The 288358-nt window shown below is 35.3% G+C and overlaps 14 protein-coding genes and 6 long non-coding RNA genes across 31 annotated transcripts; 8 read left to right on the plus strand and 12 right to left on the minus strand.

Moving 5' to 3' along the window:
- The first annotated feature begins 18028 nt into the window (after window positions 1-18028).
- On the plus strand, window positions 18029-23033 carry LOC119072395. The gene is made up of 6 exons (XM_037177608.1): window positions 18029-18257; window positions 19613-19690; window positions 19771-19806; window positions 19927-20035; window positions 20108-20311; window positions 21108-23033. The coding sequence occupies exons 1-6, from the start codon at window positions 18192-18194 to the stop codon at window positions 22946-22948; spliced, it is 2334 nt and encodes a 777-aa protein (XP_037033503.1). The 5' UTR covers window positions 18029-18191; the 3' UTR covers window positions 22949-23033.
- Window positions 23034-23370: 337 nt separating this feature from the next.
- On the plus strand, window positions 23371-24052 carry LOC119072396. Its single transcript, XR_005086854.1, has 2 exons — window positions 23371-23442; window positions 23822-24052. It is a non-coding gene; the product is annotated as an uncharacterized LOC119072396 (long non-coding RNA).
- A 939-nt stretch (window positions 24053-24991) lies between these two features.
- Window positions 24992-27914, plus strand: LOC119072135 (RNA-binding protein 12B-like). The gene is made up of 9 exons (XM_037177277.1): window positions 24992-25024; window positions 25143-25281; window positions 25831-25935; window positions 26119-26244; window positions 26329-26439; window positions 26920-27024; window positions 27208-27312; window positions 27397-27522; window positions 27628-27914. The coding sequence occupies exons 1-9, from the start codon at window positions 24992-24994 to the stop codon at window positions 27912-27914; spliced, it is 1137 nt and encodes a 378-aa protein (XP_037033172.1).
- Window positions 27915-32894: 4980 nt separating this feature from the next.
- On the plus strand, window positions 32895-44567 carry LOC119072397. Its single transcript, XR_005086855.1, has 3 exons — window positions 32895-33107; window positions 41749-41754; window positions 44557-44567. It is a non-coding gene; the product is annotated as an uncharacterized LOC119072397 (long non-coding RNA).
- A 2192-nt stretch (window positions 44568-46759) lies between these two features.
- On the plus strand, window positions 46760-48641 carry LOC119072399 (lamin Dm0-like). Its single transcript, XM_037177610.1, has 2 exons — window positions 46760-46933; window positions 47006-48641. Exon 2 carries the CDS (start codon window positions 47023-47025, stop codon window positions 48487-48489), a length of 1467 nt encoding a protein of 488 aa, XP_037033505.1. The 5' UTR covers window positions 46760-46933; window positions 47006-47022; the 3' UTR covers window positions 48490-48641.
- Window positions 48642-58795: 10154 nt separating this feature from the next.
- LOC119072402 (matrix metalloproteinase-26-like) lies at window positions 58796-74147 on the minus strand. 4 transcript variants are annotated; one of them, XM_037177618.1, is made up of 6 exons: window positions 74136-74147; window positions 59596-60201; window positions 59480-59530; window positions 59326-59356; window positions 59095-59265; window positions 58796-59028 (listed from the first exon to the last, which is right to left on the minus strand). In XM_037177618.1, the coding sequence occupies exons 2-6, from the start codon at window positions 60154-60156 to the stop codon at window positions 58895-58897; spliced, it is 948 nt and encodes a 315-aa protein (XP_037033513.1). In that variant the 5' UTR covers window positions 60157-60201; window positions 74136-74147; the 3' UTR covers window positions 58796-58894. The 4 variants fall into 4 exon arrangements, with proteins under 4 accessions (XP_037033513.1, XP_037033512.1, XP_037033511.1 ...); XM_037177617.1 differs by lacking the exon at window positions 74136-74147 and adding an exon at window positions 62243-62331; XM_037177616.1 differs by lacking the exon at window positions 74136-74147 and adding an exon at window positions 62214-62324.
- On the minus strand, window positions 62735-65545 carry LOC119072403 (mpv17-like protein). Its single transcript, XM_037177620.1, has 4 exons — window positions 65090-65545; window positions 63233-63321; window positions 63067-63179; window positions 62735-63000 (listed from the first exon to the last, which is right to left on the minus strand). Exons 1-4 carry the CDS (start codon window positions 65210-65212, stop codon window positions 62744-62746), a joined length of 582 nt encoding a protein of 193 aa, XP_037033515.1. The 5' UTR covers window positions 65213-65545; the 3' UTR covers window positions 62735-62743.
- LOC119072398 (lysosomal acid glucosylceramidase-like) lies at window positions 68006-70515 on the plus strand. Its single transcript, XM_037177609.1, has 2 exons — window positions 68006-68913; window positions 69661-70515. Exons 1-2 carry the CDS (start codon window positions 68058-68060, stop codon window positions 70398-70400), a joined length of 1596 nt encoding a protein of 531 aa, XP_037033504.1. The 5' UTR covers window positions 68006-68057; the 3' UTR covers window positions 70401-70515.
- A 2796-nt stretch (window positions 74148-76943) lies between the features above and the next one.
- Window positions 76944-83349, minus strand: LOC119072401 (UPF0746 protein DDB_G0281095). 4 transcript variants are annotated; one of them, XM_037177611.1, is made up of 9 exons: window positions 82734-83343; window positions 82032-82034; window positions 80849-81294; window positions 80611-80778; window positions 80333-80545; window positions 80160-80267; window positions 77761-77914; window positions 77540-77690; window positions 76944-77329 (listed from the first exon to the last, which is right to left on the minus strand). In XM_037177611.1, exons 1-9 carry the CDS (start codon window positions 82804-82806, stop codon window positions 77227-77229), a joined length of 1419 nt encoding a protein of 472 aa, XP_037033506.1. In that variant the 5' UTR covers window positions 82807-83343; the 3' UTR covers window positions 76944-77226. The 4 variants fall into 4 exon arrangements, with proteins under 4 accessions (XP_037033506.1, XP_037033507.1, XP_037033508.1 ...); XM_037177612.1 differs by lacking the exon at window positions 82032-82034 and having other exon boundaries at window positions 82734-83349; XM_037177613.1 differs by lacking the exon at window positions 82032-82034 and having other exon boundaries at window positions 80849-81302; window positions 82734-82856.
- A 1601-nt stretch (window positions 83350-84950) lies between these two features.
- On the minus strand, window positions 84951-105007 carry LOC119072411. Its single transcript, XR_005086858.1, has 4 exons — window positions 104718-105007; window positions 90469-90471; window positions 89417-89420; window positions 84951-84961 (listed from the first exon to the last, which is right to left on the minus strand). It is a non-coding gene; the product is annotated as an uncharacterized LOC119072411 (long non-coding RNA).
- A 2904-nt stretch (window positions 105008-107911) lies between these two features.
- Window positions 107912-172195, plus strand: LOC119072404 (putative uncharacterized protein DDB_G0291608). Of its 2 annotated transcripts, none has more exons than XM_037177621.1 (8): window positions 107912-108016; window positions 121943-122434; window positions 163226-163280; window positions 169852-169910; window positions 169974-170138; window positions 170197-170317; window positions 170393-171447; window positions 171508-172195. In XM_037177621.1, exons 2-8 carry the CDS (start codon window positions 122396-122398, stop codon window positions 172135-172137), a joined length of 2124 nt encoding a protein of 707 aa, XP_037033516.1. In that variant the 5' UTR covers window positions 107912-108016; window positions 121943-122395; the 3' UTR covers window positions 172138-172195. The 2 variants fall into 2 exon arrangements, with proteins under 2 accessions (XP_037033516.1, XP_037033517.1); XM_037177622.1 differs by having other exon boundaries at window positions 171520-172195.
- LOC119072408 (failed axon connections homolog) lies at window positions 138453-139740 on the minus strand. Its single transcript, XM_037177625.1, has 5 exons — window positions 139583-139740; window positions 139191-139294; window positions 139024-139116; window positions 138641-138963; window positions 138453-138579 (listed from the first exon to the last, which is right to left on the minus strand). Exons 1-5 carry the CDS (start codon window positions 139703-139705, stop codon window positions 138491-138493), a joined length of 732 nt encoding a protein of 243 aa, XP_037033520.1. The 5' UTR covers window positions 139706-139740; the 3' UTR covers window positions 138453-138490.
- LOC119072409 lies at window positions 143836-150731 on the minus strand. Its single transcript, XR_005086856.1, has 4 exons — window positions 150530-150731; window positions 147496-147502; window positions 146273-146274; window positions 143836-143845 (listed from the first exon to the last, which is right to left on the minus strand). It is a non-coding gene; the product is annotated as an uncharacterized LOC119072409 (long non-coding RNA).
- On the plus strand, window positions 165023-166278 carry LOC119072410. The gene is made up of 2 exons (XR_005086857.1): window positions 165023-165168; window positions 166229-166278. It is a non-coding gene; the product is annotated as an uncharacterized LOC119072410 (long non-coding RNA).
- Window positions 172196-175158: 2963 nt separating the features above from the next.
- LOC119072405 (quinone oxidoreductase-like protein 2 homolog) lies at window positions 175159-176588 on the minus strand. The gene is made up of 3 exons (XM_037177623.1): window positions 176168-176588; window positions 175661-176093; window positions 175159-175604 (listed from the first exon to the last, which is right to left on the minus strand). The coding sequence occupies exons 1-3, from the start codon at window positions 176532-176534 to the stop codon at window positions 175217-175219; spliced, it is 1188 nt and encodes a 395-aa protein (XP_037033518.1). The 5' UTR covers window positions 176535-176588; the 3' UTR covers window positions 175159-175216.
- Window positions 176589-177811: 1223 nt separating this feature from the next.
- LOC119072407 (uncharacterized oxidoreductase SERP2049-like) lies at window positions 177812-179888 on the minus strand. The gene is made up of 5 exons (XM_037177624.1): window positions 179873-179888; window positions 178798-179099; window positions 178449-178724; window positions 178133-178236; window positions 177812-178072 (listed from the first exon to the last, which is right to left on the minus strand). The coding sequence occupies exons 2-5, from the start codon at window positions 179089-179091 to the stop codon at window positions 177856-177858; spliced, it is 891 nt and encodes a 296-aa protein (XP_037033519.1). The 5' UTR covers window positions 179092-179099; window positions 179873-179888; the 3' UTR covers window positions 177812-177855.
- A 29640-nt stretch (window positions 179889-209528) lies between these two features.
- On the minus strand, window positions 209529-210621 carry LOC119072412. The gene is made up of 4 exons (XR_005086859.1): window positions 210502-210621; window positions 210368-210445; window positions 210139-210303; window positions 209529-209911 (listed from the first exon to the last, which is right to left on the minus strand). It is a non-coding gene; the product is annotated as an uncharacterized LOC119072412 (long non-coding RNA).
- A 20697-nt stretch (window positions 210622-231318) lies between these two features.
- LOC119072413 lies at window positions 231319-233230 on the minus strand. The gene has a single exon (XM_037177627.1). The coding sequence runs from the start codon at window positions 233123-233125 to the stop codon at window positions 231617-231619; it is 1509 nt and encodes a 502-aa protein (XP_037033522.1). The 5' UTR covers window positions 233126-233230; the 3' UTR covers window positions 231319-231616.
- A 22882-nt stretch (window positions 233231-256112) lies between these two features.
- Window positions 256113-257041, minus strand: LOC119072414 (protein rtoA-like). Of its 5 annotated transcripts, none has more exons than XM_037177632.1 (3): window positions 256908-257041; window positions 256376-256844; window positions 256113-256270 (listed from the first exon to the last, which is right to left on the minus strand). In XM_037177632.1, exons 1-3 carry the CDS (start codon window positions 256953-256955, stop codon window positions 256161-256163), a joined length of 627 nt encoding a protein of 208 aa, XP_037033527.1. In that variant the 5' UTR covers window positions 256956-257041; the 3' UTR covers window positions 256113-256160. The 5 variants fall into 5 exon arrangements, with proteins under 5 accessions (XP_037033527.1, XP_037033524.1, XP_037033526.1 ...); XM_037177629.1 differs by having other exon boundaries at window positions 256113-256328; window positions 256374-256844; XM_037177631.1 differs by having other exon boundaries at window positions 256113-256248; window positions 256333-256844.
- Window positions 257042-270123: 13082 nt separating this feature from the next.
- LOC119072416 lies at window positions 270124-275467 on the minus strand. The gene is made up of 6 exons (XM_037177633.1): window positions 275276-275467; window positions 272293-272457; window positions 271919-272227; window positions 270762-271861; window positions 270509-270707; window positions 270124-270445 (listed from the first exon to the last, which is right to left on the minus strand). Exons 2-6 carry the CDS (start codon window positions 272447-272449, stop codon window positions 270183-270185), a joined length of 2028 nt encoding a protein of 675 aa, XP_037033528.1. The 5' UTR covers window positions 272450-272457; window positions 275276-275467; the 3' UTR covers window positions 270124-270182.
- Window positions 275468-288358: the final 12891 nt, after the last annotated feature.

The raw sequence follows: 288358 nt of genomic DNA on the forward strand, positions 1-288358 counted from the left end.
TTTCTTTCGTTTCTCTCTTATACGGTACGTCTAATGATGAATTTATTTTTTTATTATTAACTCGATGAATGACCCAATTCGGAGGAAACTTTTTTTTTAATGTTGGTGAAATTTGCTTCGATAATATCTTATATTATTTCAATCGTTATTGATTTGAAAAATATTTGTTTCCTTAGAAAAATGGTATCTAACATCAGGAGAGGTTGAGGTATTACCGGAACAAAAAAAAACATTATTTTTTAAACTCACCAATCTTTATATTCCCAATTGTTTTTCTTTTAAATTCCACTTTTATTTCGATGTAAATATTGTTATCATCCAACTGAAGTGTTTGTTTTTTGTTATAAAAATGTAAATTATTTCACCAAATTTTTTTTTTTTTTAAAAGCCACCAACTGTCTATTAACGATACTTCGTTTAAAAGTTCAATATTATTTTTATCAACAGAATTATATTCTGGTAATCGTTCAATACCAAAAACCGATTCGGTAAAATAATTGTTCAATAAAACACTTTTGGTAATTCAAATAATGTCTTTACGTTCAATGTCGGTGAAAATTGGACAGAATAAATATAAATATCCAAAGTTTAATACACAAATAAATTATTTTCTTCTTCAATAAAAATATTGTTCCGATCAGCTCAACGGTTGAATATAAACTGAATGTCTGTTCTTTGTGGCGCGAGTGAATCTTGGTCTTCCTCCGGGGCCGGTTGAATACTATATAACAAAATTGTGTATATTATGTTGTTGTTGCCGTTCGTAAATCGTAATTCCGTTTTAACGATATAATTTCAATGTGGAAATGTGTTTAGTTTTCTTTCGTTTCTGTTGATTTTGACTATACACTTTGTCGTCTGGCTTCGTTCTGTCTCGTTATAAAATTTTAAAAAAAACTCTGCTTCGCTCTCTGAGATATAATGAGCTTTATGTGTCATGAAACACAAGCACAAAACAACTTGCATGCAACATCGTTCGATGAACGAATTTTCTGTTGCAATATAATGAAAGTTACTTCGGGTTCGGTGTACGTGTGTATTATATACCACCAATTTACCTATACAGCTTTTTCTCCCGATAAAAATGCCGCGCACAAACGAACGTGTTGTGACAATCTAATCTAACATTGTTAGGTTACTCAATGATTGAATGTTATAAGCAATGATTCGATAGGAATATCATACCAACACAATTGAATAATACAACAACGAGAGTTAGAGAGTGAACAAAAGAGTATATTTTCATTGATATATTATTTTTCCGCAGCAAATTTTGCTCTTTTTTGTACATGTAATTCAATGTTACGATGAATGAACTCTGTGTCTGCAAGTCTAGGTCTAGGATAATTACATTGTTGCTTTTTTTTATGGTTTAGCGCTATATAAAATTGTGTATGGGTGTAAATCTGGCAATTTCGACATTATCACTTAACTGACTCTTTGTATAATTATTGTCTACGGAATGGAATGAAAATGAACTTTTAATTTAATGGATATCTGGTCAAATATAAACTGTCAGAATTTTCTCTGATTTGGGAACTAGAGTTTAATTGGATGAAAAGGCGGCTTATAGACTTCTGTTGTTAAGTGGTATTAGTTAAATGAATTATGCGCAAAATGTTTATATTCCACTCTTGTATTTCTCAGAATCGAAATAATCGTCAAACTCTCCGCCCAAAATTTCAATTCCAATTAATATTTTGTTTTGACCGAGAAAAACGTATTGCATAAACCTTTGTCTCAGAAATACAACCAATTAATAAAATGAATCATCGTGAGCCGATATATGGCGGCTACATGCCGGGCTAAGAAGATTTTTTAATAGAAATTTTGTTGATATTGCTTTTTTTTTATTTTAGAAAACACCTTTCCATCTGTTTTGCAGCAACAAACTTTGTTTATAATATTCAGTCTGATGCGATTTTAAATTAACATAAACAAAATCTAGTTTTTTGTGCGAAAATTTCGGAGTCATCATTTTTTGTGATTTAATTAATGGAGGGAAAACACACTCTGATTGTTCAGTCTGCCTTCCGTAATCAGCGTTCATTTTGCACCGCGTAATTAATTATGTGGAATAACCGCAAATGATACAAGAATTTTTTTACATTTTTTTTTTCATTTCCATTAAAAAAACGAAACAGTTCAAGGGAACACATTATACGAGTCCAACACCCTCATTACCAGCCGTACGAAAATGTGCTATATTAATACTCTAATGATTAAGTTGCACACACAACTTGCACATTACTATCATCATAACACGTTATAAATAAATATCCATGTACGAAATGTAAACAACGCCATCGACATTAAGGTTGTGTTGTTGGAGAGGATGAGCGTAATAAAAAAAATATGTGAATCACCAGCATGTCGTAGAGTGCGATGTGCCGAAACGGGTCACCTTGAAATGAAATTTGAAAGAGCAAAATAACAGAATAAAATATAAAATTACGCAATAAGCTACAACACAAGCGTTACGTGCACTGGAGAGACTATTTAAACGTCTGGAGTTACGTACAATTGATTAAATTAATTGCGCTACATTCAAAATGATTGAAATTTTAGATATTTTGGAAATAATAGTCCATAGGCTGTAGGTAGTTATCGTCAATCACTGTTGTCAACAACGGCGACCAACGGAAAGAATTCTATAGTTGCCGTGTTATACAGCAATGTTTATGTATACCTTACCTTAGGCTATATTTTATATGAAATGAGTACTCGATTCGGCGAGATGAATGTAGTTCTTTGTGCATCCAATAAGAAGGAATTATGTCTGGAGTTAGAAATAATCCAAGAACCAACATATCATCAATAAAAGATGTACGAATTTGGGTATTGGCTGAACAAAGGCATCTAACATTTCATAAGTTACAACCATATCACCCTAGACCCTTATACCTATACCATTAGACCGGTCGATTTGAATTGGGCACACTAACCGGAATAAAGCGAAAAAGGTTCAGACACGAAAATAGTTTCAAAAGTAAATCATCATCAACAACCATGCTATAACCCATTGACCAAATGATTTCGAATCTTTCATATTATTTGCTTATTGAAATCATCACACACACCATTTATTAATTACGTGTCGAATGATACAATATTATAGCATTCTTGCGTTCACCGCGTTAATAAATAATGGAATAGCGAAAATAAATTACAAAATTTTTTAAGGTTAATGACCATGAATGTGAAAGTTTTTGAACTTAAACTTTAATTTTCTGCAAAGCTCATGCGTGCGTATGTGTGTAGAGAGGATTATATTACATTTCTGCTGAATGTGTTGGATACCGAGTGTTAATTTAGTTTATGAATATTTAAATCGATAATTGAATACTTTTTCAATAAATATTTTCAATAATAAAAACAGAATGACATCACAGGAGTTAGTTTTCGTCGTCTTGGTATTTTAGGATGATTGTAAGACGTAAAACGTTCGAACATATACCAAACAACAATTCAGTTTCACGAAATTCTTGCAATATTTTTGGAATTTAAAAAAATTTGCGTTGTTGATTTCATAGATTTGTTTTTCTGAGTAAGGATGTTGTTGTTTGATTAAGAAACTTGTACTGTTTGTATAGCACAAATTGAATGTTTAACCTTTTGCAGATGTAAACCATCTTACAATGCGTATCGAGTCTGCTACATCTTTTGATCAAATTATATTCAGCAGATTGAAGCAAGAAATCTGTTACTTCTTTAGGTTTACCATGCATTTTTTATATATAAAAGACCATATCACAAATAGCTTATTGTTAAGTTTTGAAGTTGCTGCCAGTAACATATGTAACATATGCAAAAGATTAAATATGAGGCACAAAGGGCAGTTCACATGCTTTGGAGAGGAATTATTTAGTATCTGTCACTCTTTCTCCCAACCTTAATAACAGAAACATTACCTCAATTTTGTCTCCCTTAATACTATATGGGAAAGACCATGGTTCATTGCAATTGTCTCAAGAAGCTGTCACATGTTGTTAGAGCTGTCTTCCTTTACCCGGTATATATTTTACGCTTACGTAAACGGATGTGCTACTTACACGTGGACGTGTACGTATGTCATTAGTACAATCGTTCAAACATGTATTCATGTTTAAATACCAGCTAAACGAGAACAATTGTTTACGATATGCTTTAATGTTGCATAAATTGCCAACAGTAAGTCATTGGTTCATAACTTGTGTCAAGTAATGGATTTCAGCAATGAGAGATTGCAATGACAACCGTAGTCTGCTGCTTTCAATGCTTTTCTTTTCTTTCTATCTTGTGGTGGAAAGATAATAAAACCAGCAACAGAAGCCCTAACATTTTTGGAACGTCTGCCAACTGATTTACGAACACAAGCGATGTGTTGAACGCATATGTAATTCTCTCGTAATTTTGGAGTACTTAATGACCCTATGACTCCTTCCTTAAAGTAAATGTCTACATGACAATAATCCAATTTAGAGACATTGAATAACTCGTGCAGACATTGCTTCTCGTAAACACGAACCATCTTAACAGACAAATTACATTCCTGCGGTTACAACAAGTGCTTCATTATTACACAATTAGTGGATATGTCAAGGATAAGATAAATAATATAAAGAATTATGTTCACATTTTGTCAATAAAGTATCAATGAACTGTGTGATGATAATACCCAGAGAGTAATTGATATAATTGAATTTTATTTCTCATTCATTAAGACCGAACCGACTAACTTATTCAAAACTTTCTTTTATTTTCGTCGAAAAATGAGGTTATTTTCATTATAACAGTCACGTATCCATCAGCATATCGTTGATATACTCGATGTTCGTCCGAATTGAAAGTTATTATAATTGTGTACTTGCAAGCGAATCGTGAATTTAAAATTTCTCACTCAAAATTGTGCTAATCAATAGGTCTTGTTATTTTGCGACCATTTTATTTGGTGAATTTAAAATTCTGCTCGGACAAACACGGGTCTTTACTCTCTAATAACTTATGTTATGAACATAATCACACAACAATTATCCCGACGATGATGCAATAATTATACGCATAAACGGCAAAAACCTCTTTCACCGGTTCAAAAACCCCAAAAACTGAAGTCTCCTGTTCTTGCTCTTGTTGAATCATACCGAAATAAAATAATTCTACCCTATCCTTTTATCGTCGAGACATTGTGAAAACGCTGAATGTATATACAAATAACAACACACCGCCAGACGTTTTATATGTGCACACATTACACATCGACGCAAAAGCTTAGTTTTGGCGTTTTTTTTTTAGTTCACTAACCCAGGTTCATTGATACATTATACATTATACCCGTCGTTCGTCGTCGAACATTTATATTCCGTAAGTATATATATGTACGTGTATGTAAGCTACTCAAAATTTATCGAATTCATTTTTCGTCGTCTCTTTGTTATGGTGATTTTATAGGTACACCAACAGCAATAATCTTTTCGACTTTTGGGGGGCCAATCACATTTTTCGAATCAAATCGGTCGAGACACAATCATATAATATAGCAAAACACTCTCCAATTCGGGTTGGAAAAAAGGTATATGTAAAATACAGTAAATGGACTGAATATTAACAGAAAAGGTTGCTTGAGGAATGTGTGTACGATCCGTAGAAGGTTGTATGATATGCAGACGAAATGTGTGTCAAATGAAATGGAGAGTCTGTCGTTAGGTTTTTCTGATTATAAAGGATTTTCGAATAGGTATGGCTACTATCTCGACAACGACTACAAAATGAGCGGTGATATCGCCCATTGCGGTTTTATGTAACACAATAAATCTTGGATTAATGAAGTAAAACTCTAGAAAATACTTTAAAGAAGATAGGTAGTAGACTTGACGATTGCAGATCGATGGCCTTGTAAGTTATTAGCAAAATTGTTATTTTAAGCTCCAATTTCTTTCGCACAAAATATTTTCAATCAATTGAATTCAAATCTACTACTTCAATTGTTGAAACAAGCATTGGAGATTGAACGAGAACAAATAAATCGACATCCATATCCATAACAGGTTAATTGTCGTTGTCTACTTATCGCAAGCTTGGTATGATTCATTGTATTAACATTGTTGAAAAATGTCTTAGTTTGATGAAAATATGACGTGATTGATATTAACATTCCATTGCATCCAACATAATTAACATTGCCGAGCGCATTGGTGGTGTGTATTTAATAATGCCAATATACAGATTGTATTCACAACAATATCATGCTAACCTTGATGTATACCCAGCGCACAGACGTGATGATATCGAATTTGAACAATTGCAAATACTGTACTCTAACACTAAACGATTTGTTTAATTTAAAGAACAAACAGCGAACAACCCAAGCATGTACATTCTGGAGCTCTCTGCTTGAAATACCATGTTGTAGCAGTCTTTGTACACTTTTAATTGACAAGCAAACGAAGAAATGATTTACTTTTTCTAAAAGATTTCCGAAGACGATAGGAAACGTAATTTCCCTTTGCTTCAAAATGTACAACGAATTTTTTGTTGTTGTTGCGCCAACAGTTACATGACCCTTTTCACAATTTATTCACCTCAACTCTTATCAACACATAGACCACAGACAACAGACTCGCTACGTACGAAGAGTTCATTGTGCAATGCATTGTATACATAATAACGTCTTCAAGGGCGCTGAACGCTTAATTCTTTTGATATTTTCGCGAATGGAACTTGGACCTGGAGACCGTTGAATACCGTTGACAGCAAGCGTATGACTGACCATCGATCAAAGTGTTTTCAATCGGTTGATTTCAAATCTTCTACTTCAATTTTTTAACAAGGATTTTACTATATAAAAAACCATATTACCCAGAGCTTGTTATTATTTTTGTCGTCGTTATCGATAACATATGAATAACCATATGTGACAGTTTTGAGTAGGTTTAATATTAAGGTGGTCGATGATAGTATTTTGGGATTAGTAAGTTCGATTCCTAGTGAATTTGTTCCAGGTAGTGATGATGAGAGGAAAGTACAGAGGAATTGGGACTCTCCGTTGGTCAATAGCAAGTTTAGTGGGATGTTTGAATCTGGTGAATCTGTTGATCGTGCGAGACTGCTTGCGTCATCTACTAAAGAATCTTCAAAGTGGCTGCAAGTTGTCCCGTCGAGTCAGCTAGGTTTGTTATTAGATAACAATGCTGCGAGAATTGCTGTTGGTATGCGTTTTAGGATCCCAATTATGCGAGGAGTATAGGTGTGTCTGTGGTGAGTTAGTTAAAAAGGACGGTTTGCATGGATTATCATGCAAGCTTAAGACAGGGATAACGCCGCGACATGATTCTGTAAACAGAGAGTTTTCTCATGCTTTTTCTGCTGCAGATTTTCCAACTTTGTTACAGCCACCAGGAATTTCTAGAGATGACGGTAAAAGACCTGATGGTATGACTCTAATTCCGTGGAGTCATGGTAAATCTCTTTTATGGGATGTGACAGTGCGTGATACGTTGGCTCCTTCATACATTGGTGAAACTTCTAAAAAAGCACGCTCAGTTGCAGAGAAAGCGGAGAGATTAAAGCATAATCATTATAGAAAACTTAAAGAAAATTATTTATTCACCCCGCTTGCTTTTGAATCTTTAGGTTGCATGGGCCAGAAACAAAGAAATTTGTCACGAAATTAGGATCTTTGATGAAAAAAGCATCAGGGGAAAAGCGTTCAACAGATTATTTATTGCAAAGAATTTCAATTGCTATTCAAAGAGGAAATGCAGCATGTATTCTTGGAACGTTGGGAAGGAATAGAGTGGCCGATTTTTATTTATTGTAATTTCTGTTTTTTGAAAAGATCGATTTTTTACTGGCTGTGCAATTTGAGCAGTCTTTTTTTCGCTTATCTTATAATAAAAATAGAAAATATGTGACAGATTAAGTTTCTTTTGAATCAGATTTAGAAGATGGTGACCGTTTGGGAGAACCTTTTCATTTTTTTGCTACTACAAAAAACTATTTTTATCGAACTGACAAAAGTAATTGAATATTCTAAATGCCGTTGTGTGTGAGCAAGACTGTTGTGTCTACTATTCCCTGTGCAACTTATTATTCGATAATTTATATTTCTACCAAGTTTAGTGTAGCATAAAGTTCTCTGTGAAACTTTATTGGGTCTCGGACAGAAAAGTTTTTTTTTTAATTTAACGATTTTACAAAATAAAATCTAAATAAAGCATTGACCATAAATGATGAGAAAGCTAACAAAGGATCACAAGATCTGTGGATTCGTGACCGGGCTTACTCGAAACTGGCGAATGTAAAAAAAAACACATTAACTATAGCGGAACATAAACCTGATTACAATTGAGATGATGTAAGGACTGTTGATTTCATAAACACTACAAAATCTATGGTCAAAACGGAGGTCAAAAGTCTCATTTAATTTGCTGAATCTACATTAGTTTCAGATTGATTTCAAGGTGTCAATGTGTCACATGTATGTTAATAATGGCGGAAATCGCTAATGTTGAATGAATGAAATCTCGGAATATGCAAACATAAACCGCGTTAAGTTATAAGTTAGATGACTGCTGATCTATTTTCAGATCATAATTTAAGAGATAATGAGAGAAAGAGAGAGAAGAGCAAAGCTAATCTTTACAATTACTTGATGACTGGGTGAAGAAGTAAGTGAAGAAAAATATTTCAACTTCATTTTGTACATATGAGAAGTACCTAGACTTTTTTGTTACTCTGACACATAAACTCATGACGATGATAGAATGTCTAAAAATATAAAATAAATTTATTATCGTTCACTTCATTTTATGCAATTTACTTCTTCTTAAGTACATATTTATCATACCTCCACACACTATATCTTGACTGGCAATTTATACTATACAGCGCGAAGCACTGTATTATTTATAGAATGCATAACAACGAATGCTACAGAAAATAATACAAAAAAAAGAAAAAGAAAAAAAATTCAAAAAGAGATAATCGTTTAATTGAAAAATAAAATTTTCAAATGAAATGCCTCGCACTCATTTTATACAACACAATAATGTGCAGCACAGAATTGTGTGGGGCAATGAACCGACCCTCTAGTTGACTGAGCAAATAAATATATTAATGTGGAAATGGCTACAAGTATAAAAATGTGTTTGTTTGTAAGCTGCGCATTTTTTTTGCAAATAAATTCGCGATTAACAAATAAAAATGTCATTGAGATAGCTACAATTTATAATGCATATACATATCGTGGTATGGATTTTATATATTATTTTTTCTTTATTTCTTTTTGCAATTATATTGACGAGTGATAATTGCTATTTTTTTCAGAATCAGTCGAATATAATGATATCAATTGAATGCGTGTTCGATAAAAAGAAATCAAAAACAAACAAAGTATTATATCGATTCAAACATTACACAACATTATTCAGCCTGGTTTTATCTTTGCCAATACGTTATACATGTTGTGCATCACGCAAGGTCAAATTCGGCCAGAGACATTGACCCTCGTCAATTTCTGTTTATCAGTTTTTTTTCTTCTTTTTTTAAATAAATTTATTTCTTAGAATAAAGCATTACACAATCGCCGCTTCAATATTGCAACACATTTTCACATCCAATAAAAATGCAGTCGTATTAGTTGCTCCACAGTCGTTTAGCTAACATACATATTATAGCATACACCGTGTGTGCTCAAAAAAATAAACCTAAATATCCATACAATGTCCATCCATCCATAGCCCGTATTCATCACCATTCCAATTCTATAAAACGCATTTAAGAAGAAGAGAATGAAAAAAAAATATATATTCAAACACAACACAAAACATCGTCAACCCGAAGACCAGACAGACCTTGAGACTGACTATATAACATTCTGAACGATACACCATCATCAAAGCATTACATACTACCACATTATACACGTTCGGGCATATTTTTATAATATAAAAAAACAGACTAAAAAAAATTATTCACATCCATGAGTGATACAAAACAGAAAAAAAAGATGATTACAAAATCAACCATCAACACATAGAATTCGCACACATGAATATGAGGCTTTTCGCATATATATATTTTGATTGTTGCCTCGATTTTCTGCTGTACGCTTTTATCCTTTTTCTTTGTTTCATTCAACTTTTCGACGAGCCATTTATTTATACCAATTGAGATCTTTGTACATTATATGCATACAGACAATAAACAGACGTTAAAATTGTTGTTTATTGCAGACGATACGATAAGGTATACATTTTATTATTATTATATTTTGAAATAACAGAAAGATATTAATTTGTTATGTATGAATTAGGACAAAACGTCGATACCGAGATATTCGAAGAAGGGAAATTTCAATAATCAATATTGCCCCGAACCAATAGTTATCAAAATCGATTCGTTATTCAGCGTTGAAAGCTCGTTTGAATAATTTTGTTACAGAAAATCTACGAAAAAAAGACTATTGAGACGGTTCTCTCTTTGCATTGCTTCTGATTTTACGTGTGTCTCGTCTTTATGTAGAGATTAATTAGATTCGTCTTGAGTGGTAGACATTAGAGGCGTATAAAGATTGGTCTTTATTTAATTGGCTTCCATAAATTGGCTGATGGATTAAGTATCCAAATGCGTTGAAAAAAAAACTTCCACTGCGTCTTTGTTATAACAAATTATTTGCAAAAAATAAGAGTGCATTTGTCGTTAAACCTTATCAAGCATTGTTAGCGGATGGTTTTTACACCGTCTACCGATTTCGATAGAAGTGAACAAATGATAACAATTTCTTCGTTGCATTTTGTAATCCTTTACTGCGTAGCAACAACGTTATCCGTTTATGACTTTATTGCTTTATTATTTAAGTTGTTTGTAAGTTTTGCGAAACTAGAAGGAAGATTATGGAAGATTGGCACAATACGAAGATTCTTGATAAGAAAGTTGTTTGATATAGGGATCTCAATTGTTCCATAATCATATTTGAATTAGGTATAAGGAGAGTAACTGGTTTCGTCATAAAAGTCTTCAAACATAACTTCAACGTAATGGAATATTCTACTTATCGCATCTATCAACAGAATTCGTTGGTTGGTCATACGTATAATGGAATCATGCCGAAATAAAAATTATTTTTTCAAATATCTTATCAAAATTTGTCTAACAGGGACGTGACGTTCACGAACCAAATTCACATATCAATGTGCATAATACACATCTCAACTGAATATAATTTGTTGTGTGTATCAAAGTGAAATTATGGAGACAAATTTTTTATTTAACATGATGTTTGGGGACACTAAATTTTTCAGGGACGTCCCCGAAAGAAGAGCTATTTATTGAGTTTTTTGAGGACATTAGAACGGACGACCACTACATTAAATAAGCGGCCGATGATCACAAGCATTTTAGGGATACCAATGATGCACGATTTTTTCGATATTTTCATTGCCAAAACGAATTTTATAATTGATTATGTTGAACCGTCAGTTAAATTTCCCCTTTTACAAGCTATTACGAATAAGGCGACAGCTAGAGTGGTTTAGAGTGACTGGCTGGTGGTTTAGATTGACTGGCGGTTGCTTTAGAGTGACTGGCGGTTGCTTTAGAGTGACTGGCGGTTGCTTTAGAGTGACTGGCGGTTGCTTTAGAGTGACTGGCGGTTGCCTTTAGAGTGACTGGCGGTTGCTTTAGATTGACTGGCGGTTGCTTTAGAGTGACTGGCGGTTGCTTTAGAGTGACTGGCGGTTGCTTTAGAGTGACTGGCGGTTGCTTTAGAGTGACTGGCGGTTGCTTTGGAGTGACTGGCGGTTGCTTTAGAGTGACTGGCGGTTGCTTTAGAGTGACTGGCGGTAGGTTAAGATTGACTGGCGGTAGCTGGCGGTTGGCTTATAGTTACTGACGGTTCATAAAAGGATGAATTTCGTTGATTTTTGCCTACATTCTCTTTATGGCATTTAGTAAGAGGGTGAATAATCAGTGGGGGTTGCTTTAGAGTGACTGGCGGTTGCTTTAGAGTGACTGACGGTTGCTTTAGAGTGACTGACGGTTGCTTTAGAGTGACTAGCGGTTGCTTTAGAGTGACTGGCGGTTACTTTTGAGTGACTGGCGGTTGCTTTAGAGTGACTGGCAGTTGCTTTAGAGTGACTGGCGGTTGCTTTAGAGGGACTGGCGGTTGCTTTAGAGTGACTGGCGGTTGCTTTAGAGGTACTGGCGGTTGCTTTAGAGTGACTGGCGGTTGCTTTAGAGTGACTGGCGGTTGCTTTAGAGTGACTGGCGGTTGCTTTAGAGTGACTGTCGGTTGCTTTAGAGTGACTGGCGGTTGCTTTAGAGTGACTGGCGGTTGCTTTAGAGTGACTGGCGGTTGCTTTAGAGTGACTGGCGGTTGCTTTAGAGTGACTGGCGGTTGCTTTAGAGTGACTGGCGGTAGCTGGCGGTTGGCTTATAGTTACTGGCGGTTCATAAAAGGATGAATTTCGTTGATTTTTGCCTACATTCTCTTTATGGCATTTAGTAAGAGGGTGAATAATCAGTGGCGGTTGCTTTAGAGTGACTGGCGGTTGCTTTAGAGTGACTGGCGGTTGCTTTAGAGTGACTGGCGGTTGCTTTAGATTGACTGGCGGTTGCTTTAGAGTGACTGGCGGTTGCTTTAGAGTGACTGGCGGTTGCTTTAGAGTGACTGGCGGTTGCTTTAGAGTGACTGGCGGTTGCTTTAGAGTGACTGGCGGTTGCTTTAGAGTGACTGGCGGTTGCTTTAGAGTGACTGGCGGTTCCTTTAGAGTGACTGGCTGTTGCTTTAGATTGACTGGCGGTTGCTTTAGAGTGACTGGCGGTTGCTTTAGAGTGGCTGGCGGTTGCTTTAGAGGGACTGGCGGTTGCTTTAGAGTGACTGGCGGTTGCTTTAGAGTGACTGGCGGTTGCTTTAGAGTGACTGGCTGTTGCTTTAGAGTGACTGGCGGTTGCTTTAGAGTGACTGGCGGTTGCTTTAGAGTGACTGGCGGTTGCTTTAGAGTGACTGGCGGTTGCTTTAGAGTGACTGGCGGTAGGTTAAGATTGACTGGCGGTAGCTGGCGGTTGGCTTATAGTTACTGGCGGTTCATAAAAGGATGAATTTCGTTGATTTTTGCCTACATTCTCTTTATGGCATTTAGTAAGAGGGTGAATAATCAGTGGCGGTTGCTTTAGAGTGACTGGCGGTTGCTTTAGAGTGACTGACGGTTGCTTTAGAGTGACTGACGGTTGCTTTAGAGTGACTGACGGTTGCTTTAGAGTGACTGGCGGTTGCTTTAGAGTGACTGGAGGTTGCTTTAGAGTGACTGGCGGTAGGTTAAAATTGACTGGCGGTAGCTGGCGGTTGGCTTATAGTTACTGGCGGTTCGTAAAAGGATGAATTTCGTTGATTTTTGCCTATATTCTCTTCATGCCATTTTGTAAGAGAGTAAATAATCAGTGGCGGTTGGTTTAGAGTGACTGGCGGTTGCTTTAGAGTGACTGGCGGTAGGTTAAGATTGATTGGCGGTAGCTGGCGGTTGGCTTATAGTTACTGGCGGTTCAAAAAGGGATGAATTTCGTTGATTTTTGCTTCTCTTTATGGCATTTAGTAAGAGGGTCAATAATCAGTGGCGGTTGCTTTAGAGTGACTGGCAGTTGGTTTAGAGTGACTGGCGGTTGCTTTAGAGTGACTGACGATTGCTTTAGAGTGACTGGCTGTAGGTCAAGATTGACTGGCGGTAGCTGGCGAACCGCCAGCCACGGTAAGCGAACCGCCAGCTACCGCCAGTCACTCTAAACCAACCGGCACTGATTATTCACCCTCTTACAAAATGCTATAAAGAGAATATAGGCAAAAATCAACGAAATTCATCCTTTTACGAACCGCCAGTAACTATAAGCCAACCGCCAATCACTCTAAAGCAACCGCCAGTCACTCAAAACCAACCGCCAGGCACTCTAAAGCAACCGCCAGTCACTCTAAACCAACCGCCAGTTACTCCAAACCAACCGCCAGTTACTCCAAACCAACCGCCAGTTACTCTAAACCAACCGCCGGCTACTGGCGGTAGCTAGCGGTGGTTGGCTGGTCCATTTTCATTAGCCGGCGCTGACCGGCGTCTCAATTTAGTACAAAAAAACAACAAATTATACTCCGAAAATATGAAAAAAAAATGAAGAAACTGCCAGGGCTTCTTGTGGAGTGGTTTCCGCGCCCCAATTCTTGTTGTCCCCAATAAATACAACTTCAATCCCTATTAAACATTGTAAAATAAACAAATTAAATGAAATAACTTAGCTTAGTCTAAAAGCTTGGCGGCCGGTTTTAAAGACTTAGCGGTAAGATAAAATTGCTTGGCGGTCAGTTTAAGCGACTTTGCAGTCAGTCTGAATAACTTGGCAGTCAGTTTGAATAACTTGGCGGTCAGATCGAATAACTTGGCGGTCAGTTTAAATAGCTTGACGGTACGCCTAAGAATTTGGCGGTCAGTTTAAATGTCTCGACGGTTGACTTGGCTGCTAGCTTATATGACCGTATGATAAAATTGCTTGTTTAAATAACTTAACAGTCAGTTGAATTAATTTGGCGGTCAGTTTAAATAACTTGGCGGTTAGTTTGAATGTTTTTAGGTAGGTCTAAAAACTTTGCGGTCCGTCCTAATGACTCGGATGTCAGTTTAAATGGTTCGGCTGTCAGCTTAAATAATTCGGCTGTAAGTCTCAGAACTTTGTGGTCAGTCCTAAGTTTTTTTTTTAAGGAGGGATCGGGCTTACTCTTTTATTAAAACTGGTCAATTCTGGCCAACCATCAATTTTACTCTGATTTTCTTAGCCTAAACATTGTGAATTTTTTACAGGTATCCGTTGTAAGTTTTTTCTGTGTTATGTTTTTTGTATTAATTTGCATATTACAGTTCTATCATTTTTTCATTTACACCTGAAAGTATACTGCGCATGGAACTCCGGACTTTGTGCCATGCTGCTGAGTGGTATTTTTTGAACACTTGATGTTCATTGGTACGATGATTAGAGTATCCCTTATCCTTAAAACCCTGTTTCACAGACATTAACAATAAGTACAAATATACCAAATGAACTCTCATATCAACAGCTACGCTTTTCAACAATATTTTCATTCACATTCTAATCAGAAAAAAATTTTGATTTCGCTTTACCCTACGTGTACTACAGAGCCTACACTTTGATGCACATTGTTTTCATATTTTACTCATCATATAATTAATTCTAATTTCTCAAATTTCTCAAAGATTTCTCAAATTCTCAATTTTAAAAAAAATTCTCTAAAATTTCTCAAAAATAGTCCCTGGTTATAGCTTATAATCGACGAGCGGTCAACTATAACCAACTCGCGAGAACACCTACAAATTGAATACAACTCAAAAATCGTCAGCCGAAATCACTTGTCATTTGTTTACAAATGATGTTCAACTAATCAAAGCAGTCATTGCTTTATATTACTTTCTATACGCCAAATTAAATCGTTCTATCTTTCGGATTAGTTGTCGAAGAAACGTAGTCGATTCTTTAAAAATAGTGAAATGGACGTGAATAAAATGAATTGGTGTTTGAAAAACGGGAGTAGTGGCACAAAGGAGAAGTTAGTGGCACTGCTTTCTAATATTAACTCCGTGATTGGTGACGAAATGGTATTGTTTTTAATGTTGAAGTTTTGATCACGTTTCTTAAAGAACAATTGTCTTAGAAAAAAGGAAATCAATCTTCGTCTACCGATTTTGAATCATTGGTCGATGATGCACATTCTTCGGGTTATTTTTTGAATGGAAATCGAAATGTGGCCACCACTGTGGATGCTTGTCGTTCACAGTTTACTTACAAACATAATATCAATGACGAAGCTGTGAAAAATTTTGAGCAGGACGCTGCTTTGATCGAATTGGAAACTGCACATTTTCCTGGTGGTCAGGAGGTCTTTGACGAAGAGGTATGTTAAATTTATCGGTATATTGATTTACATTCCTAATGTTGATCAAGATTCATTACTTTAAAATCCTCAACTCCATCCATGCAACACGCTCATATTTTGGTGTACTCTTAGATTCGAATACTTCTTTCTCATATTATGTATCCGCATGTATCCATCGTCACCTATAGACTGATTTTTTCAGTTATAGATAACCTCAGATTTAGTTATTTAAATTGTTGCTTAAATTGAGATATTTTCGTCTCAAAAAATAAAGAAACTTCGTACATATAGCAAGGGAGAGCTTCTACTATAATTATTTGAAAGTCACTACCTTTTGATTGTTTTTCCAACTGAACTTGAAATCAAGTTAAATATGCGGGCTAGTTTTAAGTAAACCGCAAATTTCACATATAATCTATATAGGTGCATGATATGTGTCTCGTATCACGTGCGGATGTTTTAAATAATTCTTTAGACTAAGTGCGTATCATGCCCAAAAATTTTATGCATGAATCTATTCTTTAGTTCGAACAAAATATATTTAATTCCCATTTTTTTAAACCATGGATGGATCAACTTGCATCTATACATTAATAGTAGACGTCAACATTCATTTTTAACTTTTATTTATAAAATCTTTTTTGTTTTCATTAACTGGAAAATTGAAATAGTACAACGGTGTAAATTAAATGTAAACCCAACCGTTTGTATTTCTTGTTTCGATTAAATACATTGAAATTAAACCAGCTTAAATAAAATTTTAGGCAAATTCAGACACCTCGTAGAAGTAGTAAACGATTGTGGACTTCTATTCAATTGCATATTATATTTACGACAGTAGATAATGTATTTCAAATGGAACCACGAAACTTTAACTTTCGACCTGACAGGAAACGAATGATAATTGCAGTTTCGGCTGCAGCATATGGTCTGTCTTTAATACAGTGTCTAATCGTGCCAGTTATCTGTGAAATGGAAAGCCACCATTCTTTACTAAAAATCAGATCACATTCGAATTATCACTTGAAATTCTACGAGATGTTTGAGTCAATTTCACGTGAGCTGAACCTGACTTGTTCCGAGCCTTAGCTGCGACTTTTAGTGTGAAACGTAGATTCTCGCTAGTGTATCTGCATCTGCTTGATCCCACTGAAACATGTATTCAGATCAACAAGTGGCTCAGCGCAAAGACAATCTTTTTGAATTAGCGTCCGTTTCGAGTCGAAACTTTCTACTGAAAACGGACGTCACTGGCCAAGAAAAGCGCGGACGTTCTTTATGGCAAAGTTGCTATAAATTGCATACATCCGTTTTTAGCACACGAAATGTGACGATTCTATTTCTAAAATTACTAATCATAATAAACCACATTTCCCTAAGAGTCTTACACAAGGACTCAACGTGTCATAGGTCACGTTTATGGACAATGTTAATTATTATTGTGTGTTCAATAAATAAAAACTATTTTTTTGCCTTACATATTCTGCAGTGCACAAGGTTATTCCTTGAACGGAAATCGAGTAATTTGGAGTGTTATTGGCAATGCCATTTAATGGAGAGTCCAATATAAAATAAGAATTAAGGACATCGGAAACTCTTATATCGTAATTTTATTATCATAACATTTGACATTATAAAATGTTCAACGTAGTTCAAATCTACGCTATCTTTTGTTAACCGATGTCTGCAACATTCATATCTGATATTATTATTCCCTATGGGATTGATTTGTAATTTAATGATAGGAATCGAATCGTTCAGCAGGTACATTCAGTTACTCAAATTAATTAAGTTTTTAGATGTCTAGCAAAAGAGACTAAGATTCCATCTTCACTTGGTTTATTTTTGTAAAAAATGCATCATACGTTCTGTGTGCTAAAACCGCATTTTTAAGTGCGCTGACAGATTTAGCGTAAGTTGATGCCTCAACATAGCGTTATCGCTCAAATAAAAGTACAAAGGGTGGTCATTTCTCCCACGCTTTCAACCGTGTCATTCCCTTTTCTCTTTCACTGCACGTAAATATGGGATACCCTTAATTGGCCAGCTTACTACTTCTAACTGGAATCCTGAGTGTGATCAGTATAAATTGTTCATTATCTCTTTACAGGAAGGTGATTTCTTGAGCGGAAATCGATTAATTTTGAGTGCCGATATTGATGTACATTTGAGTGATGCTAATGTTTTAGCCGATCAACATGTCGCCGGTGAAGTAGTAAGATTATTCCTTCTTTCAAATTATAAAGTCGTCAACTCAATTACTCAATTATTTTTACAGCTTGTGAGCATGGACAAGCAGAAAACTGATTCAATCGAGTCGAAAATTGATAACTCACAAGTCGCGGATGAAGAGGTAATATAATTTATGAAAAATCTCTAACTACCAAAAGCCTACTACTTTCTAAAATTGTTAATACGATTGCCTATCTCTATTCCAAATTTTTATTAAATTTTCACTTTCTCGGTATTTTAAGAAATCTGATTTGTCACAGAACACTTATTTTTCTCTAGCGACCTAGAAACAATGTTTCAAAAGTTCATGGTTTAATTGCTCGTCATTTAAAATGCTGTTGTCATCAATTGTAAAGTACTCTCATTTTTAGCATGAAACCAATACTCTCTATAGAGAGTATTGATGAAACGCATTCATATTCTGTTTAGCTCTCCGCGTGCGGTTCAAATTGGTCCCTCAATCGTTTCAACCAATGCAAGCCCTCAATTCAGGGGAGAGATAAAATAGAGAATTGCGTTCCGGTACTTACTACAACTGCAATAAGTCTTTTGTTTTAAGTTTTTTGCAATTCTGTGACGGAAATCAACCATCAGTTTCAGTGTGATTAGTTTTACGATTGTGATTTCTATTGATGTCGTTTACTAAAAAGTTGTGCATTTTAATTGGAACTATATCATAAACTAAATGGTATATTTCATGAATAGAAAAAACGTTGTATCTTATCGGTTCATATGATGGTATTTCCTCGCACTAGATATTGATGGTCGGGGCGAGGCGATACTCAACCTTGGTATAAATAACTATTATGACACGGTTTTATAATTGTAGTAAGACAAACGACTCATCGCCTATAATTTCGAAAAGGTTTTTTACACAAAAGATTTTTGAGGAGACTGTCATCTTCACTTTTTTTTGTCAATACGGGGCTTGTCTCTTGTCAAATCAACAATAAAATGTTTTTATTTTATTTAAGTTTTGTTCGTGACCCTTCATGTTTAAGGGTTATTCTTTGAATGGAAATCGATTAATTTTGAGTGTTACAAAAACTCTACTTTCAAAATCTATGTTCTGTTATTATGTTGTGCCAACGCGTAACGTTCTCGTGAATTTTAAAAGAAATGTTTCTAAGTATTTACGATTTAAGTTCCTCAAAATGTTTCTATATATCCATACACGTAAAAGTGACTTCCGGGTACATACATTTCCCGATGGGTCTGTTCGGCAGTGGCTCGATTTCCCGGTAACCAAATTTTTACAAAGGTATACCCGGTATACTGGATATCAAGGATACACGTAATTTGCACACGCGCGAAGTACTAGGGGCTTCTCGCTTTAATATGGCTTTTGTAATTGATAGATATCGAAGTAGACGGTAATTGCAAAGCAATTACTTTTCTATTACTTTTGTATGCATGCCACAAAATCAATCAACTGTTTTTGAATGATTTTAATCATAAAATCGCATTTACTTTTAGGTTAGTACCGAAGCATACGAATTCGATGACATAATTGATTATGACCCGGTTTCTGACGATGATGAGGCAATTGATGAGGTAAAATTACCTATCTGTTTGGTCATAGTTATATAAATTCATCACCTTTGTTAAACCTTCCTATTGTATCCTGTTTTCAGGGAGGTCATGAAATACAGATTGATGAAAATGAAGAGGTAATTTTATTCATTAATCAAATACCTAGCTTCATAATAAAATTTCCAGAAATGCTAGGAAGATTGTAACAATGATCTACCTCACACATCTTTTATACTTAAAACTGTTAATTTTTGCAGACATATGATGCGCTGGATCGTATTTTCAAAAGCACTGGTTTGAACAGTTCAAGAATTGAGGCAAATGTTTTATTCGACGGTACGTTACAAGTGGAAGAAGTTACTGGTGGTAAGTTTTGCTGCTTTTAAAAAAGGTCAAAGACGAAACGCATTTAAGACAAACTTTTAACATCGGAAACAGGATCTATTTGTGAGCCTCCGCAACAAAATTTCAAATGTGGTTCGTGCGACAAAACTGAGATGCACGTCGACACATCTGATGGTTCCGAAAATAAAAAGAATTGCTGTCCGTATTGCTTTAAACTTCAGAGTAAATTGGCACGGCATATCGTTGATTTACATACCGAAGAAGCAGATGTTCAGAATCTGCTGAAATTCGATATAGGTAATTATATCAGTAACGAATATCATCCTTAACACCAGGGTTACATGGGCGCCGCTAATCGGTAGCATAGCTAATATTCAAAAGAAGTAGCGCGCGGTAAAATTTAATTAGCAAAATACTTTGCTAGTATAACGATAGTATAGCGGTCTTATAGTTCACTGAAGATTTTATTAGTTCGATGTTGACGTTGACTTAATCAGCTCAGCGCTAAATATTTTGTCGGAAAGTATCACAACTAATGCTAATGCTTAATGTTTTAAGACTGAAAACTTATGAGAATTTGTGTGTGTTTTTTTTTATATTTTTCCATGTAAGGTTTTTAGCCTTTAGCGAAGGACTAGCGATCGCAAAGAGCAGTCGCTATTTACGTACTAATTAAAAATTCATTAGCGAAAAAAAGCAACCCTGCTTAACAAATCATCAAGTTTTGTGTTTAAACTTAACATCTTCGATTTTAAATTTGTACTTTAAGCCCAGTCACTTGAAATGTGTCATATTTGCACAGTTTCTATATTTCTAACTCTTAACTCCATTCGTCGCTTTTATTACTATAATGCTCGTTCACCTGAAGTGAATCACAGCGAATAGTCGTTTCTTTTTTATCATTGAAATTCGTAGTCGCAAAGTCTGTCAATCTTATTACTCACAAAAAGAATTTAATTCTTTTTAATTGAAGATGTAGCTCATTTCTATATCCTATTCGAAGCTTTACTACTATCAATCTTCTCTAATTTTATTGTCATTTCTGTTAGTATTTTGGTAAGGTCTTATTACATACTTCCGTTTGTCTTTGTAGGGTCAAAGGAACGGAAAAAGATGCTTGACGCGCTCAAGAAACGAGGCAACACACGGTTTAACACCGATCCTAAAATCAACAAAGGGAAAAAGATGATAGTGAGTCGAAGACCGAACAGTAAATTCAAGCGAACTGGAAAGGACTTCAGAATATGCGCATTTTGTCTGGGTACTTACTCAATGACTAGTACACGACAACATATTTGCACAAGAAAAGCTGCGAAAGGCGACCGTTCATTAATTAATCTCAGTCGAATGGTTGAAGGACGTTGGCACAAAGATGCGTCGAAGGCTCTACAAACGGCAATGTCTGGTTTCAACGAGGACGATATCGCGACATTAGCAAAATACGATTGGCTAATGATTACGTTCGGAAACTCGTTTTGTGAGCAGCTTGACACTCTTCGCCAGCAGAAATTGGTTCGGCAGCAGTTAAGAATCCTGAGTCGGCTGCTGATTGAAGTGAAAAATAATGAAGCAACAGTCACCGACTTCGCATCTATTTTTCAAACAAACTTCGTTGATTCCGTCATCGCAGCGATTCGTGTCATTGGCCGGTTCAATTCAACAACGAATTACTTCAAATCACCATCACCAGCAACAAACTTAGTTACTTTGGTAAAAAAGGTCGGGCTCCTGCTGCGTGATGAATGCATAGCGAATAAAAACAAACAACTGAAAGAGCAGACAGAAGACTTCATAGCTTTGTTCACCTCTAGATCTACAATAAAAATCAACAAGCTGGCAGCAAAATCGCGAGCGAAAATGTCGTTAGAGAGAGTCGAAACAATGCCTACAACTGATGAAATTAATAAATTCCAAGAATTTTTAAATCGAAAATGCGATGAATATTGCCAGTTATTGAATGCCGGATCTTTTGCTGATGAAAGAGAATTTTCAAGAACGTGGATCAAGCTGGTGGAGGTGACGTTAGTGTCGATTATGATGTTCAACCGTCGTCGTGTCGGTGAAATGCAACTATGTGAAATATCGAACTATATCCGCAGGGAGAAGGTAACACAGGATTCGAAGGATCTGCTTTTCATGACTCTTTCTAATGAATCGAAGAAAAGAGTAATGCGATACAGCCGGATGGTAATGCTTGGTAAGCGACATGTACCTGTTGCGGTGTTGCTCAATCCAGACATTGAGAACCGCATCGATATAATTCTGAAGTTTCGGGAAGCAGCTGGAGTGCCTTCAACGAATCAAATATTATTCGCCTTGCCATCATCGTTTGAAGAAAAACCGAGAATCGTCGATGCATGTGCCGCCTTGAGAAAACTTACAGTTGAGTCTGGAATTGACAATCCTAAAGATATAAGAGGAACGAAAATGAGGAAGCATTTTGCTAACTTCTGTGCCGCAAAGGGGATCAACGATAACACTGTCACCGATGTTGCGAATTTCATGGGTCACAGCGTTGATATACACAAAAAGTTTTATCGCGGGAACGCCTTGGATCGACAAGTTGCCCGAATATCTGAACTGCTCGAAGAATCGTCGGGTCAATCTGTTAGTGAAGTTGTCAATGTTCCAATTAAGCATGTGGCACGCAAAAGAGCGCCAAAAGCTCAAATCGAAAAATCTATTGGTTCAAGTATTGACAAGCAGCGCCAAAGACAATCACTAACTCAACAAACCGATACTAACTTTAATCCAACTGTGGTTATGAAACTAAAGAAACAACCGACAACTCGAGACAATAACAGGATGCCGACAAACAGTACTCGTAAACCTGAGAGTAATTTTGTCAACAACAAGCGTAAAAATCCTTCAGCTCGATCAAGTAAGTACACCTTCACGAATTTAACCTTTCACAGCCGACGATCACTTTCATAATAGCTATCGATTCGTTTGAATCATAAGTTTTGAGTTTTTCAGTTACCAGCTTGTCTTTTGTAATTGATTTTGTCGTTGTTGTCGATCACAATATTGCGGTCCTGTCCGTGTTTAGTTTTTTAATGAATTGATAATTATTTTATTACATACCCTGCCTGAATGTGTCGCATTTCGATAACTCGCACCGTTGGTATTGTGTAAACGATATATTTGCATAAGTTGCGTACGCTTCTCCCCCGTATAATACGTACTTTTTCTTATTACTCTGAAAATCTAATATTGACGCCGAACTTTGAAACATCAATAATTGAGGACAATAGTAACTAGTAATAAATAACGTGCAAAATTCTCACACTTTATATTTGTGTTGTTTGCAACTTGTTCAAATTTGCGGATTATTTGACATTCTAATTTCTTTCTAGAACTAGAGGCAGAGAATCCGATTGTAAACAAGAAGCGTAAGGTGCAGCTGAAGGATGTCGAGCTCGATCCGAGTAAGTAGTGATTCATGCACTGTGTAACTCTCAAGAGTATCATAATTCGTGAATACTGGACATTCGTTCTTATTATGTTCTCACTCATCGCTCCGTCGTTCCTCTAGTATTACCAAGAATGGTAGTGTTACCACGATTCAAATCGCAATGCCAAAAAAAAATCTTTGGAATAAGTAGTTTCTAGTTGAACTGTTACCACGATACTATATGTCATAATTTACCATCTGAAAAAGAATGCGATTCCGGAATGGCGATCATATTTTATTTCTTTTTTTTTGCGCGGTTGTTCCTTTTTTGTTGAGAGAAAATCTTATCTTAGAATTATAAGTTTAAATTTGCCTCATATTGGTTTTGACATTTTCTCCTTTCCTTTATTTAGAAAGACCTTCAACACATACCGGAACAGCATCACGAAAGAAGAAAATGTAACCGTATACCATTCGCGAATACCGTTTGATGGATTAGGCGAAGCAACAATTATATACAGGAAACCTACGATAATTGAAATATAAAGCTAGGTTCCTATTTCAAAACTGTACTTTGGTAAATGATAGCATTTAAATTATTTGTTGAATGCAGCTCTGTGAAATAAATTCTTAATTCAGGATCAGTTATTGACTTTGCTTTGTTTGGATCAATTCCTTAAATTATAAATAAAGCAAATTTAGAGAGAAAATAGCACTCAGGTTTTTGTATGGTGGTATCCTACCCAAAATTAATTCAACATTTCTTTTCTGTATCACTTTGCTTGATATTTTTCTGACTATAATTAACCTATTGGTGATTATAATCGACCGTTAGCTGATAATTATCGACTGTCAAATGATTATAATTAACCGCTAGGTCAGTACACTTAATTATACTGCCGGGAAAATACAATCGACATCCAGGCAGGGACTATTTTTGAGAAATTGGATTTCTCACTATTCTCAAAAAATTCTCAAATATTTTAAAGCTATAAAACATGTTTTAACAATGTAATTTTATTCGCAGACTGACATAAAAGTAAGCAGAGAGATTTTACATAATTAAAGCCTTCGATATTCAGCTTTTAAGTTACAAAACTAGCTCTCTAAATCAGTTCAAAAACGTTTAATGTAAACATTGTTGATCACTTAACAAAGTTAATTTTCCTAAATTTAATTCAGAAAAACAAGAAAAATATTTTGTAAAATCTTGAGAAATTGAAAGAAATATTTCTGAGGGATTCTTTTCACAAACAGCCTACCGAAATCGGATGCGAGAGGTCATCAAGAACCGAAAACTTGCACTTTTCTTACAAAAAACTTCTCCAGTTACACGAGCCATACAGGGTCGTGTGTGGTGTCATGTACTATTGAGTCGAATAGGGTTATTGGTTTTAAAATTCATCCACACTGAAATATGTTCAGTTACAGTTTTCAACCGAAGATTCACACTGTTCTTACAGAAATTTCTCGAGGTGGGGTATCATTTGAATTTTATGTGCTTTTCTGGGCCAAATAGCGTCTTATGTGGTTTGGATGAATCTACGAAGTTGAAATGATTAAGTGCTCATATTTCATAGCATATGAATCCAAACTCTATAAGACTTATTTTGAAAGTAGTTTTGACTTCTTGGGTCAAATAACTTTTTAGGAACATATAAAAAAGTCCACTGGAAAATGCGTCCGATTTCGGTAGGCTGTTTCTCAAATTACTCAAAAAATTCACAAAAATAGTCCCTGCATCCAGGTGATTATAATCAACCGCCAGGTGATTATAATCGACCGCCAGGTGATTATAATCGACCGCCAGGTGATTATAATCGACCGCCAGGTGATTATAATCGACCGCCAGGTGATTATAATCGACCGCCAGGTGATTATTATCGACCGCTAGGTGATTATTATCGACCGCTAGGTGATTATTATCGACCTCAACCGCTAGGTAATTACTACCGACCGCCAGTTGATTACAATTATAATTAACCACCAAGTTATTATCGTCCGCCAGGTGATTGTAATCGACCGTCAGCTGATTATAATCTACCGCCAGGGGATTATAATTAACCGACAGGTGATTATGATCAACCGCTAGGTGATTGTAATCGACCGCCAGTTGATTATTCTCGTTCGCCAGTTGATTATAATCTACCGCCAGGGTATTACAATTAACCGCCAGGTGATTATAATCGACCGCCAGGTGATTACAATTGACCGCCAGGTAATTATAATCGACCGCCAGGTAATTATAATTAACTGCAAAGTTATTATTATCCGCCAGTAGATTGTAATCGTCTGCTAGTTGATTATAATCTACCGCCAGTGGATTACGATTAACCGCCAGGTGATTATAATTAACCGCCAAGTTATTATCGACCGCCAGGTGATTATAATTGACCGTCAGCTGATTATAATCAACCGCTAGGTGATTATAATCGACCGCCAGGTGATTATAATCGACCGCCAGGTGATTATAATCAACCGCCAGGTGATTTTAATCGACCGCCAGCTGATTATAATCAACCGCCAGGTAATTATAATTAACTGCCAAGTTATTATAGTCCGCCAGGATATTGTAATCGTCCTCAAGTTGATTATAATCTACCGCCAGGGTATTACATATAACTGTCAGGTAATTATAATTAACCGCCAAGTTATTATCGTCCGCCAGTTTATTTTTTTCGTCCGCCAGTTTATTATTCTCGACCGCCAGGTGATTATAATCGACCGCCAGGTGATTTTAATCGACCGCCAGGTGATTTTAATCGACCGCCAGGTGATTTTAATCGACCGCCAAGTGATTATAATCAACCGCCAGGTGATTATAATCGACCGCTAGGTGATTATAATTGACCGCCAAGTGATTATAATTGACCGCCAAGTGATTATAATCGACCGCCAAGTGATTATAATCAACCGCCAGGTGATTATAATCGACCGCCAGGTGATTATAATCGACCGCCAGGTGATTATAATCGACCGCCAGGTGATTATTATCGACCGCTAGGTGATTATTATCGACCTCAACCGCTAGGTAATTACTACCGACCGCCAGTTGATTACAATTATAATTAACCACCAAGTTATTATCGTCCGCCAGGTGATTGTAATCGACCGTCAGCTGATTATAATCTACCGCCAGGGGATTATAATTAACCGACAGGTGATTATGATCAACCGCTAGGTGATTGTAATCGACCGCCAGTTGATTATTCTCGTTCGCCAGTTGATTATAATCTACCGCCAGGGTATTACAATTAACCGCCAGGTGATTATAATCGACCGCCAGGTGATTACAATTGACCGCCAGGTAATTATAATCGACCGCCAGGTAATTATAATTAACTGCCAAGTTATTATTATCCGCCAGTAGATTGTAATCGTCTGCTAGTTGATTATAATCTACCGCCAGTGGATTACGATTAACCGCCAGGTGATTATAATTAACCGCCAAGTTATTATCGACCGCCAGGTGATTATAATTGACCGTCAGCTGATTATAATCAACCGCTAGGTGATTATAATCGACCGCCAGGTGATTTTTATCGACCGCCAGGTGATTTTCATCAACCGCCAGGTGATTTTAATCGACCGCCAGCTGATTATAATCAACCGCCAGGTAATTATAATTAACTGCCAAGTTATTATAGTCCGCCAGGATATTGTAATCGTCCTCAAGTTGATTATAATCTACTGCCAGGGTATTACATATAACTGTCAGGTAATTATAATTAACCGCCAAGTTATTATCGTCCGCCAGTTTATTTTTTTCGTCCGCCAGTTTATTATTCTCGACCGCCAGGTGATTATAATCGACCGCCAGGTGATTTTAATCGACCGCCAGGTGATTTTAATCGACCGCCAAGTGATTATAATCAACCGTCAGGTGATTATAATCGACCGCTAGGTGATTATAATTGACCGCCAAGTGATTATAATTGACCGCCAAGTGATTATAATCGACCGCCAAGTGATTATAATCAACCGCCAGGTGATTATAATCGACCGCCAGGTGATTATAATCGACCGCCAGATGATTATAATCGACCGCCAGATGATTATAATCGACCGCCAGATGATTATAATCAACCGCCAACTGATTATAATCAACCGTCAGGTGATTATAATCGACCGCTAGGTGATTATAATTGACCGCCAAGTGATTATAATTGACCGCCAAGTGATTATAATCGACCGCCAAGTGATTATAATCAACCGCCAGGTGATTATAATCGACCGCCAGGTGATTATAATCGACCGCCAGATGATTATAATCGACCGCCAGATGATTATAATCAACCGCCAGGTGATTATAATCGACCGCCAGATGATTATAATCAACCGCCAGCTGATTATAATCAACCGCCAGCTGATTATAATCAACCGACAGGTGATTATAATCGACCGCCAGGTGATTATAATCGACCGCCAGGTGATTATAATCGACCGCCAAGTGATTATAATCGACCGCCAAGTGATTATAATCGACCGCCAGATGATTATAATTAACCGCCGGGTAAATAAAATCAATTACGGATCTTTCTATGATAATAGATAAATTTCAAACTTTCGCGCTATATAAAAATGCATTCACTGCTCATAGCGTGTACAACATGAAATCAGAAAAATTTGTGTCCCCAAAACCATCACCTTTTAAAAGAGTATGAGTTTACGGCGAAAATGTGCCCTTCTCAATCTCTTCTTTTTGGCAATTAGGTCCATCAGATGTTGCGAAAAATGGTTCTTGCTCGTGAAACACTTCTTGATTGCCTTTTTGATGGCCTTACTCTGATGTAAGTAGATGCGAAGTGTGTTTTGTGAATGTGGAACAAAGACTTATTCATAAAATAGATGTTCTTCTCTTAGACTTTTGTACAAAAAACGGAAGTCCACCAGTACTTAATGTACCTTCATATGGTAATAAATGAACTTTATAAGTTTTTGATTGATCGTTAAAAATAACTCAGTTTACCAATATTTTCGGTAAATTGGTACCAATTTCGACTCTATAATGGTAAAGGGATTTTAAATATTTGTAAAAGGAGAAATTTATTGGGAGACCGAGAGAAAATAATCCCTCGATTTCCCATTCACAATTTCACAATTTCACCTTCAATCGTGAATAAAATGTCACGAATAGTGTGAATTACGGCCCTCACACTCGTAAAATTTGTACAATATTCTCCTTGATTCATTTAATTCCATGAATTTAAAAAAAAATCTTCAGAGATAGTTGAGATATTCATCTTATATTGCCTGCAAAAATTTAACTTTTTTATTAATTTTTCTTACACCTTTTAAAAAAAGTGTGCTCATTTGATAAAGGGAGTAAAAAACTACCTACTTGATAAATGAGTAGATATCAAGTTGTTAGTCAACTATCAAATTCGATAGTCAACTGTCAAGCTGTTAGTCAACTATCAAATTTGATAGCCCATCTTCGAACTTAGCCTCGGGATTTTAATTCCACGTATTTAAAAAAAAAAATCATCAAAATAGGTTGAGAATTACTCAAGTTGTCGTGCCCTCAACGAAAAATTGTTACCCACATTTAACGTTTTTCATAGCATTTCATACATTTTCAATCACAATGAACCTTCTTGTTACCCACATTTTTCGGTATTTTCTGGTGTAAGACCCTGACTTTCAGGCAAGGGAACAATGATGGCAGCAGTAAACGACAAAATTTACCTAACAACATCGCTTTTCATACCGAATTGCGTGTTAAATCAAATGAAGTAGTAGATTATGTTTCTGTCTATTGAATATACTTTTCGATCGAATCAGGAAATTGAGTCAATAACACTTGCCGTATTGATATTTTTACCACGGCATAGTAAAATAAAGCAGACAGTAGTGGGAGTGGCTAATTTTCGAAAAGTCAAATAAGCGACCTCATTCCAATTTCGAACTTTTTAGAATATTTAAGAATTTAAAAATCTAAATTCTGTTTTCTGTATAATAAGCCCTGATCTGTGGTGGATTTAATAAAAGACAAATTGGTGATATGAATTATCTGAAGCAGAAGCTGTAGTAAGATGTTGTGTCTTCTACAAAGATTATACCGAACATCTAAAAGAAGTAAACAGAACGAAGTTTAGTTGAACAAAAAAACACTGAACTGAACATATGAACGATTTTGGATTTGTAAAAACACTCCTGTGTAGTGTAAACCTTAGAAATATTCAGAAAATTAGTTACTTTATTTGCTGGCCAATAAAATGTAATGTCGTTTCAAGATCGTTTTGTTTTATTTCATTAAAAACCTTCCCAAGACTATAATTCCATCTTATGAAATCTATTACTTCCATCTTTCGATGCAAGCAATTTTCAGACATTTCTTTTCGTTGTGTAATGTAAAATTGCACAACAAATTTGCTGCATAAAACAACACGGGTCAATTTCTATTATTTTCGTTGTGTTTGTTGTTATCGGTGGTAACTGTATGTAAAAGGTTCTCAAATAGTTTTTAAAAAAAATTAAAAATAGTTCTAGTAGGCACATTTAAATGTTTTGAGCTAATTTGCCCACCAATTTAGTAGGGAAAAACTCACACTATCAAATATTACGTATTTCATGTCGGGACCACAAATTTTACGTATTTCTGTTCGTAATTTCCTCTCTAGGTATGATTACTCTAAGGTGGAAACACAATTTTCCCATATTACTTTTGACCGACGTTTTAAATACCCAGCTGAAAACGTTACTTTGAATTTTGCTGCAAATGCAGTGTAATTTGGGCCAATTTAAAATACTTCACAGTCAACAAATGTAACACATATTGAATCAGTAGCAGATAGTGAGAAAGCTGAAAGCAGAGCACCTTTTAAAAATGATTAATCATCTGTTATCGATTGCAACGGCAAAGTAGGTTATGACCTTAGGCTTCTTACATTTATAACTGAAATGTGTGCTAAAGAAAATGAAGTAAAAGATTTTGTGTCATACTATCAACAAAAGAACTGACAGATTCAACCAATATATTTATCAATACTTTTGCCGTTTCTAAGAGATTAGAAATATTCCAAAGAGCATACGAAGGGATATTATTTTGATCACTAAATTTGGTGTGAATATTGGTTGATTTAATGTTTTTTGATGTTTCTGTAATGAGCTTTTACTATGCTGGTGCATGTAATAAGGCTATTACATGTATAGGCAATAACCTTTACATCACTCGCATAGTAAAACGTCGTACTACACACGGAAAATAAAGTGATATCTCGTATCACGATGAGTAAAAGTACCTCGGGCTGCCGCCCTCGGATACTTTTTCTCATCTGGATACGAGATATCACTTTACTTCCCTTGCATAGTAATGTACTATTAATAGCTTCACTTAATGAATAAAGTCAATCAATCAATTAATTTGATTTTTCTATGTGTAACAACAACAAAAAGACAAAGTCAACAATCCAAAGGGATTTCTTTCAGTTTTTTAAATAAACAAAACGATTCACATTTTTGAAATAGCTCAACATTCGCACAAATGGCACTTTCAATGTAGCAGCGTATAGTTGTCGCACGATTTTACATCGAAACGAAAATATTGTGTGATTTATCGTGGTAAGTAAAAGATAAGAAATTTTTGTGTGAAATAAGTAACATTCGTGGGTGGATGTGGGAACATCGATGACGTCACTAGGCTTGGTTAGTTTTGCGAGTACCTGTCTCAAGCAATTTTATTTTCATCTTCTGGTACATGTGCACGCAACGATGTTTTGAGGGTATAATGAAATCCATAAATTTAAATGTTTGAAATCTCAAGAATTCTTTCGGTTAAAATTAAAAATTTATTTCTAATTTATGGATATTTTAATTGGATGGAATCCTTGGTAACTGGATACAATTTTTCTATGTTTCTCTTTTATCAAATCTAAGAACTATGACGAGTTATGATTAATTGCTACACATTTAAAGAAGCAGTGACCTGTGTAGTGTCCAAACAGATATTATTTATAGTAGCCCAAACTACACGTTTTTCAATTTTGTTTCATATCCTTAACAAAAATTTCGCCAGCAAGTTACGATGAAAAATGCTCGCACATGACCATGAATAATATCTGAATTTTGGATATATATAAATCGCGATAAATGATTCCCAAAATACTAATTCAACGTGGATCCATGTGAATATTTATTTATTTAATTCATGCAACTGGCATAGATGAGGAAAACATAATTTGGAATAAAACGAAAATTAATCTAGGGGAATTGTTCCATTTGACCGAACAGAACGCAGATAAATTATCCAACAAGTAAGGTGTGGAAATTATATAGTGTAAAGTGAAGTATAAATATTTGAAACTGTTATAACTGTTATCGAGATTAGCAAGAAAATTAGACACTGTGCTCCGACTAATATTTCCTTGTATAACGTGTGTTTTTCAAGTTTAATAATGTTAAGGAAAATTGGCGCTGGAAATTTCAACGATATGTCTTTTCTTAGTGCTGAAAAACAAATAGCCCAGTGGCGCCCAGAGTCTTAATGCGGCTCTGTTTGCATCTCATACATTTAATTGATCTAATAAAACTGCAAGTTTTAAATCGAAAGGAATCGAAATTTTAATTTATTTTAAAGCACCAGACCTTTACATTCAGGATGATCCAGAGAATCTTTAATGGCAGTAACGTTTTTACATATTTTTTGTTCTTCCCATGCCTCAAGAGCGATTTTGGTTTTCGGTGTAGAGGGAGGTCTCACTATATGTCTCTTATTTATAAAAAAAGTGTAGGTCAGTAAGCTTTCCCCATGATGCCTTTTCGTCAGAAAATTTCGACTTCGTTGAAGATAAAATCGAGAAATCATGACATATAGAGGCGTGTGAGGTATGCTGGAATAGGTGTTCTCAAAAAGAATCTAGGACAGGTACAGTTTGTTCAAAAATGAAATGCACAGTTTTTAGTATTTCGAGACAGTTGACAATTTCAATCTGTCAGATAGTAAAGGATGCGTTTAATTAACCAGCGCATTAACAGATTTGAAATTTGAATGGTTTTTTTCCACAGCTACAGATTTTTGCATGTTAAGTTTCTTACATTTTTTGCAAATAGCATTTTAATAGTAGGAAACTTAGATTTCGTCAGAAGAATTTGCGAACGGAAAAATGTAAATTTATTTTTAGTCTGAGTATTGTTCTACATCTATAATTTATCTTAGATCGTGTCTTTATTCAAAGAAATCGATGGTGTTGTACAGCGGCTAACTGTTAAAACCCAGCCACTATTGAGAATTTTAAATAAATCCAAACAATCCAATCCACAATACATTCCATAACTTTTAACAGTTGTCAAAAATACTATAGCTGCATATATTAGCGACTCTTTTTCAAATACCGAATAAATTTGCTTCAAGTCAAGTTCAATTTTTGCATTGATCAACTAGTTTTGGTGATCTTTCTAGTAATTATTACGCACTACATGGGAATCATAGAGTTGAATTAACCTATAATTAACACACATTTAATAGTTGCTTTTGTTAAATATTCAATGCACAAAACCTATTCTACAAAACCAGTCCACTGAGCCAACATACATGTTCTATTGAAATTTCAATTGTCAAAATGACATCGAAGCCATTGATTTATGATGACGAGAAGGTACATTCATCTCTCAGAAATTTTACTTTTTCATTTCTTTTATTGTTTTGTTTATTTTTTTGTGTTTTTACGAAATCCTTTTCATTATTCATGATAACTCAAAGTAAATTCAAAAACATAAAAAGTAATGAAAAAGTAAAATTTCAATAGAAATGTATGTTGGCCGAATGAACTGGTTTTGTAGAATAAGTTTTGTGCATTGAATAACAAAAGCAACTATTAAATGTGTGTAAAGTAGAATTTAATTCAACTCTATTCCCATGTAGTGGGTAATAATTACTAGAATGATCACTGAAACTAATTGATAAATGCAAAAATTGATCTATTCGCCTAGTCGGTTGGACTGTAGAGGAGCCACATTTTTTTATAATTGTTGACAAATTTTTCCCTGATGCTTATTCGTGTTTCCAATATCGTCACTTCAAGTGCTGATAAAACTTCTTGTAAAAAATTTGCTAAATGTATGAAGCAGACGGTCTTTTTACAGATTTGAGTATTCAAAGACCATCGATTTGTTTGAATAGAAACACGATCTAAGAGAAATCATAGATGTAGAACAATACTCAAAATAAATTTACATTTTTCCGTCCCCGAATTCTTCCTACGAAATCTAAGTTTCCTACTATTAAAATGCTATCTGCAAAAAATGTAAGAAACTTAACATGCAAAAATATGTAGCTGTGGAAAAAAATCATTCAAATTTCAAATCTCAAATCTTTTAATGCGCCGGGTAATTAAACGCATCCTTTACTATCTGACAGATTGCAATTTTGAAATGTCTCGAAATACTAAAAACTGTGCATTTCATTTTTGAACAAACTGTAAGTTTTTTTTGAAAATGTTATAAAACACTCGATCGGTAGAAAGAGCAAACAGTCTCTTACATTAAATAAGTAAATAAAAATTGAGTGAGGGGAATAAAATTCATCTGTTATCAACAGCAACGACAAAGATATGCAATGAACTCTAGCTGTTGTAGGGCTTTATAGTAAAATATAAAATGTTAAAACAAATGAGGTAAAAGATTACGTGTGAACCTTCAAACACTTAGATTTAAAGAAGAAAAAGATTTCGACTAATATTATTTCGAGTGGATATGCTCGTCATCTGCGAAAGATTGATTGATTGATTACAATTTGAGACACCTTACCTATTGCGAAGATTAAGATATTTTTAAGATAGTACCTAAGTTTTGTCACGACGTCTACGCTGGAGTTCGGTCTTTTCCATTTATTCATTCATTCATCAAATGCATTTCGAAAGGCCAAGTTTGTAAAAGAATGTCTACTACTTCGATCCCAATCCCTATCCTAACGAACAATGATCTTCACCCAAATTATATACTGAAAGAAGTTCGGTTATAGCGCTATTAACGTATGTAACCTTGGCTAAACTTGAACTTTTTATGTACGGAACGAACTTGATTGAATTTTGGTTTTTATTTTTATTTTGCTTTCAGGAGATCTAAACTTTGCTACATTTTCTATAAATTAGAGTGTTGTCCACGAAAAAGTCAAAATATTTGATATCCAACAAACTAATAAAACTTTAATAAAGAATAGTGTTGATGACTTTCATGCTTTATATGCAAAATACGATCAAACGAGTATAATTCAAGTGTGTTCATCAGCTGTTACTTTATCAAAAAAAAAGTTTTTTTTTTTTTAAGTTTAAAAATACAATTCCATGACATCATGAATTCGTTTCGATTTATTTTTTGTATTTCAGAACTATCGCTAAAAATAGTCGGAAAAATATTTCTGTCTTATGGCGAAAAATTGTATAGATTTTGTCTGAACATCGTAACGTCATAACGTACAACTTTACTTGTCAGGTATGTGTCGTTTGATGTGAATTTTTCGTTTTAGCGTATAGTACGAACCAAGAAGTTTTATGTTATTTTCAGACATTCAAACTGCTGAATGATACTTTTTTGTTGATCACCTTACGAATAACGCGGGCTAGACTACCTTTTCAATTATAACATCATATTGCACGCATATATCGGGAGTTATGTATGGGTGACTAACTGTTTCAATATTTTGCTAATTCTAAAATTAAAATTCTTTTTTTTATGAAAAGAATTCATATCTTTGCAACAACAATTTTACACCGAGCACGACCAAAATATTGAGTAATATGAGTAACTTGTAATGCCATGGATTTTTTTAGTGTTAATCGAAAAGTCATAAATCTATAACTTGATGTGTAGATGTTACCATTTTTTCAAACATTTTGAATTGGAGAAAAGCAATTAAATTGAAATAAATTTTTTTATTGTTTCCGATTAATTTGGGGTATCCACACCGATGATCGAATTGTATGTACATCGCGACGAGAAACGATTTTATTAACATTAAACAAGTCTCGCATAGATTGCGGAGAGATTTTTGTAAGGTGAATTAGGTATCGCAACATATCTTTAGGTAAACCTCGCATTTAGCTAATTTATACTTTAAATCAGCTGTTTCTTTCGGATGACAATATGGAATGTTAATCATCTGAATCAATTCCACTTACCAATAGTTGTGAACACCGTTCCGCAATAAAACATCGCACTCCATGTATTGTTCCATTGTGTCGATAGCTTCGTTTGACTAATATCAAGCTTTTCTTCATCGAAATAAATTTTAGTCGTTTTTAGAAATTCCGTCACAATTTTGTCAAAATCGGTCTGCCAACTCGGTAAAGCAGTAGAATTCTATACGAGAGAAAAAGAAACCTCTCGAATAAGAAAGAAAATATCGGAAAATTCAGGAGAAATGTTAATTTACCTTTCCAGGAAACCCTATTGACAAAATTTGTATATGTGTTGATAAATTAACCTTCAACTTATGGAAATCTCTGAAACCATTTTGTTGAGGATCTTCTGCAATATGAGTGAAGTGCTTCACTTTAGATAAATAAATAAATAATATATTGATGTAGTTAGTGTAGTTTATAGCTTTCCCAAATTGCGTTGAAGTCAAAAGCATTCCAGACGAAATTTTCAATTTAAAATCTGTCATACATAATAAGCTGTCGTTGTAAATCAAGCAGCGAAAATTTATTTACAAAGCAAAGATTTTCATTGAGTTAAATGATTCTATGTAGGTAGATTTTCTTGGGGGAATGTTAATTTGTTTATAACCATGCCACGTCCATTCAATTTATTTGATTTTTTGTTGTTGTTGTAGAAAACGCATTTGCAGTCGATAACAATAAAAGTTATTTTTTTGATGTAAACGTGATCGTAGCACCGTAGGTTAAATTAATTTATAATCCGCATAGTCGATATTATCCAGTAGCCATGGAAGTGCCTGCGTCCATGAAAGGTGTCCGGGATGTCCTAGGTGATTTGGATAGATCTTGGTACCCTGAAAAAGAAAAGTTCGGGTGCCAAGCTGAAATCCAGTCAGTCTTCGGGAAAAGAAGGGGGGAAGTCTGAAGTGCACTTTTCCAGTTTTCGACCATTTTCGAACACTCTGAACAAAATAATTCGTATTTTTATGGGTGATATCGATGGAGAATTAAATTTCCTACACCAAAGAAGTTTTTCTAAAAAAAAATTGGACAACATAGGTGGTCCACAGAAGTGGTCAAAGTGAATAAATATTTTGAAGCATCTGTTTTTTCACTGTTTTCATCATATTTCAGATGGAAACAATGATTTTATGTTAAGATAATGTTCTATAATATTGTTGCTTGGAAAATTCACTTTACATATGTAAAGGATATTGTTCAGGTTCCTGAGAGTTGCCTTAGATGCTTTAAGATTCAATAATGACACTACTAATCTCATTTCTTAATAGACTAAGTCTCGGACTAAGTTCTAAGGACGTGCAATCACAATCTTCCTATTAACATGCTCACATTTCTTCATATTCTTCTGCCTTTAAAAAATATAGTGATCCACTTTGCATTGTCCAAATGCTTGTAGACATATTTCTAATTGTTAGGTATTCGATAACTTATCGAATGAGTGAATAGAATGGAATTTCGCTTACTTCGAAATGTCAATATATATCAAAATAGTGGCCGGACTGATAGGAAATTGACCTTTTTTTAAAAATATTTTCCTACTTTAGGATAGGGGTCTTTCCGTCTTTCAATACCCTTAACACCCTGTTACACTTAACAAATCATAAAAAATATAATTCCATCATCATTCTTCAACATTTCTCCGACAAATTTGAATATTATCATTTTTAGACGATATTGACAGTGTAGAAATGTCCCGCCACCGATTCGGATGGTGGCTCACAAAACTGATGTTTTTTTTTGTGGATACCTGGATTAGATTAGATTCGAAAAAAGAAACAGAAACCTATAGATCGAATATCGCTCATTTCCAGCCCCTTGTCTTTGCTTCCATTGTCAGAAAAATTTCCTGGTTTTCATTAGCAAGTTCTTGTAAGTGTTCTTGTAACCTTCGGGTGGCAGGTGAAGGACTGTTGTGTCGAGTGGTTGCAACAGTATACGAATTCAAGTTTCTCTTTAAGTGCTCTTGTAACCTTCTGGTGGCAAATAAAAAACTGTTTTCTCGAATGTTGGGTATTATAAACTTCAAGATCTGCCGTCTTCAGATGAAAAACGTTTTAATTACTTGCTAATGAGAACCAGGAAATTTTTCTGACGGCGTGGGATAATCTGGCACACCATACAAATTTATGTCGTGCCAGATTCATCTCTAAGTGGTGAATCTGGCACAGTCATGACTTTTCGTTACATGTTGTAAAAGGGCGATGCCCTTTTTAATTTTGAATTTACAAAATTGAGCGAGAGAAATAGAGATTTTGAGAACATTTGTACAAGGTTTAGGAGTTAACATAAAAATGAAAATAGCGGACTTCCTCCAAATTCAGGTGCGGCTAGGCTAATCTTAGAATTTGCCAAATTTTAAAAATTTGCATTCGAATTTTTCTAATTTTGGATATGGCGACCAAATCTTGGGTGTGGCACTCGTCACTACTGTCCTATGCACTCGCCACTGAGGTACTATACGTGATTCACTTTCGCGAACAAGAAGCTTTCAGTTTAATTGTTTGAAATGTTCGTCATCAGCATACTCCGCAAATAGAATTGTTTTCGAAATAATTCAAACGTAATGGACGAGTCCGTTGGATTTTTAAATTATACGTTCGACGACACCCAACAAAGAAAAATATTTTTAAGAGACAGGAAGGAATTCCACCGAAATTTATATTGTTTCTATAGGTCAGTTTGCATTCTGTCTTTCTCTGAACTCCGAACATCGTCTCACGACCCTCATAACAATAAAAAAAAATGTGAATAAAGTAATGCAATCTGTGCAAATCGGTGCCAAATTCATTCATAGATGCATTTTGCATGCAATTAAAATTTGTAAATTATTTCGTTCAAGTTACGCGGTTAGTCACTGGGTTAGAAATCATAGACTTTATTATCTAATTTCCATCAGCCATGACGTTATACTAGTGCAAAGTAACATTAAAATTTCTCGTTTAATTTTCTCATTGAAAATAATGTTTCTTTCCAACCAAAAATAAGTTGTAAGGTAAGTAACCCGAAGGAATATGAAGATGAAATGCGGTCTGTGTAGAGCTGTGTAATGCGGTGGTAAAAAGAAGCACACTGTCCCATTAATAATAATTATTATCAAAGGCCGAGTGTGGGAAAATGTTGTGCCAAAAAATTTTAAATGTTTCAACTGTGTCTTCGTCGAAACATTATTACGTAGTTTCGAAGCGATTTTGTTGAAAACATTGTCTTATTGAAAGCGAGTGCAAAATGTATAGTTAGTTGAAGAAAAATAATCAATTTCATGCTGGCAAACAAATGCATTAAAAGGGGGTCATCATTAGAGAGAGAGAATGGTGCCGACGTAATGGTTGTTTTTGTTTTGTTTTTTTCCTTCACAAACCTTCAACAGCCTGGAATATATAGGCTCCAGCAAGAGTGTATAGAAACATACAAAGGAATAGAAAGATGTGTGTAAACCATTGTTTCGACCATTTACTGAATTTCTGGTATATGTAAAGGGCAAACTTTTCACCAAATCCTAATCCCGACTTTGCCGATGCCGCCGTAAAGTCCCACAGTCCTTCGAATTGTTTGTACATATTAGCACCGGTGAATGGATTTTCGTACATCGGCCATTGTGGTGCTCCCGGTCCAACTGTTGAATTACTGTGTGCTGTATGGGGTCCTGTGCTGAGATACGGAGAATTTGCAACGTGTGCGTGGTGTGGCGGTATATTGATTGTGATGCGGGGCTTAGCAGGTGTTTGACGAATGCGAGCGGGAGGTGGCGGTCCAGTTGTTGACGGTGAAGACATTGTGTTTGTTAATTAAGTTTCGTTTTCTGTTTTAGTTTAAACTATTTTATTGATATGGCACGATAGTAAGCACTGGTTTTGATTTAATGATTTTGTTGGTGTCACATTTAATTAATCTGAGTTTCGTCACCGAACTGATTGTTAAGATAAATGTAAACATGTTTGTCAATTAAAATAATTAATTTTCATCAGTAGAAAATGGTGTCAATCATTTGTAACGTTTTTCTCGGCTCTTTTTCTATAGTTGCAACAACCCTCTCTTCACTAATTGCTTTAATCTTCATTCATACTGTAGGAGAAACGGTAAAAAGTTCTACTTCTTTTCCAATTCTTCTTCAGATCACACATAGAATGCAATTTCTGGAATTTCAGAGTGCTGATCGGGTCCGATCGGATCTAAATGTCAATCTGTTGTCGACAGAAACGACAAAGACAAGTTAATAAGCTTTTAGTGAGAGTCTTTAATAACGAAGTGAATGTATCAACGAATGAAGTAGTAGATGTTTTGGCAACTAGCGAACTTTCAGAGATACTTGAAATAAGAGAAGTAACAGATTCAATGATTTTATGGTGTTACGTTTGTTCAAACGTTGATATGTTTCATAAACTAATAGATCTTTCTGTTCTGGCACCAATGGTAAGATCGATCGATGGATACACAAATCTGTATGTTCTCTTGTCATTCGACAATTTGCAATTTATTGTGAGCACAATCTGTTCGTAATGCGAACGTCGTTTTCCGGTCAATTTTATTCCAAGAACAACACTGTTCACTGAACAGTGTTCAGATATATATCGAAAGAAGTCTTATCGTGCCACATCTAAATTTACAATCGAATTCACAGTAAAACGAAAATGAGATCTCTGCTGTTTAATATTATCTTTAAACTACACGTGCGACTATATACATCATAATATGCCAATAAACAAAAGACCGGCCATGATTCGAATCAAGGCGAAAAAAAACACATCATTGCTTTTTCAACATATGGCTATGGAAAGGTCGGCAGCACGGTTCACAGAACTAGTGTTAAAAAGAAATTAAAAAAAAAAAATATTGCAAAAAAATGAGCTGAGAGCTGTGTTCGTTTTGTGTTGCGATTAAAATTAATTTTCCTATGATTTCGATTTTTCTCTTTTTTCTGATGAAAATAAATTATTTTAACTACAAAGACGATTCACAATTTTTTATTTCACATTTTAAATAAATCAAACTGAATTCTCGAAATCACAACCTCATCAAAAGCTTTTAAATAAACACACAACAACAACAACTCGATTCATTTTCCTTCTCCATTATATTGTTGCATTTGGAGAGCTTTCGTGTTGTCGTATTAATACTTTATTGACGATTAGATGAGATAAATAAAAACAAATTTCCATCAAAACAACGGAAATTCACCGTTTCACACTCAATGAATGGAAATTCACAGTTTCACACTCAATCAATAATAATATATGGGCGATTTGTCAATCCACAAGTCAATCAAATCAAACCAAACGAGATCCGTTTTTATTTACATTTTTTTTCTTCAATAGAACAACACGTAATATTTACTCCATTTGAACAAATAAATTTAATTCGTTTTTAAAATAAAATTCTCATCTGCGTCTGGCGCGACGTTTTGGTTGATACTAAATTGACTGAAACGGACTGAAGCCAAAGAGACTCCGAGCAATATATAATACAAAAAAAAAGCTGAAAATGTGTTTTCGTTATTTTTCTTTTCGATTCGAGAAAAACTTGAAACAGGAAAAAGAGAAAAAATGAAATGAATTATATAATTTCCAAGTTGAATTATATACACAGATCATGATCGGTACTATATGAAGCTATGGTTATGTATACGTATATCACACAGAATTTACATGCGATGAGTTGTTGGTATACATTTTATATTAATTTTAGATTATAATGTGTCTGGTTGACAAAAAAAAACAAATTTCTGTTTTCATCTGACGAAAAAGTTCTGTTGAACCAACAGGTCACTTATATTTACATATTTGATTACTCATCATTGCATTGTGGCGTTATAAATTGGTGAATCGTTGAATAGACACCAATTTTAAGGATATTTTCTTGATTAAATTTCGTTAGAATTACACGTTCTATTCATGCTACTTAAATTTAGAAAGGAATGACAATTTTCCACCGACTAATAAGCACTTATTATTAACGCCAGTGACTAATTGTTTGAGCATATAATACACGCGAGATAATGCGAGATTTGCGTTTAGTCAATAATTTTCATGAACTAGATTTTTATTCGAATTAAAACACTTTGGTTGTGCATACCACACACGATAATAATCGAGAGTGGATGAGAGAGATAAAGAGTGGATGTAGACTGGATGTCTGATAACAATATTATAAAAAATTGAATTGAAATAGCGACAGATTTTCTACATACAACAGTGTTCATTGGGTGTCATGAGGAGAATGGAAAGGTCCATGTAAATACACTTGTGCATTCTGTGATATTTATGTTGTTGCAGTTGTAGCTAGACTTATCGATTGGAAACAAAGAGGGCTGAACGGGTTGAATGCCTGCAACGGCTTGGATAATCTTTGCAAGCCACTAATGCGATTTACTACAATACTAGGTCAATTGATGGGGAATGTCAGAATTTTAAGAGGGATTCTTTTGAAAAACAGCCGAGTATTCGACCTTAAAAACCAAACCACTTTCAAAAACATAGCTAACGCCGACCCGTACGATACACCTATTCGTATCAAAGGCCTTTAATGTGAAACTCCTTCATTTCTCTTACTTCATTTTCTTCTCTATACTACTGAAAAGCTATTCTTGACCTTTAAAATCACTTACATTATCTTTCTTTGCCTTGTTTTCCTATACAAATAAATTGCCGGAGGCAATATCGACAGCCCCGTACGAAGTCAAATTCCATAAATTCCTATTTAAATAGCTGTATACCGCTACATTTACCTATATTTTACTATAAATAAAAATTTTCTCAGATGAATATGCTATTATATAGATCAATATAGATCAATATAGCTGTATATAGTTATATATTGAAATAGATGTCCATATATAGAATGCCTGAGACACCCCACACACATGACCAATTACTTCTATGTTAACAGAAACTCTCTAAACCAGCGTTACAATAGTTTCACTCTTTTAGTTCCACTTTTTTTTGTGGAACTATAAAAAGTGAAACTATTGTAACGCTGTATATATGCAGCGTTACAATAGTACCACTTTTTCAGTTTCACAAGCTAGCGAAATTTGGAAACGGCTAGCTTGTGCAACTAAAAAAGTGGTACTATTGTAACGTTCCATATATGCAGTTCCATTTAGTTCCACTTTTTTTTGTGGAACTGAAAAAAGTGGTACTATTGTAACGCTGCATATATGTAGCGTTACAGTAATACCACTTTTTTAGTTTTACTATTTTTCTTAATTTCTTAAGAAGTGGTACTATTGTAACGCTACATATATGCAGCGTTACAATAGTACCACTTTTTTCAGTTCCACCTTCCAAGTTTGTCTAAATGCATGAAGGTATGAATAGCTAAACACAGTAACACAGGGTCAATAAATTTGGTTCAGTCATTATTTGGTGATATTTTAACAGGAAGATGATAGATTTTCATTGTTAAAGGAGTAATGAATTGTGTACCAAAAAAAGCTGTTAAACCAAAATTTTACAGCGAAAGCTGTATAGAAACGTTGTAGAGATCGTTTTTTTGTAAATATTTCGTTCAAAAGTGGTTTGCGACCCTCTTATAGTTACAATTTTTAAGGATCAGCTTGTACATCTGCGTTGATATCCAAATTATCTTTATATTTCGATCAAAATTTATTTTTGAAAGATAATAAAAAAATGAATCAGATATTATCTACTAGACAACAAAATACTAACTCCCAAACGAGGCCTGGTATATACCCCCAAATTTTTTTCTGGAATATCTTAGAATGGCGACTAGAATCAACTCCCAAAATTTTTGCAGTTTTTTCTTATTATATGTGAAATAAATCTGTTAACGTTGCATTGTTACATTAGTCGTACACACACATTTGAGTCAAGTATTGTTACATAATTCATGTACGCAGATGATGAGAGCCAATCAGAAAATATAAATGCGAAACTCACGGAAAATGGAAATTATTACTCAACTTAGGTACATACCGTCTAGTCTACTGGGGGTGAAAATCTGCGGAAATACAACCGGCAATTTTTCCGCGTGTTCTTTACGCACATACTTCACGTCTTTCATTGACCAAATATATTACTTCTCATATATCGTGTTGGCTTATCACTTTTTTCGAATGTCAATTTTAATTTCTACATTTTTGAGCATTAGTTTTAGCACACGAGCGTCGAGAGAAACATGAGGTTACAATTTACCCGATTTATTTAAACTAAAAACCTAAAAATCGGGTCAGGTTTATAGTATAGTTTATTCGATAAAAAAGGATCACATTAAGAAGCATCGATGCTTAGCTAAAATTGTAGATCACATTTACGTGTCTTGAATTTCATTTTTGATGATATCTTTCTACGAGAATTCATTTTCAAGAATGTACAAACGTAATAACGACCACGAATGTGTCAGCTTTAAATAAAAAATAGTTTTGGTTGTAGTCGTTTGACCAGCTCTGAGAAAAGTCAGCAGTTTAACGAAATTTTCATAAACTGATCAGCTTATCAGAACAGGTAAAACTTTTACAACCAATGTTGAAATCTAACACATTCGTGATCGTTATTGCGGTCTTATATTTGTGAAAAGGGATTCTGGTGATCAAAAGTATCATCTTTTCAAGAGCTCACCGTTTCTTCAGAAATTCGTCGATTATTGTCGCAGTTTCATCAACTTTCAACTTAAAAAAATATTCTTTTTATAAATTGTTAGGAAACGGCGATTACCTACGGCACGAAGAATCAACAACTTCCTGAAGTAACGGTGAGCCCTGAAAAGACGACAACTAGTCGCTGTATACTTAAGTGAAGTGATTGTCACAGACCAAATCTTGAAAACGCAAAAGAATTTACAAGTTACTTCAACGGTTTAATAATTAGAGCAGTAATATAGTAACAAGTAACAAAGGTTGGTAAAAATCGTCAATTTCAAAATGTATGAAAATGATTTTTTCATATGATCTTTCAAAGTTTGAAAGTGAATATCTCGGCCAAATTGAACTTGATGAGGCGTGTGATAGCTCGTTGAACTCGTATGGACGCCTAGATTACGAATAAAATAAGTGGGTAGGGGTAGGAGCGAAAGAGGAAAAGTCAAAAAAGTCGTGTATATATGTTCCTTAGTCCTATGGAAAAAAAAATTTCAGTGTGAACGGACTTGCGTCACGGCCCTTCACTAACGTAGGGCATGATCCTTAGTCCTACGGAGAAAATTTTTTTGAAATTTTTTAGTGTGAACGAACTTTCGTCACGCCCGCTTACTACCGTGCGGGCATGATCCTTAGTCCTACGGAAAAAGTTTTTTTGAATTTTTTTAGTGTGAACGGACTTGCGTCACGCCTGCTTACTAACGTGCTGGCATGATAGTAAAGTTGTAAAGTATGTTCAATTTTGGACTCAATTAAAAGTAGAATATGAAAAAATAGACCTTTACCTAAAATTGTAGCCTTGTAGTCTACATTTGGCAATTTCGTCTTTTATTTTCGATATCTTTTTATATTTTTTTTTTTTCGAAAATGTGGAATGTGCAAATGTGTCAGATTTCAATAAACACTACGATTTAGTATAGTAAAACTAAAAAAAGTGGTACTATTGTAACGCTGCATATATGTAGCGTTACAATAGTACCACTTCTTAAGAAATTAAGAAAAAAAAGTAAAACTAAAAAAGTGAAACTATTGTAACGCTCCATATATACCGCGTTACAATAGTTTCACTTTTTATAGTTCCACAAAAAAGTGGAACTAAAAGAGTGAAACTATTGTAACGCTGGTACTCTCTAAGTACAATTTTTCCCAAGAAAAAACATTTAGACTAAAATCCAATATGGCCGCCGGCAGCCGCCGTTTTGTTAGGAGAGCGGAAATAGTACTGACGCTTTACATTCGTTAATACATTTCATACACAAAAAAAATTCGGTCAAAATTTACTCGAGATATTGACAAAATACTCCATGTTTACTGTACGGCCGAGTAGTCGGATAAGAGCTCACTACAAGCGAGTACACTCAGAGCTCACGCTTCTGAAAACTTAAAATTCCATAATTTTTTTTTCTCTGATTGATACTGTCAATACCTATTAAACCGAAAGAAGGTGAAGTTGAAATGTTTAATTGCTTATATTTTATCGTAGATGCTTCCAAATCCCCATATTACCCTACTTTGCCTGAAACAACATAAAATTACTTTTCGAATAAAAAAAGGTGGGAGTTTTCAGTCATTTTTCGTGTAAACTACAACTGCACATATCTCAGTGTGGATTAATTTTAAACCCAATAAAACCTTATTTGCGCCGAAAGTACGTGCAGTTACACAGCACTGCTACTAGCATTAACACTGAATTCACAAGTGTCAAATTTGGAGGCTTTAGTGATACGAGCTACCGCTTAGGATTGTTTGTATTGCATGTTTTAACTCATACAACGAAAACAAGTCATCTATCTGTATAACAGAAACGCATTGCCTACTGTAATTTCATCAGCCTCCGAATATTTTCTATGTTCGTGCTAGTAGCAGTGCTGTGGCAGTTACCTTTCTAATGACACCCCATACGACTATTGGGAATATTAGTGAACAATTTCTTTCCTTGATCATAATTTAAGCCCTCACTTCGTTCGAACCTAGGAACAAACCAGTTAATTTAACTGAGTTCGATGGGGGCACTCTATTTTTGACATTCTCTTTAAACACTCTATAATGAAAATTACGGTCGTACCACTAATAGAATATAGTACGTAAGTGTTGCGTACATGCTTATGTAACGCTGAGAATGGTATCGAGCGGTATCAACAGAAAATTCTTATGGTATACCCTCGGGTGTACTATCATATTGAATAGTATATTGTAATGTGAATTGCTGTTAAATTCAATGTTTTCAGTGGGTTGCGAGTTATGGTGACTGTGAGTTGTCGTAGTTATTTCATATAAGATCGACAGACCGATTGGTGGTGGTATAAGAAACGTTATATTATAAATCACGGTTATCGTGCACCGGTATTTGTCGCATCATTTTTTTTTAACATGCCATATACAGCTCACGCTACCGCTACCGCAACTCTCGGTTAAAGACCTTACTATGTTTAAACCTACGTTGCAACCTATGTTTAAACCAAAAATCGATTGACAGCTATTAAATTTTTCTCGACTTAACATCAATCGTTGAATTTACTGCTTCTTCAATCATTAAATGGTCGTCCCTTTCAACCAATTTCGGAGATTTCTCTGTTCTACAAACTCATTTCGTCAACTTATAATCGTGTTCGTATACACTGCAAACGTAGCAATCCAAAACACTCACCTCTCGATTTTCCAACATCGATCGCAGTCAGCGGTTGTGTAATTTTTGTCACAAGAATTTTAGCACTCGCTACAGATCAAGTTACTGCATCGCAATCGAAACTGTTCTTTGGATAAATAGTAGGAAACAGCAGCAATTAATACAACCAAAACCCACATTGTACAATTTGGTAAGTCTTGCGACACAAAACAGAATTGTAAAATTGCTTCGAAGACTGAAAATTGTTTTCGTTTTTCCCAAGAACGTTACGAAAAAAAAATGGCAGACAGAATGATCACCAACGATGCGACCGGCATTACGACGAATGGTGGAACGTCACCATCCTTGAATCAATTGACCCCTCCATTGAGTCCTATCGTTCACCTCCAAAACCTGAACGATCGTTTCGCATCCTACATTGAACGGGTTACTGTTTTGGACGGTGAAAATGCCCTCCTCAATTCTGTGCTGGCAACATCAAAGGAGAGCTACGATCGTGAAAAGACGGCATTGAAGAAACTTTTTGACGATGAACTGGCGGAAACGCATAAACGTCTGAACGAAGTGTCATCGGAAAAGGCTAACTTGGAGATTGAGCACATCAACGCTCTGCGTGACAACGACAATTTGAAGTGTGAATTGCGGAAACTTCGCCAACAGTTTGTGGAAAGCCAGGACCATTTAAAGGCAGAAATTATCATCCGAGTCGAATCAGAAAATACGGTGAAACAGCTTCGAGAACAGCTGGCGTTTCAAGAAGAATTTTACAGTGAAGAAATGAATGAGGCTCGACGGCAAATGGATACATCACAGGTGTCCGCTGATAGCGGTTTGAGCGATCAATACAACATTCAGCTTCAGGAATCATTGCAAGAACTTCGTGATCAATGTGGAGATCAGATACGTTCGAACCGAGACGAGCTCCAATTTTTGCTCGATGGTACAACGAGAAAAGAACGGAATTGCCTTCAGCGCGAAAATAAATCTTTGCGCGCCGCTCTGGAGTGTTCCTTGAACAGGAATGATGTGATACAAATACGAATCGAAGAATTGGAGAAACTAAATGCTGCTTTGAAAGCACAAACATGCCATTTGGAATCGGCTTTGGCAGAAGAGAAGTCACGAAGTGACGAAAGTACGACTGAAGTGAAAACATTGCAACAGGAAATGGTTTCGCAGTTAAAAAAATATCAGGATTTGATGGACGAGAATGTGTCGCTGTGCCTCGAGCTCGCTGCCTTTAATAAACTCGTATGCAACGAGTGCTTGAAATTCGAACCGAGTGCTAAACGATACCGAAAGGACATTGAGTTCAGTAAGGATGGTATGGTTACATCATCATCGGCTGGGAACATTGAGATAGGCGAAGTTGATTCTGCGGGACAGTTCATCAAATTGCGCAATAAAAGCGAAAACAAAGTTGTCTCGATAGGCGCATGGAAGTTAACACGACAAGCTGATGGAAATGAAACCGTCCACGAATTTGGTCCTCTCGTTCAAGTGGACGCCGGGGCCGATCTCACCGTTTGGTCAGCTGATAGCGGTATTTCCGATTCGCCAGCTAATATATTGGTTGCGCAAAAGTGGATTGTGGGCGCTGAAACGAAAATAACGCTGGTCAACGGCAGCGGTAAAGAAGAAGCAAAACGCATGCAAAAGAAACATTCACTTCGTCGCGTAGAGATTCGTCAACCAAACGAGGAAGCGGAGAAGGACAAGAACGTACAGAAGTGCGAAGTCATGTAAAGTAAGCAGATTTTTTCTTTGTCTCTTTGAACTCCTTGAATTATTTTTCGTTTCGTTTTTCATTTGAATTTTATTAAAGAAGAATTCAATTGAAGTCAAATTTGTTTTTGTATGAATTTTGAGATTTACCAATAAATATGTTCTTTACGTTACACAGAGACGCTTTCATTTATCATTATTTTGTAGTCTTTGTAGTCTGTCTAGCAAAACTCTTCCTTTCGCCAGAAAGAAACGATTTTATATTGTGACGTGCTCATATTGGATCTTTCAGGCAAATCCTGAGCTTGCAGTTGGTTGATTAGATTTTTTTTATTTTCGGATATTTGGAAGTAAGGTTCTTTAAGAACAGGTTTAGACATTTCTGAGTTGATCTGGAAGACGGTGGCATCAAAATTTCTCGGTGGCTCCAATTCAAAACTACATAGTTATTAGGGTGTAGCGGTTTTTACAAAATGTGTTAGTTCTTTTAAGGCTCAGCCGGAAATCCACTCAGCTGGTGGATCTGATCTGACAATGCGAAACCTTCAATTTTAAGCGTTTAAGCTAAAAAATTATTGATTTGAGGTAATTCGACTTTCGCCACCAATATTCCATGTACCAAAAACACAACTTTTTGTCAGGTAAATATCAAATTTAGGTGTCCCAAATCAAATCAGATGTATTTGACTCAACGCGGTCCATTTAGCATAAAGTTTAAAGTTTAATTTACAATTTTGCACATTTTCATCAAATTTTGTGGCGATATTACAGCGCCGAAATCACCATCGGGGAACTTTGACAATCAGTCATGAACTCAAAAAATATTTTTTAGACTTGATAATTTTTATAAAATAATCTGTGAAGCCTGAAGATTAGATTGCCATGTTGACTCAACTTTTTATGTACACTGAGCCCACCGTAAAAAATCGATATATGTGATGTGGACCGAAAACGACGAAATTTTCGAAAATCGAGCTGGCGGCAGCACAAAATTAAAAGTCGTAAATTTTTTTTCTTCCTTAAAATGATCAGATGGACCAGCTGAGTGGATTTCCGACTGAGCCTTAAAAGAACTAAGACATTTTGTAAAAACCGCTACACCCTAATAGTTATCGATGTCATCTACTGTGAGTAACATCCATAAAAAAAAATATTTGCGACGGTTGAAAATGGTTGAATTTTCTAGGGTGTGTCTCAGTTTTCTAATGATACCTTTTACATGCATGTAGTTCCCGTTACTAGTCAGATGACGGATCATAAAGAAGAATTTGAAACGTGACACTGCTACCATGTGATTATCGTCCCGGACGATAATATCGCCCAAAAGACGAAAATATTACAGCTTTTAACGCCCAGTGCCATAACATCATCCAGATGATGATAATATCGCCCCGAAAATGATAATATCGTCCACAAAATTGTGATAATGTCTGGGCAAGAATATCGCCCCGAGGGAGATGTTATCTCTCTATGGGCGATATTATCATGTTCTGGGCGACTATTATCGCTTTTTCGATCAATAATATTACATTTGAGTGAAAATATTGTCTAGAACTGCATATTTTCATCTTTTGGGCGAAATTATTGTCGAAAGGTTTATTTTGAAGGTTTAAGTGCAATTGTCCTTCAGAAAGATTAAAACCGAACCCAGAGAAAAAAATTCGGTTTCTTTTCTAATCTTACACTCACGGAATTTTGAAAACCGACACATTTTCTGTTTCGTGGTTTGCTGGTCCTTTGTGAATTTTGAATGTATTTTTATATGGAGAAATCAGAAACTCAAGTAAAACACAGAAACCGAAAATGTGTCGGCTTTCAAAATTCCGTGTGTGTAAAAAGATTTCAATCCAATCCTGGATTTTTGTACCCATACTATACTTAGACCACTTAGACTTCCTCGCACCACACTGAATTCGACGCCACTGATATTAATATAGCGGTATCCTGTACAGCCGATATTGTGTAAAAAACACATTGCATCATTTGGTTTCAAAACGTCTACAATTCATAAAATTTCATTGTTTTTCTGGCACAGTCTTTTCGTAATTTTCAACATTATATACATTGTGGCCAGTTCAAATTATTCAATCATCATCTTTGTTAAAAACCTCAGTAAAGTAAGTGGAAGCTCTTTCTATAGAAGATTCTTCGCTAGAGTATTTTTTAGTAAGTTAAACGTCACGTTTCGACCTTATTTTTATCCGAAATATGTGTTATTAGACTTGTTATAATTGGAAAATATTCCTTTAATTCTCGAAAAACGTAAAATCTATCAAAGATGTTAACCTCATAAGACTTATAATAGCCCTATCAATGGTAGGCGTATGCATAAATTAAAGAGGCTGAAATATTGTCTACTTCATGTTGTTTTGGTTAGACCTCGGCTTAGACATCATACTGTTAGCCAAATATATTTTTTAATATCAATGACAGTGGTCATCATAGCGTTGTTCAAAGTCAATTTAGGGCTTCTGGATTCAGTTAGGATTTTACTAGAAAGTCTTAACTAAAACTTTCAGAGTAATTTTTTTGAAAATAGTCTTTTAAAAATCGGACCGATAATATGTAGCTGCTGGGCTGGTAGGACATACCAGAACATATTACCGTTAAAACGGTTACGGCATTCCGATTTTTAGAAGTCGATTTTCCCTCTCGCTGCTTTCTTCAGAGAAATCAAGTTAACTCTTAAAAAATATTTTCAATCATTAATAAATAACATACAAGAAGCGGGTGAATGATATTCTATGTTGGGCTTCAACACCGTGTTATCAATGCTTCAACACCGTTTCTTCTCAATTTCAGTACTTGGTAATTTTTTTTTGAAGATTTCTTTGATCTGTATCTTTATATAGATGAAGCGTCGCAGTGGTCGCAGTTCACCAGACTTTACAGGATTTTCCAAAAGGGAAAAACTTGAAGCTGAACATATGTGTAAGTTGGGTTTGGTTTTTGTTCATCTGCCGTGATTGTGAATTTAAAATTAAAGGTAAAATGTCATCAGAAAAATCTGAAACTTTTCGACCCAGAACTGTCATTCTAATAAGCAAAAAGTTCTTCTACGGTACAGCTATATTTTTTACAGATTTTTTTGACACTTCAAAATTTGAATTTTTTCTGCTCATTAACGCACCATAAAACATAGCTAACGCCGACCCGTACGAAACACCTATTCGTACCAATTAATGTGGAACTTTTCATTTCTCTTACTTCATTTTCTTCTCTACTGAAAAGCTATTCGCCCTTTAAAATCACTTGCATTATCCACTCTTTGCCTTGTTATCATATACAAATAAATTGCCGGAGGCAATATAGACAGCCCCGTACGAAGTTAACTTTCATAAATTCCTATTTAAACAGCTATATACCGCTATATTTACCTATATTTTACTATAAATAAACATTTCACAGATGAATATGCTATCATATAGCTCTATATGCCTGTATATAGCTCAATATAGCTGTATATAGTCATATATATATCCATATATGGAATGCCTGAAGCACCCTACACACATAACAAATTATTACCATGTTAACAGAAAGTACAATTTTTCCCACTTTATATCACTTTTACTAAAATACAATATGGCCGCCGGCAGCCATTTTGTTAGGAGACCGGACGCTTTACGTTTATTAATACATTTCAAACAAAAAAAAAATTCATGAAATTCGGTCAAAATTTACTCACTTCAAAAGACCTAGCTCACGCTCCGGTGAACATAATTTCATAGACTTTTTTTCCCCTGATTGGTACGGTCAATACCTATCTAATAAAGCGAAAACAGACGAAATAAGTTGAAATTTGGCCGACCTACAAGCAAAAACTGCTTGCCGCCCGGTGCCTGGTTCACACCAAGGGGTCTAACTCACGATTCGGTCATCCGGTTTCCATAAACTTTTTAGCCCCGTACGAAGTACAAGGGGCTAATAGGATTACGATGCCGTGTGTAATAGATGGAATTCGAAGCAGACGGTAAGGGCAAAGTGTTTGCCTATGTTCATAAATAACGAATCCGCAATAAAAAATTTGTCCGTCCGTCTGTCCGTCCGTCTGTCCGTCCGTCCGTCTGTCCGTCCGTCCGTCCGTCCGTCCGTCCGTCCGTCCATCTGTCCGTCCGTCCGTCCATCTGTCCATCCGTCCGTCTGTCTGTCCGTCCGTCTGTCCGTCTGTCCGTCCGTCTGTCCGTCCGTCTGTCACGTCGATATCTTGAGTAAATCAAATCCGATTTCAAAAAATTTTTTTTTCCTTGAAAGATAGTCGAAATAGTGAGGCTAAGTTCGAAGATAGGCGATACCGATCGACAAAAAAAAAGTTTATGGAAATCGGATGATCGACTCGTCAGTTAGACCGCTTGGTGTGAACTAGATACAGGGCGGCAAGCCGTTTTTGCTTGTAGGTTGGCCAAATTTGAACGGATTTAGATGGAGTGAGCTTATATGTGGCTACTCGGCCGTACAGTGAACGTGGTGTTTTTTGTTAATATCTCGAGTAAACTTTGACCGAATTTCATGAATTTTTTTTGTTTGAAAGGTATTATCGAATGTAAAGCAGCCGTACTACTTTCTACCTCCTAACAAAATGGCCGTCGGCCGCCATTTTGGATTTTTGAAAAAACAATAGAAATCGGTGAAAATGATACTTACAAAGCTACTGATCAGTGGGAAGTGATTGGTTATGTGTGCGGGGTGTTTCAAGCATCCCAAATATGGATATCTATTTATAAATATATACAGCTATATTGAGCTATATAACGGTGTAGATAGTTCTTTTGAGCTATATAGTAACATATTTATTCGTAAATTGTTTATTTATAGGTAAATATAGGTTAATATAAATTGTTGCAACAATTTTTAAGTTTGGGTTACATTTGAAAGGAACGTCGTACGGGGCTTCGTAATTGCGCTATGCGCAATTTTTAAGACGTGCACATTTCATAAGAATTTTAGGTTAGTAGGTTTAGGGTAAGAGTAGGGCGACCGACGAACTAGGGTCGCGTACGCAATAGATGTACGGGTTCGTACGGGGCTCAGTCGCAGCGAACGCTCCGACTGTTCTGACGGCTCGTTTTTGTCGATCGGTATTGTAAATATCTTTCATTTGATGTATCATTTACGAGTATAGTGTTTAAATGTCCGGAGATATCTTCGAAAAACCCTAAAACATTTATTGGGCCCCAGCTCAGGAGGGGTCGATCCGAAATCACCCATCTAAATAAATAAATAAATAAATTTCACCTGATTGTTCTACTTTTTTGTCATATATTTCCGGCAATACACTATCTAGCAAGCAAACTACGTTTTGATGCAGTCCTTTGTTCCTTTGTTTACATGTAAAATACTAGGCCCCACCTCTTGGGTGGGTCAGGTCCCTTGACTGGCTTTTTTTTCTATAATTCCAGCCTTAGTTTTCTAACCATTTTTAAATGAGGTGGTGTTTTTGAGATCACAAAATTAAAGTCACATGAAAAGGTGATGTCTCTTTTATTCAGAAAACAGCAGTCATCACATGCTTCATTTTACTCATATTTATTTAATTTCCTGAAGAAACAAAAAGAGCTATGAGTTGAAGGTCCAGCGAGCGATGTCTTACTCCTAATATGAGTCTCCTATATAGTCTACTAAAAGCGCTGAACAGGTGGCGCATTTCTTGCCTACCTCTTTAAAAACAAACTCATGTGAATTACGGCCCTCCCTTCACTCTGGCAAAATTCACACTCGTGCAAACACTTTAGGAACGAAAAAATTTCTTTTAAGAACGCGATTTCACGCAAAAATTGTCGTATATAGTCCAATAAAGTCCAATGTTCGAATTTAACCACATGAATTACGATACTGGTCGAAAACACTTAATATTTTCAAATCTGCGATTTTCGAAGCCTCTGAGAATTACTCGAGTTATCGTGTTATCAAGCAAGCAAGATTGTTCTAGACTTCTAGATTGTTCGACCAGAAATCCAGATTCACTTACTCGTCGAATAATTATTTTTTCTGGAAATCCGTTGCAAAAATGTCGCGGTAACAAGTTGTGTTTACAATTATACTCCAACCTCACTACTCCAATATTATCCATCTACGAACTTAAAATCGGGTAAAAATTACTTAAGTGATCACGATAACAAGGAAAAGCGTCTGAGTATAATTTGGCGTATTTGCTGCCTACCTCTTGAAAAAATATAACTCGTGTGAATTACGGCCCTCGCTTCGCTCTGGCCGCAAAGTTCACACTCGTTCAAACATTTTAGGAACGAAAAAAATTCTTTTACGATTACGGATTTCACGCAAAAATTGTCGTATATCCCAGATTACTAGTCCAATTAAATTCCAATGTTCGAGTTTAACCACATGAATTACGCTACTGGTCGAAATTGATTTTTGAAGCCTCTGAGAATTACTCGAGCTATCGGTTTCTCAAGCAAGCAAAAACTCTTTTGGGAAGTACTTCTTAATTGTTAGACCAGAAATCCAGAATTTCACAACTCGTCAGATAAGAAATTTTTCTGGAAATCCGTTGCAAAAATGTCGTGGCATAACAAGTTATGTTTACAATTACTCCAAACTCACTACTTCAATATCATTATCTGTCAATTAAAACAAAAAATTTGAAAATCGGGTAAAAATTACTCAAGTTATCGCGCGGTAACAAGAGAAAGCGTCTGTGTAGAATTTCTCCCATCTCGTTGTTCGAACATTATCCATCTGCAAACTCAGCCTCAAGAGTTTCAATCTTCGTCGATTAAGACAAAATCTTTGAAAATCGGATAAGAATTATGGAAGTTATCGCGGTAACAAGTAAAAAAATCTCTTGAGAATTACTCCCATCTCATTACTCCAATATTGCCCATCTACGAACTTAATCTCATGATTTTCATTCTCCGTCGATTAAAACCAAAATTTTGCAAATCGGTAAAGAATTACTCGAGCTATCGAGTCCACAAGGAAAAGCGTCTGTGTAGAGTTTCTCCCATCTTGTTGTTCTAACATTATCCATCTGCAAACTCAACCTCAAGAATTTCAATCTTCGTCGAATAACACAAAAAATTTGAAAATCTGATAAGAATTAGGGAAGTTATCGCGGTAACAAGGAATAAAATTCTCTTGAGAATTACTCCCATCTCATTATCCCAATATTGCCCATCTACGAACTTAACCTCATGATTTTCATTCTCCGTCGATTAAAACCAAAATTTTGCAAATCGGTTAAGAATTACTCGAGTTATCGAGGGAACAAGTGTACGGACGTATTCTGTATTTAACGTTTTTTGCCAATGTAGAACATTTTCAAAATATCATAGTGAACTTAGCGTTACGGACATTTAAGGGTATTTTCTTTCATAAGACCCTGACTTTCAGTCAAGGGAATAAAGGCTTCGTTGCAGTTTGACCACCTCCTTGAATGTAGTTATGTTGCTAGTTGCTAGAGAGGGTATTGTCTCCAGTAAATGTCTGCTTTTCTCCCACAAGTGACGAGTGACTTGGCCGACCATGGTAACATTGGATGGGTTATGCGGTTGGTCGATGTCATGAAAACTTACGATTTTAACTAAAATACCTTTCGATATAAGAAAAACATCTTCCCATACAGTACTCTGTCGCAGCTTTCTAAAGATACCTTACATGCATGAGTCGAGTAGTTTTCCTGTGTACACCTTCACTAATCACCATACTAATCATGCATGTGGGTTATCATTAGAGAGCTGAGATAGAGTTCTATATATGTTGTTCTTATATCGAAATTTGTTTTAGCAGAACTACAGCACCCTTCAAAGTTTACCCGTTTTTTCTAAAACCGTCATTTTTTCAAAGTCCGGCTGGCCTATAACAGTAACTACCTAGCCTGTAACAGTAGCTATCAAACGATACCATGGTCTGTCGTGTCCGTTGTCGCACACTTTTAGCAACGTTTGTGAAAGAGTTGGAGACTTTCGAAAAAATGAGTCCTAACAAAGGTTCACCAAAAGCCGAGAAACTTGACACCTCACAAGAAAAATATGTCTACCGCTTACAAATTTTCACAAAATATATTATGTAGCATATCGTTGGAAAGGTGAAAGAAAGCAGAATTAAAACATTTAGCTTTTAGATAGGTCCCAATGCCTGGCAGGACAACCAGCACTCTTCAAAGTTCACGGTACCACCTAGTTTTTGGTAGATTTGTACAAAAGTCCCTACCGTCTGGTGCAGTGAGACAATACCAAGGATGTTTTTTCGTGGTATGATAGTACAGAGGCTAGGCTATCTAACCCATATATACATGTCACGGGATCCCGTCACTGCAGACAGGCAGACACTTTGGAAAATGGTCATTTTTTTCACCGAAAATGGGCGATATCTCCGGCAGGTCGAAATGTGCATGATCGTGTGTATACTCAAAATAAGCGTCTTTTCAAGGCCTACAATCGTGCTGAAAAAATTTTTACGATTATTTTTTATTTACATGAAATATCACACAAAAACGATTTTTGTCACTCTCATGCAGACCATCACTTCGCGCCCTCTAGCGCCAACCACAAAATTTATTTCGCCAAACGTAGTACTACGTTTTACTCGCATCAGTCCCACGAATCGAACGAGCTATAACTCGACCAGAATCCCGACCACTTGTCCCAAAGTTGGTCGACGTTTTCGCGATATCGCTCTTAAGGAAACAAAGTCGAGAAAATTCGGCTCTAGGTTAAAATAACCCCAATAAAATATCGACGAGACAAAATAACTACTACCAAAATAACCCCGGTGAAAAAAAAGAGGACAAAACACTGATAATTACCCATAATATTTAGGGTCAGTCTCGAACTCGTTTTCTTATAATTTAAAAGCGGCGAGCTTTTTCATACTTAGCAGACGTTAATGGGGCTCTGCCCCAAACCCCGCTAGGGGCTCCGCCCCTTAGACCCCGCAAGGGGGATATTCCCCCTTGACCCCCTATGCGGGGGCTGCCGCCCCTCGACCCTGCTTTTTTATTTTTTTTTCTTCACGGCCTGCGGCGCTAACTTCCCTAAAAATAATAATTGTATTTGCATTTGCGATGTTGTACTTATTGAATTCTGGGCAAGTTCTAGCCACAATTTTTATATCTTCCAATGACAGTCGAACTCGTATATAGTAGATATACTCGAATATAGTCGATATCCTCGAATATAGTCGATATCCTCGAATATAGTCGATATCCTCGAATATAGTCGATATCCTCGAATATAGTCGATATCCTCGAATATAGTCGATATCCTCGAATATAGTCGATATCCTCGAATATAGTCGATATCCTCGAATATAGTCAATATCCTCGAATATAGTCGATATCCTCGAATATAGTCGATATCCTCGAATATAGTCGATATCCTCGAATATAGTCGATATCCTCGAATATAGTCGATATACTCGAATATAGTCGATATACTCGAATATAGTCGATTTCCTCGAATATAGTCGATTTCCTCGAATATAGTCGATATCCTCGAATATAGTCGATATCCTCGAATATAGTCGATATCATCGAATATAGTCGATATAATCGAATATAGTCGATATCCTCGAATATAGTCGATATCCTCGAATATAGTCGATATACTCGAATATAGTCGATATCCTCGAATATAGTCGATATCATCGAATATAGTCGATATAATCGAATATAGTCGATTCGATATCCTCGAATATAGTCGATATCCTCGAATATAGTCGATATCCTCGAATATAGTCGATATCCTCGAATATAGTCGATATCCTCGAATATAGTCGATATCCTCGAATATAGTCGATATCCTCGAATATAGTCGTTATCCTCGAATTCTGTCGATACACTAGAATATAGTCGATATCCTCGAATTCTGTCGATACACTAGAATATAGTCATATCCTCGAATATAGTCGATATCCTCGAATATAGTCGATAGACTCGAATACTATCGATAGACTCGAATATAGTCGATATCCTCGAATTCTGTCGATATCCTCGAATTTTGTCGATATACTGGTCATCTCGTCATTTTTCCAATAATTTTTTTGACATTAGTTATTACTACAATTCGTTATTTTGGTGGGGTTATTTTGACCGAATACCGAAAATTCGGAGTGAAATCGTAAACGAAACGGAACAAAATCAATTAATCTGTTACTTCATTTGTGTAAAGTATCTTCAGGTGTTAAATGCAAAATCTATCACTTCACTCTTCACCATTTTCTCATATAATTTTTCTATAATAGAACACTACCTATAGTCATCGCTTATTTGTGTCGGCGTTGTCGATAGCAGATGACTAGTCGTTTCAATAAGGCACTCCTAGATCGTCAGTCAGGGTGAATAGAAATAATAATCAAGATGTAAAAGTAGATCTTGCTTTATTCCATCATCAAAAAGCATGCTGTCGCATCAATTTTATGCTACTTGATACGAATGTGGTGTTCTATTCTCAGCCACAAAAATCGGATTTCACTTGCAACACTTATACTTATTTCCTCCAGGACAGCTGAATTTCTCGATCTGAGTCATTCCATAATGCCCGCAACCAACCACCGCCCACGAATTCAGTTGACATCCTGTCGTCCAGCATTCTGACCATGAACCTGTAGGTGTTGAGAATAGAATGAATTTTTCAGGAAACGTTTTTTTAACAATAAAATTTTGTATACGTGATGTTGTTCCAGTTGACTGTGTGCGAGGCTGTCTGCGTTCCGAACTTCCTATGCAGCATTCGTACATATATCCTCCGTGGCATGCAGTCTTACTTTTCTCTACTCGTTGATAATGTTGGCAGCCTACCACGGCCCATGTATTCAGTTGGCAACCTGTCGTCCAGCAATCTATTCAAAATATTGAGATGTTGATAAATTCGGTAGAAAAAAGATGCAACAGAAAAATACCAGTTAATGCACCACCACCACCACCACTGTTCTGAAAGTTCGTGTATGATGAAAACATTATTGAGAGACTGAATTAGAGCCTAAGAAATTTGAGTCCCATGCGCAGACTTCTACACCTTAGAAAGTCCTAGAAACAAAATCGATTGACACTTACACCATTTCCACTTCCCGATGTGGTCTTTGCGCCATACAACTTCTGAATGCCCTGTGAGATGAAAATTGAGATGAATTTGTATTAAATGTGATGCGGAATGAAAGTTTACTACTAACATCAATATCGTCACGGTGCAATTTCGTTATTACATTACTCGGTCTGTACCTGTGGTACATTATTGATTCGTCAAACGTAGAGTGACCCAATCCCAGCGAATGTCCAATTTCGTGAACCGCAATTGAATATAAATTGACACTGCCACTGTTAACCTGCGTGGACCAATTTTCGCTATCATCAAAATGTACATATCTCTTAGAAGCGTGACCTAGAATTCCTCGCGGTCCATCGAACGTCTTTCTACATCCATGATTTTGTTCCGCAAACTTAATGTCAATATCCGGTTTGCCACTGTCTATTTTTCTAAATGTTAGATCTGTAACTGCAGACCAAGCGTTGAATGCTTCCGCTATGACATCGTTGACTTCCGATGTTGATAGTTTATTCGTATACGATGTGATTTTGTAGGTCAAGTCGTTGTGGTTATGTTGGTCTCTCATCGAAAAGTCATTTGGATCTGATTCCGATTCATAGTCACAATAAAACTGTTCAGCCCCCACACTGAGCCACATTGTAAATGTCGAACACAAAACAAACGGCACCAAGATTTTCCACTTCATTTTGGTGTAAATTTATTCGTTTTCGTGAGTTGTGGTTTTCAAAAGCTGAAAAGTTAAAATTTCTTCTGCTTAAAAATAACATCTTCCTAGGTGATGGCGCTGAGAAGTCACAATCTTCTCAACATAATTTAGTGAGTAAAAAGGGAAATTGATATATTGTCGGTAGTAGTCAATCTTTACTATTGAAATGTAAAAAATTATTTTACTCGTTGCACACCAGGAAAATGAGTCATTACTTCATTGACACGAACGTTAAAACTCATTTCTTTAGTGAATAATAGTACATTACTATACCAGTGAAGTAATTTGATATCTCGTATCCAGATGAGTAAAAGTATCCGAGGGCTGAAGCCCGAGGTACTTTTACTCATCGTGATACGAGATATCAAATTATTTCACGTTTAAAGTATGGCGTTTTACTTTACGAGCGAGGGAAAGGGTCTTCACTAGTGAGGGAAAGGCCACATTACCTCACTAGTAAAGTCAAATATCTTACGTCCTTGTTTGGACACTGGTATTTTGCCTTCAGTTTGGGTTGTAACACTCACAGTTCTGAACTAGGACGTAATCAACAAATCAACTATTAACCGACTTTGCATTTTTTTTGTTTACAATATTCTCCGGCGTTATTCAATTATGTCTGAACAACAAGACCAAAATGTGTCACATCTAGACAATTCTAATCTTGCACTCACGATTGTCGTCAATATTTTGCTTTCTTCGAGGGTCACCAAAGTGATATTGAGAGTTATCAACTGTTATTGTATGAAGCAAAAAAAACGAAGCAATTCTTTTTTAAAAGAAAGTCTGGGTGATCGAGTGTCGGGAAAAAATGTATTTTTTATAAAGAAAACCCACGATCCCGGGTTTTATGTAGAATCCTACAACTTCCAACGATTTTTTTTGCTGGATACTCCATTTTTTTTAAATACGATTTTCCATTCTAACTTTTTTGGCTTTAATTGAGAAACTTTTTGTTTGTCCACAAACACATACGTATAAAACGTTCCCAAGACCATATCAGCATGTCAATTAATATTAGTTGTGGTTTTCCCAGAAAATCTGCTGATTTTAATAGCTCATGACCCGCATCAATCGATAAGAACGAGAGTGTGTCTCGTTCATTTAATAACTTTTATGGAAATTTCGATAGCTCGCTGATCAGTTTATCTCTCTATCTCTCTCTCTCTCTCTCTCGCTATCTCTCAATCGAACATCCGACCTGAAATTGCAACTTCATGTTCTGCGGATTTACAGTTTGGACGATTGAGTTTAGGCACTCTCGCTTGTAGGACTCACTTCGTTCGGGCTACAACTCACGACAGGTGCTAATGTTATTTTACATGCGTCGCGTCGGAAACCGTATTTTTCATGTTTCAAGCACTACCTTCGACGCCCTTAGCATGTAAAATCGACTACATAGCTCGGATTAACAAAATTCACACGAAAACTCTACTTTTCATCTTTTTATCCCAAGTCAAGTAATAGTAGATTATATTGGATGCGGAGGAAAGCATTCATTACATGAGGGATCAATTTGTGATACGAGCCGAACTCACAAGTGTGTTTTTAAGCAACGAGGTTTGGAAACTGTTATTTTGACAAGTGTAGAAATTGCATAACCGAGCTGAAGGCGAAGACGAATTCAAAACAATATTTCAGATGATGCATTTTTTCTGTGAAAGAAGAACTTTCCTTCACTTGGGACGGAAAAGCTTTCCCTCACTTGGTAGGGAAAGAGCTTTCCTTCACGGTCACAAAAAGGTCCCTCATGTAATGACCACTTTGCGTGGGGGTAAATGTACATGTAACTACAACCTTCCGGGTGGTTAGGCAATAAAATACTATTTCACATGTAAATTATGCATTGACATTGCTTCATCTTCATCATGTAAAGCACAGTGAGTTGAAAGCTCTAAGGTAATGTATAACGTAAATTACCATAATCACCATTGGTGTTGTAGCTACAGAGACGAGCAACAACATGTTTGGCACTACATACCATCAGTAATGGTTGATTGATTGTCTTTACAACATATTAAATGAAATGCACTAACGTTCGTTTTCAGTCTTAATTCTGTCTCACCTCCAGTAATATCAGATTCGTTCAATTTTTACTTCCGAACTAAGGGCTCTGACCACTCATTTTAAGCACCAAACCGATACTACCACAGCAAATTAACGAAGAGGACGATATTTCAGCGAATCGACATCATTATCACTTGTTGAAACCGAAGAACATTATTCGTTTACACTCTGTTTCATAGATAACAGTTATTCTCGTAGTCGTCACGATTTGGCAGGGCCTATTTTCGAGAATTTTCGAGGATCAATTCCGCCAAAATTTGCATTCACGTCTAGTCCTCAAAGCTGTGGCTATTTTTAAGAATTTGCTCACTGACTCTGTCCGAAATTATTAGTGATGTGAAATGAAATGTGCTTACTCCATAAAATTGGCTCTGATTGAGAGAAGTTGTAGATCATAAAGACTTATATTTTGTTCTCAATTCATTTTCTATCAAATTAAATTTTTATTTTTTATCGTTTGAAATGGACAATTACTTATCGTTCTATATCATCTTGTGCATCATTCCCTCTTAACATTATTACTAACTTCTATCACCGCCTCGTTGCTGATGTATTGTTGGCGCTTAACCCAACACAAAATATTGACCCACAGAAATGAGCATGAGCCCACATAGATCACACGAAATCTTGGCGGAACGAATAAGAAATTCATTGATTGAGCTGGCAACCAAAATAAGCATGAGCGTGCGAATGTCGGCAGAAATTTCTCCTTGCACTCTTCCAGTTTATCCTTTTTACGTTCCATTATAGACATTCCTATAAATTGTTAGCGGAAAATTTCAATTTACAATCGATTATGGTGATTTGTCTATTAAACTCTACCAGTGAAAAATATAACCAACAGCACCGGTGTTACGCCGAATTGGTCCAATACAAGTTTTTTGACGATGATCGCTTTGTTCGTTCCGGGAAAAGTGCGATCTAACCATTTGTACCTGGAACGGTTTTTGATTACAATTTTGTTTGAGGTCGAATAATTGTAGCTCACCAATTGTACAGAATTGGCGAATAAGCAAGCGTTCCCATTGCTGCATACCGAACTAATGTTGCTTTATCAATGTTGGACTTTTCCTCCGCCTATGATCAAAGAATGAAATTTAAATATTTTATTTGCAAATGTTAAATTCTCTGTTTCCCTATTTCGTTTCTCAGAAAAACTTTAGGTTAAACTTAACAATAGTTGTCTTAAAAACCAATGGCAAATTAAATTGATTGTAGGAAAGAAGAACTGATCGCAACACCCAAAAAATTATTTTTAACACAGCTGAACATTTTTTTTGAAGCGGAACAAGTACAAATGTGTAACGTAGCAGTATAGACTTACAACTAAAATGCGTTAAAATTCAGCTGAGCAGGGCATCATTCTCATCTATCTTGTACACAGTATAGCTTAATAGACAAAAATACTGTTCAACAGTACAATAGTACTGTTCAACTACCACGAAAAATGCACTGCTATACTGTACAAATTCGGGACTTAGCAGCACTAAGTAAGTAAGTAAGTAAGTAAGTATGTAAAATATACATGCGGAACGTAATATTCAGCTGTCTTGTAATATTTTTTTTCCGTGAACGGAAAGATGAATGGATCGCTGAAAAACCGGAATTGATCGAAAGAAAAAGAGAATTTGATCGCCAGGTTTTATGTGAGGCGGTATCATAATCTTCCTCGCTCGCTCGCTACCTATGTATACCACCAAATATTAAAAATTATTAAAATTTCGATATTGCACTTGGAAGAGTTTCCATCAAACAGTAGGTGATACACTTTAAACAAAAGGAGGAATAGATTAAACGTCATGATAGGTAATTATCGAGTGCAAAGTGTAACAATATACACATCGTGAGCCTAATAAAACACTTTGCACCGAGACTCACCGAAAGTTTTATACAACAGAGGAATCTAAAGTGGACATTATGTCGGTGAGGGTCATTTTATAGTTATTTATTACCTTAAGAAGAACTACAAGTAACGGTGATAAGCATACCATTTGAGAGATCATTTGATAAATAAATTGAACAGTAGAGAAACAATGACCATGAATGACTCACACGGTGCGGTTGAATGAATTTTAACTGAGCATTTCGATGCACTTTTGATATTTTTGGATATTATAAGTCAGCTCGGAGCCCTGAACAAGGTTCCACAAAAATGTTAAATTTTCATCCGTACCGACGGTGACATTGGTGCTTAGCCCATCCTGTCTACAGAGAAAGTGGTGGAAAACTGGTTGTGGTTTCAATCGATAGTGCCTGAAATTCAAATAACAAAAAGTACAAAAATTTGGTACCCTAAGTACAAGTGAAGCCGGCAGAGACACGCTTAGGCTGAAAAAACGGTATTTTCAAACAGACATGGAGGCTGACAGTAGCTCAAAGTTTTTCCCTAATATTTGGTAAAATTTGCAAGTTTTAGAGGCACCTGAGACGCACTTATTAAAAAATTTTGTAATTAAGGGACCATTCACAAATTACGCACGCACCAAATTCGAAATTTCAGACCCCCCCTCTCCCCTTGCACGCGAAAATGTATGGAGAAAATTTCAAAAATGTATGAAGCGTACGCTTTTGTCAAACCCCCCTCCTCCCTTAAGAGCGTGCGTAATTTGTGAATGGCCCCTAAAATGGTTAATTCTGAAATTCTGGAAGTCTCAGCTGTCCATCGACACCATACACATGCAATGACTCATGTTGGATGAATAAGTGAAATGTGTCCTTCTCCAGCGAAATTTTGTGCAAAAATATCAAAAGTGCATCGAAATGCTCAGTTAAAATTCATTCAACCGCACCGTGGACTGACAAGCAAATATTACAAAAAAATAGAGGTGAGAAAACCATCACCCACCAAAATTTTCCTCGTTATAAATTGTTGTGAAAATTCCGCTCCAACATAGAGCGAACCATATATCAAGCTGTTGGATATTATTGGATGTTTTACGAAAAAGCTTTGAAGGTATTTCGATGCCATTTCCCTTTGAAACTTTCTCTTTCGCAATTTTATTTTCGTTTAAACTTCTATGCGGTGAAACTGTACGAAGGGTTCAACTGCATTATGTATTCGCTACTCATATAAATAACCGAATTCACGTCACGTAATAATAAACCGGAATGGTCAATACGACTTCAATGCCATGTAATTATATGGTAAATCTAAGTCGATAGTCGATATACGGTTTGGTTTGAATAAACATTTATGAATTTTATCAAATAAAAATTCACTGATACTTATGTGGGCTCACTGATAAACGTTCTTATTTGATTAGTGTATCGTATATGGAATCATATGCTAGTAGTTTAACCACGAAATAACAACTGATTCAACAAAAAAAGCGACAACACACAATAGTAATACGCTCCGTCGCTGGCATTATTTCCATTGTGAATAATTTTGAATATAAACTCGCTTAATTGATTTTAAGTGATCAAGGTTTTATTTTAACGTTTAGTATATCACTATACTCTTCGACTGATATGAGGTTCATTTGTTTTGGTCTGCATCAGTGAAACATGACTTAGATAAATCAAAGATATTTATTCAAAATAATAAAATTTTACTTTGATTTGTACTCGCTTCCGCACTCAGAGTGTTCTGTACAATGAAGGCGATGTGTTTTGTTTCTGTTTTATCTTGCCATAGTCTCATTGGCACCATCAGCTAAGTAATCGATAAATATTTTCTTAGCAGTTTCGGTGCTTGTTCGCTTACGTTGGATAGTAATTTTTTCCATTTATCATGAAAGTAAAACCTTCTAGCAGCTTTTTTTGAACATGAAGCCAATAAATTAATTTAGCTAGAAGTTTATTCCACGTAGCGTCAATTCACAACATAGCTAGGCAAGGGTGCTATTTATTTACCTAACGTATGATAAAATGTTTTTTTTAGCGAATGAGGGGGGTTTCATCACGAGTCAGAGGCGAGTTCTGTCGAATTCGCTAAAAAACCACAAAACAGAGAATGTGTCGGTTTTCAAAATTCCGCGAGTTTACATTACTTTACATGCCAAGAGAGTTTGACGACAGAAAATCGCTCATTTCATCCCTAAAACATGTCATAGTTTTTACATGCTACATGCGTCGAAAACCGTACTTTTCATGTTTGAAGCACTTCTTTCGACGCCCTCATCATGTAAAAGCCATTGCATAACTCGGGATAAAAGTGAAAAGTCTCGTTTTCGTGTGTTTATTGACCTCGGCTTCGCCTCGGATCAACAAAATTCACATGAAAACTGTACTTTTCATTTATTTATCCCTAGTCATCTAAAATACTATTCACATGATCACATCAGCCCGAAAATTCCCTTTCTTTCATACCCGTCGCTGTACCCGTGTGAATTTTTTGCAAAAAATGTTTTTTTAGCAACACCGTCTGTTATGATCTCTCTGGCATTACGAAAGTTGGGTTGCTTTCGATTTAGAATGCAAATAAAGTTTAGAATGCCATAGCGCAACATAAATTTTATGTAGAAGTTTGCATTTGGTGCCATTTACACATTTACACATATATCTGAAACAGCATTCACACAGAGAAATACCAGTTTTCCAGCACTGGTCTGGAGTCTGGACAGTTCAGCGAACATTTCTTCTATGAACTGTGCGTTCAGAGAAATGGTAAAAGGTAGCGCGGCGTCACATTTTACCATTTCTCTGGGCGCGGTAAATCCGATTTCCCTGCACTAAATATATATGAGAGAATCGAGGAGAAAGAAGTGCAAGAAGAGGCAAACGAAATGCGTATAGGTGGATCGGGATTTTTCAATGTCCTTGAATTTCGCACAAGATTAAAAACACAAGATTAGTAAATATCTTGATATATCAAGATTTGATGACACGAATCTTGCTATATCAAGATTTCGTGACATGAATCTTGATATATCAAGATTTGTTTGACCGAATCTTGATATATCAAAATTCATGTCACCGGTTCTTGATCTGTCACGATTTTATTGGTTAACATATTAAGTACTAACGTCACCGTGCAGAGAATTCTCACTATCAGAGCTTATGATTCCTTACGAAGAATAAATAACGTCTCAGATACTCTAACGTCACTGTAAAATCAACGAAAAAGGGTGATAGATTATCTGCATATTTTCACTGTCAGTGATTACGATTCCTAACGCCTGACGGAGAATAGTCCAATTTGATTAATACCAATTTCATTCTACATAAACAGCGTTTTAACACGCCGAGCGATCCCATTGCCCATTCCGGCCCATTGCCCCGTAGCGAAGCGGAGTGCCGCAATGCGAGCCGGGCGCCGGAACGGTGTCGGTAACTTAGGAGTTAATTTGTTTTTTCTCAAGCTCTGGTAGTGAGAATTCTGTGCACAGTGACGCTAGTCCTTAATTTGTTAACCAATAAAATCTTGATATATCAAGATCCGATGACATGAATCTTGATATATCAAGATTCGTGTCACGGTCACCCAATCTTGATATAACAAGATTCGTGTCACCAAATCTTGATATATCAAGATATTTACTAATCTTGTGTTTTTAATCTTGTGCTAAATTCAAGGACATATTTTTCATCACTATTTCCCCTCCATTGCTGACACATACAAACAATAATTGACATTCCGAAGGAAAGTTAAGACTCATGCATCCATTAGATGATAACAATTCAAATATTATTTCCATTTTTATTTGTTCCACTAAACGAAAAGCTTTATTGCACAGTTGTATAAAAATAAAAGTTTCAAAGTGAGATAAATGTCTCTGTTTAATTAGATTTGATTTTTAAATGACTTATAAATTGCCTGGAAGAGAACAGTAACACCAAGCAGTTCAGTTTAGTCTTTCCGAGTCGAGACAATGTCATTTTTAACAACCGTTTGCTTCTTAATCGGTCTTCTCGCATGGATTCCTTCAATATCGGCTGAGGATGTACCATGCGCCTTTCGGGCTGGGGTTTGCGTCTGTAACGAAACGTATTGCGATCAATTTGATTTCGTCAGACCGAACGAGGAACGTGAATTCAAAGTAGTAACTTCATCTGCAGCTGGAAAGCGATACGAATCACAGGCGGGCGAAATGGATACGCTTCCAACAGTTCCTATATTTCCTTTTCTTCCTATAACCGATGCTACGCTCAGCATTGATCGGACGTCTCAATTTCAAGAAATGATTGGTTTCGGAGGTGCAGTGACCGGCTCGGTGCGATATCTGTACAACGCCACAACCGATCCAATACGAAGAAAACTTCTGGACAGTGTGTTCACGAGTGGTGGTCTGGCCTATACTCTAATACGGACATCAATTGGCGGATGTGATTTTGATCTTAAGAAATACGCATTCTTCGAAGATCATCAGCCCGACAGTTTGGATTTGCCGAGTATCAATGAATCCGACCCGAATTGGGATCAGGCCTCGGGCCTTGTGTACATGCTGAATAGAATATTCGAAGTGAAACCACAATCAGAGCTGAAATTATTTGCTGCTGTTTGGAGTCCACCTGTGTGGATGAAAACGTGCGAGGACTGGTCGGGTTGGTTTTGTACACTGAAACCCGAATTTAACCAAACATATGCCGATTATCATTTGCGCTTTTTGGAATTCATGAAAGCGAACGGCATTGATGTCTATGCTATTTCAACGGGTAATGAACCCACAAATGGAATCGTTGGACTAACAGACATTATGAGTCTCGGATGGTGGCCTTCTGATCAAGGTGAACTGAATTTATTTCATCGCCAGACTGACAATAATTATGGCGACTGGGACGTCGCTGCGAGGTAAAACCCGAATGACAATTGGGTTATATGATAGAAAAATTAATTGCATGCTACTCTCATACAACCCAATTTTCATTCAGATGTTACCTATATCCGTCAAAGCGAAGTTGCAGTCGCCATAATTATCAGCTAGATGTACAGAGCAGAGAGATGCTAATATGACGGCTGGGACGCCGTTTCGACAGCTGTAATATTAGCCTTTCTCTGGTATAGAACCGCTCTAGATTTGAGCAATATTTCTGGGTTTGTCCCTGATTGACGCTGTCAGCAGGTAGGTCTTTTGTCACTCCATAGGAACAATATTTTCATGGTCCAATTTAAAATTTAAAATTTTGGAGCTCGAAAGACCGATTTGCCGGCAGTGCAAATCACTGATTTTGTTAAAGTGATGAGAACAATTCCCAAAATCTATTTACAAACTTACATTAGTCACCAAGACGTTTTATAAGTAAAATCCTTGAGTTATACTCAATAAGTGTCAAGGTAGCGCTGTCATTAATTCAAGATAACTGATTTCCCCTTCGCATGTATTTTTGCTGTTTCCTATTATCGACAGTGCCATTTCTCGAGTATAACTTTATGAGTAAAATATATTTTCGGGTTCGGCAATGTTCGGTATCTTATGAATCCTAATGAGCCCTGAGTGTACTCAAACAATTTGCCAACAATTTTTTTTGTCGCAGGCAAATGGGTCAGCAAAAATTTGGGACCAACATTGAAAAACTCACCATTCTCTAACGTGAAAATATTAACAGGCGATGATCAGCGTTGGGAAATGCCACTCTCTTTCGGATTGATGGAATTAGGTGCAGCCGATGTAATGAATTACATTGATATGTTTGGCGTTCATTGGTATTGGGATGATTATATACCAGCATTTTTGAACGATGTGGCCCATATTGCTTATCCCACAAAACTTATATTAAACACAGAATCATGTTCGGGTTCCGGCTTAGGTGATCCTCGTCGTGGTCCTGTTTCCGGATCATGGGATCGGTGTGAAGATTATGTATCCAAATATATAAAAAGTTTTTTACATTGGAATACCGGCTGGATTGATTGGAATTTATGGTTAAACGAACAGGGAGGTCCTGTTAACATCGACAATGCTGTGGATGCATCGATCATAGTTAACGAAACGACCGGAAATGAATTCTATAAGCAGCCAATGTATTTTGGTATCGGTCATTTCTCAAAATTCATTTCGACCGGTTGCAAGCGTATCGCATCCTATCTGAGCACTGTGTCCCTTGGTATCGAAGCTGTTGCATTTGAGTGTTCTGATAACACTGTTACAGTAATTTTACACAATCGTGAGCTGTTTGCCAAAACGATCAGACTGGTTGACACGCAGATGGAAGCACGGATTGAGTTGAGTTTGGATGCAAAATCTGTTACCAGTGTGGTTTATGTGTACAATTAAATTGATTTATGTTCTGAATTAACGTCGAAAAATTCGTTTTACGTTTCATTTTCGCATAGAAATGATAACAGATGGCTTTACTTCCGCCGTTTCAGCCCCACAGGCGGTCAGCGCAGCGCCATCTGTTATCATTTCTATGAATTTTCAAGTTGCTTAAGAATTAAAATCAATCTTTAAGTTTCATTGAAACGATTTCGTTTGTTCAATCTATACATTTTCATTCCCAACAATACCAGAAGAATGGTACGAATTGCAGAGTGGATGCTGCAATAACGACTGAATTACAGAGTGAGTACTGAGGAGATATTGGATTGTTTCTGGTTTTTAATGTGTGACGTGCACGACAGAGTAAAGTAACCTTGTAATCGACCAATGGTACAAAACTTTATTTTACCTGGAAGCCAGACTAACTCCAGGGGTGGCGTTATCTAATATGCAGAACAATCACCAAAACAAACAAACAAACAGAGCATAATTACTCTTCCCTTTCCCATGGATCGCGTGAAGCAAAAGTGGAGATAAAATGCTGTTTCGACCTCCGGAACCAATGGCGGTCAGAGGTTAGCGTGGTCTAACCATCTTCAGTCGTTTCCACTGGTCCGTTACACGAGACAGCAGTAAATTTTCTGATTGAACTAGTAATTTGAAAATTTACAATAAAAGTTCTGCCACCTTTCGATGGAAATTTCGAAACTTAGTGAGAAGCTACTATGAAAATGTACCCACAAAACGTAGCTCAACAAAGAGAAAATTCACTTCAATCAAAAAAGAAACACGGAACAAAAACCGACGTAAAAACAAACTAAAAATCACTCACCCCACCAGCTCACGCACGGATTACCTCACTCGCCTCCACACAAAAAAATTCACTCTCCTTCACACAAAAACCACTCAAATTTCACACAAAACAAAAAACCGAAAACCACAAAAACACACAAACTAAAAGCATTGACACTGACACTAACAAAACTGCACGACCCCTAATCCAAAAAGAAGAAAAACCCGACAACGAAAAACCAAAAAAACAAAAACGAAAACACAAAGAAAAACGGAGAACGAAAAAACGAAAAAATTCCTTTTGTCAACGTACTGATCCTGTCAGAATACTGATTCAGTCAATGTAGTGACCCAAACTTGGACAGAGTTTAATCAGAAAAGTGTTTTACCCATCTATCACATGGAACAGGGTATGTGGTATTGCCCATCCTTCACGTAGAACGGATAGAAAGGGCAGCGCCGGAATTTTTTTACGTTACGATTTAGCAACGGACTAAATGCAACAGTAGACCTCACCCACAGCGCGAGGCTATTAGACTAAAAATATTGAAATGATTTTTGAAAAGACTTGAATGAACAAAATAACAGAGCTTAAATGCCTACAAAGAGGTACTAAAAGGAGCTGAAATGCCTATAAATTTAAGCTACTTAAGCTGAAATGCCTACAAAAAAACTCTTAAGAATTCAGAGTCAAAACGTTTAAATTAAAATAAAAACAAAAAGTTAAACAAGAATTCACAGGTAAAATGTCTACAAAATCAAAGGCAAAACATCTACAAATTCAAAGGCAAAATGTCTACAAATCCAAAGGCAGAATTTCGGTTCATTTCATTTCGTACACAAAAAGTACGTTCTGTACACAAAACGTCCCTTTTGTACACACACAAAAAATATTTTGTACACAAAATTAAAGATTTTGTACACAAAATTGATTATTTTGTACACAAAAGGTCTGTTTTGTACACAAACAAAAATATTTTGTACACAAACATAACTGATTTTGTACACGGAAACCGTAACAACGTACACAGAAAACACTATTCGTACACAAAATCTTGTTAAGCTTCTAGCAATTTTTTGAATTAGCTTTACGCGATCTCAGCACATAAGTTATCAAGTGTGACAAAACAAAGAAGCTTTATCACAATGAGAGTTCTCAATTGGCTGTGTTTTTTGATTTTGAGAGATTTTTTTATTATAAACATAAATTGCATTGAGCAGCACTTTCATTCCTAGAAGTTAATAATTAACAGAACAACGGCACCAAAAAGAAGAGGTAATACAGTTAGAGAAGAGAACGTGTAATTTGTGTCTGTAGTCTTTCAAAAGTATATTTGCTTAATTCAATCTTTTGTCATTGGACTACATCTTGTTTCGTACACTGTCTTTACTGTAGGATGATGTATTTTCTTTGTGCGGGGGCTCCGCCCCCAAACCCCCGCGCCTGCGGCGAGCTTTTCTTTACGCCCTGCAGGCTGCCGTACGTTCATGGGGCTCTGCCCCAAACCCCGCTAGGGGCTCCGCCCCTTAGACCCCGCAAGGGGGGCTGTACCCCCCTTGACCCCCCACTGCGGGGGCTGCCGCCCCTCGACCCCGCTTTTTTTTTTTTTTTAATATTCCACGGCCTGCGGTGCTGCTACATAAATAAATAATTTTTACCAATTACTTTCTCATCTCAAACAGCTCATTATTAAAACACGCTAACGTCGCTGAATCAATATATTCTTATATCTCTCAAAATCATCAAATTTATGTACAAAATGATATTTCTATGTGTACAAAATTATACTTCTTTGTGTACAACACGAACTTACTGTGTACAAAATGAACTTTTTGTGTCCAAATTGATCATTTTTGTGTACAAAATAAGCATTTTGGTGTACAAAATAATCATTTTTGTGTACAAAATCATGGTTTAATAATAAACAATAAACTTTTTGTGTACAAAATGTAAGTTTTGTGTACAAAACTGACTTTTTGTGTACAAAAAGAAATAAACCCAGAATTTCTACAAATCGAAAGAGCCAACAGTTAAAATTCTTACAAATTCGAAAACCAACAGAGCAAGAAAGCTCTTCCCGTACCCTCATGGATCACGTAAAGTGAAAGTAATGAAGCCAAGACGCTGTTTCGACCTCGGGATTCAGTGGCGGTCTGAGGCTAGCGTGATCCAGCCATCATCAGTTGTTTCCACTGATCCCTTCCCAAGACAGCCGTGAGTTTGCAACGTTGAACGAGTTGCTGACAAACTCACTAAAAATTGCCATCTACTGATGGAAAGTTCGGAAATACGTGGGAAAACTGCTCAGAAAATCAACCCAAAAAACGCAGCGAAAACAAACATTCAAGCAAAAATCACAAATTCAGACAAAATCAAAACAATAAATTAAACTCACGTACACACATGCCATAGGTCAGTCATCTCAATTCGTTCTTCGTCAACTGCGTGAGCTGGTGGGGTGAGTGATTTTTAGTTTGTTTTTACGTCGGTTTTTGTTCCGTGTTTGTTTTTTGATTGAAGTGAATTTTCTCTTTGTTGAGCTACGTTTTGTGGGTACATTTTGATAGTAGCTTCTCACTAAGTTTCGAAATTTCCATCGAAAGGTGGCAGAACTTTTATTGTAAATTTTCAAATTACTAGTTCAATCAGAAAATTTACTGCTGTCTCGTGTAACGGACCAGTGGAAACGACTGAAGATGGTTAGACCACGCTAACCTCTGACCGCCACTGGTTCCGGAGGTCGAAACAGCATTTTATTTCCACTTTCGCTTCACGCGATCCATGGGAAAGGGAAGAGTAATTATGCTCTGTTTGTTAGTTTGTTTTGGTGATTGTTCTGCATATTAGATAACGCCACCCCTGGAGTTAGTCTGACTTCCAGGTAAAATAAAGTGTTGTACCATTGGTCGATTACAATACGCCCCTCTTTTTCCATCACACGAAGGCAATTTGTCTACGTAAATTTTCAGAAGCTTGTTCAACCGAAAATTTACTGCTGTCTCTAACCTCTGACCGCTACTAGATCCGGAAATCGTCTCCACATTCGCTTCACTTGCTGCACGTTTCGAGCCTTTTTTCAATTGATTCGTTTTGTCGAGAACCAATTTTAATCACATTGTATTTATAAAGATCAGTAACTCGATTCCCGTCAACAACCAAGTGCGGCCCTGATCGATTGCTTCTATTTCGAAGAATCAATCAGTAAATTAGTCTACATCTGTTATCGATAACGACGACAAAAATTGACAAGCTCTGGGTAATATGGTAAGGTCCTTTATATAGTAAAATGCATGTTAAAAAATTGAAGGACAAGATTTGAAATCAAGAGATTAAAAATACTTTGATCGATGGAAGTAAGAGACCTGATAATGTTTGTTAACCAAAAGAATTGGTACGTTTCTTGATCGTGGCATGGCAATGAGAAATTACTGGTTGAAAGTTACTCAATTTATCGATCCGAATGCGACTAAAAAGCGGTTATGTCTTCTGTCGAACGTTTCGTAATTTTATTATTACATCATCAGCGATGAATGAAAAGAATCGGTGAACAGATTTCTGAAAAAAGCATTTATCACCGAGTTGTATATAACGTTCTTCCCAATAAAGGCAACGAAAAGTCCTACTTTTCGTCACTTATTGCGAAAATCCTTATTTTGACCACGATGAAGCGTTGTGAAAATAGCGTATTGTTTTCATTCTGAGAGAGAGAGACCATTTTATGTGAGAAAATAATCATTATCTCACCTAAAAAGACGGGTGAGCCATATTGGATGAGAAAAGGGTGAGCGAATAGCGATAGTCGCTTCGCTCTGGCCGCAAACTTTTGCTGTTGGTGGAATTTCCTATTTTCTCCGCTTGGTTAACAAATAACTATTTCACAACTCAGGCGAGAAAAAATGACGCGTCCTTTTTCGGTAGGTCCGTTTTCAAAAGATCTCTTCAATCGTTTTCTGAATAATTTCTATGGTTTTTAAGAGTCATTACCGTTTTTTGCTGGATTTTCAACAATTTGCATCAATTTTTAAGGTTTTTCATTTTGAGTTACAGCGGCGATAAACATTCATAAGTATCGTTATTTTAAAAATTTCTTATTTCTCTCATATTCGTTGTGGAGAAATGAGTGAAGTGGGAGAAATACGAGAAATAAGAAATTTATAAAATGACGATACTTATAAATGTTTATCGCTGAGGATTTTGGTGGATTTCCATAGATATTTAGTTCTTACAATTTGAAAACATGATGAAAACATTTTCTAATTAAAAAAAATCCAAAGGATTTTTTGCCACTTGCTAAATATCTATTGCATAGTAAGGTGTAGCAGTTTTAAAAAAAGACTTAGCCGGAAATCCACTCAACTGGTCCGTCTGATCATTTTCTGGAAGAATTTTTTTTTAACTTTTAGTGCTGCCACCAGATTGACTTTCGAAAACTTCGTCGTTTTCTGTCTTCTACACATATATCGATTTTTTACGGTCGCTCAGTGTACATAAAAAGTTGGGTTCATATGGTAATCTAATCTACAGACTTCACAGATTATATTTTACGAAAAAGATCAAGTCTAAATATAGTATATTTCGTACCTAGGACTAAACGTCTTTTTTAGTGTGTGAGAGGTTTCCAGACAGAGCCGAAGGCGAGGTCAGGAATCGAATACGCTAAAAAAGACTTTTAGATCGTGGTACGAATAATATTTTTCATATTCGACGGAATTCATATTTATATTCGGGTCTTAGGTATGAAAAATATTTTTCACACCTAGGACCCGAAAAATGCGACTTCGTCGCACTTTTTCTCCGTCGAATATGAAAAATATTATTCGTACCACGGACTAAAAGTCTTTTTTAGCGTATTCGATTCCAGACCTCGCCTTCGACTCTGTCTGGAAACTTCTCACACGCTAAAAAAGACTTTTAGTCCTAGGTACGAAATGTACTATTTCATACCTTAGGACCCGAAAGGTGCGACTTCGTCCAATATGAAAAATACTATTCGTACCACAGACTAAAAGTCTTTTTTAGCGTATTCGATTCCAGACCTCGCCTTCGGCTCTGTCTGGATTCCAGACAATGGAAATCTCTCACACGCTAAAAAAGACTTTTAGTCCTAGGTACGAAATGTACTATTACATTCGCACTTTCATCGAAACTACGACTTTTATTCGAATTCGCATATTTAGAAAATGTCAAAACGTTCGAAAACTCATTTGTCTGGAGAATTAGATTACCATATGAACCCAACTTTTTATGTACACTGAGCCGAAATTTTCGAAAATCGATCTGGCGGCAGCACTAAAAGTTTTTTTTTATTCTTCCAGAAAATGATCAAACGGACCAGCAGAGTGGATTTCTGGCTGAGCCCTAAAAAAACTAAGACATTTAGTAAACACCGCTACACCCTATGTGTAGAGACTACCGCGTCTTCCATTGGTTCATCGTCTGTCGCCAAATGAAAACACTGATTTTTACTCTAATTTTTTATTTATTTTCTGTTTTTTTTTTTTTTAAGAAGAAAGAAAATACAACAATTCTTGATTGGCAACAGAATGGTAAATAGAGATGTAAAAATGCTGCTCTTGCAATGATGTATATAATTTGTATAATTAATAAATTTTTGTTTATGGAAACGAAACAGTCCAAGCAAAAAACAAATTTGTGAAATAGAAAAAAAAAATATTCGAAATATAATCGGGAGAGAACCGGGAATACCGACACAATGCATTCCGGCATTCCGTCACTCTCATTATTGTGCTGAGTTTTATTGTTGATTTTTCTGTTTTTTTTTTTTTTTTTTTTTTTTGTAAGCTAAGGAAAGGAGCATCGCGCACATTTTTTGTTGTTTGCTTTAAGTATTTTTTCGTTTTTTTGTTTTATTTTGTTTCTTTAACTATTTCCTTAAATAATTCTGTTTCTCTGTTTTGTTTTTCTTTTTTCCTCTCATTCATCGTGTGTACTATTTATATATATTGTTGTGGCTTGATAAGTCTTATCTGTGAATTGCTTTGTCTCTCTGGTTACATCTGGAAAACGCACATTACCACAACAAAATTATCATTTCTGATTATGTTGACTTTTCACAAAGTCCTTAAACGCCATTTGAATTTCTAGATCCATTTCTGGTTCAGGTTCGGCCAGCTCATCGGCATCATTGCTACTGTAAAAAGAAAGAGAAAGGGAGCCGGTGTTGAATAGATTTCCAATCGAGAACGAGTTGTTATCATTGCAAGGAATGCGGATTAAAATGTCAGTGAACGCCGGTGTTATGAGAATTAGGTAAATAATTCAAAAGTCGGACACCGGTCACTGAACATTAAATCCACGCATTCCATTCACAGATAATGGTTAAGCAACAATATCCACTTACTCTTCACAATAGTCGAAATTCGGATAGGCTGGAATATCGGAAAGGAATTTGCTCTCTTCTTCGGTGATTATTTCGCCATCGGGCCCATAAAACACGGGATCATTACTGTAGTTTGGCTGAATGTTATGTTCAATTATCGGTGCATTGAGGACTGAAATTGTTAACGGAAAATTCATTAACACTCTCGGCGTCTACGATTATGGTTATATAGTGCGACGTACCGGCTTCAGTTCGTCCCCAACGATTTTGACTCAATTCCAGCACAGACTTCAATAATCGTTCAGTTGAAACATCAATATCTTTCACTTGTTTAAGTATGCTGAGAACGTCGGCTGCTTCCATGGGAAAATCAATTTCGAGTTCGTAGCCGCACAGCTGCAATTAGGAAATATTATTTGTCAATAATTTGGTCACAAAATAACATTTTTAAGATGGGATAGGAAATCGAGCAAGATGAACGCTTGCTGATTAAAACGTCCTACGGTTAATTAGCAGTATCGGTCATATGAAGTTGTCAATGTACAGTAGGGGTGTGCGATGGTTCGGGGATCGGTCTCGTTAATTCTTTCTATTACTCAGCAAATTCAAAATTTCCAAAGAGTCAAAAATTTCCACCAAAGTTTCATCAAATTTCAATCAGGTAATCTATCACAAGGCTATTACGTTGGTCTTTAAATGAAACCCTTCTCAATCCGTTTTAGTGCATCCGTTTTAATCCATCGAGCTCCACATTTGTAATATAACACATCAACCTCAATTTGGCCTAGCCACGCATACTCAGCAGCATACGAAAAAAAAATCTTCGTAGAAAAACTCGCACGTCGCAGGATACAAAATGTTGCAAGTGGGAATGGCTATAAAACCAGTTTTCGTAGGCGTGCGCACTGATTGAATGTCACTTTGAAGCCAGCAATTATAAGAATTCAAATTCCTTTGTTCCATAAAATAGTACGAAGAACAAAACTCATACCATCCCTGTTACATATTGCATTTACCGACCTCGAGAAATTTTCGTTAGATAGCACCTGTAGGTCAGAGCATGTAAATTAACGCACGATTTCTAATACAATTGTCATCAGCTTAGCAATATCTTTCGGTTCGGTGGATCATTGTCGTTTGACATTATATCGCCCTGGCCCAAATGAAATACGTTTAAGTGGTCAAAATTACTGCACCATTTACCGATTATTCAGCAAATTTAGACAATAAATCGCATTCTGATATTACTAAGCTCTAGCCCGCAGCTGTGCTGTTAACGACTTCTTATCGAAAAGAGGGAAATTTTCCAGATGGAAGTACTAAAGGTCAGGGAGTAGGGAACAAAGGATCTTTGATCTGGGTTCATGCTGCTCAGTGGAAGAAGCCTACCAAAAACTCTAATCTATCTACAGGTGCTATTTACCGAAAATTTACCAAGGTCGGTAAATGTAGTCGTCTGGTACGTCGCTGTTGGCGATTTTCTATGCCTGAGATAAAATCCCACCGTAGGAATTATGGAATCTTGCGCTTCACATTTAGATTTGTTTTAATTGTCAAATGAATTAGGATCAGAACAGGTAACGCCTAGTTAAACGTGATCTCAACCATCTGTTTTAACACGAACTGAATCGATATATAAAAACTGAATATTAATGTCAAGCCTGTCAGGGTCAGGTCAGGTTTTAGAATTATGTAATATTGGCACGGAAACCCTAACCGCTACTTCTGATTCCTTTGCTAAGGGAACCTTCCATACATCCGATTGGACCACGGGAACCAGCCGGAACCACCTGGAGCCACTTGCAAAAATCAAGCAAAATTTCGACTCTGCCGATATTATCCGTAGAGTGTGTGTTGTTTGTATTGAGGCTATTTAGTTAGGGGGCGTTTCGCATGAAATGAATAAATAAATAAAATAAAAAACTTGAACTGGTCAATCGGAAACGGGCATGACAGGTCTGAATAAAATCAGACACAGGATGAAATCTTTTGTAAATTAATTTACCAGAGTTGAACTCTCGGCTAATCCAATTAACAGCGACCACTCTAACCCTCAACTGTTTAATAAAAAAAAATTCCAGGCAAAAGTGGGACCTCTGCGAAAAGAATTTTTATTTTATTTTCGCATCACTTGGTCAGTCTTTTCTCACTGGACAAACGAATGTTGACCTTAGTACAGTTGATAATAAACAGATAGCAACATTGACTGCGACATACATATGACACCATCATTGGCAATAATAATAAGAAAATCGCGAGAGAAATTAAATTTTGTCACAGAGCCACTCAACATTATGTCGATATTTCGTGCGTAAACGACGTTATGACTTTGTTGCTCGTAAGAATGATTTAATTTCACGGCACGTATCAATGTGTAACAACGAATTCCGGTTAGTCTTCGTGTTCATAATATTTTTGTTTTTTTGGTTTAAGTGGCATGGTGTTGACCATAATTGCGACGCTGCTGACCATATCAGATGTACGAAAAATATTATCAGACTTTCAGCGTACTCGTTTCTTATTCGCCCAGGTACATTTTATCATTCACAATCAACCATTGATATATTCCACGGAATTTCATTTCATCACTCGCGCAATCAAATTCCCCGAAAACGAGATACTCAAAAAAGACATTTCTTACCTTCAAGGTTTGACAAACGCATTTAATGTTCTCCGGAGTGGTCTTCTGCAACAATAAACTGATTGCCTTGTAAATGCTTTTGGCAACATCGCCGATTCTATGTCCGTCCTGCGAACAAAACATTTCAGTCAAACACCACGAATCAACGCATCATGCAACACCGCAACACTTACGTTCTGCAATTGAATGTATAGTTCAGCCAAGAATAATGTTGTGCCGCGTACTTTGTGTGCATCGTTGGTGATGAAAGCCATATTCTCTTCCTGATTGTAGTTCATTTTCAGGCGCAACAAATGTCTGAACACACTGTCCGGCGATGCGTCCAGAGCATCGAGTAAGCGACAAATCCGTGCTCCCATGTACCGGAAATTTTGTTCATTGATGGACTGTGGATGGAGATAGAAATGAACGGTTAATAATCGAAAAGGCTCGGTCATGGGTCCTCGGTTACCTGGTCAAATATAATTTCGATGGCATTGCTGATGACAAATTCATTGTGTGCATATTCGAGGTACAGTGAATTCAGCTCCTTTTGGTATGATTCGAATGACCCAGGATCAGCGTTCAACTTTCTCATCACTTCAATCAAGAAGCTGAGGACATGGGATTCGGCTTCCGACTGTTGAAAAAAGAAACGGGTCGCAGGTGTTAGTGTACCATCAATTATGCAACCAAATCAATTGCATTACCGGATTGGATCCTCTAACATCCGCATTATTCTGCTGATGATGTTGTTGCTGCTGCTGCTGTTGTTGTTGCTGATGGTAACCGCTACCGCCACCCATCGACGAACCGACATTGTAGTGTTGATGATGATGGTGCTGCTGCTGCTGCTGTTGATGATGGTGGTGGTGATGATGCTGCTGCTGCTGCTGCTGATGTGAAACCGGTCCACCAAGGCCCAAACGATCTTGAACGGAAAATCGACCACTTCGTTTCTGGTTCGTGTGATTGTGATTCATCTGATTGTTATGGTTCATTGTATGTGGATTATGATGTTGTACTTGGTGCGGCAGTTGATGGTACGGCTGATATGGTGTGTGCTGCTGATGTGGCACAACACCCACATCCATTGACGGAATTTTCGTTTGTGGAACGAATTCTGGAGCATCCACCGACAGTTTGTGGTTGGCAGCTGCAATGAAAGAAAAACAGGGAAAATAATTTCTGGTCCGGATTGGTAGACTACATCGAAAATCGTCAACAAAGCGAAGAAAAATTTATTTTGTTAACGAACCGACCTCAACATCAAATTGCTTTCCGCGAATTAATTTTACCGTGCAATTAAACTTTGTCGAAACACGGCCGACATAGACGCAATAATGTGAAATGAAAAAAAGCAACAAACTCTGACAGTATACCAGTCACTAACCTAGATCGCTCTTTTTACCGTTTTTCTTTGAAAACAAATTTTGTGTATAAAACGGTTGGAGAGGCAAGCAGTGGTCGATCCAAAAAACAAAGTCATTTAGTGCAGGTAAATCGTATACGAAGTTCGTGCTACGAGTGAGTTTATTGCTTTGTGCACCGAAGGCACAGAAATGAAGAGTAAAGCGACCAAACCAGTGTGTTGGTGCACTTTTACACGATTTTGCTTCGTTTATGCAGAAGTATTGTCAAAATTAAGGCAAAACATTACGACCCGACCGATTTTCATCTGATTCGAGTAAAAGGTAAGGTCAATCATTAGGAACGGCAACACATAATTAAGTATGGTTTCCACTCAACAAAAAGTACTCCGTGAGAGACCAACTGTCAAGTAAACAAAGCAGAAATTAAAAGAATTCAATTTTGTCTCTCACACGGAGTACTTTTTCGTTGAGTGGAAATCCAGCCTTAGTGAGTGACAAATCGTCAAGTTGTACTTCTTACCAGCTAGGATCTGTTTAAAGCTTGACCCTTTCCCATTCGTTATAACCCTCACCACTAACTCTTATAAATCAACCAAACGTGACAATAATACCGAGCGAAGGTTTGCTCTGAAGCAAATGACCGCTGACAACCCATCATCGCGACATCAAGACGACAAAAAACGTGTCGAAAAACCGTACAACAAAAGACACTTGGCATAACAAAACGCGATACACTGAAACAGAACAGTTCAAGCTGCATCTCGTATTTGAACAACGCAAAATAGCAAGACACAAGTCACTTTACATTCTGATCAATAACATTGAACCGTTTCCACGTATACAAATTGTTCTCTGTCTCCATGTAATTTTTGAATGGAATATGGTCCCGAATGAATCGAAGTGAAATGATTGTGGACGTTAATCTATTCGTATGGTTCGGGTGGTTCACAGAACACGACTTAGACATAAACAAATCGAAATCGAAACTTTAATGCAAAATGAGGTCAAACGATTGAGGTTAGATCACAAATCAACGAAAAAAAAATATTGAAACCACTGTTGCGTATGGTGCTGCCGAAACGGAACATCACCCGAAAACGAAAAAGCTAAAATCGAATAATATTTGTGAGGCGATGCAGCGCTCTCTTCATCGTCTTCTTCAGCACCATAGCGTATAGTAGTAAAATCGTAAGTTGTAAACATGAAAGTACAATGGACTTACCACTATTTCCTCCTCGCGGTGGTCTTAATTCGGCATGGGTGTACTCGTTGAAAGGCCGACTACAGTTCTGCATTTTTATTTGTCTATTTACTCGTTTTCAAACGCTTAATATTCCGATTATTCCCAACAAATCTACGTTCATGTACTAAACGTAGGCAACAAAATCTTCGCGGAAAATTATTGTTCTTAAAAATCGTGGTAGAAAAGCGAGCACTTCTATCACAGTCAAAATATCGAATTCTGATGACACTTCATGGAATATTGGGCGCATAAATCCACATGTTTTGACAAAAAAAAATATTAAAAATGCGAGCTCTCGCGAAGGAACCGATTCAATCGAATGATGGAAAAAGAGAATTTAATTTGCGTTGTTTTGGAAAACTTTTGTTTGAACTTTTATTGCACTCGGTTGTACTGATTTGTTTCTTGTGGAATTGAACTCTAGTCGCAATCACAGCTGATTCGTAAATGATAAACTATTTAGCTTGAAATTATTCTATTTTATTTGGAGTTTTAAATAAAGAAAACACCGAATTTTCCTTACTTTTATTTTTCACGATGAACAAAATGCGAGTAGGCTGTATTCGAGCTCGCCGAGTTGGTATACCTGTCCGATAAGTCTACAGAAAGTTTCTGATTCGATTTGTGCGCCATCTCTGTGAATTGTGGATAAGTTTTGAGTAGAGTGCGCAATTTTTGAAATGCTGTAGAATTATTTCTTTAAAGTATAATCGCTGTAAAATGTAACATTACCACTTCCACCTAATACGTGGAATTTTATGCAAGCAAGCTGTGAGTCTTGACATCATCTTGACTAAGACCATTGCAAAACTATCAAATTCTGAAAGTGGGTGTTTGCAAGTTTTAGACTTTTTATGAAAAGTCAGACTGTTACCACGGCATAGTAAAGTAAACCAGGCAGGATTGATTTGACTAGGGACCTGAATAATCTAGTAGCCTCATTTTTGTGAATAATATTATTCAATTTTAGTGTTCATTTGAGTTCATTTTCATATAATGTATTAGATCTAGGTCCTTTATTTGACCTTTCAAAAATGGACTCTCCTGCCTGGTTTTTATTAATCTGCCGTGTTGTTACTTTTCTTTCACTATAAATACATAAGGTCGATTTGATTTGAATCAGATTTTCGTTTCAGTGCAATAAAGTTGGGCTCAAAAATTTACCATTTAATTCACCTAGGGATTATTGTTTTAAAAATATGTATTTCAAGTAATCCCAGAGGCTCCTAAATTCGAATCCAAAACAGATTCGGTGGGTTACTGTTAATCCTTAAAATATTTACATCTAGGCCCATATTTCTACCTGTGTGGTTCGTGTTTAAGGTTCTGTAAATGATATGCAAATGTGCAGTTAATAAACATTCGATCGGTCCATTCACATCTAAATCAATTAAGAGCGCTACGAACGAAAAAAGATCGACTCTGTACTTTAAAACAAAGAATAAGTATAGACATACCACGAGGCAATGCAGCGTCAGTTATTGGAACATTGCCATCAACAAAGAAACTATTCCAAAATCCTATGAATGTAATGGACGTTAAATGCTTATTCGCCAATCAAGAAGACAGGCATACACTGAGTGAATAGACAGTTTTCGCAAATGACATAAATACATTATAAGTCAACTTATAAGTTAGAAATTAAAAGTCACATCTTCATTCCAAAAGTTTTGGAAGGTTCCTTATAATTTTCAATTTATAAGTTGACTTATAAATTGTATACGTCCTTTACGCAAACTGTCTAATAACTCCTAAAGCAACGACCTACGACATCTGAAACTTGAAGACTTACTGATCATCTACACAGACCATATCTGTCAATCGATCCTACCTGTTCTTGTGATCTAGCCCCTGTGACCGGTGTACATTTCCTTAGGGATTATGAGCGCTTTTTTTTCTGATAAGACAACACCAGGCCTTCCACGCTTTAAAATGACTTCTGTTATATGAGTTTTGCCTTTAAGTTTTAGTAGATATGTAGGAGCTTTCGTTCGCCGGGAAGAATATTTTTTAACAATCTTTTATCTTTTCTTTTACAGATAGATCGATGTGGAAGACTACTATATACGAATGCTGATAATTCCCTATTGCTTGTATAAAACCCAAAAGCAATGGCTGCATATTGCTGGGAAATATATATTTCTTGTACCATCCTCTGATTTAATACGTACGAATACTTTGTATATTACTATTTACTATTTTTTGTCCTTTTTTTCGAGGAGTCTACTTAGTATTGTCTTCTTCGTTCCAAAGAATAATAATTTATTTTAACAATAATCGTGCTGCTCAATTCAGTTAGGTTGATTCACTACACAGCATATCGTGTGAATTTTGTTGATCCGAGGCGTAGCCGAGGTCAATAAACAAACAAAGACATTTTTTTATCCCGAGTTATGTAATGGATTTTATATGCAGAGGGCGTCGAAAGAAGTGCTTGAAACATGAAAAGTACAGTTTTCGACGTATGTAATAGTATTTTACATGACTAGGGATAAAAAGATGAAATGTAGAGTTTTCGTGTGAATTTTGTTGATCTGAGGCGAAGCCGAGATCAATATACACACGAAAACAAGACTTTTCATTTTTATCCCGAGTTATGTAATGGATTTTACATGCTGAGGGCGTCGAAAGAAGTGCTTAAAACATGAAAAGTACGGTTTACGACGCATGTAGCATGTAAAAGATATTATAATTTCTAACAATATGTCCAATTTAGAACTCAGTTTGAAATTAATTATAAATGTGATTATGTATGATGTGAATTGTTGCACTTCTGTCATTAACTTTAATTTAGCAAAATTAAACTCACTCTTAGAATAGGTATTGGTAGATTTTACAGGATCGGAAATGGGTCTGTACAGAAAAAATGTAATCAACAAAAGTTACCTAACAGCTATAGGTTTAGTTTTGGACATTTACCTCTTCCTACACCAAATTTACGGTTGACGTAATTTTTCATTCGATTAAAGTTCTATTTCTGAGGGTCCATATAAAAAAGTCGAAAAAGTTGGATTGTCGGCTTTGAGATGCAGTCGAAGTTAACGATTTTTGACTCGTCATACAAAAATTAAAGCTTTTGTAAAATCTGTCGAATTTCGTCGTAGCTAATTTAAAAAGTAATTCCAAATGGAATTCAGGATCGGGAAGTTTACCAATATATTTTAGAATTAGTACGATAATGTTTAGAACTAAATTAAATGAGTGAGAAGAATTTTTTTCTTCAAAAAAATCATGTAGATTGGCAGTTCTGAATTCAGAATGAACACTAGGTAACATTTTACAGAAGATTATTTCAAATCTATGATCTTCTCGATTTTTCCGTCTCGTCGTTTGTTTATATATGAGTTTAATCACATTTTCGAAGTCTCATTATAAGAGATTTAAATGAAATTTAATCTCCAATCTAAAGGCTATTCATCTGTTATCGCACGACAGAGTAAAGTTAACCAGGCAAGAGCGCTGATTTGACAAGGGACCTGAATAATCTAGTAAAATCGTAAAATAAAACACAACATTCTCTAAAACAAATGAAAATTGAATTTAACTATTTCACTTCACTCTTTATCTCTATAGTAGCCCTATATTTTTTGCGAACAAAATTTTTCAATTTATGTCAGTGTTCATTTCAGTTCATTTTCATCCAGTGTAGTAGGTCCCTTATTTGACGTTTCGAAAATGAACCGCTCCTGCCTGGTTTATTTTACTCTGCCGTGGTTATCGTCAACGACAACAAAAATAAACGATGAGAACGCGACAAGCGTCCTCTTCTATAGCAAAATGTATGTTAGAACAAATGAAGCCACAGATTTGGTATTAACTCTAGCCGATACTATAAATAGAAAGCAGCAATCGATTTAATTGCAATGTGGCGATATGCCGTTTTTAAATGTTAGACGATCTAATTGTATAACAATTGATTAAGCCTTGGATACAGTCTAGCAGGATTACGATCCGTCTAAACATTACATCATTTCAATCATGAAATACACCGCCGCGCATTTACTTGAACTCTCCACATTCTTACCATTATTAATATTATTGACACCAAACATAATGCTCGACCCCAAACTTTCATGGACAATTAACTTGACATCCAGTCTCATGTAAATCCGAAATTTATATTTACTCTTGTAATGCTTTAATTGCGTATCATAACGGAATGTTGTTACACGCTCTGTCCAATCTACGATCCAATAAAGTACAATATCTGACAATGCATTATAAGTACTCATGCTGAATTGAACTGGAACCTTGAATGAATCACGATTGTCTCCAGGGGAATATAATATTTAGTTGGCTATTTTTATTGTCGAGGTATATTCTTTTGGGCAGTGGTTATGAAAAGTATGAAACTCGAGTCATTGCACAGTGTTTCATATATGTATTTCACTTTAAATGCGAAAAGACTTTGAGTCATTATTAAATGTGACGATATGTGCTGATTGTTTAATTTATTTGGAATTTTAACGTTGCCTTTTTTCTCGTACATATTTCTTTCAATCTGAAAAAAATGTTTTTAAAACAATGTTTCACTTGAAGTCACTTTGTACATTTAGAATGGTTAACGTTATTATGGACGTTAGTTAGATATATATATTTTATGCTGTTTGTAAAATTGGGTGTATTTACTGTTTTGATATCTCGAGTAAGTGTATCATGTGTGTGCCATACCTGAAAATTGTTTTTATTGAAGCATATCATATACATATTAACCTTGTACGGGCACAATTGATTTTAATTGTGTCGCAATTAGCTTTATAAAACTGTTTCTCATTTCTAAAACGCACATTCAAATTGTAATATTTACAAAATTCACATTCAAAAAATACCGAAAATTTAACAACATTTCAAAATTTCTGTCAGGTTAATAAGGTCTTTTCGGCGGTAACAACAACACCGCTTTTCGTTTTGAGCAATGCGTTGAACTAGAGGGACCTTGTTAGCAACAAAACAAAATGTAATTAAAGAAATTTGTGCGTTACGCGACGGAGTCTATCAATTGAAATCTATTGATTTCAATCTGAAACGAAAAAATGAATGATTCTGCCGATTGTGCGCCGTCGTACAATGCAGACAGTAGGGTGGCCACTTTATGTGGCTTGTCCGGATGATGCTAGCAATTGTATACTTCAGTATATGCAGCACAGCAATTTTCCTCTGAAAAAAATCTACTCTTTTGGGCATCATAGCCAAAGTCATTGATATCGACAAGTGACCACTTAGTACTTATTTCGTTCTTTATCTGTATTCTCGTTCTCTAAATTTACGATAGCCCAACAAGCGGCTTATCCCCTATTTTTTTATGCCGACCTTCCTTTCTCGCTGAGGGATTCTTCTGAAAAACAGAAGACCGAAATCGGACGCATTTTCTATTGGAATTTTTTATACGTTCCCTGTAAGGTATTCGACCCCAGAACCCAAAACTACTTTCAAAAAAAATTTTTCGAAGCTTGTGTGGCTTGTGTGAGGTGATCGAAAACCGACAACTTACACTTTTCTTTCAAAAATTTCTCCAGTTACACGAGCCGTACATGGTCTTATTGGGTTTAAAACTCATTCACACTGAGATATGTACAGTTGAAGTTTTCAACCGAAAAAAGACTGAAAACTTACACTTTTCTTACAGAAATTTCTCGAGATTCACGAAATGTACATGGTCGTGTGGGGTGTCATTAGAAAGGTAATTGCATATATTTTCAGGAAAAGTAGAGCTTACGGAAGTTTGGTAGCATCTACGGTTCAATATAAGCACTTAAACCTTTCAACTTATCATAATTCGTCGTAGATGCTTCCAGACCCCAATAGGACCCTATTTGCCCTGAAAGTACATGCAATTTCCTTTCTAATGACGCCCCACACGACCATGCACGTTTCGTGTACCTCGAGAAATTTCTGTAAGAAAAGTGTAAGTTTTCAGTCTTTTTTCGGTTGAAAACTTCAACTGCACATATCTTAGTGTGAATGAGTTTTAAACCCAATAAGACCCTATTTGCCCCGGAAGTACACGCAACTACCTTTCTAATGACACCCCACACGACCATGTGCGGCTCGTGTAACTGGAGAAATTTTTGTAAAAAAAGTGCAAGTTTTCGGTTTTTGATCGCCTCACACAAGCTTCGAAGAATATTTTTGAAAGTAGTTTTGGGTTCTGGGGTCGAATACATTAGTGGTACTCATTTGTGATCGACAACGAACATCAGAATGAGAAATGTAATTTGTTTAGCTTCTTATATAGCAAATGTACGTCCAAACTGATGAAGTCAAAGATTTTGCATCTAACTATAGCAAACAACAGGTGTAATAGATTCAGTAAATTTACTTGCTGATTATATCTTATGAATAAAAATGAAAAAGGACACAATAGGGGGGAATACAAAACACACATGACTTTGCAGATTTTGCATCATTTGACAGTTCGTAAATTTATTTTTACGAAATTCATTCAAAAAAGAAGAAAAGAAAAGAAGCTTTTGGTTTACCTCTATTATCATGGAAAACAGATTTTTTTAAAGAAAAAGTAAAAAAAAAAACTTGGACGAATGGCGACACATAATTAGTTAGACATGGAATAATGATCTAACTGAAATGGAGTATTTGACACGCTTTTGTAAAGGGATAATAAGAAAATTAGTTTAGGTTTCAAAAGCATATAATTTCATTACATAACTCGGGATAAAAATGATAAATATCGTTTTCGAGTGCTTATTGACCTCGGCTTGGTCTCGGATCAACAAAATCCACACGAAAACTCTACTTTTCAACTTTTTATCCCTGGTTATGTAAATATATATTATAACTGTGGATAAAAAGAAGAAAAGTAGTTTTCGTGTGAATTTTGTTGATCCGAGGCGAAGCCGAGGTCAATAAACACACTAAAACGAGACTTTTCATCTTTTTCCTAGTTATGCAATGGATTTTTATTCTGAAACTCGATTTTCTATACTTAATTTTAGAAGTTGATTTTCAAAAAATTCTCTTTTTCGGATTGCCTACAATATCTTCAAGAATTCATACCAATTGAGCATTTCAAAAATTGAAATACAATTAGTTTGTCGTCGTCGTCGGAGCGTTGGTAAGGTATCAACCAAAAATATTTTTTCGATAAAATTTTGAAACTTATTTTTCTGTTCGCTTCAACCTCAAACGTTCACCATCTGTCGTAAGTTGTAAACTAAAAAAAAATCAAATTTTTTGTGTACAACTTTAGTCTCGATCCTTGAACCAGCGCACACCCCTATTGTGCTCGAAAGTATACTCAATTCTTGCATTGATGCAAATGCTTCTAGTCGCAAATATTCTAACTATGACCACGACATTTTGTGTTTAAATTTGTCACAGAGCAAAGAATTTTTTCTGTTATATTGCAGTTTTTAACACCCTCGTCATCACAGGCATTTCAAAATGCTGTTATTTATGCTGATAATCTAATGCAAATAATTTGTTTAAATAAAATTTGAATAAAATTCTAAGATCAAAAGTAAATTTAATCGACTAAAGTATCACCTTGATACAAATTGAACATATATATTGTTTATGAAGCCATTCGTATAAATAAATACGGAATATTATTTTAGCACATTCATTCCAACGGATTTGTATAATATTTACAAAATGCGAATATTATTTCACTCAAATTGCAGATAAAACACTATTTGAATTATCTTGTAGGTAGCGAAAAAGTGTTTTGATTCAAGTTTAATTCAAGTTGTGTAACGTCCTGGTAATGTATTTCGTATTTCGTACGACAGCGGTCTACAAAATTTCTTTGAGTCCAAAACACATTAATGTTTTAATTTCCATCAGAGACAGTAGCTCTGATACTATGGTTGGTCCTCAATTTAATTAACTCAGCACCTTTTGTAGCTTGAAAGCCTTGGTAAAACTAATTAAATTTGGCTTCAAGCTATGTTAATGCTCCAAACAACAAACTCCTTATAACAATTCATTTAACTAGAAATAGAAAAAAATCTTATCTCCACCCTCATTGTGATAACTGTCGAGATCACCATCACCTTATAGTAAAATCTGCCCTCTGTACCCATTAATAATGATTTTTTTCATTTTTTTTTAGTTTCAGTAATATAAGGCTTATTCCATCGTCCCTGTGTCATTTTAATTCATCGTGTGAATCTTTTACTTCCTTGGATGTAAATATTTTTGATGGAAAATCTTCTACTTCAATAATTTTTACAAATATATTTCTCGCTATAATAAGAGAATATTACTCTGAGATCATCGCTTATTTTTGCCGTAGCTGTCGATGTTTCCTTTCGCTTCGCTGATATTTCCAGGCCAAATTATTTTTCGTAGTTGTTTTTAGCGAATGGAACGAAATTCTACATCTGTGAAACTTCTAAACACAATTAAAACTGTACGTTTGGATGAAATAATTGTGTCAGCATATTAGAAAGCATTCAATTCGATTGTCTCGATTTAACCCATAAGAACATTTAGCAAATCCAGCACAAAGCCTTTCTCTTTATTGATGGTCATATCTATACATTGAAAACCTTTAGAGACCTGATGGACGATTGCATACATTTTGCATTGTTAATGAAACATAGCACACACAATCAATAAATCATCGATTGCAATAAATCAAATTTCGAATTTTACAATCAATGACCATCTAAATAGAGTTGTATGTATTACACTCTGCTCGGATACGATGTTAATCATCGCTAAACTTTCAATAGAGTTATGTTCGATACAATTCAATCATTCGAAATTGTTCTTTCAAAATTAAAATGGAGCTCAGACCAATGATTGATATTGATTGAAAATTAATTGTTTTCCCCAAAATTTCGGAATTTATCATCTCCATTGAATTTATGTTGTTGCCGAGAGTTTTGCAACTAGAGCAGTCCATTGTTTTAGTTCCATGTATTTACTGCAATAATAAATTTGAATTTATTAAGACAAAGGGGACTTTATATAGAAAACAGAACCACATTGCGTAATTAATTATGCAATTTACAGTACAACATCAATGGTTTATGGGGCAGCAATTTGTTTGCCGAAATGGTGTAGGTATTGGCAATACCCTCTCTAGCAAAACCTAACTACATTCATTAAGGTGGTAAAAATTCAACGTAGCCTTTGCATTTTACATGTAAAATTAGTCAGCAGTGCATGATTTTACGACCAAAGAAATAAAGTGTTTTTTTGACAGCGTCAAAACGAAGTTTTTTGCTAGATAGGGCGTTGCTATTAGCTAAGATTCTATACGTTCTGTGCGTTGTTATTGGACATTTTTAAGAGAAATTTTCACTTGGCAAATTTGTAGCCTACATTTGGGCACAAAAATGTTACATTTTTGACGAAATTTTGCCTTCGCATGCTTTTTGGAAAAAGTAAAAACATCGTTTGGTGTTTCAATTTTCGTGAACTATTGCGTTTTCTCTACCTTGTGCTACATCCTCACAAACCTTTCATAAAAATAGTTATTTATACTACAAGAACTGTAAAAGGTATTTTATGTTCGAGAAGTGGTAAATGGTTCAAGGCGAAATCGTTTCTTCACGTTTCACTTATCGCCTGCGCATCATCACTAAAACGATCGAATCTGTTACTTCTTTTGATCTAAGTATTTTCAATCGATCGACACAAATTCTTAGACATCACTTGTTTTAACAGAGAAAGCATTATTATAGCTAGAGCTCATCACTTATCTTTGTCATCGCTGTAGATAACAGATGAGTGTAGTTCAGTTCGTTTGATAATTGATGCAATGCACGAACAGTTTTAAGGTTAGGAATAGACAGGCCTTCACATTTTAGTCTAAACCTTTTACGGAGGCTCATGACATCGAAAATTATCCATCAGTAACTCTCTTCTCTTCTCTTCTTGTCAATGTTACTTAAATACAAGTCCGGAGTCCGGACTCTAGACTGGCCACAGGCCCGGACTGGCTCAAAAAAGCCCTTCGGGGAAAAATTTAAAAGGCCCTTATTTTCGGGCGACTCTTTCCAATTAGGCCCTCGATTCGTATTACTGATTACAATTGTGTAACTTACACAGTATACGTGAATCACACAGTACCGCTACATCACACGGACAATTGCGACATTTGCCTAGGACACAACGATCTGGGGCGCAAAATTTGAAAAGAAAAATTGGAAATAGCTCAGGTAAATATTCGCTCAGGTAAAAATGTTATAACTAACGAAAAATTTATTAAGACAATTTTTTCAGAATTTTCCGAGTTTTTTTATAATTTTTTCGGAATTATCCAATAATTAAAATTCCCAATAAGCCCTGTTCTATGACCGTAAGAAAATTCCATTTTCTGGGAATTTTATCTATGGCTGCTAGAAAATTCCCATTTTTTGTACATTTTCTGAGAATTTTATCTAAAGCCGGTTGAAAATTCACATTTTTGGTACATTTTCTAGAAAATTTATTCAAAGCCGCTAGAAAATTCCCATTTTTGTACATTTTCTGGGAATTTTATCTTAAACCGCTAGAAAATTCCCATTTTTGGTACATTTACTGGGAACTTTATTCAAAGCCGCTAGAAAATTCCCATTTTTGGTACATTTTCTGGGAACTTTATACAAAGCCGCTAGAAAATTCCCATTTTTTGTACATTTTCTGGGAATTTTTTATAAAGCCGCTAGAAAATTCCTATTTTCTGGGAACTTTATCTAAAGCCGCTAGAAAATTCCCATTTTTTGCACATTTTCTGGGAATTTTATCTTAAACCGCTAGAAAATTCCAATTTTTGGTACATTTTCTGGGAACTTTATTCAAAGCCGCTAGAAAATTCCCATTTTTGGTACATTTTCTGGGATTTTTATTCAAAGCCGCTAGAAAATTCCCATTTTTTGTACATTTTCGGTGAGGCGACATAACTACACGGTCAATATCGTCAGGAACGATATTATCGTTTTTTAGAAAAAAATTTCATCCAGGACGATAATATCGTCTAAAATTATAAATTTTAAAATATTTTCAGGACGATATTATCGTTTTCTTGACGATATTATCGTTTAAAAAAACGATAATATCGTTTTTAAACGATAATATCGTTTTTTGGACGATACTATCGTTTTTTTGGACGATACTATCGTTTTTTTGATGATACTATCGTCTAAAAAACGATATTATCGTTCAAAAAACGATAATATCGTTTTTTTGACGATAATATCGTCCTGGATGAAAATATCCGCTGGACGATATTATCGTTATTTTCTTTTTCTGAACAAATTTATCGTTATTTTGGACGATAAATTTAAATTTTATAATAGAAAAATTACACAGACTAATTATGAGACTATGCGAGAAAAAAAAAATTAACTCCTAAGTTCCGACACCGTTCCGGCGCGGCGCCCGGCTCGCATTGCGGCCCTCCGCTTCGCTCCGGGGCAATGGGCCGGATCGCTCGGCGTGTTTAAACGCTTTTTATGTACAATCTAAGTTGGTATTCATTTCGTAAAAAGATGAATTATTTAGGGACGAACTAAACGCCTTTTTTAAACACTGATGTGTAGGTGATTTCCTCTGACAATTGTTTTTTGATATTTTGGAAGAGAATTCGGTTCTTGCTGCACCTCTGAGTAAAATTAAGTCCTGGACAATATTACCACCCAAAACTAAACGATAATATCGTCCTGGGCGATATTATCGTTTTTTTAAACGATAGTATCGTGCTGGACGATATTATCATTTAAGAAAACGATAATATCGCCCAGGACGATATTATCGTTTTGGACGATATAATCGGACAGAAAACGAAAATATCCATTAGATTTTCTAGAGCGGTAACATCGTCCAGAAAACGACAGTATCGTTTTCTGAACGATAATATCGTCCAGAAAACGATACTATCGTCCAGACAATATTTTAGAATTTTCCAATTTAGACGATATTATCGTCCTGAATGAAAATTTTTTGGACGATAATATCGTTTTTTTGGACGATAGTATCGTTTTTTAGATAATATCGTTCCTGACGATATTGACGGTGTCGAAATGTCCCGCCACCTACATTTTCTGGTAACTTTATACAAAGCCGCTAGAAAATTCCCATTTTTTGTACATTTTCTGGGAATTTTATATATACAAAGCCGCTAGAAAATTCCCATTTTTGGTACATTTTCTGGTAACTTTATACAAAGCCGCTAGAAAATTACCATTTTTGGTACATTTTCTGGTAACTTTATATAAAGCCGCTAGAAAATTCCCATTTTTTGTACATTTTCTGGTAACTTTATACAAAGCCGCTAGAAAATTCCCATTTTTTGTACATTTTCTGGGAATTTTTTCTAAAGCCGCTAGAAAATCCCCATTTTTTGCACATTTTCTGGGAATTTTATGTAAAACCGCTAGAAAATTCCCATTTTTTGCACATTTTCTAGGAATTTATTCTATTGCAACGCTTATGATTGAGAATCTTTTTCAGAATATTCCGAATTTTTTCAAAATTATTGGAATTTTGGAATTAAAATTCTCAGCAATAAGCCCTGAGTGAAAGTATACAAGTGTTGATTAGGAGATGAAAGAATTTCGGTGTTTTCGGCAATTTGTAATAAATGAGCCAATGAATCGGCAAGGAGAATGCCGTAAAATAATACAATTATATTCGAACCAAATTTAATGGTAAAAATTTGGTTCGAATACATAAATCGAATAAAAAATTAACTGAAAGGCCTCAGTAGGAAATCGAAGAAAATATTGAGAGAATTGACTCAGTACGAAATCGAATAATAAATTGAAAGAAAGGAATCAGTAGAAAAATTTCTATTGGAAATTAAAGATTTTGCCTATGTTCACTGAAATTGGCTACATTTGTTTAAAATTTTAAAAAACCCTGTCGGGACTTCGCCCGACTGAAGCAAAAGGCCCTTCGGGAATCGCCCGAATGCCCAGTATGGCCAGTCAAACTTCCTTTGTTCAATCTACGCCTCTTTTTATTAAATATTACGTCTCTTTTGTTTCAGCGCCCTATGCGCCTTTTGGTAGTCAGTTCGGCCCTGATTAGGCCACGGCTTAAAACCTATTCCAAATTGTTACATTAGACAGTTTGCGCAAACTCCGTATAATTTATAAGTCAACTTATATGGTGGAAGTTATAAGTACCTGATACGAAAAATACTTATTTGTTCCACGACTTTTGTCATGTAGCCCTAAAAGCGCTAGAACAAGCGTAGCCCTAGTGTATATAATCGACAATCACGCATGATAGCAAATCCACATTGACGTCAAAATGAAGGTAATTTAGCCAAATGAAGAATGAAATTGAAAAATAAAATTTTCGATAGTGGGCTGGCATACCTAACAAATTGAAAATTCGAAATTTTGACTTGACAGGCACGCCGACTATAGTGCCATTTTCTAAGGCATTTTAAGGCTAATTTACTGTGAGGTAGTTTATAGTAAGCAGTACGATACTATGCCATTTTTTATTTAAATTGTTCTCACCGAAGACTGAATCGCATCTTAATAGTCAAAAATATGGAGAAACCACTTGCCCACTTAAAATAGTTGCAGACGAGTTTTTCTTTTTATCAAATAATGAATTGAAACCATAAAATGTATGAAGCAATATATTATAACGGTCAGAGCTGAAAATGTCATCTGTTACGTTTAGAGTTCAAAAATGTATTGGTCATTCTGAAACAGGATGTAGTAGAAATGTGTACAGAAATACGTTTGAATTTCGAAATTTAATCAAAACATTTGAATCAAATGGTTTTAAGGAAACCTATTACACTTTTCAATTTGACATCGTTTACCAACAAAAATCCACAAACCTCTCACTTCTTTATGTAATTCCAGCTATAATGTCTCGGACTACCTTTTCAACACAAATGTTTTTTTTTTTCGTCAATCTCTTACCAACATTCACCTTCTTTTTATTGTCCTCTAATTATGTGACACCATGCCAGAAAAACTGTAATTGTTGAAAAAAAAAGTTTTTTTTTGTATATTAAAATTAATGACTAAATCCACCTTTGCAAATTAACAACAAATTTTCATGCGCTAAAAATTTGTTAATTCAATTAATCTAAAAAATTATAATAATTTGTTCATCGGAAATGTGTCATTTACACAGTCAGAAAAAAAAAATATTAACAAACGCCCCGGTAATACGTCAGCCCGAGTTTCGGCTGACCTTCGTCGACGGAAACAAGAATGTTTTATGCTGTTAGACTGTACTCTATGCAATATGAAATTCAAAAACAGCCTCACGAAAATATATCACCTTAAAAGACATAGAAGGTATGACTAATTACACATTTTTACGCCTTTCGTGTAATTAAAATAAATTAAATTTATTTTACAGTTTCACATAATTGACACTCGATTTATCTTCGAGCATTTATCCGTTCCATAGATCTAAAAATGTCGTGTTCTTTATGGGTAATAATTTTTGCGCCGTGATTTATTGTTACTCATACAATTTGGAATTTATTGAGTGAGGCATCCACATAAATTTGTTAAAATATTTGTTTCTGCCTCAGATATTTAACTTATCGGCCAGGTGATAGCAAAATACGGACAGAGATTAATGTTTTAAGCTTCTGGCTGAACATTATTGCATTTAAGTTAGAGCTGAACAGATCTATTATATCAGTTTAAGCTGAGTCTCCTATAGGACCAATTTTTTGACAGTTCCTTACGCAATTTCATCGTAATACAGTTGCTTAACCTAGATATATCATCTGTTATCAATAATGCACAAGTTAAAGTTGTCTCATATAGCAAAATACATTTCTAAACAAATGAGTGTAGAGATTTTCTACATGTGTCTATCAAATGAAGTAATAGATTCGATAATTGTTCAATGTTTTCCGTCTGTGAATCAGTTGAAGAATTCGTGGCTATGTCTAAGTTTTCTTCATGAGGAATTCACTTGAAAACAGCCTTGACGATACGGGTGTTATTTTCCTCGGGTGTGTTTTATATATATGTCTAGATAGGCATTGGTCCCTTAATCCCAAATTCGTCTTCCAAAGTTAATTACAACGTCTTAGGTGGAGAAATGATGATTGGAAAGCTTAGGTCGCGTAGAGTATATATATAGAGGGGTAGCCTCAGCGTCTTCATCAAGTTGTTAAGTGTGGGTTCAGAGCATCCGTTGGACCTATTGTGCTTGCCCACGCAATATTTTAATTAGAAACTTTAGAGGCTGATGTTATCTTAACACGCTATGCATTTCAGGAGTTATGCTTTCTTTCTGTGAATTAAAACACAAAACTCATGCAAGTATACACGCAGACATGTATCAAAGGGAGGCTGCCTGACGTCTGACATACGAATGGTAATGATGCTAGGAGCAGTGCTATGAGTTATAACAAACGGTATCCATTAAATTAATTTGAGAGATCTCTTGATGTCCTTCCGCAAAATAAACCACACACCAGAGAAGAATTTCAATACGTTTACGACGCAGTATAAAGAATTTCGCAAATAAATTCAAATTTCGTTAAAAATTCTGTTTTGGTTTGATTGCTTTTTCTTAATATGTAAGTTAAAATCTTTAGAATAATGAACTGGATTTGCGCATCGTTCGGAAGCTCATAATTGAATATAAATTTTTCTAATTTTTACAACCTCAATAAAATCGAGTACTAAAAGCCCATTTCCAAGTCAACATGTAATTTATGTTCAATCGATTTGCTTTTTAATGTTGTACCCATAATAAATGCAAAAATTTTCTTCGGATCATTGTTCATGATTTACCACAAAATCTTAGAAAAACTGTTATATAATCAAGACAAAAAAAATAATTTTGTTATCAGTTTGTAGTGTCCGTAAATTATTGCATTGTGCTCATGATTGTGAGGAAATGCAAGCGAGATTTTATATTGTTTATCGCCGTAGGTGAGACATTTCAATGCATTTGAGTTTTTATGATGGAAAGAATTATTTTTCGAATCATAAAATCGATATGATCGGTCAATTTCCGGTAATATAATACAGTGCTATGAGGTGAAATACATTATACAAGAGCACCAAGCAATGTAATTGGAAAATTAAAAATTGAAATTGTTGTTTTGGTGATGACAAGAATAGAGTACGCGTAAAAGACAAGACGTCGAACGATCAACCATCTGTTATCGACATCCACAAGAAAGATGAGCAATCATCTCCGTTTGAAAAAGGTTTTATTAAGCTAATTGTATGTTAAAACGATTGACGTAAAAGATTTTGTATCAAACAATGCTGTCACGGCTGTCACTCTGAAAATAAGTTGTTTCACTTTGTCAACTATGATAATTTGATACATTTCCAAGCTATCCTTAAGTATGGTACTTAAAACAAAAGATGTAACAGATTTAATTACATTACGATACAGTTTGCAGTTTCTAAATAGTCGAGTAAGAAGCTGATCGAGATAATTGAGTTTTTGGTAACACTATTTCATTCCGTGGTTTTCACGAAATCTTGAAAATTCCCAATGAAAGTAGATAAGTAGGTATGGCCAGTCCATACAAGTCGGAGCACATACGGATTTGCATGGCGCCACCTCAAACGAACTCATTTCTAGTGGAAATTTGCACTCCGGCTAGAACAAATTTGAACGTTTGACCATACCTATCCATTTACTTTCATTGAAGATTCCAGTGAACGTATAAACCAGGTATGGTTTGTCGACCATACAAACCAGAGGAAATATCGATTTCGCTTATTTCACCCTGAGACGAACTCATTTTTCATTTAAATTTCACCAAATCTATCGAGTTCAACAAATGCATTAAAGGTAACCTAACTCGTGAAACAAGTAAATCTCCAATGTTTTGACTTAAATCGATAATGCGCACGCATTCATGTCATCAAATTTCTTGTACGAATTTTCATTTTATTCATTAGCAGCTTGTATGTGCAAATAAAGTTTTACAGTTCATTGTCTCTACCAGAAAGACCGTACGCATTATCGATTTAAGTCAAAACATTGGAGATAAAATTGTTTCAGGCCAGGATGGGCTAACTAAAAGAATATTTAAAATTTCCAATTTTCAGCGAGTGAGGTTACGTTGAAGTGAGGTTACGTTGAATTCATTTGTTGAACTCGATAGATTCGATGAAATTTAAAGGAAAAATGATTTTGTCTAAGGGTGTCTAACATTAGGATCATACCTCGTGGAAAATTTCATCTCAATTATTCATAAATGGTAGTAATATAATAGTTTTTTTCACCTTATGTCTCGCAATCTCAGAAATAATAATTCAGTGTTCATCATTCATTCATCTCAACGCTGTCAGTAGCAGATGAACAGATGTTCTTCAAAGATCTATTCATTGACACAAAAACCTTAAATTCGGAGCCAGGAAAAGGTGGTTGCAGTTTGCAACTACCAATAACTTTTCATTATTTTTATGGACCAAATTATTTCTGTAAGAAATGTATGCCGCGCCGTTGATTGGACATGAAAATTAAACATTACTATTAAGTCCTCGGTTAAGTCTAAATAATTGTCTTTGTTAGCAGTCGTACGTAAGCATATATACGTACAGTATGTACATTCAAAAGACACAGACTTTAGCCAACATATCATTTCGATTTAGATCTCAATTAAACCATTGTATTACACCAATTATTTTAGACTATCAATTGGATTTTATGACCTCGCCACAACCATTATTATTATCAATAAATGAATAATTCAATTTTAATATTCGGTATATTAGACATTAGACGCCGAATAAAACGGTCAATGTGTGTTTATTATAATAGTTAAATATGACTCCCCATGATACCCATTCTCTTATATATATGTTACAAAACCAATTGCTAGAATTCGAATAACAAAAACTTATGTATACCACATAATGTTTTGTGAATTAAAATAAATTTTATTTTATTTTAAAACAAAACGAAAATATTTTAATTTGCATTTCGCTCCGTTCGGATGTGGTGAACTTAATCAGATAAGTAATTAAATAATTGAGAATTAATAAATATTCGCAGTGCAAATGTCGTTGCCGTTCACGAAGCAATAGCAACGCGAAATGGAAAGTGTTAAATTTTAATGTAGGTCCAACAAAAACGACACATTTCTTCTGGAGGTCCGATTCTAAAATCCGATGACTGGCACTTTAAAATTAATTTTTTGACAGTAATTATGTTGGGGTTAATCGAAATCCACAAACGGACCACAAATGGAATTTAAAAAAAATGTGTTCGTGACAATACCAGAAATGAATATTTAAATTTAATGGGACAAAAAATGCCATAACTATTAAACTCAGTCCTGACACTTAGTTTTTCTGATTATGATTTTTCGTAATTTAATGCTTTCCTAACGTATATGTACGGATTAAATTATCTGGAATGAAATTCGTTGTCTTTTTTTGCTGTTCTTGTACCCAATATATGTCTGTTCGATGTTATGCTCATGATTGCTGTATTATGGCATTCGACATTTTTATAGCTTAATAATTGTGTGCAATTTTTTTATTAATTGGAAACATGGCAGATTAAGATAAAGTGTTAGACATGACAGTAGGTTTTCTCTGAATACCAAAGGTGTCCGTTTCTTTCACCTATATTACCTATATGGTAACTAGTGACATTGATCCGAAGCAGGTCGGAAATGTTGTCAAACAAATTTTTATTGCATCTCGCACTCATATATTCTAGCTTTGCTTGAAGTTTCGTCCAAGGCATCTATTGACTTGCCACACGCAGATACAAAAATCTAAACTTCTGTCTCGACCTAATTTCTAGAAATTTATACTATTTGGATAAGGGATCCATTAAAAAAAACTCAAGGCCATCGCAGTCCTTCTGGCATTACCAGTAGACAGTGTATCGGCTATATAACAATAGTACATTAACTATAGTACAATTCAGGCCTCCTACGGTTTCAAGACCCTCCCCAAGGCAGCCATCTCGGCCCGCTGCTGTTTCTAATCTTTTTCAATGATGTTGTGAAAGTGATGAGGCACTCCAAGTGTGCGCTGTATGCTGATGATTTGAAGGTGTACCGCGAGGTGAAGTCGTTTGGAGATGCATTAAAGTTACAGCACGATCTTGCCGCAGTCAGTCAGTGGTGTGCGGACAATTTTCTTTGCTTGAATGTGGGGAAATGTGCGACGATATCCTTTTTCCGGATTCGGAATCCGGTTCGTTTTGGCTATGTCGTCGATGGAACGGTTCTGAAGAGAGTGACTGAGGTGCGTGATCTCGGAGTACCAGCGTTAGAATAGTTTCACTCTTTTAGTTCCCCTTTTTTTGTGGAACTAGAAAAAGTGAAACTATTGTAACGTTGCATATATGCAGCGTTACAATAGTACCACTTTTTCAGTTTCACAAGCTAGCAAAATTGGAAAACGGCTAGCTTGTGAAACTAAAAAAGTGGAACTATTGTAACGCTGCATATATGCAACGTTACAATAGTTTCACTATTTTAGTTCCACTTTTTTTGTGGAACGGAAAAAAATGGTACTATTGTAACGCTGCATATATGTAGCGTTACAATAGTACCACTTTTTTAGTTTCACTTTTATTTCTCAATTTTCTGAAAAGTGGTACTATTGTAACGCTGCATATATGCAGCGTTACAATAGTTTCACTTTTTTAGTTTTACTCTACTAAACCATAGTTTTTATTGAAATCTAACACATTTGCAATGATAATAATCACGGTCACTGTCACATTTTTGAAAAATTAAGTATTTTTATGAAAAGATACAGTTAGTGAAAAATAAGTTCTTTCAGAAATATAACTTTCGACATATTCAACAATATCATCGTTTCTCTCACGTATTCTCTCATTTTGTGTGTTATTTCAAATGGCAATTGAGAGAACTAGAGAATAGGGTGTAGCGGTTTTTACAAAATGTCTTAATTCTTTTAAGGCTCAGCCGGAAATCCACTTAGCTGGTCCAACTGATCATTTTATGGAAGAAAAAAAATTTTAAACTTTAATTTTGTGCTGCCGCCAGATCAATTTTTGAAAATTTCGTCGTTTTTGGTCCACGTCACATATATCGATTTTTTACGGTGGGCTCAGTTTACATAAAAAGTTAGGTCCATGTGGTAATCTAATCTCCAGACTTCAAAATTTCGTCGTAGAAGGACACATTTCACTTATTCACGCAACATATCGGCACTGTTGACATGAGTCATTGCGAATGTGGTGTCGATGGACAGCTGAGACTTCCAGCATTTCAGAATTAACCATTTTTATTACAAAAAAATTGAATAAGTGTATTTCAGGTGCCTCTGAAACTCGTCAATTTTAGCAAATATGAGGGAAAAACTTTGAGTAGAGGAAATGTTGCTCTACTGCGAGAACTATTTACTAGCTTCATTCCTCAAGTATCTACGCCTCTATGACTGTTTGAAAATCACGTTTTTTAAACTTTAGTGTGTCGTCGCCTTCCCTTGCACTTATGGTACCAAATTTTTGTACAATTGTTATTAGAATTTCAGGCACTACCGATTGCAACCACAACCAGTTTTCCACCAGTCTCTCCATAGACAGGATGGGCTATGCACCACTGTCAGCGACGGTACGGATGAACATTAAAAATTTTTGTGGAACCTTGTTTAGGGCTTCGAGCTGACCAATAATATCAAAAATACCAAAAGTGCATCGAAATGATCAGTTAAAATTTATTCAGCCGCACCGTGAATATATAAAGCCAAACTTTGAGGAACAACAAGATTGGTTAGAAATGTTGCGAATTTTGCGGAATTTTATAAAATTTCGAGAATTTTCAGGAATTTCAAGAATTTTGATAATTTCAAGACTTTAATTCCTAAAATGGGCTATGCAATATTATGATAGTTCATAGTCACGGCAGAACGGTGAACACGAAACGAAAAATGACTCATTCTGACATATCTTTATTAATTTATTGAATATAAGAGAGAAAAAAGACTGTTCAAATCAAAAGACAGAAATTCTGACATGCATGGTGAATTGGCCTTTGAAAATCTCTTCTATGGAATCAAACTCCCGGGCTAAGTTCAAAGATGTACGATGTGTCTAAAAGCTATTCCAGAAAGACAAGATTGAACACAGTTAAATATTGACTCAACTGATTAGAATGAACTGGAACCTTGATTGAGTAGTTCAAAGTTGTTAATAGTCAAATATCAAGTATTTGAGTTAAGAAAAAACTATCAATTTGGTAGTGAAATATTAAATTTCAGAGAATTTAGAATCTATAAATTTTATCAACAGAAGTGGAAAACTTGGAAACGGAGATTAATTTTTCCCATACAAACAGTGGATATATTTAATTTAAAGAGAAAATTTTCGCGCCCTATTGTTCCACAAAATTTTTACTGTACTAAACTGAAATCAAGGATAACAAAATTTAGCAAAAATCAAATCACATTAACGCGGTTTTACACAATTTTATCTTAGAGGCACATAATCGATCAGAAAATAAACAAAAAACAAGCAATAAGAATCATCAGTTCACCTTTGTTGATCAACCATGCGCATATCAGCATGTACAAATTCAGACTAAAATGTTATGGTGGATATATTATCCATATTGGAAGTAATAGCGCCGCAGGAAGATTTTTTTAAGCCTAAACTACCTTTTTCATGTACTTTTTATTGAATACCGCGAGAATAAGTGAGAAAAGTCGGATAATGGCTAAAAAAAAGTTGCTCACTTTCGTGGTCCTCGAAATTAGTTGCTAAAAGTGACAATAGTGAGCCACATGCATCCCTGTACAAAGTATATCTTGAGTGACCATTTATTGACTCTAAATGAGCGGTGCGCTTCTCTGCCTTACAATAAGCCCATATTCGGTGCAAGCAATTGAGTTTCCGTTTTTTTTATGAAGTCAAATAAATGAGGTCTTCCACATACTACGAAGTAGGAGAAAAACAACATTTTAAAGGCCAATGATCGGACGGTTCAGGACAATTTTGGACTGATCATACAATTTTGATTTCGTCTATTCTTTTTGCATCGCTCCATCTTTTTTGAAGACCAAAAACAAGTTGAAAACACTGAAAAATATGAGTCTACTGGGCAGAGATTTTAACCGATGATTATAGTTTTCATGAAGGTCTGTCAAAGGCCTACATTCCTAGAAAATTTCAACTTTTAGAAACATGACTATCTCGAGCTATCACAAAACAACTGTTTTCACCACCTTTTGACATGCAATCACTTTTCACTTGTTCACTCCGAAAATGGGTAACTAACCGAAAAAGTAAATGATACCTATTTCTCAGAATTGAAAGACGATTCAAACGAGCTATAGCTTGCCCGGATCGCCGAACCATTGTATTTATTTTCACCGAAATTGGTTCAAGTTTTGGCGATATCACTCTTAATATAAGTTTTAGCAATGCTTCGGTTCATGATTTAGGTGTCCCAATTCAAATCAGATGTTGTATTTGACTCACCGTGGTCCATCTAGCATATTTAAAGTTTAATTTACATTCTTGCACATTTTCATCAAATTTTGCAGCGAGATTAAAGTCTCAAAATCACCATTTGGGAACTTTGATAATCAGTCACGAACTCAAAAAATATTTTTTAGACTTGATCTTTTTTATAAAATAATCTATGAAGTCTGGAGATTAGATTACCACATGGACCTAACTTTTTATGTAAACTGAGCCCACCGTAAAAAATCGATATATGTGACGTGGACCAAAAACGACGAAATTTTCAAAAATTGATCTGGCGGCAGCACAAAATTAAAGTCTTAAAATTAAAGAATTAAGACATTTTGTAAAAACCGCTACACCCTATTCTCTAGTTCTCTCAATTGCCATTTGAAATAACACACAAAATGAGAGAATACGTGAGGGAAACGATGATATTGTTGAATATGTCGAAAGTTATATTTCTGAAAGAACTTATTTTTCACTAACTGTATCTTTTCATAAAAATACTTAACTTTTCAAAAATGTGACAGTGACCGTGATTATTATCATTGCAAATGTGTTAGATTTCTAGAAACTATTGTAACGCTGCATATATGCAGCGTTACAATAGTACCACTTTTCAGAAAATTGAGAAATAAAAGTGAAACTAAAAAAGTGGTACTATTGTAACGCTACATATATGCAGCGTTACAATAGTACCATTTTTTTCCGTTCCACCAAAAAAGTGGAACTAAAATAGTGAAACTATTGTAACGTTGCATATATGCAGCGTTACAATAGTTCCACTTTTTTAGTTTCACAAGCTAGCCGTTTTCCAATTTTGCTAGCTTGTGAAACTGAAAAAGTGGTACTATTGTAACGCTGCATATATGCAACGTTACAATAGTTTCACTTTTTCTAGTTCCACAAAAAAAGGGGAACTAAAAGAGTGAAACTATTGTAACGCTGGTTCTCGGAGTCGTGTTCACCGAGAACGTTTCGTTCAATAGACATATGGAGGTTGTTGTGGCGAAAGCATATTCGATGCTCGGTTTCGTGAAGAGAGTGTGTCGCGACTTTAGTAACGTTGAGGCGCTCAAAAGCCTGTACTTTGCATACGTGAGGTCCCATCTTGAGTACGCTTCAGTAGTGTGGTCGCCTTATTACCAGAACCACATAGATGCCATTGAGTCCATTCAGAAAGATTTTTTAATTTACGCTCTTAGGCGTTCTGTGAGGAGAGGCCCCGACTATCGTCTCCCGTCTTATGTGAGCAGGTGCGAGTCCGTTCGCTTGGAAAGTTTGTCCCGCAGGCGGTTCAATCTGGCAGTTAGCAACAGCCGTTGGCTTTTAAGTAAATAAATAAATCAAATTTTAGGAGTTTTAGGAGGTTTTTAGATTTAGGTTTTAGGAGATTTTTTAGGAGCTTTCGTTCGCTGGAAAGAATATATTTTTTAACAACTTTTTATGTTTCTTTCACAAACAGATCCATGTAGAAGACCACTTTATTGTGATAAATTCATCGTTGTACGAATTCTGATAAGCCCTATTTCTTGTATAAAACTCATATTTTTCCCTTTACAATGGCTATTTCTATAAAATCTCTATTTCTTGTAACATCCTTTGATTTCCATTGTGCAAAGTATTGTCTTGTTCGTTCCATTATGCAGCAAAATTAAACTCAAGTTGTAGCATACTCTTAGACTAGATATTTTGGCCGATTTCAATTTTTTATTTATTTTAGGAGTTTTAGGAGATTTTAGGAGGTGTAGGCCTGAATTTAAGTACGACACTTACATCGTACTACTAACATTAAGAGTACCAATGTATAAAGCGACCTTGGGAATATTTGGGAATTCTTTTTGAGAATTTTAGGAAATTTTAGAGAATTTACAGAATTAATTCTCAAATATTAGGCTCTGCTGTCCACTGTAAGTTTCGTTACGTAAATTGTAGCGGTTGTGCAAATAGCCAAAGTGAACAATAGTAAAATGATTCTAAATTCTTCCTTATACAAATTGAGAAAGTGAGGTGAGGTGAGAGACTATTCGCACATTGTACGAATAGCTATTTTATAACAACACTTTGGCTGTTCGGCCATTGTACAAATATCTAAACTATTATAAAGAGACTATTCGCACCAAAAGTATTACAAAGTGGCTATTCGCACACTTACCAATTTTAATTTAAATGACATATATACGTGTACTACAAGTAATTGAACCTTCTACAGCAGTTAGGAACGTCATAGATATGCAATGAAAAATGAGTAGATTATTATGACAGAACAGTAAGTTACCCGATTGATTTTGTTGATCACTGGCCGACATAGTCAACCGTCGAAGCTGAGAAAAATTGTGACCTAAAATTAGTCTTCAGTACTAAGAAGAAAGCTATGGACCCCTAAACCATTAACTAAACCTATAAGATTAGCAGAGCTAAATTAATTACAGCTTCTGTACATGCGTCCCAATGTACACATACTCTAATATGTCAAATTAAGTTCCTATTCCGTCTCCATCAAACTATATTATTCGGCCCCACCACTTATAAGTTTATGAGCGATATTGTTTTGAAAAATTCATTCGCATCGTACCAATGCACATGCTTTTTATCACCTCACTCTGATGGTGGATAAACTATTAACGAAAAGATTATTATACACACACCGCACATTCTCCGTATAAAATGTTTTATTAACGTCGGTATAAGTATTAACGTCGAGGAGTAACGAGAAGAGAAAAAAGACCACAACACAATCAAACTAAACTTCTTCCATATAATAAACAAGAAAAGTTAAATCTCAATATAGCACTCACCTGGGGATTTTGACTTCACTATCTCTGCGGTTTGGTTTATGTCTGAAGAAACCGAAAACTTGTCAGTAAGAGTTGGATATTTGAGGTGCATGGTACCAAAACGGTTACCATAGTCGTGTTTTGAAAAAAAATTGCAATATTTGACTGGTATTTGAATAAATTGATTATTTAATTTTAATAAAATTATTTAATTTTTCGGTTTTTTTTAAATGTTGTTGTTGTTTCTATTCGTTCGGGTTAACACGTTTATCGAACACAAACATTTTATTATTTGAAAATTTTTGCGATTATGTTAAATGCATATCGAAATTTGTGTGATATTTTTGTTCGGTTATGAAACCGTTAACGATTTCATAGAGACGTGCGGAAGATATTTCGTAAAAACGAGATCAAAATCGGAAATCTTTAAATGTTATTTGGAAGAAACAAAAAATTTGAAATGAAAAAAAAAATGTTTTCTTTTGGTATTGAATGAGAAGACAAACTTTCGGTTATACCATGTCAAATACAATATTTGATATCGACTCATCACTATCAATTTCATGAACATTGAATTAATATATAGTCACACGAAAAAGTGAAAATTTTTGTTATTGAAAAAACAAACAGGATTTTATTTGTAAAAAAAACACCAACTAAACACCAGTGAAATTACACATTTTGATCTGAGACAAATAGAGTCTTTGAAGTTTATAATATTACGAAAAGAAAAACGATATAAAATATGAAATGAAAAAATATTTTAATTTAATAATCACATACGCATTCGCGCGACATTCGCAATATTATGTGTACAAACGGCTCGACGTATATAAAATACTTTCCTTTTTCGTTAATTTATAAAAAAAACTTTTTTTTTCTCTCTGCAAGCAACACAAAAGTCACTTGTATGATACACATGTGATTAATATGTTGCATTTTATCTCCGTTAATATGTGCACCGCATAGTGAAAAATTGCAATTTTATTAAACGAGGCCATGTTGTTAAGTCGATTTTCTTTTATAGGATTTTCTGTAGATAAATATGTGACTGCTGATATTAACATAAATTTAAAAAAAAAGTTTACGGGAAAATAAATGAAAACAAAACTTAAAGCAACAGAGATAATAATTGCATTTTATGCTGAACAAAATAAATTCATGCAAAATATGATGCACTGACCGTTAATCGGTAGAGATGAAACTTTCAACCGTTTACGTTTGATGCAGTTGTTGGTAAGAAACAAATGACAAATTCCATAATTAGTCTTGAAAATAATTAGGCATTAAGTTACGGCAAGCGTATCACGTCAAACTAATCATACCAATCTACTACTTCATATGTTAAACATATCGCTTAATTTTCGATACGAACGGCGTTATGCACTAACCGTACTTATTTTTTGGATCCTCAAATTTCATGGGTATCCTGATGTGTATCCTTTGGATCTTTTTTAAGTACGGTTAATGCATAACGCCGTTCTTAGATCACTGATCTATTACTGCATTTGTTTTAACATTCATTTTTCTACATATTAAGACAATACAGGCCAGAGCTTATCGCATATTTTTTGTCGGATGACTATGACTGATGTCATTCGCAACATGTTTTGACAAAACATTCTTATTTAAATTTCCGTAAAATTCCTTTCATTTCCTTAAAAAAAAATCTTAGTTTTCTAAAGTTTCTCGAATTTCTCAAAGAAATTTTTTCCAAAATTTCCTTAAAATTATTTTTACAAAAATTCTCAAAAATAGTCCCTGCTAGCCATGGTTCTTTATTTCTAGTATAAGATTCGAAAAAAAAAGATTGTTAGAAGCTTTCTGCGCAGGACCAGTGCTCTAGAATTAATGTTGAATAAATCTCTTTTTACAAATTCATAATTTGAAAGTCAAAATGTTTATTCAGTTCTCTTCAAGGAAATGTCCCAATGTCCGTTCACTTAGTATGTGTATGGAAGTGGGACAGTGAAGTAGCTTATTAGAATTAAACATTTCCTTGCTACTGTCATTATCTCTTTTTTACAATCCACAATGTACCATAAACGTTCTAATAATATTTTCTTTTATTGATCTTAACAGCATAAATGAGTTTGTCCATTAAAGTCTGGCTTTCAAAGTTTTGATGTTGGTCAAGTCATGTGATAAAATATTTTAATCTGCAGACGTTCGCAACATTTCTAAATTTTGTTTACTTAAGACATAGAATATAACCATCAAATAACCTCAAATCGATCTTCACATCAGCCAATCAAATTTAAATTAAATTTTATTACGGCGATCAAACAGAAGAACGACTCCACTCACACTCTATTTCAGTGCTTTCGTGCATTGGGTCGTAAAGTGCATAAACTGATTATATGCGTTCGTTATTCGTCTATTTTTCCTTTTTGCTGAAATTTATTTTATTCTTTCGAATTAATTAATTATGATGTAAAATAACCTGTTTGCAATTAAGTTCAGTATTTAAGACAATATATAAACAACAAATAAATAAAAAAAAATTATTTTACTTGTATTTTATCGCAAACACGTTTTTTTTCTCCTCTCGACAAAATCATAGAGAAGATCTTTAAATGTCAAATGCGCCTTGTTGTGTATTTTATCGGATTTATTCACATAAAACTCATCGGTGTGTATTGTACTGTATATATATTGTATTCTCATTCCTCCGTACTATATACACATTTTAAGTTATAACTCATTTAGTCATTTACTACTTATTTATAGCCATATACAGACAAGAAGAGGATTTGCTTCAATGCTTGTAACTATGAATTTATAGATCAAAAGGTTACAATTGATATTTGGATTCTGTTTCCCATACTTTCTTTTATCTTTTTTACGGTTCATTCGTCAAAATAAGGCATTGTGCATATAAAAGTTATGAAAACGCAAAATGTACGGTGTACGTATCTTGTTTGTACAAAGGAAAATATAGTACAAGTACAAATATAGATGTGCTTTTCGTGGCCTAGTGACGAAATTCAAACTTCTCGTTGTTCATTTTACTGCAACACTTAAAATGTAAATTTTTCAAGTGGAACGCATTAACGCACCTTAGTATGGTACATCCTTCACATCAAAAAAACGATCAGTATTTCGAAATTACTTACAGGAAAGGGCAATCAAATTTCAGCCTAAGTTTTCTTTAGCTGATTTTCAGCTGGATATAACAGTACACGTATAAGCGTGATTGTGGTAGATCCGCATAAACATGTATAGAGACTAATATTATCGAAAAGAATTCCACTAAAATTTCGCTAATTTTCACAAAAGTTAGTGAACTGTTTCGTAAATATTAGGCCCTTATAGAAAGTATGAGTGCATGAGTGTATCAACTGAGAATGAGCTGCCCTTTCTTGTACGCTCAATGTAATTTATAGATAAGAAATATTCTGATGCATCGGTGGACTATTCGCATTCACTGGCTAAACACTATACTATACAATATCCTACGATCACATTTTGACAAAATAATTGTAATAGTTGTAACACATATCATCAATAGAACTACACAGAATCTATTACTTATTTTGATTTAAATACTTTTTATCAATTTGCTTGTAACGAGCTCTTTTACCTCAGTGATAACATATGCTATATAAGATCACAATGAAGAGAACTTATCGATTATTTTCGGAGTAAATGTTGATAACATATGACATGATGATGGTTTAAAAGTTACCATCTTTAGTATATTGTCGATTCTTGTATCACAACAGTTATTCCAGGCTTCAGGATTTAAATTGAGTATTTTTCCGTATGCTGAATATTTGTTAAAAACTTTTAAAGTTTGTAGAATCACATATCTGCAGTGTCATGGAAATTTTAAAAGAAACGTTGTTTCACGTAAGCTTTTTCAGAGGCAATTAATCCCGAACTGCATTCCATAAATCAGAGAAGGGACGACACGAGTTTGTTTACGCAAATGACCTCAAATGTTTACTGAAAAACATAATCAGTTAATTTTCATCTTTTCACTTATAGCGTGACTCAACATCAAAGAATTACAAATTATAAATTTTCAAGATGTTAAGATACACTCGATATAACACCTTTTTTTCCAAAGAAGAACACATTATACAAGTCGAAAGAAACAAAAAAATTCCAACGGAATAAAGTGTAACCATACCCAACATTTCCAATGAATTTATCTCTCGCATAATAATTTATCAAAATATGATATTGATGGGAATTTATTTTGTAATGCTTAGAAATAATAAATTTAAATTTAATTAAATGGTATGAAGCGTACACGTACAAATTTTCAATCACGACCTTGAGTTATGATGATACTGTTAGAAGTTGTGAGTTATTTATTGTTTTTATTTCACTTGAAAAGTTTTTTTTTATTGGTTCGTAAGTCACAATGTTATGCATAGGCATATATACCGTGATTACTTTTGCTTTCATTAATGATGTAATATTCAATTCTTTCGGAGTTTACAGTCGCTATTGCTTCTTTTGTCTATGTTAACTTGTTTGTTTAGGTGATTATGGTATCGTTTGAATCAGATGATTTATTTGCGACTTTAAAGAATTGTTTTTTTTCCTAACCAGCCATAAATGTTTCGGAAATGCTGAGGTACAGTTGGATAGAGAGTTTAAGCTCTTGTAGTACATTTGCTACATGAATATAGAAAAATTTGAGATTAATTTAGATGAAACTCCGAACCAATGATGGAAAGTGAAAATGAGGAAAATGTTTTTCCTGAAAATAAAGATTTTAGTCTATGTATAGGGCTCTAAGAGAATTTTTGACCAGCTATCAGGCTATCAGCCTGCCTTTAATCATTGAAAATGAACTTCAAGGAGGCGACATGACAGATGCAGGATGTAGCTAAATATTTTTGGCTCCTTCCTTGAACTTCTTATTTTTAAATGCTTAACAACGACCAATGAATAAATTGGGTATTTCTAAGGTAAAAAAAAAACTTTAACAACTTCTGGTATTGTGTTATTTTCAAGACACGGATGCGACTCAAATCAGACTTCAAAAATGTAACTTGCAAGAAGTGTATACGACGTCATATGATCTATTGATAACTACCTGAAACGGCATTTGTTATGGACAACAGCGACAAAATGAGCGACGAGCTCGAATTAAGATGATTAATTTAGCAAAATTTATTATGAGACTTATGAAGTAATAGATTTGGTACCAGAAACAAAAATAGTTTTAACATCTGAAGTACTAGATTTCACAAATATTCGTGATATACGTTGATTTTGTGAAAGACTTGATTAGCAACTTAAATTTGTAAAAATACTTAGACTAACTATTGCTAACAAAATACATTGAATTACAACATCAAAAATTAGCTAAAACATTTCTTTGATCGAAAGTGAACTTGGTCAACTGATTTTGCTAATAAAAAATATTACCTTGGTCGGTATATATATAGACAGATTCTTCCCATCACCATCAGCCATTCAACTAAATTATTTTCACCGATGTGTATCAATTCAATTTGAAAAGAAATTTTACTTATCCCAATCCCAAAATTTCAATTACACAAAAGAAGCCTAAACATTTAATCACGAACTTTGAATGTAACTGCAAGCATTATCGAAAAATTAATGTGCTGAGGAGATTATTAAAAACAACAAATGCTCAGACAAAGGATTTTTTTTTTCAAATCCATTAAATGTCAGACTGGAAATCTTACATTGTCTCTCATTATTTAATAACAGCAACAAAAATATCGAAAATATATAATTCACGAAAATATTAAAAACCATCAGAGAAAGTGATGATCTCATGAAGATTATTATTTCTATTAGATCATTGAAGCTCTATATAAACTTTTGGTATTGTTAATTCGCATTGTGTATTGTAAAGTGAAGAGAAGACATTTTCATTACATTTTGCCGATTGATGGATTCAATGTTTAATGGCTCTCATTTATCCAACAAAATTATTGAATTAAGCCATCAATCGATTTATGATTGACTTGGAGCGTTGGCTGAACGTTTCACTGCCGAAACAATTGCAAGATAGAGACTTCTGCAAACGATGTTTCTGCTAAAAAAAATTGATTTCTCAAAAAAAAAATGTAAAAAATTCTGTTAGGAATGAGTTAAGTAAGTTCTCTCCGGAACTATGTGGTTGCATAACCAATGTTAATTTGTATTACCTTTGTATATGCAGCATTGAATCTCGTTAAATTCCATACAAGGAACAAGATCACAGAGATTGTATGCTTACGTAACATTTCTGATTACTATGTCCGAAAGTATATAAGTTAGTTGATGAAAAAAATGAGAAAGCGATCTAATCACGACAATACTGAAAACCAACACAATTTTTAATTGCTTGGCAATCTTTTAATCATACCTCGGCCAATCACTAACTGTATCAACTGAACTACAAACAGATTGCTCGACTATAATCTCCAGTGTATAAAATATTCCATTGTTTTCCTCGTATTTATCAGACATCTTTCAAATGAATCCGATCAGAGTGAGACGGCACGTTCAAATGCATGGTTAAATATATGATTCGGAAAAAGATATAAAATTAGCAAAAACCGTCAAAAATCAAATCGTTTTACGATCTACATTTTCATGTCCGACCGAACAATAAACGGTAAATTATGAAGTTAAACTTTTGTTACCGGGGATTTTCGATTTCTATCCCATTTTTCACAAATAGTTTCAATTTCTCATCTCCATTACAATAAAGTCAAATGTCTGAACGAACAAATGTAACAAATCATTTGGCTTTGTTCGCCATTCACACCTCACGATACATTTTTTATTTTTGTCTGGGACCAGCATAATGTCAGCCAATTTCGACTGTATGTTTCGTGTCTATTTGTATTCATCATCATCACCCGGTAATAGCTCAACAAGTAACATTTTCTATAGGAAATTACCACCATATCATCTTCACAAGCGACTTCGTCAACACAGCATTCAAGTCTACACCATAAAAATGGTAATTTCTTCGATTTTTAATATGTTTTTTTCAACAAACATTAAGTTCCGATTTTGATGATGTGCTTTTAATCATGCAGATGATATTTTGTCTAACATGCGAGGTTTCTCATATTTATACACATTGATATGGACACGTCGATAGTATAATATGCAAAAGATTTTAATAATAAAAGTTTAAATCGAGACACGCTGTTTCATAATCGATGTAATCATGAACGTCTAATCGCATGCAATCACCCAACCAACCAACGACTCTGAGTCTAAGACAGGTTGTTTATAGTGTTTTAAACTATCTCATATTTCTGTTCATTTTATTTACACAAAGTTCAGAAATATAACACGATTAAAATCGCAACTGAGATCACCAAACAACCGAGAGACAGAGACTTATAAATGTATATATACAACGCAAAACATCAACTTAATATGTGTGGTGTACCTTCCAATGTCCATCTACAGAAAATAATTTATTAATTTAATCGAAACATTTTAATTTTTTGTCTTTCTGACTTTGGTAGCGTATGGTTGATAGTTTCAGCTTGATATTTATTGTTAATAGGGGATCGGCATGGAGAGAGAGATATATATATGTATAATGTACGTACACATGTAACATAACACTAATTTAAAACGGAGAATTACCACAAAATATATGAAGAAAATCACCAGCATAAACTTGCATGTGATGGGAAAAAAATATATTAATTTATTGAAGATGAGTGTATATCTCGTAGATGAATATTCTGGTTGCACAATTGAATTTATATTTCATATATACACAGACAGACATCCAATGCAAGAAAAGTCGTTAAGTCGAGAGACTTTATTACTAGATGTGCATTACAGTTGTTACATTCGAGTTCAATATTGATTAATAAATAATTGTTAATCCATCGACAGTTATGGGAATTTTTCTTTTTTTTAAATATATGTGAGGTAAACTCGTTTATTAGTCGACTGTAATGGCTTCGAAGTATAGAATAAAATGGTAATCAATGCGTTCACCAACTTCTATATTGCCATATTCTTGTGATCTTGATTGTGATTCATTTAATAAAAAAAACAAAATTGCCATTGGTCTGATCAAAACATTTTTCTCACACATAAAATTCAATCGAAACTAGCAGAACTTGGTGTGAGAACAACCATTAGAACATCCTATAACATTGAAAAATTAAATTAAAATGAATGCCTGAGAGGTAGAGAGACACAATAAATATTTCCATTTTATCTACCACTTGATATGACCTTTTGTTAGTAATTACATGTCTTTGGTATAACCTCAAGACGTTAAGAACTTCGAGATATCAATTTTAATGTCTCATCTTCTTCTTTCAATAAATTTTTGTTTTTCTTGGAATGTGGCGGTATTTTTATGGAAACACTTTCATCCGTCACTTTATATATCCATCTATTACGTGATTTAATGTTGCATCATGAAATAAACTATTTGCTGAGCTATTTGCATGATAAAACTTTAATTAAAAGTCGTCAGTGACGGCTCATTAAGAATGCTTCGATTTCCTAAAACAATAAAAAAAAATCCAATTTAAATCCGTGGCACCTATAAAACACCTTGTAGTCTGTACCAATTTGTTTTGCACGATAGAGAAAAAAATCCTACAAAAATGAATTGAACAAAAGAAAAATATTGATTGAGAAGGTCGAGCAAAAAAGTTATCTTTCCGATATAATTTGATTTCTCAATTAAAGTAAAAGCTCCGAAAATCGGTTAAAATATCAAACCTCTATCTCGCTGCATATTTCTTTCTATTTCGATTTATTTTTATATCGGCAACAAAGTTAGGTATACCTGTCATCGAACTTGTCTGTAAATTTTACTGTTGAATTGAGATGTTTAAAGAAACGTAAGTGTTCGTGCTTGCATGCAACCATTTTTTTTTCTTCTTATTTACACAAAGTTTGTTCAACTTAGACGACGTTTTTTGAAACCTTTTTTTTCAGTAGAGGTCCGAAATAATTTTCAAAATAAATTCCATATAATGCGAAGGAGTACAGTCAGCGTAATCGTTTGGCAACGAAACGAGAAAATCTGATGGGTTTAGAGACGTTTGAATATTAAATTACGAAATGTAATTAAAATTAGATTGACAAATGTAAAGATTAATTTTTTAAAGTCGAAAGTAGTTAATGGCTACACAAAATATATCTATAAAAGGTTTGAGTTATACATATACAAAAACGATGAAAGATTTGGCCCTTTATGCAGGGCCTATTTTTAAGGAAATAAAACTCTTGTTAACTGTAACAAGATTCCAAAATAAAATTACTAAATCTGCTACTTCTTTTGTTTAAAGTATTTCCACACGTTTGATTTAAAATCTATTACTTCGTTTGTTTTAACATACTTTTTTGCTATAAATATGTCCGCATGTACCAAATCTAAGAACTTTTTTTTGTCGTTGTTATTGACAACAGATGCTGCTATCGAATGACACTAACGTGGGATTTTGCACAGTTAAATATAGGAGAAAACAGAGTTTGAAAGTATGACATATTTCGTTATGGTGGCCTAGCACAAACCACGGGCCAGACACTTATCAAACTTAGACTATCGTTTTGAGGGTTTCTGCCGTTTCTGCTCAAAATCACAATTATTTTTGACTTCAAAACGACATGCTTTTTAGACAAAAATCGATATATCTCAGTTCAAATGACCGCACAAATCCCGGGACCGGTTTCATTCGTCCGCACATAATTTAGAACCGAAACAACATGCTTGTAAGACAAAAAGAACAAATTCCAAAACTAAGATGGCGGATGAGTGGTAGCCTAGAGTACTGGTTGTGGTCCATATCGATCAATTTTCTGTCATTTTTGAGAATCATTTCTCAAATATCAGACCTTGATATCAATCGTGTAGGGCCACTTCCATACTGAAATTTCTGTGTCATGCACTTACATTTTGTTGTATAACTCTATCAGGAAATACCTCAATAGAAAAGGGAGATATGTTTAATGAATAGTAAGGATCATTCTTCAAAGTGGGCTTCGTAAATTTCCTAATCCGCTGGAGGTATCTCCTTCAGTATTTGTAAATGTTAAATTGGAACTGGTAATTGACAAATGAAATGTTCAAATGAAAAGCATCCGCCCAATCGTTTCTGAATGATGTACGGTTGTTTGTTTGAAAACAAGCCCTGCCTTTATGTGTAACTCAAAGTTTACATTTATGAATTCAATTCCATTTGATAGCAGCAAAAAAACCCAAGGTGTAACAAGTCATTTCTGTGAACCAAAAAAAATTGTGGTTGAAAAAAACAACGGACTTCTGAATCCATTGTTTAATCGAATACGTGATTAAAATACCTCATTCACACTTACACACCAAATGCTACTTTATTGAGCAATTAATTTATTGTGCACGCATAATAAATAGTACGAAGCGAAGCAGTCTCAATTTCAACAGAACATAATTCAATTCTTAAAAAAGAATTCTCTTGCCTCTAACTTTAATTGAAAAATTATATTTCGAATGAAACGAAAAAAAACTGGGTTACACTGCCTTGCATTAAGTGCAGGCCAATTTTTTCTTTTTCACGACAAATTATCTTGTCAATGCCAAAGTTATGAATATCTAAACATCTAAATTAAGCTGCCGGAACGTGGCGCCTTAAGCGAGAATTGCATTTAAAAAAAACTGTGGAAACAGTGGAGGTACAAGTCCACTTAAATGTATCTCAAATAACGTTTGTAATACGATACCTTACGCATAATAGAAATAATGATGCCAATCTCACACACATTAACCAGTCGTTCATTCCTACATCGAATCCTACTACAAGGTGGTACGTACGTATGTATACATATCGGTTGCGTATAATCATACAAAAAAATATTCTAATTTTGTCTAATTAACAGCTTTATCTAATATCATACAATTAAAAATGTCTTAAGATTGCTATATTGCTAGACAACATTAAGAAATAGTGATACTGAATGGAATATATGGTGGTCTTTGCCATTCCATGATTTTATAGCCAATGAAAATGTTATACAATGTTTTTCCGAAGCAAAAGGTATGCGATTATATGAATTAATGAATTAATAGCTTTCACTTGTTTCTGTATATTTATAACAGCAAATCATTTTTATTAACAGTAAAACATCGTAATTTATTGCTTTAGATTACAAATTAAAAATTAATTTTTTTTGTTCCTTAAAAACCATTGATGAACTGTATACGAAAATTAATAAAAAAAATAAAAAATTTATATCCGTCACGAAGGAGGTGCATACGAGCAAATAATTCGCGAAAACCAGAAGTGAAGTACACTCACGAATTGAAGGAAAAAATAAAATATTATCATGGTTGACTGGCATGCCAATCGTAATTTTTTTGTTGTTGTTTATTTTAACTTGCAGACAAATTGTTTTCGTATGAAAAATGTTGCATCTCACCCAGAGAATGATTGATGGAAAATGTTTGCAGGAGATAATCTTTCAATATGTGGAATATTCCATCTAACTTGTGGCATTTGTAACGTAATTCACGACTGTACCTCGAACATTTCGTTTGTTAGAAGCTTTTCTCATTCATTAATACAAAACCAATCTCCTACACATAACATTGTTCACAATGGAATTTCATGTATCTTGACGGGTAGGCGGTAATTAAAACATTCGAGACGTTCCATCTGTTTGATCATTGTAATGCATTTCTAACAAAGTATCGATAACTTCACGTAGAGTTCAATATTCCATTTTATCGTAGTCAGAATGTCAAATGGAAACTATCTCAAATAACTGCATCATCCGAACTATCGATTATCGAACATTTGTAGGTGTCAAGTGAAGGTGTGAACTTCTAACCGTAGGCGAGGATTCGTCATTAGCGGTCAGTTGAAATAAATCGACAACGTGTAGCTCTAGAGCATTGGTAGTTTTCGGTGAATAGTAACTAAAAGAATCGTGAGCACGCACAGAGTCCAAACAGACTCGATCTACTTATCCTATCCTAACTCTCTGTTGGAGTCGTAGCTCTCGAGGAAATAGTTGACATTAGCGATTGTTGTGGTATTGTGAAACAGTGCCTGTAATTGGTAAATTTATTTACAGAGTTTACTCAAGTTTACCAAAATTTACCGACAATTTAGCGAAAATTTACACAAAATTTACCGAAAACTTACACAAAATTTACCGAAAACTTAACCAAAATTTACCGAAAACTTAACCAAAATTTACCGAAAACTTAACCAAAATTTACCGAAAATTTAACCAAAATTTACGGAAAATTTAAGCAAAATTTACATAAAATTTATCAAAAATCGACAATTTTCCGAACATTTACCCAAAATTTACCGAATTTATGTTTCGATAAATTCAGTAAATATTTGGTAAATTTCGGTAGATTCAGTAAAAAAAAATTACCAATAATAGACCCTCTGTGACTGACATGACACTGTCATCACCAAACAACTGAATTTTTCAAGAAACTCCATTGATTATTTAGCTCAGTCGATTTTTGATTATGGATTCCTAGTGTCACTCATTGTACCAATTATTTAGCATTTTTATGTACGTACTGGTCATGAAAATGGTATGGAGAATTACACCATTTCATATATGTGCGCACATTATTTGTGCATACACATTCACACTATTTTTTGCCATCGGAACTATAGTTCCATATTCAACATTTTATAGATGAGTGAATTGCTGAATGCAGACATCTTTTTACCACTTTCCGTTCTCATATAAATGCGGGCTCAACTCATGAGTTGCGAATATAATAACCATCCAATATCAAATCGCATCAAGAGTGTGAGAAATAAACTAGACTCATTATACCCGCATAGCTGAGCTACATGTAACGTACACACAGAGATGATGATTTACCATTACCTAAATTGAATGGAAAAATTATTTGTTTTGAAAATCGCATTAGATATAAATATTCCGCGTGTGAAATGATATATACCGATACATTCAATATGTCAAGGTGAATAGCATTAAAATAGTTTTCAGACAAGCAGCTCCAAGAAGAAGATAACATTTTACAGCATTAAAGCCATCACATGGAGCATCGCTTTAATACCTTGTACCTTGTATACATTTACGAACAAGAAGATTTTTTTATTTGTTATTTCATTGGGTACGAGAGATGGGTATATGGTTGTAACTGATAGATATGCAGTAAATGTTGAACAGTTAAATATACCGAGTTTTTAATGTATCAATTCTTATAGTTAGGCGAATAACAAATAATGAATTGTAAACTGCTAAGAGCTCATCTTTTTCTTCGCGTTCAATGGCTTATTAAAGTCTCTGTATATTGTGTGCTGGGTACAGCTTTATGTGGTTCGATTCAAATGTGCAATATGCTGTTTTGATACTATGTTGGCGAAATGATTTTTAATTGAAAAATGATGTTTGCCGATTGGGTATACATACATATTCGATGGGAAAGTACTGAAAACACATAAATAACCTCACAGCAATATGCTTCTTTGAGCTTGACGGTTGAGTAATTATTTATTATTTGAAAACCAGTCAAAAGTCGGGTACATTTCATTTTGTAAATTGAATTTAATTTGTAAAAGAATTTCAAAATTTATATGCAAATGTTGGACGAAATAGAGGAAAATAAAAACCTATCGGTTGACCTCGCAACTGAAATTGTAGTGTATGGGGCATTTATAAAATGTATAACTCGACTGAAACAATCGTCTAATTAATTTACAAAAATGTGTGCGAGCGCGTACTTGAAAACCTATATAATATGTGAAAAAATGGGGATTTGTCATTATATTTAGATCAAATTACTGAAATTATTTCTGTTGCACTCCGTTAACCCATGGCCTCGACATAATAAACAGCAATTTCAAACAATTTTTTTTGTATTGTCGTAATTAAACAAACTTCTATACCAGATGTCTTGTTTCCAAGTCTATCTGTTGATAATTGGACGAAACGTTCTTTCAAGTGTGATAATCACACAAAGTTTTTTTTTGTAAAATATTTTTCGTTCGTTTTTCAACATAATTTCGAACCATTGAGCCGCATCGGCGATAATATAAAAAAAATTATTTCCACGATTGTTAATTAGCAAAATATTTACTTTCATTTCAGTTGTTTAACCATTTTTATTTAATTAACAAATTCCTTTTGTTTTTGTGAATGGTTCAGGTGGATACATTTTGTTTCTTCGGCATAATATAGCAAGTAATAATTGGCCACTTCATAACCACATTTCTCAAGTGAATTAATCAAAAAATCATTTTCCAAATAAAATATTCGTCCCCCCTGATCAAAACTATCGAAATTGTGATTCGGGAGAAAATATGACAAATGAAACAAAGTGGAAGTTGTTTGACCAGTGATACCATGCATAATTGTTGTGTAAAACGAGTGTGATTTAAACTACATATTATCGGCGAATATTGATTTCATTCAACACATAATTTGAATAATAAAATTTGAATTTAAATCATTCACGCACACATACACCAACGAAGCTAGTGACAACTTAAGTGGCAATGTAACGGAACGTCGTCGCAAAACGGATATAAATCATAATTATGGTTGATGATGGTGAATCTGTTGCTGCTTACTGAGTGGAAATTTTCTTGATTCGGATAAATGCATCGAGACGTCTTAATATCAATGTCAAAGAAGAAGGTAAGTCAATTGATGGATCTTTAATTTATATGTATTTACAAACCGACCTTAGTATTTTACAAAAACGGCAATAAACGTATCGCCATAATGATAATCAAATCTTATACTTCTTTTGTTCAAAGTATCGAGTTTTGTACGAAATCTTTTACTTCATTTATTTTAACACAGACTTTGTTATATAAGAGAACACTAGCCAGAGCGGATAGCTTGTTTTTATCGTTGTCGATAACAGATGATTTAATATTTTCCGTACGGGACTTTTTTGTCCCCCTATAGTCTCCTATTTGTCTCTAATCTTATATGTTTTCACAATCATATGACACTCTAGTTTCGGAGTCCTGAGATCATGTGATACACGATGACATTTTATTTGACTAAAATCCGTCGAGCAAAAAATTAATTATTTTTCTGATGACATTGGTTTTGTTGCAGCGACATCTTGCAATGAGATATTGAATCGTTCTCTATCGGTAGAGTTTTGATTGAATAGAGAAAAGACAACTGATGTCGTAATCCCTCTCCAGGCTTTACTTGTCACATGTAAAATTAGAAATTATGTTTCTACAAAGGAATAAGTTGGTATTTTGACAGCGACAAACCGAAGTCTGTTTACTAGGTAGGGTATTGGATGCACAAAATAGTTTCCTACATTCACGCGAATGTTTAGAAATTTCCTGAATAATTTTTTTTTTATGTTTTAATGGACACTCTTATCAGATCAGGAAACATAATTTTCCAAACGTAATGATTGAACGTTGAAAACCGGTACACAAATTAATCGTCACTGGCACACATTTCCTTAATTTAATTAGTTTTAAAAGAGAACCCAGCCACTGTTAATTTATCTCCAAACTACGAAATATCTTTGCAATAGATAATTTGATAGCAAAACAATTTCGGATACGTGATACGTGAGTGTATCTATCTGATAACATGATGTATATGTTTCTAACAGATTTGCACGTATGTGTATATACTCAAATACCAATTACAGTATAATATAAAACAGTAAAATATAAATTCAATTAAAATTAATCACGATATCGGATGTAAAAGTTAACCGCGTAGACAGACTGCAAGATTTGATTATTTATTTTTTTGGTATGATTGGCATATTAGACAATATAATTGTAATTTTTATTGAGTCCGAAACATGTAATTTTCTGCTTGATTGATCCTTTCAACGCTAATTAAATCAATACGTTCATTAGACGGGGCAAAATATTTTTGTATTTCTGTGGTGTATGTTCTAATTGATTAACCGAATGTGAACATATATGGGAGCCGGAGTGGGCGTTTATTGTAACGACTATAATTCCTTAATGTAACACATACATAACATTGCGTAATTTTCATCCAAATGAGTTAAAACGTCGACGGAAAAAAGAGCTCGCCAAAAAAAAGTGCCAAGTTTTTCACCTGATGTTAAAAACCATTTTAAATATTTTCTGTGCTATTAAAGTTAATTTATTAAATTCAAGTAAAATAATGAGAGAGAAAAAAAAACCTCGGTGCAGATTTATATATACTAACCATTAAGTCATATAAAACGTATGCCACAACAAAACCACGTAAAATACTTCTGTTTACTTTCACTAAACTTATTTGTTTTATCGATGAAATTAATCTGGTTTTTTCTTACAACCTGGGTAGAGTAAATATAACCATTTTTTCCGAGTCAATTCAATTGAGTAGCTACTACCAGTTAACTATATTACACACGGCTTCATATTAAGAATTAATGAGATTTTGCCTCGGATTTTGCATATAAAAGCCAAGTTCAATGTTTTTTTAATGGTTTTATCTGATGTGTTGTACTGATGTGTTGTTATGGCTGCTAAACAAACATACATATTTTGCGAATATATTTCAAATGACACAACACACAGTTCCACATTGAAAGTATAAAAGAGATTATTCAATTTTTTTTTCTCTGTTTCTTTCGCCGCGTCTTGATTCGATATAAATATTTCCAGTGAGAGATATACAGTATGCAATATCTACAACACTTTTTCCATACGCATTTTGCGCACAAAATCGAAATGATTCGATTTGGTGTTTTGCTTTCTTCCAAATACTTTTTTTTTGTCGTCTGTTGACGAGTTAATTGGAAGTTATTTTTGGAAAATTGTGTAACCCAACATTTTTATGGCTTTCCCATTCAAATAACATAGTTTCCGAACAGCTCCGAATCGGGCTTACTTTAGAGAATTTTAATTCTGAAAATTCCGAAAATTCTGAAAAAATTCCGAAAAAGTTCCGAAAGAATTTTTCAGAACTTTTTCGGAATTTTTACAGAATTTTCGGAATTTTCAGAATTAAAATTCTCTAAAGTAAGCCCTGGCTCCGATTCGTTTCAAAATTTTATATTTTGTGCTCACAAGACTGGAGCGCTTAGAGGTTTGTCGTCTGTTGAAGTCTTTCGTTTCCATATAAAACTCACTTATCATTGAGTCGAATAGAGGAGACTACACACCAATTGAACATTTTAATTTTTAATGAACATTTTGATGAAGAACATCCATATTTAGACAAATGCTTTGGACCCATGTACATAAATGCAATAATGTTGAACATGATGTCTACAATCGACAATGGTGATGATGATGAGAAGTGTATATTTTTCTCCATTATGAGAACGACGAGAGAAAGTATTTTTTTATGATGATGGCAAAAATTTATTTCGGTGTCGGTGATGAGACAAATAAAACGACTGATTTATTTCATGGGTAAATCTTTCAGTTCACATTGATGTGGTCAGAAAAGAGCATAACGAAATTGAAGAGAATATGGATAGTCTGTTGCTCGGAAACGATTCATGTTGACATTGATGGCATTTAATTGATTCATTTAATTGAGTAATTTTAATGTGAGGCTATTAGTACAAGTCGGACCATAAATGTTTTCTTCGAAACCTTACAACATATCATGATATTATCACTAAATCTCTTACTTCATTTGTTTAACGTATCACATAATGTTCCAAAATAAAATCTTTTACTTCGTTTGTTCTAACGTACATGTGACTATTTAAGTTCAGATTAATTGTAGGTCGAAACATGATTCGGCCCTCGATAACAGATGATTAGTTAACTTTTGAACGGTCCAGCTACCACGACGAAGACCGTAGATTAAAACCGATAAAATTTCCGACTTTTTATACGTTTTCCTAGAGTTTAAGACTTTGAAATCTGCGATGCTGTATCGTTCACCTGCAAGCATTTTATCGACATTTGATACAAAATCTTTTACTTCAAAGTGGTTAACGTACATTTTGTTATACTAAAAGCCAAAAAAAATATTTTTTGTCGCTACTATCGATAACAGATGGTATGGTCGTCCATTAAAGGTCACAGCTGTTGCAAGATTTTGGGTCGAGCAGTTACAATAAGTAGTTCCAAAGCTAAATATCGACGTCAATGTCTCAATAAGTGTTTTTTAGTCAACGGAGTTTGAAGACCAAGAGGTCATTTGGCAGGCTTGGCTTCGTACAATTTGCATCACAATATTGGTTGCTATTTGACATGTATTCATTCGTTGTCGATTTGTAATCCATTGCAGTTTGCCAGGAGGTTGGAATAAAATAAATACTCAACGCAGCATTTTCCTAGGGAGACACATAGGACATTAGTTCATGCTGTTAAAATTTGTCCTTTTCCAAAGCAGTGGTAACACAAGTCATCATCGTATCCATTTTACACCATATCTACTATTGTACACAAAATCAAAAGAAAAAGTCTTCAGCGCATCGTCTATTGTAGTAAAATACCACATCACGTTGCATAACAATTTTCTTAGCAATAATTATTTAATACGAAAGTGCTAAACCTCAATCACTTTAAAATCGTTGCCCTCAATTAAATTCTTCCTTCTAGCTATATGATCGAGACAGAAAAAAATTGTGCACCTACAGGCCTATTGGTAATAATGCCTATATTTACAGGTGTTGAATCTGTTAATCTCATCTATTCAAGAATTTATTGATTGAATTTCAAGAAAGAAAAAAAAGTTTCTTTGTAATAATCGGCTTTATAATGTTGTCATACTCAACGATCAATGGAATAGTTTTCGCTGTGATAGTTTTTCAGTGACTTTGTAATAAGGCAAACACACTTTTTGCTAGTAATAATGATTTGTGGCAGTGAAATTACCACTTTCAATTCGATAAAGAACGATTCGTATCTTTAAGTGTTTCATGTGCAGATCTATTATTACATTATTCCTTCGATATTCCACTGAGGTGTAACACCGCTAAAATAATATACACTGGCTGTCTGAAGTCGATAAATTACGATGTATCGTACAAGTTGTAACAGCTGATTGATTTATAATACATCATGTGGTTACCTCGCTCTTACAGATTTGCATACATGTACAGTGTTATATATATGCACGCAACCAATGGACTAATTAAGATGCGTTTTTCTGAAAATTGATTATGTAAAAATTTGCAGTATTATAAACTGTACTGGTACGTATCACGTATCATGATCGAACGTATCATTTGAATTTTATGTATATCAATAAAGTGAAAATTCATGTTACATGCTTCTTTTAATGTTCATTTCGTATTTACGCTTTTAATTAATAGTTTTCAATTAAATGCTACAAAGTTGTTCTTGGCTATAAATTTTAAAATGAAAAGTGCACGAGATAATGTGCCTTTAAAGACTCAACGGTGTGCACGACGGGCGATACGGTTTGCGAATTGTTTGAAGACGTGAGAATTTAAAACCTAATCAAATCATCCGTAATTGAACATTGCTTCAGAGCATAGCACTGAACCATGAAAAGTTAATTCTGTTCTCGAGCTTGGTTCAGTGCCATGTTTAAAGTCGAAAAATTCAAGGATTTTTTAGGTAGTTCGGTTTATAAAGCTGAAAACATGTCGGGTCCAAAGTGAAATAAGGATATCTGGAAACCTGATTTTTTCTATCCAAAATCAACGCGAAATCTTTCACTTCTGAGCTAGTCGATTCAGGTCATCAGATTTAGGCAGGGACTATTTTAGGGAAAATTTTAGAGAAAATCGGGAAAATTAAGGAAAATAGGGAAAATTAGGAAAAATAGGGAAAATTAGGGAAAATCGGGAAAATTGAGGAAAATTATAAGGGAAATAGGGAAAACTAAAGAGAAAATAAAAAAATAATTTTTTTATTGCGTAAACCTAGGCATTTTGAATTCAATATTCGTTTGTTCTGCATTTCACAGTTCTCAGCCGCCACACTTGTCGGGGTTTTTATACTAATTGTAGATATTTGGGTGTTCTATAAAGTCATCAGTCAATCTAGATTATTTTATTTGAGGAACAACGAGAAGTTTGCAATTTCGAAACATTTACCAAAATTTCATAATCTCATTGTGAAGGATTAACTAGCTAGAGCGAAAAAATTTATTTGGTTTGAATTATATTCTGCGCTGATGTTTTTAATATTCGTCATATTTAGAATACGAAATGGAATTTGGAGCTGGCTTACTACGGGACAGTAGGGGTGATCTTTAAAATGATTAACATCCTTGACATAATTAATTTGTCACTGAGACTTGAGATAGTAGTTAATCATTAATATTTAAGAATAACTTTCATGTCAGTTGATATAGTCGTTTTCGAAAATGTAAATTCAAGATGTTATCGGAGCTGGAAGGCTCTTTCAATAAAAACGGAAGTGGCAGTCGTTAATAGGGTCTTGAGAATAAATGACAGAGATCTGAACAAGTTTAATTACAATAAATACGTCAGTTTTCCGATTGGTTTGCAGATTGAAAACTCAATTATTACAGACACTACAGATATCCTGACCAAAAAATGGTAAAAAACATAAAATTGACCTCTTTTGTTTAATGCTATAAAGATTTAGACATTAAATCTAGACGGATTATTAAATCACTAAAAATTGTAACTCTTTTGCAACTCTTCTTAACGTGTGCAACTCTTTTGCAACTTCTTACAATGATTTCCTCTCGGTCTAGACGAATTTTATCCGATTCCGAACGAAGTATTTAAATCCCTGATTGCTAAAGGTTGCTGGTTGCTAAGTGATGGAGATAATAATCCTGACCGAGTTATTAGATTTTGATTAGTTATCATTTGTCATGTAGAGGTAGCGGTTGACTGGAACGTTTAGCTTATGATTCTGGAGTATCTAGTTAAATGAATTTCGAGTGAGTTCACCTTGCACGGTGATTATGGACAAAATTGCGATTTAATGAAATTGTGTTTAGTTGGTCATTTTTTTAAACTAAAAAATTGTTCTACTTTATGCCTCAAAAATGCAACGATTTTTTTCGGAAAATTAGTTTAACCCTTTGAAAACTGTGCTTCACTTTTTTCTACGCATGGGATCCAGCCTAATTGAGCAAGATCCTGCAGGATCCCACCAGGATCCAGCAGGATCACCAGTGGTATGACAGGTATACCACCCGGGTACAACGGAACGGACAGCCGAATATAAAAAGCCAAAAGTTGCGGTTCTATATTTCCGCTTCATTTTAACAATCGATATTTTCCTAAATGGAAATTTTGCGCAATATAGCAATAGATGTAAAAATTGTCAATCCGAGGCGAAGCCGAGTCCAGTTTAGGCACAAGTTAGCAACAAGATTTTATGTACAGGAATGAGATCTTCATTTTTCCAAACGTCATATATGAACATCCATTTACGCACTACTTTGGTCGCACTACTGTACAAAAAGTTCATATAAAAAATGACTTTTCCCCAGTACTCCTTGCGACAGAGCACCTCAGACATACGTTTAATTTTCGCGGCTTATCAAGCACCGAGGTTCTTGGTCTTTCTTTACTAACAAAATCGTTTCATCAGTACTCATTATGTGATTTCAGATAGAATTTTATTTATTATTAATTGAAGAAGTCTAAGAGACTTACATTAGTATTTAGATAACGTGAAATATCGAGATTGAGGTCTAGTTCGCTATTCACTACAAGGTATTTTCTTCATTGGAGAGAAAAAAGGACTCGATGGTTTCAATCCACTTTGAGATGACAACAAATACTTTCAGGAAATCGTCCACCACTATCAAACCATTTATTTTATTTACCCATTAAATCTGGAAGAGAGTTTTGAAGTGTAATTTAGAATTAACGTAAAATCGGGAAAAATAAGGAAAATCGGAAAAATTCAGGAAAATAAGGAAAAATTGGGAAAATCAGGAAAATTAGGGAAAATGAGGAAAATCGGGAAAACGTTTTCCCTAAAATAGTCCCTGGATTTAGGTCAACCTAAAACTAAATAAATTTTGGGTTCGGATTCGTTGAAATGTCCGTAATCCGAACTAAATCACATCAATTGTAAACGTAAAACAATTTAAATTTTTACCTAATGATGTCTCGTATATTGTCAGTAGCTTTTGTTTCTAAAAAATGTTTAGAATAAAATAATGTTCAGGCTTCATATAAATGATAACAGAGGGCGTTGCTGCCGCCTCAACGACACAGCACCATCTGTTATCATTTCTCTGACAGGCTCAATTTTAAGAAATTAAGCAAAGTAGGACACGTAATGCTGTCTGGTAAGTAATATTTTACCGCACAAATTTGCTACGAAAGCATACCGTATACGAGCGTAAATCATTAATTTTATGTTTGACAAGGTCCGTCCATTATAATATCCAATTTCGACTGCCTTTCAGTGTTCGGAACAAAAACTTCTTCCATTGTTCATTGCATCGAAACTTCGTAAATGGAATTAAGATGTCTATTATTTGACATACATGCATAAAGCTGAAATGTAATGATTGGTTTCACCTTCATTAAACGTATTTAATCAAATTTAATAACATGCTTTATCCGTTCATACGAACGCAACATTTGTGCAATGAAGAGAAGAAAAAAAACCTCTTCGCATCGAAATCAATTTTTCTCCGATTTTGCATCGGATTCATCTTCACGATCTTTCATGATGCCTTCTGGGAAATGTTCGATTAATATTTTATTTCGACGAACAGACCTACATGAATAATTGTGATTCATTGATTGTAACTTTTTACGCTATGCACAGATCGCGCAATGTCACAATCACTTTACTTCGGTTATGAAAGATGTCTCACAGATATTTGCTTGCAATGTTCGCTGAAAACATCTAAATTTATTCCCCAGTTTCAATTAGTGCAAAATATTGTCATGATGAGTCATGATGACATTTTATTGTTTTTAAGATGAGCAAAGAGATCTCTATCGATGAATATTCCTTTTCAGTATTAAACTAACAATAGATTATTGAGCACTTTTAAGCAATAAACCAATCGATGGGTAAGGAATTCTATTGCAAAAAAATATTTCGTTGTGAACATCTAGCAACGACTGGTTTTCTTTCAGCCGTATCTAATTCATTGTTAGTACCATCTAAATCTATAAATTTTCTCTATCAATATACTCTTCTCATTCTCAAGGCTTTAAATTTCCTAATTTATAAGGCATTTTAGATATTTTCCCAATTTTCCCATTTCATCTGTTGCCGACAATGCTTACAAAATAAAAGATTAGCGTTGGTTAGTGTTCGGTTAATTTAGCAAAATGTATGGTCCAACAAATGAAGTAAAAGATTTTGTACAGAACACCAGGTAATTTGTTAAACATAAGGTGTAACAGATTTGCATATAATATTAACGATTGTTCAAAATCGAGCACAAGTAATCCGGTCTAATCTATTGAACAGATAAATGATCTGTTTATCAGTGAAACCTGAACTCATAATTAGCACCCATTCTAAATTCAAACGGTTTCCGAAAATTTGTTTTTATTTGAAAAATCTCTGAGGGATATCTAACGACGTGGAAGAAATAATTGTCCTCGTTTTTAAACAAAATCAAATAATCAGGCCACGTTCGTTTTGGATTTCTTTTCCCCTCGTGAAAGTCAGTACTAGACTAAATAAACATAGGCTAAAAAATTCCGAACAAGAAAAAAATGTTTGTCGAACAAAGCCTAGTGGAAAAAAAAAACTCTTCTCCAACTATGCCTTTGGAACTAATTCTCTGTTTTTCATTATATCTACGTCTATACCGTCTATACGTCCATTATATACCAACCATACCAACTGAACTGAGTTGAAAATCAACAATGCAAAATTTGAATGTTTGTTCAAATTGACTTTCAACTGCGCTATCTCTTCAACAGCAAAATTGATTTAAGCTAAATACACAAACAGTCGTTAATGTTTAGTACCGACTAATCTATTAAGTACTTAGCATACAATGGTAAACCACATATATGCTCGACCGAACCACAATTATGACCTTGGAAGCCTTAGCTAATATTGTTCGTTCAATTTGATTGTTTTTAATTAAAAAAAAAACGACCAACAACAACAGTCAGAACGAAATATTGAAAATCTTTCGAATTTATCTCCTTGCAATAAATATAAAACACAAAAACAATTAAAATCTTTTAAGCCTGGCATATTTAATGCTCCTATATGTGTACGTACGTATAGCTATGCACAACAAAACGTATTACAATATTACGTAATGAATCTCGGCTAATTTGCATATTTTAGTGTAAAACGGTTTACTTATGCATACTCAGGCTGCACACACATTGTGTGCTCATGATAAAAAAAAATTGGGTTTCGTTGCTCTTACAAACATTGTGCAGACGACATTGTGCAGAAAAAAAACACACAATTTCGTAAATGGCCCAACGAACTTCCTGCATAACAAGTAGAGGAATTTTTATACATCAAATTTCGTTGTGCATATTAAATTTCATCGTCGGATCGAATTGCGGTCACTAATTTTTTTTTCTTCTTTTTTTTATCGATTATGACGCTCTATAACCGAATGAATGAGTTAAGCAAATTTCAGTTACAAACGTTCAACTCATCATCAAGTTCAATATAATAAAATGACCGCGCAGTATTGACACTTTCGTGTTACATTAGAAAGCGGTGTTGGAGACGATGTTCAATTTTTTTTTTTGATTTCATTGTGACATCTTCATCTCTCCACAATATTATCTCATCCATTGCGCACATCGTTTCTGAGTTCATAAATTCATTTCGATTTTGTGTCACCATTGCCGCAAATTTTGCAAAATGCTATTACACATCATAAACGGCGCATTTAACACACAAAGTAACTACAAATTGTAATTGAAAAATAAATTCCACAAATTAATATCGTACAAGTAATCTGTGTTGAATGGGTATGCATTCAAAACGAAAATTATTAACCGACATTCCATACACATTACTTATAGATGGGATGGAGATTATGTGTAAGATGAAGACATAGAATAATAATCATAAAAAAAGTAACATTTTAAGCTGATCCACAACTTATTAACAATATATTGAGAGAAAAATTTAATTTTGCAACACGATTCAACTCAGAGGCCAACACAACACCACACACCACGTTTTAAGTGATATTTTAATAAGATTTAATGAAATGCAGTTTAAATCAGAAGAGAAGGAAAATAAATGCAAAACAAAACAAAAATCATTTCTGAAATAAAATTCATTTCGATTTATAATTCACATTCCATGCCACTGCAATTGGATTATAAATTTCTTGAGCGGTTAAGTCATCACATTTTACAATATTTATCACTTTTCATTCATGGTATTGAGCACAGTCGAACGTATTTTTAAGGGAATTAAACGTAATCGCAATATTTTCAATTTAATTAATTAATTAATTTCGCTGGTAAAAGTAAAGTATAGCGATCATTAACATGCAAGTGTTTAATGAATTTGCATAGACACTAGGCCCCACCTCTTGGGTGGGTCAGGCCCCTTGACTGGCTATTTTTTTTCTATAATTCCAGGCTTAGTTTTCTAACCATTTTTAAATGAGGCGGTGTTTTTCAGATCACAAAATTAAAGTCACATGAAAAGGTGATGTCTCTTTTATTTAGGAAACAGCAGTCATTTTACTCAAATTTTCTCAAAAAGAGCTATGAGTTGAGGTCCAGCGAGCGATGTCTTACTCCTAATATGAGTCTCCTATATAGTCTACTAAAAGCGCTGAAAAGGTGACGTATTTCTTGCCTATCTCTTGAAAAAATAAAACTCGTGTGAATTACGGCCCTCGCTTCGCCCTGGCCGCAAAGTTCACACTCGTTCAAACATTTTAGGAACGAAAAAAAATTCTTTTAAGAATACGATTTCACGCAAAAATGGTCGTATATCCCAGATTACTAGTTCAATTAAATTCCAATGTTCGAGTTTAACCACATGAATTACGATACTGGTCGAAATTGATTTTTGAAGCCTCTGAGAATTACTCTAGCTATCGGTTTCTCAAGCAAGCAAGCAAAAACTCTTTTGGGAAGTACTTCTAAATTGTTAGACCAGAAATCCAGAATTTCACTACTCGTCAAATAAGAAATTTTTCTGGAAATCCGTTGCAGAAATGTCTTGGTATAACAAGTTATGTTTACAATTACTCCAAACTCACTTGTCCAATATCATTCTCTGTCAATTAAAACAAAAAATTTGAAAATCGGGTAAAAATTACTCAAGTTATCGCGCGGTAACAAGAAAAAGCGTCTGTGTAGAATTTCTCCCATCTCGTTGTTCGAACATTATCCATCTGCAAACTAAGAGTCAAGAGTTTCAATCTTCGTCGATTAAGACAAAATCTTTGAAAATCGGATAAAAATTATGGAAGTTATCGCGGTAACAAGTAAAAAATTCTATTTAGAATTACTCCCATCTCATTACTCCATTATTGCCCATCTACGAACTTAACCTCATGATTTTCATTCTCCGTCGATTAAAACCAAAATTTTGAAAATCGGTAAAGAATTACTCGAGTTATCGAGTCCACAAGGAAAAGCGTCTGTGTAGAATTTCTCCCATCTCGTTGTTCTAACATTATCCATCTGCAAACTTAACCTCAAGAATTTCAATCTTCGTCGAATAACACAAAAAATTTGAAAATCTGATAAGAATTAGGAAAGTTATCGCGGTAACAAGGAATAAAATTCTATTGAGAATTACTCCCATCTCATTACCCCAATATTGCCCATCTACGAACTTAGCCTCATGATTTTCATTCTCCGTCGATAAAAACCAAAATTTTGCAAATCGGTAAAGAATTACTCGAGTTATCGAGTCCACAAGTGTACGGACGTTTTCTGTATTTAACGTTTTTTGCCAATGTAGAACATTTTCAAAATATCAAAGTGAACTTAGCGTTACGGACATTTAAGAGTATTTTCTTTCATAAGACCCTGACTTTCAGTCAAGGGAATAATTTGCAAATTATTAGTCTTAGGTATGTGGAACTGTGGGGATAATCATAGAAATTCGTGGGATAATTACATCAGGTCCGCATACAACGAATACCGACCGCAAGAAAATTCAATGTAGATTCAATGTAGACGACTTGCTTGTCCATATTACTGTCGAGTCTTGTAGTTCTTTTGATCTAACCGTTGAATGATACCAAATCTTTTACTTCATTTGTTTTAACATCCATTTTTCTATATAAGACCATATCTTAGTCACAGATACGTATTTTTGTTGTCGTTGTCTATAAAAAATGATGTAACCATACCTAAATCTAGTGACTAGGAGATTAGCCTTCAGGATATCGTTCATCGTACAAGTGTTCATTGAATGAACTTCATTCAACCTCACGCTTCACATAATTCAGTAAGTCGTAATGATGGTTCGGTTCGATACGAGATGTTGTACATACAAAAAATAAGCTCAATTGACGATTCGCAACGAAGGGTGCGACGCGTAGCGGAAATAAATCGAACATACTTATGTCCGATATTCATATCTTTCGAACATAGAAAGTAGTGTCACCTACATTACGTGCAAATCGCGAATGAATAGATTTATTAAGTTTAAAGTCTCGACTTTTACAAGCCAACGCAGGTTTCCTAAGTAGGTCTGTTCCGATCAACTGTTATCACGAAATTTTACTGGCCGAACCGAGGTTGTGTCTCTGTGTATGAAATTTCACACTTTATAAAGCCTTGGAATCTAGTGCTCGGTTTAGTGCTATAAACAAACATATTTAATAGATTAGATGCAAACTCCGTTAAATTTTTCAAACATAACATCCCCATCCCCATACTTCGCTGATCTGTCAACTTCTGTGACACTCGGTTTTTCTTTAAGTGTCCACTCCACTCAACAAAAAGTACTCCGTGAGAGAGACGTGAGAGAGCGAGCTGTCAAATAAACAAAGGGAAAAATAGAAAAAATTAAATTTTGTCTCTCACACGGAGTACTTTTTTGGTAAGAGTAACTAAGCATTACAAGAAAATCTAACTTGACAAAAATGTTGTGCTTTTGTTGGGTTTGATTTTTCTTACAAGAATACCAAGTATCCCAGACAAAACCAAGAGAAATTTTCTTTTATGTACATTACGAAAGTGCACATCTTTACTGTCTTTTGATCTATCAATTTAAAATCCGAAAAATCGCATTAAAAAATCCGCATATTTTCGCCTAATTGTAAAGAAAAAAATATTAAAGACTCGTCATTCCTCGCTAATCTGTCTAATGGACTGTCTTTTCAACTTTTCAACACCAAATCATAAATCTATCAATTTATTTGCATAACCGCATCGGAACCCCATTAAAATGTTATTTTATTAGCGTAAAAAAAGAGGTTAAAACAATGACCTTACCCACTATCACACTCAATCGATTCCGATTAAATTACATAATCGGCGGTAATGAAACGGTTAGTCAGCGCATTGAGGCACTTCCATAAAAATCGAGAAAATCAAAAGTGATTTATATTTTTCTTCCAAATATTACTTCTCTCGGCAATATATAATGCGTATGATAATTTACCAGACATAACATGAATAAATTACTCAGGCCAATCGGTTTATTGTTATTAAAAGTTATGGGTAGTGTGTGTATATCAAAAAGAAAAAAAATTCAAAGTGAAAAAAAACGTAAATTTTTTAAGATTATGTCATGTGTTCATTTCGCTTCACGTAACACACCATTTGAATCATATCCGAATTATACTTTACATCGAAAGAAGTGTATAAAGGAAAGACTTTTATTAGCCGCCCATTGTAATCATTCTTATTAAATTACATGCTATAATGTCCGCTTAAATATAATAAATAAAATGTAAACAAATTTTTTCCTCCATAAAAACAAATATAATTTATGCTCTGGCTGGAAATCTGGAAATGTATGCCATAAATTTGTTGTGATGTTTTAACAATATATATTGGCTTTTAGTCAAAGAATATTTTTTTAATTTTTATGCATAAATAACGTAAATATGTAACAATATCACAGGCACACAAAAAATCTAATAAATAATGCAAAAATCTAATTATTTTCGATTTTATTAGCGAAAAAAATTTGTGTTCGCTGCTTTTTTCTACCTATTAGTGAGTTCAGTTTCCTTATTTGTGCGCTTGGCGAATTGGTAACTTCACTTGGTTACATAGAGTGTAAAAATCGAGGTAAAAATACAAGAAAAAAAATTGGCCGTAAACACGTAGGCATTAATCTCTATAAACAACACGGTATCTGGCACGGTACATATATCTAAATCTACACAGTGAAAATGTTTTCATGACAATCGATAAACAACACACACATAACCTGTTACTCTATTAAGCTGCAGCATGGCGTAATATTTGAAAAACATTAAAATTTCCGTTTATCCAGACGACGCTGTACGCTTATCTCACAAAAATAATTGAAACTACAAAATTAACTTCAATTTTCTCCTATCAATTCCCAATCTTTGACTTTTAATTTGAAAATAATTTGAAATTTGAAGAGAGAAAAAAAATCCCATTGAACATCCATAAGCTGAAAAACTGTTATGCTGTGCACTAATTACCTGCCATTAACAACGAAAATAATAATATTTAACTAATTTTACAATTTAACCATTTTGACTTTATGCAATCAATCCAACAAGCGCCTTTTATTTTTGCATGCTCAGGCGCGCTGTGGATTATTATACCAGTATTTCAATGTTATGGATTACATTTATACGGTGAACAGTATAAATGCACATATGTATATATATACTTGAGCGCACATATCAGATGTGTGTTACGGACGTTTATAAGCTCTTCCATACACACCGTAAAGGCCAAACTTTCGCTTTCATCTTTGGTATATTACAGACATTCGTTCGATTACAATGTGACTGGAAAATGGTTAAATGTTTTGTTTGTGCGGAGAGAGGAGACTTCTATTGGGACTTTTAATATCTGTTATCGATAACTTTGACAGAATAAGCGATGAGCTCAGGATAATTAGATCTTTTTAGAGGTTAAAACTAGCTGCCTTTTATACCAGTTAGAGGGTAAGTCTACACTCTTTAAAGTAAAAGAGCCGGTATCAATCTTTCGAAAATGCTTACCTTCATCAAAAGAAGTAGAAGATTCGAAAATTAAAAAAGCGATTTTATGTAAAGGTTACCGGAAATTGTGCGAATATTTTTTGAAAAATTTCCTCAGTGCAAGCAAGTACAAAGACAACGGTTTCAAAACCGCATCGTCTAATGTGTGAGTCTTCAAATGATTAACCTGTTACAGACAGCTGTCATCTGTTATCGACAACGGCAGCAAAAATAAACGACAAACTCTGACTCATATAGCAAAAAGTATGTTCGAAACAAACGAAGTAAAAGATTTCTGAAATCAATCTCTGAAAGTCTTCGATCAAATGAAGTAGTAATTTGTATGGTAAAACTGTTAATATGCTTGCCATCTGTGACAGGTTAAGCAAGGAAATATGTTACATAATCTGACCCTCCGCTTCCCATACACCTCGTTTTCCAGAAGTTTTATCACAGACTTTTCGGTTGATTCTAAATTATTCTTCGGAAACCATGGGTCTTGCAAGTTTACCTGTCTCATATAATAGTGTTAAACAGCAGTCTATCAACTAAATGTTATAGGTGTGGTTGTTATAGCCGCTTCTAAGCACAATCTATATGCAAGAATCAATTTTACGTTCGGCTCCTCTTTGCACGACATCTTTCAGTAAATGAAAGGTCTACCTGGGACACTAGGATTATTAACGCAACAGAAACCATATGGGTGCAAAATCACATTTTATTCGTGTAACAACATTCTGCAACTTAATTCGATTTTTTCAATAGACTGTCCCAGTCAGGATAAAATTTGTTTTTCATCCTTTCGCAGTAGTTCTTGATGTTCGGAAATTGTTCTGAAAAAAACGTGAATTTGTGGTTCAAATACCCAACGACATCTACTTATTAAAGTCTTACCACTGACTATCTTTTCGTACGGTGATCCAGGAGCACAGTACACACATTGGGCCATAACACCGAAAATGGCACAATCGATTTCAGTTGGTTCCTCCCCGAGAAAATAGGAACTTTCTCCGAGGAATGTTGAAACAGCCTTTAAATCTCCGGTTAATAGGCCCAATCGTTCCTCGGGTGTGTGTAACAAAATGCCCTGATTTGTTAGAGCCGTTTTTACTCGCCTTGATACAGCTTTTTTAATGAACCAATATGCTATTCCTGACATATCCATTATTTGATCGATTTGATCGAGAGCAGTGATCCAACGCCATTCTGCTATGGCACTGAAAAGATTTAAAATTTAAAATAGTCGAAATGACTGAGCCAATACTGAAAATAATTACTGAATAAAGTGATCCTCCAACATGATTCTCATGGCTTGAGATATTGCCTTTTCTTTGGCGGTCGCATTTTTCCACAAATCTACCTTTAATTTCCTGTAGTAGCAAAAAATTCACTTAATTCAAGGTGACACTAAATCATCACTAAATCATTTACAAAACTCATTTACTTGTTCAAGAATTCAATAATTAGTTGCGAATCAGCAATGTCTTGTCCATCAATCGTGATCCATGGAGTTTTTCCTTTGCTTCCAAACGGTTTACTCGTATCAAACTGGAAGAAACGGTTCAAAATTGTAATTTACAATTTACTTCGAAAGTTCGCGAAATGGAAAGTTCGACGTCCCTGGATAACTATTTCGATATATAAGTCAAAGTTACAATTTTCTTGATTTTATTGCGAGTATCAATTGTTGCGCAAGCATCAGAAATGTTTTTCCAACTCTCTCGCCTTATCCATACAATTACAAAAGCGTTTCTCCGATTTACGCACAAAATTTTACGAGTTTTTCTCTCTGCGCAACGAGTTGCAACATACCAAAAGCTTAAACTCACTACTTACTGTGTACGGAATTTCTGCCATTCGTAAATACGTTTCCAATTTCAAAACATATGGAGACGCATTTGGACAGACTTTTGCACGATCAATGCTGTGGAGAATTATTTTACTTTTTTCTACGGCCATTCTTACTAGAATATGAAAATCAAACTAACGATGATGATGTTCATTTTTAGGTGAGGAACTTAAATATGTCAATGTTTGTTCAGATAACAAGATAGCCCCCCTCTTATTGAAACCGTATCGTACATGGGCGTCGAGCATAGTTCTAGACTGAGGGGCTCGATTAAACTAACTATTTTATTGGTCAGATTATACCGAGTTACTGAGTTCAAAAAAAATCGTTGGGAGTCCAAAGTACCCACAACTCCTACGACATCGGCGCCAATGGTATCGCATAGCGAAAAACACAATGACTAATGATTATGTCACTTGATAAAAAACGTTCGGTTAAACTGTTTACTTACTATACAGGTTACATCAATCTAAATCTACGTAGAGGTTCCAGTAACGTTGATTTTTGATTCTTAGTACAATCTTGAAATACAAACACAACTTCAGGTCAGATTGGTTAGGTTTATACAGTCAGAGAGTTTGAATGCGCTCTCTACTGTAGTATCTCTGATATCGGCGATTTTAACTTCACTTTGACGACCGGCTACACCATCTGTTATCGGCAATAACGACAAAAAACAGCGATGAGCTCCTGCTAATGCCGCCTTTCATAGCAAAATGTATGTAGAAACAAATGAAGTAAAAGACTTTATTTCTCAGTGTGTCGAAAATGGATCAAATCAAGTAATAGATTCGGCAGCTGTTCTAATGATATGTTTTTCCGTCTGTGAAAGCTTAATGTAATTAAACTCCCACAAAATATTAAGAAAGCCAATTGTTTTGAAAGTCGTCTCTGGTACTTTATTGTATATGGACGGTGTGAACAGTTTAATTCACATCTAGCGCTGTTTATGCTGCAGGCCGAAGGCAAATACTAGCGTAAAATCGCGACTTTAATTAGTCATGTAGAACATCAAAACTGTAAAGTCATGAAAACTAACGCCCACATTCGTTGATAGTAATTGCTTATTGGTGATTCAACAATGCATGTACGTTTCATCATTCAGACAAGCCACTCGTTTAAAAGAAAACCGAAAACTTAAATAAAATTAGTTTCCGTTTTATGGTTTTCCATCAAAATGTAACTTAAAATCCCATAAAATCGAAGCTCATTTAATTTTCACAAAGAATTATTTTCAAATGTAAATCAGCTACCGTTTATATGTCCATGGCCCGAAGGTACATTTTAACGATCGCACAGAGATATTTTAAACGGAAAAGGTGTACAAAAAACAAATATTTAAGAAATGAAAAATTACTAATCACAATCACCACATGTGGTACGAAAATATAATATAGACAGACACATTACTCGCAGCTCATTATTTGATAATGTACATATGAATACAATATTGTTATGCAATTTTTGTACAATTCCAAAAATATCATTCAAAAGAGTGTGTTTGGGAGCATTATAAGACAATTTTCAAAATATAATTTTATTTCAAATGTGATTTTGAATTAAAATATTGAAAACTTTTTATTTGGAATGAAAAATTGCTTTGATTTCCGCGTTTGTCCGTGTTTCTATGTGCCTTCGACTCGAGACATGTAATTATTTATGTTTTTAATAACCTTTGTCTTGTAGCGGATCTATAAATACAATGCAAAGAACGTTGTTTGTGTTAAAATTGTGGTGGGCATTACACAAAATCTACAATTTATGCAGCGTTTGGGTTTCGGTACGGAACTAGAAGTTTATATAATTTGTTCTTCTACGCATCGTCAATGTAATTATTCGATAATGATGTGAAAGAGGTACCAGTTCCAGTTTTACATGTACTTTTTCACAACGCAGGCGAGAAAATAGTCGTTTTCTCACCTCAGCTGAAACTTTGGGAGCCATTATTGTGAAAAACGTTGTATTGACCTCGGGAAAAAGAAAGAAAATTTAAAATTTTCGGGTGACCTGTGGCCCTAACTACGCTCTGGCAACAAACAACACGCTCGAAATGAAATTTTTGACTATTCACCAGATCGGCAAATACTATCCGTCGTATAGTGAAGAATCCATAAGTAAGAAACTCTCTTCGCTGTTTGGACTCTATCTGTATAACAATATCAATGTAACATTTCAATGTAGAAAAAAGACTGAGTTCTGTGAAGGGTGTTTTTTTTGGACCAGCTGGGGAGCTCAGCAGCCGAATCTTTCACAACTTAATATATACGAGAGACGGTTAGTGAATTGTTATCGACAACCAAAGAACTTACTCTGGAATTCATTTACGAATAGCCGAATACTCGTTGAAACGGTTGCTCCAAGCTATTTGAGATGGAGTTCGGTGCGCAGGGTAACCGTAGTTGATAATGCAGAACGTGATAAGCATAACAACTACACCTGAAAAATCAATATATTTTGACGCTGCTTGTATTTGAATCCTTTGGTTCTGTTGGTCCAGAAACGTCGACTTTCCTGAAGAAACTCGGTAAACTAATGGCCAGAAATTCTAACGGACCATGGTCATTAGATATTCTGTTATAAAAAATTTCAATTTCCATTCAGCGAAGAAACACCATCCAACTGTATTCGGAACAACTTTGGAGTTGACGACAGTTGTGATATTTTCAACTCGAATTTATGTTTTGAATAAAGGAATTGAATAAAAAACAAATTATTTAAACCAATGAAGTAAAAGATTTTGTACCAATTGATTGTTAAAATGTGGCTTCGGGACAAAAATGGATTAACTAAGTAACTGGTATACATTATGAACTAGGTTAAACAATTGATGTAATAGATTTGACGGAATTTCACCAAATGATAAATTAGAAATTATTCAGTTGAGTCGGTTGGGAGACAGCCATTTAGAGAGTTTTGTAAAAAGGGGTTAAGAATTATTTCAACTTAAACTCTTTTTCAGTTTTGGTTTGACTCAAGTCTTTGTTTTGTGTAAACAAGAAATACATTACGGACTTCTTGCAGTTCTCATTTTTCTTAAACGAGACAACACTTTGGGAAAGACATGCTATTTGGCCTAACTGTGTTATACCGGAAAAACCTTATAAAATTTTATTATTTATTTTACTAAGAGATAAACCATTAAATCTGTTTAACATTAAATTAAATTGAACGTGCTACAATAACATGGAATTAAAAGTTTTCAGTCAAAAGCGATAAGGACCAGACCATTCAATTTATTTTAATTTTGCTTTGCTTTTATAAGACTTTCGAATATTGAACGTTTAACAAGACTTATGGAGTGTATCGATATGAATTGAACAATTTTCGAGCAAGGGCACTTTTATTTTATTATTTTTTTTCCTCTTAAAAGCTGAACATGTGACTTGGCAATATTCATAATCACTTTAATAAGGCAACACAATATTGTCGACCACGATCGATTATTATTATATTTTTTTGTTGAATTGTGTGAATTATTAAAGCACCGCAAAGTGAAAGATATGGAACACACGTGTTAAGTAATTGAACCGAATTGAACGGATAAATATCATTACGATTGTATAATATGGACATATAGTGGTTTTTATGTTCGATAAACAATGTTTTTACAGAATTTGATTTATTTTTGCTATTTTGGAATTTTTATATGAAAGGAAAATATCGATTGATTATAGCAACGTATGTTTATCGAGGATATTAATTCTTTTTTTTTGCTTGGACATTAATTGACGGACACAATCATTTAATTTGGTTTTATGTTCAGTGTTGTATGGGGAGCACATTGGACGTTGATTGATTGACTGATAAGGTGTTTATTGGGTTACTTTCAATGTGCCATGCAACTCTCCGAATCTGTGTCACGAAATTAAATTTTGTTTTCAACAAAAAAAGCCCAAATATCTATCAAATATTTTACGTCTTTTCATCGAATTTATTTTAAGGGATTGGTTCACAATTTGTTGCTTCATTTGTTTAAACCTGTTACAGACGCCTGATCAGTGACCAGTATATATGACCAGTATTATTATTGGATCTATTACTTTCCTCTGTCAAAGTAATTTTAATCGGTTGATTTCAAATCTTGTACTTCAATTTTTTTAACATTTATTTTACTATATTGTCACAACATAACCCAGAGCTTGTCATTATTTTTGTCGTCGTTATAGTTAACAGATGAATAGCCGTATGTGACAGGTTTAAACTCGTTTAATCGAGATATCGCCGCCTTATATCTATCACTAGACAATACCCTAGAACATCATAATTGACCAAAAAATTGATTCTGAGTCGTGCGACTCAATCGAAAATTTATGTATACGTTGGATTAAAGTAGGGCTCTCGTTAACAAATGAAATGGATGTGTCTTAAATCAGATAGAGAAAATTATGAGATGGTTATAAGTCTATGTAGTAAGATTTTCAATCTGTCGTTTTGTTTAATGAAAATTGTAAATATGAAAATTCTTAATAAAACAGTCAATATCTTGCTATCAATTTGTTGTGCGAAATCTTTTACTTCAATTATTCAAACACACGATTTGCTGTATAAGGCGGCATTAGCCAGAGTTTGTTGTTTACTTTTATCGCCACTGTCGATAACAGATGTGGATGTGAGAGCGTACTTTTTTAAAGAGTAGCGTTGTACCGATTAAAAATCTCTCAAGGCTCTGCTATTGGGCCCATTGTGCTCAAAATATTTAGTTATTAAATTCAAAAAATTAAAATTATGCCGAGAATAATATTCATCTCACTTCAAAACGTGTGAAAATGAAACGAATTTCGTGTTATACATTTTAGATTATAAAAGTCACCCATAATGTAGTAGGTAGATGATCGCATCCACAGACGAATCTTTGACATTCCGCCAACCGAGAAATGAGTCAGTCTTTTGTTTTGCTGTTTTTTGTTTGTTTGAGAATCCAATTCTACCATCAGGTAAAGCCATTTCTATTAAAGGTACGATATGGTATGGTGACATTTCGGTTAAGTTTAATTTATTGCATAATTAATGTGTTGTTGTTGTCGTGGTGTTTTTTTTCGTCGTCGTCGTCTTCTTCAAATATTATCGGATCAGCTTAAATGGTAAAAATGATAATTTGAAACTGTGCGAGACTTGTTAGATGATGGTGTAGACATGTAGAGTAAAAATACAAATTGGAATTCTGTCGAATAGTTTTTTTTTGTTTTCATTGACCTTTACGAAATATCTTTTTTTAAGTTGAATTTTATTATAATGCGAAATGTGATCGAACGAATTGTTATGCAAAAAGCAAATAATGCGGGCTGTCAAGCGAAATATGACTTCCTGGTGTCATTAAATTTGTAGATTTATTAGAACTGGTGCTATATAATTGTGATTTTATTTTTTTTAGATCATCAATTAAACCACGGATGACAGTGTAAAGCTGTAACCTTTACACATAGACAAAAAAATAATAATAATTTATTAAGAGTCTTGGTTTTTATGTTCCATCGTAAAAATGGTTCGGTACAAAAGTGCCATGCCGTCGAGTAATTAAATTTAATTGAATTGCAACCGAATAACACAACTCGTTTAATAACTTAATTACTCTGTCTGTGAGATTTGAAACGATTTGTTTCAATTATTTCTTCGTATGCATCAAATGTTTTTTATGGACAAAACTCTGTTTAGTTATGGCTGGAAACTTAATTGTAATTATTTCGTTACATTTACTGCATTCATCGCATTTCTTTACAAATTGATCCAATTCCCACAAAATTTAAATTAATATTATTAAAATACCTTATATCCTATGTGGTAAAAAATTGAAATAGAAAAGTTTTTTTGCAAAGTTTTTTTTGTTCTTCAAACGTCTGAATGAAAATTTTTGTAAAAATAAATTCAATGCATAATCTACATAATATTTAAGCAATTTGGAACAGTTGGCATAAAACGTATGCGTATGAACAGTTGAACATAAACACAGGAAAAACGATTATTGAAAAAAATCAACAAAGAACTGCGCTTTTCACTTCAATCGTAAGCTGCAAACTAAATTCAGTGTTCAGCTGGAATTGTACGTGTTATCATCGGTGATAGGGTGGGTCATATTTTGACATTTGTTTTTCTTTATACTTTTATATGCCAGGTCCCAGATTGCTCGTAGAGTGATCCAAAAGATTGTTTTGTGGAAGAGATTTAAAAAAATGGTTTTCCCGCACCTCAAGATGTATTTTGGTAGTATTAGATAAGGGTTGTTCGTATAGCTCAATGATTTTTCCGGAGTGTGATATGAAGAATTTGATATCTATTGTAACTAGCCCTACATTCGGTCAGGGTAATTTATTTGCTATGGATCAAAATGAGTCAAATTTACACAAAACTAGTTCAATCGACTCAATAAGTTGGCAATAAATTAGAGTCGAGCCTAGCAGGATTTATTATTCGGAATGTTACAATTGTTAAAAGTTTTCTATGTGCAGAATAAGCACCAGCTGAATATCACCAGCTGGTGTACAAAAACACTTTGTATTGTAAACAATTCAAAGACGCAACATACACACAGTGCATTTCGACGTTAACGTCATCTATGCGCGCACATAACACGTATGGTTGAAGTAAACAAATCGTTCAGAATGTGTCTTGATTGTTTATCATACGGTGTTCTGTATTCCACGAGTGTTCCCACTGTTCAAAGATTAAATCAATCAAGTCACTTCTTGGAATGTAATTGGTCGAAGTAGACAACACTTTGATATAAATAAGATGTGAAATATATGGTGTTTTTCTCAAATTCTTAAGGTGGATTTAACAATTTTAAGATTTTTAAAGAATCAGTTCTGAAAAACTCCCAAATTTTCTTAAATTTGGTGATTTCTAAGAATTCTAGGAATTTAAACAAATTTAAGAGATTAAATCTTAAAACTCTTAAATTTATCAAAAGTTGTAGAAGAAAAAAACCGAATACGTCTTGGAGCCTTGGAGGAGACATCAGTGATTTTTCTTTGTATTCTACAATAGGGAATATATTCGATCTTTCCACTGTACTGCACTGACATGCGTAACGGATCGAAAGTGACAGGGATCTCTGTTAGGCGACTGAGTTAATTTTCCAATAGTATGCCTAAATATGGACAATAAGGACTACAGCGAAAAATACTGAAATCGAAGTAATTTCAAAAGGTTTACTTGTCATTTCATTATTTCATGGTTCCATATGTAGACTTCGAGACAGAGACTTAGAGATAGATAGATTTCGAGATAAAACGTCAGCAGTCGATAATCAAACATTTACCAAACGGATTATATGATTGAGGTATCATTGTCAAACATGCTGCAGTCATTTCAAAACCACCTTATTGGGTTTACAACTTCAGCCAGTGTCAATGTTTCCATCTGTGAAATCACTACCACAAAAATCAAAAATTCGTCTTGGGCCATGAGTTAAAAAATCAATGGTAAAATAAACGGTCCACCCTACCGGCAAAGAACTTTTTTTTATTTCAAGTGTAATATTTAAATGGGTAAAATTAAAAAAGTTTATACGAAAATGAAACTCTGCACACTGACTGGAAACAATATGAAAATGCTGCAAATATACGTAATAAATTACAGTGCTGCTGATAAATACCATATGAATGACTTTCAATTAGCATATGCTTGTGAATAAATTAGTTCATTCAAAAGAAAACCAGCACGTACGTACGTACAGTATATATGTATATATAAACTATCTGTATGCAGTTATTGTACTTAGTTTAAATGTCGATTTTTTTTACCATTTTCGTTCATTTTAATGTACTTTTTTCATCGCTTATTTTTCGAATTTAATGTTGTAACAACACAATGTGCGGATGTTTGGTTTAAATTGCATTATAAATCAATTTCGGTTTTCTTGCGTTATCGAATAATTCACGCCTTGTAACCGTCAGCTGGTTACTGTATGACTTCTTTTTTTATATTTCGTTATTTTTTTGTATTTTATATTTGTACACGACATTGAAGTGAGCAGAGAAATAAAAATTATTGTTAAAAATTTGCAAAATAAAGAATTAAGAAATTTGTACACAATTCGATTGCGAAAGATCTTGATTAGCTTTCTCGTGGTATTTATAATGATGAAAATGTAATGCACAATAATTCGGACAGGCCCTTGAAATTTTAAAGAATCTTTTACAAATTTGAATAGAGAAACCCATTGGCATTGCATTATATGAACTTTATCGATGCAGGAAAAGATTGACTTTAATCCAACGGTCCATTGTCTATTCCAATTTCCAAAAAGTCACCTGCTTCGAGCCTTTCTCGCATTCAGTACAAGAGTTAGTTTGTCTATACTATTAAAATGGGCAATCGACCACCGAATCCAATCCACTGATTGTTTCAAAGAGTAATCAGGAAGTGAACATGGATACTTTAAGTCGACATTTTTGCTTTCAACAATAAATTTTATGTTTCATCCAAGAGTATTGTAACGTGAGAAGCCGTCTACCGCCTACAAATCATATGTTAACTCGCATATATTCACTGATGTTTTGTTGATTAAATGATAATCTGTCAAGTTCGCTTTAAGGTAGATTTTTTTTGGTGTGAATCGAGTCTCAAATCTTAAATAATTTTATTTTGGAGATAAAAACAGAACAAAAAATATTTTCCTTCGTAAATTATGTCATATTTATATTGGTTATGATAACAACGTGCACCATACGTGTTTCATAAATTTGTATATTAATTTGGGTTATGATTTATGTGAAATAAATATTAAGATTAATAAAGCTGCTCGCATGGACCGGTCTTTTCCCACTTGAGGGAAATAAGGTATTACATTGCCGTGTAAGCTGATTAAAATAAACAATTTTATTTGCTTGGATGATCGAGTCAAACTATATCAAAAGCTGACACGTTTTAGCAATATCAATGGAAATTGATGGGTATGGTAACCATACCAGCTAAAAAGGTCTTTTCTTCCCAAAATATTAGTCCACTAAAATTGCTAGTTGAAACGACTAGTCATCTGCTATCGACATTGCCGACTAAACAAGCAATTAATTGTTACACTTCTCTTATATATAGGAAAAGTGTATCTTAAAACGAATGAAGTAATAGATTTTTTATCAGACTTAATGATTTAACTCTAACTAAAAGGTTAAAGATCCCGGATGGATTCCACATTATCGCGGAAGAAATACTTTTCTGTATGGCGACTGAAACGTTCATAAATGTTAAAACAATGTTTTTCGCCTCATAAATCTCAGACTTAACACAGACAAGCATTTCATCGCAATGAATATCGACTCCGATCGACTCTATTACTTCTTTTGGTGGACCGTTTTCAAATGAGTGATAAAAAATCTTCTACTTCATTAGTTCTATCAAATATTTTGCTATAAGAACGAATTAACCAGATATTATCGCATATTTCTGCCGTCATTGACGATAACAGATGAAAGACGAAGGGAAAAGGTTGATTTTTTTATGACTTGACACTGGCACTGGAGTGAACTGGAACAAAAAGATGTTATATATTGCGTGAGATCTATTCTCCACGTAAAGACATTCCTCATTCATCATTAAATTTGAATCAAAAATATTTCTCAAGAAATCATCCACATAATTACAATCATGTACACAACAAGTAATAATTGAATCCAACCCAACCAAAAGTGCATTACATAACACCTGAAGCGTAAAAAAAAAAACATTTTTACTTCTAAGCAATGGGTTTTACTAAATGTACAACACCCAATTTATGCGAATCTTGGTTACAATGGTACGTACGCACCGAATCATTGAATTCATAACGCATATAACCTCAACACCAAAAGGCATACACACATAACAATAATCAATTTTAACTTTGTCGAATTAACAATCCGTCTTAAATTTTTATAAATTTTGTATGGGTTTTTTTCTCGCTACGCACATCAAGAACCGCATAGAAGTAACGACGGCTTTTTTTCCACCTTAATTCAAAAGTGGTGAACAAACCTATAATTATTGTATGTAGCATTTTATAAACATCATATAATCCTAAAAACCTTGCATATCTAATACCTCTCAGGTGTACATAAATCACACGCAATTACACATTTCACACAGCCCATTGTGATTGTGAAAGACAAGAATTGAATTTAATCTCTTCAAATCAAAATGATATATGACGATGATGGTACTCTATAGCAGTGTATCTATTTAATTCCATTATAATAACCATTGGGCATTATATGAAGTTATAAAACCGAGATAATACTTATTCGCTGCGTATAGCTATTATTAACCATTTTGTGTTTTTATTCCGGGGCTCAATTATATCCTATTATTTTAGTAATTATTTCTCGAATTATTTTCAATTTCACTTTGGATCGGTAAAAATCATAAAACTTTCAATGAAAACATTTTTTGTCTTTTCTTTCTTAAATAACTACAAATCTCATCGTAATGGATGTATCAATTATCTGAGTGTTGAAAATTAAAACGTTTATTGCTGATGAACTTAAAAGCTTTGTTTTTGTGATCAACCGAATATTATTTGTTGTTAAATGCATAATCCGCTGAATACGGCTACGACTTTTTTGTAATTATATACGGGCGGGCTTGTACATTTACTTAAAGAAAAAGTGAACATAATCGTTCAGTACTTATTCCATTTATTAAAAGCTTAAAGACTTAATTTTGAAAGCTTTATTATTTATATTGCATAATAAATAATGGAAGAAATAGCACATTTTAGTCATATGTCGTCATCTCTGTTATCAACAGCGATGACAAAGATTAGCAATAAGTTGTGACTAATATAGTCTTATGTAACAAAAAACATTGCAAAACTTTTGAAGGCATAGATTCTGACAAATCTATAAAGAAAGTAGATTAGAAGAAGTAATAGATTCGACGAACTTATACAAATTTTGCATATAGTTTGTAAACCAAAGGTTTATGCAGAATCAGCAACAGCTGAATATCTCCAGCAGGTCGACAAAACAATTCAAAGTCAAGCTACATACAGTGCATACATACGTTAAGATCATCTATGTGCGCACGTAACACGTATGACTGGAGTAAACTCGTTGTTTAGAATGTGTTTTGATTGTATATTATCCAAGTAGAGTGTGTTTTTTGATCAGCTGGTGAAGTTCAGCTGTTGCTGATTCCTTACAAACCTTTGGTTTACAAACTGTTATAAATACTGGAAGAAATGTCTCGTTTTATTCATCTATCCATGACAAAAATGAGCCATCCATATGTAGTCTTATATAACAGAAAAAAAAATTTCAAGATTTTTGGGAGCAGATTCTCGTTAATTTAAGAATTCGTGACTTGACAGTTGTCACCTTAAAAGTATCGAATCGTATGGACCACTGTTAGCACTAATGTGACAACTGTCAAGTTACAAATTCTTAAATTCACTAGAATCGGTGCAATGCTGTGCTAATCTATAAAGAAAATAGATTAGAAGAAGTAATAGACTCGACAAATTTATAAATGAATGTAATTGGTATGACCGTATGACCGTCTGCGAAAGGTTAACTGTTAAAATTTTGTTCCTGGCATTTGTGGTTCTGGCAGCTACTTTAGTTCAATCCATTGATTGGACTTTTTTCTACTGCAATAATTGCGTCACACTTCTGAAAATCTTTTACTTCATTTGTTATAACATTCATTTTGAAATATATAAGACGCCGTGCCCGTAAAAATCGTTGATTGACCTGTTACAGACGGCTGTCATCTGTTATCGACAACGACAGCAATAATAAACGACAAGCTCTGACTAATGAGGTCTTATTATATCAAAAATTATATTCAAAACAAATGAAGTAAAAGATTTCTGAAATCAATCTCTGAAAATCTTCGATCAAATGAAGTAATAGTTGAGATTTAGTAAAACTGTTAATATGCTTGCCGTTCTGTGACAAGTTAATTTGTTGGTTTAGATATCGATATCAATGTAAAGTTATGTTAGATACTTGTTTCCTAGAGAAGTCTAGAAAGATATGGAAAAAGCATTCAAAATTTGGCTTCTTGTTAACTAAAGTATCTTGCACGTCTGCATGATAATTTGCTAATATTCGAAGGTGGTTGTACCCTTCGCCATCGGCTTGGGTTACAAGCTTCACCCTGCACAGTTTAGAGAGTTATTCGCAAATTTCAAGAAAAACTAAACCGTACACTTGTAAGCAAACAATCATTGTCAATAGAGCCTTGTATAGTGAAAAACGATAAACTTCTGCTACTTCTGAAATGTTGTTTTGTCCTCCTAAAGGATAATTTGGCGATAATTGTGAACTGAGTTCGATCATTTCAAGGCAAAGAACTATTTTTGAGAAAACATTTTCCCAGATTTTCTTGAATTTCCTCACATTTTTTGGGAGTATTCAGGAAAATTTTTGAAAATCTAGGAAAATATATGAAAATAACTGGCCCTTTAATCACAGTACATAGTCCAATACCTTTACTTCACATTGCAGTCCACGCCACTAATTTTCCTTCATACAAGGAAACACACAACCAATTCGAAAATGATTGTATTTAAGCGTGACATTCATCCAGCAAAATGGTTTTGCTTTATGAAATAAAAGTGACAATTACCAGTCAATCCGAAATTCATCTATCAAACTCACGAAACCATTATCAAGTAGACACACGCCTAAAATATCTCTTAAATTGTTGGTTTTAAGTATAATTTCGTGTTATGAAAATTATACGTTATTATCATTGCCAATGTTCGCATATTGCAATTTTAATGTTTGTGCTACACAAAACTCTCGTTAGGCATAAAATACTCTACTCTGAATGTGCACCAAATTTCAAATAGGTAGGTTGAGCGTGTAATAATAAATAAACATTCAACAGTCAAATTGTTATGTATTAATTGTACTGTAATTTTGAACAGCCTTTAATAATATTGAGTGGGCTTTCGTTGGAAGAAATATATTTATCTTATCGATTTTCTATTATTATTATTTACCACAGTGTTTATAATGTGGCTAGCATTCGTATACTTTACATTGTCCCATGATATGAAAGAACGTACACTCAATAGATGGTTTCTATTCGATCATAAACAGACACGGTTGACTTCGTTATTGAGGTACTTAAAATTAATTCGCTGCTATTATTGCAACCCCTCAATTTTCGTCTGGCAGAAAAAAGGCGATTGGAATTTTATTACTTTTCGAACAAACATTTCAGATGCTAAAAAGAAGTTTAGCAACTGAATTTTTGTTTCGATATTTCGTTGAATTATTCATATTGCTTACACAAAAAAATCGACCGTTTCGTTTTTCCATTTTCTTGTTTATAAATTCAACAACATCCGAGTCCAATAACACCGCCGCAATTCAACTCAATTTTATTATACCATGCATGATTTGTACTTTTAATTCTTGTGTTGCACTTACAAAAAAACATTTTTTTTTTGTTCATTCCATGCACTCGAAATCGGATGTCTAGATATACCGTTTTCCTATACAACATAGCTGGTAGGTGAATATGTGCAACGAGAAAAAAAAAATTGCTTCAAATTATTTTTCAATTTATTTTTTGCTCATGAAGTAGCGTTAAGTGGGTAATTGCAGCGCGGTGAAATTGATTGTGTCGTTAAAAATTATGTTACTCTTTGACGTATTGTTCGGTTGCTGGTTCTCTGCATAAATATATATTCCTCTTTCGAGTCACGAAAGACCGATATATGGAGACATAAATGTGATGCAAAATCATGGTTAAATATATTGCATTGGTTTTCGGCTGATTTTCGCTGAAAGTAACAGTTTATGTAAAATTGAATTTGCTATAATTTGGCTTATTACTGAAATATTTATCACAAGGTCGTTCCAGTTATTACGTTAAATGGTGTTTGTACCGAAATATATTAATTAATCTGTCACGAAAGATTCGGACCTTCGAAAGAGCAAGTGCAGACTGGACAAATTGACAATCAAATGTTGATCAATCATTTTGATTAACGATAACACCAATACCAATATTGACAAACCAACATAATATCGTTTATGTCGTCCTCGTACTCGGAAATATATTCAAAGCATATGCCCGGTCAATACACCAGTATTAATGAACCGACTAATATTTGAATCAAATGGCACATCTCAAATGGCACTTAACCGTAAAGCTTCAACTACTTAATCAATTTTGTAATTTCTGGTCTATGACATTTAAACAATTAACCAAACGAAATATTCGTTAAAACATCTTCAAACATTATACCGGCTATAATGATACATCGGTGATGAAAAGGTTAATTGATGTTATCTAATTCCCCCTTTTTCCACCAAAAAGTACATAATTTGAAGATGTTTGGCAAAGCAAAAAAATAAATCGTTGTATTTAGCATACAACGACTGGTAATGTAACGAACCAGCGTACAATATATTTAAACCATATGAGCATCATAACAAATGTGAGCATAATAAATACGAGAAGAACACTCTCGGTTTTTTGAATTGGACATGCGTGTGTGAATAAAAAATGTACTCGCCGGGTAACAACATATGTAAATATTCGAAATGGAAAAGTGTAAGTAATAAAAAGTGAAATAAATTCAACAAGCTTTTGTGATTGATGGATCGTATAATTAACAATATTGTCCGCTAGATTTGATTCTGTTCGTTTTTGAGTTATGAGCATTTTTATTATTCGTTTGATGAGCATTGCATAAGTGTTGGATTTTTAATAGACAACACATTATTATGCTGAATCACTATATGCAATATGTAAAAGAGGCATTTTATCAATTAGGAACCAATTTGTAAAGCCATTGATTGTGTGGTTGTTGTTGCTTTTTTTTGCTAGTTGAATGCTTGAGGTTGTAGATGACCCGAATAGTTTGATATTTTTTTGATCGTGGGAAAAGCAACAATATTTTCTTATTGGATACCAGAGCATGACTTAGTGGAATTATTTTTCTTCAATTTCTCTAAATTTCATCAAAGGTCTGTAGAATCGAGAAGTAAAATTTGAAACTTTCGGTCAGATGCTGCGAGAACTGAAAGATAGTATCTCGGATGTAACAACTTGTGTTACGTAATGGTCAGCGTCCGAAAATAAGTTGAAAGTAGAGATAAAACTCTTTTTACTGGTAAGAGATATACCATTGGTGAGAGTGAAAACTGCCAATCCCATAGTTCCCGTGTAAAAAGCAAGAAATTCCAATCAATTTCAAAAATTCAATTCGAATTTTTCCACTAAATTCCACTCGAAATTCCGACATTTCTATTTAATTCTACAAAATTCCATTCTTATTTCCAAAAAAATGTATCGGACTGTCCCAAAAATTTCACAGTGGACCCTCCGTGATTATACATTAAATCTGTTATTTCTATCCCATAAAGTTTCGTTGCAAGTCGAACACGGGCTTACTGGATGGGGCAAGCGGAGACCAAAAAAAAACGAGCCATCAGGACAGTCGGAGCGTTTGCTGCGACTGAGCCCCGTACAAACCCGTATATCTATTGCGTACGTGACCCTAGTGCGTCTGTCACCCTACTTTGACCGTAAGCCTATTGCGCCGGTTAATGTAGTTAAAGTAAAATTATTATGTAATGTGTACATCTTACAAATTGCGCATAGCGCAATTACGAAGCCCCGTACGACGTTCCTTTCAAATGAAACAAAAATTTCAAATCGCCCTAAAAATTTTATTTTTTTGAAGGGCCTCAGTCCGAGGACCCAAATTAAAAAAATTTTTCAACTACATTCTATTCGGCCTTTGATTACCTTCCAAATGAAACAAAAATTACGAAAAACGGATGAAATTTGCTCGAGTTATATGTAAAATACACATAGGGCCCTAGTAGCGGCCTTAAGCCAAGGACCCAAATTTAATTTTTTTTCAACAACATTCTATTCGGCCTTCGATTACCTTCCAAATCAAACAAAAATTACGAAAAACGAATGAAATTTACTCGAGTTCTATGTAAAATACACAGGGCCCTAGTAGCATTTCACTTCTAAGGCCCTAACTCACGGTCCACTCACCCGATTTTAAAAAACTTCCTGGATTGGTATTGACAATACCTATCATTTGCCGTGTCATTTACATTTCCATCGTTTATTTTGCCATAAGTATCGACAAAAGACCTTAGATCACTTAGGTGGCCCTAACTCACGAAGGGCCGACCCAAATATGCCCATCTTCGAACTTAGCCTCACTATTTCGACTATCTTTCAGGGAAAAATTTTTGAAATCGGATTTGATTTACTCAAGATATCGACCTGACGGACAGATGGACAGATGGACAGACAGAAAATTTGTATTGCAGATTCGTCATCTATGAACGTAGGCAAACACTTTGCCCTTACCGTCTGCTTCGAATTCCATCAATTACACACGGCATCGTAATCCTATAAGCTCCTTTGTACTTCGTACGGGGCTAAAAACGTTATGTCGCCATCAGGTCACTCTACTTTTTTTAAATCAAAGTTTAAAGCAATTTTTTTGTCAAAGGGGTCTAGCGTCAACTTTGGAGGCTTTAGTGATAAGAGCTACCGCTTAGGCGTGTTTGTGTTGTATGTTTTAACTTATACGTCGAAAACAGGTCATCTATCCTTACAAAAGAAACACAACGCTTTCTCTGACTTCATCAGTCTCCGAATATTTTCTATCATCATGCTAGAAGCAGTGCTGTGGGTCTAGGGGAACTAGGGCTGTCACTGTTTTGGTGTTTGATTGTATGTATGGCTACAATTCGAAACTTGATGTGTGTGTTTGTGACTCGTCTGAAAGCTTCAGTCACTACCTCTGCCACGCCATATAGCAAACAACTAATAATTTTCTTTGGACAATTCAATACTGATTGAAATATGTAAACTCTAAAGAGTCTAACTTCTGATCGGAAGTCCACCCATTGCAGTATCAATACAAAACACTGAAAAGAAGATTTCTTTTCACAACGACAATGCAATAAAAAACTTAGTTTCCAATTAAACCCACTTAAATTCACTTGGAAGCTATTTTCATTACACAATCGAACCAAATTCAACCAGCCTAATTATCGAATTTCCAAAAAAAAAATCTATCTCCAAGAAGCATAGTAATTTCTTCCTATGTAATCAAATTTACACAATGCCATTGTACAATTTGCTTTTTAATAAGAAGACTAAGACGAAAAAATCATTACCTACGTCTACTCGAACATTCCAACACACTAAAGCACAGAGCAAAAACATCATCATCTGAACATTACATAAAAGTCTTATTAACCGAAATCACAAGACAAAACCGTAAAACCGCAACACCAGAATTACCATTCTTTGTTCGGTATTGTTATGCCATTACCAAAGTTAACCAAAACAAAACAAGAAAGAAAAAAATTTGTTGATCTGACTGACGCAAAACCAAAAATGAAATAAACGAAAATTACAATTTTTAAAACCCGAAAATAGTTCAACTATTAAATCATAATCATAATTATTAAACCAAATCTCATCATCAAATTACATAATTTCATGCCCAAAATGCGATTATCGATGGCACACAAACAAACAGACAAAAAATAATAATAACAATAACAAAAACCATTGACGGAACATTCAACATATATATATACCTGTATACCTCGCTACCTCTACCACAAGAGTGCAACATTTTATAACGTGTCTGCCTTTTATAAATAGAAAAACCAAACAGCTAATGACAACGCATACGAAAGGTATTGTATCGTTTGAAATAAGTAGCAAAACGACGTCTTGTTCGGTTCATTGCATTGACAGGTTCGATTTGGCAGTTAAAAAAAAAACAGAGAGAAATAACCGAACCATAGGCACCATCGCGTTTCGGTAATTAATAGCAATTAATTAAAAATCGGTACGAACTTGTGTTTAACATCAATTTGGTGTGGCAGGCCTTGGGCACGTTTGTTTCATTCAGAAAAAAACACAACAAAATCGACAAACAAGAACAAATCTATCACATTGTCATTATAATTAAATCTAGGTGCGGGTGTTTTTCACGTTACATTTTTTACGTCGGTAGGGTGATACATATGAGTTAGGAAAGATGGATCAGATTCTTCTATAACTCTTTATTCCTTTGTTGACTTTACAATCAATTGCGTTAAAGTATCTGTCGATCAATGCTTTTCGTGAAATTCTAGATTCGGCTGCTAATTTTGTGCAGAAAGGAAAGGGTGAACAGACATTACCGGTCTTGCTTACCTTTGACAAACCACAAACGGAAGAAAAATTACCGAATCTTTTACTGCTTTTTGAACTGAATGACATATTCTGCTATATATAAAGACTAGCCAAAGCTCTCAGCGCATATTTTTTCGTTGTTATTGTTGATAACAAATGATGGCCTGCTTATCATCAGTTCTGTTGGGGGATTCTTCTATTACTTCAGTTCTGTAAACATTTTTTTTGCTATATAACATCTCATTAGTCAGAGCTGGTCGATTATTTCTGAATTCGTTTTCGATAACATATGAATGCATAGGACAACTACAGTATACCATATTAGTGTGAAAGGTAAAGAAGAATTCCAGAATACTGGAAAAGAGAAAAGTTCCAGAAGAAACTCTTCGGTTCGCTAATCTCCTTCGACTTTCAGTGCTTACAACCTCTTTTTAAAAGTAATTCCACTTGGTGTATAAAACGACCTCACACGTTTCGAATTGTTGCCCATTTTAATCGGTATCACCCTGTCATTTCTCAATGTTATTATTGTTATAAATCATTATGAATTACTATTAAACGAAGTTTCCAGCAACGCTCATTCATGATTGCTTGCTAGATATATATATAATACGGTCCATGTGTGGTATACCATTAACAATACATCAACTGCATCAGACAAAATGTTGTGTTTTAAAATGAAACCGCACATTCACTATGTTATGTCCATTAAATTCTTGATGAAATGAAAGGGTACGTTTAACCAATTTATAATTATTATTTTTAAAATTTTCGTACAGTTTCAGTAAATGCGAACGGACCATTTAGAGTCAAAGCAAATTGAAATTCATCGGATTTTAATCTGAATTTTGAGATAGGATCGAAATCAGGTGTGTGTGTGTTTGTAGCTGTGTTGTTTTATGAATGAAATTTATTTATTGATTGATACCGGAGCATTTCTTTATCATTTATTGAAATCGATATTTTTTGGCTTGGAATATTTTAAATTATTGCTATAAAGTTACAGTAAATGAAAAGTTTCTTAATTTATGTAATCAATTACAGCATAACCAGAGTATGTCTGTAAGCGAAACCAACTACTTTGTTGGATTTTTTGATATTTGGTGTTAATTTTAATTTTTCTAAAATTCCTAACGCATGTGATTTTGTCGCGTAGCTTTTACCGTTGTTCTAAATCATAAGCGAAGTGAAACATAACCATTTTTCCAAACGCCTTTTTCTTATCAAAAATTTAAAAGAAATTACCAAAGTTATCCCAAAATTTACCAATGAAAGTAAATAGATAGGTATGGCCAAACGTTCAAATTACCGGAGCACATACGGATTTGCAAGGCGCCACCTCAAACGAACTCATTTCTAGTGCAAATTTCAACTAGAAATGAGTTCGTTTGAGGTGGCGCCATGCAAATCCGTATGTTCTCCGACTTGTATGGACTGGCCATACCTACTTATCTACTTTCATTGAAAATTTACAACACTCAATTTTCCTAAAATTTGGTCTATCTTCTGTTAAATATACTGATAAAAAATCTTTTACTTCTTTTGATTCAACTGTAACATACGATCTATATAAGAGAATAGGTAGAGCTTATCACTTATTTTTGTCGTTATATGTTATTATCGATAATAGGTGAATAGTCTCGTTTCTTAAAACTTTCGGCCCAGTTTCAACGGTCCTGGGCATTTCAAAATTTGCGCTACGAGGCGCAACGTTCAAAAAAATTACTTTGTATGCGAAAAAATAATTTAAAAAATGAATTCTCTCCCCCCTGCGCCCCATCTAGCTTCGGTCCTGTTCTGACTGAAGGCACTGTAAAGTTTTATTAAACTAATTTTCCTAGTTTGTTTGCTAGAGAGAGTATTGACAGAAACAACGATTTTCGTACATAGAAGAATTTTTTTTGTACACAAAAAAGATAGGCTTAGTACTTGATGAAAATTGAAAATTCAGGGGTCAGGGTCAAAAACTGGGGTTTTGCAGAAATTTACTTGGGTTTTCGGTCCTTTACATGAAAAATAATGACAACTATTGTACAAAAACATTGATTGCGTAAACCTGACACATATGGCTATTCATCTGTTATCGATAATGACGACAAAAGTAATGACAAGCTCTGGATAATATGGTCCTTTATATAGGAAAATGCATGTTAAAAAATGGAAGTACAAGATTTGAAATCAACCGATTAAAAATACTTTGATCGATGTAAGTAATACACCCGATAATAACACTCGTCATATGCTTGCCGTCTGTAACAGGTCAAACAGATGTTACAGATCCTGGATAAGCACAATATTGATTCTATCGAACCATATCTTGGATAATGATAATACTGATTCTTTCGCGCCTTGTCTTGGATAAGGAAAATATTGACAAAATACTTTATTTATAAAATCAAAATTTTTGTGTACAAAATAATTGTTTCTGTGTAAATACAAAAATGATTGTGTAACAGAATCATACCACTCTTAAGCACTCGAGAGTGCTATGACCAAAGTCATTTTTTGTGTACAAAAAATAATTAAATCGACAAAAGTATGCTCTTAGGAATACCGATTACTCTGACTCTAACCGACAGGCTTTTTGAGGTCACTGTCTTTCTTCGACAGAAATATTCTCGGAATATAGAAACTAAATGCTACTGTTTCATTCTGAACTACCAGTTTTAGTCTAACACAGAGAAACCACCTCACCGAAAGTTAATTTAAAAACCAGATTCTTAGTAAAAAAAAAAATCTAATGAAAAACACCAGACGTCAATTTAAATTTGATTATTTTACAGCTCAATATTTTTAATGTCTCTTCCACAAAAAATGCAATTTCTTCTCAAGTGTATGTACAATCATAGTACAAATTGGCCAAATAAAATTTAACGATATTGAGAAACTGGATGTACTGTGTACAATTTAGAAATTTTAAATAAAGAAAGACAGAGCCAGCAATTACAATAAATTGAACAATAAAGATTCGCTGTAATGATCCCTTTTTGTAACCCGCTGAATGTTATACTCTGAATATTCGAAGTGTTGAATTATCGTTTTTAATTTTCATAAATTTCCTTTTATATTACTGTACCGAGACTTACTTAAATATGATTAAAATCACTATAGGTGTACCACATATATAATAGCCCTACTCACGTTAAAAAAAATTGGTTCAGATCTTTCGGAGGAATGTCGATTTCGTTTCTTTATCGAATCCTAAACAATTCTCTAGAACATCAAAATTGACAAAAAATTGTTTCCGAGTCGCGCAACGCATTTGAAGTTTACATGAAAACGCATAGAAACGCATGGTAACGCAGAGAAACGCATGCATTTTCGATTGCGTTGCGCGACTCGGAAACAATTTTTTGTCAATTATGATGTTCTAGAGAATTGTTTAGGATTCGATAAAGAAACGAAATCGACATTCCTCCGAAAGATCTGAACCAAATTTTTTTAACGTGAGTAGGGCTAATATATAATATAATATTCAAATAAAATATTTTGTAAAACTCATGTTAAATTTACCCGTTCGTATTGTTTGCATAATCAACCGCCAATGTAAATTACCATATGAGAGAATTTATTTTGTGTAACAATATTGTTAACATGTCTTGCAACTTTAATTATTGTTTTTAAGTCAAACGTTTTATCCATTTACTTTACCATACGAAAATTTTTGTTATAATTCAATTTTTTGTTTCGTTTCGATTTCGATGATGTAAGGAGAAATACAAAATAAATTCCAATTACTCTTTCGGTTGTCCAATTGTCCATGTCCGTTGATCGGTACAAACTGATAATAAATAATTACAAAATTCATTGTGTAATGAGTGAGTTTTATTAATATTCCGATAGGTTGGTGGTCCTAAGATAAAATTGTCAATGGAATTTGTTTTTCTCTTTCTGTTCAGCATATTTTAATAAATCGATTGTTAATGACTTACGCTGCTGAGGGGCGAAGGTATCACATTGTATAATACTTTGATCAATTACATTTACAATTCTTTGATTGTAATCAACTTCCTATATTTTTTCTTCAAGGCCCTACGGATGTTATAAGATTAATTTAATGATTATTAATCTACAGGTATCTACTTCAGTAAATTAAACGTTTCACGATTATAAATTGAAATCTAGTACTTCAACATGTGTTTTTTTAAACTTTCGTAAAGCCCTTATTACCACAAATATCTTCGATCCTCTTCATCTGCTAAACATTAACGTCTTTATTATCAAGTACTGTTCCCTTTAGTGGAGTTTCTATAAATCTGATATCAATAAACCACTTTCCATAACCTTTCAGTAAACAAAACAAATGCCGAAATAAGCAGCTGTAACCTTAACGAATTAGCCGAATTATGGAATCAATTAAGTGGAAAATTAATGAACAATGATCTTGAGTTTGATGTCTGAAATTGATTGTGAAATTAATTAATTCGAAAAATTGTAATTTGTCACATGTACTTCTATGACTGAGATGATTCGTGATATTAATTCCGACGGAACGTAATCCTTCTTGGGGTTGCCAATTTCATATTGTTGAAATTGAAGAGCGTTTTTCGATAACCCAAATTAGTTAGAACTTAAGAGTTGAAGTAGTAATTGAACGAACCTATCTAGGCTTGAAGCTTACTTTGTCAAGGAGGTCAGGGATGATATCATAAACTCAGAAATTACCATTTCATAAAATGCTACTAATTCATCTGTTATAGGCAACAACGCCTTTCTTATATAGCAAAATGTATGTCGAAACGGTCGAAGCTAATGAAGTACAAGATTTGCATTAAACAATAAAAATAATACAAGAGAAGTACTAGCAGATTCAGACACTTCTACATCATTATACGCTTTCCATCATGTGTGCCTCAAAACTGTGTGAAACTATGTCTTCCTTGAGTTGAACATTTACAGACCTTTCCTCTTTTGCATTGTAGAGGTGATACACCATTTTCCTGAGTCGGTAGCCCATCGGCATACATTTAAAGCATTAAACAGTTAAAAAACAAACAAAAAATCCTAAACCATTGAAATCCTAGCTTTGAAAAAAAACGAATTGCTTCACTTATCAATAGCCGACGACTTCTTTCATGATCGTTTTTTTATTACAAACTGTTGTAATTATTGCCTCTTTGAGATCAAATATCACCATGCCAGATGAACGGGTCAATTAATAATATAAAGTTGCGACATTTACAATGATGCATGAACAACTTTCGAATATGATGCTCCTATATAAAAAAAACAAAAGCTTATCTCGATTCTTCATCGCATGTTTAATTGACCAAATGCCGAGCATCATACTATGATGATCATTGTCTCTGTAAAAAAAATGTTTAACAAAAAATCGATTCCAGAGAAGAAAAAAAGTTTCGACCAAATTCGGCTGAAATATTTCTATAAATAAAAATTCTTTTTCTGTAGACAAGGTCGTTAAACCCATGAATCAATAGTGATCTAACAGCAAAAAAATGTACTTTTCCAATCCTTAATCAAGTCCAATCATTTCTCATTTAAATAATTTTTTTGTTTAATTTCAGATGCGGCGAAGATCTAGAATGAAGACTTTGAAGATACTACGGTTGTTTGCTCAAGGTAAATATTTTTTTTTTGGAATTCTATCAACAACACACGACCAGACCATGCCTACAATTTTTTCTGTTCCTTCTTTTTATTCACTTTTCTTCCTCACAATCGACATGTAATTTTTCATAATTGTTTCCATTTGGACAAATAATTAAATTAAATTTAAAAAAAATTAACCAAAACTGACACAATCATTAGCTACTTAATGACAGTCTTAATTGCGTTATATGTTTAAAAAGATATATTCAAAGAAGTGTGAGCTGTTTTTTCTCACTCTCTGCGTCTTTTTAATTTAAATTTAATTCGAATTTAACAATCGTGCACAATCAAGTAACTCACACAATTCAATCAATGAATCGCTTGTGGGGAATTTGGCGCGCATTGATAAATTGCAAATTAGTTTTGGGCATTTTTTTCACTTCGTTCATATTTAAAGCATTTCTATAAGGAAAACCTTGGCATTTTTTCTACATGCTTTGTGTAACTTATACTTGAACTTGATTGCATTATTATTAAACTGTCTATAAAGTTGTTTGCCACAAAACGGTTTTGATTTGGCGGAGTTTTTTTTCTGAAAAATTAATGTTGTGTTTGGGTGATTTATTGTTTGAGTCCGTATGCATGTGGTAGTTAACAAAGAGATTTCAATTTCATTTTTGCAATTTATCCATTCATGCAATTACTTCACATAGAAATCGATTTTGGCTGATATGTGAAGTGGGTAATTGAAATGAATGATTTATTTGTCCATTTATATTTTTTTATATCTTTTGTGTCTACGACTGTGACCTTGCAAGTTTATGTAATCCGAACACGGCTATTGCAAAAGCATCAATTGTTAAAGTCTCGGTTAAAGTCGAATCAGAAGCAAATCTCTAATGAAAACAGAAAACGCTAGTTGAGACCTTATATTGAAAGGATTGGTGTCTCAAGTTTACAGAGATACAGACATGACATGACAACTCTTACTGATGCAACGGACATTCCACTCATTGTATGTTCTATTTTCTGTAAACTTTTAAGAATAATTGCCAGAACACAGGCACTGATCTGTGGTTGTTAGTTAGAAATTTCTTTTCGAGGGTGTTATAGCGAGGGCCATAAGCAGAGCCCATTTTTAAGAATTTAATTCTTAAAAATCTTGATTTAAGAATTTAGGAATTTTGTATGAATTAAATTTCTAAAATTATGCCCTGGACAAAAGTCACACGAGAAAAGCAATTTCCTACTTTTCCTGAAGTCAACACAACGTGTTTCACAACGTTGAGAAATGGGGTTGTTTTCGTGACTAGATTTGATGTTATAAAACGAGCGAATTGATATGAGCTGAGAAAATGACTATTTTCGTGCCTACCTACGTTGTGTAATAGTAGTTTGTTGTGTTGACCTTGGGAAAGTTGGATGATTTTCTCTAGTGACCAGTGAAGAAATAAGAATTCTTCCTGGTAATTGAGGTAAAATTCGCAGCAGCCAAATTTAAAAAAACCAGATAGCCGTCTTACCCGAGTTGCCCGAATTTTTTTGGTCAAAGATGAAGTGTTTGTAGTGAATATTCGATGTATATTTATAGCTGATGAAGCAATCTTAACTAATGAAGTAAAAGATTTTTGTATTTAGCCCAAGACGATACTTTAAATAAAAGAAGTAGCAGGTTTCATCACTATGCATACCGTGATACGCTTACTTTTCCTACAAGGTTAACAATTGTCTATAGAGGCGATTAGTCTCAGTACATTCGTAAATCTATCAGAGAACAAATATGAACAAAGGGCATAGCAGGGTTAGCATGTAAAAAGTGCCCCCAAAGGAACTAAAGCATATGATACATCATTCGAAAGGTCTTGGCCTAGAACTACTTTTAGTGTAGTATCAAACTCCATAATGGAGTTATAGAGGAGTTATTGACGAAAATTTGAATTTTGTTTTTCATTTATTTCTCTCTAGTGTGTTGACGTAAAAATCTGTAACAATTCTCAAAAAATGTCTGTATGAAGGGTAACATCTGAGATTTTTATCAGATTTTTTGGACCCCTATTTAAGGGTGAAAAAATTCAGAGAAAAATTCTGCGATTTTATTCGTACGTTGGAGGTACAGAACTAACTCGGTATTTTGACCATTGATTGGTCTTATGGACATGTATTTTGCATAATTTTTTCAGATTTTTCAAAATGGTGGAACATATTCAATTTTTCGAAACAATTTTTGAGTGAATTTTTTAACCTAAAGGAGGTGTCCAAAAATTCTGCAAATAATCACAGATGTTACTCTCCATACAGACATTTTTTGAGAATTTTTTCAGAATTTTAAGTTACAGCCAACGGGGGATATAAATTATGGATAAAACTCACCCTCATACCCAAAAACTCATTCCTAGCGTGCTTCTAAGGGCTGATATTCTACCAAAAACCCCGTTTTGTTAATTCCAGTCAAGTTGCCGATCATATCTGATAATAATCTGCAGTTTTATGGAATTTTCTTTTTCGGTCGTATCGCCGACGCATTTTCCACAGGTAAAAATACACCCCTAACATGACCGAAAAAGAAAATTCCATAAAACTGCAGATTATTATCAGATATGATCGGCAACTTGACTGGACTTAACAAAACGGGGTTTTTGGTAGAATATCAGCCCTTAAAAGCACGCTAGGAATGAGTTTTTGGATATGAGGGTGAGTTTTGTCCATAATTTATATCTCCCGTTGGCTGTAACTTAAAATTCTGAAAAAATTCTCAAAAAATGTCTGTATGGAGAGTAACATCTGTGATTATTTGCAGAATTTTTGGACACCTCCTTTGGGGTTAAAAAATTCAGTCAAAAATTGTTTCGAAATATTGAATATGTTCCACCATTTTGAAAAATCTGAAAAAATTATGCAAAATACATGTCCATAAGACCAATCAATGGTCAAAATACCGAGTTAGTTCTGTACCTCCAACGTACGAAAAAAAATCGCAGAATTTTTCTCTGAATTTTTTCACCCTTAAATAGGGGTCCAAAAAATCTGATAAAAATCTCAGATGTTACCCTTCATACAGACATTTTTTGAGAATTGTTACAGATTTTTACGTCAACACACTAGAGAGAAATAAATGAAAAACAAAATTCAAATTTTCGTCAATAACTCCTCTATAACTCCATTATGGAGTTTGATACTACACTAAAAGTAGTTCTAGGCCAAGACCTTTCGAATGATGTATCATATGCTTTAGTTCCTTTGGGGGCACTTTTTACATGCTAACCCTGCTATGCCCTTTGGATGATCAATGTGTGGTTGTATGTAACGAAATATCAGTTAACATTTAACAACAGCGACTGACAAGGCACAGGAAAATGTCGTAATTTGGGAAATTTACAACTCTTGTCACTAATCGGGCTTTGCGAATAGCTTTCGTAAAACACTGATGCTACTCACCCATACCAACATTTAACCTGTCACATATGGTTATTCATCTGTTATAACGACGACAATAATCATGACAATCGGTGGGTAATATTGGCCTTTATTTAGTAAAAAAAATTGAAGTACAAGATTTGGAATCAACAGATTAAAAATACTTTGATCGATAGATCTGATAATAAGACTGGATATATGCTTACCGTCTTTAACAGGTTAATAAAATGCGAATATTTTCACTATCCTTCGATCGTACGAGTTCCTAAAATGCAAACGGATTTTTCTGTATTTACATTTTGATCGTAAAATGGATGTGGTCTTTCGTGTGTAAGAGTATAACAGCATGCATCTTTAAAATAAATAATATGACCGAACGTCGCATATACCAACCAAAAAAAAAATCCAAAACTTTTTATAAGGAAATCCGTTAGCTAACCAAATTTCATAAAGTTCACGGTCAGCGCGATATATTTGATTTAATTCACAGCATCCACTTATTGCCTTGTCCATCAATATCTACTAAGAAAAAACTGTTCCTTGGAAGCTCAAATATTATATAAATCAATTATCGATTTTTGAATGTCTCTACACCGAACCAAGACAGGCATTGTTTGGTTACTATTCACAAAATCCACATGCGAACCCATACATCAAACCTTTGAGAGGTGAATTTTATAGAGAACTGTCGAGTTTTTCCACCGTAATATATCTCGCAATAAATTCTGCAATACGCCGCAGGTAAATCGATAATATACAAACTCAGAAATTGTGTAACTATGGGTCTTCGACATTCTTCCTAGTGAAGATTGTGTCAATCAAAGCTGAAAAAAAAAATTGTCTAAATAATTTACACACAGCACATACTGTGCGCGGTTTAGAATTTAAAAACAAAAGGTCGTGCAATCTATGGAAGAGACTTGTTTAGAAACATGAATTTTGAACAAAAAATGGTAATAAATTTCGGTGAATACACTTCTTTAAATAACAGTAAAAATTCCAAAGCCTTGAACAATTAAACGGAGAAAAAAATGTTTACAAAAAAACCAAACTCTTTAAAAAAGCAATGCATCATCCTAGACAAAAAACCGATTTATTGTATGGCCTAGCGATGTGCACACTGTTTTTACTCTTACATTTTTTGACTAATCGAAAACATTCATTACGCTTATTATATTCAATGAATAAATGAATAATAACCACACATCAAGCTCACAGTATGAAAGAAAAGTAACTGAAGACGAAAAAAATATTTAAGAAACAAAAAATGTTTCATCGAATGTTTCAGTAAATATCAATAGAGATGATGTGATATGATTTGAGTTGTAGAGTTTGTTTTTTTTTTTCGTCTTCTTTGTCTCTCTGTTAATGTCGTTTAATTTGAACAAGAGTTGAATGAATTTCAAAAATAAAAGAAATGAAATGAAGATTGACTACTGAGTAAGATATAGCCAAATATCACAGACCACATATGAAGTTGGTAATTGATCGGTTGCATAACATAAAAATTAAACAAAAAAGAAGTTGCTTGTGAAAAGTACGTGCAAAAACAGAACTCACAGTTTTTTCTTCAGCGAATTGTTGATTGAGAAAGAACTGAACAGTTAGGTTGAATTAGAAGGGTACTTTGACATTTTATGCGATAATATCTTTGTAGCACATTAATGGAAAGTTAACTTCATTGATTCCAAGGCACATCTATCAAAATCTCTATTCGGATTGTTGCGAAACGGTGAAGCTCTCATCTGTTACCAACTTAGTAAACTTGTAAAGTAATAGATTAAATCTTGTTTCAATCTGTTGAAAATACTTAGATCAAAAGACGTACTTTGTTGGTTGTAATTACATTAATGATGTCTGAAGAGCACCACCACAGTTTTTACTCGAGTTTTTCAATTACTTAGAATTTCAATGAATAAACAAAAGTTTACTCTCTTCACATCAGTGTGGGAGGTCGCAGTGGTGAAAATGTTTATTTCGTAAAAGCGAAGAAGAATTAGACTTGTTTCAGCAAACAAGTAACAAGAAGATCTGTTACCAACAAAGGCTTCGAAAGTAAGCGATTAGATCTGGCTAATAAGACCTTATATAGAGCAAAATGTATGCTAAAACTTGTGAATTAATAGATTAAATCTTGTTTCAATCAGTTGAAAATACTTAGATCAAAAGAAGTAATAGATTGAGTGTAATTATACTAATGATAGTTTTTTCTCTAGTTACGAACAAGCTTAGTTTTTTAATTACTTAGAAGCTCTAGAAATAAACAACAGTTTACTCCCTTCACATCAGATGGAGCTCCTAATGTTGAAAATTTTGACTTCGTAAAAGCTGAAAATAGGCAGACATTTAGCATGTGAAATAAGAAGGGCACTTGCAGGTCTTATGGGCTAGACTCTGATTCAAGTAATAAGTAGTCAACTTAAAGATAATTTTTTTCATATGAGGTATCTTTCCATCAGCCGCTGACGGTAAGCGTTTATCGGTGCTTACAGATTTAACTCGTCGACAATAGGATAGATCCAACAAAATAATTCCTTGTAAAACAACACCTAGGAATTAACAGCGAAGACGAAAATACATTCTCCGTTTTCAATTTTTTGGTTAATTCTGCGGCGAATTAACTGAAAATCACCTGACATGTGTTGCCAAACTTACACTTTTTGTAATATCCAGTTCAGAATGTTGTCATTCTAAAGGTAGAGAATCTGGTTCTACACAATGTGAATTTTAAATAATCAAGTCCCTTGGGTGGAGAAGATCTGTTACCGACAAAGACTCCGAAAATAAGCGATTAGATCTGGCTAATAAGACCTTATATTGAGCAAAATGAATGCTAAAACTTGTGAACTAATAGATTAAATCTTGTTTCGACCTGTTGAAAATACTTAGATCGAACGAAGTAATAGATTGAGTGTAATTATACTAATGATGTCTGCTGAGGAGCATCAGCAAAGTTTTTACTCAAGTTCCGGATTGCTAATAAACAACAGTTCGCAATGTTGAAAATTTAGACTTCGAAAAAAACGTAGACATTTAGCATGTAAAGAAGGGCGCAGGTCTAATGGCAAGTAACAAGATGTTCACTTAAAGACAATTTTGGAAAATGATTGAGTGGTTTTGATTTCGATTTTCTGAAAAATTCACTACTAAGACGACAAACTAATTTATTTTATTTTTTTAATTTTAGGTCGCATTGTAGTCTTCATGATATTAGTCTTCTGCTCATTAATCCTAGGCGAACCAGGTGTAAGTTATATATCGACAAAATTTTCAATCCTTCACCCCCACTCATCGCATAATCTTTTCCAGTACTTAGACTTCGATAATTTACCGGAAACGAATTTCACATGTGCCGGTAAAGTAATCGGCGGCTATTATGCTGATCTGGAGACATCATGTCAAATGTTCCATGTGTGTACGATTGGACAGTTGGACGAACCTATGGATATAAAATTCTTGTGCCTGAATGGAACGGTACATAATCGAGTGATAAATTCAAATCACTAGCTTTAGCAACACATTTATGTTTTAGGTTTTCGATCAGGAGACACGAGTTTGTGAACGTGTCGATGAGGTTGACTGCACCAAATCGGAACGATTTTATTATTTGAATTTAGAGCTGTATGGGAATACAATGGTTCCGATTCCTGAAGGTAAGCTCAATGAGAAATGTGCTACATATGTGAGAGAGTCGACTGAAAGGTTCAATAATATTTTTTCAATTGCAGAAGAAGCTTCTACAACTAAACCAAGCACGACTAGTACAACAACTACAACGACGACGACCACAACAACAACGACAACTACTAGAAAACCGTCAACAACCATAGCAACTACAGTGCAGCCGCTAAATATCAGAACGGTAGTTCCTTTAAAGAAATTATCGTTAATATCGGTGAAGACAACATCGTCACCAGCCCATTATGTGACGACAACAGGCAAAAGTTATAATACTGACATAACAGATGAAGATGAGTACGATTATGAAGACGATTATCTAACAACCGACGGCAAAGATTTGCAAAATTATCACGAATCAGAGACCGATGGAAAACATGAATCCTTAGCGGAGCAAGTATTCTCTCCCGAACAATTTATATTCCGACAGAATAACGGAAAAAGTCAAAAGCATACAGTGAAACCGGCCATTTCATTCCAACAGCAACAGTTCCAAAACGGTGGGTCCTTAACGGTAACAAATTCCCATGTAACAGTCACCACACACACGTCAGAGGGACACACTAGTAATATCAACAATCCGAATAATCTTAACGTAAATAAGCAATTTAGCAGTAAGCCGAAAGAAACAATAGGATATTCTAGTAGTAGCACAACGAAGAAGCCCCAATTTAGTTTTTATATTGCGCCGCCGCAACCAACACCAAAGAGAATACCACTGTTGCCGCAGACCTCTCAACAAGGTCCACCAACCGGTCATCCCGGTCTGGCACAGATTCCTCCATTCCGCTTGCCAGCACAAGGATTTCGTCTACCGTCACAACAGCAGGAACACGATCTACAACAACATTTAATTCAACAACAACAACAACTCGACGAACAACAGAAACAACAACATTTACAACAACAGCAACAAGAAAAAGAACAACAAAAGCAACAAGAAGAACAAGAACAAAGACAACAGGAACACGAGAAACAACAGCAACTGGAGCAGCAAAAGCAGCAAGAACGTCTGGACCAACAGCAGTTGCTGACCCAACAATTGATCGATCAAAGTCAACCACAGCCGTCTCCATTTGAAGGCTATCGGCGCCACACTCCACAGGTAAGAAATGTACATTATGTATTGGATCGGCCGACACAGCACACATTCTATAAATTTCAGTTTTCTCCACAGATTTCATTGCGACTTCCCATAGAGCCGGAACAAAATCCACATCAAGAATTGTTAGGCTTTGAAAATGCTCACGACGATTTTCCGCTGAAAGAGCACAAAGATCTAAAACGTTCCGATCCACATGCCATCGCCACGTCAACAACCATTTCATTCACCAACTCTACTCGTCAATCGAGCCATCCTACATATCCAAATCATCATCATAACCATAAACCGTATCATGCTGACGAACAGCAGAAACCACAGCCGTTCAATACTCGAATTGAGACTAGCAGCCAGAACAGCAACTACGATAAAGTATTACTGACGCTTCAGGATCAATATATTCCGACACTGCCCAAGGTCATCATAACTGCCTCGGCATCGGTTAGCGATGCCAGCGGCAAGAAGCTTAACTATTCGGTGGGAAATGTAATCGGAACCAATGTCAAGCAACCGCCGCTCACGTACGACGAGTACAAGGAAGATGATGTGGTGTTGGATCCATTCTTTTTGGATGTACCGAAAATAAAGCCGCGACGACAGATTCGCGATGTGAATAGTAGAGATAAATCGAGTAATGCGGTGAGAAAGAAGCGGAAAAAATTTGTCGACAAGCCGTTGATTGAGAGAAACTAAATTAAATTAATTGAAATTATGGTATAGTTCGACAAGGTCACAATAGGTGATTTGTAAAGAATAAATTTGCTTTGGGCATAATAATTTGTATAAAAAAAAGTTCTTTTAAGAAACAAAATTTAAGCGAAAAGAGAAATGAGGAAAAACTGCGCAAATTGTATAAAAAAAAGTGCATAGCGACACATGAATCATAAAATGTTGAGTTTGTTAATTTTAAGGTTGAAATTATAATTACAAGAATTTATGAAGAAAAAAAAAAGATTTTCATTCATTGATTTTGCATAACTTTTGTTAACGAACCGATCCAAATCGATCGCACACAAAGAATGGATAGTGCAATGAGATTCACCTAGGTAAGTTAAATAGCTTTTTATATCTTCAGATCAAAATAAGTAGCAGAATAGATAAGATGATATGCCAGTCCTACCCGACAACGCGACAACACATGAAAAACTTAGTGCAAAGGAGATGCAAGATTTTGAGTAAGTCAGATGAAATTCTGTCACAAAATCGTGCATCTCTTTTACACTAAGTTTTTTATATGTTGTAAAGCCGTGTCGTATGTATTCAACATTAAGGTCACACTTCAAAATAAGCACCGCCGTCTTCACTGGACCAGAGCGAGAGGAAATATCGTCCGAGCTGGTGACATCTAGACTCTTTTTATACATCTTGTCGATATTGATGACTCTTAGGATGAGAAACTTCGTCTTGTAGAGTAGCTTGATTTGATTACCTTGTATGTTGCTAATATGCTTTTGAAAAACAGCCTACCGAAATCGGACGCATTTTCAAGTGGACTATATGTACGATAGATATTCGACCTTATTGTGTTTCATATTCACCCACTTTCTGAACTAGGCAGTTGAAAAATTGGGTAAAAATTCAAGTATTACGACGAGCTTATCTATAATCTCTATAATCTCAAAAACAACGAAAACATCAAGGAACTGGTTTCCAAGATCGCTACTGGTCTCAGATTTGCAAAAATCAAGATAATTTACAATGACTCCAAACATACATGGGTAGTATCACGATTATTGTACCTTTGAAGTTTAAATTTTAGACTCCATTCCTCTACTCGATTAATTCCGTGCAGAGGAAAGATTTGATCTAAAAATATTTTTTATCGACTTATGTGAAATAATAGCAGTGAAAAAGTGTTATTCTTTCGCCGTCGGTAGATAAAATAGCGTATTCACCTCTGTCCAAATGTTTATTTAGACACTTGGGGTTATAACATTCGCCTTCGGCTCATGCAATAACTCCCTAAGTGTCTAAATAATCATGTGGACAGAGGTGAATAATCTACTATTTTATGCAGCAACTGCTTATTGCAAGCTTACGTTCTCGAAATAGTCAATTTTTTTTAAACTGTTCATTATCTCAGTGTGGACTTCTTCCGATATAACTATACCTGTATTTTCAGAGCCTAATATTAAGAAATGTTTCACAAAATTTCACCAAAAATGTCATCTAATTTAGTGAATTTCTTGGTAAAATTTAGTGAAACAATTCTCAATATTAGGTCCTGTGTAAAAAAGCTCACAGAAAATCTTTTACTTCAATAGTTTTAACATAAATGTTTCCTATATAATATCAAATTATCGTGTTAATCGCTTATTTTCTCGTCGTTATCTATATCATATGACAGTCGTCAGTATTCGTAACTCTTGTCCAGCTTTACTTTACTGAATTCTATCGATGGATTCTTTAGAAAAACAGCCTACCGAATTCGGACGGATTTTCTAATGGACTTTATTTGTGGTTAGAATAAAACGTGTACTTTCCTTATTGAAAATTTACTTTGAACATTGGAAATTTATTCAGGTACACGAAACGTACAAGATGGTATAGGTTGTCATTAGAAAAGTAATTGCATGTGCTTTTGGGGAATTAGGGTCTTATTTTGTTAAAAATTGAAACTACTATTGAAACTGTTCTCTTCATACGCAACAAAAAACCAAGAATGAAGAAAATTGTTTTTGACCGTTCGAATAAGGCATCCGTATCACTGAACGCTAGTTTTTCATATTCTCAAAATCATGAGGATTCAAGACTAGGCCAAGATAAAGGAAAACAGCAAGCCTTAAAAGTATCCTACAAAAAAAGTAAAAGATGCGTCCGAACTTTTGAAGAAATATTATTTGCTGTAAAGCCAGCAGAAAATCTAGCTTATGCAAAAAACGACTGGAATACGAAACACCCTTCTTCAAAATAAGTTCAATTTGATCGATCGTTTATTTTGTTACCATAGACAAAAACACTCAGGTCAAAATAGTTAGCAAGAAATCCGAGTATGAGGAGCCACGAGTATGAAACGTGTGGGACAAAGCAATGCCATAAAAGTCCTAACTTCTTTGTCATTTGGGACTCAGATATACCTAGAGTCGCATGAATATTGCATAGGATTTTGAGGTAAGTGTAGAGCTTTAGTCTAAGCTTGAGTTGAAAGATTATCAAAGAGTCAGTCGAGTTAGATTATATTACAAAAATGTGACAAGTCTAGGATAGACACAAGACGATAATTAATTTAGTTTTAAGTTTGTTTAAACTTTAAACTGTTTGGAAGAAAAGCAACTCTTACCCAAAAGTCCATCCTTTCAATTCATTCCACTCTATACCCAAAACCGTTCGGACAATAATGTCAATAATGTCAAGTTACCCAAATTTAAAACAGATAATTCTAACGTAACCTATCGTTTTGGCTTTAAAAAATTCTATCTCCGTTTCGATCTTCATTTACCTTCCAAAAGGAAAATCGCCTAACAGTCACTTTGATCACTTGATGCTCATCATAAAATAGCGTGCATACTCGTGTGTACTCCGAACTACATCAATCTTCTCTCTAAAAGGACAACTAAATTGCTATTAAAAATAGAAATGAGAAACCAAACTTCATTCTGGGAAGGTGGCACCTAGCTAATAAAACTAAATTTTGTCGAAGAAATAGGTGTGCAGTGCGAAACAGTGAAATGACTTACCCTCACGCTCCGCGTTCTTCTTGAGTTCAAAGTCACATTTCAAATTTGCATGGCGGACATTTAATTTCTTTCATTTTTCCATTTACAACATTCGGTTAGTCCTTCTTGTCATCTTTGTGACTTTTTTGCTCTTTCACATCGATCAACACTTTTCCGGTGCACTTCTTTTCCCGTACAAATTTCACTGCTTCATTAACATCATTCAACCCGAACGTTCGGCTAACGTACGGAGTTATTAGATCCTCCTCGGACAATGCCAATGTATCCATTACCGTTTGTCGATAGGACTCTTTGTCAGTCTCCTGAAGTTTGTGCAAATCGATGTGCTCAATTTTCGAAACGAACCAATCCGCATTCTCGTCTTCGGTTGGTTCTTTACTTTTCTTTGACTTTCTGAATTGTTCCTTTGGCTTTGTTGACGGAAATTTGGCCGGATCGTATGCAGCGTCAACCGACAAAACCTTACCATTATCACGATCCACACTGGAATTGATAAGAATCTCTTAAAACACGAATACACGAAAACCAAAAGCACTTACAAATCAGCTGCTACATACAATAAACCATCACCCACGGCATCGTACACGACCTTGGCCTTTCTACCCTTCAGCGCTTCGTCGAAGAATTTATAAACTTTCGCTAGACCTTCCTTGACACTGATGGCTTTGTGGGCTCCTTCTGCTCGTATTAATGTGCCTGTGTCGTCCGTGTCGCAGATGACATACACTTTTGCTTTAAAAACATTTTTAGCAATTTGAATAGCAGCCAGCCCGTTTCCAGCCGCACCGGCCAATACGATGACGATGTCATTCTCTTTCAGTTCACAATGTTTCGTAAAGGCTAGGAAGGCTGTCCCGTGAGCTTTCACCAAAACTGCTGCATCCTTTGTCGACACAGTACCACAATTAAAGCAATCCACTTCCGGTACAACGACTTCCTCTGCTAGTCCGCCAGCGATCTGATGATCGTGAGCTATCGTTTACAAAGATACAAAGATACAAAGACACTCATTAAGTGTTCAACTTGTCGACTTTCATTGCAATTACCTAGAAGTGCCACGACCTTATCACCCTTCCTTATGTTCTCCTCAACAAAGTCACCCACTTCAATCACTTCTCCCGAAAATTCACAACCGGGAATCGTTGGAAGAAGGGTCTCGTCGGCATTGCTACTACTGGCACTGGATAATTTATTGACATCAGCTAGGTTGAGGCTGCAGAAGTCAACACTCATCCGAATCATAGACATACCGAGCGGTGTTTCATTTTTTACTTTAGCTACCACCAGTGGTTTATCGAACTCTTCCAAAATAGCAGCACGATAGGACCTCCATCGTACAGGAGTTTTACAATTTTGATATCGACTGAACTGGGTGCCAATTTGTTTAATTTGTAATCGGACTGCTGATAACATTATGCAACCAAAGTATTTAACACAAAATCAAAACAAAAACACCGCATGACAGTCATTCGAATGTTTTTCGAATTGTTTTCGTAAATGAATGGAATGTGAGGTCGACCTTAACATTTTTCTCATAGATGGCAGATGTGTCACAACAGACAACTTTTTTGAATTCAAAAATTGGTGGTTGATGTGGAAAGAAGGTTTTTTATTGTCAACAAACGTAGCATTGAAAGTTTGCTAAGAGAGCTATTACACAGGGCTCAGTCATCTTTTAATGTATGGTAACCATCAATGAAGCAAAAGATCTGTTAAAATACTTAGATAAAAAAGTAGTAGATCCAACAAGCAACACGTGCTTATACTACGGCATACTAAACCAGGCAGGACATATTGCACTGTATGAAAATGAACTCATGCAAAAGTACATACTTCGAGTGACAGCTGTCACTATTTTGTGTGAAACATGTTTCCAGATTTTTTTACAGTGTCAAAATTTGTTTGATACACTGTCCCGATTCAATACTCTATTTAGATTACCACTCATGCTTGAAGTATTTATACTTAAAGATAGTACGGTTGTATGAGTGGACTAGCTGAAAAACTGCTGAATAGGATTCATTGCTGAATCGAATGGTTCAACAGTTCAAATGACAATAAATCGAGTGAATTCGCAAAATCTTCCAACCTTGAAAACAAGCCATAGACGACTTTCAAACCCTGGACATTGAATGATTCAGGGGACTTTTCTCAGGACAAATGTCTTAAAATAATTTCGTTTTAATGCTGAAACTGGTCACAAATTGGTCTTCTGCAATAAGAAACGGATCTATCCATAGCACTGTGAGTGCTTTGGTCTATCTGAAATAATAGTTGTTGGAAAAGGCGCACACGTTGAACTTTTAAAAATCTCGAAAATCTGCGTGTGACCGATCTCTCTATCTCTCTCTCTGATTACAAAAAAAACACAGTTCAGGTTGACGACTAGCACGGTATTGATGTCTTTGTATATAAGTACCTCGTCTCGTCATGGAAATTTCACCTACCTCCGACAAAAACCTCAAAATGAAGCATGGTAACGTCTTTCCTAAAAGTAATTCAGAGAGTTTAACAGCTTGACTTTTGTAGACCTCGACTCGAGGTGGGTTTGTAGAAATTTAATTGTAGACAGGAACCTACCATCATTTACATACCTCACCTCATCATTGTCACATTATGCAAATTAAAAACAAGGTTCAGCTTTACTAACTACAACAACTTCGTACTCGACGTAGAAAACTTGACTTGCAGAAATGTTCAGAATTTTATTGCGCAGATCAGAATCTTTCCACATTTACAACAGTGGGACATATGCACCCTGGTCGGCGTGTAGATTTTGTCCATCAAGACAGCCGGATAAATTTGATGCCAAAAACACAATGAGTTTTGCAATGTCAAGTGGTACTCCTGCACGTCTCATTGATGACGATGCAATAGAGTTTTGAATCAGAAGTGGACGGACCCCTGGATCCATTAGACGGAAGATACGGGTTCCATCTACGATGCCTGGACTGTAAATTGATTTTTTTCTCTTCAAAATCCATTCAAAATCTAACTAAGTCACACCTTACCTGACTATATTCACTCGCACGTTTGGACCCAAGTCATGGCTTAATGTCTTTGCGATGGCAGTAATAGCATTTTTGGACATACTGTAGCCTCCAGTAGAAGAAACCTAAAATAATGAAAAATTCAAATGAAATTGAGTTACACCAACGCACTTCAAGGAAAAAAGATCATAGTCGACAGCTGCCAAATAGAGTACTATTTTGTGTGAAATGGTTATTTACAGTGTTTTACAGTTGTTTTACACTGTCAAGTTTCCGTACCCTATTTGGAGTACCAGTCATGCTTGAAGTGCGTTTAAGTTGCAGATATTTTACTGACCGGATTCCAACCGAGTATGCTCGCTATAAAAATGACTGACCCACTTGAACTTTGTATGTATGGAGCAGCCAAGCGAGTCACTTCCACGGAAGCCTCTTCATTAATCTTTCTCACTTGGCTATAAAATTCATTGAAATTTGGATCTTGGATGGGTGCTACGAGACCAATTCCGGCATTATTGACCAAAACGTCGATTTTACCATAGGCAGCTATCGTTGCGTTTACAAGTTTTGCACAATTTCCTCGATTCGAAAGATCAAGTCTGAGTGCTAGGGGCTGAGAGAGATTTAATTTTTTAAGAAAATACCATTTTCGACCTTCAATTTGCAGTCAAATATTAAATCTTTACCCTGAATCGGTAGGGTGATAGCTGATAACAATCATTGACGACTTCGTTAATTCTGGTTAGATTTCTTCCAGTAACTACAAGTTGAGCTCCTAATTTAGCAAGGAGACGTGCTGTTGTGGCTCCAATTCCACCCGAAGAACCCGTTATTAGCACAACTTTTCCCCTGAAGTTCAGGGCGTTTGCAACCTCATCCAATTCTTCTGGAGATACTTTGATATCATCTGTATCACCATTGATAATTGAGATACATTGAATGTAAATTAAGGCACAAATTAGAACCGTTGCAGTTCTCATCTCGGAGAGTATTATAACTGAATTATTCACAGACAAACGGGATAAAGATAATGCTTCCGATTCAACTTTAAATTTTACTTTTTATCTTCGCATCGTGAATTTTAAGTTTATTTGTATAATTGTTTCTTTCTTAATTGTTTTGCGTCAATTTGAATTTCGTCGATCAGACATTATATTAGGGTCGGTATACAGTGTACGTGCACAAACCAATACTACTTTCAATGGAAATCTCGAAAAGCAATGCACTTGTACACATCTATTTATACAAGGCCCGCTCCGTTCGAAATTAAAGACATAAATGACTATGATCTCGTGAAAAATTCTTGAGAAATAGACACACGAAAAATTTTTGTTGACAGAAAATGTATGAGACATCTGTCAAATATTTTTCATTCACGATGTAAACCTGATGTAAACGCTACTCTTTCAGGCATTTTCATGGATTTTGCACGGTCTCACGAACTGCCTAATAGCCTTTGAATTCCAATTAAATATTATTTTTAAACAATCGCGAAGAATTAAATCACCGAGTCCTTTTCAGTGTTAAGTGAAGTGTATCTGAACCGTACAATTTTGGATTTGCTAATTATTTTCTTATTAGAACAAATTAACATTGATACATCGGATGCACCTGTATTTGCTCATTAAAATGCTCGTGTTGTTAAAATTGTAGGTACCGACATTAGTTTTCGGCTGATGACATAATTTGCATTTCATCTAAATAATTTTTTGTTATGTAAATTTTCCATTCAGGACACCTGCCATCTATACCATATACCTAATTATTCAAAAACGAAAAATATTGTCGCATTGTTACGTGAATAATGAAACTGAAATTAGTTACTCGCGATCGAAAATGAAACTAAAATGTCGATCAATCGAAAATCTGTCTGTATCTTCTACTTCTATGTGAACAGTGCCGCTTTTAGCTTTTGGGCGCCATAGGGCAATTGGAAAAATAGGCGCCAATTTAGTAAAGCTAAATTTTTTTAAGGACCTCGGGCACCATTTTCTTCTACTTCACTTCGGGCGCCACGGGCACTTGCCCATTTGGCCCATATGGCTGTGTGAATGTCCTTGTGTTTGCTCTGCATCTTCGTTCCAAAGTTAATTATCACAGCGTTGATGGCTAGATTTGCAATTAATAGCTTTAAAAGTATTTCTACATATTATTTTGCCTAGACTGGTCGAATAGGTCTCAAACACTATTCTCATTTTCATTTCTAATTTCAAATTGATTTTTATATAAGCCTGTCACAGTTTAATATTGCTATATTTAATTGTCAAAGATTCACCTAACGTTTTTCAACGTTACTACTTTATGCCGCGCCGTGAGTGGGGACTCCCCTTTGTCTTTGGTACCTGGCTGTACGTTACATTTTTAACGTTGCGGTTCTTGCAACGGATCATCAAAGTACCAAACGAGTCAGTGTAATGTGTTGTAGTGTGCTCGTGGACATAACTCTTTCAGTAATGTTTCAAGTGAATATGTAAACAGAAACTTCAACAGTTTTCAGATCAGATTCAGATTGATCTGTTCAAGATTTTCAGATTCCAGATCAGAATCAGATCAGATTCAAATTTTCAGATCAGATTAAGATCTGAAAAATTTCAGTTCAATCTGAAAAAAAATCAGATTGATCTGATCTGTACCGAGCCCTAGTGGAGTATAAATCATCTCCAAAATACGGTACTTTTTCAGACGTAATCTCACTGAAGTTTCGTTAAAAGTTTCGTTCATTCATCCATTTGTATAAGATTTGTTTAACGTGGATGGCATTTCTTGACGTGGTGGATAACATTTCAAACGGCCTTGAAGATGATCTATTTGATCATTTCCACATTTTCTCGATTTACGAAATTAGATCGATTTTTTGTCTTTACACATTTTTCATGTTTTTGTTCATTGAATCTGTTACTTCCATTGTTTCTGATGCAATGAACACATTTTCTTATATCGCTTTATGTGAAGCTTGTGGAGGAGATAGCGTTTTTTTTTCTCGAGACCACTGACAAGAACCGATTGGGTTCTGTTATTGCATGCAATTATTTGGGACGTATTGTTGAACTTGGTAAATACAGAAACATATCTTCTGATATTGCGCAAATAAACGATTTATAAAAATGGATGAGATAAATCGTCTTAACGATATGGCTGTATTTCTCTCAAGTCGAGATACACGGAAAATTCGTGGATATCGTTAAAGGCTGTGTAACTTATAATGTGGCTGCAGTTCTTATAATATAGCTGCAAGACTTATAAAAATATAGCTACTGAACGCATATCCTATTAATGTTGGTTATTTACCTGCAATGCGAGTTACACAACTATATTATAGATTACAGAGCTACATTATGCATCGACAACACATGTTATAGCTAGGATTTGCATATTGTGGCTGTGTACTCTATATCATAGCTGTGTAACGCATATTTGACGTATGCAAAATATAGCTGTGTGCTGCATATCAGAAAATGTATGGGACCATGCATTCAAGTTGTGATTCGTACTGACGCTTGGTCGGACTCAATGTTAACAGATAAAGAAAAATCGTAAAATAGCTTGGCTGATTTTAATACAGCTTGATTGTCAGGTTATAGGAATACCTCTTCAATAGTCAAAATCCGTGGAAACACAGACGAATGAAAGTATATATCAGAAATTTCAATACATTAGAAACGAATTAAGCCAAGTAACTGCTCCCAAATGTCAAACTAGGCATTTCACAGAAAACAATTGAATGGGCGATTCTTCACGCAGGCAGTCTCAATTTACTTTCTTTCAGAACCTGAAACAATGCTCCAATGACAACTCACCAAAGTAAAAATGCTAAATATGAAAACTACAGACTTGAATTAGGCTGTGTGCCTTATAATATAGCTGCAGAATTTATATTGCGGTAACAACGCTTCGAAATAGGAACGTATTAAAGCACAAGCAAAATTAGCACAACAGCAGCATAGGTGACGGTCGGATTCTCAGGTTAAGCATCAATGGGCGCGGTTAGTACTTGGATGGGTGACCGCAAAATTCATGAAAGTTTAGGAAAAAATTTTATTTCTCGAGATAGATTTGAAACGCATCTCACAGCTTTGATATAAGTTACACAGCTATTTTAACTACAGTCTTCGCAATATGCATTACACAGCTATATGCCAAAAAATGGGGGTGCTAAGTCCACTTATAGATCTCATACGCATATTGGGATTTTCCGTGTATATTGTATAATGTCATTGACTGCTGATATCATGAAAATATGTCCCATAACAAATGGATTCTTCATATAGTGTTAGTCACAGAAAACCTGCCTCAACAACACTCTGCTCCATTATGGGAACATAATTTCTAATACAATGCTAAAAGAAGACAAAGTGTACAGAGATATAAAAGCATACGTTGCACCATATACCGATTCGCATCCATACGAATGAATGAAATTGCAGAACTACCCCTAAAACAAAAGTACAGAGAAACAAAAAACTTCAATCCCCCATTCCAATATTACTATGCAATTTATCTCATAAATTTCCTCACAAGAAAATCCTTTTATAAACACAATTCACACCATTTATCAAGCAATAAAAATTTCATTGTTGAAATGATCCCTTTCTTAAGATTGAATGCCATAATAATTGTTGAAGTAAAAAATGGGCTCCTTTAGAAATCATGAAAATTTTTATTATTTAACGAAAAACTAAAATACAAAAATTCTGAACACACAAAAATGGAATTTTTCAGTTCGTAGAAAATGCATTTCACATTCCCATTCGACTGCTACCATGGTCGTCGACTACTGCAAAATAAAAGGTATATTATATGGGCGAAGACGTTCATTATGTACGGTAATACTTGTATAAGATGCTCCAGCTTATTCTTGATAAAATTATATGTTTAGCGAAGAGCAGAGCGCATACAATGTTATTCCAGCGTTTTTAATGTAGTTCGCAACATTAAAATAAATGGTTGCACATCAGTTCTATTCCAATAAAAGAAATACAATTTACTGATTTGATACTACAGCGTGTTTCCAGTGTGAAATTTCTCATACATTTAAAGCAGTTTTGGATTGTAGACTAGACGATGATGATAGCGAGCGATATGCTAATGGGATTCAGCAATCATAAATGACTGTAGTTTCGGTTAGAGTTGAAATTGGAAAATTTCGTTGAATAATATTGGCTGATTAAACTGATACGGTAAGTTTACACGTTCTATGCATGGATGGTATTAGCATTTTCGATCTCGATTTCTGATCTTTTTCTCTACATTTCCAAGGGGCTGCACATAAATGATATCCTTTAAAAATTTCTAATATTTGACTTACTCCTCCATTAAAATTACAAACCAATGCGGTGGGACGTTGTTCAAGATGAATGAGGAAATGAAATTTTTGGAAACAGCAAGCTCGTCATAACAAAATGAATGAATCTATTACTTCAATTTTGAAAATCCTCAATCGTTTGACACGCCAACTACTACTTCAATATTTGTATCAAACATTTCGATATAAATAAAACCCTATCGACAACTCATGGCTTATTACTGTGGCTGCAGATGAATAGCCAAAGGATTTTCATTACATTTGCATTGTTTAAAACTCTGATTCAGTTAGTTTTAAATTCTTTATTTTATTCATAATTATGCTAACTGGCTACAATTTTACATCCGCACATCTCAATGGCTAAATATAAAAAGAGATCGAGACCAACTTTCACCGGCTTATGAGTATAACATCTCTCCTCAATCCATTCTTATTTTTCTACACAGAACACAAGTCTTCATTAATTTATGGGAAAAGCTCTAGTTTAATTATACAATCCACGCCATTAGTCGTAGAAATTTATACGTCAGAGAGAGCTTTTTTCTCCTTTGTTACGATCTGTCTGTTTTTTTATTTTGCGATTTTGTATGGAAATGAAAACTAAAATTGAGATATCTTTGCTGTTTTAAGTGGTTTTTCATATTTTTTTGGACCAAAATGTTTTAAAATGTGTTTGGAATCGATTAACATTAACAAAATGATAAAAAAGAAAAAAATATTTTCACACAATCTATTAATGCCAATCGATTCCAAACACATTTTGGTCCAAAAAAATATGAAAAACCACTTAAAACAGCAAAGATATCTCAATTTTAGTTTTCATTTCCATACTAAATCGCAAAATAGAAAAACTGACAGATTGCAACAAAGGAGAAAAAAGCTCTCTATGACGTATACATTTATACGACTAATGGCGTGGATTGTATAATTAAACTAGAGCTTTTCCCATAAATTAATGAAGACTTGTGTTCTGTGTAGAAAAGTAAGAATGGATTGAGGAGAGATGTTATACTCGCCGGTGAAAGTTGGTCTGTCAGTGCTTTCATTTTGCGATTTAGTATGGAAATTACCTTTTGGTCCAAAAAATTTGATAAACCACTTAAAACAGCAAAAATATCTCAATTTTAGTTTTCATTTCCATACTAAATCACCAAATGAAAAAACAAGTATAAAATAACAAAGGAGAAAAATGCTCAATTTGACACTAGGCCCCACCTTTTGGGCGGGTCAGGTCCCTTGACTGACAAGTTTTTCAATATATTTTCAATAAATTTGCAGACAGATTTTTAATCAATAATAAATCATAAATAGACAAGGACTCGCGTGAATTACTACGGCCCTCGCTCCGCTCTGTCCACAAACTTCCCACTCGTGTAAGTTGTTTATTATTCAGTTTCATAGTCTTATTGCTAACGCTAATCAAAAGTAAAAGATGCGAATGTGGAACGATTAGAGGACTCTTTCATATAAAATTGTAGACCTTCTTGACTTACATTTATGTACAAAAAGGAAGCCACCAGTACTTACTACATTCACAAAACCTTTAATCATGAATAAAATAGCACGACTCGTGCGAATTACGGCCCTCGCTTCGTTCTGGCCGCAAACTTCACACTCGTGGGATTTTTTAAGTTTTCTGTTCGATTGTTCCCGTGATAGCTGACTGTGATAGAAAACTATCATGCAAGATTGCTGACTTTCACGTGACTATCCCTGACTATAGCCAACTATCACAGTGATAGCTGACTGATAGATGGATAAAACTCACCGACAAAATCAAATTCTATCAAAGTAATCTTTTTCGATTGAATGAATTTCCAACAGTGGAAAATACTGTTTTTCTGCAATAACTTCCAGATCCTTAATCCCACAAAGCCCATCTTCGAACTTAACCTCAGGAATTCAATACTGTGTCGATTAAAAAAATGAAATTAGTAATTGGTTAATAATTACTCAAGTTATCGTGTTTAAAAGCAAAATATTGGGACAAACAATTCCGTTTTTCATAACATATCATACAACCGTTCATACAAACATTTTAGGGTATTTTCCGGCATAAGACCCTGACTTACAGTCAAGGAAATAAGCGAATTCGCCACTAATTGCGTGGATTGTGTGACACTAGCTAAGTACATTAAATACATGGATAATATATGAGTCCGAAAAAGTGGAAAAAAACCGAACGTCCTCTTCGAACGTTGCATTTTATCAAAGCACAATGTCACAAAGAATAACGATTGTTTGTTTGACTTGTTTTAGAAGCTTTAAGATTTCCATTGGAAAATTGTGGTTTTATAAGATATTGTGCCACGGTTTTTGGGTCATATTTTTTTTCCTTATTCCCTACTTCGGGAAATCCCTTTACCTCACTCGAAAAGTAAAATAGCACACGGGAAATAATTTGATATCTAGTATTACGATGAGTAAAAGTATCTGGATACGAGATATCAAATACTTCCCTGGTATTGTAACCTACTATTACTGAAGTTGTCTTTCAAAAAGTTGAAATTCGACATACCCAAATAACTGATGCGTAAAATATGGTACAGCCATGTTAAAGTTAATCATTAAATCTTTAACTTCTCTTGTTTAATCACCAATGTCAATGCCAAAGGTACCTTTCATTTCATATATTTCATCGCAATTTTAAATAAAAATTCAAATTTGTCATGGATGTCGATAATAGATGGCTAACCGAATACTATACCTCAGCTGATTTTTTTTTGTTCCGTGGCTATTTGTAGGCTATGTAAAAGAAACGTTGCAAAACACACATAATCTATTACTATCTCCATAATAGCTCGCTATATACTCATACATCATAGCACTCACTAAAGCAATATTTTATCCAATTATTTTAACTGCAATAAATTAACCTAATCCAAATATGCAAACAAGTAAATAAATGAATAATTGAATTAATCCGATGCAAAACGAAATAGAGTAAAACAAATTGTTTACAAATCTTTCGGCGCTTAATTATAATACCAGCAACTAGCCAATTAACTGTGTTTCTTGTTTTTCATTAAAATTTTAATTCAGAGAGAGAGAGAAAAAAAAATCCATTGCATGGCCCTTTAAAGTGTTACAGTCTGTGGAAATATTATGAAGTAGATGTACGTTTTACGGTGAAGCCAGTGCTATCTCTACAAAATTACACTTTGCCAAAAGCTAGAGCACATCTGTGCAATGTACATATACGACATTGTCAGAACGGAAAACAAAACTTCACCAAGTACAACAGTTTTTCCCAGAGCTTAACAAATTAAAATTTTGTCTGGCAGCATACCTACTTTTCTCGTAATCCGATTATTAAAGGCTAAGCGACATACAAAAAAGGTCAAGGAAATATTTTGTCGAGAGAGAGTTTAAATGTATTTTGTTCCCTTTTTTCCGTATGATATTAAATTCACGGTGAATCTGTGAGCTGGGAAGGTATTAAGTATTGGGATTACGTTTTGGAGTGCCTCTCTTATGACGTTGACAGAATAGAATTAAATTCGGAATGTTTTTTTTTTGTGTAGAATCATATTCTAGTAAGACTTTCTTATGGCAACTATGTACAGGAGATTCGGAGCTAAGCGAACGTATTTCATACGTTGTCATGTCATGTGAATATCCAATCCGGAAGTAGTTATTAGCAAACTTCAAGACTTCCTTTTTTAACTCAGCCGTTTAACCACTGGTTGCACTTAATTGGTAAATACTTTGAAGTTTACACTTCTTGAACACCAGTTTTCGCATAAAAACCTCAAAAGAGGAATAGGTGACTTCCAAAACATGTGGAGGCGGATTCTATTGAAAACGAACTCATTTTCAACTCATTGGTTGCCTGAAGCCAAAAAAGTTTCTCTGAAAATTCCTCATGGCGTCATCATCGGCTACACGAAACGTACAAAATCGTGTGAGGTGTCGAAAGGTAATTGCATGTACCTTCGGGGTCTTGCTGGGTTTAAAATTAATCGACGCAGAGTTACAAGCAGTTGAAAGTAGAGGTAAAATTGCGACTATTTTGGCGAAATTCAAATGGTTGCCATGTAGCGAAAAAGTTTTAAAAAAACCCAAAGAACGGTTTCCCCTACTCGAAGATCTTACAAAATTCAACAATTAAACTCAGAGCGATGTAACCACTACATCTGTAACAGATGATCTGTTGCTCCTTCTGCATAAAGTATCGCCTAACAATTTGCCACAAAATATTTCACTTTATTCGTTTTCGCGTAATCACCTCCTAAGAGTTCTGACTTCTGATATGTTTAATTTTGAATTACATAACAACGAATAGGGTCAACGCACTCCAAGAACAGGCACAAGAATATATTTTTTAACGGTCAAAAAGCCTCTTATTTTGGTCATCACAGCTATTCATCGCCACATCGCCACAATACGTAACACGTAACACATGAATATTCAAATCTGATAGTCGAAATACGTAGCTACGTTTTCAACGTGTCCCACGTATAGAAACCCGAGTAGAAACCATTGTCCATATATCAAATACGTCAATGAAGTATATTACACCTCTCCGACGAATTTTACAAGATTGTATACTTTGGGGAGGTCACACAGATGAAGATACGCGGATTACACACCACGTTTCATACAAAAAATTCAATACGCCACGCCATACAAATTCAATTTTGGTGAATTTTTTTGTATGGAAAAAGTGTGTTCCCGCGTATCCAATAAAATGGCGATCTGCGTGACCTCCCCAAAGTATACAGTCTTGGAATTTTACACATACCCGGAGTATTGTCTGAATTTTCTTTTTCTGGGTGTAAACCAATGAAACCAAAGACTAATTTATACCGTTTTGCTTCGAAAATTAGTGCGTTTACAAAACTCCTATATGTGCTCCATACCAACAATAATTCTCTATTTTCTTTGCTCTAAATAATTTTGAGGTCGACCAGAATTTTGGCGTTTAAAAGGAAAATTTAGGTGAAAAATCAACCCACCCTATGTGAATAATCCCAACAAAAATCTCTTCGAGAAAAGTGTGACGCAGTCTTTGAAATACAATTTCTAAAATGAATGATATCTCTAGAGTTGACGCTTTCAGCTTCGTTACGCAAAAATTAAATTTTACACCCAATTAGTTCAAACAAGCTGGCTTAGGTTTTCTCATCATCTGCCAAATAATGTTTACAAAAAAAAATTTTTGACTGGAAACAACCAAAATTTTACCAAAAAAATCTGCGTCGCATGTGGCAGATAAATTTTCTTGCTGTTCCTGAACATCTGCCACTTTGCGACGCAGATTTTTTTGGTAAAATTTTGGTTGTTTCCAGTCAAAAAAATTTTTTGTAAAAATTATTTGGCAGATGATGAGAAAACCTAAGCCAGCTTGTTTGAACTAATTGGGTGTAAAATTTAATTTTTGCGTAACGAAGCTGAAAGCGTCAACTCTAGAGATATCATTCATTTTAGAAATTGTATTTCAAAGACTGCGTCACACTTTTCTCCAAGAGATTTTTGTTGGGATATCAGTCGTTTTAGAAGTTTTAGAACACTGCTTTTTATAACAGTTTATAACAGAAATTCGGAAATTTGGCGAAAATCGAAAATTTGACGAAATTCGAAAATTTGACGAAATTCGAAAATTTGACGAAAATCGAAAATTTGACGAAATTAGAAAATTCGACGAAATTCGAAAATTTGACGAAATTCGAAAATTTGACGAAATTCGAAAATTTGACGAAAATCGAAAATTTGACGAAAATCGAAAATTTGACGAAATTCGAAAATTTGACGAAAATTAAAAAATTTGACGAAATTCGAAAATTTGACGAATTTTAACGAAAATCGAAAATTTGACGAAATTCGAAAATTTGACGAAGAAAGTAATTCTCTATCTGCCACCATTCAAGAAATATCTCCAAAACCCCAATTGACCCACCCATTTCCAACTTTCGACATTTTTCGCAAATGCCCTTCTATTCTACTCGTAAAACTCTGAGACTTTGCCGAAGAAAGTAATTCTCTATCTGCCACCATTCAAGAAATACCTCTAAAAACATAATTGACCCACTCATTTCCAACTTTCGACATTTTTCACATATGCCCCTCTGTTCTACTCGTAAAACTCTGAGACTTTGCCGAAGAAAGTAACTCTCTATCTCTCATAATCGCAAAAATATTAGTCCTTTCATCCTAAGCTCGAGTAGCTCAAAATTTGGTCACTCTAATCACTCTAGCTCAAACGAATCTGACCCGATTTTTTAAATTATTTTTTTGTTCGAATCGTGTTACGAATACCTTTCATTTGATGGGTCGCACGCCTCTGTAGGTTTCAATACAGCTAAGCTACAGCCGAAAACGCGTTCCCGACCCTCGAAGACCACACTCAGAAACCACTTCGAGGCCAATAAAACAAAATTCTGGTTTTTCCTGGGGTAATGGCGTATCACATTTTCATTTTTATGCCCACCCTGAGGTTCCTGCAAAATTTCGTTGAGATTGGCTGACTAGTTTCCGAGATCGACCGTCGATAGATAGACAGATAGACAGATAGACAGATAGACAGATAGACATGATAGACAGATAGACAGATAGAAACATACAGAGTAAGTTGAAAGATTTTGATTGTTTGGAAAACGTTAATTTCTATCAAAATGACCAACTTCAAAACGATGTATCTCCGGCAATTTTAAAGTTACATAGTCGAGTGATAGCTCGTTTTGCTCGTATTTGAAGCGCAAATAAGATAGAATAGGATTTGTGGTGATACAGGCCAAAGGAAAGAAACTTAAATTCTCGCCTATATATAGTTGCCGCGCCTCAAAAAATTTTCTTCGTTCTTTTTTTGGAAGTTAGACTGCGTCAAGTCCTCCGCTATCGCTCCGGACATGATAGGGGTGTGCGATGGTTCGGGGATCAGGATGGAAGAGGTCCACAAAAAATTCTTACCATCCCTAGATGTCAAAAAGTGATTTTAAATTTTTTTTAAAATTTCAATTTAATGTTGGATTTATTTAACACGGCGGCGTATTTCTTATGTCAGTAATCGCCTGAATCTTCGTAAACTTCAGCCAACGGCAACCATCGATTTACGTTTCTGATCATCCCCTCAGCGGAGAGTAAAGCTTTCAAGTCGCGAAACTGTACGACCTGATGTAAATTCATTTCACCTAGTTATTTCTAGTAAATTTCACGGCAAGTCGAGCTACGTTTTGATCAGTTGACGGCTACTCATTTTGTATTTCACGTGTATTTCAAGGAGAACGTGTGAAAAGCATTGTTTTTGCCTCAAATAATTTAATTTTAAGTTTGTGGGCACTTTAGAGTCGAAAAAATTAAAATCCGTGATTTTTTAAACGTTTTCAAAAAAATTGATTTTTTCCGTTGAGGAATTTTGCCTCAATTTTGGGCCAAACAAACAGTCACACCACAGACGATTTTCAAAAACTCTTCTTTTTTGGATAGCCGGCAACATTCTCAACAATTTGAGCCCATTTGAGCAATAATCGAATAATTTTCTATGTCGATTGTAGAATTTTCAAGTTTAAAATTTACTCAATTTTTCATAGTTGGCGAACTTTGAAGACACACCAAACATAACGCTTCTGCCAAATTTTTCCAATTTAAACATTTTCTGTTTTATTGGACTCTAATTAGTAGAAAGACACTAATTAGGGCAAAAAATATCTCGCAGCATATTGTTGGTAGAGGTCGAAATATGAGATTTTACCAGTAGTCGCAAATTCAGCTTCAGTGAATTTGCGCAAGTTGTTAATGAATTAAAAAAAAAAAATTAAAATCACTTTTTGACATCAAGGGATGGTAAGAATTTTTTGTGGACCCCTTCCATCCTGATCCCCGAACCATCGCACACCCCTAGTGAATATACATATGCATATGCATCATCATGTCAATGACATTGGTCGCGTGCAGCAAATGTTTTTCGTTAAGTGGCAACTGTCTATAACTGACTATCCACTATCCATCTCTCTCCTCTACCCATCCCTGAGATATGGGTAGCGTTGTTAAAACTGTCAAATAATTATTGCAGTACGTGATCCTTGCAAACGTTAGATATGTCGAATGAATTAAACGAGTGATTTGCACGCAGTTGTCAATCGGTTGAGGTTAATGACATCTTAACAAAACTTAAGTGGAGTCACGTTCACGAGCACCGTATAATGAACGTGATGTATGTTGACATGGATTAAATTTGTCGATTCTTAATATTCTCTCACTGTTTTGTGCCATCCTCAAGAAAACTTCAGTTTCTAAACGTTTTCCATTTATTTATTTACAATTCAAATCTAAATCAAATTAACTCTTTGAATGCGTAAGATTCGTTTATGTAATTGTACAGAAATGTCTGCATACTATGATACTGGTATTGTCACCACAAAACTACGTACAGATTGAAAACCACAGAACCAGTTGTATTTCCCATTCCTTAGCTATTGAATTGGTACACAATAAATTGTGTCATGATATGTGTTAGGTCACATATTAGCAACATTCATGAATTGTTATTGATAATAAATCATAATTACAATCGAAAGGAACCAAAATCCAATTTCAATGGCCAATAAATTAGACAAAAGAAGCTAATGTACAACTTCTATTATCAGTTGGTTCCATTTACCTAATCATCTCGAAATTATAGTTTCCTTGTCATATCGACAATTGTTGTAGGAAAGATAATCAACCGCAATGTATGTAGTGTAAATGCCTATCGTTGTGTACAAAGTGTACCCTTCAATAATTATCCAATGCATGTGTGGATGCTTTGTCTGACCGCACACATATGGATGAAGTTATTTTATATAATATGAATTCAGAGATTTCAATAATTAAATCGGACTCCACATTCAACGATTCTAATCCGAATATCCTCAACACGTATCCAATTTAACAATATCCACAAGCGAAAGACATACCAGTCGAGATGTTGTCAACCTAATATTTATGTTAAATTCCGATGATGCTTTACCATTGAGGTGGCATATATTCTATTGAAAATGTTTGTGTTTTACCATTTTCTTAACCCATGAACTTAGTGGCATTGTGATGTTGCTATTGAGATGAGTTCACAGAATATCTATCTTATAATATGAAACGATGCAATTCCATTAAGATTCGATAAAGTTATAATTCCCTTTGTTGTATGAATAACGCTACGAAAGATTCAAACCGTTTTGTGTGTACAAACTGCGAAGATCTCGTCGTAAAAAAAAATCTCAAGTAAGCATGGGAACACTTTACGTAAATTTCGTATATCAAAAGTCTGTCGTTTTAAAGTTTTCTACTCATATATAGCACTATATAGAGTTATTCCGAGCAGCATACATTTAATCTGCTTAAACTGCTAATATATTCGAAAACATAAAAGTTGAATTTTAATAACAACAAAGATTTGCATCAACGTTCAAATTCGAGTACACTTACTAAACTTCCGCTGACGATATTGTGTAGAAATTCCCAGTCAACCGAACGAAAGTGATTGGAAAAATCTTCGGATTATGCTCTGACGTTTCCTCCACTCGTTCTACATGACTCACTTTCGCGACGAAACATAGTTTTCCTATTTAAATTAAAGAAGCCAATACCCTCTAACCTAACTACATTTATTAAGGTGGTAAAAATGCAATGCAATGCAATGTCGTATATGTCAATAACAGATGACTTGATGACATGGCCGACCGACCCATTTTAGAGGAATTAAATTCCAGAAAATTCGCTAATGTTTTTGTCGCGTTTTATCTGTTTCCAAATAACAATAAATCAAAGTTCCTCCGTGGTTTTCATTGTCATCTTTTAATATCCAGACATAGAAAATCCGGACGCGTCAAAATCCATATGAGTCAAAATCCTGAGTTACAAAATTAGGATTAAAATGTCTTTTCAGTTGTTTTTTGGTTGCTAAGAATGCCGCGCCGTATGGGGTTTGTATAGTGAAAAAATGAATCTCGCGCCAAGCGAAATTCCTACTCTAGGGTGGGTGGTAGTTTCGCACCCATAAATTTTTTGATTTTTTGGCGTTTTTGGAATTCGGCGCGAACTATATAATTCGGCGCGAGCTATATAATTCGGCGCGAATTTGATTTACAGCCTGTAAATATTTTTCATATGCAGAATGAGCACCAGCTGAATATCACCAGTTGGATCTGCTAACACACACTTATTGTATGATAAACAATCAAAACACATTCTTAACAATGTGTTTACTCACGACAGAGTAAAGTTAACCAGGCAGGAGCGCTGATTTGACTAGGGACCCGAATAATCTAGTAGCCCAATATTTTTTGCGAACAAAATTTTTCAATTTATGTCAGTGTTCATTTGAGTTCATTTTTATCCAGTGTATTAGGTCCCTTATTTGACGTTTCGAAAATGAACCGCTCCTGCCTGGTTTATTTTACTCTGCCGTGGTTTACTTCATTCATACGTGTTATGTGCGCGTAGATGACGTTAACGTAGAAATGCACGGTGTGTAGGTTGTCTTTGAATTATATACAATACAAAGTGTTTTTGTTTGTACACCAGCTGGTGATATTCAGCTGGTGCTCATTCTGCACATGAGAAACTTTTAACAATTGTATGATGGTTTTAGGCAAAGTAAAAGTTGGAAATTGGTGCGAACTCGATGTAGAGCATGTACAAAGCTAAGAGTAATTTCCCCTCTAGTTATAATTACTCTAAGGTACAAAGAAACTGAAAGTTGAAAATCGGTGCGAACTCGATTGTATTGTATTGCGATCTATTGTATTCGCGCCTTCTAACAATGGCTTCGTGGTCTTCTAGTCCATGTTTGATTCTCCAATGTAATTTTGGTTGCATGATATACATTTTATGTTGTATTTATATGCCAGCAAGTTTATTGACCGCTTTGTCTTTTATACCATTTAGTATATTTTGAATTTTGATACCAGATGTAAATGTTACCATCCATTTCAATTTGTTTCTAAGAAACCCTCCTACCATATTCGAGATTTTTCCCATATATGGTAAGGGGTGGGATCACTGATTGTCAATTTTCGGTTTGGATTAAAATTTAGTATCGTTGTTCAAAAATTTTTTGTTTTCTTGATTCATTTGTCCTGGAATTATTACGGAAGTAACTGACGTATTGTTTTGGAATTTTGTTTTCATTCTGGAAATTCGATTGTTAATGAAATCTAGCGGGTAATTATTTTGCGTCAGTATGTTCGTAATATGATTGAGTCATATTGTCAAAACTTCAGGTGATTTAACTTTTGGAACAAGCGGTCTCCGATTTTAATGAGTGATAGATCGTTGGATTCATCTTTCAATTCTAGCAAACACATAAGAAAAAATTATTTTAAATTGTTGTAATGTTGTACGAATGTTGACCTTGGAAAAACCTACAGGTCGAGTATACGCACTGCTTGGTGTGGGTAGATATAAGAGTGTGTGGACTAAAAATATAGTAAATGTTCGGAGAGTCCGGATTCTCTGCAGCATCGATGTTCCGCGGAACTGAGCATGGGGTATTATAGCTAGCCTCACCCCCTATCGTTGTACATATAAATGATCCCAGTACTTTTGGGCTGCAAGATTTTTGCCTTCTTTCTGAGGGCCCAACCTCAGAACAGCATCTGGAACGGTACTACGGCAGTCATTTTTATCTTCTACTATTCTTATTATTATTACTGAAAAACTGTTTTCGCACAGTGTCCCTTAACAAAGGATCTAACCGAAGACTAAGCAAAGCGGTTTTGAACTCGTTTTAGGTCCTAGCACTCGGGTCAGAAGTAATTTTTTGGGTAACCTTCAGAAAAACTTTATTTTTGTTAAGGGGCACCGTGTTCGGTACCCTCTGACATGGCTTTACTTTTGAGCGCTTTTCAAAGAAAATATTTTTTTTTTAGAAAAAGTGAAAGATACGTGTTATCTAGAATTGAAAGACGAATCCAACAAGCTATCACTCATTAAAATCGGAGACTGCTTGTTCCCCAATCGCCTGAAGTCTTGGCGATATTACTCTTAACTCTTCTTCGAGATTGATTTGTACGCAAATTTTGAAAGCATGAAATATCAGGGCATCCACAACTGATATTTTCTGTGATTTATGATGGAACGAATTGTAGTCTACATGAGTGTCTTTTAAGAGAAACCAGATGTCAGGAAATTTCTGGAGTTTAAAATTTTTGGGAATTTATTTTCTTAAAATAGGCTCTGTTCTGAACGTACACATTACGAAGGTTCAAATGTGAACGGGTTGGTGAATATTTTCCACCTAAATTTTTAGTACACTTCTAAGATCGTGGAGGTGCCACTAGAAAATTTAAGACTGTACTTTCAGAACCTAGCGTCAAGTAACATCACTTGTGCTTTCTGGGAATTTTGAGAACGTAATGGAAATGTTGATAGTGTCACAAAATTATGAAATTATATTTAGCACAGCGATGCAAACATTTCACCATTTTTTGGCGAAGACTGTACGCGTATACGTATCGAAAAGAAAACCAAGCAATATTTGGATATCTCTGGCACACAGAGTTGTTCTCGATAAGAGTATGTGTTTGCAGAAACGAAATGAAATGCGAAATAAGATCCAAAATTCAAATTCAAAAATTTTTTAAATGGCAAAAGTGTTACTTACATTACGGATGTCAATGCATTTAAATTTAAATTGGGTAGCAAACGTTTTGCTTTTCCTCATTTTTTTGCATAAGTCCTCTTTATTGTGTCGCTTTGTAGAAATGGTAGATAAAGTTTTACTTACGACGTTCTGTGTACGGCGACATGTATTTGTGTTATTTCAACTTTTGAGGGAGTTATTTTTATGACAAAAGTATTTTTTTTATATACCCAACTCGCAAAGAGGCACCTACAACCTACACACATATACGTAATATAAAAGCAGTAAATTTAAGATGAATTTCGAATATAATGTTGTGACAGATTACATTTTCTATTCACGGAAATATACTAAAAAAAAAAGTTTTAAGTGTCGACGGCTACATATACATTCGTTGACATGAATTAAACAACAAGTGTAAATAGTACTTTGCTTCCTTTCTGCATAGGTCTTGTAATAATGATGTTAAATGATGTATTCTCAACTTGACGACAACAGCGAAGAACTGATGATATCTTTTTCTTTACATGAATTTTATGATGTTGCGAATGGTGTATCATGTAACTGTATACCTTATATGTATACGCATAAGTCATTGAAAAGATGTAATCACAAAAAAGAGATAAGCTCATACTTATTACGAGGGATACAGAATGGGTACCTAGTACCTATTCTTATTTTCTATGGTTTGATTATGACTACGGAATATAATTTGGATGGAGTTCGTTATTTATGAGTGTCAAGTGAAGTCGCTTAAATATTGAGACAAAGGCAAAAGTAAGTTAGTTGAATTTGATTGTGTATAGGAAAGGGTTATAAGTACGACAAATTGATAACAGTTGAATTATCAACGATAAACGATACAAGGTTGGCTTTCTGAATCTGAAAGGTCTGGCTCAATAACTAAAATCGCTAGAACAACTTTTTTTTGGAAAATTTAAAGTTCACTGAATTATCCTGGGTTCCCTGAAAAATGTACCGGAAAAACCACAAACTTTGAACTCAATTTCCCTGGCCAGTTCTAAATAAAATTTGACGTTAGGGGCGTGTTGGAAAGCTGATTACTAGTACTTTCAGATCTAGCTGTCCGAGCTTGTATGTATCAGAAGAACATGATATATACCGCTATGAAGCACCCTCCCACAGACATTTTTCTCTAAATAAAATGAGAAATTACCTGAACTTTTCGAATGTTTTTTTTATCATTTTAACCGAATGAATTACTAGAGTAAAGTGTCTTTGAATGATTCCCCACAATATGACAATTCTTGAATGTCCTCTAAGTGCTCCCAACACTAGAACTCAAGGATAAAGTGAGCTTCCATCAGTTTGTTTCAACTGAATTTTGTTTTTAAGGATAGTTGAAGCTCTCCAGGGGTCAGTTCCTAAAATCTCATCACTCCTGAGTGTTCATCTTGCTCCCAACGCTAGAACTCAAGGATAAAGTGAGCTTCCATCAGTTTGTTTCAACTGTATTTTGTTTTTAAGGAGGTTGAAGCTCTTTAGAGGTTAGTTCTTAACACTAAAACCGGTTTTCACCAAAACACCAAAAAAAAAAATTAGTTAGGAAAGTCTCGCCCCCCAATCATATACAATCGTCAAAAATCAAAAAAAAATCTGAATCGAACAGAATGACATAAGAACCCGGACTAAAATCCGTAACATAAGTGTCTAAGTGGAATTCTTGCAAAGCCTACTAGTACATACTGACTTCAATATTGGACAAATTTGTGTAATAGTTTCTCTAAGTTTGTTTAGATTCCAAGTTTTAATTTAAGTTAAAAAGCTTTCTACAGAGTGCCACTCAAAGTGATGATACTGAACAAAATTTACATGCCAGAGTGTGGTAAAGTGGACTTTACATCACTGTTTGTAACTGTGAAAAAGTGCTTACCGGACGCTAGCATGTAAAATATAATAAATACCAAAAATTTGCTTACTAACTCTTACATCACTGGCCACTATATGACTTCTGTTGTTGAAACTAATTTTTGGTGTTAGTTACAAAATTTATTACTTCACAAGTTTCAGCACTTTTTCTTTTCGAACGAATGAGTCAAGTCCTTATTTTTAAGAATATTTAATCAATCTGATTTTATAGACAACGATTGATCGTAATCGTAATAACACCTTTAGTGCTACAGATGTAATTAGATGGAGAGCCCAGATGCAAGTAAAAAACCATGATACATTGACAAAACATTCAGTTACTTAATACCGACCTATATGTGAATATTGATTCTACGAAATCCTGTTTTTCCATCGTTTGCTAGATTCTAGATTGTTTATGTTTTTAATCAAAATAACAATTGAATTCAAAATAAATTTGCATAATTGCCATCCAATTGCTCTGCAATGTTTTTGTGTGGTTTTTTTTTTATTTCATCATATTTTCAATGCAACATAATTACATTGAATTAATTCAATTTTTGACTTCAAAAAAAAAAAAATTAATCAGGAATAAATGTTGATACACAAAGCACAATGAAAATTTATGCATATTCGTTTCTCATGAAAAATATGGTTCATTAAACAAAAAATTTCGAGTTTCTCTTTTCGCTTTATGGTATGGAATACCATCGAGATTTTTTAGAAAAGCGAACAACATTGTTTAACGTACATTTTGTTAATTACGTTAAATACAACAAAGTATCAAAGCATCAAGGTATCCGGTATGTTGAAAACAAGGTATCGATTGAATCATCATTACGAGTTTAACGAGGTATCCACCTCTCTCCAAGTGTCTTTTAGTGGTGGAGATGTCTGAAAACGTGTTGTAATAGTATTTTTCGCAATTCCGGTCCATAATCATCACCTTTCCATGCATCCATTTAATGTCGTTTTAAAGGTATTTATTTCACTGTATTTCTGGACACAGTGCGATATTAACTTTTTTTCGCACGCAGTGCGATATCAACTTTTTTTCGCACGCTAAAGAACCTATTATCTTCAACGAAGGCTAAATTTTTATAAATAAAAATCTTGCATTGACCAGAAATCGAACCCCCGACACCAAAAGGTTTTTGAACATTCGACTATAGAGTCACACAATTATACCGAACGTATTGTTGAAGCGTATATACTAAGCATTGACTACTCGATTTCATTCAACGCGTCTCTTTACATCACATTGCAATGTGTATTATAATGCAGCCTTCTTGATCGTTCAAATGAATTTCTGTATACAAGAATTTTGGAACAAAATGTAGGACATGTTTTGCATAGGAAAGGTGATTATGGCCTGAAATTGCGAAAAACGATGTATCTACCACGGTAGGTATGCCGGTATTTTTTCGCACACGACGTCTTGTCGACCTCGGCTTCGCCTCGGGTCGACAATCGACATCTAGTGCGAAAAAATACCTTCATACCTACCTTGGTAGATAAATAACTATTACATGACTAGGGATAAAAAGATGAAAAGTAGAGTTTTCGTGTGAATTTTGTTGATCCGAGGCGAAGCCGAAGTCAATAAACACACGAAAACGAGACTTTTCATTTTTATTGCGAGTCATGTAATTGATTTTATCGCATACGCGGTGTGATTCCACGAAAAAATTATTCACCTAGGATATATAAACAAACATTATACTTCTGTAAATTGTCAAAGTTTCATTCGCATATCTTGTTGTCTCGTTTTCGCTTATGCGATAAAAAAGAATATGCACGTATGACAAGCCGTCTCGGCAAGCCTCGACCGCTTTGTCATACGTGCATAATATTTATTACATACTGAGGGCGTCGAAAGACGTGCTTCAAACATGAAAAGGACGGTTTTCGACGCATGTAGCATGAAAATTTTTTTCCCTACTTTTTGATCCGGCTGGAACGACCACACTAGTTACTAAAACAGAAAAAAAAAACTTTGGCTGGAGTTGCTTGATATCTTAGCCGTCCAATGTTAATGTTCCCGTATTTATTTCCGTTATAAAATTCGATTTTGGGCTACTTTTCTAAGACTGCCTATTTTTATGTACCTTCCCCACATACATAGTTATCCTTGCTGCCCGAGTGTTGCTGGTTGGTGGGGAGTGAGTGAGCTTTATGTATATTGACGGTGTAACTGAAATATAAGTCGAAGTACAGTGGGCGACTTTCAAATAAGAGTTACTTTTTCTTTCAGCTGTTCCAACTGTACAAACAAATGAGTGATGATGCTTCTTTATACGGGTGGATAATGCGTGTAGTGATGGTAAGCCCCTTTAAAGCCGTGTTTTTTTTGTATGAGTATCAGTTGAAAAAAAAACAGCTGAAACTAACGCACTTCAAGTGAAATTGGCACTCTAAATAGGGTACTGAAACTTGACAGTGTCTCACTCAACTGTAAAACACTGTAAAAAATCATTTCATATGAAATTGTACTCTATTTGGCAGGTGTCGACTAAGATCCTATTTTTGCTTGAAGTGAGTTGCTGAAACGAAATACGTCACTTATTTCAAAGTCATCGTCTGTACATTTGACAGACCATATTCTCCGAAATTTTAAATTTTCAATATGTTGTGGTGAATCAATTTTTCTCAGATTTATAGCCGGTTTATAAGTATGAAAATTGTATTTCGAGTTCATTCGTCGAATTACTATAGCCTATGGCTGTTGGCTGTAAATCGTTTCTACCATACTGCTACTGTGGTAATAAAAAGATTCCATTGCAGTTGTAATGTACTTGAAAATGCTCTTTGTAAATTCCATTTAGGATTTATGTGTGGGGAGAAATATCGAAATCCATAAATAATAAAAATATTTCTTTTCCTCAATGCAAAAGGAGTGAAATCACATCCGAATGTGTGGTATATATTTTCCGTCTATCCATTCATCCTTTACCTACAATCGATTATTCATAGTAAGTGAAGGTGTAACAACGAACATCATCATACGTTATACACAATATACTCTATCTCTTATATCCACAATATGAATAGGGCTTACTTTTCTATACCTTATCGATTCTTATATTATGCAAGAACCTGAAAAATATCCAGGCATTGTGTTACGTTTTCCGCAATATGAACAAATCCACAACGTGGGGAATATATTTCGACTATGTTTTTCGTGTTGCTCATTCAGCTAAAGAATTTACGATTCGAATGCGCTGCTTTATGAATAAAAGGATTAAGAGGATTTTCTTCCGAAGAATTTCTACTTTACCTACGTTCGCAACGAAAAGTCTTAGCGTAAAAATGAGTAACAGAAAACCGCAAGATTTTCACATCGATAGTGACTCATTGAAGACTGAACACTTTTAGGCTGAGAGCTCATTTCTGTTCTCTTGGACAATACATTTTTTGTTCGCTATAAAATAATTCAGTCGAGTTGTTTCATTCACTGTGATTTCAATGTTCTATGATGCAATGCAATGATTCCATAGACCATAGAAGTGACGGAACACAGAACAACTGAGAATATTCAGTGAGTGACGATTCACGAAAGCTTGAAAAATTGGTTCGTTACAGCAACAATTCCGCAACATGCAGTATTTTCCCTTGCATTTTCCAACTAGCTTCCTTCCAAGTTTCGGGTCGGGATAACCGATCAGGTATTTGTTAGTGAAGTAGGATCACAACGGCAGATAAGACCACGGTTTAAGATCTATGCTATGTATGAGCAACTTTTATCCATCTTGGCTCTCGTTCTAATGCATTCTTTTCAGTAATTACATTGCTTGGATCGGAATGTCTGAAAGAGTAGTTGGAATGATATTTTTGCAACTCTAATCACTGAAAAATGAATTCAAATCAGTTAATTTTTGTTCCCACCAAATTTAATTTAATTTTAATTGAGTTTCAAATTACAATGCGTAAGCACTATTCAAAGATAACTCTCTTTCCTGATGGGGATGATTATACACATGCAATTATCTCATTTAAAATTTTAATCCCACCAAGAGACATATCATATCATATTATAATGTTTCATATTTAATCAGTGAAAAACATTTTTGTCTTTTCTACCTGTTGTTGTTTTTTCATGAATAATACATGCTCAAGTGATGTGTGCTAGCGAAATTTCATTCAATTTAAACATTTTAATAATTTATAAGTATCATGGAGAGCTTTTATTTTACGATGCATGAAACGTCGAAATGGATTTCAATGGAACAAAAAAAAATCAACAGACGTTTCGGTGCACTTTATTTTGAGCTTGGCACAGTTACCTTTTGCAAACGACAAGCACAAGCACTGTACTATCATTAAATCTGCTACTTCTGATGTTAAAATTATTTCCTTGTGTTTGACAGAAAATCTATTACTTTAATAGTTTTAACATACATTGATCTATATAATAGAAGACTAATCTTTGTCAAAAACAGATGCGATTTGACTATTACTGCAATCCGTAGATCTAATTTGTAGGAAGCTAACGACATTGAGCTGGAAAAAATTGTTTCACTTTACAACACGCTGTACGACGACGCGACAAACATTATATGTTCCGCTTGCAGGTTAAGCACGTGTTTGTTGTGTAGTGGATGATGTTTGTCGTCGAACAGCGCGTTGAAAGATGAACAGATTTTTTCCAGCTTAATGTCGTTAGCTTCCTACAAATTAGATCTACGGATTGCAGTAATAAAATATAGATCTGGACGCACTTTTAGAATAAAAATCAAAAATAAATCGAAAATTGACTTGTCCATGTGTATGCATTCACAATGGTCGCCATTTTTGACGGGGCATTATTGTTGGGAATTATTGTCATTGTTGGACATTATCGTTTTTGTCCAAAAAAGCTGGCGTCCTCTGATAATGTCCAACAATAACAATAATTCCCAACAATAATGCCCCGTCAAAAATGGCGACCATTGTGAATGCATACACATGGACAAGTAAATTTTCTATTTATTTTTGATTTTTATTCTAAAAGTGCGTCCGGACCTACATTTTATTACTGCAATCCGTAGATCTAATTTTTAGCAACACTATTTGCAGTTACTGCTAACAGTCTCCATGAAACACTATTTGCAGTTACTGCGAATAGTCTCCATGAAGCACTATTTGCAGGAACTGCGAATAGTCTTCATGAGGCACTATTTGCAGGAACTGCAAATAGCGTCGGTCTTTAATTTACCTGCGTAAATTCAAATGGAAAATTCTTATTTCAACATACAATTTGGTAATCTTACTTCAGTATTTTTTCGGTACAATTCAAACGATTAGCGTCGACAGACAGTGCGTGTGGGAGTCGATAATAAATGTAACTAAAGATAACCTCAAATTCATCAACTGAATTAATCAAAATTACAAACAAATTCCTTACTCGAAATACTGTTCGTAGCTAGCATGAACGTTAAGGTGGCTAATGTGAAATATTCGACTGGACATCCGATCTTCAAGAATCTTTTGGAATTTTACCTGAAGAACCGGAAATATCACGCCGGTTCATTCACGAAGCTCCGCACACTGTCTTCACACACAAAATCTCTAAACTCTAATAACTTATTGCTTAAAATTAATTGAATTTTGGTAAATTTAAACGACTTGGCACACGTCCTGATCAACGTGTTGAAAATATACAAATAAAAATGGCATTTCGTTAACGAAATAGTTCCGGCAATCAATACAAAAAAACGTCAAAAATTATTGCAATTCGGTGCTGTCATTAGACATAAATGTTTAAGTTGTTTTCCATTGTTTTCTATGGTGGATCACGGGTACGTCAACGCACTGGTTAGTTTGCTGGTAACACGAATGATTTTAACTACCCTTGAAGTTGGTCGCGTTTATATTTGGTGTCACTGCGTTAGTGTTTTGAAATGCCAAAACAAATGTATATTTTGAATTTGTTTTTCTTGTTTGTAATTTTTGATAATTTTGTGTCCGGTAATTTCTCTTGAAATTATTCTTTTATCGTGATAAAAAAAAGTGCAATTAGTTTCTTGATCTTTGAGTAAGAATTGTGTGAATACAACGCGAATACGCAAATAATAAAAAATTTAATTCCGTTGGAATAGCTCAATAGCGCAGTCTGATGTGTATTAAGGAATGTTATCAACTGCAGCAAGAACGTAAATCAGACAATGCTATATAGTGTACAGATGTAAAAGATTTTGGCTGTATGGACGCGACTCTAAAATCTACCACTTCATTTCAGTTAAAACAATCACTCCTATAAGTTAGGTGCGGACATAAAGTTGCTTATTTCTATTGCAGTTGTTGGTTTACCTGCAATTTATTTGAGCATTCGATCGTAGTTCTTTAATTTTCCCAGTCATTGGGAGCCAATACTTACATTTTTCTTGTTCTTAAGCTGATTTTTTTTCGTGAAACAAAAGAAAATTTGGGCACTTCCACTGGATGTTTATTTCAATTTTTTTGACGCTTGGTCAACAGATTTACAGTGTTTAACATATTTAAACGAATTACTTACGCAAAAAAATGTCAGTATGCTTTTTGACGCTCTTCTTGGCCCAAAATGTATGCGCCAGTTCTTCGATGTCTGATGCATCCGATTGTAGTTCTTTAATTTTGCCTGTCAATAGACAGTTTATGTTTTTGCAGAAAACATTGATAGTGTGGACTGCTATAAAATCGAAAAGTTTCTTGATGACAACATCGTTGTGCTCATCACAACCTAACGTTGCTAGTTCAGCACCATCCGTTTCGTTTTCGATTTTTTTTCTGATTTCGTCGATAATGAGTTTCTTGAGAGCTCTTTCAGCAGGAACCATTGAAATCATTTGAAGTGTCGCAGTGAATATGTGTTCAAATATCCTGGTGAAAATCGGTGATTGTAAATTACGTTGGCAATTCTCACACTCATTGCATTCCAAAATCATTGAGCATATATTGTTACTAGCCTGTAACAGTGATTGATTCGCAAAATAATTCAATTCGCGTCGTGTAAAAACTTCGTCAAATGCCATATCAACATATACATCGTCTGCTTCCTCGCAAATCGTATTCGAACCGGCTGTCTTTTCGCTGGATATGTGATTTACGATTAGGTCATGAACATCGTTTAGCAACGCAACAGATTTATCAGGCTCGCAATTCGTAGATGTAGCCTTCGTGCTCATCAAATTGTTCAAAATCATCGTGGTGTAGCCGGATCTGAATTGCCGCGGTGTCACAGAGCACGAAATTTGGCAGCATGACTTCACACACCCGAAAAAGTTTTCAAGTCCATCCGAATCAGTGTTTCTAAGAAATTAAATTTAAATAAAATCAGTGTGAGGTCGGTATGTTGTTATAAACACAGAATTTAACGGTGACAACAAAGCTTGACGATACATTTTGACGAACATTGAACATTGAAAGCCTAAATCTATTCACACAACAGCATAATCCTACACATTTAACATTGACAGGTTACGGACGATCACGATAAATCGTTTAGACGAAATACGTTTAAAATACCTTAACGACACTTCCGCTATGTTGCTGTTCAAACAAATTCGTGTTACCTCTTGGTAACCTTTTATAGTCGATTTGATTTTGTTGATGACCGTTGAACGAGTGTTAATTTGACCAGTTGTTTTGTCTACGTAGTTCATTTTCGCCAACATAAATAATGCCCATTCCCAAAATGCAAAATGCACGGAATCTTGACTTATGGATCCTTTTAAGGTGCCCATTTCTACAGGGCCAGATCCGTTAATGCTATCAAAAAAATCGTTCATGAAGAGCAAGAGCTGAGCAGTTCCACAAGACTCAGCTGGCATCTGATTGCTATCGACACAATCCATCATTACTGTACCGCATTTTTTGCTAAAGACCTGTGTAGCCAAATTCACCTTCATTTTGAGTCTTGCCGGGTTAATATGTTCATCCTTTATTTTATCCAACAACCGAGGGAACACTGATTCGCTGGACTTGAATAGCAGTTTTACGTCGTCCCACGAAGCCAGCTGTCGCTTTCCGTACATTTTAGTACTAAGGATGTTCCATTGTTCGTCAATGAAGTGCTCCAAATTTTTTACCATCAAATTGTTCCGAACAACTTTGATGATGTGTGGGGCATCATAGCAGTGTATAATTGTCTTTCCACAAACTTTATACTTCAGCAAACCGCCCGGTGTCCTTGTAAAGTCACGATCCATCAAACGATGTATTGCTGATTCGTTCGTAGAAACTTGATCGCTTACCGATTGAATGACATTGAGACCTGAAGCAAAACGAAATAATATATGTAGAGTGTCCATTTCATAGGAAATTCAGTCTAAATAAAGAATACAGCGAATTAAGAGGCCATACGTAATGTATGTACTTTCCAGCCCCGGACTGGAACTATGGACGTTCAGCCCATGTCCGAGAGGCTTCATCATTTTTTGTGCAACGATGGACTTTTTACAATTTTTTTTCACTTAGGGTGAAGGGCGATCGAAATTTTTTTTACGTTTTTTATGGATGTACCCTAAAACACACTGTCATACATACTCACCAGTGGAAAGGACAACTTCTAATACCATGGTAATAAGATCTGCCAATTCAAACGCTTTTATTGCATGTGTATAAAAATGCGCAACAGGCTGCTTGAATGGGCGATGAATGCCTCGCACCATAAACGTGAGTGCGTGCGTTGCAAATACAGGTCGTCTTATGCCCGCCATTTCGATGAAACCAATTATTTCGTCATCAGTACAACTGTACTCCAAAACTGATTTCAATGCAGTTTCATCAAAACTGAAGGAACACAGTAGATCACTTTCCGGCCAATCCTTGACTTTGTCTTTGATGAAAGAGAATAACTCTGGGCATATTCCCGTACGAAATATCATTTTTGCGCTGTGCCGACCTAATGTACTTAATGTCGGCAGTACCATCATTTGATTATTTTCTTTAAACCGGTATGATCGAGGACCACTTTTATACAACGCGAGGCAAATGCTCTTCTCTCTTAATGTGTACCTCCGACCGTGAGGCTTTCGACGAGTATTTCGAAGTTGCATTTCTTGAAGAGTTATTTGTGCGGCGCTGTATTTCTTCTTAACACTAAGATACTCCAAGACTTGTTTATCATTCAATTTACGAGTCTTCGGCTTTTGTTGAAGTCTTTTCACTTGCTTTGTTTTGTTTGTTAATTTCCGTCGAAGGTCTTTATTTTCCTAAAAATTAAATATGTAGTCAATTATCGAAGTGAAGAATCATCATTACAAGATTTATATTCATATTAGCGTCTATTAGCTAAGGGGGAGGCCAATAGTGGCTTTGATCTGAACCTGATTTAAACCTGAACCTCAACTGATTTAAATCAACTGATTCTGTGCAAAAACACCATCAGGTGAATATAAACCAGAGGTCGATCGCTCCGACAAAGATCGAACAAGAATTATTCCGGTTGAGAATAACATCAAGTATTTGGACAGTGAGACCCACATATAAGTCAACTACGGCGCTCAATTAGTTTGGCAACCATATCGACGAAATCATAAGGGAGGTTTTTCGTCGCGAAGTACCAGACAAGCATACATTCGGAAGGGATTCATTTCGGTTGGTTTGTCTGTTTTGAGCATTCATGTCATGGTAGAAAGAGTTGGAACTTAACTGAAATAATTCTCTTTACTAGGCAATCTATGTCCAATATTTAGTAATTTATTACCGGAAACTGAGCTTGCTCAATCAGTTCATTTCACCACAGACGGTGGAAGTAAGTATTTTGGAAGGTAAAGTTTAACTGAATACGCAACGCCTGAACGATTTTTTTCTGAGACTGATTGATGATTGATGACAAAGGGAATTATAACAACATTACTGCGCATCAGGTAACTACTTCTACTTTTTTCCATTTCTAATTTACTTTTAAGAGAAAAAAACTGCTCGTTACACAGTCTGTTCTACTGGTCTAAATTTAAGTCTTTAATGTTTGAATTCGGCAATAAACTTTGGTTTTATAAGGAGCGACATCTGAGAGAGCTATTTGCCTTTCAAATTAATCGACGCACTGACAATTGATTCATCCCTGCAAGACTTTCATCTCTAAACGAAAGCTTTATCACAGACGATGGATGCATTGATTTTCCATAGAACTTTGGACAATTCTCCTCCTATTCTGTTGCTTAATTTGCTAGCGCTGATTCCAATAGGATATAATGACATCCTTTGTCACATCACCGTCTCACCGTCTCATTATGGGCAGAGCAGAAATTAAATTTTAAATTTTTCGCTGAAATGAATCGCCTGAGCTATGCGTGTCGGCACAAAATCTTGTTCCTACAAATAATTCTGTTTTTATTTCGCTTTCAGATATTGAGCTATTCGAAAACCGGTGTGTGTCAGAAGGGGCACAATCAATTGGTTATTGCCATCGAAAAGGCTTTAGACTATGGTCTGATCATCTTTAATGTTTCATTCAAAAAATACGATAACGAAAATTACTACTCTAAAGCGACCGAAAACCTGAAGCCTGAAAACATCAATTTCTTAGCATAATTTTCTAAATATAACAAAATACAACAACAGTTGCGAATCAACGTTTTTAGTTATTAAGGAGACATAGCCGGAGTGTCCTGTATCGAAACATTAGCATTTCACTTGCGATGTTTTGTTTGTTAACTCCCGTCGAAAATTAAATAGGTCGTCAATTATCGAAGTGAAGAATCTTCATTACAAGATTGATAGGGACAATGTGGTGAATTAAATCTGTATATTTTAGATTTACGTGGGGAAGAGTGGAGATTTTGATAACCAGTTTATGAAATGCGGCTGATGGGTCTGAAGTTATTATTACTGTTCATGTTGTCTTCGAAAAGTCTCATAAATTGTACCAGGCCCGTAGCTAGGGGGAGGGCAATAGTGGCTTCGATCTGAACCTGATTTTTACCTAAAACTGAGTGTAAGATTTCAGGCTCAACTTGAACCTCACCTGATTTAAATCAGGTTTTCGCCTTTCAGGCTCAGGTCAGGTTCAAGTAAATCTGGACAACCTGCAAATTTTGCACTGAAAAATTCAGGTTGACCTAAACCTGATCTGACCTGAATTAAATATTTCGTGCTCAGTTTTATTTAGGCTCACTGAACCTGAACCTGGCCTGATTAAAGTCAGGTTTCTCTTTTCAGGTTCAGGTCAGATCAAACCTGTTCCGGGCTTATAGGAAGGTATTAATCGTGCATGATGTAGAAGTAGCAAAAGAGTTTATTATAAAAACCGGAAAACGTTTAAGAACTTCTCCAAGCCTTAATTAACAATACGTTATTGGGAAGCTTTGGAAATTGCCTAACAGAAATAAGATCACTGCTTTCGAGATCAATGGAACACCACACGGACGGACATCGTTAAATCATTTTAATTTTTTATTTTGAGCATAATTGCCCACCATTGACTGCCGTATCAGATTATTTCAAATACTTACACCAGGACAGGTGATAATCCATTCAAGGTACGTTGAACGATAATTACATTATTTCTAGAACAGATCAGATTATGTGATTTCGAGAGCAAAATACAGCATGGAACGGCACGTATTCGATACAATTTAATCGTAGATATCAGACGCGTTTTATGTGGAGATCCCTTCGCATTCAGAATAAAATCTCAAGATTGTATTGTTCCATATGTGTCAACATAACTCTTCAAAGTTACGATGTTACGACGAGCTAATAATAAAATCACTTAAATTTGGACGTGTAAAGACTACTTTGACTTTTATTTTATTATTTTACTCTCACAGACCTTCCTTTGTTCAATTAAATGTTGTTTCGTTGCTCTGTTGGATAATACCTTACGTTTCCTAAGGATGATTTGTTTATCGACTCGGAAGATCATATCGTCTTCGGCTTATACAACCTTGTCCACAAAGATAACCAAACTTTCACATAGACGCGTAAGGTACTATTACTAAATCCAATTATTAATCGCATAAATGATTTTCCGTCTAGATCATTAATGTTAGCAGCCACACTTCGTTTATTCGGCATTCCGGTTCGTGCTGAACGTTCAACGTTTCGAGCTCTATAACTTCATTTCGTCCAGATCATACCATCCATTTCAGATTATTCGCATCAAAAACTATTCACGAAAAAGTCAAACTTTAGTTTGGATGTATAGAAACATGGATTCTATCGGAGTTGGGATTAGAATGAATGGGTACTATCGGCGTTAGGATTAGGATGATGATAAGATTAGACGGATGCAAGGGTTAGGATGGTGCTTACGGATATAACATTTGGGTTTAAGTTTTGTGTAAGTTGATTCAAGCTAAGTTCACTCAAAAGGACCAATTCAGTAGATCTTACCTCAGATTTACGACGTAATTGTTCCTCCAATGACAATATGTAGTCAGCATTTATGTAAGGACCCAAGTCAATTGTATCTTCTGCTCCAGTCTTACCAAAGAGACCCAAATCCTTACTTGTTTCTTCTCGACCCACAACAACTTCAACCTCATTCCCAACGTTGTCCTGTTGATATTCATAACGAAATTTGAAATAAGTCCAAAAAGTAGTAAAGCAAAAATTGACTAACATCCGAGACGATAGCTCCTTGTGCTGAATTTTTTAGCCGATTTAGACGCTTTCTCGTCGTACTTGGAATAGGACCAATCTATAAATTCAATTAATTTAAGGAAATCAGCATGGTGAAGATGTTTAATCTTATACCGAATAATAATCGTGATCCGAATACAATGCTGATGACTGCGGCAAAAACAAACTGGGGATAGCATTCGGCGCCAGTTGCTCTTTACCATTCCAGTCAGTAATTAAGTCCGTTTCTTTAAAATGTTTGTGGCAGATTTTGTGATTTTTTGTTGGGTTTAGGTGAAGCGTGTTTGTCTTTTCCATCCATGTCTCTCTCAACTCTGAATCAGCCGGAAAACGATGAAATCCTTTGGTTCCAATCGTTTTGCATTCGGGAACAAAACAATAAATCGGCATCCTAAATTTGTGGAAATTATTATATTCAACAGAAAATACAACGGTTTCCGACTTAATTATTTTACCTATCGTTTGATTTCCGACGTTACTTTTATTGAAAATAAAATTTGGAAGCAAATAAAATTGAAAATAAAATAAAATCAAAAATTATGTTCGTTACACAAGTTGACGTTCGACATAGTGAAGGTAGCAACAATTACACTCTCAGTGAGCGGCTGGTGAAAAATGATGAATGTCAAATGTCTCTCAAATACTTCGAAAGAGATGCGAGTGAATACCCTGTGTGGTGGATATGGTCGAGTAGGGTATTAATGGTTAGTGCGTGAAGTCAGCTACAAAACTCCGGGTTAAAGCTTCCTCTCCTACTGGTTTCCTACCGGACAGAGCCCTTCAAAAGTTTCAGTTTTTTTCATTTTGCTGATAGTCATGATAGTCTAAAAAGAGTGTTTCGCGAAAGATTTTGTTCCACGAAACTCTCAGAGAGTCAGTTAAGCCATAACTCGTTTGGATCGCCGTCGGCGAATCCCTATTCCATATGAGCTGTAGGAAGTTTTTGCGAATCGACTCTGAATGCTATAGTCCTTATTGTTCTTTCTCTAATTTTCTCGGACTGACGTTTGCATTGCTAAGGATGTTTACTGACAAGGACTCCTCATTTGCGTTTCATTTTAAATTTAAGTTCTAAGTCAATTTATAAATACAATCATTCTGAACTTCAGCAGACGGATTACGGCGTCACTTCTCTTTTCTCAATTCTATCAAAACTCTGCCGATAGGGAACTTTTTCCTATTTCACAATTTCACTGACCGCTGAAACAAAGCCAATGTCAACAGAAAAATAATTAGTTTTGAACTCGACGGATTTTAGTCAAATAAAATGCACATGACCTCAGGAATCCAGAACAGTAATCAGTTTTTAATCTCTCCAGTTAAAGTTTGCAAAGATTGGAGGTCGAGGTGCAGACAGTAGCTCTAAGGAATTTGTGTTGAATCAACTCTCTAACAGAGAATTGGATAAATGTTCGAACAAACAAAGACACCAACGGCAATACACAGTTTGCTGTAGCTGCATAACGTTTGGTGTTGTATGCGTATGCACATTTCATTTAATCGTTCGTCTATACTGTATTAACAAATCTTTATTAGCTCACCTAATAATTAATGAGATGATGGAGCTTTTGATAATCGATTAATTCAGATCTTTGTGCAAACAAAACTTGACATTTCATTCAATATTCATACACATGTGATTCCACTACATTGCATTAGACGACCACATCAAAGTGGAAGTTATTGAATAGCGGATGCGGCAATGGCATGATGATACGGATGATAATTATGTTGGTTAAATCTGGGTTAGATAATAATTAGTTTTGTGATATCTTGCTCAAGCACAAAATCTATTGAATCATTTATGAGGTTGCAGTTAATTTTGATGAAGTTATTTGAGACTATAACATTGCAATCAAATACTAATCATGCAGATATTCTTATTGAACATTCTTGGTTGGATAACCCAGACCATTGCATAGAGTTAGCAGATCTAATACTGTAGCTGTCCGCAAAAGTTCAGGGAATTATATGAATTGATTGTAGGAATTCAGAGCTAAATACAAAATTTCAATAACAATTAAGACAAGCACTTCGAGCGTTGCTGTTAATCTTTAAGAGACTAAGCAAGAATATCGAATCTACTACTTCAGACTGAAATAAAATCTTTAACTTCATTTGTTTTGACATTAACTGTGTATATAAGACGATGTTACGGTTACCTAGAGTTCCTTTTTAGTTCTAGTTGCCGTTGACGATAGCAGATGATGATTGCTCCGTGCCTTGTCATCTTTTCGAAAGTCGCGACCGCCCGCGGTTGGAACTTTGAAAGACTTTTCGATCTTTTGACTTGAGTGACTTGAAAATGTCAACCAAACCGATAATGATATTGGAGACTAACTCATCACAATGGACAATATCAATTAGGTATTTTTATAAAGTCCATCGCGGCAACAGAAATTAGCAATTGGTGTGACATCAGATAATTATGAATTAATATTAAAAGTTATGTCAGTCATCATAGCGTTTATAGCAGAGATGCGGGACGATATTGTGGCTTTGCAATAAATTATTAGAGAACGTTAGCTAAACGGCCGCTAACGCTAATTTCCAACGCTAAATCCCCCGCTAACGCTAAAATCAACGGTAATTCCCTGTCAATAAATGGCACCATTGTGAATGCATACACATGGACGACGCAATTTTCGATTTATTTTCATTTAAAAGGTCATCCGGATCAATATTTTATTACTGCAATCCGTAGATCTAATTTGCAGGAAGGCAGCGACACTGTGCTGGAAAAAATCTATAAACTTTACAATGTGCTGTTCGACGACAAACATCCTCAACTACACAACAAACACGTGGTTAACCTGCAATTGAAATACATGAAATTAATTTTGTGATTATTACTTCCACAATGCAATTAGTAGATCTGACTTGTAGGAAGCCAGCGGTATTAAGCTGGAAAAGTTTTATTCACTTTTGATTGCAATAAAACGTTTTACGAATGACATTTTCCAACTGCATGTTCGTCGTGTGGAGGATACTATTTGTAACATTAAAAAGAGAATAAAAAACGTTTCCAGCTTCCTACAATTCAGCTTCCTACAATTGGACTCCCTGAGTAAGGGGAAACCTATTGTGGTTGTCTAGAGATGCCAAATCCGCGAAAAAAAAAATGTCCGTCTGTCTGTCTGCACGATAACTTGAGTAAAACGCATCCGATTTTGAAAATTCTTTTTTTCCCCGTTTGGTAATGTCAAAAGACAGGCTAAGTTCGAAGATGAGTGATTTTAGAGCGACCCCTCCCGAGCTGTGGCCCAATAAGTGCTTTACGGTTTTTCGAAGATATCTCCGGACATTTAAACGTTAAACTTGTAAGTGATACGTCAAATAAAAGGTATTTACAATACCGATCGACAAAAAAAAAGTTTATGGAAATCGGACGACCGACTCGTGAGTTAGACCCCTTGGTGTGGAACAGGCACAGGGCGGCAAGCAGTTTTTGCTTGTAGGTCGGCCACATTTCAACATATTTCGTCTGTTTTAGCTTTATTAGATAGGTATTGACCGTACCAATCAGGGAAAATTTTTTTTATGAAATTATGTTCTCCGGAGCGTGAGCTAGGTCTCTTGGAGTGAGCTCTTATCTGGCTACTCGGAAGTACAGTGAACGTGGTGTATTTTGACAATATCTCGAGTAAATTTTGACCGAATTTCATGAATTTTTTTTTTGTTTGAAAGGTATTAACGAATGTAAAGCGTCGGTACTATTTCCGGTCTCCTAACAAAATGGCTGCCGGCGGCCATATTGAATTTTAGTAAAATAGAAATATCTTGGGAAAAATGATACTTAGAGAGTTTCTGTTAACATGGAAATAATTTGTTATGTGTGTGGGGTTTCAGGGATTCCATATACGGACATCTATATATACCTATATACAGCTATATTGAGCTATATACAGGCATATAGAGCTATATAATAGCATATATTTATCTGTGAAATGTTTATTTTTAGTGAAATATAGTTAAATATAGCGGTATATAGCTGTTTAAATAGGAATTTATGAAATTTGTCTTCGTACGGGGCTGTCTATATTGCCTCCGGCAATTTAGTTGTATATGATAACAAGGCAAAGAGTGGATAATGTAAGTGATTTTAAAGGGAGAATAGTTTTTCAGCAGAGAAGAAAATGAAGTAAGAGAAATGAAGAGTTTCACATTAAAGGCTTTTGATACGAATAGGTGTTTCGTACGGGTCGGCGTTAGCTATGTTTCATTTATTATTTTAAAAGGTCATCCGGATCAATATTTTATTACTGCAATCCGTAAATCTAATTTGCAGTAAGGTAGTGACACTGTGCTGGAAAAAATCTATTCACTTTCCAATGAGCTGTTCGACGACAAACATCCTACACTACACAACAAACACGTGGTTAACCTGCAATTGAAACACCTGAAAATAATTTTGTGATTATTACTCCCACAATGTGATCGGATTAACATTTTATCAATAGAATTAGTAGATCTGAATTGTAGGAAGCCAGCGGTATTAAGCTGGAAACGTTTTTAGCCCCGTACGAAGTACGAAGGGGCTTATAGGATTACGATGCCGTGTGTAATTGATGGAATTCGAAGCAGACGGTAAGGGCAAAGTGTTTGCCTATGTTCATAGATGACGAATCCGCAATAAAAATTTGGGCCGTCTGTCCGTCTGTCCGTCACGTCGATATCTTGAGTAAATCAAATCCGATTTCAAAATTTTTTTTTCCCTGAAAGATAGTCAAAATAGTGAGGCTAAGTTCGAAGATGGGCATATTCGGGTCGGCCCTTCGTGAGTTAGGGCCACCTAAGTGATTTAAGGTCTTTTGGTGATATTTATGGCAAAATAAACGATGGAAATGTAAATGACACGGCAAATGATAGGTATTGTCAATACCAATCTAGGAAAAAAAAGTTTTTTAAAATCGGGTGAGTGGACCGTGAGTTAGGGCCTTAGAAGTGAAAAGCTACTAGGGCCCTATGTGTATTTTACATAGAACTCAAGTAAATTTCATCCGTTTTTCGTAATTTTTGTTTCATTTGAAAGATAATCGAACACCGAATAGAATGTTGTTGAAAAAAAAAAATAAATTTGGGTCCTTGGACTAAGGCCGCTACTAGGGCCCTATGTGTATTTTACATATAACTCGAGCAAATTTCATCCGTTTTTCTGTAATTTTTGTTTCATTTGAAAGGTAATCAAAGGCCGAATAGAATGTTGTTGAAAAAAAATTAAATTTGGGTCCTCGGACTAAGGCCGCTACTAGGGCCCTATGTGTATTTTACATATAACTCGAGCAAATTTCATCCGTTTTTCGTAATTTTTGTTTCATTTGGAAGGTAATCAAAGGCCGAATAGAATGTTGTTGAAAAAAAATTAAATTTGGGTCCTCGGACTAAGGCCGCTACTAGGGCCCTATGCGTATTTTACATACAACTCGAGTAAATTTCATCCGTTTTTCGTAATTTTTGTTTCATTTGAAAGATAATCGAACACCGAATAGAATGTTGTTGAAAAAAAAATTAAATTTGGGTCCTTGGACTAAGGCCGCTACTAGGGCCCTATGTGTATTTTACATATAACTCGAGCAAATTTCATCCGTTTTTCGTAATTTTTGTTTCATTTGGAAGGTAATCAAAGGCCGAATAGAATGTTGTTGAAAAAAAAAATTAAATTTGGGTCCTCGGACTAAGGCCGCTACTAGGGCCCTATGTGTATTTTACATATAACTCGAGCAAATTTCATCCGTTTTTCGTATTTTTTGTTTCATTTGGAAGGTAATCAAAGGCCGAATAGAATGTAGTTGAAAAAAAAAATTGGATCCTCGGACTGAGGCCGATACTAGGCCCTATGTGTATTTATACTCAATAAATTAAAATTTTAGGGCTATTTGAAATTTTTGTTTTATTTGAAAGGAACGTCGTACGGGGCTTCGTAATTGCGCTATGCGCAATTTATAAGATGTACACATTACATAATAATTTTACTTTAACTACTTTAACCGGCGCATAGGCTTACGGTCAAAGTAGGGTGACAGACGCACTAGGGTCACGTACGCAATAGATATACGGGTTTGTACGGGGCTCAGTCGCAGCAAACGCTCCGACTGTTCTGATGGCTCGTTTATTATCTTTTTAATGTTACAAATAGTATCCTCCACACGACGAACATGTAGTTGGAAAATGCCATTCGTAAAACGTTTTATTGCAATCAAAAGTGAATAAAACTTTTCCAGCTTAATACCGCTGGCTTCCTACAAGTCAGATCTACTAATTGCATTGATAAAATATTGATCCGATCACATTGTGGAAGTAATAATCACAAAAATAATTTCATGTGTTTCAATTGCAGGTTAACCACGTGTTTGTTGTGTAGTAAAGGATGTTTGTCGCCGAACAGCACATTGTAAAGTTTATAGATTTTTTCCAGCACAGTGTCGCTGCCTTCCTGCAAATTAGATCTACGGATTGCAGTAATAAAATATTGATCCGGATGACCTTTTAAATGAAAATAAATCGAAAATTGCGCCGTCCATGTGTATGCATTCACAATGGTGCCATTTATTGACAGGGAATTACCGTTGATTTTAGCGTTAGCGGGGGATTTAGCGTTGGAAATTAGCGTTAGCGGCCGTTTAGCTAACGTTCTCTATTACCGCTTAGCGCTTGCACGCAAAAATTGTAAACGCAAATTTTGACCGAAAAAATTCTAGAAAAACATTTTACAAAAAAATGCGTCATAAGTGGCAGATGTTGAGGAAAGTACTGTTAAGAAAATTATTAAAATAGAGTCCTGGAAGAATAGACAAAAGCCGAATCTACTCCCAAAATTTCAAGAAATTCTAGAGAAAACTTTAGGAGATAGGAAACACGGGCGGAAGGGCGGACGGACTAACAAAGTACCTAACGTAGGATTTTTTCGTTTCGTTAGAAGTACTGAAATCGACCATTTGTATGAAAATGCAGCTCCTTGGAAGATTTTTTTTGTGGTCAAATTTTAACACTAACGTGTGATAGCTCGTAGAACTCGTACGGTCGCACAGATTTTTTTGAAGCTAATTTGGTGTGATATGGAATTGAATTGTAGAACTTCAATATTTGCTGTATATATGGTTCCGCAGTCTAAGACAAATGTTTTTTTTTTTAGTAGTAGGACTTGCAGGACTTGCGTCACGGGCGCCCATGATCACGGATACACAAAACTCTTGCCTTTCAATATGAAATCAGTAAATCAATTGCGACCGAACGATATTCAATTATACGTTTTCAGATTAGCTCATTTTCAATTGTCGACTCCGCATAAATGCCATTCACCTAATTTAAATCTTATATTCCATTGGATTCATTGTTTACACGGCATTTATTCCCAAAATGTACAATTAAACAACCGAAAACACATCCAATATTATACTAAATTTACCAGAGAGTAGTCCCCCACTCAATTTGAATGCCCACACATGACAGTTTTTGGGGCCAGACTATTTAATTAGTTGATTAAAAAGCGGACATATAAATTCAACACGAAATGTTATATACAAATTCATGTAAAACAGCGAAACAACCTCCGTCCAAATATTTATGCAGGCATAAAACAGAACAAGTGGAATTATGTTACCCATAATGTTACCCAAAGAACGATATGAGTGTGTTCCAATGGTATATGGTGGATAGCGAATATACATTCGCATACACCCCTAATGCATTTAAATGTCGTACACACAATAATTTAACGTTTTTGTAGCGCTTATTTCATCCCTTAGGTGGCAGAACTTTGGCGCGGCTTAAATTTTGTATGTGCTGCGATATTAAAAGTTTTGCGTTTATTTCTATGGCATTTGCACTCTTAACCGTTGCTATACATAATGTGAATTACATTCAGCCGTATACAATTCTCACTGGGTTGTAACACTTTATATTGCAAGTGGAATTTAAACATACTCTCAATTATGTTTATGGTGATTTGCATATTGTTTGCAGACGACACAGTATTTCGTAATATAATGTGTGTGGATGCATGATTGAAAGCGACGAGAACTTAATGATGACGACAAATTGAATTTATGCTAATTGTGAACTTTAGACTGCAAAGTTTACTTAATGCTAAATTATACAAAGAAAAGGATGAATTTAAAATGAAGAAATACCTTGCCGTAGCGCTGTGTGTCGTATGGAGTGTTATTTAGTTTGTTGATGATGTTTTTTTTTACTCTCTCTCTCTCCTCTCTTGTCACCTTGTATTGCGAAATTTCAGGTGTTATCACGTTTTGACAATTTGTTTTTGAAATGAAAATCCCAGACTGTTTGCATTAATTATTTAAAGCCTTATCCAAACAAGGTCTTTATAATCTCTTCAACTAAATAAAATTAAATACTCTCGCGAACCTCTGGCTGTTAGATTAAGTTTCCAACAAATTATGTATACCTTCGATACTGCAAAACCAATAAATAATTCAGTCGCGAGGAGTGCTCTTTTTACTGTGTGCATACACTTGTTGTGCTCTAACCTTTTCCACCAATGGATGTATGGGGAAGCAGTAATGAAACAAGAAATGTTTCCTCCATAATTATTTATTTATTGAGATCTGAACTCGATGAGAGCTGAGATGGATCTGTTTCTCTCCGATACATAAACCGTTCTTATATACCAATCTAAATGTCAAATGTACAAATCATGAACGTTCTGGAAAACGTCAAAACTAAATGACAGTTTACAATGAGTGCGTTTAGTGCGCGCGAGACAAATGTGTGCAGTGTTGCCACATAACTCCCCTCTTAGAAAAGACTAGGGATTTTGACAAAATAGAAAGAACTCGCAAAAAAATGAATCACAAATCAAAATCTTAAGCTAAACACAATGTAGAGTTTTTACAAATTAATATAAAGTTTCATATAAAATCGTTGTGCGAAATGTGCTGTGCTGATACATTTGGATTCGTGAGCCACGTGGATCGGAGAGTAGGTACATGTTTGTCCAATTCGCTTGCTGTGCTCCAATAATTTTCAATGGGTTCACTACGGTGGGAACTTGTCGTTGATGCTTCGGATATTCGACTGGAACATATTCGAAAGCGAAAGATTTTGAACTGCCCGGAAACATTCTTTCGTGAAGAAAGCTGAATGTTTGATCGAGGGCTTTTGATTTAAAATCAAAAAATGAATGGCTTGTGATCAGTCTTGCTTGCAGGCTTCCAACCCAATTAGAAGCGCTTGATCAAAGCGTAAACGCATAACGATTCACGATTATAGGTGGATAGGTGAACAGTCGTTGTATTTGAACTGATTAACTCCACCGATCGCTGCGTTGGTAATATGGAGTTCATATTAGAAAATTGATTTGCTCAGAGTCATAGCTCTGTAAACGCTTGGAAAATAAATCAACCGTAAGAGGCAGGTTGCGTTGGTTGACCGTTTAAGCGAGGGTAGCTTGACGGAGTCTGACGATGAACAAGTTTGAGTTTCTTGTAATCGGAACCAGAACTCTTACATCTACAACGTGTGAGTACGCTGAACGAAGCGAGTACGTGTTAGACATTTGAAACTTTCCGAATAGGGAAGTGGTTTTGACAATGTCAATACGTAAATGGAAACCTTTAGTTATTCCGTATGGAATACGAATATCAACCGAAAGAGGCAGTTTTGCGTTGGTTGACGAATGTAAAGAGCGGTTTGAAGACCGAATAGGCAGATATTGCTAGCTTAGCAACGTGTTCCGTGAGGGGAACGATCGAAATTGCCGCGGGACATTCAAAGCTGCCTACATCATATCTCACAATCAATCGACGATAGCCGACGAAGATTGAGTTTAATAGAGATAGTTGACGGTCAGTCAATTACTTTTAAGGGCAACGTGACCGCCACGAAAAGTGAGAATTAATTACTTGTAAGCGTCAAAGGATGACAGAAAAAGTCAAATCCCGTGCTGTCATAATTCTAAGTGTAATTCTGAATTCTTGAAACTTGAAGGTACTCGGAGAAATTGCGAAGCGTGTCTTTGTCGCAGCAACGCTCGAGAGCCGGAGGGCCGATGAGGAAAAATTTCCGGAAAAACGCGTTAGGTTAAGTTTTTCAAAACCATCGGACGCCCGAGATGCCATGAGTGAGGTTGAAAACTGATGAACTGGGCTTACGCCAAGCTAGTGAATCAGCATCGATTACCACCAGCGGGTGAACTTATAAACAACAGACACGCGTTGAATAAACATTCATAATCCGCACAATGATGAAAAAATGTCGTGTTACCGCGCACGGATGTGCTCAAGAATTTAAGCGCCTGGCTTGATGCAAAAATGATCATATCTACTGCAATTACCGGAATATAGCAGAAGCTAGGGATTCCCATGCTCGATAGATAATGAGAGCTGACATCGAAAAGCAAATATACTTTTAACCAGGTATTGCTTAGCCTTCCAAAAGTAACGGCTACCAGGCTACTTTCGTGACACAGAGGGTTCTGAGCAGGGAAAGTGAAACCTTTAGTTGGTAAACATTATTGAAGCTTTCAACCTTTAATTTTCGTTCTATCAGGTGGGCTGCGCAGCCGAGTCTGAATAAGAGAACGAAAGAGCTGAGTTAGAAAATAAATCGCAGGTGGAACCGAGAAACGAGTCGTTTGTCGAAAAGGTTCCAGCTGAGACAAGAAAACTAGTGATGATGGTAGTCAACGGATTCGATGCAGTAGGACAGGCTTAAACCGTAACTGTGCATAGAAGACACAAAGTCCTGGTCCAATTACTATTCAACGAGTTGAAGAGCTCAACGAACGAAGTGTTGATGCGTAGTTAGGACGTTGGAGCGAAAGTTCTCTTGTCTGTGTCATTAAGTATCTTTAAATTTAATTCGGGTGAACAGTAGCAATTAATTCACGTATGAGCTAAACTGTGTTCCGAGATTAAATAATTTGACTGCGCTTAACGGCTATAGCAGTCTTCATACTTCAACGATCTTATAAAAGTTTGACTAACCAATTTGCTAGCAAAAATGAATTGGTTGTAGTCCTGAGTAGGTGTTTTGAGCGACGGGCTCACCTAGTCGATGACGCCATAAAGCAAACAGTACACTACTGTTATCACAGCGTTGAGCTATCAGTGTGACTACCTTCACGTGCTGTGTAAACTTTGCTGAGCGTCAGTCTGACCAACTGAATTTTATGGCTGCAAGCCAGTTAAAATGAATTGGTTGAGAATGTTGCTGAAGAGAAAGGTGCTTTCTCGTTGAGAGCAGAAATTATTCTGATTTATTATGACTGTGCTAGTAGGTAGCAGTCAGAAGAGTTGCTTGAAGCTACTCGTGGTCACCGATATGCTATGACCTTATCAGAAGCCTGACTTATTCAGAGTAAAAACTTTGTGAACATCGCGTTGACCAATTTGTGTATTTTAGCAGGTAAGATTATGCTAAAATAGAAATTGGTTATAAAAAGACGTGTTCGCAGCATAAGGCTGAACGTCGGGGTCACCAATTTATGGGGAAGCAGTAATGAAACAAGAAATGTTTCCTCCATAATTATTTATTTATTGAGATCTGAACTCGATGAGAGCTGAGATGGATCTGTTTCTCTCCGATACATAAACCGTTCTTATATACCAATCTAAATGTCAAATGTACAAATCATGAACGTTCTGGAAAACGTCAAAACTAAATGACAGTTTACAATGAGTGCGTTTAGTGCGCGCGAGACAAATGTGTGCAGTGTTGCCACAGATGGAACAACTTTTCAAGTAATAAGGAAAATAACAAAATTAAAGGAAAATCGAATTAAAATGATCGATTCCGAGGATTTTCAGTGTATCGTAATTTGGAAACAAGTATATATGCAGTACCTGTATAGTGAGCATCTGAACAGTTTTTAATACATTTGCAGGCTTTATTCAGTGTAAATAAAAGCTCATATGATGCCTAACCAGTATATACGTGAGCGCACAAAAGTTCGATTATACTGAAAAAACTCTGCAAATGTTATAGAAGCCGTTCGCTATGTAAGTCTATACTTTTTTTGACTTACGAATCATGATACACTTGAAATCCTGAGAATCGATCATTTTAATTCGATTTTCCTTTGTCCTGGGACTAGTTCTATGGTAAAAGTTCAAAAAATCAGAGAAAATTTACAATTATTAAACGTAAAGCTTGTGCAGAATCAGCAACAGCTGAACTTCACCAGCTGATCAACAAACACACTCTTCTTGTCTAATATGCAATCAAAACACATTCTAAACAGCTAGTTTACTTTAGTCATACGTGTTGAGTGCGCATATAGTTAGGTGACCTTTCCAAGGTTATTTTCAGTATATCATCTGTTAGTGACGAAAACGATGAACTCTGGCGAATGTGGTCCAGTGAAACATATGAAACAATTATTGAAGTGAAAACTCAAATAAGGGACCTTAGTGAAAATGAACTTAAATGAACTCTGACATAAATTGACTTAATTGTATTCCCAAAATATAAGTCTAGTCGATAATTCAGGTCCCTAGTCAAATCAAGCGCTACTGCCTGGCTTATTCTATTCTTCTTCTTCTTCGTTTTCAGCCTATTTCTATCCACTGCTGGATGTAGACCTCTCCAACTTCTTTCCATTTCGTACGATCCATTGCCCTGGTTTGTTGTCGAATCCATTGATTCGTCATTCTGTCTCTGAGTGTTATTCCAAGCATACTCCGTTCCATGGCTCTTTGTGTCACTCTCAATTCTACTATGCCGTGCTATAATGGACGAGGAGGACAAACTGGAGCCAATATATATTTCATAAGTTATTTTATTTTAGCCTTCATGAACTCTACTGCAGTGTCATACGAACCTACACGCACGGAAGTTTGAAAATAGACAATTTTTGGATGTATGTTCATATCAAGACATCAAAAAGAGCCAGTAAACAATAATACAAAAAATGTGTGGGTTTTCAAACTTCCTCTACTGGCTTAGATTTCTTTAATTTTTGTTCAAGCTCTTTGCGGAATTTCCCAACTTTTTTGTGAGTAAAGAATTTGTATATATTTTGGTGGCTTGTCAATTCGTCGTCACAGGTAATTGAAAATGTAGACGAACTGGTAACGACATCCTTTATAAAGAAGTAACAAATAGGCAAACGTCCACACACAAAAAAAGTCTGTCAACATTGACACGAAATCAATACAATCTTTCCGTTATACGATTCATTAATCTTATTGAAGCCATCACTGAGCATAAATTCTGTTCGTCAAGGAGCTTCTTAATATATTACAATCAAGTCTATTGGAACAAAAATGTACAATAAATTCACTCCATACGTTATACGGGTTTTCTTCCGTTAAATAGACCTTCACATTGGCAAATTGTAAATTTGGTTTGATATCAAAAAAGTGAGGGTCAAAATCGATTGACTTTAAGGATGTATATCACCTATCGTATATATGGATACTCTGGGGGTGTGAAATTTAAATGATTAATGGAGCCGAATGTTCGATCAGTTGATTGAATTAAATTGTTGAAAAGATGAAAAATTGATAAACAGAAACTGATAGGCTATCACAACGGAAAATATTTATTTATTTAATCGAATCAATTACGAAAGAGCACAGTGAAGCATCAAATGTTAAATACATTTCCCAACAAAAATGCAACAAACCAAATATTTGAAATTTGTGAACCAAAAAAAAATCAGCTAAAATTGATATCCGCTGAAATAGAGGGAATGACCGGCGAAACCATTTTTTTCTCTATATTAGATTCGCTCAATGAAATATTGTGTTGATTTTTATTTTTATTGAATTACATCCTTTGGGAGTGTTATCAAATTCGACCAGCATGCTGTCGACACAAAAAAAAACAACAAAATTTATTGGGTCCAATTTTCATTTTTTTATAGAAATGAAAATAGTTAAACCATCTACAGAGAGCGAGGAATATTTATAAAATATCAACTATTAATATCATCCACTCAACATGAATATTATACACATATTTTGATGGGACTCGGCGTTGATGAATACTCATTATTGCTGTGTCTGTGTCAGAGACCACCAAAATTTTGCAGCTGAGTTAGGGGCTTTGAAGAGGATGTTGTTGAGTTGATATTTTGTTTATTGAATTTGTAAACGCATTGAATAATGTATCAAACAGAGTGAATTGGATTCAATTTTATGTCGACGACATCATGTACAAATGTGTTAGCACACTTGGAACTGTGATAGAAAGGTGAGTGGGTTTAGTTGATTTTGATTACTTACAACTGTGATGTTTTACACGCTAGTTTTGAGCATATCGTCGGAGATTTTAGTGTATAGTAATTTAGAATTATTTTAATGGTTGGTACAAAAAGCGACAAACTCACCGATATAGCCCCATTTCGATGTGTGTTTTTTTGACACATACAGTTACATACTTCGCCTTCGGCTCGGATGCATAGTGTTAAAAGAGAAATTCAAAAAGAGTGTTCACCCATCGAGCTCAGTTAAATTAACTGGTTTGTTCCTAGTTAACTGGACCCATCACCCATCGAAACCAGTTAAGCAACTGGTCATTTTTCTCTCTTTTACGCTCTTTCAACACTGTATAGTGTGTTCAAGGATAGCGAAAATCACTTAAATTTAACTGATCTGTGGGTCAGCTGTCAAAAATTCATGATTGAATAAAAAACGTTGAGAGTAAGTCCAGTTTAAAGGTGTATTGTATGTAAATTCCTCTTATTTGCACGTTTGACCCATAGATTAGTTGATTTTGGTCACAAATCGCTCTCCGTCAACACTCTATGTATTTGACAAAATAACCGTTCCCAAAGCATGTCGCTAAAAGACACACATGTGTAATATAAGTTCGACTCATTATCACAAAATAGATCATTTATGTAATGCACAGCATCTAATATCAGGAATGACAACAGCAGCTCACGCGTCTACTCTACATGTGTGATTGCACAGAAATAATAAGTTGGTCCTGGCGAGAAAGAATGAACGTGTGAATGACAGCTGGTACCCGTGGAACTAATTGGAATCGAATTTTGTACAATTAATATAAACTGTCAGGTAGATCAAAGGTAATTTTATGTGCTTTTGGGGCAAATAGGGTCTTATGGGGTTTGGATATATATGCGATGAAATATGGGCACTTAAACATTTCAACTTATTTTTTATGATATATGCATCCAAACCACATAAGACCCTATTTGGCCCGAAAGCACATAAAATTACCCCTTCAAATGATACCCCACACGGCCATGTACGTTTTTGTACATCGAGACATTTCTGTAAGAACAGTGTAATTCTTCGTTTTTTTTTTAAATATCTGTTTATTATCATTCCAAAATAATCAATTTGCGTGGAATACAAAAATTTCAGTAAAAACATTTTATCAACGAGGACGGAAAACTTAACTAAGTCAAAAATATCATAATAGTCGTCATAATAATAGTCATTGATATTTTCAAATAAACAAAAGGGTCAGAGTTAATCACAGAATTAGTCAAAGAAAATAACACGTAAAACAAATTATAAAATGTCGAGAGAGAACTTTAAAACTTTGAAAACTTTAACTGCACATATTTCGGCTCATTAGTACATGCGATTACCTTTCTAATGACACCCCACACGACCCCACACGACCCTGCACGGCTCGCGTAACTGGAGAAATTTTTGTAAGAAAAGTGCAAGTTTTTGGTTTTTTATCACTTTTTACCAGCCACCACACAAGCTTCGAAGAATTTTTTGAAAGTAGGTTTTGGCTTTTAGGGTCGAAGTCCTTTCTAGGTACATATTAAAAATTCCACTAGAAAATGTGTCCGATTTCGGTAAGCTGTTAATCAAAAGAATCCCTCATAACAGTTGAAAGTTCCTACTCAGTAGTCATATGTTATTGATAACGACGACAAAAAATAAGCGACAAGCTCCGATTAGCGTTCTTTTTTATAGTGAATCAAAAGATACGTTAAAACAAATGACGTAAAAGATTTCGTACAAACATTACAAATTGTGGTATGTTTGGGACTAAGCCTTACTTGCCCATTTCTCTTCTATATACTCAGTGAATAGTATAATCTGAAGTGAATAATAACTCACAGCATACGCTGTATTCGCTGCATGAAGGATCCAGCCTTGACCTTAACTTTCACCAAGTCTGAGCCTAACTTGCCCTTCCATACAACCAGAGAAGAAAATAACCCGATGCATCAGTCTTCTTTCTCCATTATTGTTGATCGAAGATCCAGTGTAGATCAAATGTTGCGTCCTTACACTGGACGTTTAGGATCACTTATAATACCCCCATCTAGAATGTTTACAGATAAATTGCTAAATGGCTTTAAACAGACATCAGAAAAAGCGACAACAAACACAGAAATCGATTCTCTTCCCTCCCATGTTAAGTGAACTTTGAGACGGAATTGCTGTTTGGAACTCGAGTGCCGATATCGGTCACTGGTCAGCGTTTTCTGATCATCCTGATCCTCAGTTGCTATGTCAACACCTTTCACAATACAGCTGCGAATTTGCAAATCTTGAGTATTGTTGGTATTGCTGGTATTGTGCAAATTCGTCATAAGTTATTGATAACGATGACACGCAATAAGCGATGAGATCCGATTAGTGTTCTATCGAAAGATACGTTAAAACAAATGACGTACAAGATTTCGTACAAACATTCGATATTAGTTTAAGCAACAAAAGTTACAGATTTTGTGACATTACAACGTCACAAGTTTCGCGTTGGTAAGAGGTTAATGCCTTAACTATGCTAGTAATTGGATTTAGGTGTAATCTTTAGAGAATATTTCGCTAATTGCCTTGATGCTCTGCTCTAATACACGAATTTATAATAAAATCAAGAAAGCATTTACTCCTCTTACCTAATGCAAATAATCATTTCCATGTTAAATATTCTCTCAGAAGAGTAAACTTTATCCACCAATAATAAAAAAAAACTTTTCCAAGTGGAACTTTTTCGGAATATTATTTCGAAGCATTTGCTACGTTACGGTACGACTACAATGCACATTATGCACAATACAGCTGGAGTTATCTAAAAGCCAAAATTGGTTTTACCTTTAAAATTCCTTTGAGATTGCAGTTCATTTGAATTCCGCAGCAACTTGTTTTGGCCTCTCTTTGTTCGAGATGGAACTTTTTGCATCCTTTCATATATAAGAGACTAAACGACAATTTTAATAATATTTCTGATTTTAATTTAACGAAATTTATTTTCCAAATTGCATGAAATGAAGTTTTACCGAACAAAACTTTCTATTTTTGATTTTCTTATTTCTGTGGAATTTTTATAAACTAATTTCATGTGAAAACCTCAACCAACAAAGTTAAAGAAAACTGAAAAACATTTTACTAAACTCTGTTTACCAAGAACAAGAGCTTTGAAAACCATACAAATCTAAAATCGTAGTTTTTATAGGATAAAAACACCCAACCAATCCAAACAGAGCACAACTTTAGTTTTTTGCTACAGATATAATAAATCCACTATACGTCGTTTAGTCAAAATTCATTTAAATAAATTGTGGTGACATTGCATTGGGTGGTTTTTATGTGGTGGTGAGTAGATGAATTTGAAAATCGCTTAATCGTATGTATATCAAAGTGGTCGTCCACAAACTGACATATATGTTTGCTCAACGTCAACATCATAAGGGAAGCAAAGAGAATACTTTGAGATATAATCAAGACTGCACAACGTAAAATGTTCTCGAGAGCACGCCACTTCATTGAAAGGCATAACCGAACAAATATTTTTAAAACTATTTTATTGCCCGCCCCATGCGAAAGTTGACCTTTACAATGCAGTTTGCGTCTTGACAACAAGATTACTTACGTGAGGAATATTTTAGGTTCATTTTACGTGAATTACTGTTAATTATTTTTCGTTGGGCTGGCAATAAGCCAGAATACATTAGATGCTGGTATATAATTCAATAATTCGGAAACAATCTTGTGATGCTCGCAAACTAACCGTAACAGTTTTTTAAACATTGTTTAATAAACAATTCTAGTAGTTGTATACGGCTCGGATATGCTGACTACTTATACACTTGTCGAAATAGTTACCGAAGCTCGTTGCTTAATAAACACAGAGGTGAGTTCCCTTCTATCACAAAATTATTGCTTCATGTAACGAATCACTTTCGCAGCATCTAATGTAATCTATTGTTACTCTACCACTTTGCTGTTACTTACTTATAGAACGCTAAATTTAACTGAAACGAAAAATATGAATTTTGCTTTGAAGTATGTTTAACTTCTTCAAGTGTCCACAATAGGTATGGGGACGGTTTCACTGGACGATCTGTCACTAAGACATTTTACCCATGAATTTTTACGAAGTTTCTTGTCATGCCGGTTAAATGAATAATAATAAATACGGCAATCACGTATGATTTGGATAGTTATCGAACCAGTTAGTTGACTCGACCTAATTCATGCCCGCACGTTAGTAAGCCACCACCAAAAATGTTTTACAAAAAAAAATTTGGGGACGCCGAAGCATATATACAGCCACTTTTTGACTTCCATGCCCTGGCTCCTTTGATCCCGAAACTAGGATATCTGGAATCTATACGAGTTCAACAAGCTATCACACGTTGCTGCAGCTTCAAAATTGGCTGAGATATTGAATTTAGAAATCCTGGTTCTTCCATATAAAAATGCAAAATTTCGTTTTTTGATGGATTTGGGTTATTTTCGACATGAGTGAGGTGTTCCAAGGTCGGTTCCTAAATTTTGGGATGACAGCTGATTCCTCTGGCACTTCCTAACTTCCATCGGATTTTTTGATGGATTTGGGTGATTTTCGACATGAGTGAGGTGTTCCAAGGGTGGTTCCTAAATTTTGGGATGACAGCTGATTCCTCTGACACTTCCTAAATTCCATCGGATTTTTTGATGGATTTGGGTTATTTTCGACATGAGTGAGGTGTTCCAATGTTGGTTACTAAACTTTGGATGACAGCTGATTCCTCTGGCACTTCCTAACTTCCATCGGATTTTTTTATGGATTTGGGTGATTTTCGACATGAGTGAGGTGTTACAAGGTTGGTTCCTATATTTTGAAATGACAGCTGATTCCTCTGGCACTTCCTAACTTCCGCCTGTTTTTTTTATGGATTTGGGTTATTTTTGATCTAAGTGAGGTGTTCCAAGATTGGTCTCTAGATTTTGGAACTCAGATTGATTTCTCTAGAACTTTTTCATTTCCATAAGGTTTTTTGATGTTTTGAAATGGCATACTTACAAAAGTGGTGATATCAGTCAAAAAACCCTTAAAGGGTAAATGTGACGCAAGTCCTTTATCTTAATTACAAAATAACTGATATCGCTGAGGGTGACGCATTGTGCGTCGTACGCATTGCGTACTACGCAAACGTTTTATCAACAAAAAATTTGTGAAAGAAAATTTTACAAAAAGAAATTTGCGTCACAAGTGGCAGATGTTGAGAAACCTTTTGTTAGGAAAATGGCTAAAAAATGTACTGAAAGAATTTAAACTGAAGAAAACGGAATCATCTGCCACGTGTGACACAAATTTCTTTTTGTAAAATTTTTTTCACAAATTTTTTGGATCAAGTTTTTGTTGATAAAACTATTGCGTACCGCGCGTGTTTGGTATCATTTGAAAGTAGAGACCCGCAGCAGCGAGTGGCGGCAAGGGAGCCAATGGAAGTTCTCCGCAGTAGTAAAATTTTCTCAATTTCTTGTCACACCCTTGGACACCGACGGCACAACAAACCTGCACACTTCCAAGTAAATCGTCTGTTTATTGGCCAGATAATTCAACTTTAAGTTCACAAATAATTTTTTTTCAACATACGACACAGCAAGCTTTTTCAACTCTGCTGCCAAAAATAAAAAGACAACAAGAAAAAAGTTGTTCCACAAAATTGTCAGGGGAGACTAACGATTCTAATAGAGCCGTCGATCGTTCGGATCGGATGTGGCTTGAATCTCAGTTGTTCGATACCTTGGCAAAATCATTCTTAAGATAAAGGACTTGCGTCACATTTACTCTTTAATGGTTTTTTGACTGATACTATCTACGGATGGAAATAAAATCTTTTACTTCATTTGGTTAAACATTTGCGACATCGGTTGAGCTCATTGTTTATTTTTGCCATCGTTGTTGACCGCTCAGATTATGTAAGTAATTATCTAACCCTAAACCTTTCATGGGTTGTTAAGGCACATTTTTATTTTTTTTAATTAATACGGTGCATACGCGTTTCAAGCTTATTCATGTTATTTCCACCACCAGGAATATTTTTTATCAAAGGAATAGACCAATAGACTTGACGTATAAAAACGATTCCGGTATTCAAAAGTACATCAATACAGCAATTCGCTGACGAGTGATGAATATTAATACAACAAGCTTATACCCGTAACCCGTAATGACAAAGGCTGAATTTTGTCCATATAGACGCAATGTCTGCTAGACATAGTTGAACTGAATGCTGTAGTAGCAACGACGGTAATTTGTATGCTGTTTTAGCCTTCAAATAAAGGTTTCTGTGTTCTTGTATAATTTACTCTTAAGAGTGTTTTGTCGAGAATCAAATAGTTCATGGACATCGTGTTCCTCATACCCATAAACGTTACATACCGAAAGGAGACCATTCTCAATATCTATACACATATCGACTATAGCACTCTCGGTGTGGATTTCGAAACTGTACACACAATATAGGATCGGAATGTTTTGTCGGATTTAAGTATACCGACAATATTGTCGAGGAAAATGCTAACAAACCACAGAGACAAGTTTGATTAAGATGCAGATTTCCTATACACAGCATCAAAGTTATCTCTGTGGGAGATGTAATGTTGCATTTCTAAATAGATTCGGATTTGTTGTATTATTAGAGACATTTGGTCTTGGTGGGTGAGTAATGCACAGCCCGATGTACAGTGGCATCTTGTGCATTCAGTTCACAATGCATATAATATTGGGAGAGTGTATGTGTAAAATGATTCTTGGGACTATGGTTAGAGATGATTTATTTAAATTTTGTATTGGTTTTGTGTTTTAACATTTACATTGAATTTGTACTTTTAAGCCAAACAAGGGGGAGCATCATCTGATGCAGTCATTCCATGTTTTGAGGCAAATATTTAGTTTTGAATATCTACAGTGGAATTGGAACATTTCGATGGATTCGAACATGGATTTTAGATGCAAGCAAAAACATATCAGTTTAAGGCAAGAAAGAGCCCCGTTGGCTTTCCATATTCAATTAGAACAACGAATATTTTTTATGAAACCGTCGTATATATTCCCATCAATCAATTCTATCCAGAAAGTTACGAATGGACAACTTAATGTTCGATTTAAATTTTCGAATAGCCTCCACGTCCAGTTTAACACTATCGCGATCTGCAAACGCATCGTTAACCACCATTACACGAAAATGTCCCAACTGCATCCAGGTGTAGCTGTTTATCGATGTCGCTACTTTAACAAGTTCTTCGCCCATTTCCTTCGATTCAACGTACCTTTCTTGATTGAAGAAAATTCTTGATAGTTGATGGACGATGTGACATTTTTCAATTGGAATGTCGGTATGTCGAAGCCGCTTCAAGAAATGATCGACGGGTTTCTGGAGGCCAGGAGACAAGTTAAATCTTTTCGGTACGACAAAGTTATGGTCGTGGTGACGACTGAATGCGCGTTCAAAGCATGGTGGATATTTGGAATTTGTGTCAATAGTGTCAATATATCGGTTACCGACGATGTCGTAAATTGTTTCGACAAATTCCGATTTCTTTGGAAAAACTTTCTCGGACTTGAGCATATAGAAATTGGTCATAATTTCTTCCACGTATGTTACCAGGCCGGAAAGATCGGCAAGTTTGATAGTTTTGATTCTCACCAGTTGATTCTTGGCAAGATTTTCAATAGTTTCTTGCAATCTTAGCAAAGTGTGTTCGTTGAATTTTCGGCTGTTACGTTTCTTTTGAAGAATTCTCTTCGCATAGATCGGTTCACGTTGCTGCAGCATATTTTCAAATCTTTCGAACACTTTCAGCTCTTCTTCGATAGCATTTCCTATAACTTTTGTACTTTCGTCATTCGGAGGAAAGTCGAGACGCGGATCGTTTGTTAATCCTCTGAGGAAATCGTGGGCCTGTATAGTCGGTGTGGTAAAATACATTGAACGAATTCTCTTTTGCCTCTTCCTAGAGCGATACAGATCTAATGGATGCTCGATAGTGGCAAAATTTTTCACTCTTTCGTTGCTATCCGAACAAACACTGAGCACATCACATTCCCCTTTGTCTCTACGGATCTTCCACAATGGTCTGGTATCCACAGCTTGAGCTTCAATTTTGTCTATCTCAGAAAGCGCTTGCCGAAAATTATGCAAAAAGGAACCCGTCTGGTTTCCAATTGACCCTTCTAGTGTGAGTTCGGTCAATTTTATTGCATCCACTAATCCAATTACCGGCCTTTTATCATGACTCAATCTGTATTGTTCCACTAAACATTCCTCGAATGCATTACCATCGTAAATGCATTCGTTTCGCAGAGTATTCGTTCGTGTTATTTTCGGATAGGTTTTTAGGCACTGATTGGCTTGATGCAATGCTACCGTAACATCGCCTCTTTCTAAGTGACACTTGCTTAGCTGCTCCATTGGGCCATGAGCGTTTTCGTTCAGTGATAAAGAATCGAGAAACTGTTTTTTCGCGTCGGCATTCTTTCCCAATCGCTTGTAGTACTTGCCCCAATCGTAGTGAATTTGTTGTCTCAACTTTTCATCAAACTTGAAGTCTGACTCCTCGACCATTGCAAAATTTTGTTGACTTTGTAGAGAAACAAATTTGAAATAATTTTTGAATCGAACTCGGAAATGAAATTAAATTGAAAGGCCGGTATAATTCTATCAAAGGTAAATAGATTTCGTCAGATTGTACGAGGTAAGCTGGGCTAGAAACATTAATGTTGGTGAAAATCATATCACCTTCGTGAACACTGCGACCAGTCAAATCATAGGTACAAGCAATGAATCAGATAAAGGGTAGTAAAATGTCTGAAGTCGTACTTTATTCGTTTCGTATTACTGAGTATTCGGCAACTAAATTTCAGCCATCCAGCACAGTACAAATCTCTAATCACGGCAAACATGTAACTCATTTCATTTACAAAAAATAACGATAAATTGTTTTGTTATCAAAACGAAAAAGCGAATCTCTGGTTTCTTTTTTTTTCCATTCCTCTTTTCTGAAAGCTAAAATTTCCCTGCTCGGTTTTACCTATCCGTTTCAACTTGACGTAGAATTTATTTCATTTCATTTTGTTACATTGTTGGGATAATATGAATGGAAAAGTTAGATTTGCAATGCACATCATTTGCGCTTGTAAACATTTTATATGAACAAAGTTGAGATAAATTACATTCGCCCTTAGTTGTTTAATACGAAAAATGTGTCCTGATGTTACAGTTCTTTACAGTCGGATGATAAACACGAAAAATTATTGTTTTACCGTCGGATATTCGCTTTACGTTTTATTTTGAATGTTTATTAGTTTTTCGGGGCAGTATGAGATTACATTTTTGTCTGATGACTTTAGCCGCGAGACAATCGAGTCGACTCAACAGCGTTTAAGTTTTCAAGCACATGTATATCGAATCTGCTACTTTTCTTGATCAAAGTATTTTCAATCGAGCTATAGAAGATCTTACACTTCATAGTTTCATCATTTTACTATTAGCCAGAGCTCATTTCTGTTGATAACAGATGAATTTTCAACTATTATCCTGTGTCTTCTTCTCTTTTCACCGTTTTTAAAAGAAAATGAGCAGTGCGTGTATGTTCGCAATTTTCTAGAGTTACGAACTTGAGGAAATGTAAGTAATTGTGCACATAATAAACAGCAAACAGAGGGTTTACTGTTCATTTCATGGTGCTGATTTTTATCATCACTCACACGCCGTGGAAATGTTATCTTTTAATGGCACAACTGCGCCTTCTATCCATTACATAATAATATCGGTTAGCAGGAGGAAAGCAGAAAAGCAATGTCGTCGTAAATACATGTTTGAGAAAAATGTCGTTCCGTATCGTTTTAAAAGGTAAAAGATCGCGTGTTCTACTGGTTGTTGTTTTCTTTCATTTGTCGCATCTACCGAATTTTTTTAATGCGGCTAGAGCCAAGACAGAGTAAAGTTAACCAGGCAGTTAATTCGTCTTTTCTTGATATTTCTAACGGCAAGCCTCTGTAAATCCGTTTAATCTGATACTTCTTTTGTTCAAAGTATCACCTAATACAAAATCTTTTACTTTATTTGTTTTGACATTGATTTTAATATAAAAAGACCACGTGAATCGTAGGGTATCGATTTAGATTATTTATGCCATTGCTGTCGATTACAGATGACGCCAGTATATTGTCTACTGTTGCATTTTTCGCGATATAGTATTACGAAATATGTTCGCACAATCGTCCGAAATTTTGAGAAAACTTAACCGAAATGCATCGTTTTTAAAGGTTTATTCTTAGTTAATATATAATCGATCATAAAATCTCTGATTCTTCTCTGTCAAATGCCAAGCAAATGACGTATAATGTCAATTTATAAGTTGGAAATTATAAGTCACATCTTCTTACAAGAAGTTATGGAAGGCTCCTTATAATTTCCACCTTATGAGTTGACATATAAATTATCCGTCATTTAAATAACAGATTAAAAAAAACCTTTCACAAATCGCTATGTTATTGATGTTGGTTTTTGTGTGATCAAAGTAATCATCCAATCAAAAGAATTTAAATTGATCACGTTGGCCCCAGGAAAATTCTGAGGTCATTCGGTTTTAGTCAGTCTTTCAATAAACAACTTTTCCTAAAAAACGGCTTCGGTATTGTATTACAGAATCGGAAAACTAACAGGTTATGAGGCCCAGGTGCATCTACAGAACAATTTAAGGAAATCTAAAGAAATAATAAAGACGCAGAATGGCTGATACGAAAATTCCAATATCGATTATAAAACTGAACAACCACAATTATTCGATCTGGAAGTACAAGATGGAATTGCTACTGATAAAAGAGGGCGTATGGGAAGCAGTCAAGGAAGAAGAATCTGGCGAAGAAGAAGGCGACGACGATAATTCAACAACGACGGTTGCATTATCAGCAGCCCATTTGAGAAAACTAGACAACAAAGCAAGAGCGCTCATTGGACTGATGGTCGAAGATGATCAGTTGGGATTTATTCGAAACGAAACAACAGCGTTGGGTTCTTGGAAGGCATTGAAGGCCCATCATGAAAAACATACACTCAGTAACAAGGTTCATTTGATTCGCCAAATTTGCAAATTGACACTTGAAGAAAATGGTGATGTACAAAAGCATATGACTGAGATGGATGGCTTATTTCAAAAGCTGCGAGATATAAATGAGAAAGAATTGTCCGAGTCTTGGAACGTGGCAATGTTATTGAGCAGTCTACCGAAACAGTACGACACTTTAATTACTGCACTGGAAGCCCGTCAGGAAAATGATCTGACGTACGCTTTCGTACAACAGAAAGTATTGGCAGAATACGAACGTAGTATTAAAGGTCAGCGTAAAAGGTCAGAAATTGGAGGTGCCATGGCAGCGACATCAATTGGATTTCAATGCCATTTTTGTAAGAAGGAAGGTCATTTTAAGAGAGATTGCGAACAGTACAAAGCATGGTTGGCTAAGCAAGTTGAGAAGCAACGTGAAGGTGAGAAGAAACGCCAGGCAAATATTTGCAAGCAAGAAAAGGACGACAGGTGCGATTTATAAGGAATTACGGAAATGGAAATGCAGAATTTTAAACTACGGAACAGGAATTACAGAATTGGAAACTACGGAATTGGAAACTACGGAATTGGAAACTACTGAATTGGAAACTACGGAATTGGAAACTACGGAATTGGAAACTACGGAATTGGAAACTACGGAATCGGAAACTACGGAATTGGAAACTACGGAATTGAAAACTATGGAATTGAAAACTACGGAATTGAAACTAAAGAATGATGATAAGCTGTGGAACTAGATTTAGATTGAGGAGGAGATTTTTTTTAAGAATCAAAATTTAAATTCCTTTGATTGAGGAGGAGTGTTGGTTTTTGTGTGATCAAAGTAATCATCCAATCAAAAGAATTTAAATTGATCACGTTGGCACCAGGAAAATTCTGAGGTCATTCGGTTTTAGTCAGTCTTTCAATAAACAACTTTTCCTAAAAAACGGCTTCGGTATTGTATTACAGAATCGGAAAACTAACAATTGATTCATCGACATATCCTTGAAGACCATGGGTTGAGAGTTAGTGAGTGAAAGCACCAGCTTCAAGATGAGGCGACATAACTACACGGTCAATATCGTCAGGAACGATATTATCGTTTTCTATCGTCCAAAAAAACGATATTATCGTCCAAAAAATGTTAAAATCCAGGACAATAATATCGTCTAAAATTATAAATTCTAAAATATTTTCAGGGCGATATTATCGTTTTCTGGACGATATTATCGTTTAAAAAAAACGATAATATCGTTTTTAAACGATAATATCGTTTTTTTGGACGATACTATCGTTTTTTTAGATGATACGATACTATCGTCTAAAAAACGATATTATCGTTCAAAAAACAATGTATGAAAATATCCGCTGGACGATATTATCGTTATTTTCTTTTTCTGAACAATTTTATCGTTATTTTGGACGATATTATCGTCCTGGGCGATAATTTTTGGGACGATAAAATCGTTTTTAATTTATCTATTTTTTTAAATTTGAGACGATAATATCGTCCAGGACGATAATATCGTTTTTGATTTATTTAAAATAAAAATTCTAGACGATAATATACAAAAAGAGTTGTACACTACAGTTGTACTAGTGTTAACTACTAATATCGTCCTGGGCGATATTATCGTTCTGGATGGTTGTTGAAGACGAAACACAAAATCTTGTAGATAAACACATTTTTGCACATAAAAGAAGCCATCGTTGACTAAGTCGAGAGAGAGAGAGAAACGACTGGTTCGGTAAAAGCCATTCTTCGATAGACATCCCCCAACACAATTGGATACGACAACGCACATCGTCCTTAAATTAAATTGAATTAAACGCTGACCCTGAAAGTTAAAAATCAGGAAAATTTTGAACAGATATGATGAAAACTAATTTTTAGGTGTGTTGTAAAAAGAACTGTATACAGTTACAATGCGCAAATATTTTTTACATGCTTTTTTCCTTAGGGTCGAAACTGGCTTATACCTAGTTAAAACAAGAAATTTGGTTTATGTAAAATCCATTACATATATCGGGATAAAAAGTTGAAAAGTAGAGTTTTCGTATGTTTATTGACCTCGGCTTCGCCTCGGATCAACAAAATTCACACGAAAACTCTACCTTTCAAGTTTGTATCCCTTGTTATGTAAATAACTATTTTATAGTTGATTCAATTCAATTTCGTCATACAAAAAGCTAATGAAGTACAAGATTTTGCATTTGTCTAAAGTTCAATAACCACAAGTGACATGTTTGTCCTATCTGTGGAAAGTCAAAACCAAATCGAAATAAAGGGCATAGATTCCATCACAACACAGCCATGCTACGACTGTCATCGTGTAACCATCAAAATTCAAATAATCTCCACTTATCGCTTAAACTACTTAATATTTCAACAAAACTTGAAAACTACACCAAAATCATTATATAAAGTAAGACAAGCTGACAGATATATTTTCCCAAATACAATTCTTTGCACATACTTAACAGCTTAAACACTTTATTCAAACGTTTAACTGAATTTATAAAAGGAATGTCTTGCTGTAAGGAACAGACGGTGAATTGAAGCACAGAAACATCTCATGAGAAACAAAAACTCGTTTGTAATTGTAAACAAATACACGAACTTTAATGGAAAGAAACTGTTGCACGGAAGGTTCTACTATAAAGTACCCAGTATGGAAAACTATAAGAAAACTACTGTTTGAACTAGCAATCACTTTTAACTTAACATAAAGCTTTAGGTCTGTGAAACATCATTAGTTGAAACATTTTGTTAGGGAGGGGACTTGCTTTAAGAAGATAAGAGCAATATTGATCTTGAATTTAAAATGATGTAGCGTACAATACCACATTTGCAACCACTGTTCCGAGTGTACATTGTTACCCATCAAAGTTTTAATTAGTTTTGCAATGTACTTAGACTCGGACCGAATGTTCCGCTCAAATCCAGGTACCCTGCTAGCACTCAAAATTAGCAGGCATATAGAGTGGCATCAAAAGGATTTATGTGATTTGAAGATTCAATGGCATAACGTATATACTATCAAATATAGAGGTGGTACAAAATTAGCATAATGAAATATTTCGTAAACAAAACAAGCATTCACTTTTCTATATAAGTAAGTTGTGTAGCTGTGTATTCAACACTCTCTCAGCTAAGATCCCGAATTGTATAACCAGGTTTAGTGGTATTTTAGAGTGAGTTACTTTTCGAAATAAACAGAATTCGGTACGTCAGAGCAATGTTGGGTATTTATCCCATTTAATAAAATCTTTATACGAAATCAAGACACACAAAAGAAAATATTTGTTTTTGCATCCAATGATTCGTTGCTGGTAATAGAATTCTATGCTCCCTAACAAAATAGCTCCATTTATTTGAATTTCTCTGTATGGAAAATAAAATACGATTCTCAAGATGTTAACAACAATTTTTTTCAAAGTTTTTTTTTTGTCATTCTTGTTCTTCTCCTTCTGTTTGATATATAATCTTGCTCGTTCAAGAGACAAGACATAAACTTCTTGAATACAAACATTTATTTTCCTAATACAGTTTTTCTTTCACATCCATTTGCGCGAGAGAAGAAAAATAAAATCGATAAAATCTGAAAATTTGCATGTTTTACGTCAAATGAACACACATCATCGTCGGCTTTCAGTCATGCATGTTCTCTCTACATATATTATACAAAATCTACAGCATAAGTAAAGTTAAGCATTCAAAAATGGAATTAAAATCTATTTGAGAAAATTCGATTACGTTGAAGCATCACAGTGTGGAGTATCATGCTGTTAATAGACACTAACGTTCCTATTTCACATATATGTGTGTGTGTTATGACAAGCTATAAAGGATATGTTTTAACGGTAGATTGATTTAGGATGTGAAGACGATATTTGAAATTTATATGAAAAGCGATTGCCTTAAGACTTAATAGCTTTGCGGGAGATATACACACGCATGGCATAGACTTCAATCTAGATAAAGTTTTATTCGATTTAAAATATGGAAAGCAGCTTGAACGATGCATTAACTCGAATGTCAAAGTTGAGGCATCTCTTCCTCTCAACAGGTTAATTCTCTCTCTCTCTCTCAGTTTTAACATTCCGTTTAACGATTCGTTGTGCTTTTGATATGCTTATGCGATTAGTTTTCGCATACATTCTGCTATATATGAATAGTTTAATTTAGAAAGGGGACGTGTTGCATTAGTGACTTTTAGTAAAAATGAAATTTCATTAATTTAGCTGCGATATTTAGCTAAAATTTCGTCAGCATATTCGAAACGGAGCTAAACAAATAAAATTTAATTTTTATCATAATTCTCTCTAGTGCAAAACTGTTCATCTCGATATAATACGTTCTCGGCAGATAAAATAGCGTATGCGTCTCTGTCGAAAATGTCTATTTTGACGATTCGGATTATGTATCACGCCTTCAACTTGGTACATAACCTCCATCTCGCCAAAATAAACATTTTAAGCAGAGGTCTTCGAGTTCATTTTGCATGCAAAGTATACAGTTAGTTAAAGTGGAAAGAAACCAATTAAGCTAGAGCAAATCTATCTAATCTGTTATTGGCAAAGAGTAAGCGAAGAGCTCTGGCTGATGTTCCCTTTTATATTACGTTCTTTGTACGATACAAATATTGAAATGATAGATTTTGTACCAAACACTTGATGTAGATTACTTTGTACAATGGAGTAAAAGATTCAATGACTTAGTTAGATGAAATCAAGTTACAGATTCGACATCTAAATAATATAAATGTAGCTTCTTAGAATTGTATACATACTGGAGCTACGCTCAGCGGATCATTTGTTAAAGGTTTAATTTATGAAAACAAATGAAATGAATTGTTGTGCTTCTGGGTAAAGTTATGTTAAAGTTATATAACTACGGACGAAAAGTTTGATGGGGTATTCACTTCAGTAAATCATTTACGGAAGTGGATCAGGTGAAGAATAGCTGGAACGAAATGAATCACTTGTTTCAATGTCGTCGACTGTACTTGATTCATAATTTTTAGAAATGAGTCCCCGTGTTTAACTTTTTGATCCGAACATCAATAATGACACAGGGGCAGACCCGATTACGCTTCTCACTTTTTAGTCAAAATTACTATATTGGCGACTCTTAGGATTAAGTTTGTTGTCGCACCTTTGATAGCCAAACCAGCCCTATCATCGACAACTTTTGATTTTTGACCTTTCATCTCGAACTGTGTACACTCGAATCACAAAACAAACCAAAAATAAAACTTTACAAGCCTAGGGCTAGAAAATATAAAAATCATCGACACCACGGGATGAGTTGGGTAGAGAATTTTGTGTTTGCAGTATAATTAAACGAAAAGCAAAACATGTTTTTAATGTACAAGTAAATGTTCCTACTTTCATGAACATGTGTACCTCGAGACGATACTATCCGGAACGCTTTCGTATTGTAAAATTTGTTTTCGACAAAAAAATTCAAGTAAATTTAGCAAAAGCAATCTAATGTATAATTTGTAATATCTTTTTTGTCAGGCCCATCTTGTAAAATTTATTTATGGAAACGACATTTTTGTTTTTTATTTTTACCCAAAACGTAGGCACGTTTATTTATACACATATAAAACGGAGCAAAAAAAAATATGGGGAGAAAAACACAAAGCCCTGTTGTACATACGCACAATTTTCCTTTAGATTTTTGACTTTTCTTTCGTTCCACATTTTTCTCGACAATCATATTTTGTCTCTGGTAGGTGAGTGGCTAAATAAATATCTGAACGAGCGTTAAACATGCGAAAATGTGTCAGCGAAAAATATGAATTGTTTTAACGTGAAAACTTGAAGTTGATGAATTTGGGTTCTTCACGCAACATTATATTTTAATATCATTTTCCAGCTATTATTTATGTTCGCTTTTATCACTAATGGGTATGTGATGAAGTGTATGTTCTTGATGTGTTCTATAAATATAATAACTTCATATATGTAAACCAGAATTGTACAATGTTTTGTATAATATGTGAACAAAGTAATGTTAACAAGTCAGGCATGTGTGATGAACAATAAGCATTATATTCATCCATACCATACAATTCAAGCATTTAGGCAATGAGCCCCATTTAATTTGCAACAAAATTCACATTTTATTCAGTTTGGCATAATTTAGCGAATTTCATACACGGATGAGAATATTCAAACATTCACCCAATGAAAGTACAAACCTGGTATACTCTGTCCATACAAACCGATGACCGAATGAAGTAAAAGATTTTGCGCCAAACGCTAGCCAATACTTTGAACAAAGGAATTAACAGATTTAATGATTTTTTGCTAACATGTGCCTAAATGGATATTTTGCGCAATAGATGTGACAATTGTCAACCCGAGGCGAAGCCGAGGTTGACAACACATTGTATGCGCAAAATTCCAGTTTAGGCACAAGTTAGCAAGTTATGTACTGTAGCAATTTTACACTTTCATCGGATGAATATTACCGCGCGCAAATGAATATATGCGCACTACGCACTACTAATTTTGCTTGTATGGAAGATGTGCTAAGGGCCATGATTTGTATTATAGCAAAAGTGAGAACGATGACTCTGCAAATAAATTCTTCTTGTGCGAATCATCAAAGTATTCGAATGGTTACCAAGACAGTAAACATTTAAGATCGTTAGACCACAAGTTTGTATCCGAAAACTCTGTAAATTCTCTGTAACTCAAGAAAGATGACCTCAGTCAAACTCTCAGGGTCATAATTTTCTCTGCGGATTTCATTGAAAAAGTTATTTTCTCCAATTGCTCAAATGAGCAATTTGGACCTACCCTGAAACTATTCAGAGACATTAAACATTTCAAAAAGTTTTGCTAAACTTTCAGCGGTTAATTCAATTGTCGTTCAAAGGAAAAAAGTGTTTTAATTAAGCCACGATTAATACCCCAATTGTTATTCAATTCCCAAATCTTTCCGATAATTACCTTAACTCACATTTCAAGAGATAATTTGAAAATAGAAACTTCGAATCATTTCATCATAATAATGTAACGGAAAACCCGGGAAAAACATCGAAAAACTTTTCTATTATATGCCCCGAACCCTTCCGTTTATAATAAATCCATTTATACAATGTCTTATCCATGAATCCTATAATATCGTATCGTGAGTTGCTGTAAAGCATACCAAAATAACCCTACTTATAAAATAAACCGAATAAAAAAAATTTGCCGTGTTAAACAATGGCTAAAAACCCTCAATTATTCCTATTTTATCACCGGTGTTTCGAAGTTACATTGGTATGCTGCCACAGTGCGAACGAGAAAAAAAAGTAAAGGTGGAATTTATATCCATGCCATCGTTATTACCCACACCGCACCACTATTTTATTATTATCTATCCGAACGAAATGAAATGAAAAAGACGAACACATCACAGAGGCAGAAAAAAGCCAGCCGAACATCGTTTAGCACTTAAGGGTAATTAAACCTTTTTGTTCCTCTTTCACCCCTTTTTTCGTGTTTCAATACATTTAAATGGCAATCTTCAACAATGGTTTCGTTTTCACTCCCATCGCCGTTTCCAACCACTCTGTCAATTAAGTATACAGTTTGACCCATACGAATTTTCTTCGTTTTCTTTTTAAATTGACACTTGCATCAAAATCATCAGAACTAAGAAAATTGTTTAGGATTTCTGATTTCTATATCATTAACCTGAAGTACTAATTTCAAACGACGACACGAGTCAATTCAATTTATTCCAAAAGAATTATTTTATTTCGAAATAATCTAACAAAAATGCAATTTTTCACTAATAAATTTACATGGAGGTTGCAGGAAAATGTTTAAAATTGATGACCAACAGATGCTTCAAGTATAGATGTTTCACTTCTGCAATTGGTCAGCCACTTCTGCGTACTGCTACTTCACACTTGCAGTGTAGAGAATAGTCCCCCCCCCACATCACTGTGGCCTACAGCTGTTAATATTTTGACCTGGGTTAATTTTTAGGTTTACCCGAAAGCAGTCACAACAAAAATTGAGAAGTATTTCCGTTATGTACTTTATATGAAATGCTATCAGCGTTATATACGCGAAAGTATGAGTGAAAGGTCTACTTCCCTAAGTAGAAAAAATAATCTTTTAGAAACGTCAAATTTACAATTATCCTGTTACAGACGGCAAGAATATGACCAGTATTATTATCAATGAAAGTAAATAGATAGGTATGGCCAAACGTTCAAATTTGTTCTAGCCGGAGCACATACGCATTTGCATGGCGCCACCTCAAACGAACTCATTTCTAGTGCAAATTTCCACTAGAAATGAGTTCGTTTGAGGTGGCGCCATGCAAATCCGTATGTGCTCCGACTTGTATGGACTGGCCACACCTGGCGCCATGCAAATCCGTATGTGCTCCGACTTGTATGGACTGGCCACACCTACTTATCTACTTTCATTGATTATTATCGGGTCTATTACTTCCATCGATCAAAGTATATTTAATCGGTTGATTGCAAATCTTCGACTTCAATTTTTTTTTGTTATTATTTTTGTCGTCGTTATCGATAACAAATGAATTAAACAGCCGTAGGTTATAATATCGGCATGACAAGTGTGTACTCTATTTTATCACATAAGCGAAAACGAGACAACAACATAGACCTGAAGTGTAATTTTTGAATTATTCTTCTAGTTAAGCAATTTTGACAGCCGAACACCGCGCGTATGTGATAAATGTTTTTTTCACCCAGGTTCAGCATATCAGCATCGTTTTTCTCAAAAAAAAAGCAACGAAAGTTTATCATTTCGTCACTGAGTTGAGAAAATGGCTCTTTAGGTACTAGATGTGTGGCAATACATATCGTGTAACTTAGCATTTACCACACCAAGTTATTCCTTTTTCGTTGTTTTTACCTCACTATGATACTGACTTTCCTATACTTTCATTTGATCTGAAACTGATTTACTTCAATTTTGATTGGTCTTCAGATTTCAGGTAAATTCAGTTCAAGTAAAAAAATTTAATTCAGGTTGAGTTGTAATCAGATTCAGGTAATCTGAGCTTCATGTTTCTGTTCGGCGAATGAGTATAATCCGAGGGGTAACTCACTTCTAGATTAAATGGATTAAATGGATTAAATGGTATTAAATGGATTTAATGGATTAAATGGAATAAAAATTGGATTAAATGGATTAAATACGAAAAAACTTCATTTTACAAAATACTGTAAAAGTCTTAAAAATTGTTGATTTTGATCGAACCACGTACAACAACTCATACTACAATGTTAAAAAGCGAAAAAAATCCACTTTTAGGAGTTTTTGGTGTAAAGTGGATTAAATGGATTAAATAAATTTAATACCATTTTTAACAAAAAAAAAAAAAATCTTTACCTCACGAGTACTTAAACGAGCTGGTGATCGTGCAAATCTATTTTTCGCAATTACTTTACAAATTATTTCGGTAAAACTAAATTTTTTTTTTTGGATTAAATGGATTTAATGGATTAAATGGAATGGATTAAATGGAAGTGCGTCACCCCTCGGTATAATCCATAGACGTTTCCCGCAATTCGCCCAGCTTGGTATTTTATTATCTTTAGATTTATAGCTGGCTACCGATACTATCGCCACTGCTGATTCACCATACTAAAACAATTATAATTGAATAAATCAATCGAATTATGTCAAATGGATGTTTGTGTACGCTCATTCCACAAGTCACAATGTATGTTCATTTCAATACAATGTGTAAAAAGTGGAGGCTTGCCGTTGTTCATACATATATGCATATTTATAAAAAAAAGAGAGTACTCACAATGCCACAATGTTAACATAAAATCATAAACATTAAATAAAATCCATTTTATATTTGACCACGAAATGTCCGCTTTTCCCTCTTTATTCAATATTTGCTCACATTAATGTTCATCAATTCGTTTTTTTTTAGTATTTATTGTTTTATTCGACAGAAAAGCCAATATATAATTCGAAACGACATGGTCCAATAAATAAAAATCCGTAATGTGAGGTATGATGCATTATATTGTTGTAAATGCCTTTTTCATATAATAATTTATGTGGGAGGGTTAGACATTTGATTCCATTTTACGGACATTATAAGCTTGATCTGATGAAGTAAAATTGGTTTAACTTTCAATCGACACATAAAATTGTCTCAAAATTATTACTTTGAAAAGTTGGACAAGAAGCCACAACTTGACCCGCTCCATAACTTCCATTTCGTCAAATTAAATTTCCTTTTCACTATCTCTTTTGGATCACTCCTTAACATTGCTAAGATCGACAAATACGCAAATACGCTCGTTTACCACCGTTTAACAGATAAAATTTATCAGAATGGAATGGTCCCTTCTTGGAACCTATTTAATACAACAGGCCTTATCATAGGCATGTCGATGGATTGTTTAACAGATGCTACAAATGGGATTACAATGCAATACGCAAAACAATTGTCAACCTCAGAAACGCGTAATTGGTAGTGTGTTTTCCATCTTATCGTATAATGTGTGTCGAGAATTTTACATTCTCCTTAGTTCGTCGGTCGGCCGCTGCATCGATGGTAATACTGTTTCTACTTGTACTGGTGGGATATTCTCCCCAACACGCATGTGCCAGTACATCTACTTGAGAAAAGGCATGTTGCCCGTTCAGTAGTTGTGTTTATTCAGATTCTATTCTGTACAATTGCCCTGTATTTATACCCCGAATCACGGGTATCATGATTGTTTTGAATTCAATTGCATACTTGATTTGCTATTTTCTTAGAGTGAAATCACTCTCCGGACTCTTCATAATATTTTCGACAATGCGCTTGATCCGACATCTAGTACTTCATTAACCTGTCACAGACAAGCACTAGAACAATGGTCGAATCTGTGATTTCCAATCATCGATTGCAAGAGATTTATGATAAATCTTCTACTTCATTTGTTCAAAAATAAATTTTGCTATATATTTTGCATTAAACTTAGCTCATCATTTACTGTTGTCGTCGTTGTAGATAACAGATGAATAGCCGTCCGTAACAGGTTTTAAAATATTAACTTACACGCTGTTATAAAACAAGGCACCCGCCAAAGTTCATCGTCGTTGTCGATAACAGATGGAAGGCTGAACTTCGTATTTTGAAGCACAGCAAAGGTCACCTTATTTAAAAGTTTATCCCTAGCACTGCTCCAAGCATAACAATAAAACATGTTTGGAGGGGGCTAGGGAAAAATCTCCGAGTGTATTATCGTCGGGGACGATAATATCGTTTTTGAAACGATAATATCGTCGCTGTGACGATATTATCGTTTTCTGTAACAATATTATCGTCCGAGCGACGATAATATCGTATTAGACGACAATAATATCGTTTTCCGGACAATAATATCGTTTTCTGTAACAATATTATCGTCCGTGCAACGATATTATCGTCCGAGCGACGATAATATCGTATTTGACGACAATATTATCGTTTTCCGGACGATAATATCGTTTTCTGTAACAATATTATCATCCGTGCAACAATATTATCGCACATGAAACGATGTTATCCTCCGAGCGACGATAATATCGTATTAGACGACAATAATATCGTTTTCCGTACGATAATATCGTTTTCTGCAACAATATTATCGTCCCTGCAACGATATTATCGCCCATGAAACGATATTATCGCCGATTGAAACGATATTATTGTTTTTGCGACGATAATATCGTTTCATGCAACAATATTATCGTTTCTGCATTGATAATATCACCCGTGAAACGATATTATCGTCCAAGAAACAATATTATCATTTCTGATATTATATTATCACCCGTGAAACAATATTATCGTCCGAGCGACGATAATATCATATTAGAAGACAATAATATCGTTTTCCGGACGATAATATAGTTTTCTGAAACAATAATATCGTCCTAGCAACGATATTATCGTTCATGAAACGATATTATCGCCGCTGCAACGATAATACACTCGGAGATTTTTCCCGTCACCGTTTGGAGGCTGTTGGTATCAGATCATGCTTAGCATTTCTTTCGTTAAGACGGGAGTTATGCTTTCTTGGTGTGAATTGACACGTATAATAATACAAATTCTGTATTGCGGTTAATTGGCGGATTCATTGCAATATTATAATGAATTGATCTTGAACTAATACAAAAGATAATAATTTTCTGTGCAAGAATTCACCATTCGTATGATTATATTCATGGCGAGCGAAACGGATATTATTTGACTAAAGCATAAAACAATTTACTAATTTCCAATAAAATATTTCGATGATTTTTTTCTTCTTCATCCAATTGAAACGATTGTTTCCATTGTCAATTTTCAATTTTTTTTATCTTTCCTAAATTCAAATTTCCATATTCTTCCATATTTCGAAATAAGAGTACGGACCGTTTCAAATTTCTTATGTCTTCATTGTTCAAATTACTTTACCACTTGATCCGAAACTTTTGTAAATTTAAAATAAAAATTTTTTTATAGGAAGCATGCGGTTCGCCGTACAATGGGGTGGTGTCGATTGAAAATTTATAAAAGTTGAATGATTCTGATAAATTTAATCAAGTACAACATGAAGACGTTAATTAAAAATGCAAAGTTTGTTTGGATGAAATTTAGAAAAAGTTTTAGTTTTATAAATAACAGCGGCAAAAAATAATTGGCAAGTACCTAATGGTCTTCAAGATTGTCTTCAAGTTAATTAATTTTGAAAGATACCAACGTAACTCTATCTGGCTGAATGGTGTGGATGTGGTGTAGGTGTAATTTAACTTCTGGTGTGATTGGCGAGGGTTCGTAACAAAGCTGAATTCTTTTTACATTTGTTTATTCGTTTCTGCATTGAATCTTCGAACGGGATAATCTACCACTTATACCCTACGGCTTGTCACAAAAATATTTTTTTAATAAAAAAATTGTCCTTTTTATGAATAGCGTTGGTTATTATTATTATTATTTATTTCGTATGGCACATGATACATGAACAACATTTTCTCCAGTAAGTAACAAGAATCAGATTCTTTTAGTCAGGTAGATTTTACATTAAAGAAAACAAAACAAAAAAAAACTATCAAACGAAGTGATCACACTTAGTTTCTGTCACAAATCGATGTCCAGGAGTTGTAGCCACTGTACCGCATCAGGAGTGAGTTTATGGAGTTCAGAGATTCCACCTTCGAATTTCCTAGTCACTTTTCGCTCCATATATCGGGCAAAAAATTTGTAATCACTTTTGGAACTTTTTTGGGTGTAGTTGGGACCTGTAGCTGTCGAATGAGCCTACTTGCATCTTGCACGAAATCCCGTCGTAAGACACCGGCCAAAAATGGCGTCAAAGTTAGCGGTTTTTTTGTGTAGTGTCTACGGAAAATGATCATATTTCCGCCATTTTGTTTTTCAAAAAAAAAGTTCTTCCATAAAACTTAGGTAATTAATATATCTTTCTAACAAAAAAAAAATAAATCCGAACAAAGTCACTTCTATCTCCAGTTATAGCGATTCTTAGTTTTACACTAAAACGGTAATTTTACCGGTAATACCGGTTCATCGACCTCAAGAAAAAAATTAGTTCTACAATTGATAAACCGAACTGGTGTGCATACGTTATTTTGCACCAGCTGGTCTCATTCAATTCCAAATGGGACCAGCTGGTGCAAAATGACGTATGCACACCAGTTCGGTTTAGCGATTGTACAACTTTTGATACTATATCAGATTCTTTTTTGAGATAAACGCAAATCGCGACTTTTTCCGAAAGAGCATCAGCCCGGCAAGTTGAAGGTTGTGAGTTCGTGCCTCACCCGTGCACATCAAAATTTTTATTTCAAATTCAATTAGATTCTAGTAATTCAAAATATATCAGATTCTATTCACAAAAAATCTTAAAACCTCGACAGAGCCAATTTTCGTGACACAAACGTCTGGACTATGACCGACTATGACCAGTTCTAATACGGTTGATTCGACACCATATTTTCCGATTTTCGTCCATTCCATTCAGCTTTTCTGTCGGATCATTGATGAGGTGGTTATTACGTGCGCTCGCTAGTTGCCATGATTGTCTCCACTTGTCCAGAATATCGTGAGTGTAATTTTCATCGACAACGACGCGTTCTTTCCAGATTGGGTTTCTGGATTTCAGTCTTGGGGCTCGTGGTGCCATGGACAAGTCTTCGTGTATCGGTAGCGTTGTGTTTCCGGAAATTTTTGACCATTCACGGGCCATTGCTGCCACACGTCGAATTTCTGATGGTTGCGAGGACTGGCAGCCGAGGCAATAATGGCGTCGACTTTAGAGTACCAGTGACTGTTCGTATTGTAGCGTTCAATTGAACGTCAACCTTATCAGTGTGTGCACTTCGAAGCCAAACTGGGCAGCACTACTCTGCTGTTGAGTATACAAGTCCCAAAGCTGCTGTTCGGAGCGTGTTACCGTTGCTGCCCCACGTAGAACCGGCCAATTTTTGGATTATATTGTTGCGAGTTCTCAGCTTTTGGCCTACTTTTTCCAGATGCGCTTTGAGTGTTTGTGTGCGATCCATAGTGTACCCAAGGTATTTCGGATTGGGATTGAATTTGACCATTTTTCCACAGAATGTCGCTTTTAGTTCACTTTTCGCCTCTCGGTTGCTTAAGTGAAGTCAACGTTGGTTAACGAATGGTATCGAATGTGTTGATCGGCAAGTTAGTTTTATTCGTTTAAATTTCGATATTTTAGGTTGCTTAGACTGTGATGTTTAAAATATTCGATGAGATTTGGTAGGTCAGTTTTATATACGGATTCCTACACTAATAAAATCAAGATTCTGAAAGAACAGGTTAAGACACATCTGAGTTGATCACGAAGGCGGTGACACACAAATTTTGACAAATAGATGCTATTTATTGAACATACTCAATACAGATTGTTTGAAATGTCAACCTGATAAAAACTATTTTTTTTCTTCAAGTTGACATTTCAAACAATCTGTAATGAGTATGTTCAATAAATAGCATCTATTTGTCAAAATTTGTGTGTCAGCCGCCCTCGTGGGTGTCTTAACCTGTTCTTTCAGAACCTTGAATAAAATGTCGTAGTTCGTCGGGCTGTACGCCAATAGAGGGTCAGTTCCTTGTGTGATTGTCCTTTACCACCTATTTGGCCTATCGTAATCTAGGAGGCATTGTGATTGAAATCCATCGATCGCTGGGTATAATGAAGTCGGAGTCGGAGTCGGAGTCGTATTCCTCCAACTAATGATGTAGAAGATTTCGTTTCAAACACTTAACTTTAGTGACTAAAGTGATATTTTAAAAGAATGAAGAAGCCATGATAGCCGTTCAACGAGCTTAACGCTAGCCTAGCTACACATAAGGACTCGAAATAGACCTAAATCAAATTGTTCTTCTGTACGCCTGTCAGTTTTGACAGTATAACAAAGGAAATATTTGAATTAGGTCTATTTGGCGTTGCTATGTGTGGCTAGAGTAAGCATATACGAAATCGTAAAAAGAGTAAACTCTATTATTTTGCGGAGAACGTAGTGAATTAGTAATATATATTACACACTTGTCACGAATAAGTCGAGGCTTGCTGAGACTGATGGTGACAAGTGTGTACTCTATTTTATTGCATAAGCGAAAAACAGACAACAACATAGACCTGAAGTGTAATTTTTGAATTATTCTTCTAGTTAAGTAATTTGACATCCGAACACCGCTCGTATGTGATAATAGTAGATTATTCACCTCTGTCCACATGTTTATTTAGACACTTGGGGAGTTGTTGCATGAGCCGAAGGCGGATGTTATAACCCCAAGTGTCTAAATAAACATTTGGACAGAGGTGAATACGCTATTTTACTTTACTAGTGAGGTAATGTGGCCTTTCCCTCACTAGTGAAGACCCTTTCCCTCGCTCGTAAAGTAAAACGCCATACACGTGAAATAATTTAATATCTCGTATCACGATGAGTAAAAGTATCCGAGGGCTTCAGCCCGACTTCAGCTGGATACGAGATATCAAATTACTTCACTGGTATAGTAATGTACTATTATCTACCGACGGCGAAATAATAGCACTTTTTCACTGCTATTATTTCACCTAGGTAGATAAAATACTTTACTGCTTGCAAAAAAGAAAATCTATATATAAAGTGGTCTGGAAAATTTATTTATACCGAGCTTTTGTTGGGCCGTAACATCTGGAAAAAATATAAAGCTGAAGATTTAGTCATTGATGACTTGTTCACATCACAAACGAAAAAGCTTTCTACAAATTTGTTTTCCACTCAAGAATCAATTTGTTGTAATTCTCCAAATTATTATTTGAATACCCACCAATGCTATTGAATCATGGAAATAAAATTAATTTTTCTTTTCTTCTGAAATTACAAATTTTCGAAATATCTAAATTGAAGCGGCATCCCGGTCTTAACTTTGTGTCCTCCAAAGTCACTTGATACTAATTTGTTTGGAAAATCGTTTCAAACACAACTGTTATGCTCTGCGTTTGCCTTCGTTAAAATCGTTCTCTGTTTTCATTATTCAACATCCACTTGGATTACAATGAAATCAATTCGTTTTCCAAACAAATCACTCCAGAAAAACAATTTAATTATTGGGGAAAAAAAATTTTAAAATATTTCCCCATTTTGAATTTATTACATTTATTGCACGAAAACAATACAAATGTTAGCCCATAAATTACCCGAGAAAGTTAAACGAGGAAAACTCACATTCGATTAAATTTAACAGGTTAAATGCGTGGTGTGTGATCAATACATTTTCATTAAATTTATTTTGTTTTTTAATTTTACATTCGAATGCGTGGTACGTATTATATTATACAATTGAAATTATAAATGAAATGTATGACATAACTGTAACGAGGTAAACTTCCCCGGGAAAAAAATGTTTGTAAATGAGCGATGAGCATTTTTTACGAGCAAACTAATGGATACGCAACATTTCGAAAAACAAAATGGTGCTACTTGGTGGACTAATTAATTAATTTGCAGGTGGTGCCCGATGATGGGTCATATAAGCATTTAGTCTATATTTGATAGCACACGATTTAGAAATTAGTGCACGGCAAATGTAACTTTTCTAGCAGAAGTGTTGACGAAAAAGTCATTGAAGTACGAGAAACACCAAACGATGGTAAGGTAAGGATGCTGCGAAAGTGCCCCATGCGAAAGCTGATTTTCACATATGTGAAAATGAAAAAAGTGAATCGGAAATGGTCCACATACATGTGATGGATGATTGTCGCAGTAGTCAGTTACTATGTAATGGTCATATTTCACCGGTAGTAGACTTATCAGTTTGGGACGATCAGTGAAGATCTCGAAACATAGATTTTGAAGCCAGCTACAACAACCCATACTGAGTTCCGTGGAACATCGAAGCTGCAGAGAAGGCGGACTCTCCAAACATTCACTATATTTTTAGTCATAACTCTCGTGGATCTACTAGCACCAAGCGGTCCGTATACTCTCTATGTAGGTCTTTCCAAGGACGACATTCGTACAACATTACAACATTATTGTCGAAAAACTGTTTTCGGTAAAGTGAAAGATACGTGTTTCCTAGAATTGAAAGACGAATCCAACGAGCTTTCACTCATTAAAATCGGAGACCGTTTGTTCCCCAATCACCTGAAGATCTGGCGATATCACTCTTAAAATAAAACACCATTGATATCATTTAACATTGCTGGCTATCAGATAGACTTCTTGTTCACACGTTGTCTATCTGATAGACTTCAGCTTATAAAACCGTGCTCTGTTTTGTTTAATACAAATATTTAACTTTATATCACACTCTATGACACACTCTATAAAGACGAATACTAACTGCAGTGTTCACGTTGTCGCAGATTATTAGCTGTTGTTTCTATCACAAGAGATTCATAGATACATGGGGGTGAGACATACTTCCTCTTTTATTTTATTGGCTATTTGAACCTTTCGTTTCAATAAAAGGAGGAGTCGTGCCTTTATGATGCACAATTTGAAGATTGACAATGATGAAAATTCAAAACTATAATTGCCAACTACACATCCATCACCATCTACGGAAACGAGAAACTGATAAAACTTGAATAGAGCAGGAAATTGCTGGCTAGTTTTAACAATTTACCCGTACGATGTCCACGCTATTAGCTGCTCCTAATAATTTCCTTTCCTTTTAACATACGAAGCTTCGGTACATAAAAGGATTCCGGAAACTATTTTCAATTTTGAACAAAGCATAACCTAACCATTCAATCTTTTTCCTTTCGATTTTTTTTCCTTTTTTTTGCAAATAGAATTCCGCATGTACTATCCAACCATTTACGGTACAAGAGATAATGTTTTCCACATAACAATGTATGTGCATGCATAATACACCTCTTACACCGAAATTCAAAAGGAATTGTAACATTTTTCACATTTCTTTTTTAACCGAACCGAAGCGGAAAATTGCCTGCCAGAGCATTTAGTAAGTGTATAAATGCATTTTCTTGATCATGATTTGAAAACGCCAAAGTGTATTCTAACAATGTGAAAATATGGTGTGATAATTTGAATGGAGCAGAAAATGGAATGTATTGAATATGTTCATGCAATGAGAGTACACGCAGACAGAGATTGAGATATAATATTAAATAATATGTAACCGTACCGCAAGCAAGAACCATATAATATATCGTATTCATAAGACATTTCTAATTTCATATTTATCTCAGTCGCTATTATTATCGGCAAAATCGTTCCAGTTACTTCAAAAGCAGTTGTGAGGAATGTAGGTCCTTTAGTGTAGTATTTACAACAAGTTTCTTTTTTCTTCATTCTTTCTTTCGGTGGAAATGATATATCTTGAACGAATCGAAAAGTATGTTTGTAATTTATTCGACTAGGTCGCTAGCAGAATTATTTTATAAATTTTTCGGTGAAACTTTTATCGTACATTGTATAAGTAAGTTTACATCTACGTTTTCGAGAACAAAAACTTTGCCAACAACATATCTCACCATACTTTTTTCCCTTGCATTTTGTCTCGAGCGAGAGAAGAAAAAAAATGTTCACAAATTCGACGTACATTTGTATCGGGAAAAAAATGTGGTTTTGTTCTACAGTCAGCCTATCAGTCTAAGGGCGATATTTATCTCACTACCTACAACGCTACTTTGTATTACATACACATCACAGTTACAACACTTTTATGCTATACGAGTTCGTTGCAGGAAACGTTTAAAGTTCCTAAACCAATTAGGCTAGACAAGTTACAATTGAAAAGTACTTGGCACAAACAGTGAACCATAAATTGTTGAAACTTGTGGTCATATCTTGCTTTAGTAATACTAATCTGACTTATGTTCCGATGAATCTTTCTAGAACCGTAACGAAATAATGACATTTTATAGGTTTATTACCACATTTGTCACACTGCGAATTCGAGTCTCTGAGCAGTGTGTGGTTGTCCAGGAAAGCCAAGTTAGCTGAGTGCAAGAAACAAGAATGTTTTCTGCCTTGTAAGGCCTGCGCAAATTTTTTTGGAAACCCTTCTAATGACTTGTTACAGACGGCTATCATCTGTTATCGATAACGACTTCGGGAAGAAACTAAATGCTCTGACTAATGAGGTCTTTATAAGACCGTCTCATAGCAAAAAGAAATTGAAGTAATAGATTCAAAATCATTCGTTGGAAAACACTACAAATCAAATGTAGTAATAGATTCAATAATAAAACTGATGAGACACTTTCCGTCTGGGAAATGTTATAACTGTCTTATTATCTTCCAACAATTTTATGCTACGGGAGCTGTAAAATGTGATATTTTATGTGCAAGGTGGTAAAAGGTTCACGTCTTCATTTCGATCGGTCGGGGCTCCAAGTTTAAAGATAAATTCTAGTTTTCTTTTCTTTTTCGAAGGATTATTCATGTCCGACCGGAGTATCTTATATTTCTTTGATTAGCCAGCGAAAATGTTCAATAAATTGACTAACTTTATAAACTGCGATACAACGTTGCACAGAATTGGTTTTTTAGCTGGATTTCTAGAGTTAAAATAGAAGGGTTGCGGGTTATGTAAGACACTTACCCATCCATTTCGTTCAATTATTTATTATAACCTGTTAGCAACTCGCAGAACTCACTTCCGTTCCGTATGTAGCAAAAACACCGTATCGCATTTGTGTCTTTGCTTTGAACGAGCTTTCAAGAGCTTATAGCTTCTTCTGTTTTCTTTTAAAATATTAAACTTTTCCAGTTGGAACCTAAAAGATGTTCAGAGTTTTTGAAAGCTCTAACTCGCAAACAATGCGATATGGTGTTTTGGCTTAACACTACAGCTTGTTTCAATTCCCCTTTTCATTCTTTCTAATCACTTTGCCTTCTTCACTTCAATCCATTGTGTTTGAGCTCAGGAATTGAATTTTGATAAATTCTTCATTTAGAACACATTAATAATGTGACATTATCGCCGCACTAATGGTATATAATGCCAAAACGAGGCAAAGGTTGGAATGACAAATTCAACTCTTTTTTATTCAAATGTGATTGAGGTTATTAAGCACCGGTAGTTGATACTGAACCAGTTGATTCTTCAGTGGTTGATCCACTTGTATTTGTTTCTGTTGCAGTTGATCCGCTTGTAGTTGTTTCCGTTGCATTTGAACCAGTTGAGGATGAATCGCTTGAAATTGAACCACTTGAAGTTGAACCACTTGAAGTTGATTCGCTTGTAGTTGTTTCGGTTGCAGTTGATCCACCAGAAATTGAACCACTTGTAGTTGAACCGCTTGAAGTTGAACCATCTGAAGTTGAACCGCTTGAAGTTGAACCACTTGAAGTTGAACCACTCGAAGTTGAACCATCTGAAGTTGAACCACTTGAAGTTGATCCACTATTATGCTCTGCGGCAGCTTTGTCTGCAGCAGCCTTGTCCGCAGCTGCTTTGTCCGCAGCAGCCTTATTTGCTGCAGCTTTATCCGCAGCAGCCTTATTCGCTGCAGCCTTTTCCTGTGCTTTTCGTGCTGCTTCCGCTCGTGCTGCAGCGTTAACTCTTTCAACTGCTGCACGGGCCTCGGCATTACGACGCTCAACTTCTTCTGCAGCACGACGATTAACTTCCTCTTGATAACGTGCTTGAGCGCCTGGGCCAAAAAATCTTGGTGGAGGACCACGATTGCCACCGCCATTGCCACCACGACCACCACAGTTTTGTGCTTCAGGTGCAGGAACACCATGAACCTTTTGAATTGGATTGTTTGAGAAGTTGAACAGAACAAAATGACCGAACAACCACAATTATACCTGGCAAATAGCGACTGCAACCAATAAGGCAATTAATATCTTCGACATTGTTTGACAACTTTTAGTAATTGATGTGAAATACGAATTTGATCATCTTTTTATAACGCATGATGACTATGGCATATTTCTAATTAATTTAAATTAAAACGAATTAAAACAATTGCCAGTAATTATTCAAATTCAAATAACTGAATATCATATGACGCAACGAATGTAAGCTTACGTTCCACCGACATTTTCGGTCTCATCATCAGGAGGTTTTTTTTCTGTAGAAACTTGGAAAAGTGAAATATTTTTAAAATTGATTTGGTCATCAACTTGGTTTTTTTTTAGAAAAAGTGACGTACACTTTAGTAATTGAGTCCGTAGTTGCATTGTTAATTTAGCTTTTGTTGTTTAATCGTGATTTCTTTCGATTTAATGAAATAGTTGGTTAATCCATGATTTCTCGGTAGGTCGGTCCTCGTCTCTCCTAGTACAAAATATGTCCACGTTGGAATCATAATTGTTAAAAACACATGTATGTACTCGACTTTAACGTATAATTCATCCGTTTTTTTTATTTTTAGATATTTAAAATATTTTCTGTGATGCATTCGGTGAATTTGTTTAAAATAACAGTTTTAATTTTTGGTGAATTTGAATATCGATGAAGTTGTGTAGCTAACATCATCATGATAATTTTATAATTTCGCAATTCCGGTCCATAATCATCACCTTTCCATGCATCCATTTAATGTCGTTTTGAAGGTATTTATTTCACAGTGCGTTTTTGATTATTTTTTCGCACTTGGGCTTTTTCACATTTTTTTCGCACGCTACATAGCTCAGTACTTTTAAGAAAGACTAAATTTTCTAAATAAAAACTTTGTTCATGACCAGGATTTGAACATCCAACACCAAAATTCTTCCAAACACCAAGCGACGACCATAGCCATTCGGCTACAGAGTCACACAATTATACAGAACGTATTGTTGAAGCGTACATACTAAGCATTGACTACTTGATTTTATTTAGCGCGTCGCTATACATCGCATTGCAATGTGTATATAGAACAGGTTGCTTGATCGTTCAAATGAATTCATGTTTGCATGTGAATGTTTGGTAGAAATTTTGGTAATATTTTGCATTGGAAAGGTGATTATGGCCCGAAATTGCGAAAAACGTTGTATCTACCACGGTAGGTATGCCGGTATTTTTTCGCACACGACGTCTTGTCGACCTCGGCTTCGCCTCGGATCGACAATCGACATCTAGTGCGAAAAAATACCTTCATACCTACCTTGGTAGATAAATAACTATATCGCAATGAATGATGTTATAGAAAGAGAGATACGCATCATATCATGCAACAGCTTTGTCAATACAGACAGGCTCAACAAACATGTCAAGCGTCACGTAGAAACCATGTACCATTCAAACAGAATCGAAAGAACGTTAGATATAGTTGATCTTACTGATGAAGTAAATTTGTTGATCTTGAAATATTTTCGCTCATTTCCAAAAATTCCCTTCAAATCAGTCACAGGAAGGAGTCTACACACTTTCAAAATTCGTGCTGTATGTCTTATTGTTATTAATTTTGAAACAAGAAGCGTGTCGAACGCTTTAGCTTTAGCGTACGACAAGAAAATTGTTTATTAATTTATTTCAATGTTTAAATCTGGAGAAGTACAACGCGAGGCACACATATATCAGAAATCTGGAGTGAAGACTGTGGATGGATTAGTTGTCATGTCTCGATTGTAAGCTTGGCAAAAGCAACAAACAATCGAAGACGAAGACAGATCTATTGTTTTTGAGTGACATTAAAATTAATAAATGAAAATAATTCTTCGAAAAAGTCGAATTCGGTCTTTTTCCCGCAGTTTCCCGAACAAACAACAAGCAATAAAATTAATGTGAAATTTATAGAAAGTCCGATCTTTTTAATTGCCGTACTTCACAGTCTATAAGTAATCCGGAGGAGAATTATCCTCAATTTGAGTGTTTACATCAGCCGTAAACATCGATAACGACGACAAAAATAATGACAAGCTCTAAGTAATATGGTCCTTTATATACAGGCCTCTCACTCTAAATTTGGACTCCCTATTAAGGAATTAAGGAGATTTTAGCACAAAAATAAGGAGAAATAAGGAAATTGTTAGTTGAAATTAAGGAAAAATGAGGAGAATTTTTTCGATAAAAATCGAAATTATTCTAAGATACAGCAATTAACATCGGAAGTCCGCCTCAACTTTAAAATAAAACGCAATATTGTTTATTTTGACGTATCGTTTTTGTAAAGTTGTATCGTAAAATTCACTTTTATCACGATGAAAATTTGAATATTTTGGGCGTGTTTAAGGCTTGAATTAGATTCTTAGCAAAGCTTAAGCTTTGCTAAGAATCTAATTCAAGCCTTAAAGCTAAGCTTTACCAATTATCCACTGTAAATGGATTAGGGTGACAGTTTTCGATGCGACAAAATTTTTGAAATTTAAGACGTACTTACGGCGTGAATTCTTACTTGACCCCACCCTTAAGTTTCAAAACTTGCTGGATTAGATTTTGATCTCGTTAACTGCAAAAGCTGTTGTTTGTTATCCCGTTCGAATTTCGAAAAAATAATAAATTGGTGAAGGTATCAAAGTATAAATTTGAAAGAAGTAAGTGTAAATAAGGCTAACACCTTGAATTGTTTGTAATAAGGACGCATGTCTGAGACAATGTTAAGGATGATTTACATGTTAAATCAAATAGTTCTACTCGAGACTCACGAGCCGAGAGGCGGTGTGGAACCACAAAAATATATGTAAAACCAGTCATGTTGGAACGATCATGAGCTACGACACCACCTTTTTATTAGAGTTCTTTGTGTTAAATTATAAAAAATACAATTTGCTGCGCAGCGAATTTTTTTCTTCTTAATTTTGATTTCTGTCGATGAAATTTGCGAAAAATAAGGAAAATAAGGATTTTTTAATAAAATAAGGAGGAATAAGGAGGTTTTTATAAAAATAAGGAAAAATAAGGAAATAAGGAGGTGTGAGAGGCCTGTTTAGATAGTAAAATGCATGTTAATAAAATTGAAGTACAAAATTTGAAATCAACAGATCAAAAATATACTTTGATCGATGGAAGTAATAGACCCGATAATAATACTGGTCAAATGTTTGCTTTCTCTAACAGGTTAAGAAAAGAGAAATGACCAGATACAGCAACATTTCATGCTTTTTAGACCCGTACGAAGTACTGGGGTCTTATAGGTTTACGCATACGTTTGTAACACTAGGGTTGCCATTTTTGAAAATTCGAAAAGAGGACATTTTGTACGAAAAAAGAGGACAAAAAGAGGACGCCTTTTAATTCGAAAAAGAGGACGAAAAGAGGACAAATATAGAGTCTTAGCTCTTTTATTATTCTATGTGGACCAATAGATATTCAAATAATTAGTGTGAAAAGTTAAAATTAAAATTTCATTTGGTTTGAGGAGAATCCGAGGTTTCAGTACCTACCATTTGTAAACATGACCTTTTTTTCCTTTTTTTATAAAAACCTTCATATTCTTCCTTATTTTCCAGAAAAGTGATTCTTTTACTTTTTTTGCTAACTTTACTTGGAGTTCTTGAACTGTAAGCTACAAGCATGCACTTATCTCAGAAGAAATTCATAAGTTTTTTTCGATACTCCATTTTTGTTTCGAAGTAAAAATCTAAAAAATAAGAAACGTGTTTCTTAATAATTTACAAATCTAGGCCTGTTCTAGGCACATTTTCTGAAATCTGACTGTTTCTGACCAATGTAGGAAAATTTTCTAAAACCTTTCCGTTTCTCACGAATTTCCTACAATCTGCCTATTTCACACCAATTTAGTTGCATTTTTAAATTGCTGCTAGAATACGACTCGATTTCAACTTAATTTCGTTTTTTTAATACTCCTGGTTTACTCCTTATTTTATGCATATAAAAACATAAAAGTCATAATGCTAAAGCTTCCTTAATTCCTAAATATGGAGTCGAATTTTTGACTGCGAGGACTAGTCAACTATATCATTCGAATGCTGTAGAAACTATGTAGCTTTAGAAATAGCTGCGCAGCGAAATTTTTTCCGTAAAATTTGACCACATCTGTTAAGTTTTGCTAAAATTTAACAATATTTTAGAAAAAAGAGGACAAAAGAGGACGTTGTGTGAAAAAAGTGATGTTCTTAGAATTTTTACAAAAAAGAAGAATTAGACGCAAAAAGAGGACATGTCCTCTAAAAAGAGGACGAATGGCAACCCTAGTAACACGTCGAATTGGACTCCCTGAGTAAGGGGAAACCTATTGTGGTTGTCTAGAGATGCCAAATCAGTGAAAAAAAATGTCCGTCTGTCCGTCTGTCCGTCTGTCTGCACGATAACTTGAGTAAAACGCATCCGATTTTGAAAATTCTTTTTTTTCCCGTTTGGTAATGTCAAAAGACAGGCTAAGTTCGAAGATGAGTAATTTTGGATCGACCCCTCCCGAGCTGGGGCCCAATAAGTGCGTAAGTGTTTTTCGACGATATCTCCAAACATTTAAGCACTACACTGCTCGGTGATACGTCAAATGAATCGACAAAAAAAAAGTTTATGGAAATCGGATGACCGACTCGTGAGTTAGACCCCTTGGTGTGAAACAGGCACAGGGCGGCAAGCAGTTTTTGCTTGTAGGTCGGCCACATTTGAACATATTTCGTCTGTTTTAGCTTTATTAGACCGTACCAATCAGGGGAAAAAAAGTTTATGAAATTATGTTCTCCGGAGCGTGAGCTAGGTCTCTTGGAGTGAGCTCTTATCTGGCTACTCGGCCGTACAGTGAACGTGGAGTATTTTGTCAATATCTCGAGTAAATTTTGACCGAATTTCATGAATTTTTTTTGTTTGAAAGGTATTAACGAATGTAAAGCGTCGGTACTATCTCATAACAAAATGGCAGCCGGCGGCCATATTGGATTTTATTAAAAGTTATATATCTTGGGAAAAATGGTACTTAGAGAGTTTCTGTTAACATGTAAATAATTAGTTATGTGTGTGGCGCTTCAGGCATTCCATATATGGACATCTATATATACCTATATACAGCTATATTAAGCTATATACAGGCATATAGAGCTATATAATAGCATATTCCTCTGTGAAATGTTTATTTATAGTAAAATATAGGTAGATATAGCGGTATATGGCTGTTTAAATAGGAATTTATTAAAGTTGACTTCGTACGGGGCTGTCTATATTGCCTCCGGCAATTTATTTGTATATGATAACAAGGCAAATAGTGGATAATGTAAATGATTTTAAATGGCGAATAGCTTTTCAGTAGAGAAGGGTATGAAGTAAGAGAAATAAAGAGTTTCACATTAAAGGCTTTTGATACGAATAGGTGTTTCGTACGGGTCGGCGTTAGCTATGTTTTCGATGTAATTATGGTGTTCGTCTCGTAACTTCTTACAGACATTAAGCAAATCTGGATAATTAAATTCTGTCACATCATGTCGCAGCTCATCGTTGTTTATTTTTGTCGTCGTTGTCGATAGCAGATGAATAAAAGTTTTCCGTTTTTCAGAATTCCTTTTTTGTGCGTCTATGGGAATTATGTCGATATAATTTGCAATTTGCGCAATAATTTATGGAAATTTTGCTGATCTACGAATCAGTACCAATCAACATAAATATACATTTCTAGAACACTTTCTCGACAAACTCATATTAGATGGAAGCAGGTCTATAAATTAAACATAAAAAAGCGAATGCGGTCGTAAATTCCAGAAAGGGAAAAAAAATTATTCCTTTTCTCAATGTGCTCAGCAAAATGTATACTTAAATTGTGAAGGCGGTTTCCTCACTTCGTAATATCGTACAAAATGCGATAAAATGTTGTTTACATTATGCTTGTTTTAATGGAAATAACTATGTAATATGCTCTCTACCTATATGTACGCTTCATGCTTCATCTCTTTACCATAATAATGTTCCTTCGACTAAACACATGTACGGGTGGAGTATGGAGAACGTATATAAGATTCTTGCAGAGAAAAGGGAGAAAAGAAAACGGGTGAAATAACAATAAGAATATTTAAAATAAGATTAAATTAAATGAATCCCTAACACGAACGTCTATTCTCTTTAAGAGCCACGACCACTTCAGCCTCGACACAATCACTGTCGTCGCGATTTAACACCAATTCGGATAAATTATCGCAAACAAAGCAAATTTCTTTTGGTTCCTTTTGTAGAATACCTACTGTTAAGCTCCATTCCATACATTTAGTCAATAAACCGCCCGAAAAAGAATAACTTTGAAGAAATTAAGCGACAATAATTGTCTGTGAACACCAGACATGGCAATGAACTATAAATGGCTCGAGAATTCGATGAAGCCTGAGGATCAGTAATAAGCTGGTTTGTAGGCAGGTACTAAAAAAGTCTTCGACGAAAAGATGGTCGACTTTAAAATGGAGCTGTACCACTTCACATTAATGTTGTAATCATTGGTTATGGTGGCTATCACTATCACCCACAAAAAATTCTCTCAGAATCTTTGCAGAATTTTAAAAAAATCGACGTTTCTCACAGACTACCAGGGTACCGTCGTTTGGCTTTGACACGACCTGAATCTAATTTTTGGTTGTAGCTTTACCATCTCGCTCGATTGGAACTCTCCTTGAGAATAACCACTTTCGAATATGTGTGGGCCTAAGACTGGGCTGTCGTCTGTGCGTCCAACATCGCTGTGCTTGTGGTGATATCGTTTTGGAGAACGGTCTCCATGGTCTGTCATGTCTGAAAGCTGCTGGCCGACATCCTCGCCATCGTTTGTTCAATAACATCATTTGGCGCACTTTGAATTCGGTCAACCATCCCAGCCAACTAGAACCTCCTGGTTTGTTCCGCACCGATAACAAACGAGTAGACGGAATTACTTTGGTTCCGTGGAAGAACGGTGAATGTTTAACCTGGGACGCGACTTGTTCCGACACTTTCGCACCTTCTTACCTTCATCAGTCGTCGAGAGAATGTGGTATTATCGCTGAAAATTCTTCTCGCTCGAAAAACCGTCTTTACGCACCGGTTACTGAACAGAATTTCGTTTTCGTTCCTGTGGCCGTTGAAACAATGGGACCATGGTGCGAAAGTGGAAGTAGATTTCTTCATGACCTTGGTCGTTTGTTGTGCGAGAAAACCGGGGATCCGAGATCTAAGTCGTATTTGTTTCAAAAAATTAGTTTGTGCGTTTAACGCGGTAACGCGATTTCGATAATGGGCACTTTGCCACATGGGAAGAAGTTAGATGAAATTTACGAGTTTTTGTAACTTCACTTTTGTAACCAATTTTAATGTTTCAATAAACGCTTTAAAAAGATTAAAAAAAAAACTGCTGACTGGTGGCGACTCAAATCTTAAATGGAGTTTCATATATTTGCGCACTAGTGCGTAAATTGACGTTTCTTAAAAATGATTATCTCACTGCTGTACATAAAGTATTGTTGTAAAACGTTAGTAAAATAATGTAAAGATAATCAGTCTGAGCGGTAAGTTTTCGTACCTTAATATTTTTAACATTTTGCTGCTTGAAAATAGAGTAAAAGCATAGGCAAAGCGTAGTCTCCTTCCACTCCATTAAAACTTTTTCGATTAAAATTGGAAATTAATTATGAATATTTAAATCGAGCCCTTATTTTGTAGATGTCGATCAACTTTCACCAAAAAAAAAAGAAAGTTGAAGGTTTTCGACTTTGGTAATTATTTCTTTTTTGAGCTGTTTACTTCCAACAAAATATTTTCCCGAGAATTTTCCACATCATCTCCGGTTGACAAACTAAATTAGATGCAAATTAATGCAAATATCCAATAAAGTCACTGTGTAGAACAGCAAAACATTTTGAATAATACAAAAACCGTAAAAACAAGTATTATGAGCAAGTGCGTAAAGCAGACTTTTTATGTTATCTTTTATTAAAATAATATGGCGAAGGATTCAGTCAATAAAATTGAAGCAATTTTTCTCTACAGAAAATTCGCTATTCTTTTCTTTTATGATAAAAAGTCAATAAACTCCTCGCTCGAAATTACATTTTCGAAATTCTAAACCACCATATGGAGTAACGTAATCTATTCCCCAAATAGATGTTGGGGAAATAAATCAAAATTTCATTTGGAACTTAGTTGAATAATTGGATGATGTAGTCTGTATCTGTAATTACAACATTACAAGCACTAACTCGACTCTTTAATTAAACTTTAACGAAAAAAAACCGACCATAAAAGAGTGTGGTAAACCGCTAAAATTCTCATCTCCTACTAAACGTAATGAATATATACAGCAGAAATAAAACAAATTTGTTTTCACATTCGTTAATTTAACTTCCACATCTAGACGATAAAGTTATGTACACGTTTAGCTTTTCCACTGTCACAAGCATATAAGGGACACATAGTCGTGAGGAAAATTCTTCCGAGAAATTCATCAATGAAGTAGATAGTCGAGCGCAGATTTTTGTTTTGACCGATACGATGTGTCGGTTAATTAACCTTTTACTATGTGAAATTTTATCTCCAAGTTTTTGTCGTCTAGAAATGATATTCCATACCTCCTACTTGGAAAACTTTATTTGATATTAATGTGATTGAGAAGGTTAGCAAAACCGGATGAGAACGAATGATTGAATAAGTGATGTATTGGAATGAATTTCACTACTATTTTTTGACCACCAGTGTAATGTGCGTCTGTTACTTCATTTGTTTAAATTATCATTTTGTGTTAGCCGCCAAATCTTGCACTTCTTTAGTTTTACTGTAAATTTCCCCATATAAGTGGACAGTAAGGATCGGAACAGGTCAGGTCAACCTGGATCAGGTTCAGGTCAGGTCACGACCCGATATTGACCTGAACCTGGTTGTGAGATTCAGGTCACGACCTGAATTGACCTGAACCTGTTTATGAGATTTAAAAATTGAAAATAAAGATACCCGTGTCGCGTCTTTTGACGAAAAAACTTGAAACCGGAAAGATTTTTCACTTTATAAATTCCTGAAATATGTGATTTGCGCCATTTTCCACCCAAATTCCACATAAGGTCTTAAGTTTGCCACTTTGCAACTACAGTAGTATGAGTAGTATTGTTCACTCAGTTCATCCAGTTTTGACTGATTCACTGAACTTTGTTTTGATGAAATGTCAAATCGGGACAGTAAATTTTAAATCTCAAACAAGTTTGTGTCGAAAATTTGTAGTATTTCGCGTAAAACAAAGTGATTCAGTTTAAATTTCGCACAGAAAATAGTTCCCAGTGTGCTCATGCTAGTGTCTTAAACAGAATTTAGGACAAATTCTCCGAAATAATTTTAAAGACAAATTAAGTTGGTCAAACATTGTGGGTGTTGTGAAAATCTCATTTTTAAAAGTAATTTGGTGTGAATTGTGCCATTCAGTGTTCAATTCCTTAATTTTATGTGCCTAGAAATTGCCTGCAATACGTTTCGTCGGTAAAATGTGAAGAAAACATACAAAAATATGTTGCCATTCAGGTAAACAAAATTCTTGACATGTCTGTTGTGAAGATAGTCGTAAGTGACACCACAAAACTGAAATTTTTTTGTCCGTTAATTTAAAAAATGATTTTTTGGCGGAAATGCTTTTATTTGAATGTGTGCATGATTCCGGTAAAATAAAATAGTGATAAAGTTACCACTATTGAGGACCTTTAAAATGGCATCATTGGTTAAATATGATTGGCATAGTCTATTGACCTGAAAACCGAAAAATGGAATCAGGTTGACCTGAAACCTGAACTGAAACCCACAGGTTTGTCAATTGTATAGAACTTATTTTAACATGCACAACTCTTGCTAATGAAGAATTATATTAAGTAAATAAGATTTTGATTTCAATGAATGGAGGTTGACAAGTTATTTACATGTTAGCGATCCTTTGAAGGGGTAGGGTAATTTGGCACCATGCAAGTTTGATGCGTGCCAGTTTCCACTGTAATGTGAATTTAGCACAGTGCCAGATTCACCATCTGAAGAGTAATTTGGCACCATGCAACTTTGGAAATTGGCACACGGTAGCCATAATAGAAAATTAAATAGTGAGTGGTGTGCTAATCATAGTTAGCCGTCTGTCACTATTAGTCAACATTATTTACCTATAAAGGAAAGGCTTGACAAACTGGAGAATTGTGATGTTTCGATTCGAGGAACGTTTGGCTGCTCGACGAAGATTGCTCAATAGGGCTGACGTAACTAATTTCGACTTTGTTCCTGCATTCATCGTGAACTCATTTTTCGGTGAATCGTCGTACAAAAAAACAGTTGCTTGTCAGTACCTTTGGCTATTTGAATGGCATCGACGCGAACATGCTCTTCTTACTGATCCGATGGAACGATTTGACGGAATTGAAAAAGAGGAAAATAACATCACTTTACCGTAATTTCGAAGATCGTCGATACCAATCAAGGTACTATTCATTCAATGTCCATCACAGAATGGTTATGTATCTAAATGGTGAATTTCGAAGATCCAGAGTAAGCAATGAATAAAATGATTTGTTAAAAATGTTGTTCTGTGTTTATTGATAAGAAATGATAACAAAAATTAGTGAACGTAATCTTAATTTAGCCACTCATCGCCAAAATATTTAGAACATAATTTTCGGACACGCTTATTCTCGTTGTCTGGTGTCGCGAATATAGCTTCGATGTGTTCATCGAACTCATTTTCCAATTCAACATCAGAGAGCTCGGCGGATGCTCCCTGACCGTTTTCAGTGTTGGTTTCAAATTTTTTTGTGGCTTCCTCAATGAGCCTATAATATTTCGGATGAATCATTGCTTCGGCACACTTTTCCAAAAATTGACCAATATCAATTTTGTTGTTTCGAAGGCTGTCGGTACACTCAGCAATAACCGTTTGCTGCTTTTCATAAATTTTTCTTTTTTTAGGGAACGCTGACGGCCCATTTGCTTCGAAATCAATTGCCAAAGCCCGATACTGCAGGTCTGTTATCTGCATGGCCTCAATGAAATGTTGTAGCGTTCCATGCCTAGGAATAATTGACGATTTGTTGAACACGCCATGCTTAGCTTCGATTGGATTAGTCGTTCGAATGACTTTCCCGTTTTTACAAATCATGTCCAATTTTTCTTCAGAAGAAAAATATCTTTCGTCAACCGTGGCAAAATTTTTTTTGAATTGATCAATTTCGAACGGATTTACAAAATTATTCTCAATGAATTGCATCATGTGTCGTCTGACCAGTTCAAACGCCGGGATCATATCGTTTAAGGGAAGTAGGGGAATCATAAAAACCTTCTTGAGCTGTCCGTAAAACCACAGCTGTTCCTCATCTTTGCATTTCCGAACGTAACACGTTAGTTTGTGTTGCACCAGACATTTAACAATGTTCTGATTTCGATGGAACAGACACAATGAGAATTTCGTGCCCTCATAAGTTTTAGCAATTGCATTTCGAACAGCCGGCTCATCATCAGTTAGAAATTCGTCGAATGCAGGGTCGGGTATGTTGAGAGACTTTCTATAGTCACCCGGGTAAAAATTTCGGTCTCATGAGACCACGAAAAAAGTGTTCTCAACGGTCTCATTTCGGTCTAAAAATGGTTGGTAGTCTCAATCCAGTCTCAAATTTATTTATTTTTTGTGATGAAACTTTTGGATGAACAAATTGTCATTTTTGAGATCTACTGAGTCTGAACGAGTAGTCTCTTTTCGAGTATTCTTTGGAGGAATTGTCGAGACTAAGTGAGCAGTCTCACTGTGGATAAGTTTTTAGACCGCGTGAGTCCGAACGAGTAGTCTCTTTTCGAGTATTCTTTGGTGGAATTGTCGAGACTAAGTGAGCAGTCTCATTGTGGATAAGTTTTCAGACCATATGAGATGGAGTGAGTGGTCTCTTTTAAAGAAATTTTTTTCTTCGATTTTTGAGGTTGGTTGAGTGGTCTCATTTAAAGAAAATATTTTCTTCGACTTTTGAGACCGGTTGAGTGGTCTCATTTGAAGAAAATATTTACTTTGCCTTTTGAGGTTGGTTGAGTGGTCTCATTTGACGAAAATATTGTCTTCGACGTTTGAGGTTGGTTGAGTGGTCTCATTTGAAGAAAAGATTTTCTTCGACGTTTGAGGTTGGTTGAGTGGTCTCATTTAGAGAAAAAATTTTCTTCGACTTATGAGACCGGTTGAGTGGTCTCATTTGAAGAAAATACTTTCTTCGACTTTTGAGACCGGTTGAGTGGTCTCATTTGCAGAAAATATTTTCTTCGACTTTTGAGGTTGGTTGAGTGGTCTCATTTGACGAAAATATTTTCTTTGTCGTTTGAGGTTGGTTGAGTGGTCTCAATTGAAGAAAATATTTTCTTTGACTTTTGAGACCGGTTGAGTGGTCTCGTTTAAAGAAAATATTTTCTTCGACTTTTGAGACCGGTTGAGTGGTCTCGTTTGAAGAAAATATTTTCTTCGACTTTTGAGACCGGTTGAGTGGTCTCGTTTGAAGAAAATATTTTCTTCGACTTTTGAGACCGGTTGAGTGGTCTCGTTTGAAGAAAATATTTTCTTCGACTTTTGAGACCGGTTGAGTGGTCTCGTTTGAAGAAAATATTTTCTTCGACTTTTGAGACCGGTTGAGTGGTCTCGTTTGAAGAAAATATTTTCTTCGACTTTTGAGACCGGTTGAGTGGTCTCGTTTGAAGAAAATATTTTCTTCGACTTTTGAGACCGGTTGAGTGGTCTCAATTGAAGAAAATATTTTCTTCGACTTTTGAGGTTGGTTGAGTGGTCTCAATTGAAGAAAATATTTTCTTTGACTTTTGAGACCGGTTGAGTGGTCTCGTTTGAAGAAAATATTTTCTTCGACTTTTGAGACCGGTTGAGTGGTCTCGTTTGAAGAAAATATTTTCTTCGACTTTTGAGACCGGTTGAGTGGTCTCATTTGAAGAAAATATTTTCTTCGACTTTTGAGACCGGTTGAGTGGTCTCATTCAAAAAAAAAATCGACTTTTGAGACGAACGATTTGTATTATTATCCCATACAATTAAATACATAAAGTAAATGCCCCATGTGAGCTACAAAGAAACTAAGTAATTAAAATTAAATATTTTAAAGGAAGGCGCTATTTAAGCTGAAGTTCTCATATAAACTAAAAACGCTAAACGCGCTACAAAGAAATATTATTAATTATAAATAAACGCTCTACTTGAGCTGAAACTCTTCACATATTTAAATTAACGAAGGAAAAGTCGTTCACGTAAATACCTATCCGGATTCGGCATTGTCTTCGGTGTTGTCGTCGGCCGATTGCATTTTCATAAGTAAAAAGTGGTTGACGTCAACGTCATCGGTGTACATTTCTTCGTCTTGGACAGTTTCATCATTTGAATTTTTCGTGTTTCGTTTCCGCTTCTTCGGAGGGGTGCTGCTTGAATCAGAACGTCGATTAGAATTCCAACGTCTCTTGTTTAAAAGCATTTTAATTTCGGGTGCGGTCTTCACGAAGCCAGTGTGCGTTTGGATATGACCTACCGTGAATGAAGATGTGAAAATTTATCAAAATGGAAAATTTTAACATTTAAGGGTCTTACTGCTTATGAATGCAATCTTAGATGGGTTAAGATTAGCCGAAGAAATGGTTTTCAGTTCTTCTGGGGTAAATAAAAACCCAGCTAGCTCGGTGATGTATTTGTTCATGTCATCTGGCATAATGAATCTACCTAGGAGCATTTCTTGCTCGCTACTTAATGTGTATGCTTGATTGGTAGAACGTACTGGATTTGGTGGAATCTGTAAAAGCAACTAATGTTTATCGAATATATGTGTATGTGAAGAAAAAATTACATTGGTGATGTCACATTTGCAATAAGCGAATCGGTCCTGAAGCACCAAATTCCGTGCCAACAAAGCGTCGGCTTTTCTTTCCAATTTTTCTGCTCGAACTTCCAATTTTTTTATAATTGCATTTTTCCTCTCCACCCGGAGTTTCATTCTCTCGTTGTCATTTGGATGTTTTCGTTCTTCGTAATCTGAATCTGAATCCTGGTCGCTTGATGCACTCCACTCTTCCACGGCCGCTGCCGGTTGAATGTTTTCCTTTGATTTCGATGGTTTCTTCGTGATTGTTGCCGGTGTCGGTGCCGTTTTGTTTGAATTATCACTTAGTTGGGTAACCTCTGCAACAACCTGGTCGCTTGATGCACTCCGCTCTTCCACGGCCGCTGCCGGTTCAATGTTTTCCTTTGATTTCGATGGTTTCTTCGTGATTGTTGCCGGTGTCGGTGCCGTTTTGTTTGAATTATCACTTAGTTGGGTAACCTCTGCAACAACCTGGTCGCTTGATGCACTCCGCTCTTCCACGGCCGCTGCCGGTTCAATGTTTTCCTTTGATTTCGATGGTTTCTTCGTGATTGTTGCCGGTGTCGGTGCCGTTTTGTTTGAATTATCACTTAGTTGGGTAACCTCTGCAACAACCTGGTCGCTTGATGCACTCCGCTCTTCCACGGCCGCTGCCGGTTCAATGTTTTCCTTTGATTTCGATGGTTTCTTCGTGATTGTTGCCGGTGTCGGTGCCGTTTTGTTTGAATTATCACTTAGTTGCGTGACAGCGGCTACTGTAACCTCTGCAACAACCTGGTCGCTAGATGCACTCAGCTCTTCCACTCGGGTGACAGCGGCTACTGACGCATCTGAAACATGCTTCTTTGGCTGACGAACAGTCGATTTGCCTTCAGCAGCTGTTTCCTTTGACAATGCCGCAATTATATATGCTGAGTTGGTTGTCTTAGCGATACTCTCATTAACTTTGTCCTGCTTTTTCATCCTCTTTTTCCTGATTAGAATTGTCCGTTCAAATTCCACTTCCGACTTTTCTGTGGACATCTTCTTCGGTGGCATTGACACACGTTTGTCTTTCAACTCACGTTGAGCGGACGAATACGAATCTTTGGAAATTTTGAACTTTCATGACCGGATATTCGTGGATATTTAAATTAACTCACCATATATTCGGTTGGACGTGAACCCCTTATAACATGCAGGAGTACTCGGCGTGAACAATTTGGAGTACAAAGTAACCGTGAAATTCGGTAGTGACTTGCGATCGTTGTGATAGAAGAAAAAGACAGGTTCTGACTCCTTGGTCGTATTTCGGAGTACTTCTGTTACTTCGACAGAGCGTGCAACCCAAGAGAGTGGCACTGGCAGTGTCACCTTTTTATTGTGTGCGAGTTGTATCAGAAGATGTTCCTCCGACTGTGACATGGAATGGTTCATCTGTGTCTCTGTATGGATTTTGGCTTTCTTTGCTCCTGTAAAGAATATAAGATAAAAATTGTAACAACGAAAGAGCACTGCATCTATGCTTTGTACGTACCTTTCTTCTGGATCCCGGAGGAATGTTTCATCTCTGTCTGGCTTTTGGCTTCCATCTGATCCTTCAGCAATGGCTCTGTCTGGCTTTTGGCTTCCATCTGATCCCTCGTCAATGTCTCTGTCTGGCTTATGGCAGAGGCTTCCATCGGATGGTTCATCTTTGCTTCTGTAAAGAATATGGAAAATAAATGTAACATCAAATCTCATCAACATTGGATTAGTCCAAAAACTATTTTTGGTAAACAAAACAATTTGATATAATTTGTAAGCAGTGCCTATATTCGCGAAAATATTTTTATGAATTTTCTCAAATTTTCACGAATTTCTCAAATTGTCGTGAATTTGAGAAAATCGCGAAAATGTGAGAAAATTCGTGAAAATATTTTTGCGAATATAGGCACTGCTATAGGCACTGTTTGTAATTGTCTACCTGTGAGTTATAAGTGAAAATTGTTCGGACTCGTGGAAAGGACTGCGTTGTTTCCAGTTTCCACATAAACGCACTTTTCATCAAACTCTCTGGCAGACAAAACTTGAAAATGACCTTCATACAGAACCGCTCGTAAGTGGTTCGTGTAAAACGTTAACTGATTTTTCGCGATTTCGAATTTTTTACTACAAAAAAATACTTGGTCATTCGATTTGTATATTGCGTAAATACGATGATAATCGCCGTTTGTAGCTTTTATGCAAGAGTCGTCGTACAGTCCTTTATGAGTGTACGATTTAATTAAATTCGAATGGATTGAAGCCGACTTGAAGAATTTTGTTTTTTTGAATTCATTTTTTGGGATTAAGTTTCTCATCAGATTCTTTTCTTTTAGAGTTGGCTCAGCACCCCTTCCAAAAAGAATTATATTATCTACGGTTTCAGTATTTTTTCTGTAGTTATCCTTCGAATGAATGTTCTCAATGCCACAATTTTCTTGCAATTTTGAATTTAACAAAAATTTGGTGATTATTTGATTTATTACGTCAGTTGTGCCGTTAACATAACTTTTTAAAATTCCATTCATATTTTCGAAAGGGAAATTAGAAAATGCCCATAAGGGGCCACACTCTAAAACCGACTTAATTATATGCGCCACTAAGTGTTCGTTGAAAACTTCATTTTCAGGTCCGTAAAGTTTCGGGAACTCGATCATAAATTCGTTTAACTGAGTTTCAGCCAATTTGAGTTCATTCATGGAAATTTTAACTTTATTTAATAAGTAAATCGCATTGGCAAATAGTTGAAAATGACGAATATAAATAGTCGGCAAAATATTGTCTAGACACACACCACCGTAGAAGTAAAGCCAATATAATTCATCAGTAGCTTTATAAAAGCTTCTGTCGCCAATCGACTGTGGAACTTTGCCGAACACACTGGGTGGTCTTATTTTCGCCAGTCGCTGATCTATGATTTCAATTTGATTTGGTCGGCCAACGTAATATTTATGATTATGGTTCTCCTGATCAAACCACAGCCCTTGTAATTTTCCAACGATCCCTCGTAAGCATAAGTGCATATAATCAGTAGGGATCCCCTTCACTACATCAAAATCTTCGATGAGAAAAAGGGGGGTCGGACCTTTAATTCCACGAATTTCAGTGCAAGTGTCTCCACCTTCTCGTATACTCACGACTGCCTTGGCATCTGCTAAAACGTCTTCGTGTGTTCGATTAGGGATTCCTTTCATGTAAGGATATCTCATAGAATTCTTAGATGGATTGTTGCCAGGATGAAGACAATATGGACATCCGTAATACCCGTTGAAAAGCATGCAGTTCAGCACTTTTGCTTTGGCTGGAGTATCGGCAGACAAGATGATTGCTCGCACGTTGAAGGACAACTTCGTTTTGTCGACGACGACAGTCAGTTTCCGTTGATTTAATTGGCCCAACTCATCTACAAAATGTCTGAAGAACAAACTGCAGTCTGGGTCTTTCCCATACCATAATCCACTCAATATCACATTCTCCTTTTTGAATCGATTTTCTTTAGGAAGTTCGTTTATGACCATTTGTAGAGGCCAAAGGGATGACTTTTTTTTAGATTTAAATATCTTGACACCATCCGTATTAAACGTTAATGATAACAAAGACGGAACTTTCGCCGCAATTGATTTATAATACGAGCCAGACGTAACATCGTTTAAAGTATTTTCGGTATCCGGATGAGCCGTACTACTTTCCCGATTTATAAAATGGTCTTTGAATCTTCCTACAATGCATTTCAATTGTTCCTCTAGTTTCAACTGAACAAAATATGCGGAATTTTTGGAACCTTTTAAATCATATTCAAAGTCACAATTATTACACTTCACTCGTTTGGAAGGAAAATCTAAAACAAGTTGACTTTCTTCGCCTGTGTAGGCTCCACATTTCTTACAATAGTAGTGCAAAATTGGTCGTTCAGTTTTGGGTAGCACCTTATGAAATAGGTATTTTGAGTTAGGTATGTCCGTGTTCAATTCTTTAAGTTTATTTATTAATTTCAATAAATCATCTAGCGCCACTAACTTCAAATTATGGCGGAGATAAAATTTTAGAATTAAAGTAACCGCAGTTTGATCAATAGCGGAATCTTCACTGGGTTCTGCAGACTCTGGTTCCATGTCGAATTCAGATGAATCCGAATCCTGATCTACGTCGCATTCAGAATCCGATTCAAAATCGACGCCGGTGTCCGAATCAAAATCGGTATCCGTTTCCACTTCGCCACCCCAATCAATATCCATTTCCAAATCAACATCCGTATTCCAATCAACATTCGTATCGGTTTCACATTCCATTTCAACTTCTTCATTATCTACATCGAACTTATCAACCGCGGACGAAACATTTATAATTTCTTTACGACGTTGCAATATAAGTGATCTTTTATATTTAGAAAATTTCGTCGATGGTTCCATTTTACGCAAAAATTAATTTAAACAAAAACCGAACACGTGTGCAAAGTAGTACGATGCGAGACATAATGTTAAAACAAAGAAACTTACATTGGAATAACAGTGTATTCTTCTGGAACTTTCACATGCGTTGATGAATTCTTCGCTTCGCCAATGCCTTTTTCCGTGATTGTTAATTCTTCTTCTTCCTCCGATGTTGATAGGTACTTGACGCGTTGCAATTTTGTAAAGTGATCGCAGTAAGTTGGCGGTTTTCTTCGTCTTCGTTTAGACGTGGAAGCAGAATTATCGTCGTCCGATGATGAAGACTCAACAAAACATATTCTCTGGAATATGTATCGGCTCATAATCTGATTACAGCCTAAAATATGTAGAGGTTTTACGTACAAATTAGCAATTAGCAGAGGGTTAACACACTGAATTATTATTGAATATAACACTAGCACGGTAAAAATTATTAATTCGAAAACAATGATTGAATAAAACTTACTTTGCTGGTACGGCCAATTTCAACTTCCCCTGCTAAATGACTCTAGCTCTACAAGATAAACGTATCTGCACCGAACGATTTCTTATTTGAATGAATATTCTTTGTAGAGGTCAGACATAACAACTAAACGTGTAGTAAGTAACAACAATAATATAATGACAGTAACTATGAATGTGCTGCCATCCCCTACTTGTTCCCAAAAGTTAACAACTGAAAACAGATGGCAGCATATTTTGTGTTTGCATGTTTAAATATCCAGAAGAACTTTTAGTATTTGCTGTACTTACAAGTCGACGAGAATATTTCCTTTGAATGAGACCTCTCAACCGGTCTCAAAAGTCGAAGCACAATATTTCCTTTGAATGAGACCACTCAATCGGTCTCAAAAGTCGAACAAAATATTTTCTTCAAACGAGACCACTCAACCGGTCTCAAAAGTCGAAGCAAAATATTTTCTTCAAACGAGACCACTCAACCGGTCTCAAAAGTCCAAGAAAATATTTTCTTCAAACGAGACCACTCAACCGGTCTCAAAAGTCGAAGCAAAATATTTTCTTCAAACGAGACCACTCAACCGGTCTCAAAAGTCGAAGCAAAATATTTTCTTCAAACGAGACCGCTCAACCGGTCTCAAAAGTCCAAGAAAATATTTTCTTCAAACGAGACCACTCAACCGGTCTCAAAAGTCGAAGCAAAATATTTTCTTCAAACGAGACCACTCAACCGGTCTCAAAAGTCGAAGCAAAATATTTTCTTCAAACGAGACCACTCAACCGGTCTCAAAAGTCGAAGCAAAATATTTTCTTCAAACGAGACCACTCAACCGGTCTCAAAAGTCAAAGAAATTATTTTCTTCAAACGAGACCACTCAACCGGTCTCAAAAGTCGAAGCAAAATATTTTCTTCAAACGAGACCACTCAACCGGTCTCAAAAGTCAAAGAAAATATTTTCTTCAAACGAGACCACTCAACCGGTCTCAAAAGTCGAAGAAAATATTTTCTTTAAATGAGACCACTCAACCAACCTCAAAAGTTTTAGCAAAGAGACTACTTGTTCATGCTCAAGCGGTCGGGTCTACGAACAGGACAGCAATGAGGCTACTCATCTAGCCTCGGAAATTGTAACAACGGTTCAAAATTAGAACTCCAAATAGATATATCTGATTTAGCAGCACGTGTAACATCGATGGCCGTCCGAGTTGAAAGTTAAGCATCATTCGTCGCGGTTAGTACTTGGATGGGTGACCGGAAAAAACATTACAAAAAGGTAAAAAAAAAATATTACTAATGATTCTACATAATTTCAGTCAATTTGGTCTAGCGAATTATAAGAAAAGTAAAGGGCAGTGGCCATCTATGAACTCAACAGAGAATTACAAATATTCACAAAAAAAAATCTTCCAATAAATAATATCGAACGAAGAAATGTCTCAATGGTCAAAAAGCAATATGAGAAGTCTCAAATGGTCTAGGAAAAACTCAAAAAAGAGAAGTCTCAAACAGTCTAGAAAAAACTCAAAAAAGAGAAGTCTCAAACGGTCTAGAAAAAACTCAAAAATGAGAAGTCTCAAACAGTCCAGAAAAAACTCAAAAAAGAGAAGTCTCAAAAAGTCTAGAAAAAACTCAAAAAAGTAGTCTCAAACGGTCTAGAAAAAACTCAAAAATGAGAAGTCTTAAACAGTCCAGAAAAAACTCAAAAAAGAGAAGTCTCAAAAAGTCTAGAAAAAACTCAAAAAAGAGAAGTCTCAAACGGTCTTTTTTATCCTCAAAAATGGTTTAAATAAGAGCGTATGTTTCTTCTCATCATAATGAGACCACTCAACCAGTCTCACAACGTCTAACAAATCCAAAATGAGACCACTCATCCAGTCTCACAACGTCTCACAACGTCTCACAAACCCAAAATGAGACCACTCATCCAGTCTCACAACGTCTAACAAATCCAAAATGAGACCACTCATCCAGTCTCACAACGTCTCACAAACCCAAAATGAGACCACTCATCCAGTCTCACAACGTCTTACAAATCCAAAATGAGACCACTCATCCAGTCTCACAACGTCTAACAAATCCAAAATGAGACCACTCATCCAGTCTCACAACGTCTAACAAATCCAAAATGAGACCACTCATCCAGTCTCGAACATCCTCCATAAATTTTGGAAATGAGACTACTCATCACTCTCGGATGAATTCCGATGAATTTTTGGATGAATTTTAGGTCTCAAAGGTTCGAAATACGTAGCCTCATCGAGTCTCATCTCCATATAAAAATTTCAGCCTCAAAAAGGTCTCACCGACACCTTTTTTTTTTACCCGGGCATCCAATATCTTGAATGCTATTTCGTAAGATTCTTGTTTCTTATCTTTAAGAAGGAACGTAATAGATAAGATAGCCTTACTTCGTTCGACTGGTTCAGTTTTCCACTGTCCACTCTCAACGTACCAAAGCATGTACGATTGTTTAAACCCAATCGGAGCCATCTTGAACGTTCCGTCGGACATTGCACTTTTCGATCTGAAAAAACGTTCCACCAAAAATTTGATACCCAAAACCACAACGCCAGCAATTACATCCTGCCCGATCAAGTAATAATCCTCCGGTTCTGTTCGCATCGACTTGACGATTTTCGTGCTGATTTTATCGATTACGTTGTCATCAATTTTCACAGCATCTGGTGTTATTGCTGACTTTCGATGAGAAGCTTTATTTAAAGCAGCAACCGCACGATCGTAGGTCTTATATCCGGAAGCAATGTCAGCTGCAGTGACATTGTTGTGATCAGCCGAGGCAGTGAGGATTTTTGAATGTGTGTCATATACCGCCTTGCTCGATCCGCCATACTTGCTCTTGATTACAACAGCGTTGTTCTTAACTGTTCGAGCAAAAGCCGTACCATAAAATTCCACGGAACACTCTACATGGTGCAATTCGACTCTGACTTGAAAAATTTCGACTCTGTCCATTAAAATTGCGGCTTCTTTGGCATCCAACCCGTTCCTTTTGTCTTTCGCGCACAATTGTCTGCACTTTTTGCATTCGTATCGGGGGTATTTTCCACGTCGCCGAAGAGTGTACTCACAGCCCAAATCATACTCGTCGACCGTGCCGAAAATGACGAAAAACGATGGATTGTCTCGTTTGGTTGTTAGCTTGGTCTTCATAATGGAAGGTTTATGACCTTCACTTATCAATGAGTTGGTCAGAATTTTTTCATCGGTGGACAGGAACGCGCAATCGTCTAAACAAATTAGGACTCCTTAAGTTTGTTTCATCAAATTTGTTTAGGTGAATTCACCTGCGTCGAGGTCAGCTTCAGAGCTTACCGCAGCACCATTGCCAGATGATGGTTCTATGTTGGCATTTGAAAAGTTATTAACCTGTCTTCGAATGTCGTTATGAGAGAATTTTACCTTCACTTCACAGCAAATTGTCATGCTGTACAATCAAATCAATCGACGTTATTGCTTTCGAGTTTCCAATCTTGGGCTCGTCGATAGAATGCGCGTCGACGTGTTCTGCGAATTATATATGCGTTTCGAATGGTCGCTATTTAAAATTGTAATATGCCACTACTACCTGAGCCTGAGTCTGAATCGTTGGACTCTACTATAATCATTTTAACTGATTCGAAATCAGACTCCCCTTGTAACGTATCCTCCTCATCAACGGACATCACCTCAACTGGAACATCGATCAATCCATCAGAATGTGTGGTGGGTCTCTTTTTTGTAATATTGTAATATTTTACCTGTTTCCATTGCTAAACGGAGCTGAAGTCTACGGACTCCACCCAGAATGAAACCAGCAGCCTCCGCCTCGCTTTTACATTCCGATAATTGCTTTTCAAAAATCAAAAGCTCGCTGTCTGGAATAATTATATTTTTTTCCAATTGTAATTGACCAGTAACCTTGTAGAACTCGCATTTAAGGTCTGGATTCGCTCCGAGTTAAACTTATCCATTTTCTTTTCAAATGAATTATTTTTCGCGAAATTACACGTGACTTTTACGCACAAACTAAACGATATAATATTCGCAAATTTTCCGTCAAAAAAATCACGGAATGAGTGATCGTTTTTTCTTATTTCAATAAGATCGTTTATAGGAGTTATAGTTTATAGGAGCTTGTGAGACAAATTATTGAATTTCTCTCTGTGCCTTCAAAGCCATAGCTTTTTTGCGACCTTTTTTAAAAGGACGAATTTCCTACGTTTTCCAGCGAAAGGACGGAAAACGACAATTCCTCCAAGACATCGCACCTTTTATGCAAGATTTCGTAAAAGGACAAATTTTCTAGTTTGGAGACAAATTATTGAATTTCTCTCGGTGCCTTCAAAGCCATAGCTTCATTATGTAAAAAGTCAAATTTCTTAGTTTTGACTGCGAAAACTCGCAAAATGACAAATTTATTGACTCACAGACTCAATCATAACTTCCAGATTAAAATGAGTTAGCACAAAACTGGCACACAAGCTTCGTTGCGTGTGCCAAATTCTCAAAAACCTAGGAAAAAAGGTAATCTGGCACATGTGCTAGATTCCACTTCATGTAAGGAATTTGGCACACGCTACCCGTGTGCCAAATTCTCGGATCCCCTTTGAAGTCAAAGTACTTTTTCATTTCATACAGTGTCGTTATCAGTTTAAGTTTTTGATTGTTTGTAATAGTTTAGTTTAGTTTAGTATGAGTGGGTGGGGCGAACCCCTGCACCTAAGCCTCCAGTGGGCCTGTTGTGCTTACCCATTATGTTATGTGGGAGGATGTAGGCTCCTAGGCATTTGGCTCTTTCAGTTATGTACGCTGGGCATTTACATAGGAAGTGTTCGGATGATTCTATTTCTCCACATTTGTTGCAGTGGGGGTCGTTGTGTACGCCGATTGTATGGGCGTGTTTGTTTAGGAAACAGTGACCTGTGAGGACGCCGGTGATTCTTTTGATGTTTTTCTTGCTAAGCGATAGGAAGTATCTTGACTTCTTTTGGATAATTGAGATGTTGTTTTTAGATTGGCGGGCGTGGGTGATAGACTTCCAATGTTTCGTGAAAGCTTTTTTTTCCATTCTAGGTTTACTTTTTTGAAATAAGATGGGGGAGCTTTTAGTCGAGGCTCTGGCCCTAGAGGCAGTTTTTCTGCGCCTGCTCTTGCAAGCTCGTCGGCCAGTTCGTTACCTTCAATATTACTGTGTCCTGGTACCCATAATATGGTTACTGTGTTGGTTGAGGCGAGTCTTTGGATGGTATCGTAGCAATTCAACACCAGAGCCGATTGGAATTTAAAGGCACTGATAGCGTCAATTGAACTTTGGCTGTCCGAACAGATGCAGATTTTTTGATCGTGGGTGTTTCTGATCAGGAGTTTCCTGCCACAGCTAAGGATGCCATAGATTTCGGATTGGAATATTGTGGCCGTTCTCCCCAATGGGAATGAGTGAGATTCTTCCGTTTCTCGGCAGTATATGCCTACACCAGCGAGGTTGGTTTTTCTGGATCCGTCTGAGAACCAAGTGAAATTGCTGTCGTTGTCGATAGCCTTATTTACTAACCAATCATTCCTAGATGGGAATTTGGTTGTAAATTGTTTGTCGAATCGGTAGGTTGGGGTGATGGTATCAACTGGCATGCCAATTTCTGGATTCTCGGATTCCATTTTGGTCCACAGGCTGGCGTGACCATAGCATAGAGGTCAGTTTGTCAGTTTGTTCTATTGAGAGGGCCCTTGGACCATAGTTAGTTTTGATTAGTTGTGAGGATTGGTGCAATCTCAGGCAGGTGGCTCTGGCTGCTGATTCTATGTAGATGTGCCATGGTTCGATATTGAGCATTGCCTCTAAGGCTGCTGTTGGGGTGGTTTTCATCGCACCTGTGATGCTAATCAGAGCAAGTCTTTGGATTTTAGCTAATTGTTTTTGGACTGATTTTATGTGGCAACGCGGCCACCAAATGAACGAGGCAAATGCTATTCTTGGACGTACTATCGCGGTATAAATCCAGTGTGAGACTTTAGGTTTGAGACCCCAGTTTTTACCGATAGCGCTACGGCACATCCACAGGGTTGACAGACCTTTTTGAAGGCAGAGTTTAGCGTGAGGAATGAAGCTGAGCTTATTGTCTAAGGTTAGGCCTAGAATTTTTGCCGAAGTGGATAATTCGATTGCTTTACCGAAGATTACTGGTGCTTTAAAGCCTGATACTTTCCTTTTTTTTTTGTGAAAAGAACTAGTTTCGTTTTCTCCGTATTTACCGTTTGTTCTTGCTGTCTGCACCAATTTTCTATTAATTTGAAAGCGTTTTGCATAAGATCGCAGAGGGTGTTTATAAATGCGCCAATTAGGATGACGCTTAGGTCATCGGCAAAACTTTGTGAGAAGTAGCCTGAGTCGTTGAGGATTTTCAGAAGGCTGTCTTTCACTAAGATGTAGAGTAGCCTTTGGTGACTGTGATGGCTATGGTTACACCATTGAGACTTGCTGATACGATTCTACTGCTAAGCATGGCGTAAATCCAGCTAGTGATTGTTTGATCGAAATTGTGATCCACACACGCGTTGGTAATTCCGAGGAATGTCATGTTACCGAAAGCGTTAGACAGGTCGATGAGTCCACCGAGTGCAAATTGGCTGTGTTCGAAAGCCTTTTCTATTCTGTGTGTTAATTGGTGCAGTGCTGTTTCTGCAGACTTTTTAGATTGGTAGGCGTTGGTTCGGGTGTATAGGGAATTGTCTCAGGATTCCGTCCCTAAGGTATCTGTCGATAAGTCTTTCCAGTGTTTTTAACACGAACGATGTGAGGCTGATGGGTCGAAAAGCTTTGGCTAGTGTGTAATCTAACTGCCCTAGTTTAGGGAATACTACTTTTGCTCCTCTCCAAGCTTGTGGAATGTGAATGTATTGAATACTAGCGATAAATATTTTTTGCAGGGAGTTTGCGATGAGCCCACAACCATTTTGTAACATTATGGGAATGATGTCATCTGCACCGGGGGATTTGATCGCAGTAAATGAGTGTATAGCCCATTTGATTTTGTCTTCTGTTATGATTTCTTCGGTAACTTTAATGTCACCCGTTCTTAACAAGTTGGTTGGAATTGTTGGGCTGTTTCCCGCGGTAGTGTAGAGCCTGGGAAATGGAAATCCAACAAGTGATTTAGGGTGGAGGCTGCGTCTTCAGTGAATTCTCCGGATGGTAATTTAAGGGTTCCGATAGCGCAAAGAGGGTCTTTAGCTAGTGATTTGACTAGCTGGGAAGTGGCAGAAGAGGATGTTACAGAGGCGCACATTTGTCTCCATAGGAGTCTCTGGCAGTCTCTGGCAGTTCCTGATGGCTCTGTTATATTTCTTTTGTGCTAGTCGTCTGCTTGCTAAATTCTCTGGTCTACCGTCCTTTGCTCGATTGAAGGCGGTTCTTAGTTCCTTTCTTAATTTTTTGATATCTGGTGTAAAGAATTCTGCTGCTCTACCTGAATGTATGGTTTTTTCAGGGCAGGCTACTTTGAAGCTATGAGTCAGAGCGTTGTTTAAGGCGCTGGCTGCTAGGTCTAGCTCTGCTGCTGAATTGATTGATGAGACTTTTGGGGTTATTTGTTCTAGTTCTTTGTTGAACTTTTCCCAGTCTGTTGCCTTAGGGTTTCTAATTTTGGACTTTTCAATGAAGTCTGTTTTGATATGGAAGGTAATACAACGGTGGTCTGATGTGAGAATTTTATTTGTAACTTTCCAGTTCTTGAACATGTGCGCTGTATGTATTGAAGACAGGGTAATGTCTAGGACCTCTTTCCTGTTTATTGTTACAAAAGTGGGCTCTCTGCCCCGGTTGAGAGTGATTAGATTAGATGCTAATAGAAAGTCTAGAAGGGCGTCAACTTGTTGGTTGCAGTCCGTGCTACCCCAAACCGTGTGATGGGAGTTGGCGTCGCAGCTACATAGTAGCGGTAGGTTGCATGATTTCGAGTAATTTACTAGTTCGATAAATTCATTGTTGGGAGGCAGGTTGTTAGCGTCATACGGGATGTAGATTGATGCGACAATCATTTTTGCTTCCTTTCCTTGAACTTTGTATTTCAGTATTGCCGCGGTGAGATCACCTCTACAGAATTGTCTTAGTGGCAGAATGTCAATGTTTTTTGATGATAGAATACAAGTTCTAATCTTCTCAGGGCCTATGTAGCTGATTATGTTAAACCATCGAAGGTCTAATTTGCTTATGGAGTTTTTCCTAATGTAAGGTTCTTGAACTAGTATAATGAAAGAATTGGACTCTAAGGAGGTTTTGTTGAGTTCCAGTGATGCGGCGACGCAGTGTTGAATGTTAATTTGTGCGAATGCTAATTTGCTGTTTGACATCTAACTGAGTCTATTTCCAGGATTATAAATGTTGCCGGGCACTGTCCTGATATTGGCTGTGACTTGTCTTGGTATTAAAATACTGATGAGGGTGGGCGCCTGTGGATGCCTCAGTACTGAGAGAGTTAAAACAATATTCATTTTAGTATGCCGCAATTTATTGAACGAGAGAAAAAAAAACAGTTTTTGAATATCAGAAGGTAAATGGTTGCAGTAGATTAGCGTTATTGTACATATTGCGTAGATCATGTTCACTGTTCGAATGGTTTATTGGTGACGGACATTTTGATGGTTCCTAACCTAACATGTGGACGGAACCCTATGTTCTTGAGCGCTTGAGCAGACCCATGTACCAGGTTTGCTTTCCTTTATCAACTTTCGTGCGGAAACCGTACTTTCAAAACTTCGTGTCGATTGTTGCGTTTTGTGCGTTGATGATGGAGAAGAGAGCTGGTGGAAGAAATGTTGGGTGTGGCATCTGGAATGATGCTTTTAACAAAGTGGGTGGTGGGCCCACAACTGACACTGATAGTTGGGCATTATCCCAAAGACCCCTGGAGCTCTGGTACCGTCTTTTCTACCCAATTCTTGGTGAATGAGTTGCTGCAGATTAGTCGGAGCTTAGTTCCATCGAAGCACGGTGGTTCATCGAAATTCAACTGTTCGATGTCATCATTAGCGAAGAGCGCTGTGCTCAATTTTTCTTGTAGGATGTCGCTTTGGTCGGTTGTCATATCCGGTACGCCCTCGGCTGATTGAATGTATATTACGTGGCCATCGCTGGTGGCTTTAACCACATATGCCATTGTTGTGTTGGCGAATAGAACGGTACGTAGTTTCTTAGCAGGGTTTCGATTGTCCGCCAACGAGTTATTGTTGCTTCTTCCTCTTTTCGCTTTATCGTTGTCTCGGTTATCCACAAGTGTACTGTTTGACATCGAATCTTTGTTGTTGCCAGTGGATGTCCCGTGAATTAATCTCACATACAAATTCGATAGGTTGCTGGATATGTTGTTGATTTGGTTTTCCAGGTCGCTCGGCGGTTTTGGAGAAGCTGATTCGTCCGGGTATAGAAGCTCTTGTTCGCGTTGCTCGTCGATTTCGATAGGAACGGGCGGTGGCATGACCCCTTGTTTCCTGTTGGAGATTGAGGATGTTAAGTGCCGGTGTTTTCAGATAACTTACTTTGTGGTGCTGTTTGGCGAGTGACGATTCTATTGGAGTTATTTCGATTATCGTCGAGATCCAATAATGTATCTTCCAAAAATGGCGGCTGATGATTACATAAGAATATAAGGCACATGGTTGGAATGCTTGGAAAAGACATTCAGAACTTGGTGAGAATATAATTGAACTTACGTGTACGAAAAACGCCAGGTGATACCGATTAGATGCAAATTTTGATTGGTAATTCGACCCTTTTTTCCCAGTGATGGAAATTGTATCAGTCACGATGTCTGTAGAAATTTTTCTTTTGTATTGAAATGTTGTGATTAAAACTGGTGTTGCTGACTCAACATTTTCAACAGTATTGAGATCTGTGTATTGGCAATTGTTAACTGAGGTATAAGCTTTATGTCCGACTGGGACATTGTAATTTAGATTTGTGATTGACTCGGCGAGAGTCTTTCGTAAGTGTGTGTGCACTTTTTGCTCGGTGAGAGCGGTCATTTCGATTGATTGATGTCTGACGAGGACCTTTTTACTTGAAATAGTGATCAGCTCGACGAGAGCGTAATATATGATTTTGTGATAAGCGAGAGAGCATGTGTTATTGCGCTGTATGCGTGAGCACCTGCGATTATGTTTGTTATCTATGTAATTGTTGGGTAAGACTGCATGATTGTTTGTAATAATATTTATCATCTTTTGACTCATAGAAAATTTTATTTAGTAGAAATAGGAGCGACGAAATGTTTGATTCTATGTCTTTCCAAGCTTTTTCGGTTATATCACATACACTGATGCTACTGCTCATTACTTTTGAAGTATTGGTCAATAACGGCATTTCCTGAATCGTTGATTCAACTGGAATATGAACAATGGGGTTTTGCTTATTCTTTGTAGCCAAAAATTACATGTGAACCGAAATGTTCCTATCTCGTCAGCTCTAAATGTTTTCAGTACACGAATTCACTTTATGCTAGTGCTCTTGATATTTACATATTGTTTGATGGCGAAAGAACGAGTTATTGGAAATGAAAAAATACATTGACAAGCACTATCGATTCGATAGTATCGAAGCGAGGAATCGATGTACTGGACTTTTGGAAACCTACCCATACAATCTAGTTCTTTGGTCATTGAACAAGATTTTTCGAATGGCGTGGATGTGGTCAGTCCAAACACATCGTTTACTTGAAAAAACTTTACAGACAAAAATGTGCCTCAAATATTGATACAAAACGTAATTTCTAATGAAGAACAGATATGGCTATTTTCACATTACTTCTCAGAATTTTACAAAATTCAATGGAGTTCTACAGAACAACAAAAAAATTAAGATGAAATTCTTGTGAGTTTTATAAAATTCCCAGGAGTAATGTGGATATCTGCTGGCATTAGCCATATATTATCGTTTCTTTATAAAACTCTAAATTGTGCATTTCAAATATTTCAGGTCAATCAGGTCAGGTTCAGGTCGGTTCGGGCTTGAACTGATTTTTTCAGGTCAGGTTCAGGTCGGTTCGGATTCGACCCAATTTTTTCAGGTGAGGTTCAGGTCAGCAAAAAACCAACCTAAACCTGAACTGAAAAAATCGGGTCAATGAGTTTCAGGTTCGACCCAAAACGACCCATTCCGAACCTTAGTGGACAGTAGCCAGGGCGCATCGTTTTTTTTTTCGTTTTTGTCGATAACCGATCTTAAGAGAACCCTCTGAAGATGATTTGCCCCATTTTTGTTACGTTTTTTCAATGAGAACAATTAGTATGAAAATGTACAAAAAATAAAAACCCTGAGAGCAATAACAGATGACTAGCCATTTTTTAAAGATTTGCTTTGATCTTAATTAAGTAGTAGTAATACCTATTACGGTCGACAGAGCTGACTAGTGGTAACTAACCACAGAGACTAATCATTCACGATTAGGAAACACTCTATGAACTATGTCTGACACGGGAGTCGAACCCATGACATATAGGGCGTGAGTCCATCGCTCTACCGATTGAGCTACCTGAACGATCCAAGCAATGATTAACCGCAAGAGGAAAACAGTTTCTAGAGCTTTTCCAATTCTGGATAATACACAACCGCATCGTTTTTTCAAAATTCAAAAATGGAAAAAAACAAGATATTTCGATGCTTAAACTTTCACGAAAAGAGGAAACCAAAGTCGATTAACTTAAAATACAAAAAAAGTATTCTGTTGCACTGTTGCAGATTCGTTGCCGGTATTCAATTAATCCCCGTACGAATCATAATAAATTTTTGATTAAACACAGCATAATTTCTATTGATTTTCTTTGCATATTTATAAATCCTTAAGCTTGCTGGTAGTTCAAAATTTCTTTCCGCAAAAATATATTGCGAAAAATAAAATTGTTTAAGAACAAGTCTCTATTATAACGTATAATACCATACCATAACGAATAGAATATAGGTATATACGTCGAACGTTCTATACAGTCTTTATATAATATAAATCGTGTTGGTAAAGAGTATTGGCAAAAAGTAATTCACGATTGAAATTATTCATTGTGGCAAATCCGGATTGAGTTAAGCAGAAAATTTTTTTTGTGGAAAAGTTCTGATTGCTGTGTGGCTTTTAAAGCTCGCTGGGGTATGATGAATACTTTAGCAACTGAACTGTGGTATTCGCTCATTAAACTCTTTCAAAATTTCGAAATGGTTTTAATATTCTCATAAAACAACTTTAACGCTACGAGTTTGACTAGCGCCTGACCCAGCGGTGGATCAGGTACCTTGACTGATTTCTTGTATTGACATCTATTTATGTTAGTTGCCGGAAGTTTTTTGCATACTGTAGACCTCTTGTTAAAATCATTTTTGAGACCATTGTTGTTGAAAAACCTTTATTTTTACCACTTTTTCGTTGACAAAGGTCTCAATAAATGACAAGAGGTTTAGACTATGAAACCAACTACCGACAAGCATATATTGCCTTATGCGTGCTGAAGAATATCGGAAAATGTTTGTTTGCGATATCCGAGTGATCTTCGACCAACAGCATTTGAGAAACACCTTATTGTACAATTATTATGATGTAACGAAAAAATGTTCTCAAACACGAATCAAATCATGACTATTTTGAATAGGAATCATCCTTGATTCAAGCCACAAAATTTAAAAAAAAAGTTCATTGAAATCGGTGGGTAAGTAT

This window comes from Bradysia coprophila (assembly GCF_014529535.1).
Source record: "Bradysia coprophila strain Holo2 chromosome IV unlocalized genomic scaffold, BU_Bcop_v1 contig_81, whole genome shotgun sequence".
NCBI classification, from domain to species: domain Eukaryota; kingdom Metazoa; phylum Arthropoda; class Insecta; order Diptera; family Sciaridae; genus Bradysia; species Bradysia coprophila.

Excerpts from the sequence above, each read along its gene's own strand:
- LOC119072398 (XM_037177609.1), top strand. The coding sequence starts at position 68,058 with ATGTCATTTTTAACAACCGTTTGCTTCTTAATCGGTCTTCTCGCATGG. Across the intron at positions 68,914-69,660 it reads ATGGTGGCCTTCTGATCAAG|GCAAATGGGTCAGCAAAAAT; the intron begins GTGAACTGAATT and ends TTTTTGTCGCAG.
- LOC119072399 (XM_037177610.1), top strand. The coding sequence starts at position 47,023 with ATGGCAGACAGAATGATCACCAACGATGCGACCGGCATTACGACGAAT.
- LOC119072395 (XM_037177608.1), top strand. The coding sequence starts at position 18,192 with ATGGACAAGCAGAAAACTGATTCAATCGAGTCGAAAATTGATAACTCA. Across the intron at positions 18,258-19,612 it reads CACAAGTCGCGGATGAAGAG|GTTAGTACCGAAGCATACGA; the intron begins GTAATATAATTT and ends ATTTACTTTTAG. Across the intron at positions 19,691-19,770 it reads ATGATGAGGCAATTGATGAG|GGAGGTCATGAAATACAGAT; the intron begins GTAAAATTACCT and ends TCCTGTTTTCAG.
- LOC119072405 (XM_037177623.1), bottom strand. The coding sequence starts at position 176,534 with ATGTTATCAGCAGTCCGATTACAAATTAAACAAATTGGCACCCAGTTC. Across the intron at positions 176,094-176,167 it reads TAAGGTCGTGGCACTTCTAG|CTCACGATCATCAGATCGCT; the intron begins GTAATTGCAATG and ends TGTAAACGATAG. Across the intron at positions 175,605-175,660 it reads TTGTATGTAGCAGCTGATTT|TGTGGATCGTGATAATGGTA; the intron begins GTAAGTGCTTTT and ends TATCAATTCCAG.
- LOC119072135 (XM_037177277.1), top strand. The coding sequence starts at position 24,992 with ATGAATCCAAACTCTATAAGACTTATTTTGAAA. Across the intron at positions 27,025-27,207 it reads TGATTATAATCAACCGCCAG|GTGATTATAATCGACCGCCA; the intron begins GTAATTATAATT and ends CTCGACCGCCAG. Across the intron at positions 27,523-27,627 it reads TGATTATAATCAACCGTCAG|GTGATTATAATCGACCGCCA; the intron begins GTGATTATAATC and ends ATCAACCGCCAG.
- LOC119072401 (XM_037177611.1), bottom strand. The coding sequence starts at position 82,806 with ATGCAGAACTGTAGTCGGCCTTTCAACGAGTACACCCATGCCGAATTA. Across the intron at positions 80,779-80,848 it reads ATGTTAGAGGATCCAATCCG|TCGGAAGCCGAATCCCATGT; the intron begins GTAATGCAATTG and ends TTTTTTCAACAG. Across the intron at positions 77,691-77,760 it reads TTGGGGACGAACTGAAGCCG|TCCTCAATGCACCGATAATT; the intron begins GTACGTCGCACT and ends TAACAATTTCAG.
- LOC119072407 (XM_037177624.1), bottom strand. The coding sequence starts at position 179,091 with ATGAGAACTGCAACGGTTCTAATTTGTGCCTTAATTTACATTCAATGT. Across the intron at positions 178,237-178,448 it reads GCATACTCGGTTGGAATCCG|GTTTCTTCTACTGGAGGCTA; the intron begins GTCAGTAAAATA and ends TCATTATTTTAG. Across the intron at positions 178,073-178,132 it reads GTGCGAGTGAATATAGTCAG|TCCAGGCATCGTAGATGGAA; the intron begins GTAAGGTGTGAC and ends ATCAATTTACAG.
- LOC119072403 (XM_037177620.1), bottom strand. The coding sequence starts at position 65,212 with ATGGCATCGAAATACCTTCAAAGCTTTTTCGTAAAACATCCAATAATA. Across the intron at positions 63,180-63,232 it reads TCGCCAATTCTGTACAATTG|GTACAAATGGTTAGATCGCA; the intron begins GTGAGCTACAAT and ends AAACCGTTCCAG. Across the intron at positions 63,001-63,066 it reads GTTGGTTATATTTTTCACTG|GAATGTCTATAATGGAACGT; the intron begins GTAGAGTTTAAT and ends AACAATTTATAG.
- LOC119072413 (XM_037177627.1), bottom strand. The coding sequence starts at position 233,125 with ATGGTCGAGGAGTCAGACTTCAAGTTTGATGAAAAGTTGAGACAACAA.
- LOC119072414 (XM_037177628.1), bottom strand. The coding sequence starts at position 256,955 with ATGTCGAAGATATTAATTGCCTTATTGGTTGCAGTCGCTATTTGCCAG. Across the intron at positions 256,845-256,907 it reads TTGCAGTCGCTATTTGCCAG|GTTCATGGTGTTCCTGCACC; the intron begins GTATAATTGTGG and ends CCAATTCAAAAG.
- LOC119072404 (XM_037177621.1), top strand. The coding sequence starts at position 122,396 with ATGCATCGAGACGTCTTAATATCAATGTCAAAGAAGAAG. Across the intron at positions 163,281-169,851 it reads ACTACGGTTGTTTGCTCAAG|GTCGCATTGTAGTCTTCATG; the intron begins GTAAATATTTTT and ends TTTTAATTTTAG. Across the intron at positions 170,139-170,196 it reads TCTTGTGCCTGAATGGAACG|GTTTTCGATCAGGAGACACG; the intron begins GTACATAATCGA and ends TTTATGTTTTAG.
- LOC119072408 (XM_037177625.1), bottom strand. The coding sequence starts at position 139,705 with ATGGCCGTAGAAAAAAGTAAAATAATTCTCCACAGCATTGATCGTGCA. Across the intron at positions 139,117-139,190 it reads ATTATTGAATTCTTGAACAA|GAAATTAAAGGTAGATTTGT; the intron begins GTAAATGAGTTT and ends TTGCTACTACAG. Across the intron at positions 138,964-139,023 it reads TTGGAGGATCACTTTATTCA|TGCCATAGCAGAATGGCGTT; the intron begins GTAATTATTTTC and ends AAATCTTTTCAG.
- LOC119072402 (XM_037177618.1), bottom strand. The coding sequence starts at position 60,156 with ATGAAGTGGAAAATCTTGGTGCCGTTTGTTTTGTGTTCGACATTTACA. Across the intron at positions 59,266-59,325 it reads TGGTGGTGGTGCATTAACTG|ATTGCTGGACGACAGGTTGC; the intron begins GTATTTTTCTGT and ends TATTTTGAATAG. Across the intron at positions 59,029-59,094 it reads GTCAACTGGAACAACATCAC|GTTCATGGTCAGAATGCTGG; the intron begins GTATACAAAATT and ends CAACACCTACAG.
- LOC119072416 (XM_037177633.1), bottom strand. The coding sequence starts at position 272,449 with ATGAACCATCCGATGGAAGCCTCTGCCATAAGCCAGACAGAGACATTG. Across the intron at positions 271,862-271,918 it reads CACGTCCAACCGAATATATG|ATTCGTATTCGTCCGCTCAA; the intron begins GTGAGTTAATTT and ends AAATTTCCAAAG. Across the intron at positions 270,446-270,508 it reads TAAGATTGCATTCATAAGCA|GTCATATCCAAACGCACACT; the intron begins GTAAGACCCTTA and ends CATTCACGGTAG.